General features: G+C 44.5%; 2 protein-coding genes and 1 non-coding gene across 5 annotated transcripts in view; 1 reads left to right on the top strand and 2 right to left on the bottom strand.

Moving 5' to 3' along the window:
• Window positions 1-15,365: 15,365 nt before the first annotated feature.
• Window positions 15,366-227,562, bottom strand: KCNQ3 (potassium voltage-gated channel subfamily Q member 3). Its single transcript, XM_061611865.1, has 15 exons — window positions 227,198-227,562; window positions 58,304-58,394; window positions 56,627-56,753; window positions 52,111-52,283; window positions 49,525-49,677; window positions 47,479-47,589; window positions 44,708-44,803; window positions 42,711-42,805; window positions 41,417-41,440; window positions 27,614-27,801; window positions 25,321-25,423; window positions 23,718-23,849; window positions 22,111-22,209; window positions 19,776-19,860; window positions 15,366-16,148 (listed from the first exon to the last, which is right to left on the bottom strand). The coding sequence occupies exons 1-15, from the start codon at window positions 227,560-227,562 to the stop codon at window positions 15,420-15,422; spliced, it is 2,571 nt and encodes an 856-aa protein (XP_061467849.1). The 3' UTR covers window positions 15,366-15,419.
• Window positions 185,248-185,316, top strand: TRNAV-UAC (transfer RNA valine (anticodon UAC)). The gene has a single exon. It is a non-coding gene; the product is annotated as a tRNA-Val (tRNA).
• Window positions 227,563-287,490: 59,928 nt separating the features above from the next.
• The window catches only part of DNAAF11 (dynein axonemal assembly factor 11), a 52,891-nt gene continuing 52,023 nt past the window's right edge, over window positions 287,491-288,358 (bottom strand). For all 3 annotated transcript variants that reach the window (XM_061606889.1, XM_061606899.1, XM_061606879.1), the window contains one exon: window positions 287,491-287,813. In XM_061606889.1, the coding sequence (XP_061462873.1) occupies window positions 287,627-287,813 (187 nt within the window). In that variant the 3' untranslated portion in view covers window positions 287,491-287,626. The remainder of the gene's footprint in view (window positions 287,814-288,358) is intronic.

Here is a 288,358-nt window from a genome sequence, read left to right on the forward strand (position 1 = left end):
GATTTAAAAGCCTCAGCACTGGATCATCCAATATCATTCTTCCTCCTTCAAAAGAGAGGGAGTTAAAAGAGAGGTCCCAACTTCCCCTCCCCTCTAACAGCTTTGGAGCAAGAACAATTAAAATCAGGATAACAATGCAAGGGGAACGTTTTTTAATCCCTCTATTCAGATCACAGTGCAACTGTAATTTGGGGAGGGGGGTCCCTCCAGTTGCTTTTGCGGAAAGAAAAGGCCTTTCGCAGCTCGAAACTGAACTGAAAGAGGAATATTGCAGTGGAAAAACTGATATACAAGATGGCATTCTCCCTATTAGTGAAGTGCAGGGGTGAGTGGCAGTTCTTAGGTACCCAAAATGGTACCACCCACCTGTAAACCTGCTGGGGAAACCCCAAGCTTTGCTAAAGTACAAAAAAAATCATTAGCAAAACAGCGGGGGCGGGGGGAGATATCCAAACAGCCCAGAGATGACTGAGCATGCTCAGTGGGCATGGAATGCTGGCTTTTTTTCTTTTTTTTTGGAGAGGAGAAAGAAACAGAAAACTTTGAATTGGGAAATGGAATGGAATATCCTGGTAAAGGACACGGCTGACAGGCTGGAGCCTTGAGCAGGAGCATTCCTCCTTACTGTAACATTTTGTTACAGGACCCACTATTCTCTCTATTTTTAATGGCTAAACTACACTTGATATGGGAGATCTATGTACAGAGGGCTGGCACTGGGAAGAGAGATGCTTTTCATGGTGGATTCGCCTCTGTTGGCCATCATGCATGGCTAGAGGACTGCTTTTGGCTGGATGAGTATTCGGTTGTGCAAGCTCGATTAGGACTTGGATTAGAATACTGAAGACTCATCTGTTGTTTTCTCATTGCGCACCCAATTTTGTCCAAATGAGGAGACCACTTCTCTCTTTTTTGGCCTTGTTGCTCCTGTCCCTTGAAAAAAGTAACTCAGCAGTGGGGAACCTCCGGCCCACAGGCCTAATTAAATCTGGCAGGGCCCATTCCTGGCCCGGTAAACAGGGAAGCAAACGGCAAACCACTTCCTCAACTGTACAATGGGCATAAGAGCAGAGCTCATTGCACTACCCGGAGAGTAGCTGAGGAGAAGCGGTATCATCAGAGCTGCTGTTATTTACAAAACTTTTCGTATTATGAAGCAGAATTTGCCAACCTGGCGCCTTCCAGTTGTTAGGATTAGGATTAGGGATTAGGATTGTCCTGTAAGGCCTTAGTCTAGGGCGGACTTTGCTGGCCCTGGTGGCATTGGACTACAGCTCTCATCAGCCCCAGCCAGTACGGCTAATGGTCAGTGGTGGTAGAAATTGTAGTCCAGCAACATCTGGTTGGCTACCCTTATTCTAGACTGGGGCTCAGTGAAGGTCCTGGAAGAAAAGAGTTGCTCAGATGGCTTCTTCAGCTTCTTCTTCTCTCTATTTTTTGTGTAGCCTGCAATTGATGAACAGGGGGTGGGGGGAGTAGATTCTCTAATTAAGGCAGGTTTGATGAATTGTGACTAAAAATGGCTTGTCTTGTCTGGGTGTACACCCCCCCCCAAAGTTTTGCCACCAGTGACCCCTGCTTAATATTTCATCAATTGTGCTGGAATGAAAAGGTTGGGGATAATCATGATCTATCACAAGCCTCTCTAAGGGAGGATGGGCCCCCATCCAAACCGTTTGATGTTTGGATGGGGAGATAATTTGACTTTCAGCAGGGTATACATCGTAACGGCCATTTCATTTCAGGGCTGTGCAATTTCAGCTGTGCTCGGCTGCAAAGTGATGCTCAGCTAAATCGTTGCATTGTTCTGTGCCAGCCAGCATACAAGGAGCTTTATTTGGCCAATAATACATTTTCTGTGCAAGCACAGCTCAAGTGAATTATGCAAGGCACTTTCTCAGGGCTATAGTTTAGCTTCCCTAGTTACTCGGGTCGGGAATATTGTCACTAATTACTAAGGGAAGAACGGAGAAAGAAGCCACAGAGCCTCCATCTGTAGAGGCAGTATATCTTTTGTGAACAAACATCAGAAAAACAACCTTAACTGCATCATGCCTTACCTATGAACTTCAGAGAGTTATGTGGCTGTTGGAAACAGAATGCTAGACCAAATGGGTCTTAGGTCCGATCTAACATGCTATCAAATCAAGTATGTGTGTGTGTGTGTGTGTTATGTTGCTTTTCTTGAAATAATTCAAAGCAACAAAGGTGCAGGCACCTAGAGAGGGAAGAGTTAATCCCCCCTTCCCAGCTAAAATCTCCAGGAAGACCCTCTAGCAATTAATCTTGAGAAAGTCTAAAACACTCTCCCCCAAATACCTAGGGGGAGTTATTGTGAGTTTGTGTATGTATGTCTGTGTTTCTCTCTCTCACTCACTGTATGTGGATGTATGAGTGCGTGTGTGTGTGTGTGTGCATCCGCATATGTGCACGCATGTGTGGTGCAGTAGTGTCTGTTGACCCCTGGACCTGGTGAGGCAGCCAGGCAGCAAAATGATGGCAAGGCCAAGGGACAGAAATGACTCCAGTGGGTCTGTAAATGAGAGGGAGTGTATACCCTGTGCCAGCTAATGATTTTAAGCAAGCTGTTATAGCCTTAAGTTAATCAATATATATTCAACATGTATTTGTTAGCAAAGCCTGGAGGCTTGTATTCCCCTTTCAGGCCCCAGCATCTTTGAGTATGTCAGATCACCTCATAGCCACCTGCAGTCTAATCTAGGTGTTTTAATGAGGATATGATGGCTTGCCCAGTATGATGCTGGGAATGTACCTTGTTAGTTAGAGAAATATCAAAGGAGTTTAATTAGGCATATGTTTAAGTATATGTTTATCAGTAGGCAGTTTATAGTTGGCTTGCCTAGTATGGTGTTGGAAAGCACCTTGTTAGACTTCAGAGAGTCCTGATAGGCATAGATTCAATGGATGGGTCGAAGGACGGTCAATGACACGAGTCAAGTAACGGTCAAAGAGAACTTTGCTTGTTAGTAAAGATGAAGATAAAGATGGTAGCCATATAGTTTGCCAAAAGAAGATGTCAAGGTGCTCCAAGAAAGATATTATAGTTTTTTAGCAATTAGTCTGCTTTGAAGGTGTTCTGTGAAAAGGTCAGAACTGCCAATTATATGCAACATATGTTACTTCAAAGTGTATACTCTCATCAATCATATATGTAACTGCATGTGTATGCCAATGAGATATGCCAAGATTTATGCTATATAAACCTGATCTGTGCCTGGTATGGGTGTTCAGTCTCTGACGTCCGCTACTGCAGAGTGGTGGGACTGATCCACTTTTATTGGGAATACTTGGCTGAATGCTGTAAGTTACTCAATAAATTTTAACTCTTTGTAAGCAAACCTCTTGTCTGCATCTCATCTCTGGTAATCCAAAACAACCCTGAAGGTATACAGGGAGCAGGAGAGAGGCTGGGCTATAGCTTGGGGTGGGGTGGGGTGGGGTGGGGTTCAGAAAGGTTATAAGGTGGACAATGCTCACTCTGACCTATGTGAGCATCCTCCCATGGTGTCGTGCGTGCTGTATGCATGCATGCATGCACTTTATGTGTGTGGTTTGTATGTGAGGTGCTCACACTCTCTTTTTTATTGACCACACCCACCTCTGGTATGTGGCCCCTGGAGGGTTGGACAAGAAGGAATGTGGCTCTTGGGTGAAAAAAAGGTCTCCCCCTTGGTGTTAGGCTGGGGGCAGTTAATCTCTGACCCACAGGCCAAACTTGGCCTGCATGAGATTCAAGGCAGGGATTCTTCTCAGTAGCTAACACACAGCCTTCCCTTTCATGCTGACTGGCTCCTAGGGACGTCTGTTGTGGTGGAGTGTGGCCTCGGAGGTGGCATGGAGAGCAAGGGAGACAAAAAGAGAGGGGGGGGGAATGGAGCCTGACTATAATGAAGGGACTCTGTGCTTCTGAATTTTCCCCTACACTACTGCTTGTGGGGCTTGTTGTTGTTGTTGTGTGCCTTCAAGTCAATTACAACTTATGGCGACCCTATGAATCAGTGACCTCCAAGAGCATCTGTTGTGAACCACCCTGTTCAGAGCTTGTATGTTCAGGTCTGTGGTTTCCTTTATGGAATCAATCCATCTCTTGTTTGGCCTTCCTCTTTTTCTACTCCCTTGTAGAAGTACCTTGTAGAGACACTCCTGCTTGTGGAGCAGGAGGGGGAAAAAACTTTTCAAGGCTTTGCATCTTTCAAAACACTTAAAAAAACCTTTCAAGGATGTTTGAGTATCTGAATGGAATGCTTTAAAGAGCATAGTTCATTTTCTGAGTGAAGCTGCTCACTCTTCTCTAGTCAGAATGTGTTTTAAAATGAAATTAAATCTTTCCACACGACAAGTAATTTAAATTTCTATTTGTTTATTAAGTGGTGCAGGTTGCATTTTTTTTAGACAGAACATAAATAAAAAAGGTAAGTATTATTGGCAATTATATATATATATATAAATCAACACATTAAAGTTGTTCAAATGTTGGACAGTGCTGGAATATAAATAACACATACCATTTAAAAATTACATTAAATAATATTAGAAAGAGCACTAAAGGCCACTTGTATAAAAGTTGTGTTCCCTTGTCAGCCCAAATCTGAAGGTCATCTGTTGTTGTAACATGGGGAAATTACTTGAATGAGAAAGGCACAAATACAAGTTGGGAGAACAGTAGGCTCTAAGCTAGAAAACAAAACACAATTAATCGTATAATTTGAAGACTCCGCCCCCCGCCAAAAAAAATAATTGGAATGCATTTTGGTGCAAGGTGTGTGTGTGTGTTAGAAAATGCTGCTTCTTATGAGCGTCTCTTTGGTGCACCCAATCAGCAATTGATTTTTAATAGGCATTTGTATTTTGAATTTAGCAATGTCTGATAAGACAGCAATATTGGATCTGTGGCTTCCCCGTGGCAGTCTAGATGTGCCCGTGCACACACATGCACACCAGTGCATGAAAACAAATTTTGATTGTCAGCTTGAAGAAGGGACTGTTTTATTTTTATGTATTGTTCAGCAGGGGTAGCCAAACCCCCCAGTTTGAGAGGGTGATATGGCTCCCTTGAAACAATTTGTTGTTTTTTGCTCCCCAAGACTCTGCCGAATTTGGCAACAGCAGCAAAAAAGAAAACATAATTATGCACAGCAGAGGTGGGATCCCTGACAGGAATACTAAAGTCCTCATCAAATCGATCAGTTGGCAAGAGAAGGGGGGCGAAAATCTGCCCCTCCTGAGTTGATCTCCATGGATCAGGCAAGAGATTCTCCTGATTTTTTTTTACTTCATAGAAATACAAGGCTAACTTTGGGATTCACTCTATAGACATTTGGAGGGATATGAAAACCATTTTGCCAAGTTGCCTTTGAAATGTGCCCAAACCAAGTATGTTTCTGGATCAGCTAAGGAAGAGATGGGCTCCGTGTGTATGTGTGCGTCTGCCTGTGAGAGTGCAAGAGTGTGGGTGGCCACATCCACTGCTGACATGTGCCCCCTGGGGGGTTGGACAAAGGTGAATGCCTTGGGCCAAAAAAGGTTAGTCACTCTTGTTGTACAGTGTCTCCTGGCTGTAGGTGTTTTAAAAATAAGATAAAATAACAGCGACATCAAAAAGTGTCCTTTTCCAGAGCCCTTTGCCCATGTCTAGGCTCATACAAGAGAAGGAAGCAGAGAACAGAAAGGAACATGGATCCTTTTTATTCCCACCCCCAATTTATGCCCCACCTTTCTTCTGTCATGGAACCCAAAGTGGTGTACATTTAGTTCCAAGATGGTCTCCAAGAACTGAACAGACCCAGACCTGCTAACCTTCAGCAAGGTGGTGCCATCATGGGCCTCCAGACCCATACCATGGGATGGAGAGTCCTTGGATTGGAAGCCATGCTGGAGGTTTGATTGACTAGTTCTTAGGTCTCTAGTTACCTATCCCTAGACCAGCCTTCCTCAACATGGTCCCCTCTAGATGTTTTGGACTTCATCCCCAGCCAGTTTAGCCAACAGTCATGGATAATGAGAGTTGTACTCCAACAACACTGGGACCCAAGGTTGAAGAACGCTGCCCTGGACAAAGCAATCCTAACCTCGCTAGGATGAGACTGAGGTGCCTCACCATCAGCCAGGGGATAGATCCATCCCAGAGGCCTCAGATATTTTGGAGAAAACTCTGCAGGCATAGATCCACCACTAGCAGTGGCAGATGGCGTTAGGCAGGCCCTGAAATAGGATATTCTGGAGCAGAGGCAGTCTTGGATCTGCTGGATCCAAAGCCCCTCCATTCCTCTGGGAGGATTGGACTCATTAGCTAAGCCAGCCGGAAGCCAGTGTGGGTAGTTTTCTCCCATTGTGTTCAATGGGGAGATTAAAAGGGGAGCTGTAGACAACATTCTCTGTCCACTAGTGCAACGGCTCTTGCACTAGTGGATGGGTGAATTTTAATGTTGCACAACAGAGGAACTGAATGCAACAGTTGCATGAGTGGAAACTCATATTGCAACAGATGGTACAATCTGTTGTGCAACAAAGTTACCAGGACCATGCTTCTGCATTCTCTTGTGCAACAACGGTCCGCTGGCATAAGTCATTTTGCCAGGGAAACAGATATACCATCAAGTGACTTTACCTTAGTGTTATATCGGATACAACCGAAGAACCCCTGAGGCTAAAAGGAAACAAATTGCCCCCCCTACCTCCAGCAGGGCTTTGAAAATGGCAGATTTCCTTGGAGGTAAGTCCCAGTGAGCTCTATGAAGTTTACTGTGTGCATAGAATTACACCCTTACTTGCAAGAACATGTCACTTATAATGCATTGTATAGCCCGAGAAGTACACTTAAGTGCACAGCCCAATCCTAAACATGTTTACTCAGAAGTAAGTCCTATTACCTTTGATGAGAATTACTCCCATCCCTTATAAGCCTGTATAGGCTGGCAGCTTTAGATCCCCATCCTATGGGTAATTTTACCTACAACACAAATGCTTTGGTCCTGCTGTAACACACATTTTAAAATGTTCCTTTGAGATCAGTGCCAGAGACATCCCTGAATTTTGCCTAAAAGGGAATCTGAGGCTAATTTGGAGGTTCGTTCTCAGGTTAAAAAAAAAATCTACAGACATTTGGAGGGATGTTAAAATACTGTTGCCAAGTTGCCTTTGAAATTTGCCCAAACCAAATATGTGTATCTAAGAATACACATACATGTACACACACACAATTATAATATAAATAATTATAATGGGTTGGATCCCAATTATGTTATTTGAGCTTAGGTCACATGGAAATCAATGGGACAAGATTAAGGATGTAAGAGGACATCGATTTCTGTTCTGACCCATGATCGTCACATGCATCACTGTTTCCATTCCACTGCAGTTTGGCTTCTGACAGAAACCACGGTCTTCATCTCACTGTCCACTGTGACAAAATTTTACACAATTAATTACACTGTCATTATGTTATTCCGCACCATTCATTTCAGTGCAAAGGAAATGCAATGCAAATGGGAGAAAGTCATCTATTACATATTGTTTGCAGTTTGAAAAGAACAGTTGGAAACACTCATCGTATTCACAGGATTTTTTTTCCATCCTGCCCATGGGATGAATAAGCAAACATCGGCAATTTCTGCCCCCATTTCCATTCCTACATAATTCTCCAATATTCCTAGACACAACTTGACTTAAATCCCATTGGGTGGCATTCAGTGCTAGTCCTACTCAGAGCAGATACCTTGAAGTTAATAGATATGATTAACTTATGTTCATTACTTTCAAGGGATCGGCTGAATATGACTTAGCTAAATACAACCCATTGATTTAAGTTCAGCTAACTTTGCTGGATCCAACCCATTATATATAATATAATATCCCTGCATATAGGTGTGCATATGTATCCATGACATTATTTTCTATTTCTCCCCCTGCGTAGAGGAGTATTCAATCATACACTACTCCATCTACTATTATAGTCCAGTAACTGTTTCATATGGTGATGAATGGTTGTTGTCTGTAGATTAGGGATGGGGGTCGTTCGACTACCTCTCCCATAAGCTTTAGCCAACAAGGTCAAGGCTCAGGGATGATGGGCGTTCAGTCCCACAATATCTAGAGGGCCAAAGGAGGCCTCAGGTTTCCTCTTTTATGTCCATGTGGAGCAACTGCGGGTATGTTAAACATGCATTTATTACATTCACATATAAAACATGGATGGGGTGGGGTCCCTCCTCTTAACCCAAAATGGACCACACCAGAGATGGGAGTGAACCCTGCATCCTGTCCCCGCCATACTTTGTTGTGCTCCATAGCTTTTAAAGGTTCCCTCACTTCCTGGTTTCAGTACTGAAAGTGAGCTGGTCAGGGAGAAAATAGCTGAAAGCTTTAGGGTGGTGTGAGAGAAGGCAAGGACCAGGTGGTTACTTATGCATCACTCCCCAAAAGATATGAAAAAAGTAAACACATCTCCAAAACAAGAGGACACAGATTTGCATTAAAATATGCAGATGCTAATTAATATGTATAGATGCAAATTTAAATAGATATACATTTCACAAGACTGCAGGACAAGATGGTGACCAGGTGGCCTGTGAGTCTGCTCTGTTGTCCGGAGGTGCTATTGATGGGCACCTTCAAGGCCCTGTTACTCTCCTTCTTATGTACTTTATCTTTAAACCAGACTAGGACTGGGCAGCCCATCAATTAGAGGGCACCTTCAAATAGATCCAGTATGGTGTGGTGGTTAGAGTGTCAGACTGGGACCTGGGAGACCAGGGTTCAAGTCCCTGCTCAGCCCTGAAGCTCACTGGGTGACCTTGGGCCAGTCACTGTCTCCCAGCCTAACCAACTACACAGGGTTGTTGCAAGGATAAAATTGGCAGGGGGAGAACCTTGTCTGTATGCCACTTGAGCTCCTTGGAAGAATGGTGTGATATAAATGTAATAAATGAATAAATAGAACACTGACATGGCCACTCTAGGCAGTGAAGAGTTTTGGTCCTTCCTCCTATGTGCTCCAGTGTGGTGTAGTGGTTAGGACCTAGGAGACTTGGGTTCAAATTCCCACTCAGCCATGAAGCTCACTGGCTGGCCTTGGCTCAGTCGCTGACTCTCGGCCTAATCTACCTCACAGGGTTGTTGTGAGGATACAGTGGGGAAAGGAGAACCATGTATGACACCTTTATGGTTCTTGGAGGAAAGGTGGGGTATAAATGTAATAAATAAAAGAAATTAATGTGTGTATGGGTAAGCACACATGTAACATAAACATAGTTGGTCTGCATACCTTGTTTTCCCTTATTGAGACTTGGGTTGTCTTCAGTTATGCTGAGACAGACAGACAAGGCTCTGCTTAGTAGCACTCTTGGCCTATCTAGTTCTCTGTTATCCACCCTGACTGGTAGGAACTCTCCAAAGGGCTCTTCTGACATTTCCTTTGCAGTTTGGGAGCTGGTTCAGGACAGCTCTGTCTCATGATGTAATGCCAGAAGGAACCATCAGGACCGGCTCCAGGCCTGAGCAGCTCTGAGCAAAGTGGTGTCTAGCAGACCCTCTCCCACATCACTGGGCTCATAGCTCAGTGGTAGAGCATCTGCTTTGCATGCAATAGGTCCCAGGTTCAATCCCTAGCACCTCCCTGGAAAAGCACCTGCCAGTCAGTGTAGACAGTACTGAGCTAGATGGACCAACAATCTGACTCAGAATAAGGCAGCTTCCTCTGTTCTATGTGTGGGAAACCTCTGGCCCTCCGGATGTTGCTGAACTACAACTCCCATCATTCTCAAGCAAGCATGGCCAATGGCCAGGGATGATGAGAGTTGCAGTTCAGCAACATCCAGAGGGCCAAAAGTTCCCCAAACCTGCTCTATTCTTTAAAGCCCTATAGATTCTTTTGGACTAACCTGCCACTGGCAAGGGCACTCAAATGTTGGCTAGGAGTCACCATTTTAATTTCCCATGATACTCCCGAGTGGCTGATGTAATGTCACTCCAGGTAACTGGGAAATTAAAATAGCAGCTTGCAGTCCCAGCTACCTGCATTAGAGGTTTTGAGGGTGGTGTCAGTGCTGGTAGGCCCAGAGGCTGATGCCATCTTTAGCAATCCTGTTGGTAGAGTCCATGGTAGACACCTTCCCATGCCAGTGTTGCTTCTTCTGGAAGTAGAAACTGACATTACCGTTGCAACATGGGAAGGAGCACTGTTGGCAGAAGAGCTCCTGTGCCGCAAAAAGGAACATCAGATGGAGCCTTAAGATCTTGGGCACATTTTGTTCCCAGCCTTTTCCTTTAATTACAGAACCTGGAACATAGTAAGCCTGGAACATAGTAAGCCTCTCCCAAAGCTTTTTGTAAATGAATACAAGCGTTCAAAAGTTTATTTGAACAATGCACTCTGATGTCTGACCCACTTCCTTTCCTTATTACCTCTGCTTTCTGTTCTGTCCCATCTTTCCTTTTCTTTTAGGCTTATTATATCTGAATCGTGTTTGCATTTGTATTCAGCCCCCTCCCCCTATATTGACTATTTTCATTGTAGTTATTAATTTTAATACTAATAGGTGTTTGTAGGTAAGAGAGGGATGCAGCGTGAGGTTTTTATGATTATTATTAATCTTGGAATAATGCAAAAGTCAATTCAAATTTTAAATAATTCAAAATACCTTGGCTGTGCTTTCCTGATCTACAGTCTCTCTGCACATGCAGCCTCTTTTTAAAGCCAGGATGACCAACTCACAGTCTGTGGCCACATCAGGTTCTAAGCCAAAGACGGGAAAGCTGTGGCCCTTTAGATGCCCTTTAGACTCCAACTTGCATCAGCCTCAGCCAGCATGCCAATGGCCAGGAATGATGGGAGACAAAGATCCAGCAACATCTAGAGGGACACACATTCTCCATCCCTGCTCTAAAGCAATTCTATCTGTCTCTCTACAGCCCCAGTTAAAAGATTTAAAAAACCTTTTTTAAAAAAATAAGTTTTAAAAATATTAAAATTAAGTTTGATTTTCAATGTGAAGGTTGCTAGGGGAGAGGGGTGAAAGGCACCACACACAAAATGTACTTTCCACACGCTGAAATATTATTGCAGCTGTTCACAGCCATTAGTTCCCTGCCCTTCTGCCGCTTCAGTGCCATTTTCCTTTACTTGAAAGGGCTTCTTTACTGTGTGGTTCCAGACAACCAGCGATTACACAGTGAACATGATGATGCCACTGTTTCATGCAGTCAATCAGATTTGGCTACATGGTGATGTCACTAGGGGGCAAATGAAGCCCTTCCAACACCTTCACTCTGAACAGCCAAGAAACTGTGAGAGCATCCCCATTGGCCAGACAGTCAAACAGACACCCTCTTTGTTGCTACCCATCACTAGCAGTTTCACTGCCGGCCAGCTACTATACAGGAGGACTTTCACCAGGCCCAGTTCTCGTTGCACATAGCTATGCATATGCATCATCAACCTGCCCCAACTACACACAGCTGGATTAGGGCAAGGGAGAACTGGCAATCTCCTCCCTTCACACTCTCACCTCTTTGCAAACCATTCCACTCTTTTAGCAAGTGGATACAAAGAAGTGTTGAAGAGAAGGAGGTATATTTTGTGATGTGCAAACCTTTTCACAGCCTTCTCTCCTCCCATCCTCCATTTAGGGACCCCCTTATTTGAATACATTAATTTTATACATTGAGCCACCCATGAGAAGGTCTGTTTGAACAGTGAAATACATTTCCACTCCTTTACGTAGAGAACACAGGTTGACCTTTCCTGTTCTAAAACAATCCCCATCCTCCGTGAAATGATACAGAGTTAATGCTGCTCTTGCAGCTGTACCTGGTTTCCAAAGTGGCAGTGCAGTTTAGCTGATGGGCTGCCTTATTTGCAAAGCGTAGCTTGTTTTTGTTTTTTAAAGCCTGACTGCACTTGCTTAGCTGCTTCATCGCTGAAGCCATTTCCACGAGGAGACAGCTATTCACCTGAAGCAATTCAACATGGCTTCTTTGCAATGGGCAGAACAGTGGACCTGCTACAGTGATTTATTATGTTGTTCTTTAAGTCACCATGGACAGAAAACAGATTGAATCCACCCACGACTCCTGGATAAAAATAGGGTAATAAACTGGCCAAGCTTAGCAGAATACATAAGGCAAATATAACTGCAACCACATGAGGACGACCATAGACCTGGTGGTGCATAAATCAGCTTTTCTGTTTGTCTGCATTAGGGAGAATGTCCTTTTGATTTGAAAATGATTCTCTTTTGCATCCTGTACCACATCAAACATTCGCAAGTGATGTTCTCAGTACCGCTTATGAAGTCAATCTTAGGCTTGTATAGAAATGTCATATATTTCACACACAATTATGTGACCAGATGGAAATTGACCCACGGAGACATACACGGTTTCTGAAGCTTGCTAGCTGCTTTCACAATGGAAACAGTTGTCTGATTTTGGTACCCCATTTTCTTGACAATCAGTTACACATGGCTATTCATTAACCGCTTTACCATTTCCACTCTTTTGTAGCGTGTCAGAGCTTGGAAAAGTTACTTTTTTGAACTACAGCTCCCATCAGCCTAATCCAGTGGCCATGTTGCCTAGGGCTGATGGGAGTTGTAGTTCAAAAAAGTAACTTTTCCCAGCTCTGGAAATGTTGTCCCTCCCACATTCAAGAAGAGAGCCAGGAGCTTCTCTACAGCCAAGATTGGTGGTTGGGTGGGAGGGAGGGAGGTTGTGACATGCACTGTTAAATCCACTGCAGGGAAGAACAAGTCAGGAAATTAATGACATTTCTAGGCGTTATCATTTGGTTTGAAAATGGCTGTTTCCTGTGTTATGATGACACACTGACCATACATTCAGCAAACATGCCACCTATCTTTGCATCACTTGTGAAAGGCATCACCAATCTGCTGAGTCTGGACAGTACTTATGATGACAGTAGCATATTATAATCAGTAACTCCCAGAACTCTTGATATGACCAAACCTCACAAAATGCTATAAAGAATAGTTTCAGCTGCTGAGGTCCATGGGAGAATTTTTTCCAAAGACTACCGGTGGGAAAAACATCACACCTACAGCCAGTTGTCCTGCTATAAATGCTGCAAGGGAGGCTGCCTGTTGACCATCAATACGCAGATTACCCTGTGATTTAGGCCTGCTTCAGACTTTTACTGGGCTGGAGATGCAATCTATGTAGCAGAGGGGTGGACATATGCCTGTCTGTCACCCACTTAAAATAAGAAGCAATATAAGTACCATAGCAGCAGAGCAAATGTTTTGCATGCATAAAGTCCGAAGTCCAATCCTGGACATTTCCAGTTAAAAGGATCAGGTAGCAGGTGATACGAGAGATGTCTACCAGAGATCCTAAAGTGCTATAGCCAGTTAAAGTAAGCAATGCTGGTCAGAAAAGACCTGGTATTAGGAAGTTTCCTATGTTCCTAAAGGTGCTCCACGGGAAAACCTGTTATGTGTAATGACTTCAATTTGCATGTTTTCTCCCCTTAAAATGAGTCCGACACATGAATGGGCCTCTGCAAAGAATGCCCACTTCACATGCTACATTGTGGGGTATATCTCCACATTGTACTACATGAATTGCATCACTGGCTCAGTAGGTGTCTGAACTGAACCTTACTCCTCTGCAATCGGATACATGAGCAGCAATGAAAGAGGAAAGAAAATTAACACCAGTGCCATTCTCTTTTTACCAGTGGTCATGTGAATGAGCCCCATAATGTTCACAGGTAATAAAGAGGAAAACGTGCATTGAATTTCCACTGAGTTCAAAGTGCTTTAGAGATATGCAAAAATCGAGCCTCCCACAGTCCCCCATGGCCATGATGAGGTATAATTAGCCCCATTTTACAGATGGGTTATCTGAGGCACTGGGCAGTTGGGTCATTCATTGATGCACATTGGGAGAGAGAAAAAGGGGGTCCTCGAGATACCTGGGCAACACACTGGTGTAAAATTTCAGTGCCACTGAAATAGGACACAAATGTTTGCTGGTCTCTGAAGGATCAGGATACAACCTTTGCTGTGTCCAGGTGGGGTGCCAGCTTTTGTGATACTGAGAACAGTGGGAAGACAGGGCTTACTGCAGTTGGCTACTAAGCCATGTTTCATGGAAGCCATCTTTCAGAAGGATTTTACAGTAGAGCCTCTAGGAGAAAAATCCTAAAAAATTTCCAAAATAATGGAAATGTCAGGGCACATTCTTAGCCACGGATTATACATGATGAAGACAGTGGGTGCTCTAAAATCCCATCGAAATCAACAGAACCTAAGCACACAGTTTTGTGCTCAACTACCATACAGCTCAATGAGATTCAGAGTTGATCCACACTTTATGGAGGAAGGCCCAACTGCTGTCCTTAGAGTAGTGTTCCCTTCAAGGAACATGTCAAGAATGAAGGGTGATGCATATCTCTAAACACAGAGCAGGCACATGATAGGGAGCCACAGTAAAATGTGGCAACCCAGTGCATGTCCATGGTGTGCCCATCCTAATGACGTAGATCAAATTTCCTCTTCATACTTGGCATGTTCCCTACAGAGTCAACAAGTGTATAAATGCAGCAAACATGTCTGTCGCCATAAAGTGTGAAATGTGACTTGGTTGCCTAAAAACCCTGTTTAAATCGATGGAAATAATCAGACCCACCCTGAGTTCAATGGGATCGATGCTCAAAAGGCAACAGCAGCACTGCCACAATAGAGAGAATGATAGGGCACATAGAAGCTTCATTGAAAATCAGTGGAACTTCAGTGTACACAAAAGCACTTAACCTCTTGGGAATTTAAGAATGGCTTTATACACATGCAATGTCAATTATCAGAAGGGGCATGAGGAACATAAAGAAAAAGATAATATAAATGGAAATTTGGATGAGTAGAATGTATAGACGGCATTACGGTGATGTCGGCAAGAACAAAATGGAAAATCAGATTGTGGCAGTGGGTGGGATATTCCACAGACATACAAACATATGTATATATTTTGCAAAAGGCTTTGCTCTGGAACCTAGTGTTTGATTTTGCTTTGCTTACAAAAATGTAGCATGTGCCACTTCTACAGTTTCTTTTTGTGTCTGGTGTTGACCCAACCCCTTGGTATACTGAAGAACATCCATTTTTAAATCGCAGAAATTATCTGTACCGTTTATAGTGTAAAGTCATGCAAAACCATGCTCAAAACTAAACCACTTAGTTTTGGCAGCATGAACGAAACTGCATTAAGTCGACCGTATGAAATGGTGCGGAATGACTACCACTAATACCAGCATGCAGTGCAGCCATCGGTGATTTTGTTTCTGAGCTAGGAAGCTTTGGGTGCGTATAGTGAGATATACATTATGTTTACATTACGAGACAAAGCCAGTCGGTGACTCCACCCCCCACCCCCGTTGGAGAATTTTAAGCTGGCTTGCTTGAAGGAGTCCATACTGAATCTGAGATCCCGTCCCCTGTTGAAGACAGAGGCATAGAGCCACTCGGAGTAAAAGGGTCGGTATCTGTGTCCGTTTCACCCTCAGCTAAGTAGCGTTTCTCTTTCATCCAATTTGACCCCCCATTTGACCCAAAAAGGAAATCATCTTTGTCTTGGGAGATGCTGAATCCACTTGGTGAGCGTTCAAGTTCCTCATGGTTGACAGAGAGGAGGGATAATGGAGTGTCGCTGTCTCTCGTAAAGCTATATTTCTGCCTGGAAGAGATTCTGTCTGAGTGGGGGCTCTGGAGGTCTCCTGGTGGAGAATGGTAGGAAACGTGGGGGTCAACGAATGTAAGTATAGGCAAAACTGTTGGCCTTTCTGCGTACAAAGTTGAGAATGGCATGGCCTGCCACCTACTGGAGTTTTGCCCGCCCAATGGCAACGAAAGTGGACCAATACCATGATCCTGTGTTGAGAATCCAAAAGGAGTAACTTTGTTCACCGGAACATGGTGGAAGCTTGGAGGCATTTCATGAATAGAAGGCTCAGAATATTTGTAAATGATGGATTTCAATTCAGAATATCTGTTATCCTCTGCTGGGAATGCAGTTTCTTTTGACGGACGGACCTCAGGGACTTGGACTTGTAGCTGCTCCATATGCTGCATGTGCATATCGACTAAAAAATCCAGTTTCTTCCCCATGTCATGGACCTGAAAGAGAACAACCCATTTGACTGACAAATGACAAACAGCGGACTTTCCAAAGTAATAATACACCATGGGGAACCATTGGTCTTTTTTAGTTCAGTATTATCTACACCAGAGGTGGGAAACCAATGATCCTCCAGATGTAGTTGGGATTCCTTCAGCACCAGCCAGCACAGCCAATAGTCAGGGATGATGGGAGTTGTAGTCCAGCAACATCTGGAGAGCCAGACCCTCTCTATCTACACTGGCTGGCAGCAGCTCTCTAGAGTTTCACAGCACTGGCTAGAGATGCTAGATTAAATCAGAGGCCTTCTATATACAAGCCATGTGCTCGACCACAGAGCATCAGTCCTCCCCAAAGTTTTTTTATGGTTTGTGAAGGGGGCAGGGGCTTTCACCCTCCAAGTCTTCTCTTACAGCAGGTTCGCAGTGAGAACACCTTATCAATAGCACAGGCCCTCCCTTAGCATGTGCGGGGCCCAGGGCAAAAGCAAAGTTGGGGGCCCCCCACATTTGCTCTGGGTCACGGTCTTGGCCAAGTCGCCGCCGTAGGTGCTCAGGCACCAGTCCCGGAACTGCTGGCCCAGCTCGCTGTCCCCGGGGCAGCTACCGCTTGCTGACCACAGCAGGAGCAGCGGTGGCAGCGGCAGCTTCAGCATGGCGGGCAGGCGGGCAGGCAAGCAAGCCCCCATCCCGGGCAGAAAGAGAGCGAGCGAGTGCTGCGCCCTGCCTGGCGAAGGCGAGCAGGCAGGGAGGGAGGAGCCGGCTGGTGAGCAGATCACCAAGCGCAGCCCCCCCCAAAGTGCGGGGCCCAGGGCAACTGCCCTGCTTCCCGATGCCTAGAGGCAGCTCTGCAATAGCACTCTATAGACATTTGGAATCTGTATCCACGGAGAGAGTGCAAGATTTTCTGAGTTGCCCTCACTCCCTCCACGATGACCTTCCTGCATTTAAAGCAACTGGTGGATGATGATTCATGAATGGCAGAGGGAAGGGCATTCCACAGTGCAGAGGTAATAGTGGGAAAAGCTCATTTTGGGGTCGCCACCCTGTGATATTCTGTAGGATGTTGTGCTACAAGTAAAATGTTCCCCAATTATCAGAATCTGAATCAGGGATGGGAACATTTGGCCATCCAGATATTACTGAACTACAACTCCCATTATCTCTGGCCACTGGCCAGGCAGGCTGGAGTTGATGGGAGTTGTACTTAGCAACATCTGGAGGGCCAAAGGTTCCCCACCCCTGTTTTAAGAAATCTTATAGGGGCTGGTGGTCCTTCAGATAACCTAGTCCCAAATTGTTCAGGGCTTTATTTGTTAGTAACAAGACCTTGAACATGGCCCTGTAGCTAATTGGCAGCCGGTACAGTTCCCTCAGCACAGGTGTAATATGTGAGTATCCAGGTGATCCACTCAACAGTGTGTAGAACCAGTGTGGTGCAGCAGTTCGAGGGCTGGACTAGGAGTTGGGAGACCAGAGTTCAAGTCCCTGCTCAGCCATGAAGCTCATTGGGTGAGCTTGGGTTAGTCACTGTCTCCCACTCTTAGCAACCACACAGGGTTGTTGTGAGGATAAAATCAGCAGGGGAAGAACCATGTTTGTATGCCACCTTGAAATACTTGGGAGGAAAAGTGGGATTATTATTATTATTATTATTATTATTATTACATTTATATCCAGCCTTTCCTCCAAGGACCTCAAGATAATATTCAGACATGGTTCTCCCTGTCTTTTATCCTCACAACAAACTTTTGAGATAGATTAGGCTGAGAGACAGTGCTTGGCCCAAGGTTACCCATTCAGCTTCATGGCTGAGTGGGGATTTGAACCCTGGTCTCCCTGGTTCCAATCTGACACTCTAACCACTACACCACACTGTAATAACAACAACCACTTATATCAATCACTCATATCCATTTTAAAGCCACCCATGAAATTGGGTATTGATATGTTTGAGTACTAGATTCACTCATAGGCAAAAAAACCTTGCAGTTTAAGAATGTACCTATAGCCAATAAATATTTCTATCAAACTTTAAAAAGCAGGGAAATTGGGCAGCTATAGCGAATGACCCAGGGGAACAGGAGACCTGACCTCCTCTCCGAGATACTGTACTGCTGTACAAATTTGTAAAAATGCAAACACAATTTGGGTTGGTCTTTTACAGTCCAAACCACTTCCTGTGTAGCTTGGAAACATTTGGTAACCTGCCTCTGAGCCTCTGGGCTGGAGTGGAGAGGGGAGGCAGAGGGGGAGAGGGGGAAGCAGGGGGGAAGGAATGGGGTAGTGAGGGACAGGAGGGAGGGGATAGGAGGGAGGAAGAGGGGAGGGCAGGATTGATCATCTGCATGCTTATTGAGTTCAGTTGAATACCCTCCTGTGCAATCATGCTTAGGATAGGTAAAACTGACCTGGGGGAGTGGCAGAGAGGGGGGAGGAGGGGCAAAGGGGGAGAGAGAGGGAGGAGGCAGGGAAGAAGAGGAGGTGGGGAGATTGGGTGGGTGGGCACTGCACTGGGCAGAGAGACAGCCCCTTTCCTTTCCAAAAGGAAAACTTTGTAAACAGTATAACTATTTTTGGGGTTTCCCCCACCTTTTTATTCTACAGCAGACACGTGTAGTCTCCCACCAAAATTTAAACCAAAGCTGTTCCTAGCCACATCCACACCAGACACTGATTCCACTTTAAACAGTCATGGCTTCCCCAAAGAATCCTGGGAAGTGTAGTTTGTGAAGGGAGTTGAGAGTTGCTGAAAGTTCACAGAGCTACAATCACCAGAAGGGGCTGACTGTTCAACCACTCTGGCCTCTGAAGCTCTCTCGGGAGAATAGTAGTCTCCTAACAGCACCCTACACAAACTACACTTCCCAGGATTCTCTGGGAGAAGCCATGACTGTTTGTGGAACAAATGTCTGGCATGGGTGTGGGCCCCTGATTAGCCAAGCCAAGAAGTCTGGGTTTTAGAACACTGACAGTTGGTTCTTTCTGAGCATGCCTGCACTATCATAGACTTCAATGTTAAATTTCTTAAATTAATTAAAAATCAGCCATGCATTTTTTTAAATTTTAAACTGCAGAAGATGAAGGTCTGAGTATGGGGCAAGTTCAGTAATAGGACTACAGGCACTCTGTGAACATGGCTGATTTTTAATTAATTTCAACAAATTATGAGACCACTGACAGAAGAAAGTCCACCAGAGGTCTGGATTTTTTTCTCTTGTTTTACGTTTCTGAGTTCAGGACTATAAGTTTTCTAAGATTTTGGTTTGAAATGATCTTATGGGAAGCAGCAGAATGTCATGGGGGTATTTTCAATTTGACTTGGCGGAATATGAAAAATCCATGCTGGCTGTACAATCAACGGTGCATCTGGAAAGCAGCCCCATCATTATAGCCAGATATGAACTGAACCTGAACTCTAAGTCTGGATTGTCTTCCCAAGCCTTTCACACTTACATTTTCTGCAACCTACTGTAGGGAAAACGGGTCACCAGTCAAAATTATACAAACTCTCAATGTTATTGCCCTAACATATGATAATATGGGTAATATATAATTTTATAGGCATGTTACATGTCATAGGTGTATGCTACAAGAAAAGAGTGGGAAAAGCTATGCATTTCATACCTGTCTTTCGACTCTGACAAATTTGCCCATCATACTTTGGTCTTCAAGATCTACTGTGGATGCTTTGGCTACGTATGGATCATTCCTAAAAATGAAGAATGTTCTAGTTTAGGGATATGTAAAACCTTCGCTATTATATTCATGAATATCTCTGCTTCCGCTGGGCCCAAGTAATTAAGTTTCTCCCACGCTACCTCTCCAGTCCAATGCTGCAAGATGGAAGTCCATGACGTGAAGGAGAAGTGACCATCTTCAGGTCAGGGGTTGGCCCTTTAAGCACCTACAGTTCTTCAGCATAGGAGAGATGGACTGGAATCAAGGGTGCTCAAAAAGTATAATTTCCTCTCAAGCCCTCATCAGAGCAAGTTGCTCGCTAGGAGCTGCCCATGCTGCTGTGATGAGCACAGACCTGCCTTGGAGTGTGCCCTGTGGGTTGCTCCTCCTCAGGACCAGAGCAGGACACACTGAAGCCCAAGTTAGTTGCATGTGGTTTTAGACTGAGCGACCTTGAGCCCACTGAGATGTTGTGTGTGTCCTTCAACTCCAACTAATGGATGTTGTGCTCCCCTTTGAAAAACACAGATCGGACAGATCGGTAATCGCCAAACTGTGTAGTGGGGTGTATCATGCTAGAATTGTGAGTGTGCTGCAAGAAAATTAACTAAGTGCTCCTGTGAGCCAAGACACCCATCCACAGAAGAGGCTGCTCAATGCATTGCTGTATGAGTTGTTGTTCTAGCCTTCCCTATTCCTTCCAACAAGCCCCAGTTAATGGCGTGTTGTGTCTCTGATTGGATCATTCTAGGGATGTGCAAACATTCCCTTGCTTGTTGCAGAAATTATCAGGTTTTGCAAGTGCACCCTTCAAGTATTTGCAAACTCTAGAGCAGGAGTGGGAACCTACAGCCCCCCGGACTCCCATCATCACTGACCACTGGCTGTGCTGGCGGGGGCTGATGGGAGTTGGAGTCCAACCACACCTGGAGGGCCACAGGCTCTCCACCCTCAGCTAGAGGGCAAAGGCTCAAAACTCTTGCAAAAGCCCATTCAATTCTCTGCCCTGCTTTGAAGGGCTGCTTGTAGAAAACTGATTATGACTGGCACACACACACACCCTGCTGGGAACCTTTAAGGCAAGGGGGTCATCTCTGGTGGTGGGCTTTTGCCCCCCACCCCCAGCAGTTTTCTCACAAGGAGCTGTTTTGATGGACTGCACCCAGACTGGGTGTGCAAGAAGAATTGAGGTAAGCTATTCTGCTGGAAACTTTCCAAGCAGGGGTGCTCAGATGGTCAAGTGCTCCTACTTTGACTCCTCAACCCATCCTTAGGCCATTGAATCACTTCTGATGCAGATGCAGCTAAATTATCCATCCTTACAGGAGGCCACCCACTGGACCTCTGCATGAGTCAGTGTTCTGGCTTAGCCTAATCAGGAGGAAGATCCATTATATGCAAAGAAACAGGGGGTGAGGCTGCACTGTGAGTGGGTTATTCTTACTCATTCACATTCTACAAGTGAACCTTTTGGGGTCTACAAGAGAAACATGCCTCTCATTTCCATTCAAAAAAGGCTTCCTCAGCTACCAGAAATTTTGGTAACACTGGCATAGGTCCTGTGCATCCATCTGATCATCACAGCCAATGCCCATTATAATACTTCATTTAAACCACAGACTGGCTAATTATGGAGCAACCCTCCAATCTAAGAATGACTCGCCTGAGTTCCAGCAGAATTTGGCAGGGCAGCAGGACTTACCTGGCCTCCTGGCAATGACTTACCAAGAGCAGGAAAGGCAAGGAGGTGGTGAAGACAGTGCTGCACAAACCTCACTGCTGCCTTGCCCATCTCCCTCCCGGGAGTCCGCAGCAAGGCCGTGGATGGGAGGTCAGGTACTTGCCCCCAGCCCGCCAAAAACTACTGCTTAGTTCCCTGCTCAGCTGTTGATTGGCTCAAAATCATACTCAGTATGGGCTAGTATTGAAGAGACCAGGCTTAGCCATTGCACTCATTCTCAAGGAAGCAGCAACACCATCTGTGGCCTTGAGTCATAATGGCACTCAGCAAACCAGGGGCAAGTGATGAAACATTTAGGACCCTAGGAAGCTGCCTTATACTGAAACAGACCATTGGTCCATCTAGCTCAGTATTGTCTACACTGACTAGCAGTGGCTCTCCAGGGTTTCAGGCAGGGTTCTCTCCGAGCCTGGAGATGCTGGGGATTGAACCTGGGACCTTCGGCATGCAAAGCTGATGCTCTACCACTGAGCTACGGCCCTCCCCCTTCCAAACATTTGGAAGTCTATTCTCAACAAGCTGCACACAGAGTAATTTCACCTTGGAGACTGTTGCGAAGGGAAAGTGAACGCTCCTCCCTTCTGGGATTTTTTATGCTTGGGAGTGGATGGAGGTCCAGGTGCAAAAATCATATCTATTCTGAAAGAAGACAATAATATGACATAATGAAACGGCTATGATACTTTCATTCGACGTATTACTCCACCTACCCACCCGCTTTCCAGCGTTCTGAATACATTGTAAGATCAAAAGGTGTGATATAAATCTTGAAATACATCGATACAGTCGGTTCCCATTAGACCTGGAGAACAATTATTTCCCAACTTCGGTATTCTCAGCCAGCATCTCTGACTTGGTTGGTTTCTCCGCAATAATTAAAACTAGTGCGGTGCAATGGCAGAGCTTTGCAGAAAAGTACCCTGATTCCCAATTAATTTTTTGCCTTGAACTCATCGTGTGGTCTTGGGCCACGTCAAGATAAGGACAGGCACCAAGTGAGCTGGAAGAGTGCACATCCGCTGCATTCTGAGGATCTGTACACAGGTATACATGCCATTTCCACCACACTTAAGAAGGTCTGCGGGTTTGTCATAAAGAGATCATGTATGTGAATGTGTCACTAGAATCTACTGAAACTATAATCCGGCCAGATATAACCTCTGAATGTTGATTGTGTACAGATGGGGTTTTATTTATTGCAATCAGAAACTTCTTCAGTTGTTTAAACCATGGGTGGGGAATTTTTTCCCAAGGTGCCAAGGGGAACAGTCTTTCATGGGCAACCTTTCGGGGGGGATATGCCAGTGGTGGGTGGGGCCAGAGGCAAAAGTGGGTACAGCTGGAGGCAAAAGTCCCCAGAGCATGTGACTTCATTGTATAGTCAGCTATAGCCCAGCCATGCAAAAGTCAGAAGTTTCTGCATGGACTCACAAGTCTCTCTCCATCTTCCAACCAGGGAAGCAAGAGGCGTCAACACTGTTCAAGGACACATTCTAGCCAGGCAAAAACACTCAAAAGAAGTCATAGAGCACGGCCAGTGAGGATGTCGCCTGGAGAGTGTCCTGAGGTCCAGATAAAGAAGCCTGGAGGGTTGCATCTGGCTCCTGGACCTCATGCTTCTCATTCCTGGCCTCAAACCCATGTGTTCTCCATCACAAGAGGGAGTGCCCATTAACCCCAACCCCCTTGGTCATGTCCTCGACAGCTCAGCCCTGCAGTCCTCCACATGTCGGTGCTGAACCTCTGCAGCAGGGAGTCCCTTGCGCTCATGCAGCCTCCCTGCAGTTTTTAGGACCCTGCATAATCGGGGCTTTATATCACACTGGGAGCCTACGTAAGTACAGCAGGCTCCCTGCTGCTGACGACTATCCTGCAATGCATGGTGAAATGATGGGGGGGGTTATTAATGACCATATCCCTGCTCCCTGCCCTTGCCCAACAGAGGACATGTGAATTCAAGCATCTGAACATGGACAGAGATCTCTGTATAAAGCGGTGCCTTCTGAATACCTGTTGGAGCCCTCACTGATGCATGAGTTGGCAACCGTACCAAGTTGTCTAGTCTGTATTGTGAAGTTCCGTGCCAATCCCTGCCAACTTAGGCATGTCCACACCTTCCGTGCATAACTGGCAGCCAAGCATCTTACCTCGCTTGAAGGTATTTGATCCTGGAAAGCATGTCAAGGTGTCCTGCTGAATATTGCTCTATCACATCCTTTACATCATAAGGCCTCAAAGTCTCCTTGAATCTCTTCTTATAGAGGCGGAATTGTAGTATTCTGGTGCAAAGAAAGAATATTTATTGGTGGGCTTTCCCTTTGCTGGTTCTAGTAGCGGACAGTCTTGTAAATGTATCTGTCTTTAATATCAGCTTTCCTTACTGCAATGCAAAGTTGCCCTGACTTTAGTTCAGCCTTCACCAACCTTGTGCCCTCCAGAGGCTGTTGGTTTTCCACTCCTGCCAGCCCCACCCAACATGGCCAATGGTCAGAATTATGGGGGTTGTAGTCCATAACATCTGGAGCGCAGCATGTTGGGGAAGGTTGCTCTAACTAACTTCACTTTCCTAAGTGTCTTTTCTAACTGCCCTCCAAATATTGCAGTCACTCACTTGCAGCTCCTCCAAAAGGCCCAAAGCGGGGGCGGGGGGAAGCAAATGGATCTGGATGGTGGGTCAGATCCTTATCTCCCCACCCCCCATGGACCAAGGTTGACAGGTGGGTGGCTCCAGCCACCTGACATCACAATGCCATCAAGTGATCCATTTTAGGGGAAGGGTCATAAGCTCAGTGGTAGAGCATCTGCGTTGCAGGCAGGCAGTCCCAGGTTCCAGCATCTCCAGGCGGACTAGGAGAAGCCCCTGTCTGAAATCCTGGAGAGCTGCTGCCAGTCAGTGTTAACGATACCAAGCTAGAGGGACAAATGGCCTGACTATTACGCAGCTTCTGATGTCCCTATGCTTGGATGGTTTGAAATCAGCTTAAAAGGCAAGGTAGAACTATATTGAATAAAGAAATTAAATAAGCCCATTAATCACAGATCCCAGATTGCAGCAGTTTCTTGGCAATGCTACAGTCAGTGGTAGACTTGGCTTTGCTGCCTTATGATGTGCAAAACAGCCCATAACAAACTGTCTGTTTGCTGTTTACTGTAAAGTAATGTTTTTGCCGGAACCCGAGATGTCTGTCCATGGTGTTTTATTGACTAAAGCTCTTCCAAGGTGGCAATTCATCAGCTGAGAGATCCAAGATATTGGGGAAGAAATTCATTCATTTCCCATGTTCATGTGAACCGACACTTCCCAAAGGAATATGCAAACCAAAACACCACTATCCTTTGAAATTTGTACTTCTCTGAATTTCACGATACAGTTCTCCAATGAAAGATGCATGCAAGAATGTGTGCATTAAGAGTGCACACAAACTATGTACATATGAATAAAAATAACATACAAAATATATTGCTTTAGGGAAAATTGCTTGCACCCATGTATATATGAGGAGAAACGCAACACGACTGTGGATGAATTTTATGCAGATTTTTTTAAAAATATATATTCTAACCATTGTGGAAATGGGGCAAGGTGACATTAAGACTGGAAAAATGAGAAACTGAAATCAACAGGTTCATCCATCCCCAGTTGCAGTCCTCACAAAAGCTGGAGAGACTTGGGTTAGCTGGGGTCTAATTGTCTTAAATGTTAAGCTGCTTAAAAAACAAGCCAAAAAAGGCAACGTGCACAAACTTTACCTGACAGCTCGGATGACAACCTTCAGCGTGGGGATCATGTCTTCAATGAGGAGTTCACTGCTGTACCCTCTGTCTTCTGCCAGAGGATCCCCGGTTCCAGCATCTAAAATGTGGGGGAAGTGTCCACGGGAACAAAGACCAGATACAACAGAGATCAGAACAGTGTGAAGGTGCTCATGCGGTACCTGCTAAGTTCTCTCGATATTGGGTTGTTTCCAACAAGGTTGTCCCATTAACACAAGGACTTCCACTTGGGCAATGGAACCTCCCTTCCCTCTCCTATCCCTGTGCCCCCCTAAATCTGCTCTAGACATTTGGGAGAACCCCCAGAACAGGTTGGGGGTTCCCACAGCTGGAGAAGGGGGAGGGGATGCTCCATTGCACAAGCAGAAGTCTTTGCCTGAATGGCACAAGATCACTGTCACCCCGACCACAACCGTGACTTTCAAATGTTATTCAATACACCAATGTAGAAGTCAGAAACCTGTTCACCTGGGTTAATTTGGTTTTCCCATCTTATCCTTTAGTTTTGTTCTTTTTTAAAAAAAACCACTTGAAAATACCTGTTAATTAGCGTCGATGAATGAATGAATACAATCTTGGTTAAGATATTAATTAGTCACCATTAAGTTGTCCTGAGGACACAAATATGTGACTCAGCAGTATTTCTGACCCATATAACATTTTGGATAAGATCATTACCAAGTGGTATTTCTGTGAATCAACCTGAAATCAAAAGAATGCACCCAAAGGGCCAATCCATGTTTAGAGTGGTAGAAGCCAAGATGGTAGACCCCATCGTGGCCTCTACCACCCCAGAATGCAAGTCTGGGGTTGTTCTGAATGTACACATTATTAATTGTTCCTGTCTCTGTGCCTTCAAAGCAGATATTGAATTATGTTTTGTATATCTTTTATTTATTTATTTTAAAAAAATATATACTGCTTAATCACTGACAGTGTCTAATCTATCCTGGCTTTCCTGGAATTGGAAAGGGGGGGGGCTGAGCTATGTTTGCTTAGAAAGTGCACCATGAGTTCATATATGAATGCATCACCTTCCAGTGTGATGTCTTAAGATTCACAGAAGATATTGTATTGTGAGATTTTTTTCCCCCATATCTCTACTCCCCCTTCAAAACTGGTATGGAGATCAAGCTCGTTGTAAAAGCTGGAAATGTAGAATTATGCAACAGAATGAAATTTAACAGGGATAAGTGCAAAGTTCTACACCTAGGAAAAAGAATCCAAGTGCACAGTTGTAAGATGGGGGATACGTGACTCAGCAATACTACATGCAAGACGGATCTTGGGATTGTTGCTGATCACAAGCTGAATATGAGACAACAGTGCAATATGGCTGCAAAAAAGGCAAATGCTATTTCAGGCTACATTATCAGAAGGATAGTTTCTAAATCACATGAAATACTAGTTCCCCTCTATTTAGTACTGGTTAGCCCTCATCTTGAGTACTGCCTCTAGTTCTGAACACTGCACTTTAAGAAGGATGCAGACAAACTGGAACAGGTTCAGATGAGGGCAACAAAGATGATCAGGGGACTGGAAACAAAGTCCTATGAGAAGAGACTGAAAGAACTGGGCATGTTTAGCCTGGAGAAAAGGAGACTGAGGGGAGATACGATAGCACTCTTCAAGTACTTGAAAGGTGGTATCACACAGAGGAGGGCTAGGATCTCTTCTCGATCGTCCCAGAGTGCAGGACACAGAATGATGGGCTCAAGTTGCAGGAAGCCAGACTTTGACTGAACATGAGGAAAAACTTGCTAACTGTTAGAGTGGTATGACAGTGGAATTCATTGCCTAGGGAGGTGGTGGGCTCTCCAATGGTGGAATCATTCAAGAGGCAGCTGGACAGCCACCTGTCAGGTATGCTTTAATTTGGATTGCTGCATTGAGCAAGGGTTTGGACTCGATGGCCTAATAGGCCCCTTCCAACTCTACTATTTTATGTTTCTATGCCCTGAATATGTGTGTCAACTTTCATACTAAAATCTAAACTTTCAACAAAGTGAACATATTACAATCAAAAAACCAAAGTGCTAAACAAAATTTTAAACTAAAGTCATTACTTTGTTCAGCCAACAAGTAAGATTTTGCAGTTTTCTTCCCCAAATTTAAAATTCTGATTTTTTTTAAGGATTAGCATGTCTGAGCTTTGCCCCATTATACATTGATGCAACATTCAGTTCCAATCAAATGGACTCAAGGAAGAGAGAGCATTTGTTGAAATAGCCTGGAAAAGTTAAAACAGAAATCGCTATGAACCTTTTACCTTCGGAGCTTTGCCAGAATGCATAAGCTTTCATTCGAAATGCAGTGCGGAAACGCTCCCTATTATTCAAGGCAACACTCTTAGGTTCTTTAGAAGGACTTTCTTCAATTGCATCTACATTCAGAGGGGTAAATAGCTTTCCTTTAGTATTGGTACCACGAACCCGATCCAAGAGACCCAGCTTTTGGCTAAAAAAATAAGGAAAAGGGATCATTTTCCCCCTCACTTTCACACAGACCTCTATTTCAAGGTGTTCTGAATGCATTATATCCCAAGCAAATATATACACGAAGGATGCTACTGAGAACCAAATGGCAGCCGACAGTATCTATAAATATAGCAACCAGCAGATCAACATTTTTATGTTGTTGTTGTTGTGTACTGCCTTCAAGTCAATTCTGACTTATGGCAACCCTCTGAATAGGATTTTCATGAGGCTGAGAGGCAGTGACTGGCCCAAGGTCACCCAGTGAGCTTCATAGCTATGTGGGGATTTGAACCCTGGTCTCCCAGGTCGTAGTCCAACACCTTAACAAACCCCAAGCTCACCCTACAGAGGAATTTCCATATAGTATTTAGTTTGATCACACATATTTATCAGCTGAACATGTATCACTAGTATATGGCTTTGAACAAATGAATGATGTGATGTTCAGCAAAGATACCTGTAAACAATTATGCTCCATTTGCGAAGTAACCGTACAGGGTTGCGCCACCAGGGCAAATGAATCCACCGGTTGCAGTTTTGATTCTGCCGTACATAATGTGATTCCAGTCCGCCAATGACAACAAATTCAGAAGCTCAGCACCCCGTTCTGCACGTACGAAGACATTTTAATGCTAAAGGTGCCTGTAGCAAACACAGAAGCCATGCAGGTGGCAAAATAACCCCAGTTTGCCAACAGGAATGCAAGGGACGCTGTTGAATTCTGATCCAACTGTCATTTGCATTGGAATGTCTAAGTTCTAGGATGAAGAGGGAACTGGTCTCAAAATGGAATCAAACCTTGCTGTACCTTGCTGAGATTTTGGGCTGAAACTATGAACTGCATGGGCTGATGCTGGCTTAGCCTGGTGAGCTACCCAGGACTGTGCGTCCCGGTCTGGGGGCCTCCTTTGGGTACAGAATAAGGGTGTGCAGCTTAAGGTTCTATGATTAGTTGGCAGCATGAAGCCTCTGCGCTGGCTAGGCCTGGTGTAAGTACTAGGAACCTGTGTTTCTGGCCAACTGAGCAGTATATTCTGCTGCTGAGACACTGATCACATTCACACAATTCATTTATTCCACTATTATTCCACTTTAAACAGTCATGACTTCCCCCAAAGCCATGGGAAGTGTAGTTTGTGAAGGGTATTGAGAGTTGCTCAGGGACTCCTATTCCACTCATAGAGCTACAACCCCCAGAGTTCTCTGGGAAGAGAGGCTGACTGTTAAACCACTCTGGGAACTGTAGCTCTGAGAGGAGAACAGGAGTCTCCTAACAACTCTCAGCACCCTTCACAAACTACACTTCCCAGGATTCTTTGGGGGAAGCTATGGCTGTTTAAAGTGGACTAATAGTGGAATAGATGTATGGTGTGAATGTGGCACTAGCTCCTCACTTCGGTCCCAGCAATGGGCGATAGAGAAACTGGGCTGGAAAACAGCCATCTTCAGGTCTAAACAGAGTCAGCCCTATCCTTAGGCAAAGTGGGCCAACAGCCTCAGATGGCAGATACAGATGGCAGATCCCCCTCTCCCTAGCTATTCCTTTCTACTGGAGGGCAGGACACTCAGAGCTTGGAAAAGTTACTTTTTTGAACTACAACTCCCATCAGCCCCAGCCAGCATGGCCACTGGATTGGGCTGATGGGAGTTGTAGTTCAAAAAAGTAACTTTCCCAAGCTCTGAGGACACTACATGCTACTCAAACTGTGCTAGCTCCCTAAACTGGCCCCCTCCCTCAAGTGCAGTAGAAGACATTATTCCATCACCAGTATTGAGGTAAAATGCAGTGATCCAGGTGACAGCCGCACCATACATTTAAATGGTTCCCTTGTGTGGCACTCTCCATAATTATATTATAATGGATTGGAGGCCACCACAAATGTATACAGCAGCCTAGCATGGCCCAACAGACATCCCCAGGTGGCACTCGACGTTGTCGTATGTTCACAAGGAGGTCTGACAGTCCCCCACACTGGACCCTGGAATACAACTCGGAAGGTTGACTGAAATCAGTTCAGTTCAGTGGAAAAGGTTCAGCTTCAACAGACCCTGTGGTTCCACCATAAGCACACAAACTGATTCAGCTCGTACATCCTGTTTTAGGCACATTTACAACAGAGTGCTCATCCAACCACCTTGCTGCAAACACATGGATTTGGGGCTGTTAAATCCAGACATCAAGCTAGTAACTTGGGCTCTTGAAGATGATGCGACTCTTGTCTTATGGTAGGATGCCACGATTATGACCACTCTGCAGTGCAAATGTGCTGTACATGGTGGATTCATACCCCCAGCTTTTCTTGCATTACACAGTCACCACGTGGCAGAATTCCCGTGCCATGGAGACTTCTAAATGGGTCCACTGTACAGTGGACTGTAATTCTGCCATGTTTTCAAGAAACAGGTTTTTACAGGTCGGCAAATGTGTGGTCAGTCATGGGTTTTAGACATGTTTGGGCAACTCAGTTGAACATGGACTATGTGGGGACTAGAAAACCTAATACACACAATAGTCTGACCCCAAACGGTCGAAAGCATAATGTATGAACAATATAGGGGTTTGAACACTATTATAACCCCATCATGCCAGAAAGCCAGAAATCAGCAATACATGAATGGTACATAACATACGAATAAATTCAATTCAAATAAACAGTAATGAAGTGCCAGTTCTGAGATGTTTTCGTGCTAGATACCCTAGATCCTAAACGGACAAATAATCAGTTGTAGGCACTCAGTAATCTGTATTAAGCATGGTCTGCATTAACAATTTCAGATATTTCAATAATAACAACAATACTTAGCAATAATTTGCACTGGGAATATGCAAAACAACTCCACAAACAGGTTATTTCCAGTAATCAAGAAAGCTGTAAGGTGGGGCAATATCATTATCCCTACATTATCCCCACCCTACAGGGGGAGAGCTGAGGCTAAGGTGAGAGAAGAGTAGACTTGGCATTTAGTGAGTTCATGGCAGAAGTGAGAGGAGCTGATCTGAAGACAGCCCTGTTCCTCCTCTGAAACGTGCACTAAAACTTACTCATCTCCTGACATCATCAAGTTGTAAGTTCCTCTGCCTTCAGCAGCCAATGGTGCATGGCCAGGGGACAGGGAAACGACAGCACAATCAGGGCAGGGGTAAATTTTGCCACATGCTACTCAAGATGGGGTTGCAATTTTTAGCAGCGGTCCTGTCCTCACTATACTGCCTGCATTGCTCTCAGCCATTTTACCAGATCAGGGGGAGCCAACGTGGTGCCCTCCAGATGTTGTTGGACTCCCACTCCTGTCAGCCCAGCATGGCCAATGATCAGGGGTTATGGGAGTTGCAGTCCTGCAACATCTGGAGGATACCACATTGACTCCCCCTGCATCAGTTCATCTCTTACGCAACAGCCAGGTTCAGATGTAATGACAAGCCCTCATTTGTGATGACACGAATTAGCCTGGAGCTCATGTAACACAACCTCACCCTTTCCGCACGTGAGATTGGAAGCTTCCACTTTCATCTCGGAACTTAACCACAGCTCCCCATTGCTTATGAACTTGTGGAACTGCGGTTTGTTTTAACTGTGATTAGTCAACTATTTTCTGACCTTACACATTATCCAGTCAGCTAAACTTATATCTATTCCATACTTTCATGTATATCAAGTGTCCAGCCTGGAACACAACTTGAACAGCAAACAATCTATAAATGCAGATGATAAAAGTTCTTAGCTGTAGATAGTTGTACCATCTACCAGATGTAGATGGTTAAATCTGAGATAAAGGGATGAGATGGATGAGATGAAAAGGCAGGCTAGGCCCTCCAGGCTGCAACTCAGACTGACAGCAAACAGGGCCAGAGTGAGGTTTTTCTTCTTCTGAGAACTGGTCTAAACAGAATTAGTTATGCTATATAGGAACAGCCAGCCAGTCAATTATAATAATAGATACTAAGGCTAAATCAGTTGTTAACAGATCAACAATGAGAAAATTAAAACAGGTCTAAACAGAACAAGTTTATTTCTTTATTAGATTTATATCCCACCCTTTCTCCTAGTAGGAGCCCAGGGGGGTAACTTACCACTATAGTTTGATATTCTAGCTTGTTTGAACTAATCACAGTTGGAACATACCACAGTTTCCCAAGTTTGGATGTAACAAGGTACTGTGGCATGTTCAAAGTGAAAGCGTAAGCTTTCAACCTCTCATGCACAAAGGAGTGAGAAGAGGGGAAGCATATTAGCCCAAGGGGTGTGCAGGCTTCCTCTCCTAATGATAAGTCATGGCTTGTTGTTGTCTGAATCTGGCCTTCAAGTAATACAGTTCTTTATAATAAACATGGTCTTCAGTGGACACTTCTCTTCAAAGTATTTGAATATTATCAAATATCTGAAAGTTAATGGGGTGGTGCTGGAGACCAAACTCTTATCTCCAATGCGTAGGCAGAACTGAACTTGAATAAGGTTTTGGAACTACTCATGCAACAGCCGGATGCAGTTTTCTCAGCATGCAAACCATGTCTAGTTCTCAAGTTCATAACCAAATAATTATATAACAAATGGCAGAGCAAAGCATGCCTCTTCCCCTGTTTGTCACACCATTTTTTAAGAAGTTTTTTTGCAAGAGGAAGGGGGAGGACCAATAAAAATGAACAAAAATATAGCAGTTGTATTCTTAAGATTTTGCAGCCTCAAAACTGGAAACACAAGAAAGCCATGCTTGCTCTGCTTTTTACTACATTAGAAAGATGTACATTTCAACATGGCTGAAAGTAGCGCCATTGAGTGGCACATTAGCAATATCAAAATATATAAGACCAACGTATACAATGATCTGGAAGCCCTGATAACTTCTAAAGCAAAGATGGGGGAACCTGTGGCCCTCCAGATGTTAATGGACACCAGTTTCCATTAGCCCCAGCCAGCAAGGGCAATGGCTAACAAGACTGCAGTCCAACAACATCTGGAAGGCCACAGGTTCCCCACCCCTCCTCTAAAGAAATCATACCCCAAAGTAACACAATTCAACATCTGAAAGTCTTGTTTGCCTATTTCTCTTGAACTGCTTTGCTGGAATGGGTGGAAGGGGTAACCACAGAAAACTGAGAGGCAGGAGAAGATAATGAGATGCTTTGAAGGAATCTGTAGCTTTACCTGGGAGAAAAACCTCCTGAAGGCCATCCTCCTGCAATACAAAATTTGCAACAGGAAATTCCACCAGCAATGCTCTTTGAAGGTGCAGAGTGGAATGCCTTTGTCACATCACCTTCAGGGGACCAACACCCCATGTCTCCTCCCGTGTGTTAGGACTCACATTAAAGGTAGAAATGGTGGGCTATAATGAACCTGGGGGCCTGTGAGAGGAAGAGCAAGCTAGAGGCAAGGGAAAGGATTGGAAGCAGCCGGGGCCTGAGGGAAGGGGTGTAGCAGAAACAATGAAGGGGAAGTAGGATGGCAGAAGTAGCAATCAAGGTAAAGAAAGGTGCATAGGAAGCTGCCTGATACCAAGTTGGTCCATCTAGCTCAGTATTGTCTAAACCAAGGATGGGAAACCTGTGGAGCTCCAGATGATGTTGGAATACAATCCCCACCATCCCTGACTATTGGGCCATGCTGGCTGGGGCTCATGGGATGTGAAGTCCAGCAACATCTGGAGAACCATGTGTTCTCCATCCCAGGCCAACACCAACTGGCAGTGGCTCTCCAGGATTTCAGACAGAGGTGTTTCCTAGTCCTACCTGAAGATGTCAGGGATTGAACCTGGGACCTTCAGCATGTAAGGCAGATGCTCTACCTCTGAGCCACGGCCCGCTATGCTATGATGGGTCAAAGGAAGCTGGAGACAGGGAAAAGAGGCAACATGTGGCATTGGCCACCCACTAAGCCTATCTTTAGGAGTAAAGGTGGTATTCAATGCTAGTCCGATTCAGAGCAGAACCACTGAAGTTAATAGACATAACTAATTTAGGTTCATTTATGTCAATGGAACTCCTCTGTGTAGGACTTAGTTAAAACCACCCATACTTTTTATTAACCCTTTTGGTGGGGATCTTACTTGCCATTGTTGTTATACTAATTATCTCCCCTGTGGTCAAGAGGCACTGCCTATACCTAGAACTCACATCTCATTGTGAATAGACAGATGCACAAGTCATTCCTTTACATAACACATAGGAAGCACAAAAACACAGGAAGCACAAAAACACAGGAAATGGGGAGTCTGTGATGCTTGTGATATTGAAGTTGCCCTAAAAGTTAGAGGGAAATCACTGATTGCTCTAATTGAACATGTTCTTTTCCATGCATGGTGTGCCAGACATCATCTGAAACAATGCCACTCTAATTACACAATGTTAATAGAATGTAGCTTTGTCTATATTAATGTAGACTTCAGACATAGCACACATTTGTGGTCCAAAGGAGAAATCAGCTCACAAGTGGTTCCAATGTTTATATGGTGAATGGGAGGATAATGAGTGTGACAAAGATGATGGGGGGGGACAACGTTGGGAGGGGCGAACCTCACTATGGAGGTAGGAAAGAAGCACTTTCCATAACAATGTGTTTAAGGCACAGCTTGGAGTAACTCCCACCAGCATGGCCAAGAGTCAGGGACGATAGAAGTAGTGGAGACTGGTGGCTCCAAAGTGGGTGGGGCAGTGAATCCGGTCCAGAGTTTAGTCTAAACTTCCAAGGTGCTCCTTGAAAGTTCAGACCAAAACCCAGACCGGATTCACTGCCCCACCCACTTTGGAACCATCAGCCTCCACTTGATTTATTTATTTATTACATTTGTATACCACCCCATAGCCGAAGCTCTCTGGGTGGTTTACAACAATTAAAACATTAAAAACAAATATATAAATTTAAAAACACATGCTAAAATGCATAAATGATAGAAGTTATAGTCCCACAACATCTCAAAGACCACAGGTCTCCTAAAGAAATCATACTCCTCAGTAACACAACTCAACAACTGAGAGTCTCTTTGCCTATTCCTCCTGAACTGATTTGCTGGAATGGCCAGAACAGTTAACAATTGAAAACAGAGAGCTGCTGAAACAGGCTACCCTTGGCATTCTAGGACAAGTCACAACATATATTCACCAGTCAGGATGCTGCTACTTCGACCTTTTATCTAGGCAATGGGCACAGTTCAGCAAGACCTAATCCATTGAATATTGGGGAGGAAGATGCCCCAAGAGGACCCAATCACAGCAACCTATTATGATCACAACAGGACAAAATAGGTTCCCCACCAATGTACTGTAGCTATGCCGGTGACTCAAGTATACAAAGGAGTTTGCACTCACAGCCAGTGTCTGCCTTTAAGCAAAGGTGATCAATTTCTGAGACTACTAATTTCCTCTCTTACCTAAGCTGCCAGTTCTCTCCTTTTCCATGCTGGTCGTACAATGAGCCAGGACAATGGTCTCAGAGGAACCCAGGAAGCTGTCTTATGTATTCATTTATTTATTTTAAACATTTATATACCACTTAGTCATTTTGCATTTCTAAGCGGTGTACATAAAAATAAGCCATACATAAAATAAACAGAACAATAAAATATCATAAAACAGTATGACACATTGATTCATTTCAATTAATATTGTCTACACTGACTGGCATCAGCTCTCCAGGGTTTCAGACAGGAGTCTTTCTCAGCCCTACCTGGAGATGCCGGGGACTGAATCTGGAACTTCCTGCATTCAAAGCAGGTGCTCTACAACTAAGCTATGACTCCTCCAAATCATCATGCGTTGTCTTATATTGACTATTGGTCCACCAAGCTCAGTATTGGCTACATCGACTAGCAGTGGTTCTCCAGGGCTTCAGACAAGGGTCTCTCCCAAGCCTACCAGGAAATACCTGGGATTGAACCTGGGACCTCATGCACGCAAAGAAGATGCTCTACCAAATAGCCCAATACTGTCTACCCTGACAGGCAGCAAGTTTCCACAATCTCTGGCAGAGGCCATTCATTGCCGTGCTACCCGGTCTCCTCTGAAATGGAGATGGCAGGGATTGAACTTGGGACCTCTTAACATCAGATCAGCATAAGCCACATGTGGCCTGTGAACTTTCTTCAGTTATCTTATCTTAGGATCCAAGCAATCCACTTCATGAACATACACTTATCATACAATACACTTTAAATATTAAAGTCCACACATTGTGCAAGCGAAAGAACTCTGATGAGATGCACACCAGTAATGAAACACATCCGGCCTTTCCCTATTTTCCCAATACATATATATGCTTTGTACCAGGTCAGTCCACTGACCCATCTAGCTCAGTAGTACCATCAACTCTGGCTCTCCAAAGTCTCAGGCAGAGGGCAATTCCTAGCCTGACTGAGCTCATTTTTAACTGGAGAGGACAAGGGTTGAACTTGGGATTCTCAATTGCCAGAAGAGCACAAGCGAAACTCAGCTCAGCAACTTCCAGGTTCTTGACACGACCTCCCCTGATTAGCTAGTCTCAGGTAGCAACAGTTGGAGGCCTGGTGGGATCTCTGGTGCCCTGCCATATACGACTGGAGGGCTGTCTTCAGGCTGGAGTGCCACAAAGTGCCACAGGCTTCTTCATGCTAAACAAATGCTCCATCACTGAATGACATTTCTCCCAAAAGGAGGAGAGTCTGTCCCACCTCCCTTCACCATAAGTCCTGAGAATGGCAGATGTTCCTCATGAATGAGCTCCATTCTCCCAACAGGCTTGCAATGATACCGAGAAGCTCCAAGTTTTCAAAAAGAAGAGAGAAAACAGACATCTAGGACTGTGGTGTTAATTTGATCAGGCATTTCCCCCACACATCCCAAAACTGATGGGATGGCAGATCTCCCCATCCACGTGCATCTCCCAGGCTTGCTGCAGCCAATGCAAATATTGCTCCCAGAACAGACCAGCTGACTTAAGTTCAATGCACACCAAATGGGTTCCTGCAGTACTGTGTAACTAACACAACGTAAGGACAAAAGAGGAACCACAGAAACATAAGAAGAGCCCTGCTGGACCAGACGAATGGCCCATCTAGTCAAGCATCCGGTTCTCACAGTGGCCAACCAGATGCTCCAATGGGAAGCCCACAAGCAGAACCTGAGTACAACAGCCCCCTCCTTTTGCCCCCCAGCAACTGGTATTCAGGGGCATACTGCCTCCAACAGTGAAGGTAAAACGTAGCCATTGTGTCTAGTAGCCACTGACAGCCTTCTCCTCCATGAATCTGTCTAATCCTCTCTTAAGGCATCCAAGCTGGTAGCCATCACTGCCTCTTGTGGGAGCAAATTCCATAGTTTCACTATGCATTGTGTGAAAAAGTTCTTTCATCTGTCCTGAATCTTCCAGCATTCTCCTTCATTGATGCCCACAGGCTCTAGTGTTATGCAGGAGGGAGGAAAACTTTTCTTTATCCTCTTTCTCCACTGTAACATACAAGGGTTTCCTTGGGTAAGTGGGGGGCTGATTTGGCCCTCCAAGCACATTTGTCTGGCACCCACCAGTACTTTCTTTTGTCTGCTGGATCAGACAAAAGAGGAGACACAGGAACATAAGAATAGCCCTGCTGGACCAGACCAATGACCCATCTAGTCAAGCATCCTGTTCTCCCAGTGGCCAAATAGACGCCCTATGGGAAGCCCTTAAGCAGGGCCAGAGTGCAACAGCATCCTCCTCTCCTGTGACTCCCACAACTGGCATTAAGAGGCTTGCTGCCTCCAACAGTGGAGGCAGAACATAGCCATCATGGCTAACAGCCACTAATAACTTTATCCTCCATGAATCTGTCCAATCTTCTACTATGCAAAAGATAAGTCTATCCTGGCAATTGTGCTAGACTGCTTTCCTTCAAAATTGCCCAGCCCTACAAGAGAAGCCATCCTCGCTTTGCCTTCCTCCCAGGTTTCTTCAACTCTGCTCACCATTAGGTTGAGAGAGGAAGGAAAGGGGACATGTTCCAGCCTGCACCATGCCTGTAGCTTATAATGCAGTTTGCGCCGGAAAGTGGGGGGGGGGGAACTGGGCAATTCATAGCCTCCAGCTTGATGCGAGGAGTCACAGGTGCAGGGCAGACAGGGGATTCCCTCTTTTGCAGTGAGTAGCACGATACTTGCGCTTGCAGGAGAGCAAAGGATATCTTTCACCATAGCTCAGTGCAATTGGAAGGGAGGGAAGCCAGATTGCCTCCTGTGCCACTTCTCCTGTGGCAGCGATGATCTGGGGTGGGGGCACATTTTGGGCTCCATATCCCCCCTCCCATTTTCCTCTGAAATAAGGTTCAGCCCTAGCCATGAACCTGGCTAGTGGAATGCTTTCAGTTTGGAGGATCATAGGTTGATTTTATAGCAGGAGTGGAAACCTCAAGCCTGGGGGCCAAATGTGGGGCCAGCACCAGAGGGTGGCCAGGCTGGGCCCTGGATGAGGGCCCCTGGGGCCTGAGGATGTTCTGAAGTGCCCCTACTTAGGGTGGGTGGGTAGCGCTCCTTTCTGCAATCTGCAGCAGCGTCAGCTCCTGAGCCTGCCGTGGATCACAGACAGGGAGCTCTCAGTCACCCCCTTCCACTGCACAGGCCCATGACGCCGCACCTACCTTTCCCTTGAAGTAAATGCTAGCTGCGCTGTGGGCACTTGCCTTCCATCAGCCAAGATGGCTGCCGAGGCTTCCCCAAGGGACTGATGCCCCTGCCACCATCTTGGTTGGGTTTGGTGCAGCCAGTATTCACTTCAAGGGAAAAGTAGATGGGGCATGTGGGTGGGGGCTGGGCTCTGGGGCAGGCTGGAGCCCAAGGGCCCCAGCATGCCTGCCACTGGCCAAATGTAACCCTTCAGGTCTCTCTAACCGGCCCTTGGGACTCTCCTCGGGCTTTACCCCTTCACAAGCCTTGCTTCATGGCCTCCTTGAGTATTTTTGCTTGGGTGGAATGTGTCCTTGATCTCTGATCATGCCTATTGCTTGCCTAGATGGAGGTGAGAGAGGGGCAGAGCTTGGAAGTAATTAGTTACAAAAAACAAATTACTTGTAATTCATTACTTTTTTGAGGGACAAGTGGGTAATTCCTTTACATTTTGATTGTAACAGAACGAGGAGTAATTTTATTACTTTTGTGGAGTAATCGTAATGTTTCCAGCATTACCTTTGGGCATTACTTGGGGGTGGGGGGAAGCAGGGGAAGTCTTCTGCTCCTCTGATTTGTGGATGAAAATAATGTGCCTCAAACTGGGCTTCTGTGCAGTGTCGCTCTTCCCTCGTGCTCTGTGGGTGGGGAGGAGGCAACGAGGGAGGAGGTGGAGAGTGAGACAGGGTGGAGTGGAGAAAACAGTTGTTTAAAAAAGTGGATGGTGGTGGTGAAGAATGGAGTGGAGGGGAAAAGGAGCTGGAGGGCAAGAATATGGATAAAGGAGGAGAAGGAGGCAGCAGCAGAATGGAAATAAAGAACTGTAGAGGTGAAAGATGGCAACGTGTGTGTGTATGTGTACTGTGTTTCCACTTGGCATGCAAAGTGGCTTTCGTTGCCCTCCCTGTCCACTTTGCTGCATTTGCAGTGTTTTAACTTTTTTGCATCTCAGGGAAAAATGTTTGCTTGGGAGGGTGTCCCTTAGTCGGTGGCAGGGCAGGGTCTGGAAGGTGGTTAAGTGAGAGAGAGTATGCTTGTTGGCTGAGTGTGGGGATGGGGGTGGGTTGCACTTGGTTTGACATGCAAAGGTCTGAGTAGTGGCCTCTGCATCTCTCCCCACCTCCCTTACTAGGAGAGAGACCACCACTGCTCTCTTTTAGATAAAAATAATTATTCTACTACCTCTCTGTGTGTTTATTTTTAATGCTGTTTTAGGCGACTTAGGTGTGCAGCAGCCAAGGCCAGCACCTTGTAGGCACTCTGGGATTTTTTAAAAGTAACTTAAGTGTAATTGTAATGATTACTTTTGAGTAATGGTAAAGTAATCAATTTCTTTCAGAACAATTGTAATATTAATTTATTCCTTTTTGGGGCCATGCAAAAGTAATTGTATTTTATTCCTTTTAAAAGTAACCTTCCAAGCTCTGGAGAGGGGTGTGTGAGTTTGCGTACAAACTAGCCTATTGTCCAAAGGTAAATTTTGCAGCCCTTACTCTGCCCACTGTTGCTGCAACTGTCATGTGGCCCTCAGAAGGTTGCCCAGAAGGTAATGCTGTCCTCAGGCTTTAAAAAGGTTCCTCCACCACTGCTTTTCAGTATACATCTTACGTTTCTGCTGAAGATGGAATTTTAATGTTTTGGGTTGGAGAACCTCACCCCCAACCCACACCATCTCAGTTTTGGGTCTCATAAACTACTGTAGTAAAAATTGTTACTAAATAATAATAATAATAATAATAATAATAATAATAATAATAATAATGGGATAGATATCACAGGCAAGAATGGCATGCAGTATATATGAAAAATTCAGTTGTTACTCAGATGCAGGTACCTAAGTTTTCTGGTGACGCTTGATCCAAAGAAAGCTTCCCTACTAAACATGACATTACTGCAAAGTGAAAAAGATGTCAGTGTGAGTGGTTAATGTTCATTTATGAGAATCTATGTGGAATTAATTTTTTTGAAAAGTATGGAAACAGGATTACTGGAGCGCCTCACCATTTCCCTGACCCAGTTTCCCTTCTCTGGAAGGAATGCTAAAAATATCAACATTTTTACACTTGTATGCTCATTTGCTATATTATCATTCTTCAACACCCACACCTCATTACACACAGGGACATGCACTATACAAGTAAAATATCTGGAACAGATGCTAATATGGGTAGATCCATACCATACATTTAAAGCAGATCCACCGCATATTTAAAGTGCATGACTTCTCCCCAAACAACCCTGGGAACTGTAGTTTACTCCTCACAGAGCTATAAATTCCCAACACCCTTAACAATCTATAGTTCCCATGATTCTTTGGGGGTGAGTCATGTGCTTTAGATGTGCATGGGATGTGCGTTAGCTGTATGGTGTGGACCTGCTTTATGTTAGAGTTACAGATGTTGGGACATTGAGCTGCATCCAGCAAGGTTGTCTCATTAGCATGAGGACTTCTGCTTCTACACAACAAATACTCCCCTCTCTCCTCCTCACTCTCTCCCCCAATCTGTTTTGGGAATAGACCCATTGAAAATAATGGACCTAAATTAGTTATGTTCATTAATTTCCATAGGTTTATTCTGAGTATGCCTAGCACTGAATACTACTGTTTGCTTATTATTTTTTCTCATTATAAATGCCATAAACAATGACAAATCAATTAGAGTTTTCCCCCCCTTGTGTTGTTCATTTTAAGTGGTATTAGAGCAAACTAATTCATTAAAGCCTGTGCAGGTAGCAAATTAAGACCATTCTGAAACCAGACATCAAAGGCATTACTGGGCCTTTTACTTAAAATAATCACTGCGATGAGTTCAGCAACAGGTCAAATGCTAATCTGTGATTATCCTATCCAGAGAGACTAAGACTGCTAAAAACTCATTTGCCCATTCTGAACCAGTTAATAGGCATAGTACCCAGGCTCGACTTGTGTTCATCTGAACATACAAAGAATAAATGCATGACTGTAAGAAGCTGAAGATATTTGATTACATACCTGGTCCCATCCACCGGCTCTTTCCTTTTGGGAAATTAAATGGGAAGCAATAGAAGAAAAGCAAGGAGAAAGGAAGTAGGTGTTAAATTCAGCAGGAAATGTCAGGTGCTTGGCTTCAAGCAGGGGCTGCTAAGCCACACCAAGGTGTTTTGAAAGCTGTGCCACCTGACCAATAAGAAGCCTACATTTGCTTCTCCAGGGACATATTGGGTGGTACACTTGTTTGTCACAGCGATGGGGAACCCTAAGGCCCTGCAGATGCTGATGGACTCCAAGACGGGAGTTGGAGTCCAACAAAAGTCAGTGTTTCTACATATATGCACACACCCCACAGATTTCTCCACTCTCCTTCCAGGCAAAAAAAGAGGCATGACCACAGTTTGAGGACACATTCCAGCCAGGCAAAAGCACTCAAGGAGTTCCAAGGGCAAAACAGAGAGGTCTGGAGGGACATACTTGGCTTCTGGGTCTGAGGTTTCCCATCCTGTGTGTGTGTGTTTTCCACCTGCTCCCAATTAAGCCCGACCCTTTCATATTGGCACTGGCTACTGGTTGTTTACCGGGCCCAATTCAAGGTGTTGTTTTTGACCTTTAAAACCCTACACGGTTTTAGCCCAGTCTATCTGAAGGAGCGCCTCCAGCATCGTCAGGGATGCCGCTCAACAAGATCAGCCTCAGAAGACCTTCTCTTGATCCCACCGGTTAAAACAGCTAGACTGGTGAGGACTAGAGAGAGGGCTTTTTCAATAGCGGCCCCCACTCTGTGGAACTCTCTCCCAAATGATCTCCGCCATGCCCCTTCTATGATGAGCTTCCGCCGGGCCTTGAAGACCTGGCTCTTCAGGCAGGCTTTTGGGGTGGGTTAGGTTTCTTACTGTTATGGTTTTAAATTTTAATGTTTTAATGTATTGTTTTATCTTGTACGTCGCCCAGAGTGGCTGGACAACCAGCCAGATGGGCGACTAATAAATAAATAAATAAATAAATAAATAAATAAATATTGCTTTCCTCTCATGCAGTGGCAACTAGTGGCTCCATGTGAATGGGGCAGTGGGATCTGCTCTGGGTTTTCATTTCAGTTCAGACTTTCCAGGAGCTGTCCAAGGTGTCTAAACCTAGTTCAGCACCTTGGACAGCTCCTAAAAAAATCAGGCTAAAACCCAGAGCAGATTCCACTGCCCTGTTGACATGGAGCCACCAGCCACCACTGCTGTCATGTTCCCTCTGGGTAAGCGGTCACAGCTTTCAAATGGGCTATGCATTAAACTGGTGATTTCTCAAAGAGCAAACTTGCCTGAAATATGGGAACGATACAACCGATTCATAAAACCTCCAGGTGGCAACGAGGTCCATCCTGTTAGGATTAGTAGCATAGTACCTCCAGGCAGCCTAAAGGGACGCAAGAAGGGTGACATGGTCAGAAGGAGAAGCAAAATATTTAGGTATACGCTGTGCCTACAAGCAAACGCAATGGGTGGATGAATGCTGTTGCAGAATTCCATCTAACAGGCAGGATGGCTTTGGTGCATGAAATGAGAAGGAAGATGCTGATGGTTCTCTGCCCTGCCTCTTTAGGCTCATCAGAATGGCCCCTCCCCCTATGAAGCAAAGCCATCTGAGATGTTAGGGCTGTTTGGTGGCCGGTAGGACAGAAATAGGGGGCTTTGTCAGACTCGGAGATTACAATGCAGCATCATTCCATGGAATTCTGGGGAACAGGATAGGAACCCAGGAAGCTGCCTCAAACAGAGTCAGATGACTCTCAAATTGAAACTAAATCCAGACAAGACGGAGGTGCTCCTGGTCAGTCGAAGGGCAGATCAGGGAATAGGGATTCAGCCTGTGCTGGATGGGGTTACACTCCCCCTGAAGACACAGGTTCGCAGTTTGGGTGTGCTCCTGGACTCTGCTCTGAACTTGCAGGCCCAGGTCTTGGCCGTGGCCAGGAGTGCCTTTGCCCATTTAAGACTAGTGCGCCAGCTGCGCCCGTTCCTGGAAATGCCTGATTTGACTATGGTGATGTATGCCTTAGTTACATCCCGTTTAGACTACTGTAACGCGCTCTATGTGGGTCTGCCTTTGAAGACTGTTCGGAAACTTAAACTGGTACAAAGAGCTGCAGCCAGAGTATTAACAGGGGCTGGTTACAGGGAACATACAACTCCCTTGTTACAACAGCTCCACTGGCTGCCAGTTTGTTTCCGGTCACAATTCAAAGTGCTGGTTTTGACCTTTAAAGCCCTGTACGGCCCAGGTCCAGGCTATCTGTCAGACCGTATCTCCCTATACGAGCCTGCCCGGGCCCTGAGATCTTCAGGAGAGGCCCTTCTCTCAGTCCCAACACCCTCGCAAGTGCGATTGGTCGGGACGCAAGATAGGGCCTTCTTGGTGGCTGCTCCTAAGTTCTGAAACTCCCTTCCTAGGGAGGCACGAATTGCCCCCTCCTTGCCATCCTTCCATCGGCAAGTAAAGACTTTTTTATTCTGACAGGCTTTTGGGATAGAAGGTGTTTAGGATTGGGCTTTACAAGGCTCGTTTTATTGTTTTATATTATTATCTGTATTATTTTAAATTGTTTTTAGATTTGTAAGTGCCTTTTATGGTTTTAAGGTTGTACATAGTTTAATTGCATTTTAATTGTATGTTTTTCTATGTTTTTAACTACACGTAGTTTTATTTGTAAGCCGCCCTGAGTTCCAGTTTGGAAAAAGGGTGGGGTAAAAATAAAGTTTCAATTCAATTTCAATGATTGTTCCATCTAGTTGGTGTTGTTCACACTGGCTGGCAGTGTCTCTCCAGGGTTTCACTCAGGGGTCTTTCCCAGCCCTACCTACCGATGCCAAGGACTGAACCTTCTGCATCCAAAGCAGATGCTCTGCTGCTAAAGTGCGACCCTTCTCCCAAAATATGGTGCTCACCAAGAGCCAGGAAGGGTACTGGTGAGTTTTGTTCCTGCCCCCCTCCCCAAATTCAACAAGACCCCAAATTCAGCAAAGCACCCAAAAATGCAAAAGAGGGAAGGCAATATCTCTCTTCTGCCCCCCTTCCCCCAAATTTGCCAAAAAGTTCTCACTGGAGAACGTGCAGTCCAGACTGACTTTTTGTTCTTTTGTTTTTGTTTCGTTTACGTTGGAAGGGCTGCTGGTAGGCTGCAGCGTGAAAAGAAATATGTGACGTGCCAGCCAGTCCTCTGTGACGCCTCTGCCAGGAGACCTGAAAGCAGGCACCTCCCGTGGCCTTCAAGGAGGTGGAAGCCGTGTGCCCTTCAAAGCGCATGTGATGAATCCAAACCTGTATGAGTTCTGCCGCAGGCTTTCTCCTTTTCTCAAAGTGTTTCTGGCGATGTTGCTCCTGCACTTTCAGAGCCAATCCTGAACCCAAAATGCCCTGAAAGCAAAGTTGAGCACACATTTACATATATATAATAAAAACCTCTGTTTGGTTAATCACAATTACGTTCATATATATATATATAATTTTGCTGAAAACAAAAATGTCAGACCAAGAGCAAACGGGAGGCGGAATTGTGTAGGGAACTGTTGGAAAGCAGAAGCCAGGTTTGTCCTAGATGGGGAGAGATGGAGAAGTCAAGGGTGGTGCATTGAAGCTTTTGGCTCAGGCTCGATGTTCCTTTCCAGAGCTAGAAAGTCATGAAGAGTGGTGGCTGATGCCCACTGGGACTGGTGGACGGGAAGGCATAGAGGCCCACAGAGGGTGGACCAGAGCCAAGCACAGGCAGAGCCAACTAGTTCTAGCTTGTGTTCCCATTCTCCTCTCTGCTGAGTTCCGCAAGGGGCAACACTGGGACACTACAGAAGAGGAAGCTGACAGCTAGGGCCATCCCCTCAGCTGGTTGTTAGTAAGAAAGCAGGCGGGTGGGGGCTGGCTGAGGGCAGAATGTGGATGGTGGACCAGCCTAATGGACCAGTCTTCGCTGGTCATGACCTTGCAACCCTTGCTGGCATCCTCCTGTGGGGTGAGCCTAGGCGAAGACTCCATCTCACACAGGTGAAAAGGGTGCTTCAGTCAGAGCTTGTGGCCTGCTGTCACCACCGAGCTGCACGCTGGTGAAGTTCTGAAGTTCTCTCATTCTGCTTACACTCGGAGTTGTCCTTTGCACAGAGGAAAACTGTTCTGTCTCGGGGGTTGCCAACCTTTTATGGAGAGGTAGCACATTTGCCTGCTGTGGATGTGTGGCATGACAGAGTGGCTGCCACGTAGAAAAGAGCAGAAAAAGAGACAGCACCACAAAACGGTGCAGGCATGCCCCCTCCCCATCAACGGGGGGGGAGGCATCTACAGCCGCCACTACCACACTCACTCACAGAGAAAAACACTTTGCACCTCTTCTCTGTTCAGAACAGATGGGTGGGTTGGTGTCCAGTGTTGGCACCTAATGGAATGTGTACATCTTTATTGGGGGCACGTTCAATGTAAGTGAGGCCAAAGGAGTGGAAAAGAAACTGATTGTTGGGGCTTGCAATGCATCACGCATTGAGCTATGCAAGCCCCAACAATCTGTTGATCATCAGCACGGGCAAAAACAGGTCACGGGATGCAACTGTGATGCTATATGATTGACAGGTGGGCTGCCCCACCCACTTGTCAAACTTGATCCATGAGGGAGATAAGGATTGGGTCCTCTGTTTCAAAGCTTCTAGATGACTTCCTAACTCTTAGAGCCATATGACAATGGAATCAATTACCTAAAGAGGTAGTGGGCTCTCCGACACTGGAAGCATTCAAAAGGCAGCTGGACAGCCATCTGTCGGAAATGCTTTGATTTGGATGCCTGCATTGAGCAGGGGGTTGGACTTGATGGCCTTATAGGCCCCTTCCAACTCTACTATTCTATGATTCTATGACATTTAAGGAGCTCAGGTCCGTGAGCACAGGACTATTACATCAACTCTGTTCTGAAGGATAATAACCAATCAAGGCTACTCTGTGAATGTTGTAGCTGAAGAGGGATTGAATCCAGTCCCACAACTTATCTAGGGCAGGTTGCTGGACTACAGCTCCCCTAATTCCTGGCCATTGCTCATGCTTGCAGGGGCTGATGGGAGTTGTAGTTCAGTAACATCTGGGCTTTTTACACCAAAACCAGGTTCTAGAAATTAACTACCAGGCTAAGTTCAGGTGCTGGTTTTGGTGTATAAAGCCCTATACAGCTTGGGACCTGGATACCCGAAAGGTTTCCTCACCCTTCATGTACCCAGTTGATCACTGCGCTCTGCAGGTGAGGGCCTTCTGCAGATGCCATCTCATCAGAAGGTCCGTTCTGCACAACATAGGAATTGGGCCTTTAGTATTGTGGCACCGACCCTTTGGAATTCCCTCCCCTTAAATATCAGACACAAATGTCTGTTGTGTTTTCAGTGCTTATTGAAGACCTTCCTCTTCCAACAAACCTTTTAAAGCTGAGATCTTTCCCAGTCTGCATCTGTACTGGAATTGTTTTCAAGATGTTTTTATTATTTTATCACTGGGTTGTTTGCTGCCCTGGGCTCTTTTGGAAGGAAGGGCAGGATATAAATTCAATAAACAAGCAAACACACAGACATCTAGAGGGCCAAAGGTTCCCCATCCCAATCTAGGGGATTCACAAGAATCTGAGACAGAATGCTGACATAGGTAAGTATCCCTACTCAAATTCTTTCAGGCAGAATCAAATCAGCTGCTGCAATTTTGTTTGTACCCCTCTTCTTCACCCTATTCCTGCCCCAGGGCTCCAAAATGTATCTTGGGGCAGCGGGGAGGGGTGGGGAATGGGGCAATGGCAGGTACTCCAAATCCCAAATGAGCATCACTTTCCCTTGTAGTCCCAGTTTCTGGTAGGAAACAGCACTCTGTCAGAAACTGGAAGCACCTACCTTTGTTGTCTCTCCCTACCCACAGGGGAAGGAAGAAGAGGTTGGGGTTTTGGGGGGGGGAAGTGTTTGATTGGAACACTCAAAAAGCTTCACCCCCTTTCAGGGCGAACAGGAAGATGACTGTCCCCCAGTCCTAACTACTCCCCACCCCACCCCATCATCTCCCAAGGGGTCATTGACAGAACTTACGGCCGGAAGAGCAAAAAATGAAACGCCAATGAGAGAGAATGTTGCTGCTATCAGGCGCCCCTCCCACGTTTTGGGGGTCTTGTCGCCGTAGCCAATGGTTGCTAGCGTAATCTGTGGGGAGAATATTTGGGACAGTCTGTAAGAAAGACAAAGCAAATGGGCAAGACGAATGATTTCTTGTACTTTCCGCCTCCATAATGCCACTCATAATCACTTCGTCTCGTCACTTTGGATTTTGCTTTAATATTCCCTCCATGCTTGTCCAATAACATGTTCAATTCATTTAGCAGATGTTGCAGGAAACACATTTTGCAATGTGTACCTTCGGGCTGCTAGTGGCCCCCGGCCTTGTTTTATGTGGCCCCTGACACTCCCAAAGCTCCCCAATTCTTCCTTCCCATCAGAATTCCTTCCTTCCTTCCTTCTCTCTCTTGGTTTTTTTAAGCATTTCCCCCTTTTTCTATGTAGTTTCAGAACAAGTATTTTATTTCATTTTTAAAAACAAAAATAATTTTAACCCTTTTTTTCCTGATTGGGTGGCTTAGGGAGACGTTTTCCCCTCAGCTGTCTGAGAACACATTGGTTGGCTTCTGCTGTCTGTTCCTGTGTGACACTAAAGTCAGAAAGAAATTACTTTCACTTGCATATCAGGACAGTAGCTGTACTGGTCTAGTGTACTAAAATTCCTTCTGTATACTTACTTAGGAACACAGGAAGCCGCCTTACAATGAGTCAGATCATTGCCCTATCTAGCTCAGGGTAATCTGCAATGACTGGCACTGGATTCCCAGGATATATGGTCAGGGTCTCTCCTAACCCGAACTGGAGACGCCGGGGGATTGAATTTGAGACCTTCTGCATGCAATGCAGATGCTCCGCCACTGACAGCTACAGCCCTTCTCCTTGAGAACCTATTCAGACTTTTGATCTCCTTGTCTGTAAGCAAACATGTGTGGAGAAGTGTCGGGATGGGGGTGCTTCCAAGTCCTTCCCCTTCCATTGTGTCATTGCTATGTACTTTAGAGAAGGGGTGGCATCTCTTTTTGGCTTGAGGGCTGCATTTACCCTTTGCCAATCCACATGCCTGAAATCAGTGTGATCAAAAGTGGCTGTGGCCACCCACGCTGTCACATGCACACAATATGCACACACATGCAGGTCAGCTGAGGTGAGGGGGCTTATCACCCCGCCCTGCTTATTAAATGATTGATCTGATGACTGTGGAGGGGATGATTTGCATCCCCATCAGGGTGCTGGGCAGGGGTGTGTCTACTTACCAAAAAAAAAAAGTCTTGCTGCCACTGCCCAATTTGGTGGGATTGGGGGCCCAGAAAAATTGCTTGGAGGGCCACATCAGGCCCCCAAACACAGGGTTAACCACCTCTGCTTAGAGCCCCCCACAGGTATAAAGGTCTTCAGCAGACAGCCTCCGCTACTTGTGAAAGCTCCCAAAAAATTTAAAATCCTGACCGTGCAGAATGCTAAACTGTGCAGGCCATCTCCACGAGCAAAGCAGTCCCCCTCCTTCTTTCACCTTCAGACTGGTGGAGGGCTCTAAAGTGTGTACACGTGACCTGCTTCTCCTTACACGATTGCTTCCATGCAAGGAGATCAAATGCCTGAACAGGGCTCCAGTGTACCTTACTTCTGAGTAGACCCACACAGAACTGGGAATTCTAATCTAGGTAGCCATGGTGAAATTGAAGTGGCGTCTTTACTCCTGATTAGTTAATCTAGATCATTTTTGTCTCTCTGGCTCCACCCACCTCTAGCTCTCACTCCACACACTGCCAGTATGCGGCTCCCAGCAGGTTGTTCCTGAGGGACTGTGGCCCTCGACTGACAAACAGTTGACCAGCCCCGTTTTAGGAGACTGAAATTGGATGCTGCAAGTTTTCCCCTTCTTTCCTTCCTTTTGTACCCCTCTTTTGCAACCCAAAGTGAATAACAGCCACCATTAAAATCATAAATCTCAGAAGATTCCAGAATATCCAGACGAATCACCCCGAACCAACCTCAATCAGCAAAATCACTGTGGATACTGACCAGTCCCCACCAAAGGGCATCGGCATAAGTTTCAAACTCTTTCCTCTCCTTCCCATCCTCGTCCTTTTCAGGCACATCTTTCTCCACCAGGTAAACCAGGAACGAGGAGAGGATGAGGGTCAGGAACCCGATGTACCAGGCCGTGATGAGTTCCTAAGAGGGAAGCATACTGTCCGTAAAGCAAAAGTAACGTCCCTGACTGGGACAGGTGCTGGCCTCAGACCAGGGAGTTCCTAGTCCATGACTCACAGCCATTATTTTGGTTTGCTTTGGTTTGTATTGCAGATTTTCAAACTGTTTCACAGCAGTGTATAACAAGATAAAATTCGAAAAATACAAATTCTAAACTCAATTAAAACCATTTCTACAAACTCTAAGAACAATACAACAACGTGTATTTTAATCAGGAATTTTAGTTCAGAGTGTAAAAGTTTTAACTGTGGATTTTATTCATTATGGGTGGTATTCAATGCTAGTCCTACTCAGAGTATACCTATTGAAGTTAACAGGCATGTCTGCCTTAGGTTCTTTACTGTCAATGGGTCTACTCTAAGTAAGACTTGGTTGACTACAACCATTTGCTTTTTATAACTTGTGTTTAATGTTGGTTTTTACTGACGATCTTAATGCACGCTGTATATTCTTTGTAGACTGCTTAGAGGTTTTATTGTACATGCACAGAATCGAGACATGTAGGACACAAAGTAGACTGTACTGTGCAAGACCCACCCAAATTGTATTTGGATTTGCAAATGTGCTGTGGTTGTCTTTGTGTTGTTGCTTCCTCCCTCCTAAAACATAACCAGCACAGCACATACCTTGATTCTGTTATTTGGGCTGATTGCAAATGTTGCCAGCACTCACCATATGCTCACAGGCACGTTACCCAATTCTTCCAAGCTACACAGGAAGTGGATGGGACTGTGGAAGACCAACCCAAATTGTCTTTGCATTTTTTACACATTTGTAGACCAGAGAGGAGGTGTGGTCTCCCGCGCCCCTGGCAAATGCACCATAGCCAGTCTCCTTGCTTTTTAGAGTTTGTTAGGAATGTATGCAGCTATATGAACATTATTAAATTGAAGGGGTTTTTTTATTATAGAATGTGCAGTGACGGCACACAAATTTTGTTTAATTAATAAAATAAATAAACCACGCAGAGGTTTTTACAATTAAGCAGTATGCATATTTCATTATTTATACGTGTGTGTGTTTGGAAGGACTCTGGGTGCTGCTGCAGCTGTTGCCACTTACCTACCCTGCCTTCATTTTGTGTCTTCTGCTCCAGGTATATGAAGGGGAAGAGCTGCCGGAGGCAGAGCCTTGGCGCGCGCCTCACCGTCACGCCAAGTGCGTCGCTAAGTGCGAACTTAGCGCCACACTTGGCGTCGTCTTGGGGTTGTTTTGGAGAAAGGAGACAATGGAAGAAATGTTTATAGTGCTGTTGGTTATGGAAGATGGGGCTTGGTGGGCAGAAGCACAACGGGACATTGGAGAATATGTAGATATTGTTATAATTGCTATGTTTTGTTTGTCTTGTTTATTCTCTTATGTTATGTATATTGTTGAGATTTATTGTTTACTTATGTTTCTTTAAAATGTGATGCATTGTTTTCCTTTTAATTGTACCAATATGAATTGTATACTATAAATTGTATATTGATTTTTATGTTGTAAACCGCCCAGAGAGCTTCGGCTATGGGGCGGTATAGAAATTTAATAAATGATAAATAATAATACATGTGATGAATTGTGGTAGCCCATGGCTCTGAGCAATAAAGATTTCATTTCATTTCATATTCCGTTAAGTAAATAAATAAGAACAACAAAACTATATGTACAATCAACATATTCCTAAAATGACCGCGTCATGCCTCAGTGAAAGCCTTCTCAAACAAAAATATCTCCAGCAGCCACCTCTTTTCAAGATGCTGGGAGCCTGTCTAATTTCAGCTGGTAACTGATTCCAGAGGGCTGGAGTTGCAATACTAAAACCTCAGTTTCTTGTACAAACTAAGTGTATTTCTGGAGGATGCAATACTCTCAGCAGTGCCCCATCTGGGAAGTGCAGTTGCCAGGCAGGGATATATGGGGTGAAGTGATCCCTTAAGTAACCTGGTTCCAAGTCATTTGAAGCCTTCTATTTTCAAGCCCCATCTGCATTATAGCTTTAAAGCAATATTGTGCTACTTTAAACTGCCATGGCTTCCCCCAAAGAACACTGGGAATTGTAGTTTTTTGTGCGTACAGAGATTTGTTAGGAAACCCCATATTTCCCATCACAGAGCTACAATTCCCAGAGTTCGCTGGGAAGAAGGATTGATTATTAAACCACTCTGTGTGGTGTGAATAGGGGCTTCCTAACAACTCTCAGCACCCTTCTCAAACTACAGTTTGCAGGATTCTTTTGGGGACGTCATGCCTGTTTAATGTGACATGACACTGCTTTAAATGTAGAGTGCGGACGGGGTTTTGGTCTGGCATCATTTACTTCTGCCTGGACCAATAGCACTGCTACCGTGGATGCAATGCTGTACATGGTTGTGCACCCCCATTTTCCTGCCCTAGCCTTCAGGCCTTGCTTACTTTGCTGTGCGCACAAATGGCAGATCCCAGAAGTTTCCAGGTGCCTCCTCTCCTGTCCATCCGCAACATCCGCAGGATCTGAAGGAAACGCAGGCTTCTCAGTGATGTAGCCAGGACATTGCCTTGGTTGCCAACAGCCACTACCGGCACAGAGGCGATCAGTACAAAGATATCTGTGAAGCAAAAATAAAAAAAGGGGGGGAGAAGAAGATCTTACGCCAAAATGGGAGACAATTGGAAACAGGCAAACTCACATGCTACCACAAGGGCAGGGTTGTACATGTACAGTTTAAGGGAGAACTGCCGTCTCTGGCCAGATTCAGGATAAATATAGTTTCCTGTGATGTAGTTTCCTGTTTCATTATTGTTTCGGCCCTCTGTTGTGTTGCCTTTTTTGAATCCTGCATGACCACATGACCAGGCAAGCGTGAGGCTGCTTGTCAGAAGCTGAAAACTATGGACTAAAGAACCTACATTTCTTCCTTCTGATTTCCTAAGCTGTGCCTGTACCTCTGTAGACATGAAGAGGTTGTGAGCAAATTAATTTTAGATACTTAACTGGAGAAAGCTCGTTTCTTTTATTCTGCTAGACTGTGAGAGGGTGGAGCTGGAGCTGGTTATCGCTCATTCCGTTTTTGCCAAGTTTAGTCTGCTAGAGATAGAACCACATAATTGTTTTATCCCATAAACCCCAACAACAACCCCAACAACAACAACTAAAATAGGGAGGGGCAGGCTGGAGGCTTGCAGGATCTTCTTTGTGTTTTACTAGAATCTCAAGATCCACCAAGTGGAGACAGGTGTAAAAAGACATACCCTTAAGCCTTCTTCTGGCATTACAAGTGTGGATAATGAAACACACGAGGGGGCCTTGGGGATGAGCATGCTAACTCTCCCCTCCCCTCCCACATTGCCGTTCTTGTCGAAGGCGACTGTGCAAGGTGGGCTTCCAAGCACAAAGAACCTCCACAGTGACAAAAGGCTCTCTGCTTCACACAGATGAGTTGAAGGTCGTGAAAGGGGCAACTGAGGGGTGGGGGAGGGATGGACAAATCTGTCACTTTCAGTTCTCCCAGCTTCTCATGTTTCCAATCTTAAATTTAGTTCTCCACCTTTCTGAAGCACTTTTTTTTTAAAAAAATCCCCATTTCAATTCAGTGAACATGTCTCCTAATAAACACATTTTATGCAGGTTTGACTGATATGCATCTTTTGCAATCAGTTATCAAAACACAGATTAAAATCCACCATTGAAACAAAACAAAGCAAATGCACAGAATAAAATGATGTGTCTGCATAGGCTTGACTAAACAAAAAAAGTTTTTAGGAGGCATCGAAAAAAGGATTGCCACAACTTATTCAGCATGGAGCCTCATAAGAACATAAGCCTTCTTTGCGCGTGAATGTTCTCAATGTGACACAGAGCCCTGATTGGCCCAGCAATCTTGGTCACATGGGAAGCTCTGTCAGACACCAAGGCCTCCTACCCGTGTGATAGATTTTTCCCTGCAAAGTGGGAAGTAAGGGGCTTCTAGGGATCCAGGCCCAAAAGTTATCTTCACAGAGAAGAGTGTTGCCTAGACAATTATACAAAGGGTCATCTTTTTGTTTTAGCCTTATAGTCTTTAGTCTCCGCACTTCAAGGAGGATGCAGACAAACTGGAAGGGGTTCAGAGGAGGGCAACAACGATGATCAGGAGACTGGAAACAAAGCCCTATGAGGAGAGACTGAAAGAACTGGGCATTTAGCCTGGAGAAGAGAAGACTGAGGGGAGACATGATAGCACTCTTCAAGTACATGAAAGGTTGTCACATAGAGGAGGGCTGGGATCTCTTCTCAATCGTTCCAGAGTGCAGGACACAGAATAATGGGCTGAAGCTGCAGAAAGCCAGATTTCGACTGGACATCAGGAAAAACCTCCTAACTGTTAGAACCATACGACAATGGAATCAATTACCTAAAGAGGTAGGGGGCTCTCCAACACTGGAGGCATTCAAGAAGCAGCTGGATAGCCATCTGTTGAGAATGCTTTGACTTGGATTCCTGCATTGCGCAGGGGGTTGGACTTGATGGCCTTACAGGCCCCTTCCAACTCTACTATTCTATGATTCTATATTATTTTTAAAAACAACCATATTTTATTGTATATTAAATAAAACAGGATGGATCAAAAAGGTCAAGAGTAAGGAGGGATTCAAAGCCAACAGTCCAAACATAATTCATTTCCCTTCTCTCTATAAGTCCCATATCTTATTCGTAGAGCAGGCGAATTTACCGAGCACTGACACACATGTGGGTGATTCATCATCTGGTCATTTATCTTTAAACCCTTCTCATTGTCCCCCAGCACATACAAAGACCATTGGGTGACTCGGTGACTATCTCAGTCAAGAACTCAAGCCTGACAACAAGACCAGGTTGAGCTGGTGGTTTTCCCACCTCAGGCGCCAAGGTAAGACTCAAGACTTGGCAGTCTCCAGACATACCCGTGAGATTCACACTGGTAGCTAGTTCATCAAAAGAGGCATCCAAACAGCATTCCCTTGGCTCTCCTTGGAAATTGGCTCTCTGTTAAACGGCTAAACATGAGGTGGGTAGTCATTGGGATCTGTTACAACCCCACCCATAAAGGGGATGCTTCCACTGCAGACGTTATGGTGACTATGGCGATGACAGTGGCAGGAGGAACTGTGCAACTTTGGGGGCAGGGCTAAACATGTCCCCACAGCCCCACTGCCAAGTAACATGTGAAGAGGACCCAAATGTACCATGGGAGTATAAGACAAGTCTACCTGATATGATAGCATTCTTGAAGTACTTATTTATTTATTTATTTATTTATTCGATTTCTTAGTCGCTCATCTGGCTGGCTACCCAGCCACTCTGAGTGACGTACAAAGCAAAAAACATATAAAACATCAAAAACACCAAACACTAAGCAAGAAAGCTAAACAATAACATAGAGACTAACTCAGTTACAATAAGGCTTCTCATCTGTATAGTCCAAAAAGTGCACCTTCAGATGGAAACTCGTGATATGAGTCTTCCCACCCTTGCACAAAGACCGGTGTGAGTGAGAGTCCATATGCAAGACTGAAAAACAACACCCCCTCTTGATCTCAGCATCCAACATCCAGTACATTCAGCGGGGGGGGGCGGCAAACAAACCCCTTCAAGTCGGACTAAGGACTACTTGTAAGGATTGCCACACAGAGGAGGGCCAGGGTCTCTTCTTGATCATCCCAGAGTGCAGGACACAGAATGAGGGGATTAAGTTGCAGGAAGCCAGATTTGGGCTGAACATCAGGAAAAACTTCCTAACTGTTAGAGCGGTATGGCAATGGAATTAATTACCTAAGGAGGTGGTGGGCTCTCCAGCCCTGGAGGCATTCAGGAGGCAGGTGGAGAGCCACCTGTTGGGTACACTTTTAGTTGGATTCCTGCATTGAGTAGGGGTTGGACTTGATGGCCTTATAGGTCCCTTCCAACTCTACTATTCTATGATATGTGGTTAAAAAAAAGAGCTAATTTATTAATCATTTCTGTCTAATAGCTTCAAAAAAAAGTAAAAAGTACTGAGATGTGAATATGTTCCCATATTTACTGACAGCCAGTGTGGCATAGTGGCTACAGTGTTAGACTAGAGCTAGGGAGACCAGGGTTCAAATCCCCACTCAGCCATGATGCTCACTGTGTGACTTTGGGCCAGTCACAGACTCTCTGCCTAACCTACTTCAAAGAGTTGCTGTGAGGATAAAATGGGGAGCGGGAGAAGCATGTATGCCACCTTGAGCTCTTTGGGGAAAAGGCGGAACATAAATGTAATAAACAATAATGCAGAATAAAGTAATTGGTTGTCCCCAATGCTGGTTGTACTCAGAGTAGACCCACTGAAAATAATGAACATGATTTACTCAGGTCCATTCTTTTCAGTGGGTCTATTGTGAGTAAACAGCTGATATAGCACAGTGGGGAGGAGAGCCTGGCTGGGAGTCCAGAGTCTGTGAGTTCAAATCCCCGCTCGTGTCTCATGGGTGTCAAGGGCCAGCTAAAGATCACCCCCACAGTGAGTGGCTCAGGGGTTATGGGCCCTGCCACCTGTGCAGCCGTGGGCAAGCTGCATAGTCCCAAGGAGCCCAGTTGCCCCCCAGCTGGCAGTTGCGGACAAGGAAGGGGCTGGCTTGTGCAGTTGTGGCAAGCTGAGCAGGCCCTAGCCAGCTGGAGAGGACTAGCCTCAGAGGGAGGCAATGGTAACCCCCCTCTGAATACCGCTTACATGAAAACCCTATTCATAAGGTAGCCATAAGTCAGGATTGACTTGAAGGCAGTCCATTTCCATTTTCGTTGTGAGTAAAGCTTAGCTGGAGACAACCCAGTTGGGTACATCATGAGCCTTGGGACTGACGACCTGCCCTGCATGGTTTCTTTGACCCAATCCCCAACCCTATTGGAGTCGTCAAAGAAAGAACAACACACAATGCAAGAGGACCCTGCAACGGAAAGGTTTGTGCTTACCCAACATACACAAAGGTTTCCGGGCAAACTTCAGCCTCCCCCGCCATCCTTTGTACCGACAGCAGCAGCCCGCAGCCCAGATCCTTAAGGCAAACTCTGCTCCAAAGATGAAAATGGCAAACGTTTCCTACACAGAACGGGAAAACAAGTGACACAGAAACCATATGCGACCAAAGACACATCGCTGGGTTGCAACAAGGCTAAGGTTTTGAAAGAAATCACAGGAAGAAGAAGAATTTTGCTGAGAGCAGCTAGTCTAAAGCAGGGTGGGGGACCTTAGGCCCGGGTGTCAAATACAGCCCTCCAGGCCTCTCCATTGGGCCCGCGGGACTCTCCCCAGCCCACACAACATCCTAATCCTCACCAGCTCTGCTCTGTATCCTCCCTAGAAGATTTGCCTGGATAGAGTCTGAGAGGGGGTGGTGAGTGTGAAGAAGCTAGCCTAGTGCACAGAAGGTAAATTTTACATTGGTTGCTCTGCTCATTTTTGCCTCTGGCTCCACCCACCACTGCCATGTGGCCCTCAGAAAGTTGTCCAGAGGGGAATGTGGCCCCTGGGATCACAACGTTCCCCCACCCCTGCTCTAAAGCAAAGGGCAGGCCCTGGAGGCTCTTGTTTGGCCCCCAACATTGCCAAAAATTCCAGGAGCCCTCATGTCCCACTTTTTATCCATTTCCACTCTTTTCTTCTGAGGTTAGACTGGAAATTTCCAAACTGTGAGCCAGAGCTCCGTAGTCTGCCACAAGAAGTGAATCACCTAAGGGCCACCGCTCAGAGGCAGAGCATCTGCTTAGAGTGCAGAAGATCCCAAGTTCAATCCCTGGCATCTCCAGGTAGGACTGGGGGAGACTTCCTGTGTGAAACCCTGGAGAGCTGCTGCCAGCCAGAGTAGACAATACTGAGCTAGATGGACCAGTGGTCTGGCTTGTTATAAGGCACCTTCTTATGTTCTTAAATACTAGGAATGTAGGAAGCTGACTTAGATCAGGTTGAACTATATTATAGTCTACTCTGACTGGCAGCAGCTCTCCAAGGGCTCACACAGAGGTTTCTCCTGTCGCTTGCTACCTGATCGTTTCCACTGGAGATGCCTGGGATTGAACCTGGAACCTTCTGCATTCAAAGCATGTGTTCCATCACTGAGCTCTGGGTTCTCCCCTTATTAATGCTCCAATGAGACCCAAGAGCTTGTCCTAAGAGGAGGCTGTCCATTGTGCTTCAGCATGATTCTCTGCTCTGCCTTTGTCTCCACCCTGTCAGCCTTGCCAGGGGTGTGTGTGTCATTCTGCTGCATCTCTGCCACTGACATTTGCAAGAATTGCACGTTTAGGTAAAGACTGCCTTATTTGCAAACTCCAGTTTCCTTGATTGTTGAAGGGAATGGGTCATTTCCCATCTATTTCCCATTAATTGCTCCCTAGCCTTTCCTCTTTCTCTGTTCCCTTCCAGCTCCTCCCCTCAATTGTCTATTTTATATTGTAAGATCCTTGAGAGCAGAGACCTGTCTTTTATGCCTATGTAAACGTATAAGGCACCACTACTAGGGTGAGTGGCTTTGGAATGCTGCTCTACCCTGCCCAGCTGCAACTGCCACCGTCTGCACCAACGGCACATCATCGTCCTCACCACCGCCATCTCTCCCCTTTCGTCCACTCCTGGAAAATTTCTGTACTTACCAGCAACAGCAACCAATTTCCTGAAACGGTTTCATATTCCTTGAATGTTGTCAGGACAGCTAAAATCAAGCACCCCAGGACGATCAGAAACCTAGAACAAGAGATACAACAGGGAAGAAGGACATGGGCAGAGGTTCTTGGCATACGCAGTTCCCTCGAAGGATTTTGTTGAAGAAAAAGTAGGGTGCCTTGGCACAGTCATTAAGCAAAATGGAGACAATAGTCAAGAAGTCAGAAGAAGGCTAGGAGTGGGGAGGGCAGCTATGAGAGAACTAGAACAGGTCCTCAAATGCAAAGATGGATCACTGAACACTAAAGTCAGGATCATTCAGACCATGGTATTCCCAATCTCTATGTATGGATGTGAAAGTTGGACAGTGAAAAAAGCGGATAAGAGAAAAATCCACTCATTTGAAATGTGGTGTTGGAGGAGAGCTTTGCGGACTGCGAAAAAGACAAATAACTGGTTGTTATAACAAATTAAACCAAAACTGTCACTAGAAGCTAAAATGATGAAACTGAGGTTATCCTACTTTAGACACATAATGAGAAGACCTGATTCTCTAGAAAAGACAATAATGCTGGGAAAAACAGAAGGGAGTAGAAAAAGAGGAAGGCCCAACAAGAGATGGATTGATTCCATAAAAGAAGCCACAGACCTGAACTTACAAGATCTGAACAGGGTGGTTTATAACAGATGCTCTTGGAGGTTGCTGATTCATAGGATTGCCATAAGTCAGAATCGACTTGAAGGCATATAACAACAAAAAAATAATTAATTAATTAGATTTATATCCCGCCTTCCTCCCAGTAGGAGCCCAGGGTAGTGTCTTTCATTTGGTAGTGCAGGGACTGGCCCAGAGAATAACTGGAAGATCGCCCAAAAGGTTGCCACAAGCCAGGGGCTCAATTCTGCTCCCAAGGGAATGGACCTCTTTCGTACCGGCAATGGGTGTGGAGGGAACCACTTCCCCAATTGCCCATGGCAAGTAAGAACCACTCCCAGGCTGCAGGGCAGGGAAGCTTTTCATGAACTGGGAGAAGTTGTCTCAGTTCCTGCCCATCCTGTGCCAGGCCCTCAGGGTGCTGCTGAATTGCAGCACTGGGCACATGCAAGGGGACAGGCGACTGAAAAGTTTTAGAGGGCCAGGAACATTTGCGAGCATACTTGCAAGGCTGCCGTACAACTAGCTGCATTGTGTGTTTTCATGACTCCCTAAACAGTGGTGGGAATGCAGCCCCTAGCCTTCTCTGTCTGGCCCTTGGAACTCTCTCCAGGCTAAACTCTGCTCTGTCCCTGCCTCGCACCTCCTTGAGTGTTTTTGCCCAGCTGAAATACGTTCTTGAACTCTGATCATGCCTCTGGCTTGTCTGGATGGAGGGCAGATGGGAGCGATTGTTTGTGTGTGGAAACTAGCCAACTTTACATTTACATTTCTTGCTCCACCCACTTTCGCCTCTGTCCCCGCCCATCACTGGCATGTGACCCTTGGGAGGTTGCCCAGATGGGAATGCGGCCCTTGAGCTGAAAAAGATTCCCCAGCCCAGCCCTGAAGGCATGTATGCCATATTCTGGGCTGGTTTATAGCCCAAAGCTTTGCTTAGACTGCACCACTTCTTTGGATTGTAAGAACGTGCTAGAATGCTGCCACCGCACTCCCCGGGGAGGGACTTCTAAGACATTGCAAAAGAGCATGATAGAAAGATTCAGCCTTACCTTCTCCATGGCACACTATTTTTATATGAATAGAGTTCTCCCCCCCATAGGGCAACATCAAATCCACCCCTCCCCAAGCCCAATATGATATGGCCCAAGATAAGCTCTATCACTAGATTCTGCTGATAATAAATACTTGCCCTCTGACATCATGAATTTACACAGCATTCATCTCCTCCTTTGCATCCAAGGCCAAGTCTAAATGGCGTTACATAAACATTTATGGGCTATTAAGTGTGTGCGTCTGCACGCACACACACACAAGTTACTATTTGTTATAAAATCTCTGTCCCCTTTTGTCGAGACATTCTGACATAAACAGCATCATTAAAACCAAACAGTCATACATCATTAAACTATTAAAAACACAATGTTTATGACCACAGCAAAATGAATTGATAGGGGGCAATAGACCAATCTATGTCATTTCTTGGATTCATAGAAAAGAATGTTATGAATATCACTTTGATTTCTAAACTAAACCAGCCATACACCATTTCTGAAAGGAACCCGTGGCTGGGTTCAGGAAGGCCCCTTTTGAGCCACTGCCCACAATTTCCCTGGTTGAACTGTGGAATGCGGAGATGACCCGGGCTGTTGACACGATCGCTCCTGCGCGTCCTCTCCTGTGTAGAGCTCATACAGCTCCATGGTACACTCCAGAGCTGAGAGCGATGAAGCAAGATAGGAGGCGGCTTGAGTGGAGGTGGGGGCGAACTCCTGACGGATGCAATTATGCACTGGTAAGTGCCTCTACTAAGTTGTACTTAGGAGCAGTGAGGGTGGCGAAAAAACAATATTTTGCTGCCACTATTAAGTCATCTCTTTGCCGACCAGCGGAGCTTTTTAGAGTTGTCCGAGGGCTACTTCATTCTGGCCCTAAGGACTTGATAGTGTCATCAGTAGCCCGCTGTAATGAGTTTGCTGGGCACTTCCAGAATAAGATCTTATTCATCCGCTGGGACTTAGACTCCCAGGTTACAGCAGTTGATCCGAATGAGGTGTCCGGAGCACAGTCTTGTCATGTTTTATTGGATGAGTTTGTTGGTTCAGCTTGAGGATGTGGACAAGGTGCTTGGACAGGTGCGTGCGACCACTTCTGCTCTAGATCCTTGCCCCTCTTGGCTTATAAAAACTAGCAGGGTTGGAACAGCCGGCTGGGCCAGGGAAGTGATAAATGCCTCTTTACGAGAGGGAGTGGTCCCTGGCCGTCTGAAAGAGGCGGTAGTGAGACCACTTCTGAAAAAATCCACATTGGACCCTGAAAACCTTAATAGCTATAGACCAGTCGCAAATGTTCCATTCCTGGGCAAGATCTTGGAGCGAGTGGTTGCTGGCCAGCTCCAGGCGCTATTGGATGAAATTGATTATCTAGATCCATTTCAATCGGGTTTTAGGCCCGGTTTTGGCACTGAGACAGCCTTGGTCGCCCTGTATGATGACCTATGTCAGGAGAGGGACGGAGGGAGTGTTACTCTGTTGATTCTCCTTGATCTCTCAGCGGCTTTTGATACCATCGACCATGGTATCCTCCTGGAGAGGCTCGCGGAGTTGGGAGTTGGAGGTACAGCTTGACAGTGGTTCCGCTCCTACTTGGCGGGTCGTCTCCAGAAGGTAGTGCTGGGGGAACATTACTCGACACCGTGGGCTCTCCAGTGTGGAGTCCCGCAGGGGTCAGTTTTGTCTCCCATGCTTTTTAACATCTACATGAAGCTGCTGGGTGCAGTCATCAGGAGTTTTGGAGTGCATAGCCATCAGTACGCTGATGACACGCAGCTCTACTTCTCCTTTTCATCTTCTTCAGGTGAGGCTGTCAATGTGCTGAACCGTTGCCTGGCTGCGATAATGGACTGGATGAGAGCTAACAAACTGAGGCTCAATCCAGACAAGACTGAGATGCTGTTGGTGGGAGGTTTCTCTGATCAGATGGTGGATGTCCACCCTGTTCTGGATGGGGTTACACTCCCCCTGAAGGAGCGGGTTTGTAGTTTGGGAGTATTTTTAGATCCTTCCCTGTGACTCGAGGCTCAAGTAGCCTCGGTGGCACGGAATGCGTTCTACCAACTCCGGTTGGTGGCCCAGCTATGTCCCTATCTGGACAGGGAGGACGTCACCTCAGTTGTCCATGCTCTGGTAACCTCTTGATTGGATTACTGCAATGCGCTCTATGTAGGGCTGCCTTTAAAGACGGTTCGGAAGCTGCAGCTTGTGCAAAACGCGGCGGCCAGACTGACAACGAGGACCAGGCGGTCTGAACATATAACACCTGTTCTGGCGCGCCTGCACTGACTACCAATATGTTTCCAGGCCAGATTTAAAGTGCTGGTTTTAACCTATAAAGCCTTATATGGCACAGGACCACAAAACCTGCTGGAACGCCTCTCTCGATATGAACCTGCCCGTACACTACGTTCCACATCGAAGGCTCTCCTCCGAGTTCCGACTCACAGGGAAGCTCGGAGGATGATAACAAGAACTAGGGCCTTCTCAGTGGTGGCCCCTGAACTGTGGAATAGTCTTCCTGATGAGGTGTGCTTGGCGCCGACGTTGTTATCTTTTCCGCGCCAAGTTAAAACCTTCCTCTTTTCTCAGGCATTTTAGTCTATTTTAGTTTTTTAAATATGTTTAACTGATTTTAGATTTGTGGATGCCTACACACATGTTCCTTGCACTGAATTATTGGATTTTACTGTGTATATTTATATTCCTCTGTTGTACACCGCCCAGAGAGCTATGCTAGTCGGGCGGTATAGAAATTCAACAAATAAATAAATAAATAATATAAATAAATAATAAATAAATTTCATTTGAAGGCATATACAGTATGTAAATTTTTTGACATGCATTAACCAACTTGCAGACATATGTAATCCTGGAAAAACACTCTAGGGAGCTGGGATAGGCCATAGCTCTTTGTACATGCTTAGCTGCTATGTAATAATGTACAAAGTCTACTTTAGGTTAAAGCCACACCAAAAGGACTCGGTTACATCTCTTCTAACGTTGATTTCCCAAATAGCGAAGACCCTGGAAAGGGCTTCTCCTGCTGATCTGAAAACCCATGTGGATTCCTATGGGGAGAAATGCACCCTGCAGGTATATAGAGCCCAGCCAGATAAGCACTAAATAATATGTGCAAATTACCACCTCCAACCCTTTTCAGAAACCAATAAATAAAATTATCCTCTTTGCGGATGTCCTAATTATTTTGTTATTTCTCTTGGGAGTGTTAGTCGTCATCAAGGGATGTTCTGGGAAACATCTTGAAGGACAGCCCTTGATTGCAGAACAAAGTAGCCCCATTCACACATTTCCTTAACAGGAAGCATGGAATGTGCATGAGCCCCTTGCCCCTGACACTTACACATCAAGCAGAGACAACTGCAAAGGGGTGTCTATGCATGAGCAGCTGATGTCTGCGGGTGGGGGAGGCAAGGTTGGCATGGGACATGACAGAGATGGGGCTAGGAGGCACAGGATCACTCTGTCCTCCATGAATTTGCCTGCACATGAAGGACACTTCTGAAGAGGGATAATGGCTCTAGGACTGCCATGGAGCTTTATTTTCACTTAGCTTAGCTTAGCATTTATTTGTATTTAACAGCCCAACTCTTCATGAATGGTCCCAGGCAGGTTACAAAAATATCACAGTCCAAACAAGCACAATTTACATTAAAAATCAGTGGAGACTGGTGGCATTGATGTCAGTAGGACAGTGAATCTGGTCTGGGTTTTAGTCCGAATTTTTAAGGAGCTGTCCAAGATGGATAGCCAAAGGCCTGGATAAAGAGATGCATCTTGACCAATCCTCCAAAAGCATGTAATGATGGTGCAAGACACATCTTGGAAGAGAGATAATTTTAGAACTTGGGGGCCACCACAGAGAAGGCCCTTTCATGTGCAACTACTCCTTGAACCACAGAGGGTGGTAGCACTGGCAACAGGGTCTCCCCTGCTAATCTTAACACCCAGGCAAGTCCATGCGGGAACAGGCATTCCTTCAGGTATATTATCCCATTCCATTATATACTGAGATTATAGATCTCACTCTATTTGAAATTTCAGTCTAGTACCTGCTGTGGAATTGTGCCAATGAGGACATCAAGATCAAGTAAAAATATTCCTTGTCGCACCATCCTTTCTTCATGCATGGACTCCAGCAGTCATTAACAGCTGTTCTGAATTGTCACTCATAAATTCAAAGGGGGAAAAGGAGCAACATGTTGGGGGACAACCTCCTTCTCCAGTTTGCACAAGGAAACGAGGACGTGCTTTGCTGTGGCCACAAGGGGGCAGCAAATGCCTACGTATGTAAGGCACAAAGGGGTTTTCCAGCTCTGTCTGCTTTGATTGGGAAAATGAATTTAGGATTTATTTGTGTGTGTCTGTGTCTGTGTAGTAGGGAGGGGGGATATGTGTTATTAAAATAATGTTTAAAATGTTAACTTTCAGCTTAGCCTACCCCCATTTCTGCTGGTTTACATTTTTAAAAAATCTAGACCCAAAATAGTTCTGACCTCCTTATGATCAATCTACACATTATGACTGTCCATTACAGGGCCAAGGCAACCTCTACCCCAACTTGGTTGATTGTGTGGGTGGGCAGTGGAAATCCTGGGGGACAAAACTCACTGCCCACTCCAGAGCTCCCAGTGGTTGCTCCCTGGAAAGCACCCTTTTCCCTCTAGGAGCCCCCACCAAAGTGACATTACATGTAATGGCACAGCATTGATCCCAAGGGCTTGGAAGGGGGGGGATGCTGACCTCAAGAAGAATTTCCAGAAACAGTTAATCCCCCCCCCCGAAAAAAACCCACAATTGCCTCCCTCGTCCCTTGAATGTTGCTGGGAGTGTTGGCCCTGCATCATCCCTCCTCCCCTCAAAAAATCAAGGCAGAACCTCCTGGCCCCGTCGTGGGAGATCCTCTGCATACCAGCCATACCATACATTGCACATCATTACCCAGATTGCCACTACTGCTTGGAGATTTCCTATAAGGACTGCCAACTGACCAGGAAAAAAAAGTGCCCTTGCTTTCTCCCCTTGCCAGAATTTTCTTTTTGTGCAAAACCCAGGAATTTGATTGTGCTGATAGATTTTGGGGAGGTGCTGTGAAAAGGCAGTAGCATCATATTTCATTTGGGGAGTGTCATGACCCCAAATGCCAGCAGGAGAGGCACAGAGGGTAAGGGGCCAGTGCTGCAGACCGAGGAGGCATTAGGACTGGGCCTTCGCATTACTCCTGATCAATCCAAGCCCAACAACCCAGGGAGTCCCAAGGCTGCAGTCTTCAACCCCAATTCTATTGAAAGACTGCCATCCTCATCCAACAGCCTCATACTTCACCGCACTCACTTGCTAAAGCAGGAAATATGACCAGTGAGAAATGATGGAGAGGAAACAGAGTGCTAGGCTGCCTCTTTAAAGCTCTGCACTCCTTAGCAACGGGGCAGAACCTAGGAGGCCCAGGAAGTATGAAGGGCTCCATTGGGACTAAGCACTCATTGCAACAGTTCCTTTGCTTCTTGAGCCCTGTCTATGGTCCTGAAATGCCTGCCTCTGGCTATTGCTGTTTAGTAGGAAGCTTTCAGTGGGAGAGCTTTGTTCTGGAGTGTTCTCTTTATTTCTCTGTTTCTTTTTTAATTTGTAGACCATCTTTCTACATTACAGCACTCAGGGTAGTTTGCAACCCATTGGAATGACAAAATACACCACAAAAATCATGGCGCCATCTGCCCTGCAGAGATGCTCAGGGAGCGAGGCAGCCTGATTGTTGCAGTACTATGGAGAGCTCCTAGCAGCAACTACAGTCAGTTGGATTGTTATTATTTGCAGCCAATGGCCGTTCCAAAGTAAGCCACAAAATAACAAGACAATCCAAGAGTAAAATAAAATGTATCAATTTTCAGAATTTCAAATGTTTGACACTTATAATTACAAAGTTTCCCAAATCATTTAAGTTAAAAAAAAAACACCCTGTCGGTCATCAGTTTGGGGTCAAAAACAGAAGTCTGTAACTTCCCAGGTGCATATAAAGTTAGTCACTAGATAACAAACTTGTCTACATCTACATCAGGTAGCAGCCATCTAACTTTGAAACAAGCTGATTGACCCAAACAACTCTGGAAAGAACAGAGGAATCTTTCCCAGGTGAATTGCATAAAGGGTGATAAAGAATATAGTGCACAATGTCTTTGATCTGGTCTGATCTGCACACACAAAAATGGATGTTTATTGGCCTATTAAAGAATTAACTGGCCAGATGCTCTGCAGGCAGTTTGAAATGTGAGCTTAGTAAATGCATTTCTAACATCTCTAGGTATGGCTGGGAAAGACTGAAACATTGATGAGCTGCTGCCAGCCAGTGTAGATAATACTGAGCTGAGTTCAATCAGATGGGTTCAATCAGACTCTGTATAAGACAGCTTTGATCACATTAAAAGGGCTCCTCTGGGTATTGTATTAACTGTTACTGCCCCCTTAAGAACAGCCCACCCTGCAGACTCCTTCCCTCTCTCTTCCTTTGGACCTGGATAAACCTTGCTGCACACCTGTGTTTAGAGCCCTGTGTAGTGGCCGTATGTAATTCTAGTTAATAATCCTGTTATATTACATCTGAGTGAGTAATAAAAGTTCAATAGACAATGCATTCCTTGCACACTGCTTTGTTGCTCCACTCCACCGCAAGCATGCTCTGCTGCCAACCAGCAGACCAGAGATTGTGCTGGAAGGTTCCCTTCTTAAACTAAAGCATAGCTGCACCATAATTAATCCAGCAGCGACCACCACATCATTGCCTCATATCAAGCTGCTGATGTAAGTCTAGCCAGCAAAATAGTCTAGTACTGGCTGCAGAAATTCACCCATGAAGACAGCCCATCAAAGCTGGCAAGCGATATTGCAGGCTGCAGTCCCCTGCAATGCTTACGTGGGAATAAGCCACAATTAATTCAGCAGTACTTACTTCCATGTAAACATATCTGGGATGGGGCTAAGTGAAAATAAAGCAAGTTCTAAAAACCACAACTGAGATTTAGAGAAACCACGACATTCATATTCCAAATGAAGGTATTATGCAACTTCAGCAAATCTGTACAAGATATACTACTGTAAACTGATTATCCAAAGGAACTCTCCCTACATCTTGATATGGCCAGGTCTGTGCACAATAGTATTTTCTACTCCCTACTTTCCTAAGCAATGGTTAGTTCCTGGTCAGCTTCTCGGGATCAAATAATCCTGGCACCAGGTGGGAGAACACACACATAGGTGAATTGTTCTCCAGCTGGCCCCTTTGACCACTGATGGCCCCTTTCTGGTCTGTTTGGTCTAGATATAAAAAATGTGGGGGAGGGGGATCACTCCCATCAGCTTCAGAGCTACTGTGAGATGTGAAGGTACTGAATATTGTCAATTGACCTATTGGCAAACTTTATGCTCACTTTCTCATGCATTCTGAATTGTTGGTTGATGCATGGGTTAGGGCAGCCTTTCCCAACCAGTGTGCCTCCCGATGTTGTTGGTCCACAACTCCCATCAGCCTCAGCCAGCATTGCCAATGGTCAGGAAAGATGGGAATTGTGGCCCATAATAATAATAATAATAATAATAATAATAATAATAATAATTTAATTTGTGGGTCGCCTATCTGGCCAATGGCCACTCTAGGCGACGTACAATTTAACAACAATACATTACATCATAATAAAATACATCATAAAATACAATATAACAATAACACAATAAAACAGTTCCAGTACAGAGTAGTAGGCTATTCGTCGTAAAAATTTAACCCTCCCCGTAAGTCCCAAAGGCCTGTCTGAAGAGCCAGGTCTTCAAAGCTTGGCGGAATACAACATCTGGAGGCACACTGGTTGGGAAAGGCTGGGTTAGGGTTATGTTGCAGTGATTTTTTTTAATTATTTCCTTACAGTTATATCCCACCTTTCTTCCACCATAGAAATCAAGGTGGCATACAAAACAACCCTAACCCATAATTGCTCAATCATGGTTGGGGCCCTGGCAACTGCCTGAGAATGCTGAGTGCTGCCGGTGGACCCGAGGCAGAGGCCAGTGTTTAAGAGAGGTGAAAGTGACCTGAAAGAGCTGTCAATGCCTGTCGTGTCCGCATTCACCTCTTTTGCCCCACTATCAATTCCGTTCAAGCAGGTTTTGCAAGTTTTTGAAGTTGACCATCATTTGCATGGGCATCCATGGGGGTGGGGGACAAGAGGGCATTTGTTCCCCCCCATGGATGAACCATAACCCCCAGATTCACAGCTTTCTTTCTTTTCTTTTTAAAGAGCACATTTCTAGCATTTGTAGACCTGAGATATGAGGCACAATATACAGACACTATTCTTTTCATTTTTTGTTTTATTTTTTTAGTAAGATATTAGTCTGCTCTCCCTTTTCAGTGTCGTCACTCCCCTGGGAAGGTCTTCATAGTTTAACTACGTGCTGTGCTGTGGATGAAGAACTCCTTCCTGCTGTCCATCCCGAATCTTCCAACATACATTCATTGGATGTTCCCAAGTTCTAGTTTTATGTGAGAGGGAGAAAAACTGTTCTCTAGCCACTTTCTCCACATAGTTATACCATAAGGATGGGATCCATTGGCCGGGCCAGTTCAAAAGCATTCTGTCAACCTAACAGGCTGATATCAATTCAAGTTTGTTCTTTGTCTACTAGTTGTTGCTTTTACCAATCCATTTTCCCCTCTTGGAAAAATGGAAAGGAACTATTGAAATAAAATATTGATATTTTGCAAGGAACACTGATGTTTTGAAAGAAACCATCAATAAAATTATCATTTTTAATATCAAAACTTTAGAGGCAGATTTTTTTTAAAAAAAAAAATCTGCTTTCGAAAATAGCCATGAAAATCGCTACATAAAAATCCAATCCACAATGATAGAGAATAGGCAAATTAATGGAAAAGTCAATACCAAATCTGAATTGGGTGGAATTCTAGCACATCCCTGTTATATAGCTCTACTGTGTCCTCCCTTACTCTCTTCTTTTTCTGAACTAAAAAGCCCTATTTGTGATAGACCATACCCCCTAACGTAAGAACCTGCTAGATCGGACCAAATTGTATATCAGCTAGTCCAGCACCCCATTCTCACAGTGGCCAACCAGATGCCTATGGGAAGCCCGCAAGCAGGACCTAAGCACAACAGATCCTCATCTGCGATTCCCAGCAACTGGCATTCACAGTCATGCTGCTGCCAAAGTGCCTGTACTATTGAAAGAGTTTCACATAGTTTGTCTTTCCAACAGCCTTAGAAAGATGAGTCAGTTTTATCACTCCTCTGCTGAAGATGTGGGGATGAGCATAGCTTGTAGAAGGCCAACTGGGGAATTCATGACAGAGATGCGATTTGTACCAAGGGCTTGCATCTTATTTTTTAAGCTCTGCATCGATTGTTCATTTTTGAATGTGAATTATGAGCAGTGAATGCACAGCCGATGATTCATGCTCTTCCCGAAGGTGAACTTTGGATTAGCAACACACTGGTCTCCACATCATCAAAACTGAGCAACATATACCCATGTATTGTACCTGTGCAAAAATGTCTTCCATCCTATATTTCCATAAGCAATTAATCAGAATCAAAGAAGTTGGAACAACCATCCGTAAACAAGCAATATTTTAGACAAAGTCTGAAGTTGAAATCTTTGGAGGTGACTATCAGCTTTCACCAGAACCCCTTTGATTATATTCCTGAAACATTTTGCCAGGGTCAGCAACAATGATTTCCAGCAGAATATACAACACTTCCATGCACTCAACTGACATGTTAATATCTCTAGCAGCATTCTCCCTCTTTAATGTGACATTTGCAAATGCAGGCAGTTTTATCAAACTTCCAGCAGAGAGTATTATTGCAGCATGCTAGGCTGCTTTCTTAATTTTGTAGCCTAAATTCCCACTAAATCACATCTGTCACCCAGAATGGGGACATGGAATTTGGAATGTGAAAAACTAAAACACAGAATGAATACAGATGACAACTTAGCAAATGGTTAAGTTACTGTAGGGTGAATGCAATCACTTGGTAAGTTAATCATCTGTCATGTCCTGTTAGGCATCAAAGAAGATTTTCCTAAGGATGGAAAGAAGAATCTCTTGGCTTCACTATGGAAAGCTTTGACAGACCGTGGAATGGGTTCATTTTGCTCCAACAAAACTGTTCTGGGTTCCACAATCAAGTCCAAGCATGCACAAAGAGGCTTAGCATGATTATTTTAATAAACTTTTTATTATTTTCAATAAAACAAGATCCGGTAACCAAACAAATTGTGTATATTAGGAATGGGGAAAGGTTTGATTTCGTTTGCATTTAAAGGTGAACCTACCTAATTCACTCTCCAAAACAATATGCAAGCCAAATCAACCATCTTTTGAAATTTGCACTTCCCTCAATTTTGCACTGCAGTTCTCCAGCCAAAGTATGTGTAAACAAAATGCACAATTCTAGAAAAAGTGTGCACAACATGCACACGTTAGTGAAAACAGCATGCAAAAATGCATCACATTAGAGAAAATTGTTTTGCAAAAGTGTGCACGTAGGGCAAAACTCCATACAACTTAATTGGGAACTCAGGTGCATGGCTGATCTCTGTAGAAAGCAGAATTGAAATCACCAGCTATCACCTGATCAGGGATGAGTTCAAGCCTGCTGAATCAGCTTCACGATGGAGTTCTCCAAGGATCCCTGCAGAAAGCGGCTTTGCCAGTCCTTTGCTTGGGGCTTGGAAAGCACTGAGCACAGGGCTTGCGAAGTGTTTTTGTGCAGTGCTTCTGAAATACATGACAGCCAGCTGGTTGTTGGGCATCTGGGAAATGCAACACAAAGTGCTTCATAAGCCCTGTGCTCAGCGCTTCCCAAGCACTGAGCATAGGGCTGGCAAAGCCCCTTGCACCACAGTTCCCGAGCACCTAACAAGCAGCTGGCTGGTGGGCTGGAAAACACACCTGTCAATCACTTGATGTTGAAATGACATCAGGTAGCTGACAGGTGTGTTATCCCACTCACTTGATAAAGTTGGTCCACCAAGCCAAAAAAGTTACCCACCCCTGGGGAGGGAGACAAACCACGAGCCAGGGTTTGGATAACACCCTAAGTAACTTAGCTCACTGTTCACAGAAGCAAGCCTTCTGATGTTGATCTCAGGATATGGGCAAGTTGATATGGCTTCAGGTGGCTCTTCAAACTGCCCTCTCATGCAGCTGTCTAGAGGCACAGAGTCAGTTAGAATAAGAGAAGCTTTTAAGCTACTGCTAATTGTATTTCAGGGCACTAATAGTGAAATTCCAAGTTCCACCGGTTCAGATAGACTCCTCCTGCTCAGACGCTACTGGTAAAGAAACCTAAAGTAGTACAATACAACTGAGCATTTGGGAGCAAGACTGCACATTGAGGTGTGCCTGGGAGCCACAGCGGGTGGCTGAAGCTCACAGGTAACATCTTGCCTAAAACCACCCCTTTAGTTCATGGTAGAGGCGAGATGTGGAGACTTTCTGATTCATAGCTCTGCCTTTTAGCCACTACGTTGTGCTCGTGCCAGTAATTGACTGCAGTGCTGTGATCTGTGCACCTGGACCTTGGGTCTCCAGATGATGTTGGACTATGGCTCCCATCATCCCCAGATGGTCAGGGATGATGGGAGTTGTAGTCCGCCAACGTCTGAGGACCCAAGGTGGAAGGACTCTGGCTAAGCTCACAGCAGTGCAGCAGCAACAGGACCCAAAGAAGAGCAAAGTGGCCACCACCTCCTCTCCAGGAGCCTGCACATTTGCTTGTTCATGCTGAGCCATAGTTTGGGCCTGTTTATATGTGGCCCTCAATCCACATTATAAATGCTGCTTTTTGCAGTGGGATTGATTTGGACGGTTCATATACGTCCGTCTCACTACGGATAAACTTGCTCTTTTCCTTTTTAGTGTTCACATGCGCTCGCGTTAATTGCTTTCCGGTTTTTTCTTGCCGCGCCCCCAATATTTAAATGTTAACTGTGGAGGTATGGAAGGGGCAGTGTTTCCCTGTCTACTGCAGGTAAAGTCTGTGGACACTGGGGGGTGCTATTCTCCTCTTTTCTGCTCTTGATTTCATCCAGGCAAAAAAAACCATCCCTGCGTTGCAGGCTTCTCGCTTCACCCTCATTCCGTGGCTGCTCGGGTGTCCTACCTTGACTTCACAGGTCCCTTTCCAGCGCCGCTGAACAACAAACCATTTATGCAAACATTCCCCATGCTGTCAGGGAAAAAGCTCATCAAGTGGAAAAGGGGTTTGGTGGAAAAAAAACAACAAACAACAAACAAGAAAGAGTAGCCTTTCGCTGCACCCCTCTGTGCTGGTCGCCCAGGCATGTTTGGGGGTCCCTCTGCATCTTTTAGGGGGTGGAGGTTTGCAGTTTGTGTAAACTGGGTCAGTATTTCCACAACAGAACAAATGTAGTTGCCTTGCACCAGCTCAGACTATTAGTCCATCTAGCCCACCCTGTCTACTCTGATTGGCAGCAGCTCTTTAGGACCTTTGCAAAGAGACCAGCCCTGCTGCCTGTGAGCCTTTTAACTGAAGATGACAAGGGCTGAATCCAGGACTTTCTCCCTGCAAAGCATGTGCTGCTCTGCCACTGGGCTATAGAGCTCAGAGATGATTAAGTGATGCCATATACTAAAGCATGAGTTATAGTCGCGGCAAGGGAAAAAATATTAAGACTCTCCCCATGTTCCCTGCCCTTGGTTTTTAAAACATCGTGTTTCAAGGAGGTCAGAGGGATACCAAAGCACACAGAGCTCCTCTACGTTGGAACATTCAACTGAGCAATACAATCTGAATCATCCCAACCAAAGGATATAGCTTGTGCTCTATTCACTTGCCATGGTGTGTACAAGGATGACTTTACCTCACAGCAGTGCTGGAAAACCCCATGCCCAGGAGCCAAATGCAGAGGTGTTTGGTCCAGCTACCGTGATACAAAGTTTGACTTTTTAAAAAAAAAATCCTTTGGATTGATAGTATATGGTGGGCAAAATAAAAATAAGGAGTTTTATCTTCAGTTTAATTGCATCAAGGGCTGGGGAAGAAATTGGGCTCAGTTTGCATTTAAAGGTGAATCTACCTTATTCACACTTTCTGAAACAATTCTGGAACTGAAACAGCCATCCTTCGAAATTCACACTTCTCCAAATTTTACAGTGCCAAACAATGTGTAGGAAAATGCTAGGGGAAAGTGTACACTAGGGGAAGGTGTACACAGAAATGCATATATTGGTGAAAAGAGCATGCACAAAATGCATTATATGAGAGAAATTGCATTGGGAATATGTGTATATTGAGCAAGGGTCACAGTTTCCTCATGCCTGGTCTAAGGACAAGGATCCTTCAATGGTTAAGCCATAGCTTGCCAATTTTGCCCACATAAAAGTATGTGTGTGTGTGTGTGATATTTGCCCACCCCTACCCACTAGGTGTGATCTTCAGCATGCGCCACATCCTTCTGCGACATGCTGGGTTTCCTTGGCAGATGAGATCAAGTTTCAAAGGATTCCCTGGAGGCAAACAGTCCAAAACCTGGATTTGACTCAAAAACAGGCTTTGATTCATCGCATGTGAAAAACCAGCTGTAAGTAAAATATAAACCAGTAATTTCTGAGCACTTTGTATGTCTTTTCCTAGTCTGAAATAAACACTGCCTTAGGAAACTCACAATGTGTGAAGTAGCCCTTAAACACTTCCAAACAATCCCTGCTCCAACTCAGTTCATGTAGGAGTTGATGAGTCGGTAGCCTCTGAACTCTGGATATCAGCTAGAGGCGAGCTGCTCGAAAGAGGCTGACGACAGATCTTAAAAGAAGCACAGAGCGTGCTGAATTAGAGACTCTGCAGTGGGTGTTTCTCAGCTGCTCAGTTTAGCCCAATCTGTCAGGATTTCCCCCCCCTTTTTTTTTTTTGCTCAAGAAGGATTCTGTCACACGTTCCACACAGCGCTCTTTCCTCTAAAAGAGGGAAAGTGAAGTTCTCCTTCTTAAAGTTGCATATCTAAGACCACCATCATTGGTTGTGTTTAGGTGCCAGGCAAAAGCATTCTTATTTACCAAGGCTTAGGGCTTTTAAGTGGGAGGTTAGTTAGAAATCTTAGTAGCCTTTGTTTTGCTCCTCTTTGAAGCGGGGTAGGTATGACTTGTTCCTTTGAAACATATTTAAAAATATATATTTTTATCTTAGTTTTAACGGCTGTTATGCTATTTTAATGTGAAAGTTCCTTTGAGGCACATGAGTGCAAAACTAATACAACTAACAAATTTGACACACACACACACACACACAGAAAGGAACATGCAAAAGCAGAGAGAAAGGAAACAGGATGGGATTAGGAGGATTCTATTTTCCCCAAAACTATATTCGGGTTACATTTGGAGGTGATCCGCCACCTCCCAACAAACCCTCCCAACCTCTTTCTGGGCCCAGGGTTGTGGATATTCATTTCCCTGTGCATCCAGAGGAAGCATGTAGTGGTGACCCGTGGGTAGCTAGGGTGGAAAGGACAGGCGACTAAAGATCACTGGCTTCTTTTCAGAGCAGCAACATGATTTTATTTATTTAATTCATTTCTGTACCGCTTTATATTTTCCATAAATATATAAATAAAAGTCTGCAAACTCCTACTGGGCTCCTATTGGAGAAAGGGCGGGATATAAATCAAATAAATAAATAAAAATAAGAGGTTTACAGACTATCTCAAAACAACAAACAGAACAGTACAACATATCAGAACAGAAGGTTACAGAGGTCAAGTACAAAAAAAAAATATGACAACACACATTTTGTCTTGAAAGGCTGCCTGCCCCTGTATAGAAGACTGAGATTATCTGGGGGAATTCCACTGATGGTACCACACCCTGCAGCACTGGTGGCTGGCATACATTGGGACTGGTGGGGCAGGAGGCCAACTGTAGACTGGAGCCAGAGCCAATGACAGACAGAGTCAACTCATTCTAGTCTTCCCTCCATCCTCCTCCCTGTTGAGTTCTACAAGAGCAGCACTGAGACTACGGAGGAGGAAGTTGGACTGACTGTAAGGGCTCATTCACACAGGAGCTGAACTTCACAGAAAAGACGCAGCTTTTGCCATCATGATAGATTTGCAAGGTTCACACTTCCTACCTTCAAACCTGCTGTTTTCCTTTCACACAACTAGGCGTTCCTCTGGAGAGGTTTAGCATCGCTGTTTCTTTGTGGCCCCACCCCTAAGTTTACATGTTTACTTCCTCCGGAGTATCGATATTGCTAATGGAGAAGGGGAGGTGGTTTTTTTTGTCAGTTTCATTGTTTCTTCTCAATTGCACACCACTTCTGGCTGAAGCTGACCAAATGGGTGCAATTGACACAAAACTGTATGAAACTGAATGGGGGGGAGTGAGTGAAAGGCAAAGTAGGCAGCAGCTGCCGCAGCTTTTGCAAACAGGACAGAGAGGGGGAGCTGGTGATAGGGCATAAGAGAGGCCACCCACTAAAAAAAATCAAAGCAAAGAGCCTACACGGAGGAGTGCAACGAAGCTGAGACAGTTCTTCCTTTCCTTTTCGCAATATAATTGGATTGGGTTGATACAGGAAAACTCTGTGATAGCCGCTGATTGCCTGCAACGTCATGTGAACCATGCAAATTAAACAGGGATGCAAGTAGCACCAATCTCACAGTAAATCACTGTGTGAACGAGCCCTAAGAAAGATGGTAGATAGGCGGGGCTGGTTGAGAGCAGACTGATTTTGGTGGACAGAGCCCCGCATGCCCTAATGAGCCAGCCTCCCCTGCAACAGAATGCTATAGAGCAGTGACTTAAAAAGGGCATTTTCCACTACTGCCTCTCTGCTATGGATTGCCCTTCCTTCTGCTTTATGTGAAGCAGCAAGCATCAGTTGCTTCCGACATCTTGTAAAGGGATACCTTTTTGCCCAAGCTTCCCTTGATTGGTAAGACCAAAGCCTGCTTTTTATTTGTCTGCATTCCTGTTGTTATTTGTTTTAATATGCTTTTTACACTACTGTTCCACTAGTTTTATGTTGCATTTTTGTGTTTATTTATTTATTTATTTATTTAATTTCATTTATATACCGCCCTAAGCCTGGCGGCTCTCTGGGTGGTATACATAAGAGATAAAACAAACACAATATATCACTACAATAAATATAACAAAATCAAGAACCAAAGACAAACAAACAACAAAGGTCAAACAACATCATAATACAGCACTAGTAAAATACCATTAGAATACACTTTAAAATACAGTTTAAAATACACTTTAAAATGCCTGGGAGTATAAAAAGGTTTTCACCTGACGCCAAAAAGATAGCAGCGTCGGCGCCAGGCGCACCTCATCGGGGAGACTATTCCATAATTCGGGGGCTACCACCGAAAAGGCCCTAGATCTAGTCACCACCCTCCGAGCTTCTCGATGAGATGGCACTCGGAGGAGGGCCTTAGATGTCGAGCGCAGTGTACGGGTAGGTTCATATTGGGAGAGGCGTTCCACCAGGTATTGCGGTCCCATGCCGTGTAAGGCTTTATAGGTCAAAACCAGCACTTTGAATCTAGCCCAGAAACAAATAGGAAGCCAGTGCAGACGAGCCAGAACAGGTGTTATATAAGCGGACCTTCTGGTCCGCATCAACAATCTGGCCGCTGCATTCTGGACTAACTGTAGTTTCTGAATTGTCTTCAAGGGCAGCACAACGTAGAGCGCATTGCAGTAGTCCAATCTAGAAGTTACCAGAGCATGAACAACTGAGGTGAGGTCATCACCGTCCAGATAGGGACGTAGCTGGGCTACCAATCGAAGATGGTAGAAAGCATTCCGTGCCACCGAGGCCACCTGGGCCTCCAGTGACAAGGAAGGATCGAAAAGAACTCCCAAGCTACGAATCTGTTCCTTCAAGGGGAGTGTAACCCCATCGAGAACAGGATGAACATCCACCATCTGGGCAGAGGAGGCACTCACCAACATCGTCTCGCTCTTGTCTGGATTGAGCTTCAGTCTGTTCGCTCTCATCCAATCCATTATCGCGGCCAGGCAACGGTTTAGTACGTTAACAGCCTCACCTGAAGAAGATGAAAAGGAGAAATAGAGTTGCGTGTCATCAGCATACTGGTGACAACGCACCCCAAAATTCCTGATGACCGCACCCAGCGGCTTCATGTAGATGTTAAAAAGCATGGGGGACAGTACCGATCCCTGCGGGACTCCACAATGGAGAGTCCAGGGTGTCGAGCAATGTTCCCCAAGCACTACCCTCTGGTTACGACCCACTAAGTAGGAGCGGAGCCACTGCCAAGCAGTACCCCCAACTCCCAACTCCATGAGTCTTCCCAGAAGGATACCATGGTCGATGGTATCAAAATCAGCTGAGAGATCAAGGAGAATCAACAAGGTCACACTCCCCCTGTCCCTCTCCGGACAAAGGTCATCATACAGGGCGACCAAGGCTGTTTCGGTACCAAAACCGGGCCTGAAACCGGATTGAAATGGATCAAGATAATCAGTGTCATCCAAGAGCCCCTGGAGCTGGCCGGCAACCACCTGTTCCAGCACCTTGCCCAGGAACGGAAAGTTCACCACAGGTCTATAGTTGTTCAAGTTATCTGGGTCCAAGGAGGATTTCTTCAGGAGTGGTCTCACTACCGCCTCTTTTAGGCAGTCAGGAACCACTCCCTCTCTCAAAGAGGCATTTATTACCTCCTTGGCCCAGTCGGCGGTTCCGGTCCTGCCAGCTTTCACCAGCTAAGAGGGGCAAGGGTCCAGCACAGACGTGGTCGCCCGCATCATTCCAAGGATCTTGTCAACATCCTCAAGCTGCACAGACTGAAACTCATCCAATAAACAAGGACAAGACCGTGATCTGGATGCTTCATTAGGTCCAACTGCTATAATATTAGAGTCTAAGTCCCGGCGAATGCATGCGATCTTATCTTGGAAGTGCCCAGCGAACTCGTCACAACGGGCTACAGATGAATCTATAGTGTCCCGAGGGCCAGAATGTAAAAGCCCTCGTACAATTTTAAAGAGCTCCGCTGGGCGGGAGAGAGATGACTTAATAGTGGCAGCAAAATATCTCTTTTTTGCTGCCCTCACCGCTACTATATATCGCTTAGAACAAGCACTTACCAAGGCATAATTGCATTCATCGGGAGTTCGCCTCCATCTGCACTCAAGCCTCCTCCTCTCTTGCTTCATCGGTCTCAGCTCCAAGGTATACCATGGAGCTGTATGAGCTCTACATAGAAGGGGGCACATAGGAGCGATCGTGTCAACCGCCCGGGTCATCTCCGTGTTCCACAGTTCGACCAGGGCCTCAACAGGAGCGCCAGTCTTCTCAGTCGGAAAATCCCCCAGAGCCCTTTGGAAACCTTCCGGATCCAGTTTAATGATACTGTTATTATTTTTTGTTGCATACTGCTTACAGGGTTTTTTTTTAAAAGTGCATGGTTTATAAAAGCTTTTTTTTTGTTTATAAATACTTTTAAATAAACAAAAAATAAATTTAAAGCCACACAACAGGAAAACTAAGTATTCTATTAAGCACAAAAACATTACATAAAAATATCAAATGCAAAAATACAGTTAAACCCCATTATTAGCAAGTAAACAGAATAACTGAAACGGGATAGAAGCTGCATAAATCTGGCATTGCACTAATTCATATCTAGAGATGCAAGTTTATAAATGTATGATAATTTAACGGGAAATAACAATACATCTCTCCACGCTAGGGAATAAGACTGTGACTAGGTGACCTGTGTGCCTGCTCAGTCTGTTCTGTAGGTGCTGCTAATGGTTGATGGGCAACTTCAAGGCCTCTGTTGCTCTCTCTTCTTAGGGTTCTTTATCTTTAAACCAGACCTGCACCAGAGAGCCATTACTATGGAGAACTCTCCTCTGTAAAGTAGGACACGTGACAACCCTAGAAGATGGTGACGGGTGCAGACATTCTGGCACCAGCCACAAAATTCCAAAGCACCCACTCCTTTCTGCCAGCTTCCACAGCTATACCCAAATAGATCAAGAAATTAGGACGGGCTGCAGCTCAGCAGTAGAGCAACTGCTTTGTGTGCAGAAGGTTCCTTGCATCTCCTGCTAGGGTTGGGAAGACTCCCTGTCTGAAAACCTGGAGAGCCATTGCAAGTCAAAGTACACCGTACTGAGTTAGATGGACCAGTAGACTGACTCAGGATAAAGCAGCTTCCTATGTTCATCAAGCCACTTCTTGATGAGCTATTTGTACATTTTACCATTCAGACAATACATTTTCACTGCTTTCCAGATGCACCCAAGAGGCTTGTAAAGAAGTGCTTTCCCTGTTTATCCCAAGGAATCAGTCCTCTGAACCCATCCAGAAATCTTCATAGGCTGAATAAACCACAAATCTTCACAGGACAAATAAACAACACTGTAAATCTTTTTGGTGACGGCTTTAGACATTGTTCCTAAAACAGCTCCTGAACCCCAACAAGAAATCCAAGCCCATGATTCATGCCAATTACTCATCCCGGTTTCTCCAGGCAGTGGGCCACGTTGTGATGTCATCCCTTAGAGGACAGGCAAATTAAATTGACTTTTTCTTTGGGTCGGTGTGACGTGATGGATGGTAATCTTGTAAGTGCTGACGGAGACACAGCAATCTGATTTGCACTTTGTAGGCTCCTGCCCAATTTGCTGAGTTATGGTTCTCCACAATTTAGGCCTGCTAAGCAAGTTAGCAAGCTTTAAAACCTCTCTCTTTCCCTACAGTTCAGCCACTTGTGAAAGAGGTACCACTGGACGAAGAAATGGATGCTGGTCACATTTAACTTAATCAGTACAGCAACATCTTCTTTTTAATGCATTTCCTTAAGCAAGGAGGAAATTAAGAGTCTGTGTCTGTCTGAAATCTCTTCCCTGGTCTAAACATCATTATGAGATTCCCTGTTTAAGAGCACTCAAGGAATGACTTGCCTCTGTCAGCAGATGGAGCAACTATAAATTAGGATGGCCCTGTGAACACATTACTGTCAGCTCAGCACAGGAGACAAGGTTCTGAAACACAGATATTTTGGGATGTGTAGCATTCAAAGGGCAAAAAGGAGGGTAAGCAGTGAGGCTGATGGCAATTCCTCAAGGTCAGTTTACAAAGTGGCTTCAGAGTGTAAGCATTTGTCCATCCAAAAGGGTCAGGGTTGGACCTTGAGATTGATAGACAAATGGTCAAGGAATACCAAATCACTTTGAATGAGTTCAGATCAGCAGGGCCCGATAAACTGCATCCTAGAGTATTGAAGGAACTGGCTGAAGAACTCTCAGAACTGCTCTCTATTATCTTTGCAAAATCATGGAGGACCGGTGAAGTGCCGGATGACTGGAGGAGAGCTAATGTTGTCCCTATCTTCAAAAAGGGCAAGAAAGAGGAACCAGGAAACTACAGACCAGTGAGCCTAACATCAATCCCTGGAAACATTCTGAAGCTGATTATAAAGCAGTCAATCTGTAAACACCTTGAAAGCAATGCAGTGATTACTAAGAGCCAACATGGATTTATGAAGAACAAATCCTGCCAAACTAATCTGATCTCATTTTTTGATCGGGTAACCTCCCTTGTAGACTGTGGGAATGCTGTGAACATAATATATCTCAACTTCAGCAAAGCTTTTGACAAAGTGCGCCATGATATTCTGATTAGCAAGCTAGCTAAATGTGGGCTGGATGGAACAACTATTAGATGGATCCACAAGTAGGCTCCAGAATCGTACTCAAAGAGTGCTTATCAATGGTTCCTTCTCAAACTGGGCGGAAGTAACGAGTGGTGTACCACAGGGCTCGGTCCTGGGCCCAGTGCTCTTTAACATTTTTATTAATGACTTGGATGAGGAGGTACAAAGCATGCTTATCAAATTTGCAGATTATACAAAATTGGGGGGCATAGCTAATACCGTGGAAGAGAGAAACAAAATTCAAAGGGACCTTGATAGGCTGGAGCATTGGGCTGAAAACAACAGAATGAAATTCAACAGGGATAAATGCAAAGTTCTACACTTAGGAAAAAGAAACCAAATGCACAGTTATAAGATGGGGGATACTTGGCTCAGCAGTATGACATGTGAGAAGGATCTTGATCACAAGCTGAATATGAGCTAACAGTGTGATGTGGCTGCAAAAAAGGGAAATGCTATATTAGGCTGCATTAACAGAAGTAGAGTTTCCAAATCACGTGAAGTACTAATTCCCCTCTGTTCAGCACTGGTTAGTTCTCATCTTGAATACTGCGTCCAGTTCTGGTCTCCGCACTTCAAGAAGGATGCAGACAAACTGGAACGGGTTCAGAGGAGGGCAACAAAGATGATCAGGGGACTGGAAACAAAGCCCTATGAGGAGAGACTGAAAGAACTGGGCATGTTTAGCCTGGAGAAGAGAAGACTGAGGGGAGATATGATAGCACTCTTCAGGTACATGAAAGGTTGTCACAGAGAGGAGGGTCAGGATCTCTTCTCAATCGTCCCAGAGTGCAGGACACGGAATAATGGGCTCAAGTTGCAGGAAGCCAGATTTCGACTGGACATCAGGAAAAACTTCCTAACTGTTAGATCCATTCGACAATGGAAGCAATTACCTAGAGAGGTAGTGGGCTCTCCGACACTGGAGGTATTCAAGAGGCAGCTGGATAGCCATCTGTCGGGAATGCTTTGATTTGGATTCCTGCATTGAGCAGGGGGTTGGACTCGTAGGCCCCTTCCAACTCTACTATTCTATGGAAAGACATTTGGTTTTAATTTATACATGAGGACTGTGCAAGGGAGATTAATTGTGGCTTGTTCCTGTGGTCTGCAGACAGACACCAGGCAGTAGATTCTGAGTGGGATTTTATTATTTTTCACCAGTGGAGATTACAATTCATACAGGCCTATTAAGTTTCCATTAACAAAGGGCATTTTCACAGGTGAGACAACAGCTTTGTTTAAAGCCAAGCTGCACAGGATGCAAGATATACACAATTGGATCTCCTGATATTATCATTATTATTTTTAAAAGGTTTATAGTGCAATCCTATGCATACTCAGAAATGTCCCACTGAGCTCTATAGGACTTTCTCCCAGGTAAGTGTCTATAGGATTGCAGCCTTAATCTCTCCCATACACAGTCCCCATGCTGTTCTTCTGATTGAAATCCCATCCACAAAGATTCAAAATATATTGGCTTGCATTACTAAACAATCAGAAACAAAAGAAGAAGAAAAGGCCCAGATCACTCGCTCTTTGGCTCCGTCTATTATGTCAAGATGTTGACATTAAATATATGCTATACAGTTATCACATCTTGCACTTGCCCGCTAGACTCAGTTTGCAAATGCATACACAGCTGTCCAGCCTCTGTTCCTTAGAGGAAGACTTGCATCACCCTATCGTTTGGCATTTCCATCTTCCACCAGCTTGCCAACCTGCATTTATGGGACAGTCTTTTCAGACTTGCAGCTGTGGGCTTTGTCAGGAATTGGAAGCAAAGGTGCAGGAAACAGGACACATACTCATTGCGCTCATAACTTACCTGACAGTTCCAAATGCCACCCTGTGCAATGAACATGCAACTGGTATTCAGGATTTATTTCATGTTTTTTCTTTTAAGATGTAGGTCCAGGAAGTTAAAGCTGCCAGTTTGCAAAGGGGTCTCTCTCTCTCTCTCTCTCTCTCTCTCTCTCTCTCTCTCTCTCTCAAGAATCTCCAAATTCAATATCAACATTTGGCTTTGGGAAAAATCTGGTGGCAACGGTAGTCCCAGATTTTATCAATTTATCTTTGGCGGTGTCTTGCCCAAAGCTGAGGAATGCAGACTCAGATGGTTCTATGAGTTTTTCTCTTTTTATTAAAGTGATAGAGATATCAAAAGCTTTACGACTCATCAATCTAACTGCACTTTCTAGGAACTTTTGCCCTGTCTAACTCTGACTAAGCATCTCTTCACAGCTACAGACGTTGACTCAGCAACGAACCCCCCTTGTGCCCCCTTAAGAAGGCTTGGCTTTCACGCAAAGTCTTTGGCTCCTCCTTAATGACTGTTGAATCTCCTGCTTCTGCCTCCAGCATGTGCAGGGTGAAGGGGGCTGGGTCTCCGCTTCCCCCTCTGAGAGTGATGAGCGGTCAGTTGGCTCAGCCGTGAGAACTTGTGGGGTGCCAGGCTGGGAAACCTGAGGTGAAGCAGGTGGTGCCTCCTCTGCAGATGCAGGTGGGGGAGGGCTGCCTGGAAGATCAGGTTTCATAGGGGCCGTCACTGACAGTCCTGCTTGCGCTTTGACAAGGGGGCCAGGGTCGGGGAAAGCTGAGGTGTCAGTAACTGGGATTTGTGCGCTCTGTGGTCTTTCCCATCTGCTTGCCCCCTCCCCCAGTTCTTTGTCACAGTCATCAATGTCCAAGGCTGACTCGTCAAATCCTCCCCTCCCAGCCTGGGCACGACAGACAACAACTGATCATTGACAGTGATTCCTACTGGTTCCCTCTCCCCTGCTGCTTTGGTGACATTTCCCCCCTCTCTGATTCAATCCTATTCAAGTAATAGCCAATCAGGGGTCACATACTGAAGGAAATTACATCATAGCACTATGTAGCTAATCAGATTTAGCTATGTGCTGATGTCACTGAGGGTAAAGGAAGGATGAGAGGAAATGTTTCCTCAATCACTCATATGGGCAATCCTAGACAATCTAATTTAGCTATGTACTGATGTCATAAGGACAAATGAAGTCCATTCAGATGACGGAATTATTTCCTCATGTGGGCAATGGTAGCCAATCAGGGATGAGTGCAAGAATCAAATACTATCTCAGAACTTTTTGAACTGTTCTGTGGAGACAGGGGATCTCCAAAAAGAAATATTGGGGTTCACCTTTCAATTTTCATAAAACTTTTTGTAAAATTACCCTGCCTCCTCTAGTTTGGGCTCAGCACTAGTGTTGTGGGATCCAATGCCATAAAGTATTGTGTATGAACTATGAAACAATATGAAACATCTATCTGATTTTTGACCTTTCATGGCTCGTTTATATCACACGCAAGTCTGTTTGAGATTAACTTCCTTCCTTCCACAAGCGGACTGAATGCTAAACAGCTGCCCAAGCACACAAAAAGAGACCTTAGTAAAATATTTATTGCAGGTGTTTTAAAACTGCACCTATACAAGCTAAGACCAAGCACACGTAGGCCAGATTTCTTGCTGACCAAAGTTCTAAGTGGGTCAGATTCATTTTGATCCAGGCAGAGTGATGTATATACTAGTTCTGGCGAGATTGTGAAATTCAGGCCATACAAACCGCTGTTGCTTCTTTTTCTTTGTGTGTCAGTATCTGATCTATCCTGCACATTTTAAAAAATTGCATTGCTGTGCCTTGATATTCAATTTCCAGTTAAAGCCAACAGTACAGAGTTAATCAAGGCCCAATGCATGAATTAATAATTGCCATCCACGGCAATAGAGGAATTCAGATCTCTTTTGCAAGTGCTTTCTAAATTACCACTATCCCTATCTAAAGGTTCATCTTACTCTATTTACATTCTCTCAGAAAGACAGTTGCAGCCTGAGAAGAGTTTAAAGTGGCTTCCAGAAAGAGTTTTAAAAAAAGAAAAAGTTGTTTCCTCAGAAACTGAAACGAAGCTCTTAAGTGGGGGGAGGGAGGGGACCACTCTTGAAACCAAGAAAAGAATCTCACTAGAAGTGATCTAGATCCAGGCGAGGCAAAAATGCCTCTCACATTTGCAGCTCTTTTCACACACTGTGAAATTGAAAAGGGTAATTTTGTCTACTTTTGGGGTAGGGGAATGTTGGGGAGGGGCTAAACTTCACCTGAGCTCTCTCACACTCCCAACTGGCTGGCAGCCACCATCATTTTATTTATTTTGAGCTGAAAGTACATGAAAGGGAGTTCTAAGGGATACAAAAAAATGCTGACAAAAATAGAGATTTATGCATGGCTCAGATCATTTGTTAGGTTCTAGGGCTGTGCACCCCGCCAACCCAGGGAACGCTTGACCTAGATCTGCCCCCAAATCTATTTGAGGGCTTGGGGCTAATATTTAAATAGGGCTTTTAAGCCCTATATATTCAGGAGGGGGTGGGGGAAGGAGACCCTGAGCGTCCTTCCCCAGTCCCAAACACACATCAGAGAACATGAGGTCTGATCCTGCGGGAAGCACATTCCTGCACCTAGCAGGACTGCACCCATGCCAGCCAGTTCCTGCACCAGTGCTGCGGCAGGTGTCTGACTGCCAGGCCAAGACTGCTTGACCTCCCCTCTGTGCCGTCCACCCTCCCATGGCATCGTCCCTAACATGTCCTGGGTGGGTGTGGTTCAGGCTCCAGTCACCCCCACTACCAACAACCACAACACTGCCACAACTTCCGACTTCCGGGAAGGGTTGCTTTGCCTGTGCTGCCTCTGAGTCGAGCGCTCGTCTCAGAAGAAGCTTTTTCAGCTTAAAATCAGTCACAACGTTCTTTTTGACTGGTAAAGATTTTCTCCTGGGCAGGGAGAAACGTAGAGATTAACCCCAAAGCCTGTTTTTGTGGGGAGGACTGGATTTCATTTATTTATGAGAGAAGGTTCAAACTGCAATGCCAGACGGACTTTCATCAAGCTCTAGCTGATTACAGCGACACGTTTATCTTTACTTTAAAGAAAAACGGACTCTAACAGGCAGATAAGCATCCTTCTTTCTATCTTCTTTTTTCACTTGGTTTAAATTGGTGCAGCAAAAAAGAGATTTGTCAATGAATCAGCTGTGAAGAATTTCTAGGTGAGTTATGGCTTTTCTCTTTCACTAACGAAATTAAGGAGGAAAGAAATCGAAAAAGCTTATCTTTGTTTTTATCACAAAAAGCTGTCCTGGAGGTGCATTGTAAAGATACCAACGGAAGAGGGATTTCTATTTCGAGGAGGGGGGGGGATTTTTTTTTTTTGGTCTATTTCATTTTGACGAATCTGCTTGTTCACGACGCCACTAATCGTTTTGATGTTGGGAACTAAGTTTGTTTTGTATTCCTGAACACATAGAGATAAGGCAGGCTGTACTGTCTACACTGATATAAGCAAGCCTGGAATATTAACCCAATTGTGGCTGAAATAATTTTTGTTTCTGTGGTTCTAAGAATGACAACCAGGAAAGTGATTGAGACCATGGAAGAAATTATGTTTCAGAAAATAATGGGTGAGATTGAGATAACGAAACAAACCCTGAGACAGGGTAGACAGGAGATGAAAATTGAACTTAACAAAATGACGCAGGAGCTTAAAGAAATAGTGGATTCTGTGAGAGAAGAGTTTGATGGGATAGGGAAGCTACAAGCCCTGGAGATTGGAACAAATGTGAAATTTGAAAAAGATTGGGAGTTTATGGATGTTAGAAATAAAGTTTACTGTTTGGAATTCAACGTTGTCTCTGAAGAAATTAATGAAGATTTTGGTGGTAAAGTTATCAATGTCTTGGATAATTTTCTGGTCTGGAATGATGTGATGGAGCTTGACATAGAAAAAATCTTTGGAGTTGGCTACAGATATGTGACAGTGGAGAAACTCTTAAGAGATGAGCCAGTGCATTTTGTAAAAAAGAAGAACAGAGATATGACTTTGCAGCAATATTTCAGCAACATATTCAGAATTCTTGATTGGAATGATGTGATGGGGCTTGACATAGAAAAAATTTATGGAATTAACTACAAATATGTGACAGAGCAGACATGCACCCAGAGCAGAGATGTGACTTTACAACAATATTTCAACAACATATTAAGAATTGATGGCAAGGACATATTTGTGATGGGGGAAATTCCCATCAGACTCTTGTTATATGACTATGGCTATGACAGCAAGATCATCATGGGATAATGGATGAATGGATACTGAAACCACTGGATTTAATAGGACTATTGAAGATGGAAGATGGAATTAATATTGATAATGGAAGAATGGTTATGGAAATTATTGGACAACAGATTTGACGAGATGGATTAATTGATATGTTTATTTGGACTATGGCTATGACAACAAGATTATTATGGGATACTGATAACGAAAGAATGGCTACTGAAATTACTGGACTTAACAGGATTATTGAAGATGGAAGATGGAATTAATATAGATAATGGAAGAATGGCTATTGAAATTATTGGGCCTAACAGATTTGAATCAGATGGATTAAGCGACATGTTTATTTGGAGAAAAATTGAAAGATATATCTCTCAAGGAATTGAAACCTTTCTTTGACTTTTTGTGGAAAGAATAAAATAATGTTTATGAGATTTGATGATCAATTAAGATAACTACTGGAGGAAAGTGATTTTATAATATAATTTTAGAGACAGGATTGTTATATATTGTAGACCTATAACTGATCTGCGACAAATCGGAAGTCAACATCTTATTTTATTGTTTAATTGTTTTTGTTTTGTTTCTTGTCTTTGAAAATTTGAATAAAAATTAATGATAAAAAAAAACACTGCCACAACTTCCCACTTGCTGACACTGCATGATGGGAAACGGACCCCTGAGCCAGATCCACCTCATTCACTGCCACCCTTCAAACATACTCCTTTATCAGTCGTTGCCGTGGCCATGCAGGCCACAAATGAAGGTGAGAGACCAACTGACCCCTGGCACTGGCTCAACATGGGGCAGCCAGTTTTTCTCCCCTCCTCTACCCCCCTGGAGGTAGGTCTCCTCTTCCTGCCTCAGAACCACAGTGGTCTCAACCGCCCCTTTTCAATGCTGCTGGGGCCAGCTTCCACAGCACTTTCCCTGCAGGCAACACTCTGGTGAATGAGACCCCTACAGGAATGCACCCTCCACTCATCTGCTGGTAAGCAGAGGGTTCAATCCTGCTCGGTGTGACTGTGCACATGCATCCCACTGCTGGGAACAGGCACACACAGCCAAAGTGCAATGCAGGGCTCTTTGACAGCCCTCTTGCAAACAGACCTGCACTGCTCTTTGCAGAGGCTGCCTGCCTCTCCTGCAGATAATACTGGGCTAGACCTGAGCTGACCCAGCAACATCATATTGTCCTTTCTGCTATAGCAATTTTGATTTGCCTCCCTTAATTGCTCCCAATCTGGCGTTTCAATGCCAACTGGCTAATTTGTTCCCAATGAACCCTTGACAAAGCACTCGTGTTGAGATGGCTGTCCTAAAGGGGAGGCTGTGATACCTGGCTGACATCTGCAGTGTGATGCTCAAGGTGCTTTGGGATCCCAGGTTACACCTGAGCCTGCCTCCTTCCTTCCTCGGCCTTAAAGCGTGAACCGGTTCACAAGCTTGCCTGGGGGTTGAGAGACTTCGTTAATGAATGGGTGGCAATTGCTCAGAGAGACCTTAGTCAAAAGGTGCTGTAAGTGAATTATTAACATACGGGGGGAAAGTCTGAGACACATCCCCAGTGCACATACAGCACCACATGTCTGAGTTAATTGCCTCTTAATTACAGGCACAGCGTTTATGACAATGCTCATTTAGTCCTCTTATTCGGCCTTCTTGCTCTTGCTGGATCATCCCACGGACTGTGTGGCCCGATGCAGAGCTCTAATTGAAGCCTTCCCCTCAGGGCCACTCACCTCACAGCCATTGGGTCTTCTCATGAATCTTCCCCTCAGCGTTAATCAATTCACAACTGCTGGGTCCTTCAGAAGCATTGCCAATCACCTCATTAACTCAAACCTGGCTGCAGAAACATTCTTGGAAGTCAGATGCCAATTCTTGCCTTCCTTCCTGCTAAATCACGAATGTGGCCTGCTTCCTACAGTTATGGAATTGGTTCCACTGTGTGGCTAGTCTCACAGGTTGGCGAGTAGGGCAGAGGGGGAGGATCTTTTCCAGATTGAGGGTTGCGTTCCCTCATGTACGAGGTTCAGGGGTAGAGATGTGAAGGCCTGGAAAAAACCCGAAAAAAACCAGAAAAATCCCGTTTCCCCCCGTTTTTCCCCAAAGCCTTGTTTTTTTTCTGAAAAATTGGAAAAATTGAAAAAAATGAAGAAAAAATGGGTTATGAAATGTCTCATTTTAGCATGATGAATGTTTCATTGAATCTTGGTGTGTCCCCCTTTTCTCAGTTCTGTTTATGGGAATGGATGTTTTATGTCTGCTTAACACTGTGGAGGACTAGCGGAGAAATAAATAATTTTCTGTTATTAATGTTGATGGTTTCTTCTGTTTTTTTTTAATTGTTTTTTGCCTGCTCCTCATAAACTGGCAAAATGAAAGAGGTTCCTTACAGTTCAGGACCTTGTAGATCCATTTGTTACCAAAAAAAAGTAATACACACACAACCCAAAACTATATTCACTGTTAGATACATAATGTTGTGGTAGATCTGTTACCAAAAGTACATGATGAATGCACGAAAATTAATCATGGATTCAAGGACTATTAATGACTAACAAATTCCTAATGGCCTAGAATCCATTTTGGCATCAGTCTTTTTTTGTGTGAAAATCTATGAAATAGCAATCAATAGAGCTCATCTATAAAAATTCAAAACTGAAATAGATGGTGCTACCGTTGAATTAAAATACTGCAGTGCAAAACTATTGGAAAATGGGTTTCTTGTTTTGACCTATGCCATTTGGCTTTTTAATCTTCGTTGCAGACATCTTCTCTTACCAGGCACCCCTCATTTCTTTCCTGTTTTATCTTTTGAATGTTTGCCTTCCTTTTCCCTCCTACATTTGAGGGTAAGACAAGAAACACACTCCAGTCTGGCCTACAAAAACAGCAGCGCAATGAAAACCTAAATTCAGAGCTTGGAAAAGTTACTTTTTTGAACTACAACTCCCATCAGCCCCAGCCAGCGCCATGCTGGCTGGGGCTGATGGGAGTTGTAGTTCAAAAAAGTAACTTTTCCAAGCTCTGATTATGATATGAAAGTGAACCATAGCACCTCAGACTGTGAGGAGTATCTTCTCTGAATGCTCCCCTGTGTTACAAACACTCTTGCAAAATAAAAATAAAAATAACTGAAACACCAGAGAGAGATTGCAGTCCAGCCTGTTCTTTGCAACTTTAGGGAGCAATCCAAATTACCCACTCTGCTCAGCGGGGCTTTTGGGAGCAGCAGGGCTATCAGACACAAATCAGGCTTGATCCCATTATGCAACAGCAGGGAGACCGGCTCAGGATCCAATGGGTCTCAGGCCAGCTTAGTCCTAAGAGCACTCGCCCCTCTGTGATTTCCAGCAACTGAGAAGTACATGAGTAGCTCTTGACATTTCAAAACTGGAAACAGGAAAACAATTCTTAGAAAAGAACATAAGAAGAGCCCTGCTGAATCAGGCCAAAGGCCCATCTTGTCTTAGCATTCTGCCCTCCCCTCCTCCCACCTTGGACTAGATAATATCTATGCTTCAGCTTCCCTCTTTGCAGCCATGTATATTTGTGCTATAACTTCTAAGCTAATTCAGCTCTACACATATCCATCTGGCACCTGCTGCCTTCTCCTAGCCATAAGTGGCATTAGATCCCTCCTATCTCTATTGCTATTTAGATTTAACCCCAAAGTTGGCCATCTAATTTGAATAGCTTATTCCCAGTTTACCACTAAGTAACCATCCCATCAGTGCAAGGATTTAAAACTTGTACAACAGGACTTTCCACCACGCTATCCTCCTCTACACCCCCCAACATCTGTTCTGGGGCTCCCTCAATCCTCTGGAGCAGATCTGTGGAGGACATGGGATGCACAAGAGGAAGGGGGAAGTCCCATTGCGCAAGTGTGTATCCTTGTGCTGACAGGATGGTTGCGGAGTGCTGCACTGGATACAAGCCAATATTTTTTTCCTGAGTAGTCAACCTTCTGTTCCTGTAACAATTTACATCAGAAGTAGTCAATGCAGTGCCCTCTAAATGTTGCTGGCCTACAATTGCCATCATGCCTTGTCTGATCATTGGCTGTGCTGGATAAGGCTGATGGGAGTTGGCATTCAACAACATCTGGATGGAACCACATTATCTACCTCTGACTTACATTACTGTTCTGTAATAAATAGTAAATTCTTTGATTCTGAACATGCCTGGTCACTAAATCACCCTGGTATACATGTGTCTTGTCCCATGGCACGCCATAAGTTTAAGTTCAAGACACAACACATTTTCCTCCTATACAAGTGGATTTTTCCAACGCGAGTAGACAAGGACAGAGGATGTTAGTACACAAGTAGGGGAGGAAGGATGGGATATAGTAATGCAATTATTATTCTGTGGGCATTTACACCCTTCTTTACAAGGAAAAAAACAAAAACAAAGTGGCAATGGTGGGGGCTATGAAGTGCTTGCAAAAAATAAGCTAAAATACAAACTGATAAAGCAGGACAATAAAACCAGAAACAAGCAACAAGATAAAACAACAGCACAAAGCATAAAAACAGTCAGCTCTAGTAAAACTGGTCATAAAAGCCTTCCTTAAAAAGAAATGGCAATATTCAAAAATCAATGAGAGGACATTCCGTCCTCCAGGGACACTGAATGACCTTAAAGCGGCCATCCTGGAGCAAAGGAACTTCAAAGGGAGTCTGGATGCAACTGCTCAGTTTTACCATACATCAAGAGGTTCAATGCTATCACTCATGGACTGAACTGAGATGAAGGATCTTTAGCATATTGTACATGCCGATTGGCTTACCAACGCCAGAACATCTGTGTTACCAACAACTGTTTAATGAATTGCAACTGTTTATTAAGTATGTCTCCTTGTCTGCATTTTTCTGCATTCACTTCCCTCTGACCTCACAATTCACAACCACTTTCCCCCTAATGTATCTATATGCTTTTTTGGTTAAAATAAATAAATAAATAAATATGAAGTGTCAGTACTCATATTTCATAAAGGGACTATGGGTGCTAGCACAGGGTTACCATATTGCCTGGTTAGCCAGCCGTTAACCTGATTCTAGCCATGCTACCCAGTGCCCACTTAAGCACATTACGTGACCTCAATTCCCAGCTTTTTTTTTTAAAAAAAGCAGGTCTCTAGCCCTTATGGATCCAGAGATACAAGGCAAAATGTGGAGGCAGTTTTCTGCCCATTTTGTGAGAAATCAGCCTCTTCCTGGCTTCCATTATTCTTAGCCAATGAGGGACACCACAACTGTCCTGGGAAAATCAAGAATTTTAGTCTGCCTGCTGCATATGCAGAACCTAGGCAGTTTAGAAAACTGCACATGCTCAAGTCATCCACATGTGCAGCTCCATCCCTTATCCACAGACCTTCTGGTTAAGTCAGCAAGGAGAAGCAGCTTTCATCTCAATTGTGTGTCAGGGTATGTGCCTCAAGTGGTGAATGCAATGGGAGGGTCTGCCTGCCATCATGGAGGATGGAATTAAGGGGTTTGAATCCACCAAACATTCCCTCTCCTGAACAAACGCAAAATATAAAAACAAACCTCTCCGTAGAAAAGGCTGAGGTATTAGCATTTGCTTTTTTCAGCCTTGCCTCCACCCTGTTAAATGGTGCTTACTCCCAAGTAAAGTTGCATTGGAATGCTGCCTCACTCAACCTGTTGCCCAGCAGAGTCTCTGTTCAGCAGTTCAGAAAAAGCTAAACATTATTTTTGATACACATCCTTCTTCAAAATGACTGACAGGCATCTCCCCACCAAAGATCACCCTGCTTCATTTCCTCCCCAGGGATGGATGTGTGTGGGTGTGTGTACATATATACACACAGAACGACAAAAAAACAGAGGTGCCAGCACTCAAGTCTCCATCAAGTTCCAGCATGTATCATAGAAGACTACATTTTCCCTCTCCTTTATATGGTATGTGAGAATTAATGTACTGAAGATAGGCAAGTTACCTGTTCCGAATTGGGTTGCCCTGCATCTGAAGGATCAGGTCCGTAGCCTAGGGTTATTCCTGGATTCGTCTTTTTCACTAGAGGCCCAAGTATCCTTTGTGGCTAGGAGTCCCTTTTACCAGCTTTGTCTGGATCATCAGCTATGGCAGTTCCTGGACAAGGATAGGCTGACCTCTCTAGTCCATGCATTGGTAACCTCGAGGCTGGATTACTGCAATGCACTCTATTTGGGGCTGCCCTCAGTCCTGGTTTGGAAGCTCCAGATCGTGCAAAATGTGGCGGCCAGACTACTGATGGGAGCACATGGCCGAGAACATGTGACACCACTCTTAAAACATCTGCACTGGCTGCCCATCCACTACCAAGTCAGGTCCAAGGTCCTTGTATTAATTTACAAAGTCCTGAACAACTTAGGTCCAGGGTATCTTAGGGACTGCCTGAACCCTTATATCCCAGCTCGATCACCGAGATCATCCACAGGAGCGGTTCTGATTGTCCCCCGAGTTGGCAAGGTTCATTTAACATTGACACAAAATCAAGCCTTCAGTATTATCAGCCCAGTTCTCTGGAGATTCAGTAGGCAACTTCTGTTTGTTTATTTTAACTTGTAAACACTTTGATGTTTTTAATGAAATAGCAGTATACAAATATATTTATAAATAAAGTAAAAGTAAAGATACTTCTCACATGCTCAGACACTACTCCCTTTAGATAAGATGATTGACAGAACTGATAATATTGAAATCTTGATTTCTATCTGTGTTATAAGATGTAGTGGTGTGTTGACTTCATATTTCCTAATTGCTGGTACAAACAACTTTTAAACACTGGAAGGGCAAGATATAAATCTTCTTAATAAATAAATATGCCATAGTGTTGAAAACTAGAGTCTAGCCATTTAAGTTTTGTTTTTTTTTAAGATTCCTCACATCCTCCATGAATTTTTGGTGGTAATTACTAGGCACAAAAACAAAACAACTAGACAACGCAACTATTAATGTGCTTAATTTGCATAACATGCAAATTAGCCTGCCCAGATTTGAAAAACTGAAATATGGCAACCCTATGCACGAATGTGGTATAGTGGTTAAGGTGTTGGACTATGACCTGGGAGACCAGGGTTCAAATCCCCACACAGCCATGAAGTTCACTGGGTGACTTTGGGGCAGTCACTGCCTCTCAGCCTCAGAGGAAGGCAATGGAAAAACCCCTCTGAATACTGCTTACCATGAAAACCCTCTTCATAAGGTCGCCATAAGTCGGGATTGACTTGAAGGCAGTCCAACACACACACACACGCTAGCACAAAACAGCTGCCACGGGCAGCAAAAAAAGAGGTGCCAATACTCCATATTGCATGTTGGGATCCCTGTCACGTGAGCAGCTGCAGCTAGCGAAAACATCATTCAATTTTCCAGGTTCCCAAGCTTGCAAACAGATTATTTCTTGTATTATTTATCCCAAAAATTAGTGCTACACTTGCACTATATTCCACTAGAATTCCAGAACTAGGTTGTACATCATGTGAAAGATCAAATATAGTGCGCACATTACCATGTGAGAAATCATCAGAATAATGGAATAAAGTGGAGTGGAAAGCAGCCCAAGTCACACTTACTCTGTTTGTTTAAGGCTTTTATACACCGCTTAATCATTTGCACTTCTAAGTGCAACTTTTAAAGACACAAAAGACCTCTTGGAGGCTGGGCCTGGCAACCAAGAGGTTTTCTGTATCTTTAAAAGTCCTGCAGGGGGAAGGGAGAATTCCACCTTGTGGTTTTTCCCATTACAGAGTTGCAAGAACACCTGCACTTGGCTGACTTTCTTTTCTCCTAAAGATACAGCATCAGTCTCAGGCCATGGACCTGGCAACCCTATCCAGGACAGAAGCTCCTTTTAACAGAATGTGGCTTCTTGTCTACTGAATTGTGGCTGCTGCTTGGAGCTCTATGGCACGTGGCTGGAATGGTGCTCCTTGCTAGGTGGCGCAGGCGCCTCCACAGTGCACAGTGTTTGGGTGCGCTGGAAGCAGGGCCGGATTATCCATTAGGCTTAGTAGGCTGAAGCCTAGGGGCCTGGAGCTCTTGGGGGCCCGTGATCCACGGAAGCAGGACAGGAGCCGCGGATCGTGGGACAAGAGCTTCTGAACCACCCGCCATCCCCCCGCTTCACTTACCTTTTTCTCCGCTGTTTTTTGCAGTTTGCCATCAATCAAGATGGCGGCCGAGGTTTCCCTAAGGGGCTGAAGCCTCTGCCGCCATTTTGGTTGATGGCATACATGCGTGCTACACGCACGCATTGCTGCCATCAACCAAAATGGCGGCAGAGGCTTCAGCCCCTTAGGGAAACCTTGGCCGTCACCTTGATTGATGGCAAACCTGCACGCGCAGTGCGCGCAGCTGCAAAAAAAGCGGAAAGGTAGGTGAAGTGGGGAGGATGGGATGGGATGGGATGGGACAGGACGGCAGGTGGCTCAGAATCAGCCTAGGGGCCCTCCTCAGCTTAATCCGGCCCTGGCTGGAAGCACTGTTTATTGCAGACGTGTCTGCTTGAGTGTAGGAGAGGATGGCACAGAGAGAGAGAGAGAGAGAGAGAGAGAGAGAGAGACTAAACACAGGGGGGGGGTGGCTGCCTCTTGCCTGCCTGCTCAAGTGTACGGAGAGGAGAACCATAATCAAAGTTTTAGACTGATAGCAAGATGCTACACGATAAAAGGAAAAAGGCAAAGCTGGCATCCCTGGATGCATTTTGGAAGAAGCCTTCAAGTGGTCTGTATGCAAGGCTTACCTGACTTGGTTTCGTTTTAGACTAGGGTTGCCAGGTCCAGGGCCTGAGACTGATCCTGTATCTTTAGGAGAAGAGAAAGTCAGCCAAGTGCAGGTGTTCTTGAAACACTGTAATGGGAAAAACCACAAGGTGGAATTCTCCCTTCCCCCTGCACAACTTTTAAAGATACAGAAGACCTCTTGGTTGCCAGGCCCGGCCTCCAAGAGGTCTTTTGTGTCTTTAAAAGCTGTCCAGGGAGGAGGGAGAATTCCACCTTGTGGTTTTTCCCATTACAGGGTTGCAAGAACACCTGCCCTTGGCTGACTTTCTCTTCTCCTAAAGATACAGGATCAGTCTCAGGCCATGAACCTGGCAACCCTATTTCAGACATGTGCATTGTTAGTTTTGAATAAAAAGGTTTGCTGAAATATGTTGAACGGCTCTTCATTTTTGTGGGGTAGGAACCTATCCCTGTTCTTTCCATGTTATTCCTACGTCTGGTGCCAAAGTTTCTGTTAAAGAAGTAACATTCAGGAATGCATTTACTTCGTTAACTGAGGTATTACTGTAGTATAAAAAAGTAAAAACTACATAAATGTTTAAATAGGGGGACACTATGCTTTCTCTGCGCGCTCTCTCTCTCATCACATTCTTTTTTATATAAAAGCCACTCAATTAACAGCCACACCCTTCTCCTGCCTGACTACAAAGAGTTTGGAGGCATGGTCTAGGAGGAAACACCTTTGGAGCCTGGCGCATGCCAGAACAGCTCTCTGGGCTACCCAGAAAGTAGCCCAATTATGGTTAGATACATTAACAGGAATGAAATACTGACAACAGGAGGGAGCGGGAGACTATCCAGTCAGGGCAAATATTTGCCCAGGTTAGCTACAAAATAATATGGGGGCTTCTGCCTGGAGACAGGTGGGTGGGACCTCCTGGCCATAGCAATACTTTTGGATTTTGATTGGCTGAGTGGTGCAGCAAGCTGATTGGCCAGAAAATGGGAGATTGACAGTCCAGGACTCTATGTTGAAATGGATTGTGGAAGGCTATATAGGACAGGAAAGAATGTGGCTTTGAGATTTTTTGGAGAAACATTTTTTAAAAAATGCTGAGCATTTCACTTGGTAGGGCTAAGCCCCAGTAGCCCTAACAGACCAGACTCTACTGGTTACAAGCCACGCAATGGTGGGGGGCTACTGACAGAGACTCAAAGACCCAGTCTGTATTGGAATTGCTTTTTAATATGTTTTTAAACCTTTTTATATATAAAAAAACACTATATTTTTAACTTTTTTTTAAGATGTCTTGAAAGCTTTTTTTAAAAAAGTGTTTTTAATAATGTTTTGCTTTAATGTATTTTAAAGTCTGTTTTTATGATGTTTTAAAGTGTTTTTAGTGCTTTTGTTTGCCATCTTGGGCTCCTGCTGGAAGGGCGGGATATAAATAAAATAATAAATATGTAATAAATAAGTTCTTGGTGATCAAGCCCGGTTATAAGGGATCAGGTGGTCCTTAAGATATCCCAGTCCCAATTTGTTAAGGGCCTTGTAAATTAATACAAGAACCATGAACCTGGCCTAGTAATGTATGGGCAGCCAGTACAAGCTTTTCAGCGCTCGCTTACTGTGGTGCTTACCATCTGCACTTGCATGTCTCCCCTCAAATCCCTGAGGAGTCTTCTGTCTTCCATCCAACACAGCAGCTGTTTCGAAGTGCCTCCAGGTGGTCACCATTTTACAGGAGGCTTTCAAGCACATACCAGAACTTTAGGTGGATTAAAGTGCTCCATCACCCTAACGCAACAAATTGACTTAAATTAATTGGGACTCTTTTTGTGGTTTGGAAAGCCGCATTGAAAAGGGCGGGATGAACAAATGCCTAACAGGAAGATTATAAACACTCTGCAAGCATGAATGCAGCACAAATGTCGCATAACCAACCCAAAACCAAATTGAATGAACGCTCAGTACAGACTGGATATTGGGTAGAAACACGCTCACTGTTCTGCCGGTTCCAGTGCATTTCCACCTCTCTCTTCTGAAAACCGGGGCACACAACACTATTCAAACTCCACCCCTTTTACTGTAAAACCTGGTGGGAGCAGCTTGAGAACAGTTTTTTAAAACTTCAATAGATTTCGCAACTGATTTGCAGAGCAACCTCTTCCCCTTCCAGGTGTGGCTAATGGAAACACTTTGATCTGGCGACTAGTGTGTTTACAGCCATAATCTAGCCTCGCTTTTGTGCAAGCCAATCAGGATGAATGCTCAATAAATAGGTTATCTGGGGCAGCCCAGATCAAATAGAGAGTAGTATTAATGAGAATGAAAAAGAAAAATCCATTCCCAGAGCTGGCCCCATGGGCCCTTGGGCACTAGCCTGTCTCGGGCCCCGGCACCCCTCTTCTGCAATTCGCGGCAGGATTGGTACCGTGGATCGCAGGGCGGGAGATCCCCCGTTCTACTTACCTTTCTCTGTGCTGTTTTTTCAGCAGTGAGCACTGCATGCGCAGGTTTGCCATCAATCAAGATGGCAGCCAAGGTTCCCCTATGGGTCTGAAGCCTCTGCTGCCATCTTGGCTGATGGCACGCATGCTGTGTGGCTGGTACAAATGCAATTCCTATCCTGTCCAATTTCCTGTCTAAGGTAGCTTGTGGAGCTTTCTGCTGCTGTTTCAGCAACTGTGTCTTGGACCCTGGGTCCAGTACTAGTCTTCTCTCCTAGCTAGGCAATTTCACTTGCAAGGCTCTGAATCCAGGTCTACCAGCTCCCATATTGGCAGGAATGTGACAAATAGCCATCCTTTCCCTCAGGTGTAGCCAATGTGGTGCCCTCCAGATGTTGCTGGACTACAACTCCTATCATGCCTGCCCACTGGCCATGGTGGCTTGATCTAAGAGGAGATGCCATCCAACAACATCTGGAGGGCACCACGTTGGCTATCCCTGCTTTACATAGACTGAGCTGAGCTAAACCTTCTCAGATTTTGTTTTTCCTGATAAAATTTCCAAGATTTTTCTTTTTTTCTCACCCTCCCCCCAAAAGGGCCACTTTGCAGATTCCCCTCCCCTAAATTATTATCCACCAATCTTGTGGTGGTCACTTTTCCCCCTTCTTGATGCATTGTGATTCGGCAAGAAGGCACAACCCCACCTCCTTCCACGCAATAGCCCTCTGTGTGTGTGGCTTAATGAGTGAAAATGGATAAGATGTTGCACCCATCAAGATGCAAGTATGAATCAACCTCCAGAGTCCACATTCCCCGTGTTCTGGCAATAAATAAATAAGTCAGAAAGTGAGACTACAGTCTCCCTAAAGTACAGTCCTGATGCAAATGCCGCATCAGATCATTTTCTCAGATCGGTGTGCTGGAGAGAACAGCAGGGGCTAGAAAACAAGGTGAAGACAACAGTTAATCTTTAGGGCTGTTGTTTTTAATTAAGAAAGTCCAATTCTGTACAAGAATCCCATTAACCCCCTGCTGATATCCTCAGAAGAGATTTAAGACTAACAAAAGAAATGAAAGCGGGAAGATACAAGGGAGGCACAAGGATGGGCTTTTATGGGTGAGGAGTGTGTATATCGGCTTGAAGCTTTGCAGAACTCCTCGGCCTACTAAAGACTTCTGCAGGACATTGCTTGCTCAGCCCTTTAAGAGATAGCATTTTATTGACTTTGTATTTTTGGTCCTTTGGAATATGTACATGGCATCCACTCTCTATGGAGCTGCCGAATGAGAGCCAAACAATCAAAAGGGTGCTGTTGTTTTTAGAATCAGCATTTTCCTAATGATCTCTCAATGAATAATAGCCGAACAGTAATCAGAGCAAGGAAAGCAGACCTAGGCCCAGTGCGTGCAAAGGAGCAGGAGCAGGTAGAAAAGTGTTTTCAAGAGTGGGAAACACTGAACATTTCCCTGCACATCAGGCAGAAGGCCATCCTCTGCAGAGCTGGTTCCAAAGGGCGGCCAGGTTGGGCCCTGGCCAAGGGCCCCTGGAGTCACAGAGGCTCCTGAGGGGCCTCTCAATAGGGTAGGGGAGGAGTAGCACTCCTTTTCTGCAATCCGTGGCAGAGTAGCTGCCACAAATCACAGGGAGGGAGTTTCTTCCGCCCATCCGTTTGCTGACTCCACCTACCCATCTTTCCTGTCTTTTCCAGCTGTGCAGGCTGCATGCGCAGGGCTGCCATTAACCAAGATGGCAGCTGAGGTTTCCCTAAGGGGCTGAAGCCTCCACCACCATCTTGGTTGATGGCAGCGATGCACACGCGTAGCAGCCCGCTCAGCCGCAAAAGACAGGAGAGACAGAACGGGTGGGCAGAAGAAGCTCCCTCTCTGTGAGAGACAAATAGGCACGTGTGTGTGTGCGCGCACACGTCTGGCGCCGGCCCTGATCCTCTATGTGCTGTCTGTGTGCATGTGGTCTTTTCCCACTTGATTTATTTATTTCACTTTATGAATCGCTTCCCACAAAGCACCTGGAGGAGCAGGACATGGAATAATGTGCTCAAGTTTCAGGAAGCCAGATTTCAACTGAACATCAGGAAAAACTTCCGAACTGTTAGAGCTGTATGACAATGGAAGCAATGACCTAGGAAGGTGGTGGGCTCTCCAACAGTGGAGTCATTCAAGAGGCAGCTGAACAGCCACCTGTTGGGGATGTGTTAAGTTCGATTGTGCATTGAGCAGGGGGTTGGACTCGATGGCCTTATAGGCCTCTTCCAACTCTATGATTCTATGATTCAGACACACAGAGGGAGGTATTCAACTACCACATCCCACCGGCACAAGCATTTCCACTTGTACAACAGGACTTTCCCCCCTTTTCTCCTCCCACCATGCATGCCCCGTGCTCTCCCCAAATTATTTATTTATTATTTTATTTATATCCCGCCCTTCCTCCCAGTAGGAGGCCAGAACAGGAGCAAATCTGCTCCAGAGGGTTGGGGAAACCCCTAGAAAAGATTTAGGGGACAAGAGGGGTGAGAAGGGGAGAAGAGTCCATTGCACAAGGAGAAATCTGATGTTATGCTTCATTTAAACTGATTTAAGTGTGTATGCTGCATTCTGATTGTACACCACTTAAAAACGATGGCATCAAGTGGTATATAAATTATTTAAAATAAATAAATAAATAAATATTCACCCTGTAGACTGAGGCATCCACACCAGGTATCTATTCCACTATTGTACCACTTTAAACATGATGTCCCTCAAAGAATCCTGGGAAATGTAGTTCATGAAGGGTTGTTAGCTGACTCCTGTTCCCCTGATAGAGCTCCAGTGGCCAGAGTGGTTTAACAGTCAGTCTGTCTTCCCACAGAATCTTGAGAATTGGAGCTCTGTGAGGGGAATGGGGGTTTCCTAACAACTCTCAGCACCCTTCACACACTACATTTCCCAGGATTCTTTGGGGAAGCCATGACTGTACCACTACAGATACAGGCAAAGGAATGCCCTCCTGTTCTATTTACCAGAAGTTTGGGTTGGTTTGCTCCTTGCTTTTGTTTTTTAATTAGAGGAGCAATCAAAAACGTGATTCCCCCACTTGCAGCCTGAAGTGGAACAGTCCATTCTACCATCTCGTTCAGCCTAATTTTGTAGGGAATTTGGGGGGCAGGGAAGTGATTAGGCTGATGCCAGAGTATGCACTGGCCGACTAAAAACATCTGACTCCAACACTGAAGTTGGCTGAATGATATTTATTAAATGTGGAGTGTTGCCAAAGGCCACTTGAGGGATCCATGAGGGCCCTGATGTGGGCCCTAGGCCATGTGCTTGACAGCTCCAGTTTATATCTTTCCCTTGTGAAAACAGTCCATGAAACTGAAATGGTCACCAAGCCAGAAAGCCTCTTATTGCTTTTTTCCAGCAGTGTGTAAGGTACCTAACTGAGGGCAGGACTTGCCAGTCCGATGCCCTGGAATCTATTTTCAGTGCTAGATGCAACATTTGGTAGAACAAACTTTTGATGAAAGCAGGAGACTGCAGTGCGAAAAGACTGAAACAATGTAAGGTGGCTACTGATCGAGTGTGCCTCAAAGCTGCTTCCCTAATACAACTACTCATGCAATGTTTTTTTGTTCCTGCATTGAATCTCTGTCATAGAGGGCCAACAAATACCCACTCTGGTAATATACTAGCTTATTCACAGGCATTCTTTGAAACGTTGGGTGGTGGCGAAGAGAGACATGATTTCAGGAGCAGTACCAGAATGGTTGACCTTTCAAATGCTGCCATCGCTGCAGTATTCTGAGGCACAGGCAGAACTCCTATTGGGAGTCACTTGGTGGTAGTGTCTCTACCCAGAATGCCACAGAAGCAGCAGCATTCCAGGATATTGTAGAGGAAGGAAATGATGCCCCCTCCAACAGTGTTTCCAATATGAGGACAAGGAATCCTGGTCAATCAGGATTCCCCTCCCTGTGTTGGGAACCCTACACACAAGCAAGGCAGCCCCCTTCAGACTAACACCGATCACTCATCAGCTGGGGAATGTGTCGTGCAAGCACAGTATCATTGAGAGGGCAGGGCTTACCCCTTACGTTCCCACTTGTCTCTTTGTGCATTCACATGCAAAATCCGAAGAGGGCTTATGTGCCAGGCAGGTGTTCAGGCTAAGAAACCTAGAAGTGGAATAACATGCCTATGTCTGATATTGGTGCAGATATTCTACAGTTAACCATTTTGTTAACGCAGGTCATGCTGAATGTTTCTGTTCATCTCGAGATGTCCCAGGTTGTTTTAAAATTTTTACCGTGGCATGCAAAAACTGGGAACAAAAAGGCAAAATAAAAATAATCTGAAGGTCTAAGCAGGTGTGGAATGTTTTGATCGGCTGACACATTTAAATGGAAGACTGCTGAGTCTTCAACTAAAAGATCAGTAACTCTGAGCCAACTCCGCTTCGATGAGAGCGATGCTGCTGTGACACACTAGGCCTACTTGGGAATTATCCAACAGCATAACTTGCCATGAACAGCTGCTTCAAACCAACAGTAGCAGAGGAACTGGGCAAACCACTTGATTGGCCAGCAGCCAGCCAGTAGGAGCTCAAATGAAGCAGCAGTGCCAATAATAATTTAGAGATTGCATCTGGCTTTCTGGAAACTTTGACCCTCTTAGATTTCAGCCAACAGATGTCTTCTAAGAAAATAAGGTTAAGAAGATCTTTGCTGGATCATACCAAAGGTCCTCCTATGTCAGCATACCACTTCCAACAGTAGCTATCTAAGATGCCATCTTTTGGTGAGGCACAGCAACTCTGTCTGCTAAAGGGGCCCCAAAATAAACCTGGGCTGCATATTTACTGAAATGGATAACCCCAAATGCCCACCATTTTTAAAATGTAACGTTCAGTTTATGAGCCTTACACCTGACCAACCTCACCTGCATGACAACAACTGCATGACAACCAAGCTTGAGTCCTGAAAAGACAGAGGCCTTTTGGATGGGTGGTTCCCATGCCTGGGAGATAGGTCAAGTGCCTGTCCTGGATGGAGCTGCATTCCCTCTGAAGGAGCAGATATGCAGTTTGGGGGTACTCCTTGATCCATCTTTGTCACTTGAGGCTCAAGTGAGCTCTGTGGCCAGGAGTGCTTTCCGCCAACTTCGACTTGTACACCAACTGCAACCGGTCCTGGACCATGATAGTCTGACCACCAGTGGTCCATGCATTGGTAACCTCAAGACTCAATTACTTTAACATGCTTTACATAGGGCTATCCTTGTATCTGGTCCGGAAGCTCCAACCAGTGCAGAATTGCAGTGGCCAGACTGTTCACAGGAGCAGATTACTAGCAACATGTTACCCGCTGCTGAATGAGCTATACCAGGTGCCAATTTGCTACCAGGCTAGGTTCAAGGTACTTGTGTTAATTCACAAAGCCCTAAACAACTTGGGCCCAAAATACCTTAAGGACTCCCTGACTCCCTATGTTCCATCTTGATCACTGAGATCTTCCGATGGGGCACTATTAGTAGTTCCCCACACCCCTATGGTTCGGTTGGCCTCCACTAGAGACCAAGTCTTTAGTGTGGCAGGCACTGCCCTGTGAAACTCCCTACCAAGAGAGATTTGGCAGGAACCACTCCTTTCTTTCAGGCGTCTCCTGAAAACTGAACTTTTCAAACAGGCCTTTTAATATTTATTTTCTTTTCCAACCAATGCCGTGCGTTATGGATGCTTTTATTATTGTTTTCAATGATATTTTTATCGGTTTTTAATTCTGTCATGTTTTTGTATGTTGTAATGCCGGCTTGATGTACTTTTATGGAAGTGCAGCTTATAAATATGTTAATTAATAAATACACAAACAAAAGAGAACTGGTGCAACAGTGAGTTACACAGCTGGAAATTGTGCAAAAGAAGTAAGAAGTGATGTCTTCTGATTAAACAAATCCAAAAGACAATGAATGTCCTGGTTATTCCAGTGCTCTGCCAGGCTCACACTGGCAGGGCAGTGAGTGGGGGATGCATTTCTCTCTCTCTTCCTGTTCTGGTTTTTTTGGGGGGGGGGGTTGCTGTTTAAAAAAACTGTTTCCCTCTCATTGGAATCAATAGTTGGGAAATAAACTATGCCAGCTCCAGGGCTGGCATAGTTAAGAACATAAGAATATAAGAAGAGCCTGCTGGATCAGGCCAGTGGCCCATCTAGTCCAGCATCCTGTTCTCACAGTGGCCAACCAGGTGCCTAGTTTATCCCTTGTTTATCCCTTGTTCCAAGAGCAGCAGGACTGAGGATCCTTTGGATCTGCAGCATGTCCTGGTACACCCCCAACACACACACCCAACACTTTTTCTTCAGCTTCAGAGAGAAACCAACAGTGGGCCTTTCTGCAGCCTCATGGAGGAGGCATCCAATGTCCTCTCTCTTCCTCTGCCTTATGAGAGGAAGCTCCAATAGATCCTATGACTCCTGCAGAAGGGCCTTAGCCCAGTGGTAGGGCATCTGCATTGCATGTAAATGGTCCCAAGTTTAATACTGGCATCTCCAGGTGGGACTGGGAGAGACTCCTTCCTTGATAGCCACCGCCAATCAGTTCCGATGATGCTTCTCCAGGGACCACAGGATTGCAGCCTTAGCTGATTGATTATATGAGTTTTAGTCAACTAATTAAGTGATCCAGTTAGCATAAATTTGTCTATGAATAAAAGCCACAATTGGGGGAGGCTGTGCATGTGTGTGTAGAGAGAACGGGGGGCGCTTAATTTCTTTTCTGTAAACAGAGATGTAAATTAAGCACTGAAATCAGAAAAATAAACAGGTGGAAACCAGTAGCCAAACACATACAAATATAGGTGTATTGTCAAATGAAATTGTATGTCCTTAAGATAAGTGGAATCCAGGAATTTATTCCATTAATACCCTAACTGGAGTCTAAATAAGGGTCTGAAACTACTTAATAATGTTTTTATATGATGTAATTGTTTGGTATTTTAAAAATATAAAATGAAATAGGAACTAAGTTTTGTGGTCCTAATTCTTAGCAGAGATATAAAATTGCAAGCAGCAGAGTGAGATAAAACCAGTCCACACCTTCCCTAGGCACAAATAACAACAGACACAATCTTCTTAGGTAAAAGGTAAAGAATATTTAGTCACGACCTTTCATATGTTCAGAAACATAGGCTTTAGCTTAGATGAAAGAAAAAGTAGAAGTCTTAGTCCATCTTCGTCTTTGGTAGTGATGCTCTCAGAGGAGAGCATCTGCCATGCGCCCTCTCCCAGAGGTAAAAAGATCAGTAATGGAGAATATTCAGGAATCTCCAGGACAAAGGAGGAGGAAGCCAGGTAACTAATCCCACCCATTAGGAAGTTACATCATGGTAAACAGGTACAGGTAAAGTGAACATGTAAGTTTGCCTGTTCCAACAGTAAGCATATGCCATTGTAACATTTAGAAGTCTATGTATTGACAGGATGTCAGATTGTAAAAAGTTAATTCTGTGTAAGACTGGATGATGTCACATGAAGTCACAAGAAGGGAGTGGATAAAGGCAGTCTAAGTAGAATAGACTGGGAGGGACTGAAGGCTTCACCCACTGGGCATCAGGAGTTGACAGAGTGCCCAGAATGGCAGCCTGTCAAGCCTTTGTTCTGCGATTTGTGGGTGCTTATCTTGATGGGCTGCCTGTCAGGCAATTACTCATGTTAATGGGTAGTACCAGACAGGAAAGTCCATATAAGGAGCTTCCCGTGCAAGTCATGAAAGGATGCCTTGTGCATCATTCTGATTGGCTGCACAGGAGGCCAGCCCCTGGAAAGTGAAGACAGTCTACCAGGTATAAAGGAAATGGCAGCCCATTGTTTTAATGAGATTCCACAAACAGAGAAGATCAAGATACAGGAGGGAGTGTGTGCTTAATGATCCAACAACCACTACTGATAAGATCTAGGTTAGGAGTCTCCCAGTAAGTGAATGGTGAAGTATAATTTCTGCTCTGTAGTGTTAAAAGTATTAAGCAGCCCTGTGTAGTGCTGAGTTCAATAAAGAAAGTTAACTAGCATAGCTGGTGTTAATTTTCATTGCTTACTTAGATCTGGGTAAAAGAAATGTTTGCCAGGAAAAGGTTTATTGGGTTTATTTTTAAAAAAAACAGGTGTGAAACTGGTGCAGTGGAAACTAAGGCTGTGGATGGTGCCCTGATTAGATATCCAATCGTTCGGGACAGACCCAATCTGGATCCAGGCCCCAAATCAAACTGGGGCCTTGCCATCTTTAATTAAGGTTTTAAAACCTAACTTAACATATGGTCAGGAGGGGGCATGTGTCCATCTGCTCCACGCCTTGCCACCCAACTGCTCCACTTTTGACAGCTCTGGATCACTCCGGGTGGACCCAGAGCAATCTGGGGCTGCCTCAACCTGCTCTGGCTGAATCCCAACAAACCCAATCGTACCAGCATGGTTCAGGATTTGGCCAGAACTGTTGCACAGCCCTAGTGGTAGCCACACAACAGCCAGTGTTGCAGTGTAGCCCTAAGCAGGTTTACAGAGAAGTACAGTCCTCTTGGTACAATGTCACTTATTTATTTATTTTTATTTATTTGATTGAACTTTTATACCGCCCATAGCAAGCTCTGCGCGGTGTACATAAAAAATAAAACACTTACAAACAATTTAAACGCAGCTAAGAAACCAACTAATCATCCAATTATAAAAGGTGTGTCGTATGACTGTCTGTTAAAACATTAGATACAAACTATTAACAGATATAAAAATATTAAATATTATAATATTAAAAATATTAAAATGCCTGGACAAAGAGGAAGGTTTTCACCTGGCGCCGAAAGGATAGTAATGTAGGCGCCAGGCGAACCTCATCAGGAAGGGTGTTCCATAATTCGGGGGCCACCACGGAGAAGGCCCTCTTTCTTGTAGTCGCCTTCCGGGCGTCTCTCTGAGTAGGCACCCGGAGGAGGGGCTTTGACGTTCAGCGCAGTGTACGGGTAGGTTCGTATCGGGAGAGACGTTTCATCAGGTATTGCGGGCCCGTGCCGTGCAAGGCTTTATAGGTTAAAACCAGCACCTTGAATCGGGCCCGGAAACATACAGGCAGCCAGTGCAAGCGGGCCAGGATCGGTGTTATATGTTCTGACCTCTTGGTCCCAGTTATTAATCTGGCTGCTGCATTCTGCACGAGCTACAATTTCCAAACCGTCTTCAAGGGCAGCCCCACGTATAGTGCATTGCAGTAGTCCAATTTTGAGGTTACCAGAGCATGAACAACTGAAGCAAAATGTTCCCTGTCCAGATATGGGCGTAGCTGGGCCACTTACTTCCTAATAAGAATGCACCGAACTACAGCCTTCTAGTGTTTTCTCAAAAGTAAATGTGTTCACTGGGGCTTACTAATTGCATTCATTGGGGCTTACTGACTTGTAAAGGTGTTAACAATCACAGCATCAGACTTTATAAAGCACAGTCTTTATATAATGGGTAGACTCTCATTTTAGAATGTATTTGTCTGCTGAGCCTATTTCCATGTTAATGTTGACTTCAACCAAAAAGGATAGAAACCCAACCTACCCAACCTCTGAAAAACTCCAATGGACTCAGTGATGTATCTGTTGGAACATATAAAATATTAAATGTAATTTTATTACATAATAGCTAGCAATCATAAAACATTATTAAAAACTATCATATATAGCAATAAAATATGATTAATACGTTCCTTGCATTCAAATCTAGTTCTAAATCTTTCCCAAATGTGTTTCAACCTATAAAGGTCTTCTTCAGTGGGTACTTAAATTTTTGGTAGCGGGATGTTCCTCAGCTCCTTAGACATTTTTGGATAATAAATCTGACCTGCAAATAAAGCTAGCTATATATAATAAAATTACATTTAATATTTTAGATGGTCTAACAGATATATCACTGAGCCCATTTGAGTTTCCCATTTTAATGTTGCCTTTCTTTTATAGGAGAGCTTTCAATTGTTGTAAGCCATCTTGAGCAATGCAAGCACATAGGAAGGGCAGGGAAAAATTACTTTCCTACTATTGGTATTTCTATGTCACCCACATAACGGACATTTCATGGGCAGCTTATATTAAAAATGGCAAAAATACAGTATAAACTATAGAAAATCCAATGCAAAACACATCACAACGCAAATTAACCGCTATGACATGGAACCAATGACCTAGCGAAGTGGTGGGCTCTCCCACACTGGAGGCATTCAAGAGGACAGCCATCTGTCGTGAATGCTTCGATTTGGATTCCTGTGTTGAGCAGGGGGTTGGACTCGATGGCCTTGTAGGCCCCTTCCAACTCTACGATTCTATGATAACCAGCAGTGGAGGCCACTCCATTAGGGAAAATGGGGCCCTGTCCCAACAACCTCAGTCTGCCTCCCATCTGCCTTTCTTCTTACTTATAGCCAGTCCAGGGGGCAGCCCTGGCTGTCGGCTTCCTCCCCCCTAGCCTTAGTGTTGCCCTTGTAGAACTCAGCAGGGAGGAGGATAGGGATTAAAGCCAGAATTAAGTGGCTCTGCCTGTCATTGGCTCTGGCTGCACCTGCTGTTGGGCTCCCTGCCTCCTGCCCCACCTGTCCCAGTGGGCACCAGCCTCCCCTATAACCAGGGGTTGTCCTCCAGACGTTGCTGGGCTCCAAATCCCATCAGTTCTATCCAGGCTAGCCAACAGTCAGGGATGACAAAAGTTGTAGCCCAGCAACATTGGGAGGGCACCACGCAGGCTACCCCTGAAAGTGAAACACAGGTATTAAACCTTTTTTAAAAAATCAAAATCCATTTAACCAACTCTGAGAGGTCCCTAAAAAGCCTCTGAAAAAAATTTTTTTAAAGGTTTCCCAATGCTGAAAAGAACACCAAATGGTGTTACCAGGCAAGCCTCTGGGAGGGATTCCAAATATTCAGAGCATATCACACACAGAACCTCAGGGGGAAGAGCCATGGGTCAATGTCAGAGCACATGCTTTGCATGCATAAAGCCCACAGGTTTGCTCCAGATGTGCTGGGGACACCTGTCTGAAATCTTGGAAGAGCCACTGCCAGGCAGTGTAGATCACTTGAAAATTGTTGAGGACTATTTATGCAGACTATTTAATGGGTTTCCCCCCCCCTGCCTGTTGTAGCAATACTAATTCCACAGAATTCAAACTGTAATTAAATAAATTACAACACAAGAAACAAAGTATGGAATAAAAATACAATTAAAAATCAAGATGAATATTCAGTGTGATGATGTGCCATCTCCCATATTCAACCACAAACCCACAAACATGCTGCAGACCACCTGAGTGAAGCTCATGGACCACTGGTGGCCCACACACCACAGTTTGGTAACCCCTGGTGTAAATGATACTGAGCTGGATGGATTAAAGGTTTGATTTGGTGTAAGGGAACGTATGTTCCTTTGTAACCTCAGCAGCAGAGCAATCTCATTGAGCCAAGGCAGAGGAGCTACCACTTTCTAAGCCCTGCTGGGTGCATGCCAGCCAGGGCAGAAGGTGTGTGGCTGAGTTGGGGAGAGAAGCCTTTGAAGCCACCCCTTACTGGGGTTCATTATTTTAAATCTTCCCTGCCATTTGTTTCAAGGGGAGGGCAATTAGCTATTCCAAAGGCTCCCCCAATGTGCCCCCTTTTTGCCCTTGGAACACTGAGGGCGGTTCAGTAACAGCAGATGAGCTTCTGCCATTGCAACTTTAAGGCCTCTAACACCTCTAACCTCCTCTTCCGACCAACTGTGGACCCCCCCTGTCTGACCATGAAGTGTGAAGGTGCAGTATCAAAAAGCCTCTCAGCTACCCATTCTGAGGGTGTTGGATTGTTCCTTAAATCATTATCCCTACAACATCTCAGTAAGGTGGACCAGCATTATCCACATTGCAGATGTGGGCTGTGGCTGAGAGGAAGGTAGCTTACTTAAGGCCATGAAAGTCTGGCCCAAGAGGCTGCACTATCTTGGGTCAACCTGAGCCTACTCTTAAAATAATCCCACCCATAAATTATAACCACCTGAGTTTGGCTTTATGCTTTCAATTAAGAAACTAAGAAGAGCTTCACTGAATTAGACCAAAAGTTCATCCAGCATCCTGTTCTCACAGTGGCCAACCAGATGCTAATGGGAAACTCACAAGTAGAACCTGAGTACAACAGCACTCTCCCCACTTGCGCTCCCCAGCAATGGGTATTCAAGCGCATACTGAAGGCAGTACACAACCATCATGGCTAGTAGCCATCGATAGCCATACCTTCCATGAATTTGTCTAATCCTCTTTTTAAAGACATCCAAGTTGGTGGCCATCACTACCCCTTGCGGCGGTGGATTTCATATGAACATTTAATAGGAACATAGGAAGCCTCATACTGAGTCAGATTCACTGGTCCATCTAGCTCAGTATTGTCTACCGTGACTGGCAGCGGCTCTCCAGGGCTTCAGGCAGGAGTCTCTCCCAGCCCCACCTGGAGATGCCAGAAGTTGAACCTGGGACCTTCTTTATGCAAGGTGGATGCTCTGCAACTCAGCTATAACCCTTTGTTAGGGCTCTGCACAGTTTGCATATGTATCTATTATTATTCATTTATTACATTTATACCCTGCCTTTCTTTTTTCATAAAACCCAAGGCAGCTTACATATGGTTCCCAGGCGGTCTCCCATCCAGGAACTGGCCAGACTTGACCCTGCTTAGCTTCAGAAGGGAGCTGGTCTTACGTGCCTTCAGACCACAGCCTGGGAAACATACGAGCTGTTTGAAGTACTTTCTTTTTGTCTGTCTTGAATCTTCTAATATTTAGCTTCATTGGATGTCCCTGAGTTCTATTACCATGAGAGAAATTATCCACTTTCTCCATTTGTTATAGTTATGTGCCTTCAAGTCAATTACGACTTATGGCGACCCTATGAATCAGTGACCTCCAATAGCATCTGTCGTGAACCACCCTGTTCAGATCTTGTAAGTTCAGGTCTGTGGCTTCCTTTATGGAATCAACCCATCTCTTGTTTGGCTTCTGCTTTTTCTACTCCCTTCTGTTTTTCCCAGCATTATTGCCTTTTCTATTGAATCATGTCTTCTCATGATGTATCCAAAGTAGGATAACCTCAGTTTCATCATTTTAGCTTCTAGTGACAGTTCTGGTTTAATTTGTTCTAACACCCAATTATTTGTCTTTTTTGCTGTCCATGGTATGTGCAAACCTCTCCTCCAACACCACATTTCAAATGAGTGGATTTTTCTCTTATCCACTTTTTTCACTGTCCAACCTTCACATCCATACATAGAGATCAGGAATACCATGGTCTGAATGATCCTGACTTTAGTGTTCAGTGATACATCTTTGCATTTGAGGACCTTTTCTAGTTCTCTCACAGCTGCCCTCCCCAGTACTAGCCTTCTTCTGATTCCTTAACTATTGTCTCCATTTTGGTTCATGACCGTGCCGAGGTATTGATAATCCTTGACAAGTTCAATGTCCTCATTGTCAACTTTAAAGTTACATACACACTTAATCTTCTTTTACCCCACTAAACCAGAAAAATCCCTTTTTGATTTGAGAATTGTAAAAGTATTTCTATTTAAAAGTCTGCTGGAAACAATAGCAAACAAGTGAGTGACTGAGTGAGTGAGTGAGTGAGAGAGAGAGAGAGAGAGAGAGAGAGAGAGAGAGAGAGATGCTGAACTCGGATCCCCTGCTGGAATGTTTTTCAAGCAGCAACAACTACTAGCCATAATTTGGGGGACTGGGTCTAATTATAAACTCTTTCAGTCAGTTCCCAGGGCAGGGCAGCATTCTGTGAGCTTTTACATAATGAGATGTAGTTCTGATATGTATATTTTCCACAGCATCAGTTTGAGAAGAGGATCACCTTTGGGGGAAAAAATCCTGGATGCAGATCTTTATAAAATCTTGTGTGAGGTCTGGTGCCAACTGATTTTTGAAAATATTTATTTTGGCTTGTTGCACAGGGAATAATAAATCTGTGGTCAGGTATTTTTTTGATGAATGTTTTGTACCTTATAAAAAGAATAAATATATGCTTTTTGCTAAGGGGGGGGTTCTATTTCATTCCACCACTTGAAAAATCAGGGAATGCCTCCTGTAAATAACAGGCTGCAATTTAGGCACCAGCAGTATAGATCCTTTATACAATTATGTGGTGCGGACACATTTGGAATGCAATACTGAGCTAGATGAAGCAATGGACTGACCTGGACTGTGTACACACCCTACATTTAAAGCACATAGCTTTTCCCCAAAAACCCTTTGTTGTTGTTATGTGCCTTCAAGTCGATTATGACATATGGCGACCCTATGAATCAGTGACCTCCAACAGCATCTGTCGTGAACCACCCTGTTCAGATCTGGTAAGTTCAGGTCTGTGGCTTCCTTTATGGAATCAATCCATCTCTTGTTTGCCCTTCCTCTTTTTCTACTCCCTTCTGTTTTTCCCAGCATTATGGTCTTTTCTAGTGAATCATGTCTTCTCATTATGTGTCCAAAGTATGATAACCTTAGTTTCATTATTTAAGCTTCTAGTGACAGTTCTGGTTTAATTTGGTCTAACACCCAATTACAGTAGGGCCCCGCTTTACAGCGCTTTGCTTTACAGCGTTCTGCTAATACAGCGGTTGTGAATTGTAGAAAAGCCTCGCTTTACAGTGCTTGTTCTGCTTTTATGGTGTTTTTTTGCCACCGGGCGCCATTTTGGTCAACGTAAGTCAATGGGATCAGCTTTACAGCAGTTTTTGCTTTACATCGGGGGTCTGGAACATAACCCGCTGTATGAGCGGGGCCCTACTGTATTTCTCTTCTTTGCAGTCCATGGTATCTGCAAATTATTATTATTATTATTTATTATTTATTAAATTTATATACCGCCCGACTAGCGATAGCTCTCTGGGCGGTGAACATAAAATGTCTCCTCCAACACCCCCCCCCCACGAAGGACGGGATATAAATCAAATGTTGTTGTTGTTATGTGCCTTCAAGCCGACTACGACTTACGGCAACCCTATGAATCAGTGACCACCAATAGCATCTGTCGTGAACCACCCTGTTCACATCTGGTAAGTTCAGGTCTGTGGCTTCCTTTATGGAATCAATCCATTTCTTGTTTGTTCTTCCTCTTTTTCTACTCCCTTCTGTTTTTCCCAGCATTGTTGTCTTTTCTAATGAATCATGTCTTCTCAAAAAACCCTAGGAACTGTAATTTACCCCTCACGCAACTACAATTCTCAGCACCCTTAGCAATCTACAGTTGTCAGGATTCTTTGTGGGAAGTCATGTGCTTTCCAGGTGTTTTCAGGGTATGGTGTCTGCACAGCTTTGGTCTAAGGCATCTTCCTTATGTTTGCATATTTGCTCCTGCATTGAGGTAGCATGGGCTCATAGCAGTGACAAGAGTTGCATTGCCTTGTGTTGCACAGGCCACATTTAGGCACACCAATGTAGTAGCTTTTTCCCAGCTACTACATCCCTCCTATTTTTGTTGCACAAAAGGTCCAAAGAAAGCATGCAGTGCCTCTAGACATCCCTGCACAGTGTGAAGGGCACTGGCATGGAGTTGTTGTTATGTGCCTTCAAGTCGATTACGACTTATGGCGACCCTATGAATCAGTGACCTCCAAGAGCATCTGTCATGAACCACCCTGTTCAGATCTGGTAAGTTCAGGTCTGTGGCTTCCTTGATGGAATCAATCCATCTCTTGTTTGACCTTCCTCTTTTTCTACTCCCTTCTGTTTTTCCCAGCATTATTGTATTTTCTAGATGGAGTGGGGTGTCTCAAACAACCAGGCCTCCCAACAATCAGGCTCAATCACCTTACCTCCAACACCAACAGAATCTTGTCTCCATTGCAATGCTGCCAGATTAGCTCTGCCCTTCAAGAGCGCCATCTAGAATGCAGTACCACCTTGCATAAGCAGTCAGCTGGTTGCCATGAGCCAATCCTTGCCTATCAGACCCTATAAAGCTACAAAGCTAGCACTTCACTGTCTGTAGTGTGAGAATGCTGGGTAAGTGTTTTGGGATGTGGATTCTTTCCACCACCACCCTTCCAGACCCAAACCCTTGCTGAGGTACAGCAAGGGCATGCTTGCCATGTACTTCTACCTGTAGCAAACATAGTTCTTTTGCGAGCCTTTTAGTTCTTTGGCTTCTTTGCTTGTTTGCAATCTGTTTTGCAGTGCAGAAACACGGCATGAAGGGATCTTAGCTTGCACTAAAATTTTACCTTGTCCTTTCTTCAATGATGGGGAAAAAATAGCAATCAACCTGTGCAGCCCAGCGTTCAGTAACAAAGGCAGAGTTATTGTGGATCTCTCTTTTACAAAAGAGTTAAAACAGAAGTGCTATCAATCCTTATCCAGAGAATAGTCTGATTGTGCTTGAGTGCTTGATGTAGCTCCATCTCCGAGTGATAAAACAGGAAGAACTGGAGGGGTTGCTATGCTTCTCTTTTCCATGTTTTTGGGGGATTGTGGAAATATAACAGCGGGTGCAAGGTGTCTTCACTGCCCCCGTATCCCCCCACTAAGGAAATGTGCAGCACAAACACCCCTTTGTAGCTTATTCACAGAAACCTGGACAAAAAGTGCAACTCTTTCAAATGTCCTGTTTTGATACTTGCATATAATATGCAAGAATAAGCAGTTTTGGATCTCCAAGGTAATGGATCTGGTACCCTTAGAAAAAACCAGAGACAGCAGGGCCTAAGGGTCCTTTCAAACATGGAAAATGACCATTTATGCATAGCTAGAAAGAGGAAATGCATCACCCAAAAAAGGGGGGAAAGAAGAGCTGTGTAAAATGTGCATGTGCTCAGAAGGATAGATGCAAATTTAGAAGTTATTATAATTTAAATAGAAATCCAATACAGCAGGGAATAGGAATGGAAAATTATGTCAATTTGGGTTCTCTCAGTTTCTCATTTTTCCAAACTTAAATTCAGTTCTCCAAGTTTCTGCAGCAATTTGTGATTTTCTTTAGAAAAAAATCCTCACAAAAATTCTCCAGCATTTTAGTGCAAATTTCTCCTAATAAACAAAATTTTGTCTGCACTTTTGACTCATGTACACCTTTTTGCAAGTGATTACGCATCATATAATGCATTTTGTATGTTATTTTCACTTATATATTCATTTTTATGTACATTTTTCCCTAACGTGTATTTTTGTAAACACTGTTGGTGAACTGCACTGCAAAATTTGAATAAGTGCAAATTTCAAAGGATGGCTATGTTCCAGTTCTCATATTGTTCTGGAAAGTGCAAAATTCAAATACGAAATGAATCTAATTTCTCCCCCATCCCCCTAGCGGGCAAGATCATGATCAGGTGAGTTGTGTGCCTGCTCAGGTTGCTTCCAGAAGACCTGTTTACCGAGCATTCATCTCACTTTGTTTGCAAGCAGGATAGGCTACACCAGCTATTTATTGAGCATTCATTCTTATTCTATTGCTAGGAGATTAGATGATGTTGCATCTAGCATGGGCCATCCCACACTTTCCAGTGCATTTCCCGATCACTTTAGTTATCAGGAAAAACTCCAGATTTTGCGACGGAAGCGGGTTTGTTGTGCAAGACCTCCCAATCAACTTTAATGGTGCAACCTGAATTTACCGGTATGTGATTGAATCCCATCTCAAAACAGTGACAGTCTGGAAGCACCCTCAGTGTGCCGTCCAGGTGCTAACTGTTGATGGGCAACTTCAAAGCCCTCCTCCTCTTTCTCCTTCTTTGGATTCTTTATTTTTAAACTGGACCAGGCAACCCTTCAAATACAGGACTATTTGAAGGGCTGCCACACTAACATCTCTCAGTCACCCAACACTTTAGCTCACTGCTGACTATGTGAACTGTCTGAGATGACCCCAGGTGATAGGAGAATCCAAGCTACATCATTATGAGTGATCGGTGCATGAAGGAGCATGTATGAACTGACCTTCAGGTTCTCAACTAGTGGATAAACCTGCCCATCTCAATTTAACACATGGATCCTTCTGAGCCTTTTTGGAGAACTGGGGGGGGGGAATGGGGCTTTTTAGACCAGATGAGCTCCTTCACCATCCCTAGCCTTATTATCTGACAGTGTCCTTCCTTCCTCTTCCTTTCCCAACTTTCTATTCTGAAACTCCCCCCATGTCCAAAAGTTGCTTCCAGCCAGGGTTGTAGTTGTTGAGGTCTTAGACCCCTTACATTTTTGGGAGCAGGGTCCCAACATGATTCCTATTTTTTCAGCATCCTACAAGCCAATCGGCTTGGAAGGGGAGTGTGTAGCCACTGAGAGGAGTCTTCTAACATGCTTCCTTGTCCTTCGTGCTGATTGGAGTCAATCTGAATGAAAGGAGGCAAGTCAGCCAATGAAAGGACTCTTTTCAGTAGTTAACACTCTCCCTTTCCATGCTTATGGACTCCTACGGACATCTGTTGTTATGGGAAAATGGAAATGGACTGCCTTCAAGTCGATTCCGACTTATGGCGACCCTATGAAGAGAGGTTTCTTGGTAAGCGGTATGCAGAGGGGGTTTACCATTGCCTCCCTCTGAGCCTAGTCCTCCCTAGCTGGCTAGGGGCTGCTCAGCTTGCACAAGCCAGCTCCTTCCTTGTCTGCAACTGCCACCTGAGGGGCAACTGGGCTCCTTGGGACTCTGCAGCTTGCCCACGGCTGCACAGGTGGCAGGGCACGTAACCCCTGAGCCACTCCCTGTGGGGTTGATCTTTAGCTGGCCCTTGACACCCAGGAGACACGAGAGGGGATTTGAACTCACAGACTCTGGACTCCCAGCCAGGATCTCCTCCCCACTGTGCTATACCAGGGAGAAGGCATTAACAAGAATGGCAGCTGTGACTATCCTAAAGGGACCCTACCTCTACACTACTGCTTCTACCTATGCCCCTATGTGCATCCAACCCAGCACTAGGTAGCAAGCACTGGGTAACGGGAACCTCTTTCTTCTGGTCTTCATAAAAACTGTGTCCTTTAGTTTGACTTGCACTCAGCAACAACACAGAGATTCATGAAAAAGGAGCTGAAGGTGGGGGGGGAATGCTTTTTCTGGTCAAGAAAAAAACAATCCATTAAATATAATTGTGTCACTGGTTATAGTAACTGGCCCACACAGAAGCAATGAGAAGAAAATTAAAACCAGGAAATTGCAGGCTCTGCATCACAAACTGGATCGGTCATGGATGGTCCCTATCATTAGAAAGTTTTTTAAAAAAATTAGGCTAAGTCTTCCAGAGGGAAGAACAGAAAGAAACTATCAAGCAGCGATGACAAGTGGTAGTTAAGAGCTGTCTTTCTCCCAGTTCCTATGGCAACATCATTCCTCTCTGCAAGTCAGCATTCCCCATCCTGGTGTTCTCCGGGGGGTTTGGACTACAACTCCCATCTGCTCCAGCCACAGCCCTGTAGCCAGCCTTCCTTGTTGGGGGGGGGAGCCACATTTCTAGGTGGGGCATTTTGAAGAGAAGCATAAAGCACCAGCCAGCCACCCCCATGCACTGGTGAAGAGGATGTGAGGGCCAGGCCATTGGAAGAGAAAGGGAGTGACTTTCCTTCTCACTCCTCCATGCAGAGAGTGTGTTAACTTACATAACAGAAAATTTAGTATGAACACCAGGAATTAAATGACTGTCATATTTTTTGTTTCATAAGCAAAAGGATGTTAAGGATACAGTGAATGAATGAGAGAAATGGAAATTTTGAAAACGTAGCTGGAAGCTACATCACCTGGATAATACTCTTTTAACCATTCATATTTCTGGAGCCATTCTTGTTGGAAATTATGGCCCTCACTCTTTGGGTATGAATGAAGTTTAATCTGTTGAATTGTCTCATTCTTTTTTTTTATCATTAATTTTTATTCAAATTTTCAAAGACAAGAAACAAAACAAAACAAAAACAATTAAACAATAAAATAAGATGTTGACTTCCGATTTGTCGCAGATCAGTTATAGGTCTACAATATATAACAATCCTATCTCTAAAATTATATTATAAAATCACTTTCCTCCAGTAGTTATCTTAATTAATCATCAAATCTCATAAACATTATTTTATTCTTTCCACAAAAAGTCAAAGAGAGGTTTCAATTCCTTGAGAGATATATCTTTCAATTTTTCTCCAAATAAACATATCGCTTAATCCATCTGATTCAAATCTGTTAGGCCCAATAATTTCAATAGCCATTCTTCCATTATCTATATTAATTCCATCTTCCATATTCAATAATCCTGTTAAGTCCAGTAATTTCAGTAGCCATTCTTCCGTTATCAGTATCCCATAATAATCTTGTTGTCATAGCCATAGTCCAAATAAACATATCAATTAATCCATCTCGTCAAATCTGTTAAGTCCAATAATTTCCATAACCATTCTTCCATTATCAATATTAATTCCATCTTCCATCTTCAATAGTCCTGTTAAATCCAGTGGTTTCAGTATCCATTCATCCATTATCAGTATCCCATGATGATCTTGCTGTCATAGCCATAGTCATATAACAAGAGTCTGATGGGAATTTCCCCCATCACAAATATGTCCTTGCCATCAATTCTGAATATGTTGTTGAAATATTGTTGTAAAGTCACATCTCTGCTCCGGGTGCATCTCTGCTCTGTCACATATTTGTAGTTAATTCCATAAATTTTTTCTATGTCAAGCCCCATCACATCATTCCAGTCAAGAATTCTGAATATGTTGCTGAAATATTGCTGCAAAGTCATATCTCTGTTCTTTTTTACAAAATGCACTGGCTCATCTCTTAAGAGTTTCTCCACTGTCACATATCTGTAGCCAACTCCATAGATTTTTTCTATGTCAAGCTCCATCACACCATTCCAGACCAGAAAATTATCCAAGACATTGATAACTTTACCACCAAAATCTTCATTAATTTCTTCAGAGACAACGTTGAATTCCAAACAGTAAACTTTATTTCTAACATCCATAAACTCCCAACCTTTTTTCACTTTCACATTTGTTCCAATCTCCAGGGCTTGTAGCTTCCCTATCCCATCAAACTCCTCTCTCACAGAATCCACTATTTCTTTAAGCTCCTGCGTCATTTTGTTAAATTCAATTTTCATCTCCTGTCTACCCTTTGGACTTCCGGGAAGGGTTGCTTTGCCTGTGCTGCCTCTGAGTCGAGCTCTCATCTCAGAAGAAGCTTTTTCAGCTCTAAAATCAGTCACAATGTTCTTTTTGACTGGTAAAGATTTTCTCCTGGGCAGGGAGAAACGTAGAGATTAACCACAAAGCTTGTTTTTGTGGGGAGGACTGGATTTCATTTATTTATGAGAGAAGGTTCAAACTGCAATGCCGGACGGACTTTCATCAAGCTCTAGCTGATTACAGCGACACGTTTATCTTTACTTTAAAGAAAAACGGACTCTAACAGGCAGATAAGCATCCTTCTTTCTATCTTCTTTTTTCACTTGGTTTAAATTGGTGCAGCAAAAAAGAGATTTGTCAATGAATCAGCTGTGAAGAATTTCTAGGTGAGTTATGGCTTTTCTCTTTCACTAACGAAATTAAGGAGGAAAGAAATCGAAAAAGCTTATATTTGTTTTTATCACAAAAAGCTGTCCTGGAGGTGCATTGTAAAGATACCAACTGAAGAGGGATTTCTATTTCGAGGAGGGGGGGGGGTTGGTCTATTTCATTTTGACGAATCTGCTTGTTCACGACGCCACTAATTGTTTTGATGTTGGGAACTAAGTTTGTTTTGTATTCCTAAACACATAGAGATAAGGCAGGCTGTACTGTCTACACTGATATAAGCAAGCCTGGAATATTAACCCAATTGTGGCTGAAATAATTTTTGTTTCTGTGGTTTTAAGAATGACAACCAGGAAAGTGATTGAGACCATGGAAGAAATTATGTTTCAGAAAATAATGGGTGAGATTGAGATAACAAATTGTCTCATTCTTTTTTGAGAGATCCCCGGGAATACCAGACTCAAAAGTTTGACTTTGCCTATAGCTACAGTCCCCTTTCACCTGTGGTCTGTCCCTGTGGTCTGATTCTTCATGAACTGGACTATATTGTTAATAACAGTGAGCTCCTGAGCCTGACATTTGTGCTGGATTAGGTATTTCAGTATTAGATTCCACCCAAAGAACAAATTTGTCTATACTACAAGTTTAGAGAAAGGAGGGGGGAAATAAATACTTTAGGATGTGTTTGTTAACTCCTCCTTGAGGGTCCCTCCTTCTAAACTTTTTCCAGACTTTTCTTCTCGTTGGACAATCAAGGAAAATGTTTTAACTGGTTGTTATATAAAGGACTAACTAAGCAATTTGAAACTAATTGTGGAAAGCAATTGGAGTTTTTCTTACTGGTTGCTGTGTTTATTTTTCTCTCCAGAAACTCTGAAAAGGCCTCATGCTGAGCTGCACACATTGGGGAAAATCAGAAATTAAGTCAGAGTTACAGTGCAGGTGGCTAGCCAGCCAGCTAAATGTAATTTGCACAACAGTGTGTCTATTCCTCTAGGGCTGTTTTCATCCTTTCCCATCAAGTACTCAAGAAAAAAGAAAGAAAATAGCTATTATGATTGTGAATACAGTGAGTCCTTTAAAAGAGTAAAGGGTAACCTGGGGTAGATATTTTTTCTGATCAATATAAGTTATCTCTTTATTTCACCCTTTAGCAATGAGTATCCAATTGTGTTCTACTCATCATAATAACTGCAGAATGAACAAACTCTTTACTTCTTATGCCAGGCAAACAAATATGCATCTTTATTGCTGGTTGGACACAGAACACAACTGAAACTGAAGCAGAGCAAAGGGAAGTCCAAGGGGTAGACTCTAACTCTAGTCCATAATACAAAGTTCTAATATTTAACTCTTCAATGTTCAGGCTGTTTTTTTCAGGGTCACTTAAGTAATTATAGCGCAAGAGTGCCCCTCCAGATAGCCATAAAGCGTTAACATTGGGAAAGCATTGCAGGAAGACTAATAAAGCAGAATAAAGGTGTATGGTCCCATAAAAATCCACTCCTAATGTGCAATTATTGCATCAATACCATGCTGCAGAACACACCCACCAAAAAAGAAAAGAAAAAAACTCTACCAGTGTGGAGGAGTCCTACATGTGTTCAGTGGCCACAGAATGCTGGCTGCTGTGAGGGAAACAGAAAAGAGCAAAAGGGGAAGGAAATGGCACCCCTGGAATCCTGAACAACAGAAAATGTTGCAGGTTTTATACCTTGAAAACTCCAGCGCAACACTCAACTAGCATATGCTTGACTGCCAAGTTCCCAGGAGAAGATTCCACACTGCAACAAAATGTTGTGGCTTTTTATACCTTGAAAACTCCAGTGCAACAGCACAACATTCAGCTAGTGTATGCTTGACTGCCAAGTTCCCAGGAGATCAGGTAATTGCCCTCCTCAATATTTCATTAGCTGTAAATTTCTAGCATTCCCCCTCAGTGTATTGAAATGTGCTGGGAATTGCATTTTCAATATATTTTTTTAAAAAAACACCCTACATTGACCTGTTAACTAAGCCATTTAGAGTGTTTTTATTACAAATCCCATAAAATGGATTAGCGGGGGGGGTGTCCACACAAGGGACTTTAAATCTCCAACATAGAGCCTTTAAGAGGCAAAGACATAAAACAGCATTTTAATCAGATGCTGATATGTGCTGTCTGCAGTTACTAAAGGTACCAATGTGAGAACCTCAAGGAATCATGGAAGGAGGAGGTAAACAATTTGGAAATCCCACCATAGCACAATGCCAAGAGGCATCCTCAGTTGCCCCCAATGTTCTGTTGAGCCTGGAGGGCAATGGGCATGATCAGCTCTCATTTGCCTGCTTTTTTATTTTTTCTAAGGGGCTGGGCCTGGCAACCAAGAGGTTTTCTGTATCTTTAAAAGTTGTGCAGGGGGCAGGGAGAATTCCACCTTGTGGTTTTTCCCATTACAGGGTTGCAAGAACACCTGCACTTGGCTGACTTTCTCTTCTCCTAAAGATACAGGATCAGTCTCAGGCCCTGAACCTGACAGCCCTAACTTCACTATATATATGGAGCGTCTCCCAATCATGTAGAAACCACCACACTTTCACCGTCCTGCTGATATCTGACTAGGGAGTTCATTATTAGTATATTCAAGGCAAACCTAAATGTTGCAGTAGGACATGTTCCTGGCAACCAACCATACCCTCCTCTAGGACACTCCATTTTGTCCCATTGCCCTCTCCCAATTTTGCCTAACTTGCACATTTTTGCAAACCAATTTCCCCTAATATAAGGCGTGTTTGTGTTATTCTCACTAATATATGCATTTTATGCATAGTTTAGTCAAGTATATGCATTTTGCACGTATTACTTGGCTGAAGAACTGCATTGCAAAATGCAGAGGAATGTGAATTTTGAAGGATGACTGCGTTTCGGTTTGCATAGTGTTTCAGAAAGTGCAAATTTGGTACGTTCACCTTTAAATGCAAACTGTATTGAATTCTCCATCCCTTGTGGTCCATAAGACTACTGGTGGAAATGCTCTATTCTAAACACCGCAGCAAGTACCTCTTTTTATCCTGCTCCTCAATAAGGTAAAACAACAGTTTCACTCCCCGTCTATCTTCTTCTTCCATGGCCAGGTCTACATAGAGCTCAAGCACCTTCTTCAAGCAGGTCCATTTCTGAGACAGACTTTTGTCTGCAAACTGTATGCCCTTAGGAAGTTTCCATTCACGAGTCCTCCCTGCTTGCTGAGATCATTGCTTCAGGAGTCTTGCAAAGTCATATCTTTTTTGCCCAGGCCTTTCCCTGACCCATAAGATGAGAGACCCTGTTATTACTAGATTTCTGTCTTCATCTTGGTCTTTATGTTTGCATTTTCATATACGTACCGCTTAGATATTTTAAAATATTAAGTGGTTTAGAAATGGTTTCATTTATTAAATAAATAAATTACTCCAACACTTTAAAAAAAAATTTTTTTAAAGAAACAATATCACTTTAACATAAAGCATTTATAGGCTTTAAATGGGATGCAGGGTCTTTTTTATTATCATTCCATTCTACACACAAGTAATCTCACAGCAAGCTGGAGTAAGAGAGAGGCTCCTCCTTCACCCTTTCTGCCTCGGTAATCCCTGTTCCCTTTCCAAACTGCTAACATTTCTAGATCCTGAGTCTTTCCACTTCATTCCATGACTCACGATACATCCAGGGAGCTGTATATAAAGCCCGGTTAATAAATGAACCGGCGAAAAGGAAAGTCCAGGGGAGGGGAGATGTGCCAGAGATGTACACAATTATGCATGGTGAAAAGAATCTGCTTAGAGAGTTTTTCTCCCTCTCCCATAATACTAGAACAAGGGTTCATCCCATTTTTATTTTATTTATTTGACAACATTTATACAGCACTTGATTATAGCAAAACCTCTAAGCCATTGGAAAATTCGGGACAGACAAAATGGGCATCTGGTGGGTACCGTGAGAACAGTGTGCTGGACTAGATGAGACTTTGGTGTGGTCCCATAGGGTGCTTCTTATGTTCTTAAGGCTGCAATTCTAAACATTTTATTATTATTATTATTATTATTATTAATAATAATAATAATAATAATAAATTACATTTGTATACCACCCCATAGCCAAAGCTCTCTGGGTGGTTTACAACAATTACAAACATTAAAAACAAATATACAAATCTAAAAACACTTTAAAAAAAAAAAATTAAAAAAACATGCTAAAAAGCTGGTCCTACTAACTGCCATGGAACTTACTTCTGAGTAAATACGCTTAGGATTGCACTCCAAGCTACCAGCAGATATGCAGAGCAACAATTCAAAGTTCGGGAGACAATGCAGGCTGAATAGACAGTCCTTATCTGGACCCACCAGCTGCTAGCTGTGACTAGAACAGGATCAGGGCCATCATGTTTCCCAGACAAGCCTCGTGCATGACATCATGCCAACTGCCTTATATCCAAAGGTCCACAAGAAGTGTTTGTTCCTACAGAGCCACCAATCTTTTTTTTTGTCCCCAAAAAGTTTAAGTTACAGAAGTCACTAGAAATCTCTTCCCCAGATAGACACTTTTCTTCTCTGGCTCCTGAGCCAAGACATTCTGCCTGTGTGACATCATGTCTAGCGCCTGGGACAGGCAGGGAGTGCTTGTTTGTGTTGCTGAATGTATTTGCAGCCTGAACGCAAAGTGTCCTTGTGAGCACAAGGAAGGTTGCCAGAAAAATCTCCCATCTGTCAATGCACAGGTTAGAAATAAAATCTTCCATTTGATACAGCTTAACCTGCACCAACAGCATTATGTTGGCATCACTCGTATGTGTTTGGATTTTCCCCAGAGTCTGTACCCTGTGAACCTTTTGTGATCACACTGGGTTGAATCAAACTAAGTTCTACTCAGAGTAATACCATTAAAATGAATGACCCTAAGTTGGTTTGTTAACATCAGTGGGTCTATTCTGAGTTGGACTGCCACTCTTATACAACCCTTCACATAAGTGAAATAGAGAATATCAGGTATCATTAAAAAAAACCCACACACAATATGTTTTCAACTCTTAGGGAGATTCTTTGGATGCCCGAGAAGTGGACCAGGTTTATCACAGGCTCTAGCCTCCTCCAAGACCTAGAAAGCATTTCCATTTTGCTGCTGTTGGTCTCCTGTGGAGGGGAGAAGAAGGAGCCAGCTATAAGTCTGGTGAGATGACTCTCTTCCTTCTGAAGTAGACTCAAGCCAGCTGCTGAGGCTCCTTGGAGTGTAACAAGATGCACATCTGGAGCTCTGTTGGCTTTCTGCTTTGTACTTATGTATTTAAGTCTAGATTCTTTCTTCTGTAATATATTGAATTTATTTTATGTTTGCTAAATTGTTTAGTCTTCTCTTATCTGAATTTATTGCTAAGTTTTGTAAACTGACTTCTCTCCCCTACCCCAATTCTTTTATTCTGAGTGTTTGTTGTAAGCCACTGTGGGCACAGGTCGCTGTGGAAAGGTGGCATATAAATAAACCCAATCAACCAATCAGTCAATCATGCCGACTAGGAAGTAAATGCCTTTGAACTCGGTTGGATTCAATCAACATGGTTAGGCTGCAGATTACACAAAACAAGCTAACTTGCATAAATGTGCTTGATTTGTATGACCCAAGTTGGCTCAACTTGGCGGTTCTTGGTTTAGCATTTGGATGATGTTTTTCAGACTACTAGATGTGCTACTGAGCAGGGTTTTTTGCCATGTGCACTTCATAGTAGCTGTCCAGGTGCCACATGCGGATGAACAGACTAAGCAAGCACCCACCTCACCCAGTCACAGTCTTCTCCACTATGATGAGATGCAGTGGATTTCTATTTAAACCACAGTAATTAGCTCTAAATTTGCACCTGTTTGCATGAATGAGCATATGCAAATTTCATGCACACCTGTGTCAACATTTCTCCTTTTTTTTAGTGATACACATCACCAAAAATTAGGAAATGGAAGTGGCCACCTTAGTTGCAATCAAACATACCAAAAGGAGAGAATCCCACAAAAGTCATCCATGGCTAACTCCCATTGAAAGCAATGAAAATGGATCATACAGCCTGATCCTCTGCTAGTTTACTTGAAGATCCTATTCAGGCTGCAGTCCTATACCCATTGACCTGGCAATGATTCCCATTGAACTAAATGGATTTACTTCTGGGTAGAAAGGCATAGGATTGTGCTGTAAATCCAGTGGGGCACTCCTAAGTATGCATAGGAGTGTATTCTTGGTCGTGACTAAATTTTGATAGGCTGTGCCCAGTGTGCTTTAATACCAACAAGTGGGACCTGGAACAAAAAGTTGCAGTGTGGAATGTTCCTCTTGAGCATTCCAGCCGGCCAGCCATGCATTTTTCAAGGACACTCCATTCCTCCTCCATCTCCCAACCGTTTTCCATTTATTTTCCCAAAACAGACAGTCAACATTCTGTGCCAACAGAGCATGGTCAGTCTCACTAAGATTTTGGGAAGGGTCTCCCCCTTTGGTGTTCTCTTCCTAACTTTGTTTTTATACTTCTGCAAAACTTGGGGTGCCTGCAAGCATTTTTGGCTACTAAAAGATCCACAGGCAGAGAATATGACAGGTATTAGCATGTATGGGAAAGATGGCTAGATAAGGTAGTTTGCCTCATATGTGAGAAAATCGTTTTGCTCTTTTTAGGGATGAGGGAGAAATTTGATTCAGTTTGTATTTAAAGGCAAAGCTACGTAATTCACTTTCCCAAACAATATACAAACTGAAACACAGGTATCCTTCCAAATTTTCCACTGCAGTTCTCCAGCCAAGTAATGGGTACGAAAAAAGCATAGGGCAAAGTGTGCATGTATTGATGAATTATAGAAACGCACTGTACTAGGGAACATTGGGTTGCAAAAATGTATACATTAGTCAAAATTGCACACAAATGTGTATATTCGAGAATCCACACTAAAATGCTGGTGAATTCTCATGAGGACTTAAAAAAAAAAACAGCAACATTGCGAACTAATGTAGAAATGTGGATAATTTAAGACTGAAAAATGAGAAACTGACAGAAACCAAAATTGACAGATTCTCCCATTCTTAACTCTTTACCTCCAAAATGGTGCATTGAGCTTCTGCAAACTAATTTCCTAGATAAAACATGCAGTTTACCCAAGAAAAACAGAAGCCAGGCTACTGGTTGTACATTAGCAGCCTTCCCCCACCCCTCTGGCAGCTAGAGCAGATCCTTCCAGAAAGAGTTTCCTTTCAAAGTTGTTGTTGTTATGTGACTTCAAGTCGATTATGACTTATGGCGACACTATGAATCAGCAACCTCCAAAAGCATCTGTTATAAACCACATTGTTCAGATCTTGTAAGTTCAGGTCTGTGGCTTCCTTTACGGAATCAATCCATCTCTTGCTTGGTCTTCCTCTTTTTCTACTCCTTTCTGTTTTTCCCAGCATTGTTGTCTTCTCACGATGTGTCCAAAGTATGATAAATTCAGTTTCATCATTTTAGCTTCTAGTGATAGTTCTGGTTTAATTTGTTCTAACACCAATTATTTGTCTTTTTCACAGTCCATGGTATCCATGAAGCTCTCCTCCAACACCACATTTCAAATGTTTATTTTTCTCTCATCAGCTTTTTTCATTGTTCATGCTCCATCAGGTCACTGTATGAGCCAGTCTGGACAGGAGCCACTGAGAGAATCAAGTTCCCAAGACGGTGAGATGATTCACTGCTCTATAATGACTTGGCGTTTTATGCCTCTCAGATTTTTGCAGTCAACAGATCTAGAGTGTTAGCTGTGTTCCCATAAAATCCTTATTTTATTTCCTGCAAGGCTCACCGCACCCCAGTGTCATTCCACAGGTCAGCCTATTACTTTGATTCCCTGGTTTTGGTAATGGAAAGGGGGGCAGATTTTGTAGACCTGAGAAAAGATGGCTCCTCAAACTCATTTGCAGGTGGCAAATTGCAGTGGTGATGGCATTTTTTAGGATGGGTGAATGTTTCTGGAAGTTACAAGATAGAGGGCACTTATTAGTTGGCAATGCCAACTTTTTAAATAAAAAAAACTTTCCCCCCTTTTTGTGCCCACCATGATTATGCAAGAGTGCAGAGTATGGTAAATTATGCAGTGGAAACTGGTGGCTCCGATGTCAGTGGGGCAGTGAATCCAGTCTGGGTTTTAGTCTGAACTTCCAAGGAGTTGTCCAAGGTGCAAAAGCTGAGAAAGCACCTTGGACAGCTCCTTGAAAGTTCAGACTAAAACCCAGACTGGATTCACTGGCCCAATGACATCAGAGCCACCAGCCTCCACTGAAATTAGGCACAACTGTGCTTCCTTCCTGATAATCACAGCCTTCTTTTTAAAAAATATTAGGAGGGAGAGGGAGAGGGAAAGATAGCAAGTTTCTAGCCTGTATGGATAGAAAGATACACTTGAAAGGGCATAGAAAGATACATTTGACTAGCATAATATGCAAAGTAACAAAAATGTGTGGATTAAGGTCTACAGAAATTCTGTGCGTCAATTTGCAAATTTTATATAGGGTCACAGAATCCAGCTTTTATTGTCAGAGAACTACAATTTCAGGAAAGGGGGGTTGGAAACAGATACAAATTTTGAATTTAGCACACAGTTCTGAGTGAAACCCAGTGCATGCCGTTCCACTATAGTCTCTATTGAAATGAAGTGGGATTGTGCAGAGAACTCATATAGCACAGTGGCTAAGTGAGACAGCCTTGAGTTCACAGACTGCCTACAGACTGTCACTGTTTTGCAGGAGGGTTTCAAATCACATACTTGACATTTAGGCTTGTGCACTTAAAGACAATTAAAGTTCTCTGTCACCCTTGTGCAACAAATCAACTTTAAAAAAAAACAGACTTTTTGTGATGGCTAAATGCATCAAAAAGTATGGGATTGATGAAAAATGAATGGGAAGATTTATAAACATCCCACAAGGACATCAGGATGAATGTTCACTGTCATAACAACTGCCTGCAAACAAATCAGAACAAATGCTCAATAAAGACCAGACATTATCTAACCCCTCTGCAAGCTCTGAGCCAGCAAATCAGGATGAATGCTCAATAAACAAGTCATCTGGAGCTAAATTTCCATTCCAATCTGTTTTTGTCACAACCAGCATTGTTTCTGTTCCACTGCAGTCTGGTTTCCAAATACTACATTATGCCTCCCACTGTCCACTGAGCTACGTAATTTACATAACTACTTACTTCACCTTGGTGTGCTTTTCATGCCAACCCCCCCACACACACACACATATTCACACACAGGGACTCCCAACACCCCCAGTACTCCCAAACACACACATGGCACTCCCAAACACATACGGAGGGACTTCCAAACACACACACACATACACAAAGAGGCAAGTCCCCAAACCACCTCACACTCCCCAGGCAACTCCCAAAATGGCCCCCCAGGCATTTGCTCCCCCACCCCCCATTTAGGCAGCTTACTGGCCTCCTGCCTGCCCAGGTTGCTGTTGCTGCTGTCCCACCTCAACCACTTACCAGCCCCGGCACAGTCACTGCTGCTAGCTTGCTCGCTCACCCCACCCCACTCACTCCTCTGCCCACTCACCCACCCCCGCTTCCTCGCTCGCCTCCCCTGTTGTCACTCACTCACCCGCTCACCCACCGTCTTTGCTTCCCTCACTCCCTTGCCTTGCTTGCCTTCCATCCTGCCACTGTGCCCTGCCCCCATGCATGACAGCATGATGGATTACAAAAATATTATGTAGCTTGACATTTGTTTCAATGTAAAGGAAACATCAAAACAATGTTTTTAAAAAACCTGTTGTTAATTATGTATTGTTTGCAGACTTAAAAAACAATTGCTGGACTGATTCCTGTTTCTGACCACAGACAAACACTGCAACAATTTCTGCTTCCTTTTCCATTTTGTCTGAATTCTTTGACATCCCTTCTTGGAGGAGCCCACAGTGGCCTTAGGCAAACCACTATTCTCTTGTCCTCAGAATCCCATCCTATATGCTTCTGAAATGTGGGCATAATGAATGCTAACATACCTTTCAAGGTTGTTGTTTATGTGAAAGGGTTTGGGCCTTTGAAATACTATGTATTTTATATTAATGATTATTATAAGGGAGGACAGTTTTTGCTGATTAATATCTTTATCCACCAGTGTTTGATGGGGTATGTCGCTAAAAGCTAAATTAAGACTGCAGTTCTCTGTACACTTAACCAGGAATAAGTCCCAATGAATTTAAACATAAGCAAACATGCATTGGATCATGCTGTAAGAGAATGTGCTATTTACTGGAACCAAAGAAGGGGGGAAATAGTTCATAAGCAATAAATTAAGAAAAGGATCCCCACACAGTCCACTAACACGTTCTTGTAATAATCAACTTGCCTGATAAAAATCTATAGGGGATGCCTTTTAGCTTATGCCCGAAAGAAATTGACTTTGAATGCCTTTTGGAAAATCTTTTACCAGGTTAGTATGTGGGTTAGCAGTCACGCAAGAGGCTCCGATTTCACAAGCACAGCAAAAAGCATCATTACAGCCAGATCTGACCTATTTCAGTCAATCCATTAATGTACAAGTGAAACCGCAATAATGTATGGCCCTTTATCAGATGTTATGCCCCCAGCCCCACGCAATGCTATGGGATTATTAAATTTCCTGAGAAGTCAAATGAATCCAGCTGAAGAAAATAGTAACCACCAGCTAGGACATCCAAAAGGTCATAGGCCTCTCCACAGAACACAACTGGATACCAAGAAAGAACTTCCAGTGGGTCTGGGGGGGAGGCCATCACCAGGTCTAGCATCGAGTTGTTCTCTAGACAGTTTCCCATCTGAACACACTGCTTCATTTTCTGATGATTTAATTCAGGGATGGGGAACCTTTCTTAGCCTGAGGGCCACATTCCTTTCTGGGCAACCTCCCATGGGCCATGTGTTGGTGGTGGGCAAGGCCAGAAGCACAAGGCTTAAGGCCCTTGTATTAAGTTACAAAGCCCTGAACAACTTAGGTCCAGCCATCTGTTGGGAATGTGTTGATTTGGATTCCTGCATTGAGCAGGGGGTTGGACTTGATGGCCTTATAGGCCCCTTCAAACTCCTACTATCCTATGATTCTAGGGTATCTTAGGGGTTGCCTGAACCCTTATATCCCAGCTCGATCACTGAGATCATCTGCAGGAGTGGCTCTGATCATCCCTCGAGCTGGCGAGGCTCATTTAACATCAACACAAAATCGAGCCTTCAGTGTTGTTGGCCCAGTTCTCTGGAATGCTCTGCAAACAGAGAATCAGCAGGCGCCTTCTGTTTTAACTTTCAAACGCCATAAGAACATAAGAAGAGCCTGCTGGATCAGGCCAGTGGCCCATCTAGTCCAGCATCCTGTTCTCACAGTGGCCAACCAGGTGCCTGGGGGAAGCCCGCAAGCAGGACCCGAGTGCAAGAACACTCTCCCCTCCTCAGGCTTCCGGCAACTGCTTTTCAGAAGCATGCTGCCTCTGACTAGGGTGGCACAGCACAGCCATCATGGCTAGTAGCCATTGATAGCCCTGTCCTCCATGAATTTGTCTAATCTTCTTTTAAAGCCGTCCAAGCTGGTGGCCATTACTGCATCTTGTGGGAGCAAATTCCATAGTTTAACGATGCGCTGAGTAAAGAAGTACTTCCTTTTGTCTGTCCTGAATCTTCCAACATTCAGCTTCTTTGAATGTCCATGAGTTCTCGTATTATGAGAGAGGGAGAAGAACTTTTCTCTATCCACTTTTTCAATGCCATGCATAATTTTATACACTTCTATCATGTCTCCTCTGACCCGCCTTTTCTCTAAACTAAAAAGCCCCAAATGCTGCAACCTTTCCTCGTAAGGGAGTCCCTCCATACCCTTGATCATTCTGGTTGCCCTCTTCTGAACCTTTTCCAACTCTAGAATATCCTTTTTGAGATGAGGCGACCAGAACTGTACACAGTATTCCAAATGCGGCCGCACCATAGATTTATACAACGGCATTATGATATCGGCTGTTTTATTTTCAATACCTTTCCTAATTATCGCTAGCATGGAATTTGCCTTTTTCACAGCTGCCGCACACTGGGTCGACATTTTCATCGTGCTGTCCACTACAACCCCGAGGTCTCTCTCCTGGTCGGTCACCGCCAGTTCAGACCCCATGAGCGTATATGTGAAATTAAGATTTTTTGCTCCAAGATGCATAATTTTACACTTGTTTATATTGAATTGCATTTGCCATTTTTCTGCCCATTCACTCAGTTTGGAGAGGTCTTTTTGGAGCTCTTCGCAATCCCTTTTTGTTTTAACAACCCTGAACAATTTAGTGTCATCAGCAAACTTGGCCACTTCACTGCTCACTCCTAATTCTAGGTCATTAATGAACAAGTTGAAAAGTACAGGTCCCAATACCGATCCTTGAGGGACTCCACTTTCTACAGCCCTCCATTGGGAGAACTGTCCGTTTATTCCTACTCTCTGCTTTCTGCTTCTTAACCAATTTCTTATCCACAAGAGGACCTCTCCTCTTATTCCATGACTGCTAAGCTTCCTCAGAAGCCTTTGGTGAGGTACCTTGTCAAACGCTTTTTGAAAGTCTAAGTACACTATGTCCACTGGATCACCTCTATCTATATGCTTGTTGACACTCTCAAAGAATTCTAATAGGTTACTGAGACAGGACTTTCCCTTGCAGAAGCCATGCTGGCTCTGCTTCAGCAAGGCTTGTTCTTCTATGTGCTTAGTTAATCTAGCTTTAATCATACTTTCTACCAGTTTTCCAGGGACAGAAGTTAAGCTAACTGGCCTGTAATTTCCGGGATCCCCTCTGGATCCCTTTTTGAAGATTGGCGTTACATTTGCCACTTTCCAGTCCTCAGGCACGGAGGAGGACCCGAGGGACAAGTTACATATTTTAGTTAGCAGATCAGCAATTTCACATTTGAGTTCTTTGAGAACTCTCGGGTGGATGCCATCCGGGCCCGGTGATTTGTCAGTTTTTATATTGTCCATTAAGCTTAGAACTTCCTCTCTCGTTACCACTATTTGTCTCAGTTCCTCAGAATCCCTTCCTGCAAATGTTAGTTCAGGTTCAGGGATCTGCCCTATATCTTCCACTGTGAAGACAGATGCAAAGAATTCATTTAGCTTCTCTGCAATCTCCTTATCGTTCTTTAGTACACCTTTGACTCCCTTCTCATCCAAGGGTCCAATCGTCTCCCTAGATGGTCTCCTGCTTTGAATGTATTTATAGAATTTTTTGTTGTTGGTTTTTATGTTCTTAGCAATGTGCTCCTCAAATTCTTTTTTAGCATCCCTTATTGTCTTCTTGCATTTCTTTTGCCAGAGTTTGTGTTCTTTTTTATTTTCTTCATTCGGACAAGACTTCCATTTTCTGAAGGAAGACTTTTTGCCTCTAAGAGCTTCCTTGACTTTACTTGTTAACCATGCTGGCATCTTCTTGGCCCTGGTGGTACCTTTTCTGATCTGCGGTATGCACCCAGTTGAGCTTCTAATAGAGTGTTTTTAAACAACTTCCAAGCATTTTCGAGTGATGTGACCCTCTGGACTTTGTTTTTCAGCTTTCTTTTTACCAATCCCCTCATTTTTGTGAAGTTTCCTCTTTTGAAGTCAAATGTGACCGTGTTGGATTTTCTTGGCAATTGGCCAGTTACATGTATGTTTAATTTAATAGCACTGTGGTCACTGCTCCCAATCGGTTCAACAACACTTACATCTCGCACCAGGTCCCGGACCCACTGAGGATTAAGTCCAGGGTTGCCGTCCCTCTGGTCGGTTCCATGACCAACTGATCTAGGGAATAGTCATTTAGAATATCTAGAAACTTTGCTTCTTTGTCATGACTGGAACACATATGCAGCCAGTCTATGTCCGGGTAGTTGAAGTCACCCATTACTACCACCTTTCCTAGTTTGGATGCTTCCTCAATTTCATATCTCATCTCAAGGTCTCCCTGAGCATTTTGATCAGGGGGACGATAGATCGTTCCCAGTATTAAGTCCCTCCTGGGGCATGGTATCACCACCCACAACGATTCTGTGGAGGAGTCTGCCTCTTTTGGGGTTTCGAGCTTGCTGGATTCAATGCCTTCTTTCACGTATAAAGCGACTCCGCCACCAATACATCCTTCCCTGTCCTTCCGTTATAGTTTATATCCAGGGATAACCGTATCCCACTGGTTTTCTCCATTCCACCAGGTCTCCGTTGTGCTCACTATATCAATGCTCTCCTCTAAGACCAAGCACTCCAGTTCTCCCATCTTGGTTCGCAGGCTCCTAGCATTAGCGTACAGGCACTTGTAAGCAGTGTCTCTCTTCAAGTGTCTTTGGCACTTGTGGTTAGGCCTGTGGTAATTTTGCTCTTCTGAATTTATATCCAGTGCCCCTGCTCTCACAATGCCTACTTCTAGGCCTACCCCTTTTAAAATTTCATCATTTCTTTGGTTTTTATCCCAGGGGGGAGGTTTATTCCGAACCGGACCTTTCTCAGCTCCTGTCGGGTTTCCCCCCTCAGTCAGTTTAAAAGCTGCTCTGCCACCTTTTTAATTTTAAGTGCCATGCTGAAAACCTTTCTGTTCCGCCAGGCCTATGCAGGCAATTAAGAAGATGCCTTTTTGAAACAGTTGACCTTTTTAACCTGTTGTAAACCACGTTGAGACAGCTGGTACAGCACAGTGAGGAGCCTGCCTGGGAGTTCAGAGCCTGTTAGGTCAAATCCCCACTCATGTCTCCTGGGTGTAAAGGACAAGCTAAAGATCACCCCCACAGTGAGTAGCTCAGGGGTTACATGCCCTGCCACCTGTGCAGCCTTGGGCAAGCTGCATAGTCCCAAGGAGCCCAGTTGCCCCCCTGCTGGCAGTTGCGGACAAGAAAGGGGCTGGCTTTTGCAGCTGTGGCAAGCTGAGCAGGCCCTAGCCATCTGGGGAAGACTAGCCTCAGAGGAAGGCAATGGGAAACCCCCTCTGAATACCGCTTACCATGAAATCCCTATTCATAGGGTAGCCATAAGTCGGGATCGACTTGAAGGCAGTCCATTTCCATTTCAAACCGTGTTGATGTTTTTAATGAAATAGCAGCATACAAATAGATATATAAATAAACAAATAATAAATAAAAGCGGGCAAAGCCACATAAGAACCAGAGGTTTCTACAGGCACTGCTACACACACTTCTCTCCATGCTCCATCCAGGCAAGCAGAGGCATCACCAGAGTCCAGGAACACAATCAAGCCAAGCAAAAGCAATCATGGAGAGCACAGAGCTAGGATGGGAATGAGTATGGCCTGGGGAGAGTTCCAAGGGCTGTGGAGAGATGCTTGAAGAACTGCATTCATCCCCTTGACCTGAGGCTCCTCACCTCTGGTTTAACACTTGGCACCAACATTGTCCTAACAGGGGATGGCATGGTTTCTGCTTAGAGAGCCCACAATCTATAATTAGGGTGGGCAACACTGGGACAAAAGGCAGGAGAGGGAGGATAAAAGTTTTGTTCACTCTACATATCTGAAAGGTCATCTCACCCCGTATGTACCCAGCCGATCACTGCACTCTGCAGGTGACGGCCTCCTGCAGATGCCATCTCATCTACACAGGAATCAGGCCTTGAGTGTGTTATGGCTAGGGGTGGAAAGGGCTGTCTCTTTCGGTTCTCTCCGTTTCTCATTTTTCCAATGTTAAATTCAGTTCTCTACATTTCTACAACGATCTGCGGGGTTTTTTTAAAAAAAAATACTCATGAAAATTCTCCACCGTTTTAGTGTGAATTTCTCCAAATCATCACTTTTTTGTAGGCAGTTTTGACAAAGGTACCCATTTCTGCAAGCCATTTCTCATCATTTCATATCTTTTTCAATGTTATTTTCACCCAGGTATTCATTTTTATGCACACTTTCCCCTAATATATGCATTTTTGTAAATGTTGTTTAGTTGGCAAACTTCATCCCAAAATTCTAATAAATGCGAATTTCGAAGGATGGCTGTGTTTCGGTTCTCATATTGTTTCGGAAATTGCGAATTTGATAAATTCTGCTTGAAACGCAAACTGAATCGAAATTCTCACCCATCCCTAGTTATGGCACCTATCCTTTGGAATTCCCTCCCCTTAAATATTAGACAAGTGCTGTCTCCATTGTCTTTTCGGCGCTTACTGAAGACCTTCCTCTTTCAACAAGCCTTTTATGTAGAGACATTTATCCCAGTCTGCATCTGTATTGGAATTGTTTTTAAGATGGTTTTAAGAACACCAGAAGAGCCTGCTGGATCAGGCCAGTAGCCCATCTAGTCCAGCATCCTGTTCTCACAGTGGCCAACCAGATGCCTACGGGAAGCCCACAAGTGTTTTATCATTTGTTGTTTGCCGCCCTAGACTTTTGGGAGAAAGAGTGGGATATAAATTTAATAACAATAGTATCTAGGCATATGAACATGTGGACATAAAGGGGTGAAATTGACCCTGCTGGCTATGCTTCTGACTTCCACATTTTCCTCCAATGATCTGGAAAGAGTCTATACATGGGGGGGGGGGCATGGGCATTCAGCATGTGTGACGCCACTCTTTCCCCCACCCAGTCCATATCTGCAGAATGAGCACACAAAGAGAGCTAATAGCAACTGAGAACAATGCCCTATTTAGGTATTTGGCACCAAATGTATGAAGGGGCTATTCAGAAAGTGTGGGCTAGCCCTGCCCACAGATGCAAATCCTACCTGAATGTAGTCAACTTATGGGATAAAAACCAATTTATAATGCAATTACCCTTTCAAACATGCTGGCACTCTGGGTATAGTGTCCCTGAGCATGTGTAGAGTGGCTTTGTGAATAGAAACTGCTGCATTTTTTAAAAAAGGAAATTAAACAAATCATGCTCCATGTATTTATTTTAAAGCAATTTTACCCTGCTCTTCAGCTGAAAAGGCTCCCACCCAGAGTAGCTTACAGATCAAGAAAAAAAAGGCAAATCAACAAACTATGTTCCTGGCCAGGCACAAGACAAACCAGCTTCAATAGACTGGGACTATAGCTCAGTGGTAGGGCATCTGCTTTGCGTGCAGAGGGTCCCAAGTGCAACCCCTGGCATCTCCAGGAAGGGCTGGAAGGGAATCCTTGCCTGAAAGCCAGGACAGCCACTTCCAATCAGTGTAAAAGACAATCCGGAGCCAGATGGGACAATGGTCTAAATTGCTATAAGGTAGTTTCCTGTGCTCGTTTCAAGATTTCTTGACTTTGGGCTGGCTTCCAAACTTGCTTCACCTGCCACCTTTCATCCCCAGGCCAAGGAGCATTCAGTAGAATGATGCCTTTCTTTACTGACCATGGATCTATTGCCATTCATTCAATTATGGCTAAGTAAAACTAGTCCCAGCTTCACTGCCTTGTTCATGGATTGCAAAGAGGGCTTCTCCTTTGATAGTCAAGGGATGGGGGTTGAACAGGAGCAAAATATTTGCCCAACAAACTGGCAGCAGTGATTATGGCCCCAGCTGCCGCTCAGCAACATTTCCCCCCTCCCACTGCCTTCACTCTGAGTTGGCTTGGTGTGAGTGCATAATGTTTCAGGACCAAATTTCTCCCACATCCCTAGTACTTCTCCACACAATGCGTAACAAAGTTAAGTGTTTCATTGCCACAATATGTCATAATGGCCACTAGTGTAGAAGACTTTTTGCAAAATGGTTAGATAATCTTGTGGAGGAGAGGTCTGTCAACAGCTATAAGCCATGATAGCTAACTTGAGCCTTCATATTCAAATGCAGTATACCTCTCAGTACCAAATGTCAAGGACAGACAACTGAAGAGGGCTGTTGTTTTCATGTCACACTTGTTGGCTTTCTCAAAGCATACAGCTGGCCTAGATAGACCTTGATCTGTTCCAACAAGGCAGTTCTTCGGTAAGAGCTGCAACTCAGTGATACATGCTTTGAATGCAGAAGGTTCTGGGTTCAAGTTCTGGTATCTCTAAGTAGGGCTGGAAGAGACCCCAGTCTCAAACCTTGGAGAGCTGCTACTTGTCAGTGTAGGTAAGTAATACTTAGATACATGGACCAGTGGTCTGGCCCAGTATAAGCCAGCTTTCTATGGAGACTGGCAATCATTGTTTCAGAGATTTTGATTGCTTTGGGCCATCATACTAAACCATGGTTTATTGTGACAGAAATGAGCCTAGTCTCTCCATGAGCTCATGGGGTCCCCCTCTGCCGTAAAGAGTTCAGAAGTTTTCTCTTTTCTGAATAACCACAGCTTGACAAGCTTTTCAAGCTGTGGTTAACCTTAGCTATGGGTTGTTTGAAACAAGTAAACTCAAACCATGGTTTATGAAACAAGACATATTTAAGATTACCACAAATTGGAAGCAAAAGCTTTCAAACTCCCCTCAGCTATGCTGGAAAAGGAGACTAGAGGGGGAAGCTTGTGAGCTTGGACAGAGGCTAGTTTCATCCCCATCATTATACACCATAGTTTATCATGGCATCCAAATGGAACCAGTAAGGTGATCAAAGAAAGCCATTATTGCCCATGGTGTACAAACTAGTTTCTTTGTCCCACTCTCCTTTCCAGTCAAAAGGTTTGTGTGCCTTTTTGAAGTTCTTTAAAAAGTCTACAAAACTTGTAAGTAGAAACTGTAAGTAGACACTGTATGTTAGAGACACTTTTCTTATTTCACCTTCCAACTTTGAGAAAAGCATCCTATTGTCCATTCCTGGGTTTGAATTTCAGCCAAGAACAGCAAAATCCTTTCCAATATAATTTCAAAATGCAGCCTACCTCCACCATTAGAGCAAAGAGATAGAATACATTAAAGTGGAAGGAATATATTTTGGGAAGATGAAGGGCACAGCTTACTGTCAAACAATTCTTTATTTATCATGTGGAATGATCTTGCTTCAAAAGGCATGGTGTGCATGCTTTTAAGAAGAAATAATTGCTTGGAATTTTTACATTTACCTTTAGTTGTTTAAATACCAACTGTGAAATTGGTGAAGTTAACTTGCTGGATTAAAAAGAGGGAGAAATTAAGAGTTTGTAAGATTGTTTTTACAAAATTTTTAACTAATATAAGAGTGTATTTTTAAGGAAACTTAATTGGATAAAATAAATGGGATCTTAAAAATGAAAATTATTTCATGTTGGATTATATTTGCATGTGAGGAAATTCAAGAGAATTGCTATATTGAAAATGATTTATGTATAGGAAGGGACTAGTTCAGATAGATGTTGGCGATGTAACACTACAAACACATGGGCATGTCCTGTGATGTCTTCTTTTTGGACAGAAATTATTTATATTAACTTTGTCTTGGAGAACTCCTTGATATTTGTGGATCATAGAATCATAGAATAGTAGAGTTGGAAGGGGCCTATAAGGCCATCAAGTCCAACCCCCTGCGCAATGCAGGAATCCAAATCAAAGCATTCCCGACAGATGGCTGTCCAGCTGCCTCTTGAATGCCTCCAGTATCAGAGAGCCCACTGCCTCTCTAGGTAATTGATTCCATTGTCCCTAACTACAGCCTTTCTCAACCAGTGTGCCTCCAGATGTTGTTGGACCACAACTCCCATCTTTCCTGACCATTGGCAATGCTGGCTGAGGCTGATGGGAGTTGTGGTCCAACAACATCTGGAGGCACACTGGTTGGGAAAGGCTGCTCTAACAGTTAGGAAGTTAGATGTTCACACACTCTTAAATTACATCCCTGTGGTGTGGGTACTAAGAGAAGGATCACAAAAGTGGATTCTGTGAGCCTTTATAGTGGCTAAGAGACTTATATTGCAAGGCTAGAAGGACAACCATCCACCATCCACTACTGAAGATCTCTCTGCCCTTTCTGCTTATAATGGCTTATAATCGTCAATCTCCTTTCAATACCTATTTGGAGATACAGACAGCCTATACTCATTTAAGAGTAATGAGGACTGATGGATTATTCTTACTGTTAATGTCAACTGGCAATGTTTGCATTTTATTTGTTTTTTCTTTTCCTGTTGTTATATTTGCATAATAAATAAATGACTTTTTGACAGAGTTAGATGTTATATTTAAATATGGAGAAATGTGTACTGGGAGTTTATATATCCAAGTGATCACTGGCGCTCTGCAGGAGAGTCTTCTGCAGATACCATCTCATCAGGAGGCCCATTCATAGAATCACAGAATCGTAGAGTTGAAAGGGGCCTATAGGGCCATTGAGTCCAACCCCCTGCTCAATGAAGGAATCCAAGTTAAAGCATACCTGACAGGTGGCTGTCCAGCTGCCTCTTGAAGGCCTCCAGTGCTGGAGAGCCCACTACCTCCCTAGGTGATTGTTTCCATTGCCATACCACTCTAACAGTTAGGAAGTTTTTCCTCATGTTCAGTTGAAATCTGGCTTCCTGCAACTTGAGCACATTATTCCGTGTCCTGAACTCTGGGATGATCAAGAAGAGATCCTGGCCCTCCTCTGTGTGACAGCCTTTCAGGTACTTGAACAGTGCTATCATATCTCCCCTCATTCCATACAGTGTAGGAATCAGGTCTTTAGTGTGGGGGCACCTACCCTTTGGAACTCCCGTCCATTATATATCAGACAAGTGAAAGTCTCCACTGTCTTTCCAATGTCTGTTGAAGACCTTCCTTTTCCAACAAGCCTTTTAAGTGGAGGTTTTGATCCCAGCCTGTATCTGTATTGGATCTGAATTGTTTTTATTGCTGATGTTTTTATTGTTAAAATCACTTTGGGATGTTTCATGGAAAGCAATTAATCAATGAAAGGAAAGGAAATAAAAGCATTTACTTGATTATGTGGTTTGTAAAAATTGAATTTGTAATTTAAAAAAAGAATAATAGCAGGGAGCAAATAATGGGCCATCGTTCAATGAAGATGAAGCACATGATCACCCCATCACAGAGCAAACTACAGTGTTGATCTTCAGAGAATTACTCTAAAGTGTTTGTCCAATAGCAACCAATCAAAACATTCTGTAGGTATGCAGATGAACTGGAAGAGAATACGAGGCAAGGCAATTGGCTGGGCTGGTACTGATGTCACAGTGGCAAAGGATGCGTGTAAACCCTATCACAGCCTTCCAGATGTTTTGAACTACAACTGGGGCTGATGGAAGTTGTAGTCCAAAACATCTAGGGGAAACCAGGTTGATGAAGGCTGATCTAAGCCTTTCTTCTTTTCTGTTTCTACCTTCTCACAGACTGGCATTAAAAGTTCAGGATACTTGGCCTCAGAAAACAGATACATAAAATTTCACAAAACAGAGCCAAACCATAGTGGTACAATACATGCATATTATGTGCAATCACACATCAAGTTCCTCCTTCAGAAGTAGAGACAGCAGCAGTACAGATATGGATCACTGTTGCTCATCAGACCCTTCATCATTGCCTTCATTGTGCATCATAGTCCCCATTAAAAAGAGCAGAGAGCAGGAGATATTAAGGTAGTTCTGAGTCACCTTTGCGCATTACACATGCAGTTAAACTGCAGCCGTGATGTTCTTCTATCTCGCTTCTTTTGCAGATCCATTTCTAATATTGACAAACCTCCTGCCCATTCAGGACACTTCCCTGCAATAAGGAATGGGATGTTTTCAGTGAGGGATGCTGGAAATAGCCTTGATATTCCTGCACCCAAACAATAAACATGGGTTCAGGGGAATTAAGGGAATGCAGCCCTGACTTTTGAGCAGAAAGCAACCAATTGCATGTAGGCCTTCGTGTCTGGAGGCAATATAAATTCCTCATGTTTATAAAATCTCCCCAGTTTAACCAGCTACCCATTTACTATAATAACCTGCTGTCCTTTCCACAGCGATCCCCATGAAGATTATTATCTATTATGAAGGAGCACCAGAGACCGGGGGGGGGGACCCAAACAGCAGTAGAATTCTCTTCAAAGGCGAATTCAAAACTGCATGTTAGGATCTTTTCAGGACTGGAGCTGTTCTGACTGCAGGTTTGTTGTTGTTATGTGCCTTCAAGTTGATTACGACTTATGGCGATCCTATGAATCAGTGACTTACAAGAGCATCTGTCATGAACCACCCTGCAGGTAGGCGCATGAGAACTGGCCCTTAATCCCATTACCCTTATACCATGTTATTTGGCCATATGACAGGAAGAGGGAAGGGGGACACTCCCGGCAGGAAGAAAGATACAATGTTAAGGTTACAGCTAGAAGGCATAAAATGAGCCTCTGAAGAAGGTGCATTAGAACTGCAATGGGCAAACACATTGCACCACTATAAGGACACTCATCCTGGGTGTCAGTAGTTTATACTGGCAACAGAGGGAGATGTATATATATCTATAGGGGTTTTCTCCATAAATGAAAGTGATTAATTGCTAAATCTGAAATTCCATTCAACCTCTTAATGCACAACTGGTCAAATTATATAGAAGGAACACAGGACGTCACCTGCAGGGCTAGGGAACCCTGTGCCTTTCAAATGTTGCTGAACTACAACTCCCATCAGCCCCAGCAGCTATGATGTCATCATCATCATCATCATTATTGCTACTGCTACTGCTACTGCTACTGACCCTTCAACAACAGATCTCGGGACAGGTTACAACAGTTTAAAATTCAATGTGAAAACCATTAAAAGAACCAAATTGAGTTGATTTGGGTCAACCTGGGTTTTGGCTGGATCAGGCTGAGGCAGCCATGGATCACCCCCAGCCAAATCAGGACCACCCAGAGCTATCAAAAGGGGTGTGGTGGTCTGGCAGCAAGGGGTGGGGAAATGGAGACACACAGGCAGCCTGTGTGCACTTATCTCTCTCTCACACACACACCCGCTAGATCGCAAGACTGGGCAAGGCCCCCCAAACTGGTTCAGTGCCTGGATCTCGATCGGCCCCAGATTGTCCCGGGTTGGATCGGGGCCACTCCAAAGTTCCGGATTGGGCCCTGAATTGGATCAGGGAGTCCATGCACAGCTCTAGTCTATACTGACTAACAGCAGAAGCCCTCCTAAGTTTCAGACAGGAATTTTCCCAGCCTTTCCTGCAGATGTCAGAAATTGCATGTGCCCTATTACTAAGTGTCTACCCTTCTCCAAAAGGTGAACAGGGATATACATACTTACTTCCCTCTGGTGGGGCTTGAACTCCCCTTTCCTGCTTCCCAGCCCTGTGCCCTATGCAGCAAGACCCTGGAGGTTGCCAATATACTAGAGGTGGAAGTAGAGGTGTCTTATTAATAGCATGCTAGGAATGCACCTGGGGGATTGGGTCCATATATACAGCTTCATGTATATGTGTGCTCTGTGTATGTGTTCCGATTCTTTTCATATGCAGAATCCCAAAATACAGTATGCTTCATTTGCATGATGCGAATACTCTCTTGTATTCACAACTGAGCAATGCGGCATGTCTTCCAACAGATCTCTCACACTGACTAGTTCTCACATTTTTTTAATCAAAATATGCAAATGCATTTGACGAAGGAGACTCTGGCTTATAAATCTGTTAGTCTTGAAGGTGCAATGGGACATTTTGTACATTTACTGTTCCTTATTAGCATGTTAGCAACAGAGAAATATCACACTGAAGGTTTCTTGCATACTGCATGTGGATATGCCTAACAAATAAGCAATTGGCATTGCTGGTCATTTCTGCATGGCTTTGGAGGACACGTCCCCCTTGTTGCTCTCATAAAGACCATGAATCAAGAAGCTAAGGGAGGGGAGGAGAGAATGCTAGATACATGCCTGTGTCACATTTAAAGGACAAAATGCAAGTTTGACACACAAAATCTGACTTGGAAGGTTGGCAAGCTCCACGCTAGGAATTTGCTTGCTGGTTCAAATCCAGGGCCCATCTAGTTCAATAGTCTAGGAACATTGGTAGCTGCCTTCTATCAAGTTAGATGATCAGTCCATCTAGTTTAGCGCTTCTATATCAGTGGTTCCCAAACTTTTTTCCCCCATGGACCACTTGAAAAGTGCTGATGACTTTTCTGCCTGTTACAGCAATTGTAATGTGTTGTGCTAGGCATTGCATGATTTTTAATTCTATTTTGATTCCTTCTTTTATTTTGTGTATTGTATTTAGTTGTATTACCATGTTTATTCCATAGGAATTAAAAATTGCAATACTATAGGATGCAAGATAAGAAATAAAAGAATCAATACAAATACAATTAAAAGTCAATAAGAATACTTAACGTGGACATGCTGCAGACCACCTGAATGACGCTCACAGACCCCAGTTTGGGAACCCCTGGCCTAAACTGACTGGCAATGGTTTTCTAGCCTGTCACACAAGAGTCTTTCCCAGCCCGTTCTAGAGATGCTGAGGATTGAACCTGGGATCTCTGCCATGCAAAGCCAATGCTTTGCTATCAAGTTATTGCCCTTCCTCATGGAGACTTACATGCAGAACATGGAAAGTGATGCCCACCCTCTGCTTGCTCCGTATTCAATACCTAGACAAAGGGGCTCAGTTTGGATAATCCTCCATGGTTTGGAGAACTGGAAATAAGATGTGGACTTGCACTTCCCTTGCACCACCACCTCTATCATGCGCAGAATGGGTTGCCAGGTCGGAAGCATCCCAAATAGGGTTGCCAGGTCAGAAGCATCCCAAACCCTGAGATTTTGGGGGCAGGCCTGAGTGATGTCATGGGGCGGGCCCGAATGATGTCATGGGGTGGGTCCAAGTGATGTCATGGGGCAGGTCCAAGTGATGTCACAGGGCGGGTCTAAGTGATGTCATTAGGCAGAATACATTAAGCATCAACCACTATTGCTTGGCACATACAATTCATACAAAAACATTTATTAAAATTAAAAATTAAATTAAGATAGAAAACTTAGCTAAAAGATGGAGCCTGGGTAGGGAACATTTAATCTAGTCAATTTGCTTCTGGCAAAAAGGGTTCAAGTGCCCTCAGGCCAGGCCAGGCCAGTCACCAGAAGGCCATTGTAGGAAGAAAGGAGCCTAGTGTTGTGGAGATGTTAGATGGGAGCACTGCGGAGTAAAGATGGATGCCCCCAAACAGCTGCAATTCTAAACACACTTACTAAGGGACTAAGCCCCATAGAACTCAATAGGACTTACTTCTCAGTAGATATGGTTTGGATTGTGTTGGTAAAGCTTGACTAGGGATCCTCTGCAAAGATATCCATATCCAAGTAGGGTTGGCAACCCCCTGCCTGGAATGCCCTGCCCCTACCTTTTAACAGCCAAATTTCTTTACAGATTTGAGCCTCAGTTCAGAAAGAGGCCTGAGTAATGAGTAAGAAGATTCTTTACCCTTTTCTGTCTCCCCTGTAGGCTGCTATAAACTCACTTCATCAGCCAACCCAATTCCAGTGGATATAATTGACAGAGAGAAAGTACACATGATTTGGTCTACCTTCATAGGCAGCAGCATGGGAACAACAATTGCAGCCATGCTGCCCAGTATGTGAATTCTCTTTTACCACTATTGAACAAGAAACAAACAACAAGGAGCATCATCAGTGGGTTTAAGAAGGTTGAGCAGAGCACATGGAACCACTGTTGCTTCTATAGATGAAAGGAAGTGAGGATAAAGGTTAATGAAATGCAAATAGAAAAAGAAAAACAAAAACAAAAGACAGTGATGATTTCTTAAATGCAGTATCATACCAACCACAACAAGATTCCTATGAGTAAGGCAGAAAACTAAGCATCTCACAACCAGTCAGGATTCCTAACCAAAAACCAAAAATATGAAAAATAAAGAAATATTTGCATAAGCATGACTATGAAATATGTTTATTATTTACACAACCTGTAAAGATATTTATAGTGCAATCCTATGTTTATTTATTCAGAAGCAAGTCCCAATGTATTCAGCAGGGCTTACTCAAACAGGGACAGAACAGCTACCTCAAGTGATAAGCAACTTCATTAACTCAACCCAAAATTCAGAATCATGCCAGTTTAAGCTGTTTTGCAACTGTTTATACTTGTTTTTATGGTTTTTGGATTTTAAACGGATGTATTTCTTATTGTGAGCTGCCTTGGTTTCCAGACTGCAACCCTACCTCACAGAGTTGTTGGAAATATTCCTATATACATTACACACACACACTTGAGATGTATAAATACATACACCCCATATAATAGTTTATTGTAGAGTTGCCAGGTTCTATCCCTGAGACTGATCCTGTATCTTTAGGAGAAAAGAAACTACCTTATACCAAGTCAGACCATTGCCCCATCTGCCTCTAGGGTTGTCAGGTTCAGGGCCTGAGACTAATCCTATATCCTTAGGAGAAAAGAAAGTCAGCCGAGTGCAGGTGTTCTTGCAACCCTGTAATGGGAAAAACCACAAGGTGGAATTCTCCCTCCTCCCTGGACAGCTTTTAAAGACACAAAAGACCTCTTGGAGGCCGGGCCTGGCAACCAAGAGGTCTTCTGTATTTTTAAAAGTTGTGCAGGGGGGAGGGAGAATTCCACCTTGTGGTTTTTCCCATTACAGAGTTGCAAGAACACCTGCACTTGGCTGACTTTCTCTTCTCCTAAAGATACAGGATCAGTCTCAGGGATTGAACCTGGCAACCCTAGTTTATTGTCAAAACCAGTTGATCATTGCAGAACATTAAACAAATCAGTATTAGTTTCCTACATAATAAAAACAGTAATACCTAAGTAAGCCCTGCCTAACTGCTTTAAAAATAGGATTGGAAGGGGAGAGAAAGATATACAACACAAACACAATTCTTTGCTATGTTCACTCAAAAGTCCCATCAATTTACAGCACAATCCTAACCATGTCTACTCAAAAGGAAGTCCTATTGAATTCAATGGGGTTTACTCTGGAAAAGCAAGTACTGGATTAAAGCTTCATATTGGGAAGTTTGCAAAACACTGCCCTCTTCAAAATTTAAACCTGTCTGACTCCTACACACAAGGAAGAAAAAGACTGAAAGCTTACTTATTCAATCTGTGACATGTTCAGAAAAGCAGGAAAAAGCACATTTTCTGAGCCTTGGGCCAGTCACTGCCTCTCACCCTCAGAGGGAGGCAATGGTAAACCCCCTCTTAATACCGCTTACCATGAAAACCCTGTTCATAGGGTCACCATAAGTCGGAATTGACTTGAAGGCAGACAATTCAATTTGACTCTACATTTTTGGCTCTATAATCCCTTGTCAATCACAACCCTACTTCTTATTGGCTAAAACCCTGAAAGGGCAGGGATTAGAGCAGAACTTGGAGCATCTAAGAAGTTGTGGGGTGTGGCTGACGTTTTGGTGTATATATCTGGAACCAGACCACCTAAAAACTTTTTTTTTTAATGAAACTGAAAGTACAGAGATTAAGGCAAGTCACCTGGAGACCCCCAAAAATGGAGATCTGGTACCCCTAGCGCAGACTGAGAGGGGAAGGCGAGAGCATGGTTGTTCAACTTACATAAGTTATACAGGTTGCAGAATTCAGATCTTCTTGGCACAGGGTTCTGATGACTTATTTAACTTTTTAAGGAACAAGAACAGATCAGGGAAGGGAGACAAGTGACATGACATACGTGTACATAGTGGATAGAGTGTTTTTCTCTCACACACATAACACTATAACTGATGGACATCCAATGAAGCTGAATGTTGGAAGATTCAGGACAGACAAAACAACGTACTTCTCACATCACAGAGTTAACCTATGGAATTCACTCCCACGAAAGGCAGTGATGGCCACCAACTTGGACGACTTTAAAAGTGGATTAGACAAATTTATGGAGGAAAAGGCTATCAGTGGCTACTAGCCATGATGGCTATGCTGTACCTCCATGGTCAGAGGCAGTATGCTTCCAAATACCAGTTGCTGGAAACCACAGGAGAGGAAGGTGCTCTTGTGTTTAGGTTTAATAACTTCCCAGTTACTTCCCAGGAACCCCAAAATAATGCCTTTTGTACATTATTTTCACTAATGTATGCATTTATATGCACACTTTACCCAAGCACATGCATTTTTGTACACATTACTTGGTAGGAGAACCGCATCACAAAATTTGGAGAACTATGCACTTTGACGGATGGCTGCATTTTGGTTAGTGTATCATTTCTGGAAGTTCAAACTAGGTAGATATGTGTTCAAATATGCACTGAAATCCCTCCCCCACCCTAGGTGCCTGCAAACAAAAGCAAATGAATATAACTGAGGATGGAGTGAAAGGCTTCATCAAGAGACAGATTCTTCCCCTCTCTAATGATGATTAAAATAATCAGGGAAAGGTTACACAGAAGGCATTCCACCCCTTCAATTAACTTGGGACTGATGTCGGACTAGATCAAATCTCAGTGATCTCAATTCTCTAAAGAATGTGTTTTAAGCTGAGAAATAGAGAGCGAGAGTGCACAACCCTTCCCCTACCCACCATTCGTTCCTCTGGATTGGCCCCCTCAATGAATGGAGTTTCACAAACACATGTATGAAACTGTGCAAGGGGAAAAGCAGGGGGGAAAAGGGGAAGAAGCCCAGAAGCAGCAGGAAAGGATATTATTAATATTAACATTAATAATATTAATAATATTACTATATTAATATTAATAAATATTAACATTAACGTTAATGTTAATGTTAACATTAATATTACCCACCCTTCATGCAAAGGTCCCAGGGCAGGTTTGTTGTTGTTGTTATATGCCTTCAAGTCCCTATGAATCAGCGACCTCCAATAGCATCTCTTATAAACCACCCTGTTCAGATCTTGTAAGTTCAGGTCTGTGGCTTCCTTTATGGAATTAATCCACCTTTCGTTTGGTCTTCCTCTTTTTCTACTCCCTTCTTTTTTTCTAGCATTATTCAACGATTTTAAAACACATAATTAAAAACAGTTAAAAACAACCTAAGCAACATCACAGAAACTACGGCGGGTCCTAAAAATACACATTTCATGTGTCAAAGGCCAAGGTAAAGAGGTGCATGATCAGCATTAGCCAAAAGTTGTACAATGAAGTTGCCAGATGCACCTTGCTGGGGAGGGAGTGCCACAGTTTAGGGGCTGCCACTGAGAATCCCTTCTCCTGGGCCACCACCACCCGAGCCTCCAAGGGTGGCGGAACTACCAAAAGGGCCCCCTCTGCTGATCTCAACACCCGAGAGGGCCTGTAGAGGAGGAGGCGGTCTTTCAGGTATTTGGGACCTAACTTGTTTAGGTCTTTAAAGACTAACGTGAGCACGCTGAACTCGGCCCAGGAATAAACTGGCAACCAATGCAGCTGTTTTTTAAAAAGGTGTTATATGAGTTCTAAAGGGAACCCTAGCCAGTAATCTGGCTGCTGCATTTTGGACCTTTCCATGCCACTTCTCAGCTTCATATCACCCCCTCCCAAAGTTGCTTTCTCTTTTAAAAAAAAAATGGGGAAGCATGCCAAGGGTTAGTTTACATACATATATGTGTAATGTCTCATTAGACACTAAGTTGGGGCAGGGGAGGAGACTTTAAGGGAAATTTACAGGGCAACCTGTAAATGCTGTAGCTCCTTTGTAATGGTTTGGATGCAACAGATCGTTTCCAGGATTAGTCAGAGCAGACCCACTGATGTTAATGGACATTATTAGCATAGATATATTCATTTCAAGGGGTCTACTTTGAGTAGAACTTAGCTGGCTACAACCCAATGTGATCAAGCATTATGAGGAAGCAGAACCAAGCATGCAGGGAGGCTGATCCCAAAACAACAACATTATTATTGTTATTGTTTTGTTATTGAATAATAATAATAATAATATAATTTAATAAGAACATAAGAACATAAGAAGAGCCTGCTGGATCAGGCCAGTGGCCCATCTAGTCCAGCATCCTGTTCTCACAGTGGCCAACCAGGTGCCTGGGGGAAGCCCGCAAGCAGGACCCGAGTGCAAGAACACTCTCCCCTCCTGAGGCTTCCGGCAACTGGTTTTCAGAAGCATGCTGCCTCTGACTAGGGTGGCAGAGCACAGCCATCATGGCTAGTAGCCATTGATAGCCCTGTCCTCCATGAATTTGTCTAATCTTCTTTTAAAGCCATCCAAGCTGGTGGCCATTACTGCATCTTGTGGGAGCAAATCATAGTTTAACGATGCGCTGAGTAAAGAAGTACTTCCTTTTGTCTGTCCTGAATCTTCCAACATTCAGCTTCTTTGAATGTCCATGAGTTCTCGTATTATGAGAGAGGGAGAAGAACTTTTCTCTATCCACTTTCTCAATGCCATGCATAATTTTATACACTTCTATCATGTCTCCTCTGACCCGCCTTTTCTCTAAACTAAAAAGCCCCAAATGCTGCAACCTTTCCTCGTAAGGGAGTCGCTCCATCCCCTTGATCATTCTGGTTGCCCTCTTCTGAACCTTTTCCAACTCTAGAATATCCTTTTTGAGATGAGGCGACCAGAACTGTACACAGTATTCCAAATGCGGCCGCACCATAGATTTATACAACGGCATTATGATATCGGCTGTTTTATTTTCAATACCTTTCCTAATTATCGCTAGCATGGAATTTGCCTTTTTCACAGCTGCCGCACACTGGGTCGACATTTTCATCGTGCTGTCCACTACAACCCCGAGGTCTCTCTCCTGGTCGGTCACCGCCAGTTCAGACCCCATGAGCGTATATGTGAAATTAAGATGTTTTGCTCCAAGATGCATAATTTTACACTTGTTTATATTGAATTGCATTTGCCATTTTTCTGCCCATTCACTCAGTTTGGAGAGGTCTTTTTGGAGCTCTTCGCAATCCCTTTTTGTTTTAACAACCCTGAACAATTTAGTGTCATCAGCAAACTTGGCCACTTCACTGCTCACTCCTAATTCTAGGTCATTAATAAACAAGTTGAAAAGTACAGGTCCCAATACCGATCCTTGAGGGACTCCACTTTCTACAGCCCTCCATTGGGAGAACTGTCCGTTTATTCCTACTCTCTGCTTTCTGCTTCTTAACCAATTTCTTATCCACAAGAGGACCTCTCCTCTTATTCCATGACTGCTAAGCTTCCTCAGAAGTCTTTGGTGAGGTACCTTGTCAAACGCTTTTTGAAAGTCTAAGTACACTATGTCCACTGGATCACCTCTATCTATATGCTTGTTGACACTCTCAAAGAATTCTAATAGGTTACTGAGACAGGACTTTCCCTTGCAGAAGCCATGCTGGCTCTGCTTCAGCAAGGCTTGTTCTTCTATGTGCTTAGTTAATCTAGCTTTAATAATACTTTCTACCAGTTTTCCAGGGACAGAAGTTAAGCTAACTGGCCTGTAATTTCCGGGATCCCCTCTGGATCCCTTTTTGAAGATTGGCGTTACATTTGCCACTTTCCAGTCCTCAGGCACAGAGGAGGACCCGAGGGACAAGTTACATATTTTAGTTAGCAGATCAGCAATTTCACCTTTGAGTTCTTTGAGAACTCTCGGGTGGATGCCATCCGGGCCCGGTGATTTGTCAGTTTTTATATTGTCCATTAAGCTTAGAACTTCCTCTCTCGTTACCACTATTTGTCTCAGTTCCTCAGAATCCCTTCCTGCAAATGTTAGTTCAGGTTCAGGGATCTGCCCTATATCTTCCACTGTGAAGACAGATGCAAAGAATTCATTTAGCTTCTCTGCAATCTCCTTATCGTTCTTTAGTACACCTTTGACTCCCTTCTCATCCAAGGGTCCAATCGTCTCCCTAGATGGTCTCCTGCTTTGAATGTATTTATAGAATTTTTTGTTGTTGGTTTTTATGTTCTTAGCAATGTGCTCCTCAAATTCTTTTTTAGCATCCCTTATTGTCTTCTTGCATTTCTTTTGCCAGAGTTTGTGTTCTTTTTTATTTTCTTCATTCGGACAAGACTTCCATTTTCTGAAGGAAGACTTTTTGCCTCTAAGAGCTTCCTTGACTTTGCTCGTTAACCATGCTGGCATCTTCTTGGCCCTGGTGGTACCTTTTCTGATCTGCGGTATGCACTCCAGTTGAGCTTCTAATAGAGTGTTTTTAAACAACTTCCAAGCATTTTCGAGTGATGTGACCCTCTGGACTTTGTTTTTCAGCTTTCTTTTTACCAATCCCCTCATTTTTGTGAAGTTTCCTCTTTTGACGTCAAATGTGACCGTGTTGGATTTTCTTGGCAATTGGCCAGTTACATGTATGTTTAATTTAATAGCACTGTGGTCACTGCTCCCAATCGGTTCAACAACACTTACATCTCGCACCAGGTCCCGGTCCCCACTGAGGATTAAGTCCAGGGTTGCCGTCCCTCTGGTCGGTTCCATAACCAACTGGTCTAGGGAATAGTCATTTAAAATATCTAGAAACTTTGCTTCTTTGTCATGACTGGAACACATATGCAGCCAGTCTATGTCCGGGTAGTTGAAGTCACCCATTACTACCACCTTTCCTAGTTTGGATGCTTCCTCAATTTCATATCTCATCTCCAGGTCTCCCTGAGCATTTTGATCAGGGGGACGATAGATCGTTCCCAGTATTAAGTCCCTCCTGGGGCATGGTATCACCACCCACAACGATTCTGTGGAGGAGTCTGCCTCTTTTGGGATTTCGAGCTTGCTGGATTCAATGCCTTCTTTCACGTATAAAGCGACTCCGCCACCAATACGTCCTTCCCTGTCCTTCCGATATAGTTTATATCCAGGGATAACCGTATCCCACTGGTTTTCTCCATTCCACCAGGTCTCCGTTATGCTCACTATATCAATTCTCTCCTCTAAGACCAAGCACTCCAGTTCTCCCATCTTGGTTCGCAGGCTCCTAGCATTAGCGTACAGGCACTTGTAAGCAGTGTCTCTCTTCAAGTGTCTTTGGCACTTGTGGTTTGGCCTGTGGTAATTTTGCTTTTCTGAATTTATATCCTGTGCCCTTGCTCTCACAATGCCTACTTCTAGGCCTATCCCTTTTAAAATTTCATCATTTCTTTGGTTTTTATCCCAGGGGGGAGGTTTATTCCAAACCGGACCTTTCTCAGCTCCTGTCGGGTTTCCCCCCTCAGTCAGTTTAAAAGCTGCTCTGCCACCTTTTTAATTTTAAGTGCCAGCAGTCTGGTTCCATTCTGGTTCAAGTGGAGCCCGTCCCTTTTGTACAGGCCCGGCTTGTCCCAAAATGTTCCCCAGTGCCTAACAAATCCAAACCCTTCCACCCGACACCATCGTCTCATCCACGCATTGAGACTGCGAAGCTGGGCCTGTCTGGCTGGTCCTGCGCGTGGAACCGGTAGCATTTCAGAGAAAGCCACCTTGGAGGTCCTGGCTTTCAGCATCCTACCTAGCAACCTAAATTTTGCTTCCAGGACCTCATGGCTGCATTTCCCCATGTCGTTGGTGCCAACGTGCACCACGACCACTGACTCCTTCCCAGCACTGTCTACCAAACTATCTAAACGACGGGCGATATCCGCAACCTTCGCACCAGGCAGGCAAAACACCTTGCGGTCTACACGCCCATCACACACCCCACTATCTATGTTCCTAATGATCGAATCACCCACTACAAGGATCCCTCCACCCCCTGGAGATATATCCTCGGCACGAGAGGATAGCTGCTCATCCCCCAAGGAATGGGTCCCTTCTAAGGGATCGTTTCCCTCTTCCTCAGCTAGATGCTCTCCTTCCCCGAGACCATCGTTCTCCATGATAGCAGGAGAGCTATCATCGCTGGAGTGGGACACAGCTATAACGTCCCTGAAGGCCTCCTCCACACACCTCGCTGCCTCTCTCAGCTTTTCCAGGTCCGCCACCTTGGCCTCAAGGAAATGAAGTCGTTCCCGGAGAGCCAGGAGCTCATTGCACCGAGAGCATACCCACGACTTCTGTCCAACAGGCAGATAGTCGTACATGCTGCAGGCGGTGCAAAACACTGGAAAGCCCCCACACCCCTGCTGGCTTCTTACCTGCATAGTTTTGTTTAAGGTTTATTACGTCAATGGGTTGGAGACTGCGGTTTAGTTGAGGTCAGGGAACAGACGGGCAGAGTGGGGGGCCCTGGCCTCCTCGCCCTGCTGCCAAACTCGCTCTGCTGCTTAACTCGCCTTGACGCTTCGTCTGCTGGGGCTCCCTCTAGCTCGTGAAGCAGGCTCTTTTATTAATAATATTTTTATTAATAATAATAAAAGATTTATATCCCACCCTTCCTCCCAGTAGGAGCCCAGGGTAGCAAACAAAAGCACTAAAAACACTTTAAAACATCGTAAAAACAGACTTCAAAATATATTAAAACACAACCATTAAAAACGTTTAAAACAAAACTAAGAACATCTTTAATAAAAAAAGCTTTAAAAACATATTAAAAAGCAATTCCAAGACAGATGCAAACTGGGATAAGGTCTCCACTTAAAAGGCACCCCAGTTGGACTAGCACCCCAAATCGTAAAGCACCTTCCCACTCAAAACTAAAAATGGCTGTTTTTCAGGTCTCCTCATTCAATGCCCTCCACATTCAGACTGGGATAACCAATTTGAACATGGTCAGACTGACATGTAAGTAAAGTCCCCACTCTCACTGCAGGTAGATATGACTCACGCAGGAACATAAGTGGCTTTAGAAAAAGAGTAGCCCAATGATTCGCTGGGGTCATCTTTGCCCTTTGTCCAATGCAATGGCATGACTCTCAACAATACAAAGCCGAGTTTACATCATGGTGTAATATTATGCTGTACACACAAAGGCAATTTGCCCCTTTATCCATGACCTAGATATTGGGAAGGGTTTGGCAGGGAGAGCCGTCACTCCATGATGCACGGGTTTGAACCTCTCTCAATCCATTTTCCCAAGATGCTTATTCAATAGCAACACAGCTAGAATTCATCTTGTCAGGCCTAATGCCAAAAAAATTGAATTAAAACATTTTGAGTCGGAACTTGGATATGGATTCTCATGCATTTTCTCAAACCTAATCGCATCCTGTTATAGTGACAAGGCTGACATGCACACACATCATCTCAGATAAAGGGGAGGCAAGGAAAAAAAACCCTTCTGATTTCTCATCAAAGTGGGCCTAAGCCAGAAAAAGAAGTGAGGAGATAGAGAGGTTTGGAAAAGAGCTTGCTATACATGGCCTTATCTGCTTCCTCCACATTCCAAGTTCTGCTCCTATATTTTCTGTGCTCAGCTTTATTCTTCTTCTCCTAGAAAATCCAGCCTTTTTAACATAATGGAACAACTGCACTATTTCCCCATGTGTGGGGACCTATCGCGCAGCAATTCCATAGGTTGTTTGGATGGGTATGGAATGCATAGATAGCTGTAGCCATTTCCTTCTCTGTGGCTTGACTCTCCTCTCTAGGAATCAGCTCTGTCACTTTAACCCTTTCAACATGTCATTACCCAAGTGTTCTGCAGCAACCAAGACCCCAAGTCAGAGGTTGCAGAGTCACCAGCTAAAGAACCAGACCAGACCCCTGATTCTCAGCCTGATGCTGATGACCAGGGGCTCAGACTGACATCCAAACAAAGTCCCCACTCTTACTGCATGTACATTTGACTCATGCAGATACATAACTTATCATCGCCGTAAAGCGGAACTCATTGACGATAATGGGGTGCGTTGCACAAAAATGACATCAAAATGGCATGCGACGTTAACAAAATGCCGTAAAAGCGGAACAAGCACCTTAATGCGGGGACTTTCCCTAATTGAAAGCTGCCGCATCAGAGAATCACTGTAAAGCGAATCGCTGTAAAGCAGGGCCCTACTGTAAATGTTTCCTTCGGCTTAGTCTCAGTGTTGCCCTTGTAGAACTCTTGAAGAAAGGGAAATGAAATTAGAATTCCTCCTTAGACTTTGTGTGGCCCTTGCAGGACTCAGCAGGGAGGAAGATGGGGGCACAGTTAGAATTATCTGGCTCCACCTATCATTGGCTCTGGCTGCACCTACTGTTGGTCTCTACCTTCCGCCTTACCAGTCCCAATGGACACCAGCCACCACTGTCAGATGCTTAGGTGTCTGGTGATAGACTTGCCCTTCCATGTTGGAGACGAATCAGGAACATCATTTAGGGAATGAGCAGGACAATGTGCAGTGGACCTTTAAAGGAGAACTTCCAGAAAATCATTCCTGCTGGATGATGAACTGGAGCCCCTGGCTTCCATGCCTTTCCAGAGGGGATGCAAAGAATCTGTATCATTGCATTCAGAGATAAGCTAGATATCAGGAACAATTGTTATATGCTAGCTTTCTATGTGCAAGCAACATGTTTTAAAAATCCAATGGAAGACCATTCCGTTATTAGCCTCTCCCTGTGCACCTCGCAGTGTGTAGTCCTGACACAAATCGAGGACATTCTCTGTTGTGCATCAGAACTAAGAGCTGAGAAGAATGTACTTTATTTTTATATAAACAATCCAGGAAGTCCCTGTGCTCACTGTCAGTTCATCGAGTCTCATCATGTGGATCACTCACTGTGTGGTGATTGTAATTAAATAGGTTTCATCAGCAGAGGGCCTCAGTAAACAAGAAAATGTCTGCAATGGCATCCATTTGTGAACAGGCCTCTAAGGTCTTTCATATGAAAGGAAGAATTGTTGAACCATAGAGTTGGAAGGTGCTTTGTAGGCCATTGAATGCACCCCCTCTTGATGTATGAAATGCATCCCCAATCAATCACAGAATCATAGAATAGTAGAGTTGGAAGGGCCTATAAGGCCATCGATCCAACACCTGTTCAGTGCTGGAATCTACAAAGCATACCCGACAAGTGGCTTTCCAGCTGCCTCTTGAATGCCTCCAGAGTTGGAGAGCCCACCACCTCTCTAGGTCATTGGTTTCATTGTTGTACCACTCTGACAGTTAGGAAGTTTTTCCTTATGTTCAGTCAAAATCAGGCTTCCTGCAACTTGAGCCCATTATTCTGTGTCCTGCACTCTGGGATGACCGAGAACAGATCCTGACACTCCTTTCTGTGACAACCTTTCGAGTGAAAAGTGCTATCATATCTTTCCTCAGTCTTTCTTCCCATTTCTTTCAGGCTCTCCTCATAGGGCTTTGTTTCCAGTCCTTATTGTCCTCCTCTGAACCCAGTTTGTCTGCATTCTTCTTAAAGTGTGGTGTCCAGAACTGGACGCAGTGCTCAAGATGAGGCCTAACCAGCAGTGAATACAGGGGAACTAATACTTCACACAATTTGGAAACTATACTTCTATTAATGCAGCCTAAAATATCATTTGCCTTTTTTGCAGCCACATCATACTGTTGACTCATATTGTGATCAATTACAATCCCAAGGTCCTTCTCGCATGTGGTACTGCTGAGCCAAATATCCCCCATCTTGTAACTGTGCATTTGGTTTCTTTTTCCTAGGTGTAGAACTTTGCACTCATCCCTGTTAAATTTCATTCTGTTGTTTTCATCCCAATGCTCCAGCCTATCAAGATCACTTTGAATGTTGTTTCTGACTTTCAGGGCTTGAAGACCTCCAGCAAATGATAGCTCACCCCACCCCTCTTGGTGACTGGTTCCACTGCTGAACTGCTGTTATAATAAAGAAGTGTCTCCTAATGTTCAACCAAAATCTAGCCTCCTGTAATTTAAGTCCATTAACCTGGAGGTGGGCTTTTTCACTGGTGGCAACACTGTTGTGGAATGCCCTCCCTACTGAAATACGAGGAGCTCCATCAGCAATGGCTCTTGAAGGCAACCTGTTTAGGCAAGCATTCCCTTAATGCTTTCTGACCTAATTGCCTCTTCTGTTTTAACTGTTGTGCTTTTAATGGGCTTGTTTTATTGTATATTTTAATTATGGATGTTTCTAATGTTTTGATTCAGTTGTTTCATTGTTACACAGCCACAAAAGTGGCTGTATACTATAGCGAGTAGGGATTTTTCACGTTCTACCATGTTATATGAAAATACACACACACACACACACCTTTCTGGTGCTTTGTATAACCCCAATTCAAAACAAAAACTTACAAGTCTTATACTGTTGGATTCAGAATCGCTTGCTCTACAACTCTTAAAGTTTTCTTGGTGATACACAACCCCCCCACGGAGAATCCACAGGTTAAAGTGAAAAATGGGAGAAAGAAAAACAAGAAGCCGTTTGGACTTTTTTCTTGAGAAATTCTCATAATCTGTTGTCGTTCATTAAAACTCAGAGATGACTGTAAGGTATCTCTAATCAAATCCCTGAGCTTGCCCCAAACACAGAGCTTCATCTTCAGTAGGTTTAAAGTAAAAAAAACAGCATGGTTTGTTTTTAATTAATAGATTAAAAAATGCATTACCGTGGGTGATAACGTCACGCAGGCGCAGTAGAAACCAGGAGTTCTTTCATTTTACTGCCCCTCCCCTTCCAGTTACTTGGAGGAAGCAGGGGAAGTCTTCTGCTCCTGTGATTGGTGGGCAACAGACATGTGACTTACACTGGCCTTCTGCTCAGTGTTGCTCTTCCCTCATGCTCTGTGTGAGGAAGCACGAGGGAGGAAATGGAGAGCCAGGTGGTCATGAGACAGAGAGAGAGAAAAATGGACGGTGGAGGGAGAAAGCCAGAGGGCAAGGATGACGGAGAAGCAGAGCTTGGAAAAGATACATTTTTTGAACTACAACTCCCATCAGCCCAATCCAGTGGCCATGCTGGCTGGGGCTGATGGGAGTTGTAGTTCAAAAAAAGTAACTTTTCCAAGCTCTGCGGAGAAGGCAGCAGCAGGATGGAGGTGAGTGACGGTGATGTATGTGTGTGTGTTCCCACCCCCACTGTCTACCGCAGTGTGTTCTTTCCACTGGCTCAATCGCCCTGCCACCCCCCACCCCTATCCTTAAATAGGTTTATAAATTACAAAAGCTCAAATACTTTTTGTTTGCAGTGTGTGTGGCTGTTTGACCTATGCTCATAACATTGTTGTAGTTATTTGAGATTGTATGAGACTCTTTGTTTGTAACACTTTAGTCCTGAATTTTGCTCTTGGTTCTTAAATCGCTCCCTCCCTCTCTCTCTCTCTCACACACACACACACACAACACACACACACACACTGTAACATAGCGTTCCTTTGCAACACTGCTGTTGTCTGCTACGATTTAATTTTAATCAGTATTTTCCATATTGTGGATAATGTGACTCTTTTCGGGTTTAAGAATCTCAGAACACACAGTTGCTTCTTATGTGTATAATCTGTCACAGTGAGCCCTATGACTGGCATTCAGAGATTAAAGCAGAAGACGTAGTAACTGCTGACACTTTGCAAAGTAATATAGATTGCAAAGTGCACAATGTTTAAAGAAAGGGTCTCAAGCATATTTTTTTGTGTATCCCCTGTAGAGTATAGGAAACATAGGAAGCTGCTTTATATCAAGTTGGACCATTGGTCCATCTAGCTCAGTACAGTACTGACTGACAAGGTTTCAGATAAGGATCTCTCCCAGCCCTAATTGGAGATGCTGGGTATTGAATGTGAGGAGTTTTGCATGCAAATCATGTTCTCTGCCACTAAGCCATCACCCTCTTGTAAAAGTAAAGGCATTCTTGATGGTAACATAACATTTAAAATACACTGCTGAACTATTTCTGTTACTGCTGGTGCTAACTTGCACAGGATCCCATCTCTTACCTCCCGGATTAAAAAGCAGGGAAATTCACTAATAGGCAAAAAACCGTGAGGTTTAAGAATGTACCTATAGCCCACAGCTATTTCTATCAAACTTTAAAAAGCAGGGAAATTGGGCAGCTATAGTGAATGCACCAGGGGAGCAGGAAACATGACCTCCTCTCTGAGATATTGTACTGCCCTACAAATTGGTCAAAATGCAAACACAATTTGGGTTGGTCTTTCACAGTCCAATCCACTTGCTGTGTAGCTTGGAAGAATTTGGTAACATGTGCCTCTGAGCATTACGTATTACACTTTGCAATTGCACAGAATTCAAATTGTAATACAATAAAATGCAATGCAAGGAATAAAACAAGCAATAAAAATACTGTTAAAAATCAATATACATTTTGCAAACATGCCGCAGACCACCTGAACGAAGCTCATGGACCACTGGTTATCCATGGACTACAGTCTATGAACCCCGATCTAAAGTACCACTGAGGAGTGAAGCAGCGAGGGTGGAATATCCCTGCTAGGGAGAGGGGAGAAACTCAGTTCAGTTCATATTTTAATGTGAATCTACCTAATTTGCACTGCCTGAAGAAATACATCAGGGTGGGAAACTTCTGGCCCTCCAGCTGTTGCTGAGCTACAACTCCCATTGATATGAAATGAGATATATAGTTTGGAAACTATAGTATGTGTAGTGTTAATATGACACAGCAGAAAATGGATTAACCTGAATTAACTTAGAAGCAGAAAAGCAAAATTCCTCTGTGGATACTAAAAGTGCCTGAGAAGGCCAAAATGCTTAGTTGCTGTTTGATGCTCAAAATGCTAGTTTACCAATGTAACGGGACACCTTCCAAGAAGATAGGGACTGAGCGAAGAATATGCTGTGCCTGGGGGAGGTAGGGCACAGGGAGCGCTCAAGATTAGAACACTGTAAATGCAGAAGACAATGGAGCTCTCTTGACAAGAGTTGCTAACAAGATGGGAGGGGCTGTGTGTAAGGAGAACTTGGGAGCCAATATATCAATGTATCTGTGTAGCTATGCCTCAGACGGGTTTCCAGACGCGAGTCGGATACCTGGTCTCTCTTTTGCAAAAGAAGTTAATAAAGGTGTTGTTTTATATCTGGTTCCTCATCTGGTGATTATTGAAGCTTCCTCCAGATGTAAAGAGCCTTTTTGGCGTAACACCATCAGCCCCTCCAGGCAGAAGCAATGGTCAGGGATGATGGGAACTGTAGTTTAGCAACAGGTGGAGGGCCAGAAGTTCCCCAAACCTGCAACATAAGAAGCCAAACACAGATGTCCTTGAAATCTGCACTTGCCTCCAACATATATTGTTTTAAATTTTTAAACTGTGTTTTAAATTGTTTTTTAAAAGATGTATTTTAAATTGTATTTGTTTTAGTTACTGTAAACCGCCCAGAGAGCTTCGGCTATGGGGCGGTATACAAGTATAACAAATAAATAAATAAATAAAAATGTACAAAATGACTACTACTAGTCGTATTTATTTACATTTATATTCTGCCCTTCCTCTTGAAGGAGCCCATGAATGCACATGTTAGGGGAATGTATCCATTAAAATGCATATATTAGTGGAAATAACAAAAGAACGACATGCAAAAATACAATATTAGGGGAAGCCGCTTTCAAAAACTGTATGTTAGGAGACATGCTCACTTAAATGCTGAGGAATCGTCATGAAGAAAATCACACATTTACATGGAAAAGCGACAAACCCAAATGAAGACTGGAAAAATGAGAAGCTGAAAGTGAAGTTGGCCCATTTGTTCATCCCTAATCCCGGCAGCTAGGAAGGCCATCGTTCCCATTACAGTTGTGGATGCTGTGTGTAGGTGAGGAGAATCCCCACTCAGCCATGAAGCTCACTGGGTGACCTTGGGCCAGTCACTGCCTGTCAGCCTAACCTACCTCACAGGGTTGTTGTGAGGCTCGAATGAGGAAGGAGGAGAACCACGCATGCCACCTTGATCTCCTTGGAGGAAAGTCGGGATATAAATAAATACATACATACATAGTTTCCCCCTCGAGGCAACACCAATCAGTCAGGCTATGTTTGCTGCAGTGCCAATATACACTTTGGGCTTCAACCGTAAAAACAAACTATTGGTTTGGTGTTGAATCTTATCAGCTGCAGATCATTTCCTCGATATTTGGGAAGCTGTCCTGTGAGACTTAGGCTGATTTTGACAAGTAACAGATCTCAGAGTCTAAACAGGCATCGTCTGTCCCAAAACCAAATACCTTGGAATGCAAAGATACACAGGGCTGTATTCAACCAAGTTTTACTCAGACTAGGCCCATTCAAATTAATAAACCTAACTAACATAGGTCCATTAATTCCCATGGGTCTATCCTGAGTAAAACTTAGCTGATGACAACCCACAGGTTCAATCCATTTCCACCGTATTTCAGAATGGTCGTCTGTCTTCATCCTTCAACAGAGCCGGCCCAATCATTAGGTGAATTGAGACAATTGTCTCAGGAAGCAGGCATGTGGAGGTGTCAGCATACTGTCATCCCATTGATCTACCCACTTGCTGAAATCTCCGGGGGGGGGAGGCAACAGGGCATTGTTGCTGCTGGCTACGTGAGGCTTCCGCACAGTTTTCCTCCCTCTCCTCCCTGCCTAGCTCTAAGGAAGGGCCAGTGGGAGCCCTTCTTGAAAGTGTTGCACTGTGGGTGGTGACCAGAAAAAACCCTGTGCCGCTGCTAATTTGTCACAGCAGACAGAAGTTCTGCTTAAATGTAGCTTAAAATTAACATTAATGTAACTTTAAATGTTTGCTTAAGTTTAAACAAAACTTCTAGCCATTGCAGCAAAGTAGCAGTCACAAGCCACCTCGGAGGTCCCATCTTCACTATCCATTTCAACCATCACACCATACTCTTAAAGCACATGGCTTCCCCCAAGGAGTCCTGGCAACTGTAGTTTGTTTAGGGTGCTGAGAGTTGTTAGGAGACCTCTAGTGCAGAGCTACAGTGTTCGGAGTGCCCTTCCTCCCAGCGGCTTTTTCCTGTGTGAGGTTCCAGACGTGCATTTGCTGGGATAAACACATATCTGGCCCCTTGCATGAGGAAAAGCAATGGGGGGGATGATTTGGGGTGGGAACACAGCCAAGAGGGGAGCAATTCCTGTTGCTTTTTTACTGAAATGATTGCAGACATGATTAGCACAGCTAGAGTATTGTACACAAATTATCAGAGGGTAGATAACGTGCCGAGAGTAAATGAGTAGAGGAATAAATGACATTAATGCGTAATTTTCTGCAAAATTAACTCATTACATTTGAGCTGCAGAAAAGAGAGAAGGAAAAAATATATTTTCTCAAAAGTAGTAAACCTTCATAAATTACTGTAAAAGCAGGTAGCTATCTTTTGGAAATGACTGTATGCTTGCCCGCCTATCATTCTGATTTTTATTATTGCCTCATCTTCTTTTGTACATCTGCTTTTGGAAAGCAACTTGCAAATATGTATTTTTCAATATATAGACAGATAATGTAAAGAGCAAGGCATACAGGAATTCCTTTCAACTACGTGCCTCAGCTTGTGGTTTCAAGACCCCTTTCTCTCGTAGCATCTAAAAGCTGGATTATGTTGATTTTACAACGTTGAAAATACACATGAGAATCAGGCCTTGGAAAGCTTTCAGAGAGAATCAGGCCTCAGGCGCTCTAGTAGCAATTGGGGGTTCAATGCCAGTGTGATTTAGAGTGATGCAGAGCCAGTGTGGCGTAGTGGTTAGAGTGTCAGACTGGAACCTGGGAAAGCAGGGTTCAAATCCCATACTCAGCCAAAAGATCACTGGGTGACCTTCAGCAAGTCACAGGCTGCGTATACAAGCACATTTAAAGCACATGGTTTCCACCAAGGAATCTTGGGAACTGTCATTTGTTAAGGGTGCTGGGGAAAAACTACACTTCCCAGGATTCTCTGTGGAAAGACATCTGCTTTAAATGCATGGTGTGTATGCAGCCTAATTCTCTCAGTCTAAACTACCTAACAGGGTGGTTGTGAGGATAAAATGGAAAGGGGGGAACCATGTATGTCACCTTGAGCTCCTCCTAGGAATAGTGGGATATAAATGTAATTATATAATATAAATAATGATTAAGAGCAGGCTTGGGGACAGATCCCTCAATTGCCATCAGCTAATGCAAATTGTCCTGTGGACTGATCCAGGGGCCAGTTGCATATTTTGATAAGCAAACCTACGTCTTTGCAGACAGACAGGCAAATAGGCCTGGCATCCGTCTAGATAAAGGGATTTTACACTTACGGAGTATACATATCTTCAAGCAGAGCCAGAGCATATTAAAATTGGGAAATGAAGCACCGAAGTGTCGACTATACGTCCTACAACTTCTTTTTTTAAAAAGGGTTTCAGTGTTTAATTAATTCATTGGTAATTTGACTAAGAGTGCCCCACTTCAAGCAGGCAGAAACAGAACTTATAAATCTGCAGGTGGTAAACAACATCTTGAAGGGCCATTCCCCTTTTCCTCTCACACAGGAATGCCATTTCTAAAGTGTTGCTTGGTATGACACATGGATTTGGGGGGGGGTTGTTTCCATCTGTTAGTACAACTTTGTGCAAATGTCATCAATTAATGAATCAATTTATTGACTAAAACCAGATAATTAATTGATTTAAAAATTCAATCCTATACAGGTCCACCCAAAAGAAAGCCCTCTTGAACTCAATAGGGTTTACTTCTGAGAAGACATTTATAGCGTTGCACCGCAAGATTATTGTAACTCTTTCTTTTCCTTTGCGACTCAAACTGTGGACAAACACATTCCCATGTTGTGATTAAAATTTGACAGGGATACCAGGAAAGCAGGTAAAATGGTTCGGGGGAAAGAGCTAGCCATCCCATTAATGAAGACATAATGGGATGACGAGAGATGCAGTTGTTATACAGTATCTTTATAATTTTTCCTTGGCTTCTTGATGGCCAGTGCTATCCTTGAAAACCACCCAGAAGTGGATCTGTTCTGCAAGTGTGCACATACTCAACTACGCCTTCATAGAGCTCCCCATCTTTCTCACTGTGCTAAATATAGCCTTATTTACAGCCAGATGTCAAAGATTAATTGCATTTGTGGAATAGCAGAAACCTACAAACAACTTCAAAGGCTGACAGAAGAAAAGAAACGTCAGAGTTTCCCTCCTGTACATGTCATCACTCAGGCAAGTTATTTGCAGTTCCCCAGAGCAGCACCAATTAAATTGCTCTTTTTAAAAAGAACCTAAGAAAAGAAAAGAAAATGTGGTATGTTCACCAGTATAGTCCAAGAAAATTCTCCCTATATGAGCTGAAGCAGAGGTGATGCAGGCAATCATGACTGGATCTCCCCATTATTATTTTTTCACTTAAAGCAAGGATGGGTCACATTCCCCTCAAGGCAATCTTCTGAGACCACACTCCACTGGTGTTAAGGGCCAGAAGCAAAAGCGGATGGAACAATGAATTTCAATATTACTTTTGCACAACAGGCTTGTTTCTACACATACACACGGCCCTCTTTATCCTCCATCCAGGCAGCGAGAGTCACATCCCAGCCAGAGCAAAACACGGAGGGTGCGACGCATGGCGCATGGCATGGCCTAGCGAGAGTCCCGAGGGCCTTGGGCTGCATTTGGCCCCCAGACCACAGGCTCCCCACCCCTGACTTAAAGGAACATAAGAAATGAAGGTCCCAGGCTATGGTCTGAAGGCACATAAGGCCAGCTCCCTGCTGAAGCTAAGCAGGGTCAGGCCTGGTCAGTGCCTAGAAGGGAGAATGCCTAGGAATCATATGTAAGCTGCCTTGAGTTTCAATCATGAAAAGAAAGGCGTGGTAGAAATGTGATAAATAAATAAGAAATTGACTTTTACTGAGTCAGAGCATCGGTCCACCTGGCTCATCAACACTGACTGGCAGCAGCTCCTTGAGATTTCAAACAGGGGACGTTGCCAGCCCTACCTGGAGATGTTTGAATTGAAGCTGGGACCTGTTATGTGGAAAGCACGTGCTGCACACCTGAGCTATGGATAGTCTTGATTGTGATCAGAACAGTCCTGGGAGAGGCTTCAACAGGTTCTCTATGCCATATTTTTATATAAGCCCCCCCCCCACAAAAAAAGAAAACAGCTATGAGTCTCCCAGCATGGAAAAAAATACAGGCATTTCACAAGTACTTGTATTATTTTCCCTTCATTTGGCAGCTCATAGTTTCTGGGGAGATGGAATGATGTAGATCTGGAAAACGGCATACGCCTCCTCTGTGGTGTCCCCATTGATGGAAATCAATATGGTGGCTTTGCCCTCATCACAGTGTTGTCCCCAAGCAGTTCTTTGCTTCCCTGTCCCTGCACCCTAGAATACATGGCAGCTATTCTCTTATACTGTATAAGAGAAATGAGTTCTCATGAGGATGTCGTAGGGGGCCCTGATGATCTCAGACATTAAGTATCAATCCTGTTCGTCTCTGCCTAGCCTCATCTAGAGTCGCCACACAAGAGCAGTGACTGGGGGAATCTGTGGCCCTCCAGATGCTGTTACACTACAACTCTCATCCTCCCTGGTCACTGGGCCATGCTGCTTAGAGCTGATGGGAGTTGAAGTCCAACATCTGGGCGGGGTGTGGACAGGTTTCCCCATCCCTGTAGAGTGTGATTAGATGTTGGCGGGGCCAGATGGAATGCTGAGAATGAGCAGATAAAGAGATAGGATGAGAAACTGAGGCCTGAGTGGATTCGTTTCCACAAGTGCTTTTGCCAAGAAAATAACACAAGTCATTCGATTCCAGTTTGGCATAGCATGTTGGAATAGAACCTGGGAGGCCAGGATTCAAATCCCCACTGAGCCATGAAGTTCACTAAGTGACCTTGAGACAGCCACAGTCTCTTAGCCTAACTTACCCGCATGGTTGTTGTGAGGACATAAAGGGCAGGAGAGAGTTATGTATGACACCTTGAGCTCCTTGGAGGAAAGGTGGTATACAAATGTAATAATAAGTAAATTTAATAATCATCATCATCTACACATTCAATGAACCTATTAGAGGCTGAAACAAACTAAAAGTGATGGTGGATATCTTTCACTTTTTTTTAAAGACCTTGGACAATTGCTTGGTTTAGGCCCTCCAGATGTTGTGGGACTACAGCTCCCATGCTCTCTGACCATTGGCCATGCTGGCTAAGATTGATGGGGAGTTGGAGTCCAGAAAGAGCTGCAGGCCACAGCTATTCCATTCCACAGAGTAGCTGTGAAGGTGGAGAAATATTGTGATATGTTGTAATATATTGCGCTTTTGTTGTTGACTATTCCAAGTATTAATTTTTTTTTTAAAAAAAAGTTGAAAATGTGGGAAGCTGGACACCAGATGCTAGAAACCACAAGGGGATAGAGCGCTGTAGTGCTTGGATCCTGCTTGCCAGAAGCATCTGGTTGGCCACTGTGAGAATGGGATGCTGGACTACATGGGCCACTGGCCTGATCCAGCAGGCTCTTCTTATGTTCTGATGTACTAAACTGGGGTGCTTGATTTGACACTGATACCAGAATGACTGTCAAATTAAGAACAGAGGTGGTTTAGGTCCAGACTGAATTGCTGTTATTTGCTGCGTTCGCAGAGTGTTATGAGAATGATGACAGGAGGATCAAAATGATGGGCTGCCTGTTTCCAAGGCTGATTTATATCCTTGCCAGACATTTGTTTTCCCTACAAGTCCCTCCATTCTGAGGTTTTCTTCTGCTTACTCTGCATACGTTACTGCTATATATAGCTCCTTACGGCAGGGATACCCCCACCAGCACTCCTGGATTTATGATCAGCCATGAAAAGTTAATTCATCTCAACTCTGCTTATAGAGCTGGAAAGGCAACCACTGAATAATTCATCTTTATACACTCATCTTAGCCTTTCCGAAGGCCATACAGGCAGGGAACAACATCATGCCATTAGCAGTTGGAGTCCTGCTCGATGCATAAGGCCATTTCAAGGTTACAAAACACTCATATGCTTCGCTATGCCTTCCAGAGCAGCCTACCTGGCAGACTTTTACAATCAAAAGGAAAAGGGAGCCAGTGATCAAGGTGGCCAAGAAAGTGATAAGAGAAACCTGAAACCGGTGCCAGACAAGTGTATTTATCAAGATGCAAACACTCAATGTGTTTGAACAGACTATATATTGGGGGTTGGCAAAATGGTGCCCTCCTGATGTTGGACTCCAACTCTCACCAGCCCCAGCCAGCATGGAGCCAGAGGGAGTTGTAGTCTCTATTTTTATTTATTTATTTATTCATTCATTCATTTATTTATTTGTCGCCCATCTGGCTGGCAATCCAGCCACTCTGGGCGACATACAAAATTAAAACATATAGTTACATTAAAATATTAAAATCTCAACCAATAACAATAAAACCTAACCCACCCCAAAAGCCTGTTTGAAGAGCCAGGTCTTCAAGGCCCGGCGAAAGCTCATCATAGAGGGGGCATGTCGGAGATCATCTGGGAGGGAAGTGGGGGCCACAATTGAAAAAGCCCTCTCCCTAGTCCTCACCAGTCTAGCTGTTTTAACTATTTTAATTATTATTATTATTATATCCCGCCTTTCCTCCCAGTAGGAGCCCACGGCGGCAAACAAAAGCACTTAAAACACTTTAAAACATCATAAAAGCAGACTTTAAAATACATTAAAACAAAACATCTTTTAAAAAAAAATTTTTAAAGAAAAGCTTTCAAAACGTCTTTAAAAAAGGGTTTAAAACATATTGTTTTTTAAAAAGGTTTAATAACATTAAAAAGCAGTTCCAACACAGACGCAGACTGGGATAAGGTCTCAACGTAAAAGGCTTGTTGAAAGAGGAAGGTCTTCCATAGGTGTCAAAAATATAACAGAGATGGCGCCTGCCTAATATTTAAGGGGAGAGAATTCAGCAGGGTAGGTGCTGCCGCACTAAAGGTCCATTTCCTATGTTCCTGTGTTTCCTATGTTTCCTGCACTAAATGGATAGTCAACAAGCACACATGGCTTCACCAAGCTGATATAAATTTAATTATATTGGAGTTTCTGTATATGTTTCCTGAAATGTTTTTGTTTTAAAGGTTTAAAATACATTCATTATTAGAAGCGATCAATGAGAGCTGCAACAAAATGTTGCAGTGTAGAGTGTGCCTTTTCACTGTGCCAGCCAGCCATAGCTTCTTCTAGTATACTCCATTCCATTTGCCCCTCCCTCCTCCTACTCTTCTATGTCCACCTCAACAGACAGTCAGTGTTCTAGGACCACTGAATTCGTTGAGTATTCATACATTTGGTCCTCTTCCTGTTAGGAACAGAGCTGTTCCACACACCTCTATTAAGTTGTAAATTAAGGATAGCAGGAAGGGCTCCATCCTTATTGGAAGTACTGGATACAGGAAAGCCTTAGGACTGCAATAGCTGCGCATCTCTAGATCTGCCCTACCATTAGTTATGAGCATTTTTAATCTGTTTATTTGCATGCAAGTAGCTCGTCTAGTTCATAAACTAGGACTCATATCCCAAAATGGCTCTGCACAGAGGCAATCCACTGCAGGGATGCCGCTCTGAAGTGTGCCCTGCCCAATATTCAAAGTAGTTTGAAAGCAGTTTTATTCTCTTATCTAGAATATAGGAACATAGCAAGCTGCTTTATATTGCCTCAGACTACTGGTCTATGTAGCTCAGTATCTGCCTGAATGGCAGCTGCTCTCCAGGGTTTTAGAGAGGAATTGCTCTGCTTGGAGATGCGGACTTTCCCAAAGGAAGAATGTGCTGCATGTTATTAGTCCCTTGTTTTACTTACTCTACATTTTGACATATTTCTGTGAGTGTTATTAATTATTTTAATGAACTAGGTTGTCGCTCTTACATTAATTTTATTGTGCCTGTCTTGGCATTCACAGCTGGCCTCAAACAGGAAAAAATTGCAAAGATGTGTGTTGGGCATTTATTAAATATATAACATTCTCCATCTGGCACCAGTCTGAGGCACACCTTTTGAAAATCCAAAACACCACAAACTCACCTTTAGAATTTGATGAGCTGGGCCTTTGTCAGATTATGTATCTTGTCTGTGTGTGTTTTCCCCCAACGTATTTCATCATTGCTTTATTATGTGCGGTTGTAGTCAACTCAGTCCTAATGAACCAAAGTTAGTCATGGCTGTCACCTTCAATGGGTCTACCCTGAGTAGGACTAGCACTGAATCCCACCCTTGGTTAGAAAAAAGAGAGAGAGAGAGATTGAGAGGGAGGGAAAGAGAGGGGCAGAGAGGAGGGAATCCTGAAATATTCAATATATTGCAATCAATATTCTGGGGAGACTGCTGTGCGGGAGTGGAGCTCAAGCCAGAATCGAAGGGCAAGTGAGGCAGCCTAAGGCTGTGTGCTTGTTAGCAGGAATCTGGACTGACACACATCAAGCGCATAGATAAGAAGAGTTATCTTGAGCCAGAGAAAGCTAAACACATCTTTGAAGCCCAGCCTTAAGTATGCCACCCAAGGGCTGTTGCTGCTGCCTTCAACTTCTATTTCAAAAGCAAAAACTAGAAACCAAAATGGCAAAACGCATATTTGGTGCTGTCTGTTTATCAATGCATAGCCAGTCCAGGGAGGGGGGGGGGAGAAAGGTGTTTCTCTCACTTCCTCATAAACTAAGTCCTCCAATGTTGCCTTTGAGATAAGAACATAAGAACAGCCTGCTGGATCAGGCCAGTGGCCCATCTAGTCCAGCATCCTGTTCTCACAGTGGCCAACCAGGTGCCTGGGGGAAGCCCGCAAGCAGGACCTGAGTGCAAGAACACTGTCCCCTCCTGAGGCTCCCGGCAACTGGTTTTCAGAAACATACTGCCTCTGACTAGGGTGGCAGAGCACAGCCATCATGGCTAGTAGCCATTGATAGCCCTATCCTCCATGAATTTGTCTAATCTTCTTTTAAAGCCATCCAAGCTGGTGGATGGCAACCTAGGATGGAGATGGCAGCCTGCCCTGAAGATTAAGAGATGCCATTAAGAGATGTCATTCAAGACCTTAAAAAAGACTACAGCAGAGCTGCAGAATCATGTGGAGGACTGGGAGGATCGTAGCCGCAGAGCGAACTTCCAAGTTCGTGGGGTCCCAGGATCCTTGGAAGGGTCTGATATTAATCATTATTATTTTTTTGCAGAATGGCTGGCTGCAACATTCCCTAGTTTGAATATAGTCCCAGTGGACATAGAGCAGATCCGTTGGGCTTTACAACTGAAGCCACCACTGACTCAGAGGCCAAGGGTCATAGTAGTGAAATTGGTACATGAAGGAAAACATAATAAAAGCAGCAAGAGACTCTGTGAAGGTGGGGGATATCCAAGTATAAATTTTCCATTATTTGTGTGTGGATACACTGCCAATATATGGGCTTTCTAACCTTATACCACTACACGGAGGCAAGCTGAGATTCATGATAAGTGGGGATATCCATTTAAATTCATAGTCATGCACAATAATATCACCTATATGACAGCACTCATGCTGAAGTGACATGCATGCTGCTGAAACTAAAATTACAAGAGGAGGAAGGTGCAGACAGTCCCAATGATGTGGCTGACAGCGAGAACAACCCACCATTTTGATTATCTTTATGACTGGCAGCACAAATCAAAGAAGACTGAGACACCAAAGAAGCCATCAACCACCTTTGCAGGCATCTACTTACCTATTCTTTATATGCACTCTTAATGGCAAAATTTTCTGCACTTTTGTTGCAGCTTCTCTCTATTCAGTTTAAGTGGCTTAAAATGAAGCATATGTAAAAAAGGGGGGTCGGAAGGGAGGGACTTGGGTGAAACAATGTCCCTACATTTTCTTTTTCTATCACCGCTAACATGTTTCTGAGGGATGGAACCATGCAGGTGCCTGGAGTTTATTTATTTAATTAACTTATATCCCACCCTTCCTCCCAGAAGGAGGCCAGGGTGGCAAACAAAAACACTAAACACACTCTAAAATATCACAAGAACAACATTAAAATGTTTTGTTTTAATGTGTTTTAAAGTCTGTTTTGTGATATTTAAAAAGCTTTAAAAACATCTTAAGAAGCAATTCCAACACAGATGCAGACTGGGATAAGGTCTCTACTTAAAAGGCTTGTTGAAAGTGGAAGGTGTTCCTGCCGGGTGGGTGGGTTATTTATTAATTATTTTCTGATTGTTGGTCTTTGTTGTTGTTGTTGTTCAAGGGGGAAGGGTACAGGCCAGGGAGTTGATGAATACCACAGTTCAACCTGATGGCTACATCTTATCATGCTTTATGGTGCACAACAAGAATTATGTTTTCTCATAGCATTATTATGAGGTTGAAGATATGAATGTTAATGTTCATGGAATGTTAATGGCCTAGGGAATGTAATTATGCGACAGAGAGCCTGGGGAATGCTGAAAAAAGAGAAGCTAGATATAATTATGTTACAAGAAATGCACCAAAAAAGAAATTAGAGTCTACTCCATTGATAAATGGCACACAGGGCACGTGGTACTCAGCTCCTGGTACCTCTAAATCTAGGGGAGTAAGCGTTTGGGAGTCACAACATATTCAATTTACGTTTCTGGGAATCCTGAAAGATCCTGAGGACTGCTTTATATTCCTTAGAGACATGTTAAGTAGTTTGAAGGTCACTGTGGGTTCCATCTATAGCCTAAAATTGGGACAGGAACATTTCTTGTAAAACACACTACAAATATTACAGGGGTTCCAAAAAGGAGAGCTCGTAATAGGTGGGGTTTTGAACTGGGACCTTGATCCCAAAAAAGACCAGAGGGGATCCCTTTGAAAAATGAGCACCTATAACCCTGGGGATTTGTGGGATTTATTACAACATTATAACTTGGTAGACTCGTGGCACCTGCTGAATAGTACAGAAGCGGATTGTTGTTGTTTTTCTCCAGGTGCCACAAGTCCTAATGGTGGATAGGTTACTTTTTGTGCAGTAAAACTGTTTCTGAAACTATTAGGAATTCCCATATATGGCTTCTACTGGTATTGGGACCATATCCCCGTGTTTACTAACTTTGGCCAGACACCAGTAGAGGGTCCACTTGTTAAATCCAATGTTAATGAGGCATAAAGAAATACTAGACGGAATGAAAGTTAAAACTGGAGTTTTTTTGTTAACAATAGTCCTGATTAGCACATTGCAGCATAACTATGGGACATGCTAAAAGCGGCCATTGGGGAGAGATGATCAGTGAGCTTAGTTACTTGGGAAAAAAGAGGGAGAATTAGAATTCAGTTGCTAGCAGTTATTTCAACTTTAGAAGCAAAGCATAAAAAGGGGGCTGCTAGAGTTTACAATGAGTTGTCTCGGAAGAGAACTGAGTTATAAGTATTAGAAGTGGGGAAAATATTGACATCACTACAATACTTGAATCAAAAATACTACAAATCAGGTTATAAGAGTTTGAGGGTTTTGGCTCACAAACTAAGAAAGCAATTAGCAATGGGACAGCATCACTACAAATGGACAAGGGGGATAGGATATTTGATGCCAATACAATAAGGGAAAATTTTAAAGAATTATTTTTATAAAACTGTATACACAGCGGGAGAAGTGGATTCAGATAAAATATCCAGCTATCTGAGCTCTAAGGACCTAAAGGGTTTGACCCCAGACCAAAGACAATTCTTAATAGCTCCCATCATGGAAGATGATCTGGCAAATGCTATTAAACAAATCAAGCCTTTAAAAGCTCCAGGCTGAAACCGTATCTTCTATAAGAAACTTGCTGATGTTATTTCTCCTCCTTTGTTATGTTTATTTAATGAGATTCTGGAAGGAGGTGATGTACCAAACTCATGGAAGGAATCTAGAATTATAGTATTACTTAAACCGGGCAAGGACCCTGAGACCCCAGAAACTTACAGACCTGTATCACTGATTGGCTAAGATGCCAAATTATTTACTGCCATTCTGACCAATTGGCTTGCCTCTTTTTTTATCCACATTGATACACAAAGACCAGACAGGATTTGTGAGAAATAGCCACATCTCATACCCTATAAAGTGGATACTTAATGCTGTCCACTATGGTAAACTTTTTGGCAAGCCTTGTGTTATTGCCTCATTGGATGCCCATAAGGCCTTTTTAATTGGGATTTTTTATTATCTCTCTTACACAAGCTCAGTTTTGGTTTCACTTCTATAAAGATCTTCAGGAATTTGCACCAGGGAAGTCAAGCACTGGTATGTGTTAGTGGTGAGGATTCTGATCAGTTCATAATCCAGAGGGGCATGAAGCAAGAACGCCTGTTGTCACCCCTGCTTTTTGCACTAGCCATAGAACCCCTGGCAGCAGCCAGTGGTGTGAGCACCAACATTCATGCAATCTGCAGACATAATACCAAGCACATATTGAACATGTTTGCTGATGACATCCCCCTGATGGTCTTCAACCCGGACGTGTCGCTGTTGGAGGACATCAGGATAATTAAAAAATATGGTGAAGCAGCTGGCTTGACAATAAATACAAGATCAGAATGGGCTTACTCTACATAAATGTTGCACCAGACCCTCAATTGAGACTACATCAATGTACAGGATTCTGGATTTGCCTCAAACATCTTAAGTATCTAGGTGTTTAAGTAACTAAGCATTTAAATAGATTCTTGGCCCTTTGTTATCTGTGATTAAGAGCAATTTGGAAAGGTGGTCACAAGGTAATCGCCCTTGGTTAAGAAGGGCGGCCTCCATCAAGATGATGGTACTGCCCAAATTCCTCTTTTATTTCAGGTCTTGCCCATATGTCTCCCATCACAGCTCTGATGCCAAATATTATCACCACATTTGTGCACAATGGTAAATGTCCAAGGCTCAATATAGTATAGATGTGCACATCAAGGAGGCTTGGAACTACCTCATCTGCAGGAGCACCATGTTGCTGCACACATTCATAATGTAGTAAAGATTGGAAATACAGAGGTTGCATGGCACCTGGGAAAGAGTGCTATGGAATCTTCATTAGTTCCCCAAAACCCCGGAGAGCTGCTGCCAGTCAGTGTAGACAGTGCTAAGGTAGATGGACCAGTGGTCTGACTCAATACAAGACAGCTTCCTATGTTTCTGTATCTTCCCTGCCCTCTTTTTTAGAAAACATATTTTCCTTGTCTGGCATTGTGAAACTGAGGATAAGAGCAAATGAAAGGGTAGTGCAAGAGGTTTGAGAATTGACACTGCTGTGCAAATGACAGCGCACAAGTTTAAGAGCTGCTTCAGGTGCCATGGAAGCAGAGTGGCAGGGGTAGTCCCAAAACCGCAGTTTTCCAGTAGTCCAACTGCAAGGGCAGTACAAGAAGCAAGGTATAGATTCAGTCCAAGGTCTAAATATCAGGGATCAGCTAGTGCGTTACCCACTAGAGAGCTGGTGTGAAAATGATGTTTCTAGCACTCTGGTTTACGCTTATTCTTGAGAGAGTACTGAGCTTGGTTGGCAAACAGTTTAACCTGTTACAAAGCTATATTTGTCTACTCTAAATTATAGAAGTGGGACTTCAAGATGGATCAATATGATTAAATAATTGTTTGTTGTTGTCAGGCCCAGGATGTGACTCAGGAACCAGACCAACGGCTGTAGTTAATTCGTGTTTTATTAGGGTAATGTCCAAACAAAGACTGCGTTTTCTCATGAAGCAATACAGGGATACAGGTCCTGCAGCATTGGGAGAAAGTTGACAGAGCAAGGGACTTCTTCCCGCCTGTTCTTTAAGAAGGGGCCAAACGGGCGCGCAATCTTTCGCTCCTCCTTAACTGCCCCTCAGGTACTGCCCACCTTCCCCCCCTTCTCTCCTGTCTTTTCAGCTGTCTGCGTGTGCGCGGTGAGGGGGGAAGCATCACCCCCTCCTCTTCTGAAGTTTCCGATTCCAGGATGGGGGATAGGGGAGGGGCTGATGGTAAACTGCCTCCCCGCTTTTCGGCTGTGAGCAGCCCTCCCTCTTCCCCCTCTTGCTCTGAGCCTGAAAGAGGGGGAGGCGTGAGAATGTCCAGGGAGGGCTCAGGCTCCCCGTTGCTAAGCGACCTTATCACTGGCAGTTCCTCTGTTTCGTCTTCGCTCCAAAGGGGGGAAGTTCCTCCCCCTTCCCTCTGCCATCCATCCGAATACTCTTCTCCCAACTCTCCGGGATCCAGGTCCCCGGGATTGGGACCCCAGCTCTGCCTTCCGACACCATCCCCCCTCCCAGGCTGTGCCCCCCTCCCCTTGTCTGGCTTGGGATGGTGGGGAAAACGTTGATGGAAAAGTTTTACCAATTCTGGAGCATGCACATCAGCTGCATCTTCCCATGATCTGTCAGCCACCCCATAGCCTTTCCAGTGAATCAAGTACCGCAGCTTGTGGCGTCTGATCCTGGAATCTAAGATCTCCTCAACTTCAAACTCAAGCTGCTCATTTACCAGGAGTGGAGCTCTGGGAGGTTCCTCCGGCCGTAACTCACTGGGAGGGGCGGCTTTCGTTAAGAGGGATCGATGGAACACAGGATGTATTTTAAACGTGTCAGGCAGCTTCAGTCGGTACGCCACGGGATTAATTTGAGTTTCTATTTCGAAAGGACCCACCCTCTTGTCTTGTAATTTTCTACATTTGCCCGGCATCTGGAGGAAGCGGGTGGACAGCCATACCTGGTCTCCCGGTTGAAGGGGGGGGGCCTCCTTCCTGTGCAGGTCAGCAACTCGCTTGTACTCCGTTTTGGCTTTGTTTAACTGCTGTTTCAGTGTCTGTTGCGCCGCTTGCAATTCCTTAAGGAAGTTAGCTGCCGGTACCAGCATTCCTTCTGAGCTGCTTGGAAAGACTTTAGGATGGAATCCATAATTAGCGAAGAACGGGGTTTGTTGAGTGCTGGAGTGCAGAGAATTGTTGTAGGCGAACTCTGCAAAATGCAAATATGATACCCAGTCAGTCTGTTGATAGGACACATAACTTCGTAAATATCTTTCCACAACGGCGTTCAAGCGTTCCGTCTGCCCATCTGTCTGGGGGTGATGGGCGGAGGAGAGTTTTAATTCCGTCTGCAACTGTTTCCACATTGCTCTCCAAAATTTGGCTGTGAACTGAGTTCCTCGGTCTGAGACTACGCTGTTTGGCAATCCATGCAGCCGGTAGACTTCTTTTATGAATAACTTGGCCGTTTCTTTAGCCTCTAAGGCCCCTGCACAAGGAAGAAAGTGTGCCATTTTGGTAAGTAGATCCACCACTACTAAGATGGCTGTCATTCCTTGGGACTTGGGTAGATCAGTTATAAAATCCATGGAGAGGTCCTTCCAGGGTTTGTGTGGGACAGGCAACGGTTGTAACAGTCCTGCTGGTGTCCCTGTTTGTGTTTTTGTCCGCAGACAGACAGAGCAGGACTTTACATAACTCTCAATATCCCGACGCATTTTAGGCCACCAGAAGTCCTTGGCCACGTTCTGAATGGTCTTGTAAATCCCAAAGTGTCCCGCTGTGATGGAATCATGACACTGGCGTAGGATTCTGAGCCTTAATTCCCCTTCTGGCACATATCTGGCGGTTTTGAACCATAACAGTCCATTTCTCCAGTGAAAGGTTACTTCTGAGTCTTGACCTTGTCCTGTCTCCTGCTGATATTTTAGCATGTCTGCATCTTCTTGTTGTGCCTTTTTGAGTTCCTCTTCCCATGAAGGCTGGCATACTCCCAACGTTAATTTCTCTGGCGGGATTACGTACTGAGGCTGGTCCTCGGATTCACTTTCTTTGTATTGTGGCTGTCTGGATAAGGCATCCGCTCTCTGGTTTTTGGCTTGGGCATGGTAAGTAATCTGGAAGTTAAACCTAGTGAAGAACTGGGACCATCTTATCTGTCTCTGGTTCAGCTTTCTGGCGGTTTGGAGGCTTTCAAGATTCTTGTGGTCGGAGCGCACTTCAATTCGATGAGAGGTCCCCTCTAGGTATTGTCTCCAGTTTTCAGAAGAGTCCTTGATGGCCAGCAGCTCCTTCTCCCAAACTGTGTAGTTCTTCTCTGCAGGCTTTAACTTCCGAGAGAAGTACGCACAGGGGTGCAGCTCCTTCCCTTCTTGGTCTAATTGTAGCAGGACCCCCCCGATGGCAAAATCTGAAGCATCTGCTTCCACTACGAAAGGGCGGTTCGGATCAGCAAAGCGCAGAATGGGCTCAGTAGCAAACCTTCTCTTCAGCTCCTCAAAGGCCTCAGTGGCATTCTCTGTCCATTGAAACTTCTTCTTCCCCCTTAAACAGTCAGTCAGAGGAGCTGTTAATTTGGAAAACCCTGGAATGAACTTTCTGTAACAATTGGCAAACCCCCAAAACCGTTGTACATCCTTTTTGGTGACAGGTTGGCCCCAGTCCAATATGCAGCTTACTTTCCCTGGGTCCATCTCCACGCCTTCCGCTGAGATTCGATATCCAAGGAAGTCTAGAGACTTGAGGTCAAATCCACATTTCTCTAATTTAGCATACAGGTGATTTTCTCTCAGTCTCTTCAACACCGTCTTCACATGCTGGTCGTGGTCTTCCTGGTTCTTTGAGAACACCAGGATATCATCTAAGTAACAGATTACATACGTGTCCAACAAGTCTCTAAACACGTCGTTCATGAATTTTTGAAAAATTCCTGGACTTCCACAAAGCCCGAACGGCATGACCAGGTATTCATACTGTCCGTAAGCGGTCAAGAATCCTGTTTTCCATTCATCTCCCTCCTTCATTCTGATCAGATTGTATGCTCCTCTCAAATCCAACTTCGTGAAGATTTTTGCAGAGCGCAGTCGGTCCAGCAACTCTGAGATCAGGGGCAGCGGGTAGCTGTTGGGGATGGTGATCTGGTTCAATGCGCGATAGTCGTTACAGGGTCTGAGTTCCCCCCCTTCTTTTTCACAAACAATAGTGGCGCTCCAGCAGGGGATTGTGAGGGGCGTATGAATCCTCGCCTCAGGTTTTTATCCAGGAATTCCTTCAGGGCCTCCCTCTCATTCTCTGTGAGAGAGTAGATTCTCCCTGATGGGATGCTGGCTCCTGGCACTAGGTCAATCGCACAGTCGTAAGGGCGGTGGGGGGGTAAAGTCTCTGCCTCTTTTTCATCAAACACATCTTTGAATTCTTCATACTTTGGCGGCACGGTCACTTGCTCGATCTCTTGCACTGCCCCCGCTAGGGTGTTCTTGATTCCTTCAGGTTGACAGTTCTCCTGGCAATACTGTGAGGTGAACCACACCACCGCCTCCTTCCAACTTATTGTGGGTTCATGCTTTGCTAGCCAGGGCATTCCCAGAATCACCTCAAAGTTCGAGAGATCTGACACGTATAGCGAAATGAACTCTTCGTGCCCAGGGATTTGAAGTTTCACTTCCTCCGTGGCTTGTGTCACCCCTCCTGACTTCAGGGGTCTCCCATCGATAGTCTCCACAGCTAGGGGAGCGTCCAGTTTCCACCGGGAAATTCCATGACGCTTGACTAACTTTGCATCAATAAAATTTGTGGAGGCTCCACTGTCAATTAAGGCAGTGGAATTAAACACCACTCCTTTGGAAGTTGTAATCCGAATAGGCAAGACCAACACCCCCTTTGAGGGAGGTTGGATCGTTGGGGGGCCTTTATACAACGCTGCCCCCAGTCCACCGGCCTGCACGTGGACTGGGTGTTCTAGTTTCCCGACGGCTCGGCTTTCCCCCCTTTCAGTCCACAGTCTCTGGCCACATGGCCCGGCTTTGAACAATAAAAGCATAAACGTTCCCGGCGGCGTCTTTCCTTTTCTTCTTCCGACAGTCTTGGCCTAGCCCCTCCCTGTCCCTCAGTTGCATTACCTGCCATCCCTGCAGTGGGAAGGGTCTTGTTGCGAGATGCCGAGGCTGAGTATCTCGGGACCTCCTGCTTCCTTTCCAGGCACCTTCCTTCCATCCGGTGATCTATCTGTAGGCATAGCCGGATGAGCCCTGGTAGGTCAGCGGGGGGGGGGAGGTCCTGGCCAACTCATCCAGGATTTCAGCATTTAATCCACTCCGGTACATAAACATCAGGGCGGCATCATTGTAACCAGTTTCCTGGGACAGAATTTTAAAAGCGTTAGTGTACTCGGAAACAGTCCCTTTAGCTTGCTTCAGAGCGCCTAGTTGCCGCGCTACTGTTTCAGCCCTTTGCGGGTCTTGAAACATCTCGGTCATCTCCTGTATAAATCCTCTGTACCTTCCTAAGACAGTATCCTTTCTCACGAGATACGGAGTCACCCATTTTGCAGCTTCTCCCTCCAGGAGACTAATCACGAAAGCTACTTTAGCCCCATCGTCTGGAAATTCCGTGTGCCTGACATCCAGATATAACTCACATTGAGCCACGAAGGTTGCCAACTGATCACTTTGTCCCGCGTATTTTGGGGGCAATCCAATGGGAACCTTTACTACGGCAGCTGGAGGGGCTGTTCGCATCTGGTCTATCGTGGCCTTCAAGGTTTGATTATCCGTCTTCAGCGCCTTGACTGCTGCTAGCAGGGCTTGAACATCCGTCTGCAAATCAGCTACCTTAGTCCTCAAGAGTTCCACTTCTTCCATCTCAGAAGTGGGGTTCGTCCCCCCGCTGCTCCCTTTGACATCTTGTCCCAGTCAAGTGAAGAGAGCGTTGAGGGTGATTTAGGGGGCTCTGTCAAGCTGTCAGGCCCAGGATGTGACTCAGGAACCAGACCAACGGCTGTAGTTAATTCGTGTTTTATTAGGGTAATGTCCAAACAAAGACTGCGTTTTCTCATGAAGCAATACAGGGATACAGGTCCTGCGGCATTGGGAGAAAGTTGACAGAGCAAGGGACTTCTTCCCGCCTGTTCTTTAAGAAGGGGCCAAACGGGCGCGCAATCTTTCGCTCCTCCTTAACTGCCCCTCAGGTACTGCCCGCCTTCCCCCCCCTTCTCTCCTGTCTTTTCAGCTGTCTGCGTGTGCGTGGTGAGGGGGGAAGCATCACCCCCTCCTCTTCTGAAGTTTCCGATTCCAGGATGGGGGATAGGGGAGGGGCTGATGGTAAACTGCCTCCCCGCTTTTCGGCTGTGAGCAGCCCTCCCTCTTCCCCCTCTTGCTCTGAGCCTGAAAGAGGGGGAGGCGTGAGAATGTCCAGGGAGGGCTCAGGCTCCCCGTTGCTAAGCGACCTTATCACTGGCAGTTCCTCTGTTTCGTCTTCGCTCCAAAGGGGGGAAGTTCCTCCCCCTTCCCTCTGCCATCCATCCGAATACTCTTCTCCCAACTCTCCGGGATCCAGGTCCCCGGGATTGGGACCCCAGCTCTGCCTTCCGACAGTTGTAGAAAGAGAAGGATGAGTATATGGATAGTGAAATCTATTAAATAAGAGATGAAACCTATGGCCCCTGGGAGGGCGTTCTAGGGGGCATAGGAAGCACTGGACGGACGGATGGACGGATAGATGGACGGACGGACGGATGGATGGACGGACAGACAGACAGACGCTATCTTGGATTCAGGCCACATCCACAGCACACATTTAAAGCACTGTTATACCACTTTAAAAGGCATGACGTCTCCCAAAGAATCCTGGGAAATGACATTTGCTGAGAGTTGTTAGGGAACCCCTATTCCCCTCACAGAGCTACAATGCCTAGGGTTCCCTGGGAAGAGGGACTGATTGTTCAACCGCACTGGTGCGCTGCCTGGGGCTGATGGGAGTTGCAGTCCAACGCATCTCCAGGGTACAAGGTTGGTGCAGGCTTCTTCAGTGCATCTCAGCCAGCTGCATTTTGTTCCAGCAAGGCTGTTGCAATAGCAATCACTCCTTTGTCCCATGGCTCAGAATGTTGCCAGCTAAGCAGGTTACATAATTATACTAAACGATGTGGACTTCATTTTGGCCAGTCAGACCTAATGAGCCTCTTATTGTTCTAAAATTTGCAAAGCCCAGTTGAGAGATTGAGCCTGGTCGAGAAATTAAGCTCTAGAGAAAACACAGACAGATGACTCCTGTTTCTATTTCACAAAAGACTCAGCAGGAAGAAAAAACAAGATCTCACAGTTCAAACAACTCAGTAACAAATTATTATCTAGGCTCAGTGGCTTGTTTTCTTTTATTTAGTTTGCGACATTGAGGCAGAATGAAGGAGCGCTCCTGAAGCTTTCCAGTTTTTTATTTTGGAAACACTACCCCCCACCCATGGTTTGTGGCAGAACCAGCTGGGTCAAAGGAGGCGCCTATTAGGGCCAACAGCAAAAAAAATCCCACAACAATATCTTTGTTGCACAAACTCTAACATTTATGGGAGCCCACTGAGAGCTCAAGCAAATCAGAAGCTGGATGAGCAACACCCCAAACTCTCTGTTGCGTCGTTAGCCTCACTTATCACCAGCCCCACAGTGAGCTATCCATGGTCCTGAACACCAGTGATCTTATCCTGGCTTCTTGCTGTGCACCACCTACTACTGTTCGGGTATAGTTCCACCAGCAGTTGCACATGCAGTGGGGCAGATCACTGCCCCCAAACTGGTACTGCTGCAGCTTTCCTGGATGGAGACTGTATGGGCACATCAGCAGGAGTGCTGAATTAGCTATGTCGTTGTCCCCACACAGCGCTGGCCTCACCCTGCCTCAACTCAGTCCCATCCAGGTAAGCTGTAGCAACACTGGTGCCAGGAAGGTGGCTCCATGACTCTGTGCCATCACAGGGGTTGCTACTGATTTTTACCTAATGGCCTAGATTACCTATCTCCAAAACACCTTCTCAATGAAGTTATACATGTTATACAAAATTATACAAAGTGTCGACCATGTTGGACAGCTCCTTGAAGATTTGGACTAAAACTCAGAGCAGAGTCACTGCCCCACTAGCCTCCACTTCCTGCTACGTAATGTGACAGCTGGAGCCAAACAGGGTGGCTGGATGCAAAGTTCTGCAACTACTGGCTTGGCTTACTAGCCAACCTATATCTATATTTGCCACCAAGCCTCCTGCCCTGCTGTGAGTCCTATGGCATGTATTGAGGGTGTCCAGAAGAAGCAGAGCATTTTGGCTGGGCTATGAAAAAAGGAGAGAATCAATGGGACAAAAGGAGAGAATCAATGGGCTGGTTCTTCTCTTGTCCAGGCTGCTGTGCAAACGAGAGGGCCAGGGAAGTGATCTGCAGGCTGCAGGGCTATCCTCCTTGCCAGAGGGCCAAGGCACTCATCCCCAGCAACCAGATATCTGGACTCCAGGCTAGAGAAGTGCATGGGAGGTATGCAGGGGCCTCCCACTATGTATAATTGCCAGCACTCTGTGTTCTGTGCGCACCTGTATGTGCAGTGCTGAGAGCCACCCAGACCAGAATGTGAGGGGCTATAGCTCAGTGGTGGAGCACACATGTTTGGCATGCAGATGGCACCAAGTTTAATCCTTGGCATCTCCAGGCAGGGTTGGGAATGTCCCCTGTGGAGCTGTGACCAGTCAGTGTAGACCAGTGGTTCCCAAACGTCTCTTCCCACACAGACCACTTGAAAATTGCTGAGGGTCTTAACCAACCACTGACTTGTTTTTCTGTGCTCGTAATGCACTGTGCTAGATGCTGTATGATCTTGAATTGCATTTTCATTGCCTATTTTATTTCTTACGTTGTATTTTAACGTATTACCATTTGCATTCCATAGAATTTAAACTACAATGCAATAAAATCCATCAGAAGTAGAAGAAGCAATAAAAAAATGTTTGCCATCAGTGAGAATATTTAATGTTGTGGACATGCTGTGGACCACCTGAATGAAGCTCGTGGACCACTGGTGGTCCACAGGCCACACTTTGGGAACCCCTGACATATAAGGCAGGTTTGTCTGTGCTTATGAGCCTTTCCCACAACGGCACTGCCCAGTGGCATGTGTGCAAATGTGCACACTCTGCAGTATGTTGGCAGCTGCATTTCACCGGAAGCCCAAGCACACTTCCCATACACGGGTGACTGGATCACACCCTATATTGTATGGTAAACAAATGAGTAGCCCACTAAAGAAACACCATGTGCTTGGACTGAGATTTGCTGTCATTTCGCAATTGGTTTCAAGGGCAAGCCTTTGGATTAGGCTAAAACAGAGAGGAAAAGTAATTATGACCAGGGTGGTTATTGTTGTTTTTAATGGAAAACTACGGAAGCCACATAATTTACTCTCCTGGGTGTTATATAAATAGTTATCTCATGATCAGCTAAATACAGGATGCAATCAAGAATATTTATAAGCACATGATCTTCTCAGCTGAATTCAGCTCTAGGCACGGCTGCTATTTACCAACGGCAGAAGTAATTCTGTTCAGCCAGTATGTTCTCTGGAGCTACAGATCTAATTAATGGCAAGTCAAAATTAAGAAGTCGCATTCACATTCTGCACACACAAATTCTCCAGCATCTGCTGTGCCAATTTCTTCCAAAACTCATCCACCCTTGGCAAATGTAAATCCTTTCAGTAGGGCTTGCAGATAAGCAAGGTTTTACAGCCCGAGGGCCACATTCCCATCTGAGCAACCTTTTGAGATCCACATGAAAAAGTGGGAGAGCAATGAATGTAAATTGCACCTTTGTACAAATTAAACCAGAACTATCACTAGAAGCTAAAATGATGAAACTGAGGTTATCATACTATGGACACATCATGAGAAGACAGAATTCACTAGAAAAGACAATAATGCTGGGAAAAACGGAAGGGAGTAAAAAAGGAGGAAGGCCAAACAAGAGATACACTGATTCCATCAAGGAAGCCACAGACCTGAACTTACAAGATCTGAACAGGGTGATTCATGACAGATGCTCTTGGAGGTCACTGATTCATAGGGTCGCCATAAGTCGTAGTCGACTTGGAGGCGCATAACAACAACAACAGTAGACCAGTTTTTACACTCTCACACACACACATCCCTCTATCCTCCATCCAGACAAGCAAAAGGCATTATCAGAATTCAAGGATGCATTCTACCCAGACAAAAACATTTGGGGCATGAAGCAGGGCCAGTGGGTGACTTGGGGAGAGGGGTGTGGGTTGGGGAGAGTTCCAAGAGCCAGAGAGAGAGGCCTGAGCCTCCCCTCCCCTGAGATAAATCCACTGAAGTTACTAGCTAATCAAGCATATATCATGTCCCCCTGTAGGGTAAAATCACATGTTGTCATGGCAAATGTGTGTACCCAGACCTGGCACTGCCAATGTAACAGAAATGCAAGGGCAAGAGGGGACACCTGGGCAGGGGCAGAATTGGCAGGCAGAAAGATGGGTGCTAAACTCTTCCTGCACCTAACATTCTCCCTTGCAACTTCCCCTCATACACAAACAGAGAGAGAGAGAGATGGCTTATATTTGATGTCAGGGCTTGGCTAGGGACAACTGGGCTAATCTAGAGCAGGGAAAGAAAACATGTGGCCCTCCAGATATATCCCATCAGCCCCAGCCATCATGACCAATGATCACGGAAGATAGGCACGGTAGTCAAGCAACATCTGGAGGGCACCAGGTTAAAGATGACTGCACTAGTAGACATGGAAGAGTCTTGACTGAGGGAAAGGGGAGAGCTGGGGTACAGGTTTTGGTGGTAGGCCAACATACTTCTTAACAGCCAGTTCTGCCATTAGGACAGGAGACCTGAGTGACATATCAAGGAAATGACGGACGCATTTGCTTTTAACATTTCACGGATAAATGTCTGGTTGGATGACAGCAAATGTAGCTTGTGATTAACTAGTCTCCTGGAGTTAAACCGAGGGGACATTTTCATTTGAAAACAGGGTGTGAGAGAGGAAATCATCCATCCGCAACAGAATTTAAGGCAGCATTTGGGAGTACTGCAGGGGCGGAGACTGTAAATCAATGTGACACAGCGAAAGCTAAAATAAAAGTGCTCGAAAAGCAAAGGTAGCCATGTTTGTCATAAGAAAAGCCTCCAAAATCTTTTATTAGAACCAATCAAAATGTCACAAAATACTCAAATGTGTTACTAATTCCTCCTTTGCGGCTGTGGTTTGAACCTTCCTGCACCCTATGCTATTTAACAGACATGGGAAAGGCACGGGGTTCACCAAAAACAGCCTCACAGGCCAAATCCAGAAGCCTAATGGGCCAGAAGGTTCCCCACCACCATTTTACGCATAAGAATTTGGGGACGGGCCGTAGCTCAGTGATAGAGCATTTGCTTTACATGCAGAAGGTTCCAGGTTCAATCCCTGGCATCTCCAGGTAGCGCTAGGAGAGACTCCTGCCTGAAACCATGGAGAGCTGCTGCCAGTCAGTGTGGACAATACTGAGCTAGATGGACCAATGGTCTGACTCAGTATAAGCCAGCTTTCTATGTTCCTAAGCAACTCTTCAGGTGTTATCCTGACTGCACAGAGAATGATGACAAGAATCATACAGAGCGGCTCCATGCCCAACATCCTCATGTTCCATGTATGAGCTTGCACACAGATCCTAAATATATGACTAGTAGTGGGCACCTATGGGGCTCTTTCCACAGAAACAGGAATGCCAAGTTCCCAATCAGGTGGAAAGTGTTGGGTGGGTGTAGCATCTATGCATGCGTTCCACGGAATGTGTGGAGGCTGGAAGTGGGGACGGCATGCTTAATTCCGCTTTGTTCCTTCATGCAGTCTAAAAAAGCCCATATTTGACACAACACTGAAAACAGCTTCTTATTCAGCACTTGGGTAGAACATCAGTCTTCAAATGGTGGGCAGAACAAGGGGTGGGGGAGACGTTCAATCCAGTTCTCATTTAAAGCCGAATCTATCAAATTCACACTTTCAGAAACAATATGAGAACCAAAACACAACCATCCTTCGAAATTCATACGTATTATAATTTTGCAGCGCAGTTTGCCAACCAAACACCGTTTATAAAAATGCATATGTTAGGGGAAAGTGTGCATAAAAATGAATACATGAGTGAAAATAACATACAAAAATGCATTACATGATGAGAAACTGCTTGCAAAAATGCATACACACAGCCAAACCTGCCTGCAAAAATGTGTTTATTAGGAGAAATTTGCACTAAAATGCCAGAGAATTTTCATCTTTAAAAAACTGCAGATTACTGCAGAAATGTGGAGAGCTGAATTTAAGATTGGGAAAAAATGGGAAAATGAGAGAACCCCAAAACTGACAGCACTTTCCATCTCAAGTCAGGACTGGAGTAGCCAGGTGGTCCTTGTGTCTGAAGGAGTCCTCTATTTGAGGACCTGTCCAGTCTAATTCAAAGAGAAAGAAGGCTACGAATGAATTAATAATAATAATAATAATAATAATAATAATAATAATAATAATAATAATAATAAATCTTTATTTTTACCCCACACTTTTTCCAAAGCTGGAACTCAGGGTGGCTTACAAATAAAAACTACACATAGGTAAAAAAGCATACAAAAATATACAATTAAAATAGGATTAAACTATTCGCGACGTTAAAACCATGAAACATACACTTAAGATACTAAGACAATTTAAAACATTAAGAATAGGACCAGAGAACAATACAACAGATCTTCTGAGGCCCTATCTTAAAGATCTTCTAGTCCAAAAGCCTGTCGGAATAAAAAAGTCTTTGCCTGCCGACGGAAGGATAGCAAGGAAGGGGCCATTCATGCTTCCCTAGGAAGAGAGTTCCAGAACCTGGAGGCAGCCACCGAGAAGGCCCTATCTCGCGTCCCCACCAATCGCGCTTGCGAAGGTGTTTGGACTGAGAGAAGGGCCATTCCTGAGGATCTCAACGCCCGGGCAGGCTCATATGAAGAGTGAGGCACGGGGAGGCTTGAAGTTTGCATCTATAAACTTTATGCAAATCTGTGCCTCTCCTCCCTCCCCCCTCCCCCCTCTCTCGCTAGTGATGTATTTTCTCTTTTTTGGCGATATGTAAATAGCCAGCCGATTTGGGATTTATGGCAGGTTAAAAAAACAAAACAAGCAGATCTAATGCATGTTTGGGTTACCAGTAGTCTGCAATTTTCATTCAGGCGCACCGTAGCGTGTCTGTGGGCTTGTGGTTGGAGATGGGACATGCCACATCCCTCACATTAAATATTAATATTGATTGTAATTGCTACTTTTATTCCTTATATGGCATTTTATTTATTACAATATTAATTCTATGGAAAGCAAAAAACTGCAATATAGAAGAAATAAAAGAAGCAATAAAAGATAATTAAAAATCATACAGCACCTAGCACCGCGCATTGCAACAGGCAAAAAAAAAATAAGATTAAGTGGTTCACCGACCTTCAGCAATTTTCAAATGGTCCATGGGGGAAAGAGTGTGGGAGCCACTGAGTTAAAGGCAGGTCTCATGTCTGAACCAGTTCAAGACAACTGGAGCAGAATACTACCTGCAAACTTTCCCTTGCATTCTCCCATTGTTTGCTGCTTTTTCTGAAGTCATTTGGGTGTCCCAATCAATGTCCTTCTCTTCAGACTTTCAGGCTCAGCACTTTGGGGTTGGTGCCTGCAGAGAAAGCATTGTTGGTTTATTTTATTTTCTTCCAACGGAGCCACATAGGGAAAGGTGTCCGCTGACAAAGCATTCTGTAAACCCATGTTTAACTGGACTGTTGTTAATCATGCACTGTGTCATTTGAGTCTCCCCAAGCATCCCACAGGAAGAGTCCCTCCTCTCACTCTCAAGTACCTGCAGGTGGCTGTAATTTAGTGCTCTGCACTAGAGAGAAAAAACGGGGAGGCGAGGAACAAAGTGCCCCCACACTGAAACATATAATGAACTGCTCGGGTAATTGGAAGAGAAGTCCACACCACTGTAGACAGGCGGCAAGCTCAAAGGGTGACACGATGCCAGCCGCTGTGAAAAATTACCTCGGATTTTTAACATGAGCCACGCAGGGCCCTGATTTTGGTGACTGGCAGAGCTGACAGTTAAATTAAGACCCTGCAGCCGCACGAGATGGATGGTGTCCTTTGAAGGAGGGATGGAGCAAAGAGCAGCAACGTTCTCTGCCTGCAGAGCAGCATAAGGGAGTAGTCATGATGCTTCCTTCTAGTTCAGAGGGTCAGTCCTTATAATATTGAGGCAGTATGAGTAACTGTAAATGGAGGGATTGGTAAAATTTGTGGCTACATGCCAATGCTCAGCTATGGCACATGGCCTGTCCCACATCGTGAGTCAGTTTGCATGCAGTCTGCACTGAAAGAACGCTCTATCTTCTGTTGCAGTTTTCTGTGAGGTGTGGAGTAGGGTACCAGATGAGCATAGGTAGTCATGTTTGGGGAAGCCTTTAGTAAGAGGGCATGAACCCCATAATGTAATGTTTTTCTGTAAAACGCTTTGTGAGGTTTATACTGCCTGAAAAGTAGTATAAAATATGCCTCAAATAAAGAGACAGCTGAGGAACCTGGATTGATGTCGTGGGTCCTTTGGTACCGTGTCATGCTTTCATTACGGGGGTCAAAAGGAGATGGGAAGATGGAGGAGGGGAGAATCTAGTACTAGAACTCGGAGATACCCAAGGAAACTGGCTAGTAGGAGATGCAGGATGATCAAAAGGAAGCACTTTTGAACATGTCCCTTAAGTAATATACAATATACATACAAAATTATGCATATTGGAGCAAAAAATCTTAATTTCACATACACGCTCATGGGGTCTGAACTGGCGGTGACCGACCAGGAGAGAGACCTCGGGGTTGTAGTGGACAGCACGATGAAAATGTCGACCCAGTGTGCGGCAGCTGTGAAAAAGGCAAATTCCATGCTAGCGATAATTAGGAAAGGTATTGAAAATAAAACAGCCGATATCATAATGCCGTTGTATAAATCTATGGTGCGGCCGCATTTGGAATACTGTGTACAGTTCTGGTCGCCTCATCTCAAAAAGGATATTCTAGAGTTGGAAAAGGTTCAGAAGAGGGCAACCAGAATGATCAAGGGGATGGAGCGACTCCCTTACGAGGAAAGGTTGCAGCATTTGGGGCTTTTTAGTTTAGAGAAAAGGCGGGTCAGAGGAGACATGATAGAAGTGTATAAAATTATGCATGGCATTGAGAAAGTGGATAGAGAAAAGTTCTTCTCCCTCTCTCATAATACTAGAACTCGTGGACATTCAAAGAAGCTGAATGTTGGAAGATTCAGGACAGACAAAAGGAAGTACTTCTTTACTCAGCGCATAGTTAAACTATGGAATTTGCTCCCACAAGATGCAGTAATGGCCACCAGCTTGGACGGCTTTAAAAGAAGATTAGACAAATTCATGGAGGACAGGGCTATCAATGGCTACTAGCCGTGATGGCTGTGCTCTGCCACCCTAGTCAGAGGCAGCATGCTTCTGAAAAGCAGTTGCCGGAAGCCTCAGGAGGGGAGAGTGTTCTTGCACTCGGGTCCTGCTTGCGGGCTTCCCCCAGGCACCTGGTTGGCCACTGTGAGAACAGGATGCTGGACTAGATGGGCCACTGGCCTGATCCAGCAGGCTCTTCTGATGTTCTTATGTTCTTATATATGGAACCCACTGCCACAAGATGTACTAATGACCACTACCTTAGTTTTTTTTTAAAGGGTTATATAAATGAAAAGCAGGCTTTTCAAACTAGAATGCTGAAGAAGCACCTAACCACCCCCCCCCAAGGATCACAGGACTAGGGTTTGCATTCCAGTAGTAATGGCTACATACAAGTGCCCATTTGATCAAACAGGAGCATAGGAAGCTTCCATATACCAATGGAGATCATTGATCCCTCTCGCAAAGTATTGTCTATACCTGGGGTAGCCAATGAGATCCCCTCCAGATGTTGTGGACTGTAGCTTCCTTCATCCCTGATTGGCCATGCTGGCCAAAACACTTGGAGGGCACCACGTTGGCTACCTCTTGTCTGCACTGTCTGGCAATGGCTCTTCGGGGTTTCAGGCGGGTGCTTCTCTCAGCCCTACCTGGAGATGCTGAGAGTTTTTTGTATGCAAAGCATGAGCTGCACTGGTCAGCTAAGGCCCTTCTTAGAAAAATAGTCCCTGAAGAAGACTTTTCTCAGCTGTTTTTTCTATTAATATGCCCTCCATGCAGCACCAGTTTCAGCTCCAGACTCCTAAAGTCCCCTAAAGACCCTCCCCATTGTTATCTTTTAAAAAAACATTTACAACTTTTTAACGGTCCCATAGGTCTCCTGTAGTAAAGTCATGATGCCCAAAGGTTCTTAGTAGACTCCCCAAAAGTTTCGACTGAATGCTCCCATAGTTTCCCCACTATAATACTGTGAGGCCAAACGTTTTTTGTGTGTGACCTTTCCAAGGCTCCTCCCCCCAAATTGTCAATGGAAATGGAAAAGGACTGCCTTCAAGTCGATCCCGACTTATGGCGACCCTATGAATGGGGATTTCATGGTAAGCAGTATTGTTAATTATGTTTACCGATTGTTCCCATTGGTACCCTACTGCGATCCCAAAAGCAACCCTCCTTTTTTAAAAAAAAGCCACACCCACTTTTAGACTTTCGACTCGCCCACTTTGATGTGCCACCTCTGGTATCTATGATAAGCATTCCTGACTCACACGAAGTATCCCTCACGTGACAATTATCTAGCTTCCTATTACTTGTGGAAATGGGGAGAGACCAAGACTATGCAATGCCTTGATTTGGTTAAAAGTAGCCACGTGTTTTCTCAAGTTCATGTTTCATGGAAGCATCCCAGAAACCACATAATCAAGGATCCACTTCTAGAGAGGACAGGAGTCAGGCAAGCGCCCTAGAATAGAGTCCCTCTCAATTAACTTTTATTCCCATTTGTATGCATAACTGTACAGAGGGTTTCTGATGGCCCAGTCTAACTGCCCATCAATCTTCTGGCCAGCTTTGTATAGGCCAGCAGTCGAACTGCCATGTTGGAGAATTGGGCAATCGCTCAATATATGTTGCCATGCCTGTTTGGCATGACAGTTCAAGCTGCAATTATTGGGAGCAGGCTGGGGAACAACAGTGAAAGCAAAGGGTGGGTGGTAAATGAGGGCATAGCTCTAATACCCTGTCACCTGTCTCCACCACACAAATTTAGAGAAGACATGGGGGAAATAAGCTCTCTTGCTCTAGACTTGGAATAGGATTTAACAGATTTCTTCCACCCTCCTGATAATATTTTGGGAGCCTTAAGTAGGAGAAAGGTTGGTGTGATGCCATTTGACCCTCTGAAAATGTCATTCCTGGGGATCTTGAAGAGTTTTAGACTGTCTCCCAGTTCAGAGGCAGGTAGCCTTTTTCAGCCTCAGGGCCACATTGCTTTGTAGAAAACCCTCTGAGGGCCACATACCAGTTAATGGGTAGAACCTGAAGTGAAAGTGGCTGGAGCAACAAATGTAAATTCTACAAGAGGGATTATCAAAGTTTAAAGACACATTTCAGCCAGGGAAAAGCGTCCAGGGTACAAAGCAGGGCCAGTAAGGGATTTGGCCTGGGGAAAGTTCCAAGGACCAGATAGTGAGACTTGGAGGGCCACATTTGGCCTCCAGGCCTGAGATTCCCCACTCCTGACCTAGTAGTTATTAGTGAGATGATACACTTATATCTGGATTGCATCACTCCAGTCTGCAGGTGGGAAATTCACCCTCTGATAATTTGGGTTGTGTTTGTTACTCCGCTTTTAGCCAGCTCAGTGATGCCCTTTTTAAAATGGGATGCCCAGAGTGGCAGGCAGTCACATGCCCAGCTGTGGCTGCACCAAGGATTTAGGCAACAGCAACACACAAGCCAGCTATCTTACTTTCAATTAAGCTCAAGGAGAGGGACTTGGGTGTCATGTAGCACCTTGCTCCTCGCCCATGACTAACAAAGTCACCCTATTCACACTTATCAGCAGCATGGGACATTGCACTTAATGAGAGTTAAATGAGAGTAAACACGCACAGGATTGGCTGGCATATTATGCCAAATAAGCATGCCTCTGCCAATTGGATTAATTTGCAGGAAAATACAATTAGGTGCATCGTTTGTTGCATAAATCAGCTGCCCTTGAAGCAGAAACTGGGCTTCATTTATGCTGGGTTTTGAATCTCTCTCTTTTTAAATGTGGAACAGACATGATTCTAGCAGTAACTGGGCCGGCTCTACCGTGAGACAGAATGAGGCAACAACCCCAAGTGACAAATACTGAGGGACAGCAACCCCCAGTTATTCCTCCTCAGCCCCTCCCAGCAATTCCCCTCTGTTACCAACATGGCCTCTACTGGGCCCCTCAAGCACAGTGGGGGATGCTACCTCATCACCAGTGTTGAAGAAAGATTCAATCGCCAGTCTGGATAGCTTCTGCTTATGGAATGGGGAAGACGGCACCATCTTGCCCTTTGCCTCAGACAGCAAAATGTCTTGGGTCAGCCCTGCTGAAGAGCACTGGGAAAAAGCTACCAGCGGCAAGGTGAGACACCCCAAAGATATACTTCAGAGGCAATGGGACATTGCAAGACATCCTGACATAATTGGATTAGCGAGGGAATGATGGTTGGAAAGGGACGACATAACAGTATGAGAGAAGGGGGATGCTGTCTGTTAAAGCATTTTGTACTTATTTTATTTCTTTATTTATTATTCAGTTTATATCCTGCCCTTCCTCCCAGCAGGGAACCTGAATGACAACATTGCAGACTCAGCCAAGGGCACCTCCTAACAGCCGTGTGTCACTGAGTAATTGGGAAGAGAGGTGGGGAGAAATGTAGCGCAGACCTTGAAAGAGCCGCAGGGAAGAAAACCACACGTGAGGAGCTTAAACAAAACAGTACCAAAACCTGAGAACATGGCAGCTTGGATACAGCTGTGCTAAAATGACAAAGAGCATCATCAAGCGGATAGAATGACTGAGTGTGTGTATATGTACATGCGTGAATATATATGTGTACACACACACACGCACATGCACATGCACACCCATCCATCCCTGGGGAGGAAATGAAACAGGATGATCTTAAGTTGGGAGATGCCTGCCAGTCATTTTGAAGAAGAATATGTATCAAAAAATAATTTTTATCTTCGACATCAAGACAGGTTGGCGATAGGACAAATCCAGGTAGGTAGAACTATTGAAAGCAGACTATCCACATTCTAAGGATAACATTTCACATGTTCTCCTTTCTCTTTTCTTGATAGGCAGAAGTCTCATTCTGACAAGCCGTTTATAAAAACTGACTGTTTTGATGAAGAGTTGAAATGTATATGAATTACTCTGAATGTCAACCTATGGGGGGTGAGGGGGGTTAAGTAAAGTGGTTTCCTTTATGTACAGTATGAAAAGTTTAATAAAAAGTTAACATTAAAAAAAATACTTTTTACCCTTTTCTGAATTGCTGAACAGAGGCTCTGCCGGGCAACAGTATGAGTGAGGCTGCATTCCAATGCGTCTTATTATTGTTATTATTGTTCATTAAATGTATATCCTGCCCTTCCTTCCCTTACTTGGGAGTAAGCGCCATTTAACAGGGTGAGGGCAGGGCTGAAAAATGCAAATGCGAATACCGCAGCCTTTTCTACAGAGAGGTTTGCTTTTATATCTTGTATTTGTTCAGGAGAGGGAACGTTTGGTAGATTCAAACCCCTTCATTCCATCCTCCCTGATGGCAGGCAGACCCTCCCATTGCATTCACCCCTTGAGACACATACCCTGAGACACAGAGGCAATTGAGATGAAGGCTGCTTCTCTCGCTGACTCAACCAGAAAGTCTCTAGATCGGGGCTGGAGCTGCCTGTGTTGACCATGTGAACATGTGCAGTTTTCTAAACTGCCTAGATACTGCATATGCGGCAGGCAGGCAGACTAAAATTCTGATTTTCCCAGGACAACAGTGATGTCCCTCATTGGCTAAGAACAATGGAAGGCAGGAATAGGCTGATTTCTCACAAAATGGGCAGAAAACTGCCTCCACATTTTGCCTTGTATCTCTGGATCCATAAGGGCTAGAGACTTGTTTTTTTAAAAAATGAAGGCTGGAAATTGAGGCCACCTAATGGGCTAAGCAGGCAAGGTAACATGACTAGAATCTGGGTAAAACCCGGCTAACCTGGCAATCTGCAACCCTATCCCATTAGCCACAGCAACATCCAAACTACAGGCACTCTAAAGGCCTGGCAGGGGTGGAGAGAGAGCAATCGAAGCAAGAGTGTGGCCCAGCTTGAATAGCTGATGTTATGTATGCCAGTGAGGGCTGAGGTTCAGTGCTAGCGCTTTGGGGGCATTTTGAATGGCTGAAGTTGGCATGCTGCAGTGGTTCATGGGAGTTTAGTCCAACCATCTTACGTAGCAAAGCATATCAAAGAGCCGCCTTATACATAACTTGTAACCCTGATTTTAAAAAATGATTAAGTCTAAAATGAATACATCAGATGCTCATCATTAATCACTGTGGATCCAACAATGTCAAGCCTAGTCAATGGAGAAGGGGTATTTGGGAGAGCAGGCTCTTACTTTCTGGTCCCTACGTGCAGCTCCCAGCTGAGCCAGCGTTCAGCTAACCCAAAGAAAACTCCTGAATAGCAACTGGATGTGGCAGAACTTTACACCAGCTTCTCATGCTCCAGCACAACTTGCGCCAGCTTTTCCTGAGTTAGATTGCTCTGCCCATGGTCAACCAAGACCCTCCGCAATTTTCAAGTGGTCTGTGGGTGGGTGGTGGAGTTTGGGAACCACTGATATACAGTTATTCCATCCTCATATCTGGGGAGTATACTTTCCTATTTGCTATTGTCAGTATTTGGTTACAGAGGGAGAGTTAAAGCTACTTTGACTTTTTTGGTTTTTTGGTACAATGCTTAGTCCAGCCTGCATTAATCTGGTGCCCTCCCAATCTTGTTGAACTCAAACTCCCATCAGCCCCAGCCAGCATAGCCAATGGTCAGAGATGACGGGAGTTGTAGTCCAGCACCATCTGGAGGGCCACAGGTTCCCCATCTCCACACTACTAAAATGAATTGCCAAGAAATGTCTGATGCTAGGTAGGGGGAGAGGCCAAGTATTTAAATAGCCAAACAGAAAATGAATAGAGGTGTGTCTTAAGGGCAAGGGATAATACAGGCAAGGAATCTTAAAAGGAATATTGATGTTGCAGTGTCTTACAATGCATGTTATTGTAAATGCAAACCTAAAAGCTTGAGATTAAAAATTGCATCCTGTGGAATGTTTAATTTAACAAACCTTAAAAGCACATCAGTCAAAACACAGAATAAAAACATCAGCAAATACACTGGGCTCCTGCTGGGAGGAAGGGCGGGATATAAATCAAATAATAAATAAAGCAAGGAGCCAAATGAAGGTTACAGCACAGCCATCCAGGTCAAACCCTCATTTAGATCCCATGAAGCCATGGTCCTCACAAGAATAGGTCCAAAAGACCAGGGTTCGAATCCCCACACAGCCATGAAGCTCACTGGGTGACCTTGGGCCAGTCCCTACCTCTCAGCCTCAGAGGAAGGCAGTAATAAACCACCTCTGAGTACCGCTTACCATGAAAACCCTATTCATAGGGTCGCCATAAGTCGGGATCGACTTGAAGGCAGTCCATTTCCACATTTTCTTAGTTTTAGATGTAATTGTGCCCCTTGGCCCAGATCACAAAAATGCTTCGGCAAGGAAACTTGCATTCTACCAGTTCTGGTGCAGTTTTGTTTTCTCCGGGCTGAGGCTGATGGGAGTTGGAGTCCAACAGCATCTGGAGGGCTGCAGGTTCCCCAACCCTGCACTAAGCTGTAGTCCGTCCTCCTTCCAATTCACTCAACAGGGTGCATGGGGAACCTTCTTCCGATACATGGATGCATTCCCTGCCGGGCAACCTTCCGGGGGCCACATGCCAGCACCGAATGGGGCCAGAGACCAAAGTGGGCAGAGCAATTCATGTAAATATTGCATTTCTTTGGAAAGTAGACTACTTTCTACTTTCTATATCTTCTATCCAGAGAGGCAAGCGGAATTATCAGAGTCCGAGGGCACATGCCAGCAGTGGTGGCTGGTGCCCATTGGGGCTAGTGGGGCGGAAGACAACGAGTCCAACAGTGGATGGAGCCAGATCCAAACCCAGGCAGAGGCAGAACCAATCCCAGGCAGAGTCAGTTAGTTATAGTTCTGCTAATATTATCCTTCCAGCTGAGTTCTAGAAGGGCAGCAATGCTGAGGCTATGGAAGGGGAAGCTGACAGTCAGTGCCACCCTCTTGACTGGTTAAAAGTAAGAAAGCAGTCAGGTGGGGGGCTGACTGAGGGCAGACTGAGGTTGGTGGAGCAGCTCTCCATGTGCAGTAGTGTAGTGCCCAATTCAGAAGCGCAGGGTCCCTTCATGAGAGTCACAACCACCATCACCACCACCACTTTTTTTGTTTTTTTGCTGCTGGGTTGAGAATGGGATCCTTGTTAATGCCTTCTCCCACAACATCCCTAGAAACCAATAAGCATCAAAAGTGAGAGAGTTAGCTACTGAGAAGAGTCTTCTCAGTGGCTGACTCATCTCCTTTCACTCTGATTGGCTCCCATTAGCAGGAAAGGACAAAGAAACATGTTCAAAGACTCTTCTGAGTGGGTAACACATTCTCCCTTCATGCTGATTGGCTTGTAGGATGTTGGAGACATAGGACCCTACTCCCCAAAATCCTCTCTAATCAGCAGGAAAGGACAAGGAAGCATGTTAGAAGACTCTTCTCAGTGGCTCACATACCACTTTCATGCTGATTGGCTCATGGGATGCTGGAGACACAGGGACCCTGCTGGGATCCTGCTCCCAACAAAGTATGGGGTCTAAGCTGAAAACAACAGAATGAAATTCTACAGGGATAAATGCAAAGTTCTACACTTAGGAAAAAGAAACCAAATGCACAGTTATAAGATGGGGGATACGGCTCAGCAGCAGGACATACGAGAAGGATCTTGGAATTGTCGTTGATCACAAGCTAAATATGAGCTAACAGTGTGATGTGGCTGCAAAAAAGGGAAATGCTATATTAGGCTGCATTAACAGAAGTATAGTTTCAAAATCACGTGAAGTACTAGTTCCCCTCTATTCAGCACTGGTTAGGCCTCATCTTGAATACTGCGTCCAGTTCTGGTCTCCGCACTTTAAGAAGGATGCAGACAAACTGGAATGGGTTCAGAGGAGGGCAACAAAGATGATCAGGGGACTAGAAACAAAGCCCTATGAGGAGAGACGGAAAGAACTGGGCATGTTTAGCCTAGAGAAGACTGAGGGGAGATATGATAGCACTCTTCAAGTACATGAAAGGTTGTCACAGAGAGGAGGGCCGGGATCTCTTCTCAATCGTCCCAGAGTGCAGGACACGGAATAATGGGCTCAAGTTGCAGGAAGGCAGATTTTGACTGGACATCAGGAAAAACTTCCTAACTGTTAGATTCATACGACAATGGAAGCAATTACCTAGAGAGGTAGTGGGCTCTCCGACACTGGAGGCCTTCAAGAGGCAGTTGGACAGCCATCTGTTGGGAATGCTTTGATATGGATTCCTGCATTGAGCAGGGGGTTGGACTCGATGACCTTGTAGGCCCCTTCCAACTCTACTATGATTCTATGAAGCCCCCCCCGAGACCTTGGACCACTACACCCTTGCCCACATGACCTAATGGACCAGCCTCCGCTGCATTATTCCAGCTAGGCAAAAACACTAGAAGGGTGTGAAGCAGAGCCAGGAAGGTGTGCCTAGGGCAGCCTTTCCCAACTAGTGGGCCACCAGATGTTGTTGGACCACAACTCCCATCAGCCTCAGCCAGCATTGCCAATGGTCAGGAAAGATGGGAATCGTGGTCCAACATCTGGTGGCCCACTAGTTGGGAAAGGCTGGCCTAGGGAAAAGCCCCAAGGTCCAGACAGTGAGGCTTGGAGGGCTTGGGTCCAAGATTCCCCACCCCACATTGCAGGATTCTTTGGTGGGTAAATGCATGCCCATCTAACACCTCTCCTGTATCTACCCTGCTCCTTTCTGTACTCTTTGTTATATTAAAACTGTTGTAAAGAATCTCTGTCTCTTAGTTTTAAAGGAGGAGGAGGAAAGCTGTATTCCTAGCGAGCCAAATTGCCTTTATGTAACTGGATGCGCTCTGGAAATTTTAGGGGCATTTTCACACACGATGCTTAAATTGCCTTTGAGCCTCTCTTGTGCCATCCATGCAAATGTGCGATCCGCTGCGAAAGCAAAAACCAGGAAGTACAAGGGAGGCATTTGCAATCCAAATAGGTATGTGGGTTTCACATTCATATTACAAGCCAATTTAAAAGGGAACTCGCTTAAAGCCCTGTGTGTGAATAGGCCTTTGGGGGATATTGAAGCTACAGAGTTAAACTGTCTTAAGAATAATTGCTTCTCCACAGGGAACCCGGGAATTCAAGTTCTTGAAGGGGGTGGGGGATACAAACAAAGGTACTTTAACAGAAATTCTCAGCACCCCGAAAGAACTACAATTCCCAGAACTCTTTGTGCAGGGGGAGGGGTCATGGCAGTTGTCTGCTAACAAAACAGCTCATGGCTAAAGGAGGCCCCTCAGCATTAGGGGCTTCCTATGCCACTGGGCCTCTGCAGTAAAATTGCCACTGTGCCATGCATTTCCCCACAATGCCTCTGATGCAGCGTCACTCTGATGCACTGCAAGAAACTGAAATAGCAGTCCCCAGCGGAGCCACCCTTTCAGTTTCCCACAATTCCCTGGAGTGATGCTACCTTCACAGGCACAGTGGGGAAACTAAAATGGCCACTGGCTAGCCATGCAGCATTGAGTATCTCAAAAATAAAATAAAATAAAGGTGCACCAGCAAACATCAGTGGTAGGCCTTGGAGCCCTGGCAGTTACCCAACGATACCATACCATGACACCAATCATTTATGAACTGATTAGAGGTCGCTCATGTAGATGGATTCTGCGTTGGCTTTCAGTTTGTTTCCAGGCTCAGTTCAAGGTGGTCATGTTAACGTTTAAAGCCCTAAGCCACTAAGGACCCAAATAGCTGAAAGACCACCTCCTTCCCTGCAGATTCTCACAGGTGTTGAGATCATCAGAGGGGAACCGTTTCGGTAGTTTCATCACCCTCCGAAATCTGGGTGGTGGTGCCCCAGGAAAGGGCACTCTCTGTGGTAGCCCTTAACTTGTGGAACTCCCTCCCCACCGAGTTACGTCTGGCAACTTCACTAGATAGTTTTCAGCGAATGCCTCTTCACCCTGGCCTTTGAGATGAATATTTTCAGGGCCTGCCTTATTTTTGTGATATTTGTGATTGTAAGTTGTTTTAAATTGTTTTAAGGATGTATTTTAAACTGTCGTAACCCGCCCTAGGACCTCAGGGAGGAGGGCAGGTAATAAATTAAAATAATAACAACAACAGTAGGAATATGGCAAATACTGGATCCCACCATGTGGAGATACACACAAGCGCATATATGCGCACACGTACACACACAGCCTCCCCCAACCTGGTTCCTTACAGAACTCCCATGGCTGGGGCTGATGGGAGGTGCAGTCCAAAACATCTGGAAGGCACCAGATTGGGAAGGCAGAAATAAAAAGCCTGAGTAGAGAACAGTGAGCATCTGAACCCTTTCATGGGGAGCAACCCAAGTGTGGCCGTACAAAACCACAGACAAATGTTTTCAAGCTTGATTGAAAATTATTCTCTTTTGACCCAATCCAAAAAGTGTTGCTCTCTTCTTTTTTTAATGCTGCATTTGAAAATGAATGGGCCAAGAGAAGCACCATCTGTTGTCCAATTATTTTCTGTTAGCAAAGTGCCTGCCTCTCCGTTTCAACTCTCTGAAAACCAAAACCATAATTACCATTAACAAAGAAAAAAGTAAAGAGAGAAAAAGAGTTAAAACTCCATCTTACAAGAAGGAAGGAAGGAAGGAAGGAAGGAAGGAAGGAAGGAAGGAAGGAAGGAAGGAAGGAAGGAAGGAAGGAAGGAAGGAAGGAAGGAAGGAAGGAAAGAAGGACAAATCTGTTTTCAGTTAAGAGCTCCTTAATTGCCACATACATTCTATTGAAAATCCCCCACAGGCCAATTCTGGCGAATTCTTTCCCATCGCTGCCTAACTACAAATCATGTGGCTTAAGGGAGGAAAATATGTATTCTCTGAATACTATGGCTATGAATCTGAGAGTTATGAGAATGCCATGAGCATGCTTGGGAGCTGTGGAAAGTTCTGTTATGGCCATGGATTTCAAACTGTGTTCCAAGGAACCCTTGTTAGGCATTATTAGAGACAACTGGAGGATTGGAGTTATCAATAGCTACTAGTTACGTTCTGCCACTCCTGTTGGAGACAGTATGCCTCTGAATACCAATTGCTGGGAATCGTAAGTGGGGAGAGGGCTGTTGCACTTATGTTCTCCATGCAAGCTTCCCATAGGCATCTGTCTGGCCATTGTGAGAACAGGATGCTGGTCACGAGATGGGCCTTTGGTTGGGTTCAACACAGCTCTTCTTATGGAATGAGTTGGAAGTGTTTGAGCATGCATCCATGCCCAGTTCATACGAACATAACAATGAGCCCCAACAGGACACTGTTCCATGTAAACTGACTTTGTATGCTAAAATGTCTCAATCGGACACTTTCTGGGCACCCTGATGTACACCACCTTACGTTCCATAATGGAAGAAAGGCAGGCTATAAAAGTACTAAACAAATAAACCTGCCAGGCAATGATACTAATAATTAAAATAAAGAAACAAAAAGGAAAAAGCATGACATGATCCCCTTCCCTCAGGAGATGAGAACAGGGATTCAGAGTGGAAGAAGAACCTAACCAACTAGCAGCACTTCCATAAGAAGAGTCCATGGTACCAACACCTCTGTGACCCAATGTCGTTATATTTCTCTTCTTTGACTCCAAGGATTCCTGCTCAGAAGCCCTTATGGAAACACAGTCTCCCTACTCCATCAAACAACTGCTAAAGCAGGCTTGTTCCCTTTGAATGAAGAGGCTCTTCTCATATAAGGTTTTCCTGCCCAGAGTTTGAATCACGAAACGGAGGCGAGACTGGAATCAATTCTTGTTTTATTAAAGTAACATCAAAGGCAAGGCATCTCATAGAGGTCTCTAGCTAGCTCACTGTAGTCCCTAACTAACTACTCAGGCTTACTCTGCAGTGTGTAAGGGCAGTTGACTCAGCAATCCGCCACTGGGGGTGTGGGCTTAAATAGGGAAGCTTTTCGCTCCCAACCTCTGGCTCCTGCGTGGTGCCTCCTTCTGACCAAGCCTCTTTTCTCGGCGTCGCACACAGAGTGACAGAGGGCGCGCACACATCTGTTCATCGGACAGTCTAGACTCCTCAGGTGCCGGCTCCATTGAAGGGGGAGAAGACGTTTCTGGTGGGGAGGTGTTTGAAGGGTCAGCCAAGGACTCCTGGGGGGGTGGAGTTGCCACACGTGAGAGATATTGCTCCAACGGCTCTCCTGGGGCGCTTGATAAAGGAGGGGTCTCTGCGTGAGCGCGCAACATTCCTGTGGGAATCGGAGAGTGGTTGGGCATGTCTCCCTCCCCCAGATCTTCAGGCGCATCCTCCCTATCTGACATCTCTCCCATCTGTAGAGCTGGGGGTGTGCCCTCCCCCTTGGAGTCACTCTCAATTGGGAAGGGGACCTGAGGCTTCCCTACCTCTCGCTCCAAGCCCCCCTGGGTCCCCTGAGTCTCGACAAAGGTGGAGCTAACTACAGAGGTAGTGCTGCAGATTCTATTTAGACCTCAGTCAATGGATGAATGCTGCTGAAACAACATCATGGAGTATCTAGCCTGAGCTCTGCATGGAGCTGTCCATGGTACCATTAAATCTGTGCCTCTGTCCTGCTGCGGCTATTGCTCAAGAAAGAAACAACTCATCAGATTGTACAATGAAGTTAGTGTCTCCAAGCATGAAGGCAGTGTTTGCCAACCTGGTGCCCTCCAGATGTTGTTGAACTGCAACTCTCATGAGCCTTGCTATTATCAGGCTGGTTCAGGCTGATAAGAGATATAGCGTATCAACACTGAAAGACCGCCACATTGGCAAAGACTGCAGCAAGAGCATGACGGATATGGTGTGCATGCACTGAGACTGTATGTGGTCATCAGTCTGAAGGGCTGCCTCCTCCTTGAGGAAACTATCAACTTCAGTTCAACTTTTGGAGGCCCTGCTTTGCATTCCACCATCAACAGAGATGTGATAGGCAGGGATGTGGGACAGGGCTTCTTGGTGATGGTGCCATTGAAGGAATGAAACTGTTAACCTATTTTGTGTTTGTTGTTTGTGGTCATAAAATGGTAGCTTTCTGTTCTTGCAGAAGGTTCAAAAGATCACCCCAGATAACTGACATGCAAAGGGATGGGGGAATACTAAAAAATACAGACAACAGAAATTTAACACTACTCTACCAACCCTACCAATTGGTCAAGGGGTTGGAAGGTATGCTAAAATTATGTATACAGGGAGGAGCAGCTGACAGAAAGGGTGGCATTGTGCATCTGGCCTCCTGTCAGCAGTATGACTGTGCTTACTGGGAGGGAGAGGGACATGGGGAAGAGGGCAGGGAGGCCAGTGGCAGGAAGGCCAGTAATGGATTTACTCTCTTGCTGCATTCACAGAGCACCAGCCTCCCCACCACCTCCCAATAAATGCAGCCACACTGCTGATGGGAGGCTAGGTGCACTGAGGTGCCCCTCCCTGCTAGCTGTTCCTGTATACAGGTAACACTGGCAAGCAGATACTTGAATGGAAATTGAGTTGGAGTGGTGTTGCAGAAAAAAAGAAAGAGCTGAAGATCGGAAGAAAGAAGCTAGGACAGATATAGCTGCAGAAGATCCAGACTCCAGGGGCAAAATAAGTGGAGTTGAAAAGGCTGGAAGTTGAACTGCCAATGGAATAGGATGCACTGAAACTGTTTTACTGTTAGATATTGGTTAAGTAGGGAAACTAGCTCCTTGTCCCTCCCCATAACTAGCAAAACCTGAGTATATTATGCCAAATAGTTTTAATGGCTGAGTAAATTGTATAAAATACAAGAGAACGTGAACACTTACTTCATTTGATCATTTAAATAGGATTTAAATCCATATTTTCTTGGCACAGAATTAAAATTGCCAGGGTGCAGAAGTTTTAAGATTTTGAATGTAGTGTGAGAATAGGGATGCCAGGGTCAGGGCCTGAGGCTGATCCTGTATCTTTAGGAGAAGAGAAAGGAGGCCACCAAGAGATCTTCTGTATCTTTAAAAGTTGTGCAGGGGAAAGGGAGAATTTCACCTTATAGTTTTTCGCATTATAGTGTTGCAAGAACACCTGCACTTGGCTGACTTTCTCCTCTCCTAAAGTTACAGGATCAGTCTCAGGCCCTGAACCTGGCAACCCTATGTGAGAAAGTATTCTTGTTCAGGCCTTACTTAAGGCAGGCAAAATTGAGGGGTTTAATGCTCTTTGATGCCTTTAGTAGTAAGAGCCTGAGAGATTTTGATGGCTAGGGCAGAAGATCCAAATTGCAATCCCTCCCATGGTGGTAAAAAAAAAGCCATAATAAACTAAATAACTGACAATTTGCTGCCTTTTAATGGCACTCCAAAATCTGCTGCCTGAGGCTTGCCACCTCACTTTGCCAAATAGGAGGGCCAGCCCAAGGTTTCCCCAAATGGCTTGAGTTGCTTGAGTTTTTAAATATAAATCTTTCAACTTTAATCCTTCAGAACCTGTGGCCCTCAGATGTTGCTGGACTCCAACTCCCAGCAGCCTCAACCAACATGGCCACTGGTCAGGGATGATGGGAGCTGCAGTCCTACAATATCTGGAGGACCATAGGTCCCTACCCCTGCTTTAAGAGCAAGATTGCCTCTGCAACCGCCCTACCACTTTTGAATTGTATGTAACACCAAACACTTTGCCCTCCTCCTGGTCATTTTTAACCCAGATGTTGCTTTCTCCCTTGTGGCAAAATGGCTATTGACCTGTGGTCTGTAGGGAAGGAGGTGGTCTTTCAGATATTTAGGGCCTAAGTCATTTAGGGCTCACAGGCATGAGGACCTTGAATTGGGCCCAGAAATTATCTTCAACCAATGCAACTAGATGTCTGGTTCAACTAGATGGTATGAACGACCCTCTTCAGCTCTGTTTGTCTATTCATTGGTACAAATTTGTGCCTTTCAGTTTTGCAATTGTAAAATCATTCCCTCTATTTCCAGTATTGAGATGCAAATGACGATGCCATCCATGCACAAGAGGAAGGTTTCAACAGGCACAGCAGATCCCCACAATTTGTAGAAAAAACAATATTTAAGGGGGCAACCTAAGTGGGGGATCTCAAAACAACCGTCCAATGGGGACTGAGCCTACTTAGAGACCACGGGATACTGACTGACCATTGGGTAGACAGAAAAGGGGCTTGGAGGGGGATGGAATGGAATATTCTGGAAAAAAGCAAGGCTGGCTGACTGGCTGGCTGGCACCTTGACCAGGAACATTCCCCTCTGCAGTGTATTGTTACATATCCCAATTGTAAGTTATTTATTGTCAGTTTTTATTTTGTCTTTTTTTTACTTTATGGAAGGGGCAGGAAGAGGGGGTTAGGGTTCTGCAGGACATTATAGATGTTCCTCAACAACAACAAAAATCACTGATCTGGCTAGTCAGTTATGCTGGGAAGAATGAGAGGGAAGCTAGTGTGTTCTACCGTTTGTAAGGTTTACATTTCTAAAAAGGGGTGTTTCCTTAGAGCAGGTATGGAATGGTGATGGGAAAAATCTCTCTCAGAGACCCTGGAGTCTCTGCCAATCAGAGTAGACAAACTGGGCTAGATGGACCAATGGTCTAGCCCAGTGTAAGGCAGCCCTCATATATATATGGCAACATTATATATATTATACATTATATATATATGGCAACATTGAGGGGGCCTTTCCAGAACCTTGATGATTTAGGAACATAGGGAGCTGCCTTACACGGAGTAAGACCATTGGTCCACCTACCTCAGTATTGTCTACACTGACTGGCAGCAGTTCTCCAGGGTTTCAGGCAGGGGATATTCCAAACCCTATCTGGAGATAGTGAGGATCAAACCTGGAACCTTCTGCATGCAAGGCAGATGTTCTGCTGTTGAGCTACAGCCCTCTGAAAGCAGTGGCAGCAGTGTAGCACCTTCATTACAAGAACTAGGCTCTCCTCTTTATTGCAAGCCACTCCACGTGGGATGGAACTGTTCATCACTGTCTTGCCACTAATGGAATATTGGCCTTATTTTTCCTGCTCCTGGAAAAAAATGTTGTCTTAAGGCATCGTAGGTAGTCAGCTAGTTGCTTTCTGGGAGAGCCAGAGACCAAGAGAGCCAAAAGGACTTGTGGGGAAATGCCAAAAGTATGAATTACTGGAGGGGAGGGGAAAGTCATCTCCCTAGACAGAGCTGACAGTTTTATGCTAGTGACTACACCGTAATTACTTTTTAAGTAACCCAGAATTATAGGTTGGATGTTGGCACAAGTAAGTAAACAGAATCTTAGCCAGAGAGCCTGCAAGCATCTCAGAGCCAGGAGTTCTAAACGCTCTTCAACTGTAGCTCAGGGGTGGAGAACCTTCTTCAGCCCTAGGGCCACATTCCCTTCTAGGCAATCTCATGGGGGCCACATGTCAGTGGTGGGTGGGGCCAGAGTGAAAAGCGGGCAGAGCAATGGCTTTTACCTTTGTGCAGTAGGCTAGTTTCCACACACATACCTCTCTGCCCTCCATACAGGTATGCAAGATTTATCATCCAATTCAAGGAAGCATTCTAGCCAAACACTCAAGGAAGGTGTGAAGTAAGGCTGGTGGAGGGGTGTGGCCTCATGAGAGTCCCACGGGCCAGGCAGAGTGGGTTGCGCTTGGCCTCTGGGCTTGAGGTTCCCCACCCTTCCTCCTGCTCTAGCCTCACACCATTATGAGAGGACCTCGCTGGTCCCACCACTGCTGTCACATCCCCATCACCTGCCCTCCACGCTTTGAGGTAGGGAGGAAAGTCTTAAGGGAGGAGTCAGCCTCCAGTATGCATGAAGGCTACCCAGACAACTTGGAATCCTGATGTCACAGGTTTCTAAAATGCATGGGGAGCCTATTCATGTGGGCAATGGCTGGAAGGGAACCACCCAAACAAGGAGGGTTGCTGTGGTTCTCTGAGCAGTGACTGCTATATTTTGGGCTGTTGTTTACTAGAGCTGCCTCAGAGAAAGTGATGATGTAACAAGCAATATCTGTTTCCATGGGGATTGGGATTAAAGCCCAAACTTGATACTGATCAAGTTTAACAGTGTTGAATTCCACAAGTCTACCAGTTCTTAGAGATGATGGTGCAATCCCTAACTGATCTGACAGCACTCAGAGTCTGTCTGTATTTTGCAAGAAGAAGTTACGTTTTTATCAGCATGCAAGGCCAGTCAGCAACCCCTGTGCAGGAAAGTGAGCGTGTGGGGAGTAGGGATGAGTGAGAAATTTAATTCAGTTTGCATTTAAAGCTTGATCTATCAAATTCACACTTTCTGAAACAACATGAGAACTGAAATACAGCCATCCTTCAAAATTCACGCTTACCCGAATTTTGCAATGCACTTTGCCAACCAATGTTTACAAAAATGCATATACTAGAGGAAAGTGTGCATAAAATGAATATATTGGTGAAAGTAACATACAAAAGGATATTACATTAGGATAAATTGCTTCCAAAAAAATTCTGCCAGACTAACCTTATCCTACTATAGCATTTTAGTAATGTGTCATTAATGGGATTACTGAATTAAGAGCCTGACAGGTTAACCTGCCTGGTCTTTTGACTCCTTCAAGATTTACAACTCTATGGGTTTTATAAACAAGACTTGCAAATAAAAGTCATAAAAAGTTGCTAATGCACATAATTTATTACCAGCTACCCTGCCAAACATATAATACAAGCCCTTTGTAGCACAGCATCAGCCTGGAAGTACAATTAATAATAAGAACAACCTCCAATTTATTTCTGTACCTGTATGCCTGAAAACAAGCAAGTGGGTACCCTCACACCTACAGACTGTCGATTCCTCTACCAAATGGGTTAAAATTAGAGAAGGGGATCTGCAACTAAATATTGCAGTATAGAGTGTTCCTGGTGAAGGCACCACCATGCCCTTTTCCATGAAACTCCATTCCAATTCCCCTCCCAGGTTTTCTGTTCCCCACCAGCACTGAGCATCCGCAGTCTTCATTGGGCTGATTTGTCATTTGTCATTTAAGGAATCCAATCAATCCAGCCTATACCATTTTCCCATTTAACCCACAGCACAGCTCTTGATCCCACGGACTTCCCCTGATCTAACGATGGTACCTCACTTAGCTGCTTTCTTCCACACAAAATGAGGCCTGGGCACAGTGCTCCACTTAAGTACCTCAAATGCTCCCTCCCATATGCAAGCCATAGCCAAGCAAATAGGAATGAGCAGACAATGTGGTATGCAAAGGGGAGAACTATCCAGAGACTTCATTGTGGAAGTCATGGGGGAACCTCCTGCTGGAGTCTTTGCTGTTTAGGATCAATGGGCCAGTGGTTGAAGCTAGTCTTTAGAGCAGGGATGGGGAAACTTTTTGACCCTATGGTTCAGATCCTTATCAGGCTCGGCCTCACAGGCCAAATTTGGCATGTGGGCAGGACAGCCCACCTGCAAATCACCTGATGTTAAAGTGACTTCAGGTTATGCCACGCTTTGAAGTCCCAATTGCTGAGACTTCCAAGCACCGTGGGGCTATTTGAAAGCCCTTTCCAAGCAGCGGTGCTCCTTAAACCTCCGAAAACCAGCAGTTTAAAGAACAGTGTGGGGCTGTTTACAAAGGTTTTCAAACAGCCCTGCACTGCTCTTTGAACCTCTGCTTTTTGGGTAAGCAAGCATGTCTGGTTCTGAGCAGTGGACGGGAGACCACTTGGGAACCAGATGTGTGCCACTTTGTGTTCCATGACAGTTAGAAAGGCATAATATACATATAATAAAATAAAAATCAAGCATGTGGGACAAAACTATTCCGCCACACAAACACACACCAGAAACTTTGCCCCTTCCCAGCAATTCTGTATTGCCGGGGCTGAATCTGGGACCTCCTGCATGCAAGACAGATGCTCCAGGCATTTTTGTATATTATTTTCACTAATACATGCATTTTTATGCACATTTTACCCTAGCGTATGCATTTGTGTGCACATTACTTGGCAAGAGAATGGCATCACAAAATTCAGAGAAATGCAAATTTCAAAGGATGGCTGTGTTTAGGTGCTCATATTATTTTGGAAAGAGTGGATTTGGTAGGTTGGCCTTTAAATGCAAACTATTTTGAATTTCTCCCCCATCCCTATCTCTAATTACAATCCACATCCAGTGAAGACTGGTGGCTCCTATGTCAGTGGGACAGTGAATCTAGTCAAGGTTTCTGGGCTCATCCAAACGGAGCAGGATAATCCACATTTTTCATATCTGGTTCATCACCTGACAGTCCTCACTTTGCCTGTTCGCTCTTTCCCGATTAAAAAAAATGCTGTTTTTGCGCCCGCACATGCAGCGGGAAGACCCATACTTCTCGCTTTTTCCCAGCTCCGCCCATAACACTCCCCCTATCAGCCAATTGGTCCGCAAAATATGACGTATGCTCCTCTCCCCTTTGCAACGAAGCACAATATCGCGCATGCAACAATATCGTAACAGTGCAAAAGTTTGAATTTCCTGTGGGTGTAATGGAGTTCCTTGCCGCTGGCCACTCTGGAGCAGCGGGGGTGTGTGTGTGCTTATATGCCAATAATTCCTGTATTTTTGTGCGCTTGTATTTGCGATATAACGCAAAAACGAATGTATGTGTTTTTGCCTTTATGCATAGTAAACATTCTGGAGATAGACAGGGCTGGCAAGTCTCAATCAGCAGAGAGAGCAGAAGGCTGCAGGCAAGAATGAAATCCCAGCCAAAGGATGCTGAATGCACTCTGGAGAGGGGGAAGGGGCGCCTGGGCACCTGGCATCCCTTCCTTCTCCATCGCCTGCTGCCCCTTTTGCTCGGTGCCTTGCCTGGCAGCACCCCCTGCCAGCTGCTGCCAGGCCGCCTGACCTCGCCTCCCCTTTTCGCCACTCTGGCTGGCTTCTCTCTGATCCACCCCTGGGCTTCCAGGGTGCTCTAGCCCACCACTTCGCTCTACGAGCGGCTGGAGCGAAGGGGCGGCTAAAACGACCTCCAGCTCTCCCGAGGAGGGGGCCAAGGGCTCCAGGGGCTTCGCAGGGGATGGGGCACCCCTCCGAGAGCCCTTGCCACCCCCCATCTCCCCCTCCACCACCACCTCCTCCCCAGCAGCCAGGCTTGCTCTGCAACCACCTGCTTCCTTCCTTTGCTCTCTCTTTCTCTGCTCCGGCTGCTCTACGTTAGGCAGCCATTTCCCCCCCCTTCATCAAGCCTCTGATCAGCTGGGCTGACAGCTGAGCCGTCAGAGCACCCCACAGCTGATTTGGCAGCCCCCTTCCCTAGTTGCTTGCCGCCCAGCTCTCCCTCAGGCTGGCGAACATAGCTTCAAGCAGCCTGTGGGAGGGAGGCTCCTGTGAGGAAAGGGGTTGCCTGGGAGCCTCCCTGGGGTCTCCCCCCGTGTGGGGGTGGCCTGCCATCACTGCCCACTCTCTCCTCAGCTGGCCCTCACCACCAGCGACCCCTTCCTCCGCTCTCCTTCCAGAGCCTCCTTAGATGGTTGCTGGTGGCCATCTAGCAAACCACTTATATGCCAATAATTCCTGTGGGTTTTTTGGTTGTATTTGCGATATTTCGCAAAACCAACTATATGCTTTTCTGCCTTTATGCATATTAACGTTTCTGGAGATACACACGGCTGGCAATTCCACTTATTTCTCCAGAACAGCTCCTCCCCATTCTCTCTCTCTCTCTGCCTGCCTCTCGCCCTCTGTGTAGGCGGCGGCAGCAGCATAAAGGAAGAGCCACCATGAGCTGGCTAAAGATTAATGGCTGTTGAGCTTCTGCGCAAATGTGTTTTTTTGCATCTGCACAGTAGAAATTGCCAAGGCCTCCTCAACACCACACCATTGCTCTGATTGGTTCCGTTTTCCCGGGCTTTCCCCAGACATTCGCGCACATGCACAAAAGTGGAAATACGTGATTGGTTGGGGATGCGGCAAGGCGTATGGGGAAACGCCCAATGACTGCCCATGGAACGCCTCCTGCTCTAAAGTCCGCGGTATTGCATCCGAGCCCCTAATGTTGCAGCAGATGATTCCCGATTTATAAAAGCAAATCACATTTTTTGCGGTAATGCCAAAGCGGATTTAACCGCACAAAAATGCGCAAAAGGGCACGATGTCATATGGATGACCGAAAAATAATGAATACACAAAGCGATCATGTCACACATTATACAGTCGTCTGGATGAGCCCTCAGTCTGAAATTTCAAGGAGTTGTCCAAGGTGCAAAAGCTGAGAAAACACCTTTGGATGGGGGTTGTACTCCCTCTGAAAGAGTAGGTCCATAGTCTGGGAGTGCTCCTGGATCCATCTTTGTCGCTAGAGGCCCAGGTGACCTCCATGACTAGGAGTGACTTTTACCAGCTTCAGCTGATAAGACAACTGCAGCTGTTTCTGGACCGGGATAGCCTGACCACTGTTGTCCATGCACTGGTAACCTCCAAGCTGGATTACTGTAATGTTACCTATGTGGGGCTTCCCTTGAGGTTGGTCCAGAAGCTGCAGCTGATGCAAAATACAGCAGCAAGACTGCTCACTGGCACAGGGTATCATCAACATGTCACCCCACTGCTGAAAGAATTGCACTGGCTGCCCATATGCTACCAAGTTCAAGGTTCTAGTTTTGATGTACAACGCGCTATACAGCTTGGGACCTGGACACCTAAAAGACCATCTCATCCCTTATATACCCAGTCAATTACTGCACTCTGCAGGTGAGGGCCTCCTGCAGATATCATCTTATCAGGAGGTCCATTCTGTACAACATAGGAAACAGACCTTTAGTGTGGTGGGACCTACCCTGTGGAATTCCTTCCCCTTAAATATTAGACAGGCGCCATCTCTGTTATCTTTTGGGCGCCTATTGAAGACCTTCCTCTTTCAACAAGCCTTTTATGTTGAGACCTTATCCCAGTCTGCGTCTGCATTGGAATTGCTTATTAATATGTTTTTAAACCTTTTTTTTAACAATATGTTTTAACCCTTTTTTTAAAGATGTCTTGAAATTTTTTTTTATTTTATTTTAAAGATGGAGGTTTCCTTCACAAAACTAGTAGGAGCTTCAGGGGAACTGACTTTCAGCAGGACGGCAGGCAGCAGGGGGGATGGTTAAGCTTCTCTCAGCTTACTGTGGTCTCAATCCTCTCTCTCTCACACACACACACACACACACACCCTGGTGGCAGCTGCTGTTGTTAAAAAAAGGAGACATATGAACTTCATTCACACATTAAATATCACAGCTGTTTAAGCCCAATACCTCCATTTCCTACTATGATCTCAGATGCTGAGCCTGCTAGCTCCCTAGCTTGTTGTTCATTTATTTATTTATTGGTGTTGCTTTCATGGCATTTGGGGGAGGGGAAGGGTTCCTTGTATTACAATATTTTAGGATTTGATTGTGGCCGTTTTAGACTGTACACTGCTTTTGAAACCATTCCCTTGATCTTGGATGTTCAGAGGAGAGTGCCACAGCCACTCCTTATGTAGCCAACGTGGCACCACCTGCAGGGACGGGTGAGCAAATCTATTCAGTTTGCATTTCAAGCTGAGTCTATCAAATCTGCACTGTTCTGAAACAATATGAGAACCAAAACATAGACATCCTTCGAATTCACACTTCTTTGAATTTTACAATGCAGTTCGCCAAACAATGTTTACAAAAATTCATATATTGGGAGAAAGTGTACACAAGAATATGAGTGAAAATAATGCTCAAAAATGCATTATATATATATATAATTCCTTGCAAAAGTGTGTACATCAGTTAAACTGCCTATAAAAAGGTGTTTATTAACAGAAATTTGCTGGAGAATTTTCATGAGTTTTTTTTTTTTTTAAAGAAATGTGGAGAACTAATTTAAATTGGAAAAATGAGAAACTGAGAGAACCAAGACCGACAGATCATTCCATCCCTACCGCCTACCCACAGATCCAGGAGACTCGGGACATTCTGGAGGCTGGCAGAAGTGGAAAAGGTCTTTCAGCAAAAGGCGTGTTCAGGCGTTATCTTGAACACATGCATGCTCAAAGTGTAGACAGAAGCAACAGAATTCATGCAACTTCTACCCCAGTGTCCTCGTACACACGCTCCCTTGCTTAGTTCCCAATCTACCACGCACAACATGGGAAGATTAAACTGATTAAACTGGCGGGGAGGGTGCGCATGGGATAGCGGGCCTTGCATGCAAAGTTCTGCCACCACAAGCACGATGAGCCGCGTGTTCAAGAGGATGTCTGAATATGCCTAAAAACAACCCACTGGGGAGGGAAAAAAACCAAGCAGCTAAGTGCTGACTGAGCGTGCTCAGTAGCCACAGAATGCTGACAACTGGTGACGGCAGTGGGGAAGAGGAGAAAATTGGATGGGAGGAGGAACTGAATGGAATATCTTAGGGCACCTCCAGATGATGGCAATCAGGATGCAGACTGAGTGTGCATCTTGATTTGCTTGCACAAAGCTTATGCAGTGATTAGATTATATCTGCTCTTTACTGAGCATTCATCCTGATCTGCTTGCAGGGTGTTTATGCATCTTCCCCTTACTCGTTTGTTCAACCCACTCTTTTCAGTGTGCTTCCCCATCGCTTTCCAAACAGCAAAAAGCCTGTTTCTTTTAATCCACGTTCATTGCAGACCCCTAAATTCCCTGGCATGCACTTGAATCCCTTCTGCGAAATAGCAACAGCAGTCCAGTATCACCCTTAAAGAAGGGCACCACACTGCAACATTTGGTTACAGGTCCCACTCCTGCATACTGAAAAGCAGTATAAAAATCTCACAAGTCCACAGACTCGGGTGAGTCCTTCTAACTTCAGTCAGTTATTTATTTATTTATTTGTCACCTTTCACACCGGTCTCAAGTCATGCTGGTGGTCATTTGCCCTCACAGGCAAACTAGCCGCCGCGTTCTGCACCAGCTGCAGCCTCCGGACAATCCTCAAGGGTAGCCCCACTAAGAACACTTTGCAGTAATCCATCCTGGAAGTCACCAATGCATGGACCAACATAGTCAAGTTACGCTTGGCTAGGGGCAAATGGGTTGCCAAGAAGACACTCTGAACCAATGGAGAAGCTGTGGGGAGATGGAAGACGGAAATATTTTAAAATCAATAACAGATGGTGGCTGTATACTAGAGTCAAGTCCTGAATTATAAGATGTATTTATATAGTTCACAAAGCACTAGATTAGAAGTTAACAAAGAGACAGTTTACTGTATTTCTTGAAGCATAGCCGGAGAAAAAGGCATAGGAACATAACATCATAAAGCTTATCTCAAAAACCTGAAACCTCAAGAGCAGAAGAGCGGAGAAAGGAGTATAAATATAGCAAGCTGGCTAATTGGAATATTTTTGGGTGGACTGGAGAGATAGCTGGAGAGAGATCAGATATGCTACAGGCTGTTGGTTGTTTATACCAGTTGCTAGATCAGAACTAAGTGTACAGAAATGTAAAAAAAATGCACATGGAAGTTGAAACAAGGCTTTGTTTAATGGTTAAGCCAATAGGAAAAAGGACCAACTAAGAGTGAAGAAATGCACCTCAGGAAATCACAGACAACACGCACCAAGACCATCATCAAATTGGGATCTTTCATGTTCTCAGATCCTCATGCTCTTCAGAGTGCCCACAATGGTAGACCCTGAAGTTATCATACTTTGGACACATAATGAGAAGACATGATTCACTAGAAAAGGCAATAATGCTGGGAAAAACAGAAGGGAGTAGAAAAAGAGGAAGGCCAAACAAGAGAAGGATTGATTCCATAAAGGAAGCCACAGACCTGAACTTACAAGATCTGAACAGGGTGGTTCTCAACAGATGCTATTGGAGATCGCTGATTCATAGGGTCGCCATAAGTCGTAGTCGACTTGAAGGCATATAACCACAAATGGAGTAAAGCAGAGGGGAGATCTTTATCAGCCTGAGGGCCACATTCCTTTCTTGGCAATCTTGTGAGGGCCACATGCTAGTGATGGATGGGCAGTGACTGACTAGACCTTGGGGTCATTGTGGATAACTTCATGAGGTTGTCCACCCAGTGTGCAGCAGCTGTGAAAAAGGCAAACTCCGTGCTAGGGATCATTAGGAAAGGAACTGAAAATAAAACTGCCATTATATAAATCTATGGTACAGCCGCATTTGGAATACTGTGTACAGTCCTGGTCACCTCACTTCAAAAAAGATACTGCAGAGTTGGAAAAGGTTCAGAAAAGCATGACGAAAATGAAAAAGAGGATGGAGTGACTCCCCTATGACAAAAGGCTGCAGCATTTGGGGTTTTTTAATTGAAAGAAATGGCAAGAAAGAGGTGACATGTTGATAGAAGTGTGTAAAATTATGCACGGCATGGAGAAAGAACATAGATAAAAGTTTTTCTCCCTTTCCCATAACACTAGGACTTGCAGACATCCGATGAAGCTGAAGGTGGCAAGATTCAGGAGACACAAAGCAAAGTCCTTCTTCCTGCAGCACTCAGTTAAACTATGGAGTTCGCTCCCACAAGAGGCAGTGATGGCCACCAACTTGGATGACTTTAAAAGATAAAACAAATTCAAGGAAGATAAGGCTATCTGTGGCTACTAGCCATGATGACTATGCTCTAGCTCCATAGTAGGAGGCAGCTTGCGTCTGAGCATCAGTTGCTGGAAACAGCAGGAAAGTGCTCTTGCGCTCGGGTCTTGATTTTGACTTGCTGTAAGCTATTTCTTATGCAATGTGTTTTTGTTTTCCTTTTTGTATGTTGCTTTGAATCCTATTTTTAGAAAAAAGCGACTAATAAATGCTATTAATAATAATAATAATTATGCTCAGCATATGGGAATTGGAAGGCACATCTAGAACGGCATCTAGATCAGCACAACAGCTAACAGGGTGAGCTGCAAACAGGCAAGTCCCTGGTGCAAATTTCACCCAAGTCATTATTTATTTATTATTTTATTTTATTTATATCCCGCCCTTTCTCCCAGCAGGAGCCCAGGGCGGCAAACAAAAGCACTAAAAACACTTTAAAACATCATAAAAGCAGACATTAAAATACATTAAAACAAAACAACTTTAAAAACATTTTTTTTAAAGCTTTGAAGACATTTTAAAAAAAGATTTTAAAACTTTTTATTTGCTTTTTTAGAAACGATATTAAAAAGCAATTCCAACACAGGAGCAGACTGGGATAAGGTCTCAACTTAAAAGCCTTTTTGAAAGAGGAAGGTCAATAGGTGCCAAAAGGATAACAGAGATGGCGCCTAATATTTAAGGGGAGGGAGTTCCACAGGATAGGTTCCACCACGAACGTAGTCATACAATACATGCTTTGAATGTGCACACATTTCTAAGTACAGTCTCTGGAGCCTTCCATGCAAACAGCCTCAGAGAGCTGAACTGGGAAAGACCCACACCTCTGATCCTAGAGAGCCAATTCTGGTCAGATCATAAAGCATTAGGCTAGAAGGCTCCAGTCTTGATTCAGTATAAGACAGCATCGTATGTTCATTTCAACAACACCTTTACCTGAACCAACCATGATCTACAATGTGTGTTAAACAAGCTTTCGAGATTCATAGGAATCTTCCTCAGGCAGCCCATTAAAAAAAAAAGCACACCAAAAAAAAACTGAGGAAGGGAAAAAATGTTTAAAGAGGATAGTGCTATGTCCTGTCTGCAGTTTCAAGTCTGACAAAGAGGAGGGAGGGAGACTTGAGTGGTGGCGTGCAAAAGATCTCAGGTTACGCAGAGACATGCTGGGACAGAGACACAACTGAAACATAAAACTGTATTGACAATCTAAACAGCAGAAGTTATCAGAATCAGCCTCTGGCCCTCATCACAACTCACAGGCCCATGAAGGAAAGAGAAAAGAGGCAAAGGACACAGAAGCCTCATGTGCATTTTGTCTGTAGGGCATACTTCAATACCGCCTAGGGGTCTTCTTTTTGCAAAACAACCACACACTGAACATGGTTGCATAAGAAGGCCAATGTGTGAGCACCTCCTCGCATGTGCACCTAAGTCACAGTCAGGTTGTTTCAACACAACATGTAAAAAAATAAGATGGCGGCCTGATCTCGGGAGGGAGGAGCTAAAAACACGGTCCTTCTCTAAGAAGTAACATGGACATGAGTAATGTGTGCATAGATCTACAGTAGGCCCTATCAAGTGGATTGATTTTATGGAACACATTAGGTACAATCAATAGAAGCTAAGCAGTGTGACAGAGGGCGCCTCCAGACATTCCTTTTAATAGTTTGTCCATGTGATTTGTACTCATGATGGTATCAGGGCCATTACATGCAGTCTGGTTGTCAATACTGTTTGTGCCTGCAGACATTTTGGGGCAGACATACTGGTTCATCTCCAAGTCGTGCAAGTCCCGCAACGTCTTGAAATCCTGTAACTTTTCATACCACAAGTTGCGCTATAGTACAAGAGTGCCCCTTCAGATCGCAAAAATGTGATAATGCCCTAGCAAGCTTTGCAGAACAACTAATAAAGTAGAATGATAGGTGGGCGGTCCAGTATAATCCACCACTGTGTGTGTTATCTGCCTTCACGTCGATTACAACTTATGGCGACCCTATGAATCAGCAACCTCCAATAGCATTTGTTATAAACCACCCTGTTCAGATCTTGCAAGTTCAGGTCTGCATTTTGGACAGACTATTCATAGGGTTTTCATGGTAAGAGGTATTCAGAGGTGGTTTACCATAGCCTACCTCTGAGTTTGGATGCATCTTGGTCTGTCTCAGTTTTGACCATTCCACCTTGGGTGACCCTGCTAGGAGTCTAGCCTCTTGGTCTAGACTCCTGACGGCATTGCTCTCAGCTTCTTCGACACTCTCAAACCCCTTCACCACATTAAGGTGTACATCATGCACTCTTATTTATTTATTATTTGATTTATATCCCGTCCTTCCTCCTAGCAGGAGCCCAGGGCAGCAGAATACAGCTGGAAATACGGCAGAAGATATTATTGCAAAATACAGCCGCACGAAAAAAGTATCAGCGTGGAGGAGCCTTTAGTAGCAACAGAGCTGTATCGTGTTTTTCCTTAGACAAAGGTTCCCAGGATTCTGTGGGGAGAGCCATGGCTGTACAAGGTGGTAGGGCACTGCTTTAAATGTATAGTGCAGAGGGGGCCTAAAGTACCTTCAGATAATGGGGGGGGATCTTTGACATTAGAAGAGGAGTGTTACACACTTGTCCCTATTTTCACATGTAAAATGTTGGATGGTAGGCAAGTATCTTATCTGCACAAGACAGTAAAACTTCGGCAACCCACACAGTTACAATGTGCTGGATCCCGTGTGGTGTCGTCCCTGCAACATGTCCCAAGCACATCACATAAAGTTTTCTGAATGCCCGGTCTGACCCAAGCACACACACGCGTGTACTCACACAGCATAGTGGCAGTTCCCCCAACTTACAGCAAAGATTTAATGCACACACAGAAAGCGTGCGGTTGAGATCTCATATTGCTGAGACTTCATTACTTTTATAAAGTACGCTGCTGAATATTTATTAGTGCAACATGAAGTGCTAGCATCAATAATTAAAATGGGGCTAAATAAACCAAGCAAAAAGTGCCTTTGCTAATGCAGCATCAATATGCAGAGCAAGGCGACTCCTGGGCTAGAAGCACAGGCAAAGTTCCATGAGGATTGCAGGGAGGAGCTTAAGGTCCTCCCACAACCCCCACACAAACAGATTGTCTTTGCTCTCCCTGTAGATATCTGTGCTACAATGGTCAGTGATACAGAGGGAGAGAGAGAGATGCACATTCCCATATAGGGTTGCCAGGTTCAATCCCTGAGACTGATCCTGTATCTTTAGGAGAAAAGAAAGTCAGCCAAGTGCAGGTGTTCTTGCAACCCTGTAATGGGAAGAACCACAAGGTGAAATTCTCCCTTCCCCCTGCACAACTTTTAAAGATACAAAAGACCTCTTGGAGGCCGGGCTCTATTCCCATATGTGAAAAGAACATTATGCCCATTGCTAGTGATATGACCCTGTTGATTTCCCTTCTTCTGGATCTTTAACTTTAAACCAGAGTTGGACTGGATGGGTCTTCAAAGAAAGGAGCCCTTCAAATGGAGCCAGTGTGGTGTAGTGGTTAGAGGGTAGGACTAGAACCTGGGAGATCAGGGTTCAAATCCTCACTCAGCAGTGAAGCTCACTGGGTGACCCTGGGCTAGTCACTGCCTCTCAGTGTTGTTGTGGGGAGTAAATGAGGAGGGGGAGAGCCATGTACGCCACCTTGACCTCCTTGGAGAAAAGGCGGGATTTAAATGCTATTGTTGTTGTTGTTGTTCTTGCTGTTCATAGAATCATAGATGTTGTTGACTGTCCTCTGCAAAGTACAGCACATGGCCTCCCTAGTTCAGAGCAATGATCTAATCACAGAGACCCATGCAAGTCAGGCTCCTTTTTGTCTGTGTGTTGGGGACCAACTTTTAACAACATAAGAACAGCCTGGCAGGATGAGGCCTAAAAGGCCCATCTAGTCCAGCATCCTCTTCTCAGAGTAACCAACCAGATGCCTATGGGAAACCCAAAAGCAGGACCTGCACCCACAGTTTCAGCTATCAGAAAAGTTGAATATTGCAACACCACATAAATTACAGCATATTTTGTAAAATGTAGCCTAGTTTGGCCTGCCTTGGAAAGAGACAAAGAACTATGCACAGCACAGAAGCCCTCTGGGAATCCAGCTCAGGCCTATCTCTTAGACTTCACCAGGCACTGTCCACACACTTTCTGACTCATCTTCAGCGGCATTGTGGTCTAGAAACCTGCCCTTTTTAAATAAAATTTTAAAAATGGAAACCGAGATTTTCAGGATTTTGCACCATGTTCTGGACTTGCATGGTGGGATGGCAGAATCATGGAATACGAGTAGGCTTGCTTCTTCAAAAGCCATCAAGGCTAGCTGGGAAGAGAAGCAGAGGAGTAACAACCACATCCCTTAATTGTCACCCTGCATAGGTGAGTCACATTTGCTGTTCAAAATCATTGCTCATCTTTATTCATTCTGCTTCACCTTCCACACACCGATTTCCTTTTCCTTCTCCCTTCATTTGCAAGATCAGCGATCTCTGTAGAGTCTGATCCTTTCACTTTCAGCAGCAGAGATCCTGCTTACCTCCTTGGAGATGTGTTGTTTGGGAGGGTGAAAGGGAAAGTTGGAAAGGAGGTGTGTCTCTCTGCACGAAAACGACTGTGGAATACTGCTATCATTTTAGCTGGAAAAGGAGGGAAGCTGCCAGACTTGATGTTACTATCGCATCCCCTTGCAGAAAGGTCTGGTGCAGGGATGGTCAACCTGTAAGCCTCCAGATGCCGTTGGACTCCAATTCCCCTCAGAGCTAACCAGCACAGTCAATGTTCAGGGATGATGGGAATTGGAGACCTGCAACATCTAGAGCAGGAGTGGGGAATCTCAGGGATGGGGGCCAAATGCACCCCTCCAAGCCTCTCCATTTGGCTCTTGGGACTCTCTGCACACAACATCCCTTCCCCAGCCACACCCCCTCTCCTCAGGTCACATCCCTCACTGGCCCTTGTTTCATTCCCTCCTTTGGGTTTTTTTGCCTGGCTGGAATGTGTCCCTGAACCCTGATCGTGCCTCTTGCTTGTGTGGATGGAGAATAGAGAAGGATGTGCGAGCGTGCATAGGAACTAGCCTACAAAGCTTAACTCCGCGTTCATTGCTCCACCCATTTTTGCCTCTGCCCCGCCCACCATTGGCACATAGCTGCTGGAAGGATGTCTAGAAGGGCATGCAGTCTTTTCTTCAGTCCTGATCCACAGGGCCATAGGTTTCTCAACCAGGTCTGAATCCCCACACAGCCATGAAGCTCACTCGATGACCTTCGGCCAGTCACTGCATCTCAGCCTCAGAGGAAGGCAAAGGTAAACCCCCTCTGAATACCGCTTACCATGAAAACCCTATTCAAAGGGTCGCCCATAAGGCAGTCCATTTCCATTTTTCACTTGTGGGTGGATGTCTTTTCCCAGCAACATACCAATGATATCCTGATATTTCTGTAGTGTTAACAACATGCAAGTAAGTTTCCCAGCTCACCTAGGGTTCTAGGGAACCCTCCCCCCCCATGATCTGCCCCCCTCTATGCGATTTCCTCTTTTCATATGTCGCCAGAGCAGCATAAGATGCAGGCATTTAGACACCAATCTGACCAGTGGGAGCTGATAGCTCCATGTCAACGAGACAGCAGAATACATTCTAGAGGTGCTTCAACACCTTGGACAGCTCCTTGAAAGTTAGGACCGAAACCCGGAGCGGATTCCACTGCCCCACTGACATGGAGCCACGAGCAGCCACTGCATGTGACTCAAGTAACAGATGAGTCGGGCTTAAACCACAGCCAGTCACCCCCATACGCACACCCCTTGCCATAATACAAATCAGGAACACCACTAAGATAATGTCCCCATTAGCAACGCTGTCACATGGGCGAGTCCTTGCGCGCTTCTTTCCTCACACACCAAGCACAGCCTTTCTAGATCAGCAAGAACTGTTCCATCTCCTCTAGTGATTCAGCAGGGTGCAAGGAAAACACTGAACTCACCAATCACCCTGGACAACACCACCAAAAGTGTGAAGTTATCAAGGAAGCAAGGAGATACAGAGAAAGAGAAATGCTTTAAAAATAAATTAGGCTGGGATTGTCTGATTGCAGACAGGCCGTTTGAAATCACGAACTATTTCTAGCTATAGGCTTGCTTCCCTCCCACCCACCCCCCAATGCCTAAACTGAGTTTCCTGTATGGATGCAGGGCAGGGGGAGAGAATCTGCAGGAGAGTAACATCAGAACCTTTAACTGTATGGAACGGCTCCGATTAATAAGACGTCAACCCCGGCTTGTCATTAAAAGGTTTTAAGAGCAAGTCAGAGAATCGCAGCAGAATGGAAAGGCCTTGATGACATGTTTGGGATCCAGTGGGGAGACCACTGGGGTCGCACAGAAGCAGCTGTGAGCTTTCCAAGGAAGTGTGTGTGTAAGTAAGTAAGTAAGTAAAGGATACAAAGCCTGCTGACTTTTACAGGAATACAGGAAGCTGCCTGATACTGAGTCAGAGCCACTGGCCCATCTAGCTAAGTACTGTCTACACTGACTGGCAGTGGCTCTCCAGGATTTCAGTCAGGGAGTCTCTCCTAGCCCTACCTGGAGATGCTGGGAACTGCAATGTTCTGCATCTGAGCTATGACCCTTCTCTCTCTTCCTCTCTCTTTTCCTTTTCCTTTTTTGACACAAGACTGAAAGTCCTTTTTCATACACCGCATGTGTGTATGTAACTCATGGTCACAAGGTCTGGTGACGGCCACCAGCATACATGGCTTTTGCAGGGGTTTAGGCAAATTCACGGATGATACATCTACTGAGGCAACTGATACGTAATGTTTATATAGCACTTTTCAGGGTTCAGTATCTAAGGATGCAATCTCTAGTTGCGATCCTTACAACAACCCTGTAAGACAAGTCAGTAGAATTTTTCCTTCCCACAGTGCAGATGGGGAGACTGAGGCTGAGAGAGAGAGAGAGAGAGAGTGGCTTGCTTAAAGCTACATGGTGAGTTCAAGGCAGGGGCAAGATTCAAACTGGGGGCTTCCTGACTCACAGCACAGCCGACACACTACACCAGCTCTGCACTGGGAGCTATTAGCTGTGATAGATAAATAGAACAGGCATGTTCAGAGGCAGTGTGACTCCAAATATCATAGGAACATAGGAAGTGGCCTTTTACAGAGTCAGGCCATTGGACCATGTGGCCCAGTGTTGCCTACCCTGACTGGAAGCAGCTTTCCAGGATTTCAGAACACAGGAACATGCTTTCTACTGAGCCAGATCTATCTAGTGGTCCATCTAGCTCAGTTATTGTCTACACAGCCTTGCAACAGCAATCCAGGGCTTCACATGGGGGTTCCCACTCCTATGTGGAGATGCCAGGGATTGAAACTGGGACCTTCTGCATACAGAGCGGATGCTGTACCACTAAGCTACAGTCTTTCTGCAGCTGCCAAGGTCTAACAAGGAGGCCTGTTAACTTCATGCTGTGCTTTGTAAGCATCGCAGAAGCGCCCAGCTGTTTGAAAGAGAATGCTGGACTCTGTTGCTCCAGGGGACAGGACTGGAAGGAACGGGTGGAAATTGCAGGTAAAATGATATCAGCTAAACATTAGAAGAAACTTCCAAATGGTTAACAGCTGTTTGACAGAGGCAATAGAAGCGATTAAGAAAGTGGTGCGCTCTCCTTCGCTGGAGGTATTTAAGCAGAGTATAGATGGCCCTCTGTCTAGGATGCTGTGGTTGCATCCTGCATCATAGATCCTGCATTGAGAATGGGTTTGTCTAGATGACCTCCAGGATCTCTTACAACTCTATCCAGCAGGGAAATTCTTATTTTTCCAAAAATTGATTTCATTCTTTCAGATTATTCCTTCTCACCACCCACCACCTCTGTCCATGAGGGTGCAATATCAACCACATAAAAATAATACATCATAAATATAAATATAGCTTTAAAAAATCAGTACATGTTAAAAATAAAAATGCAACTGCATAAAACAGGTTGAAAATATTCTGTTAAACACAGAGTTTGCCTATCCACAGCCGTAAAAAAGTGTAGCATTGCCTCCGGTAAATAATATTTAAGTCGAGGCACAAACAACAAGAGGATTCAACCACTGTGAAGAGTATGAAGTGTGACGCTTAAGTATTAGTGAAATGTAACATGCTAAGTGTTCCTGGGATAAGGAATACCATATCAAGTCCTACACATAGTACAGAACTACAAGAGACTTCTGTATACCAGGGTTATTAATTGGTTAGATTAAGCTATTTTTTAAATACTAATGATGTGGGGACTCTGATTAATCAGGCAGCTGCTCTTTTTGTAGATGATAAATGCTCATACAAACTGCAGGTGGCAAGTACCATCTTATTATTATGTATTAAGTTTCTATCCCAATGGAAGGGTGGCAAACAACAAAACACAACAACTACAAAAATTAAAAGCACTGAACAACAGTCGCATTATCTTGATAGCTAATAATTTCAAGGCTGTCAGGAACCGTATAGTGTAACCATCAAATGCCTAGCTGAGCAGGAATGTTTGTATATTCCTCCTGAACATTAATAATGAGGAAGACTGGTGCACCTCACCAGGGAGGGCGTTCCACAAATGAGGAGCCACCACTAGGAAGGCCCTGTCATGGGTCAGTGCCAACTGGACAGCACCGAGGGGGGGCACCACCAATGGGGCTTCCCTTGCTGATCGAAGGGCCCAAGATATTTGATACTGGGGGAAGAAGCTTTTTTAGGTGCGTGGGTCCCAAGCCATTTAGGACTTTGGACGCTAGTACTAACCCCTTGAATTGTAAACATCTTAAAAGAAGCAATCCCCCTTCTCCCTCAAAGAGGAAGAAATACCCTTTAGAATCATAGAATTTTAGAGTTGGAAGGGATCTTGGAGGTCATATAGTCCAACCTGCTGCTCAAACAGGGACCTTTTCTCAATTATGCCAGCTATGACCCTTGCAGCAGCATCAGAAAACAAAAAAGGACTTTTGTTGCAGAATTAGTTGTTTTCATTCACATCCAAAGGCACACAAATTCAGCCAGCCAACCAACCAAAACTCACATGGTTTGATTTATTCACTAGGGTGTCAGCCCTAATTTATATCCTGCTCTTCTTCAGAGGTTATTTCACCTGTGCCGTCTCAGCTTTAAGAGTTTGGAGCACCATATGTATGTATCCCAGGTGGGTTTGCATCAGCTCACATACAGCCAAGCCTTCTTAGCTTCAGCCAGGGGACTGTTAAATGCCCCTGCAAAACATGTGCCAGGCCACAGAGGGAGATCTGTAGCCCTCTGGACACTGGTGGACTCCCAGCTCCCATCAGCTTCAGCCATCGTGGCCAAAGCTCATGGATGATGGGAGTTGAAGTCCAACAGCATCTGGAGGGCCAGAGGTCCCCCAAAGATGGTCTAGGTCAACTGTCCCTATTAGAAGATCCTTGATGCATGCTGCTATTATTTATTTATTCACTTAGAGCATTTGCGCCGTGCTCTTCGGCCAAAAAGGCTCATGCAATCAGTTAAACAAGACAGTCCTTGCCTGCAGGCTTACAATCTCAGAAACACGACACACAAGGGGAAAGGGACAGGGAGGGAAGAGGAAACAAACACGGGCGCCCATTCTTGAATAGTCGTTCTTATAGTGGCCAGCTGGCATAGAAACAGTTCATGGGCAGGAGGCACCCGACAGAGCTGGTTTTTCAGCCGAGCTGGTGGAATGAGCCCAGCTTCTCATCCCTGCTGCGCAGGCAGCCTGACGGAATGGCTGCTGCCCGGTGACCGCTGAAGGCCAGCTCTTATTATTTTTATCCCTCCATACCTACAAGGAGCTCAGGGTGGCAATATCCCTGCTCTCCTTCCCCTTTTAGCATCACAACAATCCTGTGAGGCAGGCTAGGCTGAGAGATAATGTCTGGTCTAAGATCAGCCAGGAATGTTTGTCTCTAATCAGGGATATGAACTAGAATCGTCTCCATTTTTAAGATCAACACTCTAACTATTATGCCAGCCTGGCTTCTGTACAAAGCTGTTTGACTTCTCTGCACCGGTCCCACAGTAATGCACAGTTGCCATTCATTTCAGTGGGGCTTTCAGAGGAGAGCTACACACAGGACTGTGCCCCTACTAAATCTGAGACGGCCAATACTCTTCTGCTTGCTCTTTCCACTCCTCTAGTAACTTCATTTATGACAGCACATGGCATGTTAAGCCAGTGAGTCACTAAGACACCTCCATGCCTTTTCATTGCTAGAGAATATCCCACACATTATGTTCTGGCACGAGTGGCAGCTGGTGGCCCCATGTCAGTGGGGCAGTAGAATCCACTCTGAGTTTTACTCCAAACTGTTAAGGAGCTGTCCAAGGTGCTGGAATGGTTCAGCACCTTGGACAGCTTCGTGAAAGTTCAGGCTAAAACCCGGAGAGGATTCCATTGCCCCACTGACATGGGGCCACCAGCCGCCAGTGTCTGGTATATAGATCACTTGTGTCCATTCTATTATGCCCATGGCATTGGCTTAAGTCTATATCTTCAAACGTTTTCCACATTGCCAAGTCTAAGGTGTAAGCAATGCACAGAAATCTTTAACTCATAGTCAATGAAGCCAATGTTTAAATAAATTCATGGAGGATTATCAACTAGCCATAATACTTATCAGAGAACCTCCACATACAGTGGAAGTATACCTATGAACAGCAGGTGCAAACAGCACCACCTTCATGTTCTGCTTCTGGATCTGGCTGACGGCTGTCAGAAAGAAAATCCTATGCTAAGTGGACTCTTCACCTGAGCCACAAAAGCAACTTGTTTTAATATTTTCCCATTAACATTGCTTTTCTAAAGCTGCTTCATCTGTGTATTTACATGCAGAACTAAATTTCAGAATCAGCTCATTTTTAAAAGGAAATATATAAACCTTTTCACAACTAGTCAAGAGAAGTATCTTTGAAGCTAGGATAATATACCATTTGTAACTTATATGCCTTTTACAAATACCCCAAAGAATGGAGAAAAACAATAGATCCCCTCCTCTTTTTTTTTTGAAAGCAGCAAAATATTTTTCCCAAAAAAAGCACCGCGTCGCTTCCAGAGAAATTCCCAGTGCATTTCATTGTTGACAACAAGTTTCTGTGAGGCTCCTGCCTAGACTAAAATGATAAAGCAGCCCTGCCAAATCATGAAACGCTGCTGTTTCTATGGCAAATTCCCCACAACACCTTGAGCGCTTTAGACTTTCAGGAAATCATATTCGCTTACATGTGACCAAGATAACATTACGTTATCACAGCCCTCATATCTTCAGCCTGCACATCTGTTGAAGGTTCAGCTTTTCGGAGGAAAATAAAGCCACACTCTACAATTGCAGCGGGCATCAATCCATCATCATGGAAGCTTCTACCTTACGGGGGGGAGGGACACCCAATGCATCGCCTAGTGGCACAAACTCCGGTATCAAAATGCATCTGAGCTATTGATAGGAATCCACCTCAGAAAACAAATCTTATTAGGCTTTTCCTCCTAATTTTGCAAAAAGTCTTTTTTTCCCTTCCCAATCCAGATTTCAGATGTTTCCCTGTGGCAATCACCCACAACATTCCCCCACCACCACTCCAGATTTCTTCTCAAGGATTCAGCTCCATGCATGTGTTTCACCTGTATGTTTACTGCTGCTACAACCCACGACAGCTACTTTGAAATGCTCCAAGGAAGTCTAAGAGGCTTGTGATTCAGAATCCTCTCAGGGTGTTACACTCCCGACATGACATCTGACAGAACCTTCCCAAAGGCTGATTCACACATTACATCCGCTCAGATGTTTTCAGCAATGAAACCTATATGGATTTGCAGATATGTGCACCTTGCAGGTGCACTTGTTGGGGAGACAGGGATCAATTGCCTAATTCCCCGTTGGGTAGGATGCATATCACTCTGCTGTGGCAAACCAGGGCTTCCTGCCTTGCAATGTGCAAAACGGCCCTAAAACAAGCGACACTCTCCCTTCCAGTACCCAGGTCTGCAACCTGGCAGAACCAATCACAAACATCTTGTTATGGGGAATGTGGCATCGACTCACTCAGCAGGTTGTCTCCAACGCTAGCCCATCTCAGAGTAGACCCACTGAAATGAATGGGCCTACATTAGTCAGCTTGTTCATTTCAATGTGTCTACCACCTAGTGGGTCCCCCAATTTCCAATCTGTGGCAACCCTCTGAGGAATGGCAACTCACCTGGGCACGACCCCTCCTCCACTCCAAAACCTCCCCCCCAATGATCATTCCATCATGGTCCATTGTGAAATCAATCAATCAATCAATCAATCACATGCCAGGCTGGCTTGGGGTGCCAGCAACTCACACGAAGGCGTGATAGAGCAGCGCCCATCCCCTGGGCCTCTCCAAGGCGTCGTAGACCAAAGTTTGGATCCGCCTGTATTTCACGTTGTTCCTCTTGACGGGTCGGCTCAGTGGGGTCTTCGCCAGCAGCCCAATCCCTTGAGCGGACCTCTTGCCCCCCTCCTCCTTGCCCGCTCCTTCCAAGAGGAGGGCCCCATCTCTGTCCGCCCCAGCACCCAGGGCCAAAGAGCCCTGCTCCAGGTCCCCGGCGAGCCCCGCTTTCTTCTCCTCTAGGTCCCCTCCAACGCGGCCACCACAATCACCAGCCCCCGGCGGTGGCGGCCGAGGCAGCGGTGCTGCTGCCGCCTTCCTGGCTTTCAGTCCCATCGTCCTCGCCGCCGCCCCTTTCTCCTGCCGCCGCTGCCCGGATCCCCAGAGGTGAGCAAGGGGTGAACAAGAGCTGGCACAGCAGCCGCGCGGAGCCAACGGCCATGGTCCGAGCCCACCCTCCGGTTTGGGCAGGGGGGCAGGGGGTTCCCCCCAGCAGGGCAGGGCAAGGTCAGGTAGGGGCGAGGGAAGAGTTGGAGGAGGAGGAGGAGGGGGAAAGGAAGGGAAGGGAATCACATCCTCCGTCAGGTCATCGCCTCCTCTGTGGAGCTGGGCATCAGCTCAGGGAAGAGCCGGGAGCCATCCAGGGGGGTGCCCGAGAGAGGAGGGGGGCGCCGGCGGCGGCAGCAGCAGCAGCAACACCTGGTCCAGCCGGGCGGGGAAGAGGCGCTCGTCATCGCAGGGCTGCTTCCCCAGCCTGATGCAGGCAGGAGCGCTTCCCTCCTCCCCGCCTCGCTCTAGCCGCCGCGGCCCGCCGGGGAGTGAGCTGTCTCTCGCCCCGCCCAGCCCCACGGTAGGGCGTGGTCCATTGTACCGACCGGGAGCCAGCAAATCGCCCGGCGACGCCTCGCCCGGCTCCTCCTCCTCCTGCCCCGTTTAGCCAGGCGAGGTTCGCGACCGCCCGGCGCGGCGAGGCGGCGGGGACGGGGCGCCCGGCCTGCCCGGCGCTTCCTGCCTTGGAGGGTTGCGGGGCCAGGCGAGCAAAATGAAGACGGGGGGGAGGAAATCCCTCTTTCCCCCCCCTTACCGTTAGGCGAGGGGTTTGCCCTCTCTCCGGGAGGGGAAGCCAGCCGCCGCGATCGCGGAGGAGGCACGCTGTGGGTCTCTGGGTCCCAGGCTTCGGGGCGGGAAGAGAAGGGAGGACGTGGCGCCCGGGCTGAGGGGTCTCCCCGGGGCTTTCGTGCTGGGAGAAGGGGGGGAGTGAGGAAGAAAGGAATCGTGTGAACGGGGAAGGCTGTCGCGAGGGAAATGAGGCTGCGATGGAGGGGGGGACCTGCCGCCGCTCAGGCACCCACCTCTGCTACCACCTCCTCCTCCCAGGACCGCTCAAAAGCCCCACTCTGCACCGTCTGGATCCAGAAATGAGCGAGATCCATCGGGACGGTTTTCAGAATGGCCGGTGTGATGCCGCCTATTTTTCCGGTGTCAGGGCTCGGCCTCGGAAGGGGATGCATTTGCAATAAAGTGCTCCGAAACGCCTGCAGAGTGCCCTCTTCTGAATTTGCAAAGGTGCTCCCAAACACACGCAGAGTGCCTTTTTCTGAATTTGCAAAGAATGCCCAAAAGCACCTGCAGTGTGCCCTTCTCTGAGATGCAAGGGGGTGACCCTGTAATCAGACACAAGGCCAAGCACGTGTTCTAAGGCCAAGATAAACCCCCTCACGTTTAAAAGCCAAGCGCTGCCGTTTGTGATCCATTCACTGCCGCCTATGCACATTTTGTGATTGAGCTCAGTGAACAACACAAGCCGAGCCAGACCATTGGTCCACCTAGACTAGCATTGTTCAGCCAATGTGCCCTGCAGGTGTTGTTGGACTACAAGTCCAGTCAGCCCCTGCCAGCATGGCCAATGGTCAGGAATCATGGGAGTTGTAATCCAGCAACATCTGGTGGGCACCAAGTTGGGCACCTCTGCAGGCCTTATTCTGGCTAGCAGTGGTTCCCCAAGGCCAAAGACAGGGCTAGTCTTTCTAACCTGAAGTCGTTAATCTGAAGTAGCTGAGGACTCAACCTGGGACTTTTTGCATGCAAGCAAAGCTTATGATCTGCTATTGAACTCACAGCCTCTTCCTTAAGTACTTACTCCCAAGTAAAAGAACTCATAGGAGTGGCTCAGGTTATAAGACAGTGTTTCTTGGACTCTGGGTGCCACGCTCACGTACATTACCAGCACCAGGGTCAAATAAATGTCTTTCATGGTCAAAAGGATGAATTGGGAATGAAAAAGGGAAACTACCAAGAACTGTTGCCCTCAGAGGGATAGCCCATGCGTTGCCAGCTGCTCTTATGGCTGCCAGATGGCAGACAGAACGTTGGGGCATGATGTCGGCCTTCCTGCATGCAGCCAGCCAGTTATTCATTTGCCTTTATCTATTTTTCTGGATCACAATAACAAATGGCAGCATCAATGCCAAAATGATGATCTTACTGTTTGTTTGGTGATAAAAGGACACAAGGCAGCATTTATCAAGAAAGGCACAAGAGTAATCCTGGGTATGACTAATGCATCTCTGACAAAATACATCTCGGCTTCTCATCATATTGAAACAGGGTTGGGAAGGATGATGAGACTGTCAAGCCCAAACCCTGGCCATAGAGCAGGACATCCCAACAATTCGTGGAACGTAGATAAAAATCTACATCTTTTTTTTGGGGGGGGAAGACTTTTATTGAAAACATGATAGTATACAGCAGAGTGCATAGTTATTTTTCACTATGCATAAAGAAAATTCTTGATGCCAACAAAGATAATCTGAAAAAATTGCAATTCTGGCTGCATGCTATTTTTAATTAGCAATGTTATGTGTTTTGTTATCACTATGTGTGTGATCTCGATGACAGGGTCACACAGACAGGCAGCAGGCTTCTGTGCCAAAGTCTCCCTGCCTGTGGCCTTCACTCCTACAGTTCCACCACCCTCCATTGGCCAAATATGTCCCCCTTTCTCCCTTGCTGCCCCACATGCTTGGAACGGCCTGCCTCCCAAGACACCAGTCTTGTGTCCTCCACATTCCTCCCCAAATCCATCTTTGACATGAGGCCTTTGGCACACTACAGTCCTTCCCATGCCCTACCTCAGTCTGTAACTAAACTGAAGCATGAGCAATTGAAACAACCATATATTGCTTCCCTGCCTTGCCTTACCTCCCCTTTTGTCTCTGTCCCTCTCGTTTCCTGTGACACATATTAGATTGTGGGCTCCTCGGGGCAGAGGCCTGTCCTCTTGTGCTCTCAACAGCAGACGTGGGAAACCTTTGGCCCTCCAGATATAGCACCCATCACCCCTGGCTATTGGCCGTGCTTGCTTGGGCTAATAGGAGCCCAACGGTTCCCCTCTTCTGGGCGAAAGCACCACGCCCACTGATGGCATGATGGTGATGAGGATTGCATCAGTTTCTCAAAGAGGGAGCCATTTCCATGGCCACACCCCTCCCTGCTTCGATTTTGGATGACCCCCAAGCCATCTGGGATCCGACATTCCAAGGAATCCTTGGCTTGTGATATCCCCTCCCCCAATTTTGTGTAGCTGTGTAGAGGGAATTACTTCACACGGCACATAGTTCAACAGCAGGATTCCCTCCCACGTCATTTAGTGATGGCCACCAACTTGGATGGTTTTAAAAGTGAGTTAGACAAATTATTGAAAGATTAACTATCAGTGGCTACTAGCCATGATAACTGTGTACTACCTCCACAGAATTGAAGGTGGTCTGCCTCTGGATACCATCTGCTGGGGAGCAGATTGTTGGCTTGTGTGCGTTGTGTGAAACAGCATACATTACATTGGAGTTAAGTTGAGCAAGAAGACTTCTTCAGAGCATGTTAAGAGTCTTTATTAAGACATTAAGGCCAGAGGCTTAAGAGTAAATACATGTAGAGATTCTTCAGTCACCCCCTTCTGGTACATCTCTCTCCATAGATAAACACAAAAGACAGCCTCTCAGCTCAGAGGCATAATTCAGAAGAACAACAACTCACATAGACTCTGTTACAACTTTCCCAGCTGTTATCTCCCGTTACCATGACAACCTGTCTGACCTTCAAGTCTGCTCTCTCAGGCCAGACATGGCAGATAAGACTGCTTCTCAAAACACATGCTTGTAACTTTCCAGACCTGATGAAAATATCCTTAGGCAGTACGGCCTAATGCCAACAGCCCCCCTTTTTCATCATGTCTGTAAATCCATTACAACAATAACACATTTCTACAATACATCTTGCAATACATTTCAGTACATTGCATTTTCAGTTCAGTACAGTTCAAAATTACATCTCAGTACATTGCAGTACATTTCAGAACATCTCTGTACATTTAGCTAAAACTTTATTCAATCAAACTTTGGTTCATTCCAAGCCTTGTCACCAGTTTGCCAAATTTCTCCTCACACAAAGGCTTGGTCATTATGTCAGCTACCATGTTGTAAGTGTCACAAAATGCCAGGTTAACGAACCCCTGCTGTACACAATCCCTTACGTAAAAGTATCTGACACTTTTGGTATGAACTTCTGATCTCTCAGCCCCCCCATCTGTGCTTGTGCTTGGCACAGCCTGCGCTGGAGATTCCATTTCCTCAGCCTTACGTTTAAATGTTTGCGGTTGTGTGTCACTTGACCCTGTGAGAATGACTGTTTGCCTTTGATCCCAAGGCTTTTCTGCAACTTTAATGCTTCTGCTCAGAATTAACTGCTGTGTTTCTGGCATCCAAACAAACCCTCGAGGTGCTCTGGGTGCAAGCCTGCCTCTTTTTCCCTGTGGAATGTGTACCCGGCTGCTTTGCACTCTCTTAGGCATTAACCTGATTGCATTGCATGAAGATTCCATGTGAGCAGTAAACACTGACTGTGTGCCTTTTACAGCTGTCTTTTTACAGCTCTGGCGGTCATTCCCTTTCCACCCTATTAAACTCAAGGCATCAGCACACTTCACACCCACGGTCATTTTAAACTGCCCTTGTGTCATGAAACCCTGACAGACAACATTTTCTCCTCTTTGCACCCAACATTTTCCTTTATCAAACCAGACTGAAAATTGACAACTCACCAGTTTTCTCACAGATAAAATATTATGAGCCAATCCTGGAATAAACAAACATTCTGACATTAGTCCAAGTTTGTCAAACTTAACCAGACCACGTGCTTTTATGGATTTCCGTGATCCATCAGCAAGTAAAACAAAGTCCTGCTCATCTGTAGACGTGTAAAACAGACTCCTGTCTTTAATTAGTATATGGCTTGCTCCGCTGTTGAGCAACCAGTTCACAGGTCGTAAATCTTGAGAGTTCTTTTTACAAACAAAGTTCACACTTCCCTGCTTCAAGCCTCCGTCCCTGGAGTTTCGCTTGATTGCACAATCTTTACGGAGATGCCCACGGGCCCCACTGGCAAAACAAGACTACAGCCGCTGCTGCTCCCGCTTGTTTTCCTGTCTGCTTTCGGCAGCCTGCTCCGGTTCGGCACATTTCTCCTTGCTTCTGACAGCTTCCACCGGCTGGGCTCTCTGCGCCTCCTGCCTCCGCTGCCATTCCTGGGACATTTCCTGCAACGCGTCCCACATCTTTTTAGCTGACGGCTCATCTCTCACACACATCAGTTGAGAATCCGATAGAGCCAAGATTATAAATGCCTGCGCCCTCTGGTCTCGACGCTTCCAGGCCGTGGTCGGTACCGCCGGGGTTTTTTCCTCAATCACGTCCCATAAATCCTCTGTTATCAGCAAAGCCCGCATCCTCGGCTTCCAGCTGCCAAAATTCTTTCCATTAAGTCGTTCCATCAGCAAGCCTCCCCCAGACAGGTTTACAGCCATGTTGCTCACCTCCGTCTGGTTCAATCAATCAAGCTGCCCTCTCTGGAACTCCGTCTGCCATTCAGACCAGCAACTTACTCCCGTGTAATGCGCTGTGGAGCGTAACCATCCTCTGCTACCACTGTTGGCTTGTGTGCGTTGTTGTGTGAAACAGCATACATTACGTTGGAGTTAAGTTGAGCAAGAAGACTTCTTCAGAGCATGTTAAGAGTCTTTATTAAGACATTAAGGCCAGAGGCTTAAGAGTAAATACATGTAGAGATTCTTCAGTCACCCCCCTTCTGGTACATCTCTCTCCATAGATAAACACAAAAGACAGCCTCTGAGCTCAGAGGCATAATTCAGAAGAACAACAACTCACATAGACTCTGTTACAACTTTCCCAGCTGTTATCTCCCGTTACCATGACAACCTGTCTGACCTTCAAGTCTGCTCTCTCAGGCCAGACATGGCAGATAAGACTGCTTCTCAAAACACATGCTTGTAACTTTCCAGACCTGATGAAAATATCCTTAGGCAGTATGGCCTAATGCCAACACAGATATGGAGAGAGTGCTGTTGTGGTCATGTTCTGCTTACAGGCTTCCTATGGGCATTCAGCTGGCCACTTTGAGAATAGGATGCTGGAAGGAACAGGTCCACAGCTTGGGGGTGCTCCTGGATTCAGCACTGTCATGGGAAGTTCAGGTGGCCTTGATGGCTAGGAGTACCTTTTATTTCAGCTCTGGCTGATTCACCAGTGATGACCCCTTTCAGACAAAAATGACTTGGTTACTGTGCTCCATGCTCTCATAACTTCCAGACTGGACTATTGCAATGACTCGGAAACTTCAGTTGGTCCAAAATGCAGTAGTGAGAGTACTGGCTGAGGTTCCATTTAAATCTCAAATAACTCATGTTTTTTAAAAGCTGCATTGGTTGCCAGTTTGTTTCTGGGCCCAATTCAAGATGCTCACACTATAGGGATGGGTGAGAATTTCAATTCAATTTGCATTTCAAGCAGAATTTATCAAATTTGCACTTTCCGAAACAATATGACATCCTTCGAAATTCACATTTATTAGAATTTTGGGATGCAGTTCACCAGCTAAACAACATTTATAAAAATGCATATATTAGGGGAAAGTGTGCCTAAAAATGAATATATGAGTGAAAATAACATACAAAAAGGCATGAAATGGTGAGAAATGGCTTGCAGAAATGTGTACCGTTATCAAAACTGCCTACAAAAATGAGTTGATTTGGAGAAGTTTGCACTAAAATGGTGGAGAATTTTCATGAGGATTTTTTTTAAAAAATTGCAGATTACTGCAGAAATGTAGAGAACTGAACAGTGGAAAAATGAGAATCTGAGAGAACTGAAATTGACAGAACTTTCCATCCCCATCACACTAGTGGTAAAAGCCCTAAATGACTTAGCCCCCAGATATCTGAAAGACCACCTCCTCCCTACAGCCCCTCCCAGATGTTAAAATCGGCAGAGGGGACGTTCTTGGTAGTTCCACCACCCTCAGAAGAACATAAGAACATAAGAAGAGCCTGCTGGATCAGGCCAGTGGCCCATCTAGTCCAGCATCCTGTTCTCACAGTGGCCAACCAGGTGCCTGGGGGAAGCCCGCAAGCAGGACCTGAGTGCAAGAACACTCTCCCCTCCTGAGGCTTCCGGCAACTGGTTTTCAGAAGCATGCTGCCTCTGACTAGGGTGGCACAGCACAGTCATCATGGCTAGTAGCCATTGATAGCCCTGTCCTCCATGAATTTGTCTAATCTTCTTTAAAAGCATCCAAGCTGGTGGCCATTACTGCATCTTGTGGGAGCAAATTCCATAGTTTAACTATGCGCTGAGTAAAGAAGTACTTCCTTTTGTCTGTCCTGAATCTTCCAACATTCAGCTTCTTTGAATGTCCACGAGTTCTAGTATTATGAGAGAGGGAGAAGAACTTTTCTCTATCCACTTTCTCAATGCCATGCATAATTTTATACACTTCTATTGTGTCTCCTCTGACCCGCCTTTTCTCTAAACTAAAAAGAAGCCCAGATGGTGGTAGCCCAGGAGAAATCATTCTCTGTGGCAGCCCCTAAGTTGTGGAACTCCCTTCCAAAGAGGTGCATCTGGCACCTTCACTGAACAGTTTTCATCAAATGCTGAAGACGAGCCTCTTTACCCTGGCCTGTGACCCTATTTTTGTGATTGAAATTTGATAGAAATTGATTTTAATGTATTTTAAATTGCAGTGACCCGTCCTGGGATCTTTGGGTGACAGACGGGTAATAAATCAAATTAATTATGCTCCTAATGAATGGGTCTTTGGTCTGACCCAGCCGGGCTCTTCTTATGTTCTAAGGCAGGAATTTGGGATGACAGAGAGGTCTCCAAGAAATACCACTCTTGGAACTCAGACCCTTAGATTCTGGCATGTGGCAATGGGACTCAGTCTGTTTTGTGCCCAGTTCAGATTCCGGATCATTTTTAGAGAAGAAATCCAGTTAATTGGGATGAATACTGGGGCAATTTTGAGTGGGCTGGGTCATTGCTATTTCAAATAAATCTAGTACTTCCATGATCTAGCAGTGATATTGGTTGAGCTGTGTTTCCTTGATCTTTGGTTATGTGGTGTGGCGGTGAGACCTTTGGTTTAACTTCCTCTTGTTCTTGTCAGCTTTTGTATGTAACATAATAATTCTACTGAACAATAGTCCCGTGAAGGCAGCCAACATCCATGGAGGCTCTGCGCAAAAGACCTCATTAATGCATGGAGATCAGAAATGAGATCATCCAGCACAATCCTCCCTTCAGGCACTGATTATCCCTCAGATCTGGTGAACTGCATGTAGATAGCGGAAGGGCTCTAGCTCAATAGCAGAACATGCAAAAGCCTTCAGGCTCAGTCCCCTGCATCGCCAGGTGGGGCTGGGAGAGACCCCTGCCTAGGATCTTAGAAAGCTGCAACCACTCAGACAATATTGAGCTCATTGGCCAGTGATCTGACTCAGTATAAAGGAGCTTCCTATGTATCCAGACACCACACTGTGATAGCCTGTTCAGAGCACAATTCTTGCTTTCAGTGGTTCACCAAGGTCTTAGGTAGGCCTTTCTTAATATTTCTACCTGGGATCCTTTAGGATGGCAATGTCAGGGATTGAATTTTGAACCTTCTGCATACAAAGCATGAGCTCTGTCATTAATCTTTATTTATAATCAATCAATCAATCTCCGAGTCTTTCTTTCTTTCTTTCTTTCTTTCTTTCTTTCTTTCTTTCTTTCTTTCTTTCTTTCTTTCTTTCTTTCTTTCTTTCTTTCTTTCTTTCTTTCTTTCTTTCTTTCTTTCTTTCTTTGAGGCAGGGAAACTGTGTTTCAGTTATTGGATTTAAGTATATTATCATCCATCAAGTGGGAGAAGCAGCTGAATTATTGGAAGCCAGCTGCAATGATATTCAGTGGGGTAAAAATATTAGACATTACGGAATAATGGAAAAACTGGAATCCAGTGAAGGATAGAGGGATGCACATCTGCCCATTTCTTCTTCAGCAGATGGCTTCGTCACAGTGGTTGAATTTTGTTTCTTTTCATGCTGATCAAGCTATCTTCAGCAGCCGCTTTTAAAAGCATGCTTCTAACATTATCAAGTGGCCACCCAGAGCAGTTGTGGCTGTGTGTGCTTGATGTTCTGACTCAAACCAAGTCTACTTCAATAAAATAAAATTGTTTGAACTCTGTTCTGGATGCTTCAGAGCCCAGGATTCTAGGAGGAGAAGCCTTAGATCAGTGGGAAGAGCATATATGCTTGGCATGCAGATGGTCCCAAGTTCAGTCCCTGGCACCTCTAGTTAAAAGGCTGGCACCTCTAGTTAAAAGGGTTAAAAGGCTGGTACCTCTAGTTAAAAGGCTCCCAAGACCTTGGGGAGCTGCTGCCTGCCCTAACAGATGGACCAGGAGTAGCCAGTATGGTACCCTCCAGACGTTGCTGGATCGCCAATATCTCCAACCATTGACCATGCTGGCTGATGCTGATCGCTGTTGCAGTCCCAACAACATCTATGGGGCATCACGTTGGCTGCCTCTCAGATACAGAATACCTGATTAAGGTAAAGACATGGCCTAACCTGGTATTAGTAGCTTCCTTTGCTCTTTTACAGCATTGGAAATACATGTTTGCTTTACAAAGGAGAGGGTCACGACAGGATGGTGCACACACACATGATGGTTGTGACGACAAGAAGAATTGCATCCCCGTGAGAATGAGAAAAAGGGAAGTGTGTGCATTCAGAGAGCACTGTCTTCAGTTGGTAAGTTAGAATTCCTGCAAATACAACTTCAAATAGCAGAGATAAGGACATCTGCTGGGCCTTCATTGTATGAAATCTGGATATAGGCATTGAACTGAATGAAATCTGAGCGTGGGTGTGCTTTTCACCAAGGATAATAATAATGTATAAAACTAGCAGAAGGAAGGTAGGATAAGGGCTTAGAAGTCAGTGGTAGAGCTCATACTTTGCACGGTTAAGCTCCCAGTTCCTAATCCCTTGCATTTCCAGGTAAATGAGCAACTAGACTGGGAAAGATCTTTGCATGAGACTTAGGAGGGCTGCTGGCAGGATTAACTAGAGTAGACTAGTTGCTGGTCTTCATCTGGTGGATTGGGACCCACTACTGGGTCTCAGGCTAGCTTAAGGTGAGTTGCAACACCAGCATTACTATCACACAAATAAATTGTTGCAAATTGAAAAGTAGGTCCCAAAATATATGTTTGGGCTAAAGGGCGGGTGCTAGATCAGAAAAGGTTGAACACTACTGAGCTAAATGGGCAGGTGGCTTGACTGAATATAAGGTAGTTTTGCGTTCATATAGTAGGACCTTCGAGGACATTTAAAAAGAGTGTGAATGTAACAAACAAATGCTTGGAAACCCATGCATCATATATGTCCCTGTGTTAAGAGACCTTGATTTGCTGTAGCTCCCTGCCGAGTGATGATGGGCAGAGCAATCCAAATGCCGGGGAGCCAGTGGAAGGGAGGCTGGCAGAGGAGGAGCCAGTAGATCCTCCTCCTTCTGGAGATCCGCCACCCTGACTGAACACCAGCTCTGTTGGGAGCTGCATCCACAAGCAGGCTGGGAAGCGCCGGTTGCCAGGAATTAACCGCCTGGGGAGTAAGTGCTTCCCGTAGAAGCCCATTACAATTTTTTTACTCTTACTGCCTTTTGGCCGGTGGAGTTTCTGGGTGGAGCAGGGCCCAGGGGAGGGCTCTGAACACAAAGGGGATCTCATGTAGGTCCCCCCCCATGGCTCCTCACCCCATTTTCTAGGCTTCTGACAGCCCACCATCTGCCAAGCTGTCCATCCCCAGTGGACCTCCAGTAGTACCGGCAAGTTCCTGGTGGCTCCAAGGCTCAGCAGCAGCAGAGGGCTGTTGCCAGCGGAGGCCAGCAGAGCCCAGCACAGCTGGGAGCTGGCTGGTGCTGCTGGAGATCTGCAGCATCCAACCCACCCCAGCCTGGCAAAAAGGTGAGTTGATTTGCTCCCTAACCCAAGATAGTTTCTGCAAAATATGCAAAAGATCCAGAGGAAGACTCTGGAGGTATTGTAGCAGCAATCTAGAGATGTGAAGGCCTTAGGGTGGGAAACCTGGAACAAATCCAGAAAATGCCAGATTTCCCCCATTTTTTCCTGAGGACTTTTCTTCTAGTGGTAGTATGGGGCTGTGGGGGGGTGGGATATCCTCCTATTAAATATTTTCATTTTTGGAGTGAGTGTTACACATTTCAAAACAAAGATTTTCTTACTCAACATGCATAGTATGAATATTTTTATGAAAGCGAATTTGCAACATTAGAAATCATAATTCCTCTGTGTACTGTAGACATATACAATGAAATGTTTACAATGTTGTTATAAAGTTCAGTTCAATGTCCAAATAATATATGCTACTAGTCCTCATTATTGTGACTGTATGAGATTATTTCTGTCCAAATAACACCTTGCCTTTTGTTTACTATAAAAGTTGTGGCTTCTGTTTTGAACTTCTGTTTTTGTTATGAAGTTGTGGCTTCTGTTTTTCCTAGTTCTCAAGTGGCCGAAACTAAGATGCGTGAACTTGGATAGCATAGGATGCAGCAGGTTATAGTTCTGTCACTCACTTTCTCTAGTATTGGGTATATTCTCCGTTTTATATTGTAATGAATATATAACAAACACCACCAACCATTAAGTGGTGCTGTTCCATATTCTTAACGCTTAGCTAAGGTTTTGTGTCTTCTCTTGGGCTCTGTCGTATCTGTTGGCGTGTTGTCTTGGTAACATCCCTGCAATGAGCAGTTCAGCGTTGCAGGCCTCTGCTGTCAGTTCTCATTGCCAGATCTCTAGTAAAGTGTTCTATTCTAAGCCAATATTCAGTATATTTGAAGCTGCAATCATGCTGGGAGTAAGCTCCGCCGAACAGAGTGGGTCTTACTCCTGAGTAGGGACAGAAAGACCTGTCACTTTTGGTTCTCTCAGTTTCTCATTTTTCTCATGTTAAATTCAGTCCTCTACATTTCTGCAGCAATCTGTGGGTGTTTTTTTAAAAAATCCTCAAAATTCTCCACCATTTTAGTGCAAATTTCTCCAAATAAATACATTTTTGTAGGCAGTTTTGACAAAGGTACACATTTTTGCAAGCCATTTCTCGTCACATCATGCCTTTTTGCATGTTATTTTCACTTATTTTTATGCACACTTTCCCCTAATATATGCATTTTTGTATATATTGTTTAGTTGGCAAACTGCATCCCAAAATTCTAATGAATGTGAATTTCAAAGGATGGCTATGTTTCAGTTGTCATATTGTTTCAGAAAGTGCAAATTTGATAAATTCTGCTTGAAATGCGAACTGAATCGAAATTCTCACCCATCCCTACTCCTGAGTAAACATGCATACAGTGTTGGCCACAGGTTTTGGAGGCCTTCAGGAAGGACACCCTGTGAGTCCACCTTCTCATTGCAGCAGGAGCAACTGGTCTAGTGGGGCAGAGCCACAACAATAGCCTCCTGGCATCAAATTGGCTCCACCTGTACGCCTGCAGAGCCCGGACCTCGCTGCCAACCCATCCTCCCCGTAAGCAGCAGCGACACCACTGTCGGGAGGTTATTGCTGAGCTCCACCCAGTGCTGTTTTGTGACTGTTCTCACTATTACAGAGTACTTCACCCAGGGCCAGCAGCAGGGATGCCGGGGCCCTTGGGCACCAGTTTGCCTCAGGCCCCAGGCCCCGGCATGCACACGCACTCTCACACACACACACCACACACACACCACCTACCTGTCTGCCCTGTCTTTTGTGGCTGTGCATGCTACATGTGCAGGGCTGCCATTAACCAAAATGGCGGCTGAAGTTTCCCTAAGGGGCTGAAGCCTCCGCCGCCATCTTGGTTGATGGCACACATACATGCTACATGTGTGCATCCCTGCCATCAACCAAGATGGCAGCAGGGGCATCTGCACTTTAGGGAAACCTCGGCTGCCATCTTGGTTAATGGCAGCCCTGCGCGTAGCCCACACAGCCGCAAAAGACAGGAGAGACAGGTAGGTGGAGCCAGCAAATGGGCGGGCGGCTGGGAGGGAAGCTCTCTCCCTGTGATCCGTGGCAGCTTCTCTGCCACAGATCGTGGAAGGGGAGTACTAATACTCCCCCACCCTATCGAGCAGCTCCTCAGGTGCCCCTGTGGCCCCAGGGGCCCTCGGCTAGGGACCTACCTTGCCGCCCTTTAGCGCCGGCCCTGCTGTCACCTCTTTTTTTGCTACCCATGGCAGTCATTTTTACTGGCACCCATGACATTTTATCACCTCATGTTGTATTCCCTCCCCCCCAAAAATACTAGCTCCACCCCAGCAGGTGAGCCATTCCTGAATTGCAGAAGGCTTAGGGGGTCTCTTGTCAGCAGGCTCTCTGCTGGGGTGTGGGCCCTCAGCAGATGCTCAAATATGTCAGTCCTTGCCACAAGCCCATCATGCATAGGAATGCTTGCGAAATTCATTAATATGCCAAATGGTACAATTTTTCACGCTAAGTTATAAATGAAGCATTTTATGCCATTAAACAGTAAAAGTGTGTGTGTGTGTGTGTGACATCCACACCATCCAGTTAAAGCACATGAATTCTCCCAAAGAATTCTGGGAACTGTAGTTTACCCCTCACAGAGCTACCATTCCCAACACACTTAACAAAGCTGTGTGCTTTATGTGTACTTTAAATGCATGATGTGGATGTGACCTTACATTTGATGAGAAAATAAGTAATCTGTGTATTTCATTTTTTTTGCAAAGATTCAATTTTTCTTGAAGGAAAAGGAAAAATGTTTGGGGGGGGGTTCCTCATTGCCTGAAAATTTCTGGAAAGTTTACATCTCTACAGCAATCTTACCAATGTGCAGGCTAATTACTGAGCAAGATTCCCAGCACACATTACTCATCCCATTCTGAGAACTGTTAACTATTGAAATGCAGGAAATTCTTATCACTGACCCTCGGGACAGTGGATATGCATTCAATAATTTCCAGTTTCATATTAGTTTCATTTCTTTGCAATACCTCCTAGCAGCCAGGCAAAAACCTAGAGCTCATATTCCTCTCATGATTGATTCATTATTCTTCTGGCCTCATGACTGCTAGTAGGAAAATAAAACAACAATTTTAGATGGCATAAAAGGGAGATTATCTTTATCATAGAATCATAGAATAGTAGATTTGGAAGGGGCCTATAAGGCCATCAAGTCCAACCCCCTGCTCAATGCAGGAATCCAAATCAAACCAATCCAAAGAATGTTTGAATTCAATTAAGGGAATGGATGGATAGCTTTCCACTCTGTCCTTCTACTATAGAAAGCTGTTGATGTATTCTTTTCTTTCCTTTTTTACCTCATGAACACAATATAGGCCTTGAAAAAGCCAGCCATCTTCGTTTGTGGCTCTTTTTTTCTTAAAAAAAGGCAAGTCTACAAAGTGTTAATAGGTACAATATTGCCTAATTTTAGCTGTCCTGTGCTCCATAATACCTCAAGAGTAACATATTATGGTTTGTTGGACAACTGTGCGGAACCTATTCATATTCCCCCATCACAGGAGTGGGGAACTTTTTTCAGCCCAAGGGCCACATTCCCTTCTGGGCAACATTCTGAGGACCATGTTCCAGTGGTGGGCAGGTCCAGAGGCAAAAGTGGGCAGAGCAATGAATGGAAATTTCACCTTTGTACAGTAGTCTCGTTTTGGCACAGACTCCCACACCCCCATCCAGGCAAATAAGAAGGATTACCAGAGTTCAAGGACACATCCCAGCCAGGCAAAAACACTCAGGGGGCCAGTGAGGGGCATGGCCTAAGAAGAGGTGGGTGGCCTGGGAAGTGTTCAGAGGGCCAGACAGAGAGGCTTGGAGGGTTGCATGGGGCCCCCAGGCCTGAGGTTCCCTGTCTCTACCCTATCATTTTCCCCTTTTATATTGATGCTTTCCACTTTAACCGCATTCACACTAGACATTTATGCCACTATAATTCCACTTTAAACAGTCATGGCTTCCCCCAAAGAATCCTGGGAAGTGTAGTTTGTGAAGGATGCTGATGCTGTTAGGAAACCCCTGTTCCCCTCAGAGAGCTCTAATTCCCAGAGTTCTCTGGGAGGGGGAATTGATTGTTAAACCACTCTGGGAACTATAGCTCTGTGAGGGAAAATAGGGGTCTCCTAACAACTCTTAGCACCCTTCGCGAACAACCCTTCCCAGGATTACTTGGGGGGATCCACGACTGTTTATAGTGGAATCATAGTGAAACAAATGTATGGTGTGAATGTGACTCTAATCTTGTCTGCGTGTGACAGTCTCCAAGGCCTCAACAAAACCAGGAGGGGAAAAAATAGGCATGTCCCGTGCCAGAGTTTGGCTGGATTAGGCAATTGCCAGCCAGGGCACATTAAGAGGCCCACAAACCAAAAGCCAGCCAGGGCCAGCCCTATTATTCGGTAGAGTGAGGCAACAGGTGCTGGGGACAAGGGACTGTGGTGAGGTGTTTGAGGACAGGGTTGTGTGTGCCATGTGGCCTGCCCTGCACCCCCTATAAGCTATCCTGCTGCCCTTGGGTGTGGTGCAGGTTGCTGTCCCACTGGCAGTGCTGAAGTTAAGTTTCAGCTGTCAGTCTGGTGGGCTTTTGCACATGTCCTTTGCCTCAGGCAGCAAAATGTCATGGGTTGGCCTTGAGCTCCCCACAGCATGTGATGTCTCTAATCTGCCCTGAGAACAGAACTGCAAAAAGATAAATGGGATGGCACTAATCACAGGGAAAGGAAGGAAGGTCTACAAGGAAAAAAGACTTGTTGAAAAGAGATCTTCTTCAGGGGCACTCTTGAATGATACATTATCAAACCTATGCAACAAAGTGATAACCAGGCTGAAAATTGTCATTCCAGAGGGCCCCTGAGAAAGAACTCAAGCTCAAAATGCATTGAACCTAAAAACAAAAAAAAAAACTCGCTTATGCACCTGGAGGTTTCTTCCCTTTCTTTCCCTGAGACCAAAGCTAATTAAGAGCATGCCCCTGAGGTCTTTGTGAAGATGTTCCCAGTTTGCAATTCTGATTCTCCTCCATAGTTCCATGGCAGAGCATCTGCTCTGCATGCTGGAGGCCTCAGGTTCAATCCCCAGCATCTCCAGGTAGGGCTGGGCAGGGCTCCCGTCTGAAACCCTGGAGAGCCACTGCCAGTCAGTGTAGACAGCTTGGTACGCTCCAGATGCTGTTGGAAATCAACTCTCTTGAACCCCAGCCAGCATGGCCAATGGTCAGGGATGATGAGCGCTGTAGTCCAACAGCGCCTGGAGGGCACCATATTGGCTGTCCCTGGTGTAGGCAATGCTGACCTAGATGGTCTGGCTCACTATAAGGCAGATTCCTATGTTCTCTCCACCTCTCACCTGCTACAACTTCTCTCCCTGTCCGCTCCCTCACCAGTTCAGCCAAGTTGCCAATGGTGTGAAGGCACAGGAGGCCAGCACCCTGCCGAAGGTAAGCAGGGTCAGGTCTGGTCAGTGCCTGGATGGGAGACCACCTGGGAACCATATGTAAGCCGCCTTGGGTTTCAAACATGAAAAAGAAAGGCGGGGTATAAATGCAATAAATAAATAAATGAGCCACAAAACCTGAAAACCTGGTCCTCTCAAGTTCTGAAATGCCTATTTGAATAACTAGAACAACAAAATCACATATCACAATGCATCATTAATGCCCATCTGATCAAAAAGGATCAGGGGTAGGTTCCAACACATGCCTATCTTTATATTCACACCAATCCTTCAGGGTAGACTCATTGGAGGAAAAGATTGTGCCACTCTCATACAAGCCCAGCAGAGCCACCCAGAAGCTAGTGGTTCGTGGCTGGCTATCAAACTATACTAGCAAAATTACTGGATCTATGAACCAATGGGAGTTATGAGCAAGTGTCAAGGAAGGTACATGACTCTACGTAGCCAGTAATTTTTCCCCTCCTCCTTTGGAATGCAGATCAAATGCTCACTCAATCAACGCCCTGTCATCCATTCACCCCAATGGGATTGGAATGTGTAGCGTTGCCGGTTATGATTATATATGACAGGCCTCCCAAGAAATGTGAATAAAATTAAAAATAATATATTCTATGACTTTCGAACTTGCTCTAGGGAGAGATCAAAACATAGGATGACTAATGCATGGATATCCCTCCAAAGACAGGTATATATACCACTGTTTCTTTGTTCAGAGAGGCTTTTCGTAAAACACCACCATGTCGAGAAAGGACTTCTGCTATGTTCTGGATAATTACGATACTTTTGAACGTGTGTTTGCTCATATAAACTCAGGACCAGCTTCGGGGTTTCAGGTACTTCAGGAGAGACCACCAATAGCTCTCTAACAACTGAGGGACAGAGACGTTACAAGAAGGACAATATAGAAGCATCCCAGAATCTTCTGCTTTGATGATTCATTCAAACAAGCCAAACCCTGTACCATATCATACGGGGGGGGAGGGGTATATAGAAATTTGCCCTCTGTTTCTTTAAAACTCTGGGCGACAGCAAGCCTAGATAAGAGTAAGAGGAAAGCAAGACCACATGGTAACATTTGTGGAGGTTTGCTCCCTGTTTGCTTGTTTTTATGTTTCCTCTGTAAACCCCCATTTAGCCTCAGGATCCTGGCAAGTGAGCCATAGGACTGGCCTCTGGAGCTAGGCAGGTATATATACTAGGAATCTCTTTGTTGGATTTTCTGCTAGTGTGTCATTATGTTCCAGGAGAACCCCCGGAGGGTAAGGAGCAGTGTGGATTTAACACAGGGGTACCCAATGTGAAGTCCTTCAGATATTGTTGGATTACAGCTCCCATTGTCACTGACCATTGGCCATGCTCTCTCTGGGCTGATGGGAGTGCAACAATGTCTGCAGGGCATCACATTGGCTCCCCCTGATTTAACTGGCTTAATGCATATGGAGTTAACAACTGAGGATGGACTTAGGGAGGTGGTGGGCTCTCCAACACTGGAGGCATTCAAGAGGCAGCTGGACAGCCATCTGTTGGGGATACTTTAAGTTGGATTTCTGCATTGAGCAGGGGGTTGGACTCAATGGCCTTATAGGCCTCTTCCAACTCAACGATTCTTTGATTCTGTGACTTGTTCTCTGAGATGGATGTATTTGTAAGAAGTGTAAACTGCCCCTTCAGCCACAAAGGAAGCACTGAAACCCACGAGGACCTTCCCTCAGTCACCCTGGGACAGCCACTGACCTCTGTCTTATGGTCTTTATGGCCAGAGCACTAAGAACCTCATCTAGCAGTGTTTGTAGACCAATTTCATAGCACAGTGGATATACTGCTCTGCAGGGATGTTGTTAGCGGCCAGCCAGAGGGCCCAAGCCCCAGATCTTTCACACTGAGATCTCCTCCCATTCCCTCTCTCTGTAACCGTATTTTTAAAACAAATCTTGCTGCACAGTCTGCAAAGTGCAGTGCCAGTGAGATATAGCTACCTGCCATCTTAATTTGCCTAGAGGAAAATCTATGTGATGGGCCTGTGCCTGGAGTCCTTTAAATGCTTAGCAACTCCCTTGTCCCACTTACTAGTTTTGTTGTTATGTGCCTTCAAGTCAATTACAACTTATGGAGACCCTATGAATCAGTGACCTCCAATAGCATCTGTCATGAACCACCACTTACTAGAGATGGGGGCAAGATTCAATTCAGATCGCATTTAAAGGTGAACTTACCTGATTTACACTTTTTGAAACAATCTAAGAACCAAAACACAGCCATCCTTCGAAATTCACACTTTTCCCAATTTTGCAGTGCAGTTCTCCACCCTGGTAATGGTGAACAAGAATGCATGTACTAGAGTTAAGTGTGCATAAAAATGAATGTATTTGTGAAAAAATACAAAAGTGGATTGTATTAGGGGGAAATTCTCTGGACAAAAGTGTGTATTAAGCAAGATAAATGTATGAACTTAAGACTGAAAAAGTAAGAAACGGAGAGAAGCCAAAACTGAGAGATTCGCCTGTGTCTTACAATGACTTTCTGCATGGACCTACCATGTATGACTTTTCATACACACACATAGCAGTTGCCTTGTTGTCTCTGACACTGAAGTTTCTTGCAAGTGGTGCAGATGCATTTTTGCAGTCATGCAGAATAGTGTGCACACCAAGCTTCTGGCACAAATGTTTAAATATCTGGAGCACGTAAGATGCATTTTGGCCTTTTGAACAGGCACAAGTCTATTGATTTTAGCTGGCACTAGAGAAAGACAAGCAATATAAATACATTAGTAAAAGAATACTTTCTAGTTCGAAAGAAATCAACAAACAAGGGACAATATGAACACAACATAACTCCAGCATCAAAAAAATTAACAGAAATGAAACTTGACTGCAGAGATTCTTCTTACAACTCTTACAGAGCCATCCCGCCTGGATTTTACCTCTTGTCTTTTAGTTTCTGTGATTTTATCATGGATTCTTTAAGAACCCTCTCTTCTGCTGTTGTGGTTGGGCTAAGACCTGGGAGACCATGGTTCAAATCCCCACTTAGTCATGAAGTTCAGTGAGTGACCTGAGTCAATTACTGTCTCTCAGCCTAACCTACCTCACAGGGTTGTTCTGAGGATAAAATGGGGAGAGGGATAAAATCGGCCCTCCAACACTAGCTGAACAGCCACCCATCGGGTATGCTTTAAGCTAGATTCCTGCATTGTGCAGGAGGTTAGACTCGATGGCCTTATAGGCCCAGCTCTACTATTCTATGATTCCATGATTCTGTCTATGTCACCTTGAGCTCCTTGGAGGAAATGTGGGATATAAATGTAATAGTGAATAAATAATGCTTTGCTTTTATTGGAATGAGGTCCATTTGGATGAAGGGCAGTTTTGAATATCACAGGCCCTTCTCTTAGTGTGAAGTGTACTTTTCTTCTTTTTTGACCATCACCTGGCAGCAGTTATTATATCAGCTTGCAGCAGGGGAGGGAAGAGAAAGGATGCAGGGCTACTCCATCAGCAGAGCTGCTGGAGCAGCAACTTTTGGTGCCTCCTCTCCTTTTTCTACCTCAATGAGTCACTGGAACAATTTGTAACTAGGAACTTGAACCTGAGTTTGCTTATTTCCTTCTCCCCCTAATTAATTTGCCTTTTGTGTCGCAACTGTTTTAGACTGTAAGCCAGAGGCCAGGGACAGTCTCAATAAGAAAGAAAGAAAGAAAGAAAGAAAGAAAGAAAGAAAGAAAGAAAGAAAGAAAGAAAGAAAGAAAGAAAGAAAGAAAGAAAGAAAGAAAGAAAAAGAAAGCCTTTGGCCTGTTTGCATGTGAAAGTAGAAGGAAAACTATTCAAGCAACATTCCAACAAATTGCTTAGTTTACTCTTTCCTGAATATTCATCAAAGATTTGTTATTAGTACTAGGTGCTCAACTATATTTGATTTCGGTATATTTGACAGTCAACATATAATGGCCTTTTATATTATATCAGAGTAAGATGCTCCAGTCTCCTGGCCCTTTCTAAACCCCTGATGCATGCAGCCTGCACAGGGGAACATTCATTGCAGTAGAGCACATACTTTGTAAACAGAAGGTGTCCAGGTCAGCCCTTGGCACTGTTGTTTTTAGAGATCACAGGGATGCAAAACCTGCGGCCCTCCAGATGTTCTTTGACTCCAACTCCCATCCAGCCCCACCCAGCATGACCAACGGTCAGGGATGATGGAAGATGTAGTCCAACAACATCTGGAGAGTCAGTCGTTCCCCATCCCTGAGGTAGCAGGCAACAAGTTGCTGCCATTCAGAGTCAATGCTACTGAGCTATTGTAGATGAACAAAGAGCCTGACCTCATACATGGCAGACCAGACCTACTGTTTGGAATGCGACCACTCCAAAATGTTGCTGCCTCACTCACTCTGAGACACCAGACCAAGGGGAATCCCAGAGCTTGGAAGATCACTTTTAAAAAGTAATAAATTACAGTTACAATTACTTGACCCAAAAAAGTAGTAATTACCGTTACAATTACAATTGCTCTGAAAGTAACTGATTACTTTGCTTTTTCTCAAAAGTAATCACTACAATTACATTTCAGTTACTTTTTTTTAAAAACTCCTACAAGGTGCTGGCCTTGGCTGCTGCACATCTAAGAAGCCTAAAACAGTATTAAAAATAAACACACACACACAGGGGGTAGTAGAATAAAAAAATTTATCCATAAGATTAACATAATGGCATAACAGAATCTCACATCCCCCCAAGCAATGAAGATACCCCAACTCTTGAAATCAAGTTTTACACTTGAAATGCTTTTATAATATGTTTCTGTTATGTCTCAAAAGAACAAGATGCTCAAAGAGCATGTCAGACAAGGAATGTCTTTTTACAGTCATTACGTTGCCACCAGTACTGAACAGGCGTTCTACTGCGGCGCTTGAAGGCATGCCTGTGTTGTGCTGCAAAAAACACCGCAGCACATGTGGAAAGCCATGGAGTGATGACACTTCCCTGCTGGGAGACCTCAGGTACCTCACCAGTTCCTCCTCAGCAGTGTCCACTGCTGACTTCTTGCCCTGGGACAGAAAGTTAAAGAAGTCATCTTCTAAGTCATCTCCTTCCTGGTCTTTATCTGAAGACTGATCACTGTCCTCATTAAGTACACCCATCTTTATTTCAGCTTTCAGCAAGGCTTCCATTGTGCATCTAAGAAAGAGAGAGGATATGTTAACACATATATGTTAGGAAACCATCATCTGCTCTTCATTTCCTGATGCTTGTCATGTCCCCTGGTTCAGGGTCCAGCCTGAGCCTGTGGATGATGACATGGAAGGTAGGAAGGTGACCAAGTCACCACACTCATGGGGCAGCACAGCAGACCCTTAAGGATTACCTGCAGCAACCCAAGGTTGTGATGAGGAGCCCCAGGAAGAAAAGGCCCAGCCCCTGCCTACCACCTTAAGCCCTCTGATGCCTCCCATTAGACAACATTTCCCTTGGAGTAATCCACCCAAAGGGCTTCCCTAATGTTCTTACTTGTTGGTATGGGTGGTGGCCTGACACGATTCCAGCCAATCTAGTTTGAAGCGAGGGTGTAGGCAGGCTGCCAGAAGAAGCCTCTTGTCCTCCCAGATAGCTGCAAACCGCTTTCTTAGGGCTTCGCACACACCTCTCAGCAGCTGAAAACAGTATGTGTACCTCTCAGGTTTGTTTTCCAGTCCTTCTAACTTGCGGTCCAGATTGCAGAGCGTTGGTAGCAAATACCCCATGAACATGCCGTTCTCCCGTTGCAGGATATCTAGGGACTGGGCTAGTGGCTCCATAATCTCTGTGTATTCCTGTACCACTTCAATCTCAGCAGCTGTGATCCTGGACAAGGAGCAGCGGTCCATTATGGCATGCATTTTTAGTGGCACAGTTGACAGGAGCTCATGTAGTTGCTTCAACGCATCAAAGGTGGAATTCCACCTGGTCTTATTCGGTACCTTCAGATACACACCACATTGCGCATGGATATACTCAGCAATCTGGGCTGACTGGTTCTGCTTGGACCACAACTTGCTGCACTTTCCCATCAAGGAATGAAACTATTTCTTGAAAGGACCAAGAAGACTACTTTTGGAGGAGTCAGAAAGCATGGCCTCTATGTCTTGTGTTGCCACAAGGTTGAGGGTGTGGCTAGCACATCTCTGGTGTGGTGGTACAACAAAATCCTCTCCTGAGTCTGCAGCTTCTTCCTCTGCCTCAGGTCCTGTGTCCAGGATCTCACAGATAGGCACAAACTCCACCTCAGCCTCCTCCTCCTCCTGGTTATCACCATCACCGTCACTGGTGCCTGCAGCTTCCACTGGTTCTTTGGCCATGAAAACTCTGGACGCTTTTACAAAGTTGGAGCCATTGTCTGTAGTAGTGCACATAACTTTGTTGTGGATCCTGTACTGCACATGTACATCATGCAGTGCTTTTGAAAGGACATCGTATGTATGGTGCCCCTTCAGACGCTTACAAGCCAAGGCCCCGACCTCACGTTTCAGGGTACTTGGGTTGATCCAGTGGGCTGTTACCCCAAAGTAACTCTTCTTTGCCATTGGTCCAACAACCTGCAGTGGTTGCTATATATGCCACAGCACCCATTCGGTTTGCAAGAGTTTCTCTCATGTGGCATGCTCTCTTCTCAATTCTGTCTTGGCACATATGATGGTGAGATCTTTGGGGAGTCCAATGCGAACCAGATTAATGAATAATGGTTTGTCCACAGTCTGAAGTGGTAATGTCTCCTCTACAATGAAATCAATGATTCTCCTGTCGAGATTGCTCTGGGTGACAGGCTCCCTGCCAGATCCCCACCTCTCAAGGGTTGTCTGCTGCTGCTTCAGCATTTTGGGAGGAGGGGTGTCATGCATTGGTTCAGGAAGGCCACGTCTCCTTGCCTTTATTGCTTCTTCAATTGCTTTCAGCTTCTCAGGGTGTGCCCTCTGAGGAAGAAGAACAAAGCATGAATCCAAGAAAAAATGGAAGAGGAACTTCACAATTTAAACATAAATAGACAATGGACACTCTTTGAGGACCAGCATGACAAAGGCTTACCTCAAAATGTTTCTTCACATTGGATGAGGAGGAAACAGCTGATCTCAGATTTTTGATCCTTGAAAGGCAGTAATTGCATCGTACAACAACATTTTTCCCACTCTGGCTCACAAATGTACAAGCTTTCTCAAAGCCAAACCATGGTACTTGCTGTTCTGCAGATGTGGCTGTGGGCAACTGGCACTGCTTCATGCCCTCCTCCTCCTCGTGCACAGGGCCTCCTTTCTGAACCTCACTTTCTAGTTTTGCCTCCTCAGGATCAACAAGCTGTGACTCAAGTGGCTGCACTAACTGACTGCTGCTCTCAGCAGCAAAACCTGCAACAGGCGTCTCTGTAATAAACAAGAGATAATGCTCCTATATGGGTGAACTTCAGCTGTGATGTGCCCCCATCTCTTCCCTATGCTGCAAGATCCCCCAGTCAGAGTGGAAGTAAGCAGGTCGATAGCACAATTAAAAGAGATCCTATTTGCATCATTTTTGCTCACTAAATAACCCTGCCTGGGCCAGTCTAACCTACTATCTCACAGGGTTGTTGTGAGAACAAAATGAGACTAGGGTTCAAATCCCCACATAGCCATGAAGCTCACTGAGTGACCTTGGGCCAGTCACTGCCTCTCAGCCTCATGAAAACCCTATTCATAAGGTCACCATAAGTTGGAATCAACTTGAAGGCGGTACATATATTTTTTATTTTGAATATGATGATTATGATAATAAATATGCAGCATTTCAAATTAATTCTGTATGAGAAGCATTCCATGCCAAGCTTGGAAAACCAAGGATGAGGTATAAAATGTAGACAAAAATACTTTTGACAAAATGCTGTTTATCTTTTATATTTTATATATATGAGCCTGGGTAGGGAACATTTAATCTAACCTACTTGCTTTCAGCAAGAAGGGTTAAGTGCCTTCAGGCTAGGGCAGTCACCAGAAGGCCACAGCAGAGACAAAGGAGCCTAGTGTTGTGGAGATGTTAGATGGGAGCTTTGGGGAGTAAAGATGGAGGCTCCTGAAGGCTGCAATTCTAAACACACTTACTAAGGGATTAAGCCCCATAGAACTCAACAGGACTGACTTCTAAGTAGATATAGTTTGGACTGTGCTGTTGGTAAACCTTGACTAGGGTTCTTCTGCAAAGACATCCATATCCAAGCAGGGTTGGCAACCCCCTGCCTGGAATACCCTGCCCTTATCTTTTAATGTGGCTGCTCCAAATGTTTTTACAGATTTGACCCTTTACTTCAGAAAGAGGTCTGAAAAATGAGTAAGAGTAAGAAGTATCTTTTAAAATTGTTCTTTTCAATTCACTCTTGAATGAACATCATACCTAGGGCAGATCCACACCATTCCTTTAAAGCACATTCAACACCCATTTGAAGCACATGAATCCCACCACAGAATCATGGGAACTGCAGTTTGTTAAGAGTGGTGAGAACTATAACTGTGAGGGGGAAATGACACTTCCCAGAATTCTTTAGGGGAAGTCATGCGCTTTAAATGCGAGTTGGATGTGCTTTACACATATTGTGTGAATCCGCTTTATAAATTTTGCCTGCATGTAAATTGTTTTAATTAATTTTTCAAAATGGAAATAAGCTATAAAGTGTAGTGGGTGACCATGGGCTACTCACCATTTCTCAGCCTATCTGCCCCTCAGGATGAAAACAATGGAGAACCATGACTACCCCAAGGCATACTTAAAATGTAAAGGAAGTATTGTACAACCATAGTATGCAATTGGATACTTATAGGGACACAGCATGACAAAACTGGGTGGAAGTAATGAGTGGGGTACCACAGGGCTCGGTCCTGGGCCCAGTGCTCTTCAACACTTTTATTAACTACTTGGATGAGGAGGTACAGAGCATGCTTATCAAATTTGCAGATGATACAAAATTAGGGGGCATAGCTAATACCATGGAAGACAGAAAGAAAATTCAAAGGGACCTTGATGGGCTGGAGCATTGGGCTGAAAACAACAGAATGAAATTCAACAGGGATAAATGCAAAGTTCTACACTTAGGAAAAAGAAACCAAATGCATAGTTATAAGATGGGGGATACTTGGCTCAGCAGTATGACATGCAAGAAGGATCTTGGAATTGTTGATCACAAGCTGAATATGAGCCAACAGTGTGATGTGGCTGCAAAAAAGGCAAATGCTATATCAGGCTGCATTAACAGAAGTATAGTTTCCAAATCATGTGAAGTATTAGTTCCCCTCTATTCAGCACTGGTTAGGCCTCATCTTGAGTGCTGTGTCCAGTTCTGGTCTCTGCATTTCAAGAAGGATGCAGACAAACTGGAACAGGTTCAAAAGAGGGCAACAAGGATGATCAGGGGACTGGAAACAACGCCCTATGAGGAGAGACTGAAGGAACTGGGCATATTTAACCTGGAGAAGAGAAGACTGAGGGGAGATATGATAGCACTCTTCAAGTACTTGAAAGGTTGCGACACAGAGGAGGGCCGGGATCTCTTCTTGATGATCCCAGAGTGCAGGACACAGAATAATGGGCTCAAGTTGCAAGAAGCCAGATTTCGACTGGACATCAGGAAAAGCTTCCTAACTGTTGGAGCCATACAACAATGGAACTAATTACTAGAGAGGTAGTAGGATCTCCGCCACTGGAGGCATTCAAGAGGCAGCTGGGCAGCCATCTGTCGGGAATGCTTTGATTTGGATTCCTGCATTGAGCAGGGGGTTGGACTTGATGGCCTTATAGGCCCCTTCCAACTCTACTATTCTATGATTCTATGAAAATATTTATATAAGCATGACTATCAAATATGTTTATTTATATAACCTGTAAAGATATTTATAGTGCAATCCTATGTTTACTCAGAAGCAAGTCCCAATGTATTCAATGGGGCTTACTCAACCAGGGAAAACTGCAGCCTCAAGTGATAAGGAACTTGTTCTTTTAACAAGTCCTTTAAGTTGAGACCTTATCCCAGTCTGCGTCTGTGTTGAAATTGCTTTTTAATATGTTTTTAAACTTTTTCTTAAAAAAAAAATGTTTTTAAAGCTTTTAAAAATGTTTTTAAAGATGTTTTGTTTTAATATATTTTAAAGTCTGTTTTTATGATTTTTAAAGTGTTTTTAGTGCTTTTGTTTGCTGCCCTGGGCTCCTACTGGGAGGAAGGGTGGGATATAAATCAAATAATAAATAAATAAAAATAAATAAATAAACTTCATTTTTTTAAAAAAACACAAGTCTGAGCTATGTTTACTCACAAGTCCCATTAATTTACAGCACAATCCTAACCATGTCTACTCAAAAGCAAGTCCTAATGGAGTTCAATGGGGTTTACTCCAGGTACATGCTTTACTCCCAGAAATGGCTTTACTCCCAGAAAAGCAGATATTGGATTAAATACTTTCATATTTCATAGCCCAGGGTCTGACTCTTGGACAGAAGAGGAAAAAAACCATTAAGCCATATTACTTACGCAAACTGCAAAAAACTCAAAGCCACCATATTCTGACATTCAGCCTAGGCATGCCTGGATCAACAAGTCACAACTCTGGCGTCATTGGCTACAATCATGAAAGGGCGGGGTTACAACCAGAGCTTTGAAAAGTTACTTTTTTAAACTACAACTCCCATCAGCCCCAGCCAGCATGGCCACTGGATTGGGCTGATGGGAGATGTAGCTAGAGCATGGATCTGTTTAAAAAAAAGTTGTGCGGGGGGTTGACGTTTTGGTGTATATCTCGGGAATTAGACCACCTAGAAACTTACTTTTTTAAAAAAAATTGAAGCTGAGAGTCCAGAGAGTAAGGGGTGGTAGCCAGAGAGCCAGAGCCCCCCCCCCAAAACCAGAGACTCCAGCCGAAAACACATACACCGGGGCACACACACACACACACAAATCATCGTCACTCACCTCCACAGCTCTTCACCATTCTGCTGCTGCCTTCCTTGCCCTGGCTTTTTCCTCCGGCGTCCATTTTTTCCTCTCAGAGTCAGACGGTAGCAGGCCCTGCCTATTCACCTCTTCCCTCGTGCCTCCTAACACAGATCACAAGGGAAGAGAGAGTCTGCGCAGAGGTCCAATCAGTGTGAGGCACATGTCTTGTGTTAACCAATCACAGCCAGGAGCTGACTTCCCCTTGTTCCCGCCCCTAAGTAACGTCCAACCTAACGTGGAAACGTTAAAGTTGCAGCTGAAAAGTAGGGAAATTACTAGTCGTTCCTTTACTTGCCAAATGTAATGGAATTACCCACTCGTTATTTAAAATTGTAACTAATTACAAGTAACTCGTTAAAAATAACGAGTTACTTCCAAGCTCTGGGGAATCCAAATTCAGAGGAAGACAATGGTAAAACACCTCTGAATACCTTTTACCATGAAAATCCTATGAACAGAGTATCCAAAATGCAACATGAGATAGTGCTATAAGATGAGACCCTCAGGTCAGATGGCACTCATCGAGTTACTGGGGAAGAACAATGGACAAGTACGAGTAGTGCTGTGACTAATGACGCTGCTGGGTCAAAACTGAAAGGAAGCCTAGAGGCTGATGCACACAGAGAGTCCTGAGTTGTACAACGTACACAATAGGAACATGGAATGTGAGAAGCATGAACCAGGGAAAGTTAGAAATTGTCAAGGAAGAAATTGAACGTATCAATATTATAATACTTGCCATGAGTGAATTGAAATGGATGGGAAAGGGACACTCTCAATCAGGCAACTACAAAATATTTTATGCAGGAAATGATAAATTAAGAAGAAGGGGTTGCTCTAATAGTGAGGTGATGTAGCAAAAGCAATTAGGAGATATAACGCAAGGTCTGAGCGAGGGTTATCAATAAGACTTATTGGGAAACCTATTAACATAACCATCATCCAAGTCTACGCTCCAACGGCAAACACAGAAGAGCAAATGGAGAGATTTTACGCAGAAGTACAGGAGGAAATTGATCACACCAAAACAAGATGTTCTGAAAATCATGGAGGATTGGAATGCAAAAGTAGGGAACAGAGAAGAACTAGAAATTGTGGAAAAATGGGGCTTAGGAGATAGAAATGAAGCAGGAGATAGACTTACTGAATTCTGTGAAGCCAATAATTTGTTTCTTGCAAACGCATTTTTTGAGCAACCGAAAAGACGACTGTACATGTGGACATCACCAAATGGTCAATATAGGAATCAAATTGATTATATAATTGGTAGCAGAAGATGGAGAAGTTCCATACTTTCTGTGAAAACAAGACCAGGAGTAGACTGTGGTACAGATCATGAACTGGTAATATTGAAAATCAGAGTAAAGCTAAAGAAGAAGAACAAAGCAATCATAATGCCAGAATACAGTTTAAATAATACCCCAGAAGAATTTAAAGATCAAATAAGGAATAGATTTGACGCTTTAAACTTAGCTGATAGAGAACAAGAAGAACTATGGACTGAAGTCAGGGACGTTATCAGGGAAGAATGCAAAAAGACAATACCTCTAATTAAAGAGATGAAGACCTCAATGGATGACTGATAAAACTCTTCAAATGGTTAAAGATAGAAGGAAAGCAAAAACAAAAGGAGATAGAAACACAGTTAGAACCCTAAATGCAATAATACAGCGACTAGTAGGTAGGGACAAAGAGAATTATTACAATAATTGTACAGAAATAGAAGAGGATAATACAAAAGGTAGAAAAACAGCCCTATTCCAAAAGATTAGAGAAATGAAAGGAAAATTCAAACCAAGAATAGGAATGTTGAATAATCAACAGGGGAACACACTGACTGACCAAGATGAAATAAAAGGAAGATGGAGACAATACACTGAAGAATTATTCACTAATAGGCAAAAAACCTTGCGGTTTAAGAATGCATCTATATCCAACAGATATTTCTATCAAACTTTAAAAAGCAGGGGAATTGGGCAGCTATAGTGAATGCACCAGGGGAGCAGGAGACCTGACCTCTCTGAGATATTGTACTGCCTTACCAATTTGCAAAAATGCAAACACAATTTGGGTTGATCATTCACAGTCCAACCCACTTCCTGTGTAGAAATGGGATCCTGTGCAAGTTTGCTGAGAATGGATTGATTATTTGCATGCTTATTGAGTTCAGTGGGATTTACTCCTGTGCAATCATGCTTAGGATAGGTGAAACTGACCTGGGGGAAGGGGGAGGAGGAGGGCAGGAAGGGGAGAAGAGGGGGAGGGGATTGGGTGGGTGGGCACTGGGCAGAGCGGAAGCCCCTTTCCTTTCCAAAAGGAAAACATTGTGAACAGTATCATTCTTTTTCAGGGTTTTCCCCACCTTTTTATTCTACAGCAGGCACATGTAGCTGCCACCCAAATTTAAATCAAAGCTGTCCCTGGATACATCCACACTAGACCTTTATTTCACTTTAGACAGTTATGGCTTCTCCCAAAGAATCCTGGGAAGTGTAGTTAGTGAAAGATGCTGAGAGTTGCTAGGAGATGCCCTGCTCCCCTCCCAGAGCTTCAATCAGAGTGACTGACTGGCAGAGCTTGGAAAAGTTACTTTTTTGAACTACAACTCCCATCAGCCCCAGCAAGCATGTGCTGGCTGGGGTTGATGGGAGTTGTAGTTCAAAAAAGTAACTTTTCCAAGCTCTGGTTAAACCTCTCTGGCCACTGGAGCTCTCTTAGGGGAATAGGAGTCTCCTCTTAGCACCCTTCACAAACTACACTTCCCTGGATTCTTTGTGGAAAGCCATGACTGTCTCAAGTGATATCAAAGTCTGGTGTGGGTGTGGCCCCCTGATTAGGCAAGCCCAGCAGCTGTGAGTCTAGCTTTTAGAACATTGACAGTTGGTTTTACTGAGCATGCCAGACATTATCATTGAGTTCAATGTAAATATTCTTAAATTAATTAAAAATCATACAGGCATTTTTTTTAACTTTTAAACTGCAGAAGATGAAGGTCAGAGTATGGGGAAGGTCAGTAATAGGATTATAGGGACTCTGAACATGGCTGCTTTTTAATTAATTTCTGACAGAGAACTCTGATAGAAAAAAGTCCAAAAGGAGTCTTTTTTTCCTCTATTTCTTTCTATACTTTGGAGTCTCAATTCTCTCTGACTGTTTTGTGTATCACCAGGAAAATTGAGAGGTTGTTAAGCAAGCATTTCTGAGTTCAAGACTGTAAGGTTTGTAAGGTTTTGTTTTGTGGTATGGGGGGTATTTTTGATTTAACTTTGCGGAATGCGAAAAATCCATACTGAATTTTAGTATACAGCCACTCTTGCGGCTGTATAATATAAAAGAGATGCAAGGACAACAGATTCACTGAGGAACCATATGAAGAAGAGCCAGAAATTTTAGAATGTGAGGTGAAAGCTTCTCTTAAAATACTTGGAAGAAACAAATCACCAGGAACAGATGGCATACCAATAGAGTTGCTACAAGTTACTGAAATGAAATCTCTCCAAAATTTGACAAAAATTTGTGAACAAATATGGAAAATAAAACAATGACTCGCAGACTGGAAGCATTCAATATACAACTGAATTCCAAAGAAACGGGAACCCAGGGAATGCAGTAATTATCCAACTATTGCCTTAATATCCCATGTAAGTAAAGCAATGCTCAAGATTCTACAACAAAGGCTCTTACCATATATGGAGAAATGCCAGATGTCCAAGCTGGACTTAGAAAAGGAAGACGTACCAGAGATCATATCGCAAACATATTTTGGATAATGGAGCAGATCAAGAAATTTCAGAAGAAAATCACTCTGTATTTTATATATTACAGCAAAGCCTTTGATTGTGTAGATCACGAAAAACTATGGAATGCTTTAAAAGAAATGGGGGTGCCACAGCATCTGATTGTCGTGATGCACAACCTGGACAACTCTGGACAAGAGGCTACTGTAAGGATAGAATATGGAGAAAACAATTGGTTCCCAATCGTAAACAGTGTGAGATTTTATCACTCTACTTGTTTAATCTATACACAGAACATATCATACGGAAAGCGGGATTGGACCAAGAAGAAGGAGGGGTGAAAATTGGAGGGAGAAATATCAATAATTTAAGATATGCAGACGATACCATACTACTAGTAGTAGAAACCAGTAATGATCTGAAACGAATGCTGAGAAAAGTTAAAGAGGAAAGCACAAAAGCAAGACTACAGCTGAATGTCAAGAAGACTAAAGTAATGACATCAGAAGATTTATGTAACTTTAAAGTTGACAATGAGGACATCAAACTTGTCAAGGATTATCAATACCTTGGCACAGTCATTAACCAAAATGGAGACAATAGTCAAGAAATCAGAAGAAGACTAGGACTGGAGAGGGCAGCTATGAGAGAACTAGAAAAGGTCCTCAAATGCAAAGATGTATCACTGAACACTAAAGTCAGGGTCATTCAGCCCATGGTATTCCCAATCTCTATGTATGGATGTGAAAGTTGGACAGTGAAAAAAGTGTACAAGAGAAAAATAAACTCATTTGAAAGGTGGTGTTGGAGGAGAGCTTTGTGCATACCATGGACTGCGAAAAAGACAAATAATTGGGTGTTTAACAAATTAAACTAGAGCTGTCACTAGAAGCTAAAATGATGAAACTGAGGTTATCATACTTTGGACACATAATGAGAAGCCATGATTCACTAGAAAAGACAATAATGCTGAGAAAACCAGAAGGGAGTAGAAAAAGAGAAAGGCCAAACAAGAGATGGCCTGATTCCATAAAGGAAAAAAAAACATACCTCCTATTGTGTAGAAATGGCTTTGAGGCAGAGCTGAGGATAAGACTGGCCTTCCAAGCATTCTCTGGGTGCTGCTGATTGGATTCTGGCTGTGCTGATCTGGGAAGAGAGGCTGCAGGAGACTTGGCAAGCTGCGAGTGGAGAGTATATGCATTGACCCCTGCACAATGCTCTTCTTACATCTTGGCAGACAGAAGGGGATAAACTGAACACAGTGTGCCCACTGCCATCCAGGGATGTACCAAACGAGGGACGGAATGTTTAAAACTGGAGGGTTTGTGTGGCACTGCATGACAGGCTGGCAAGGAGGCTGCTCTCTGGAGGGCATTTTCCACAGATGCAGTCACTTTCTGCTACACTCAAGGCTTAGAATGGCAAGAAGGAAAACAGAGTGGGAGGGAACTCTGGTGCTTCGGGCAGGCAGGAAGCTTCCCAGATCTCCCAGAAAGGCAGATGTTGTAGACCACTGTTCTTCAACCCTGAGGCCCCAGATGTTGTTGGACTACAACTCCTATCATCCTTGGCTATTGACTAAGCTGGCTGGGGTTGATGGGAGTTGTAGTCCAACAACATCTGGGGACCCGGGGTTGAAGAACAGGGTTGGTGACTACATATCCCATTATCCCTGGCCATTGGTCATGATGCCTGGGGCTGATGAGGAATTGGGGTTAAACAACATCTGGCTGGGAGAAAAGAGGGCACATGCTCCCTAACCCCGTTTTAGGTGTTTGTCCCAACATGGCTGCCCCAGAAGTCTTTTCATTTATTTTATTTATTTATTTATTAAATTTATTAGTTGCCCATCTGGCTGGCTGTCCAGCCACTCTGGGCGACGTAAGAAATAAAAACATACAAATATATTAAAACATTAAAAATCTCAACAATAATAATAAAACCTAACCTAACTCTTGGGTTTATTATGGTTACACTTACCCAAGTCCCAAGGCGCATTGCATAACCAGGCTTACACCATCCCCACCAAAGGAGTGAGGTGGCGGAGAGAGGAAAAGGTATACCCATTTTCCAAAATGGCTCCCACCTTCCAGAACAGTCTCTGCCTATTCCTTAGTCATTGAGGGCCATTTCTTTGTAGCTTCCCTAAAAAAGGGAGTCACTTGCCGTGACCATTAAGGTGACCTGCAGTTGTCGTGCTGGTTCCATTAGCCCTCTCCTGTCTGAACGTCAACATTATATTACTACTGTGACCTCTAAAGATTGAGATTGTTTTGTAGATGGTATTTGAGTTTGGTGGTGGTGGTGGTGGGAGTTCTCGTTTTATACTGGATTTGTTTCTAAGCCTGTTTCCCAGCCTCTGAATCTTGCAGCCATTGTAACTAGTAGCCACTGATCGACTGATCTCCCGTGATATTGACTCACACCAGCAAAACCTTTCCAAGGACACCCTCCGCAAAACAAAGCTTCCCACAAGACGAAAGGAAAATAACAATTTAGGAAACGGTGATTGCCCCAGATAAGCAAGGACCACTGTTGTTTCTCATGCTTCATTTTTCCACCATCCACAGTTCTGCCAAGGCTTCCATATGCTGAGCTAGATGCCTATTAATTTTTAGAGATGGCATTTAGAAGCTTGGCAGAGAACACGGGCACAATTTTAGGGAATGGCTTCTATGCTGTTTCCTTTCAACATCATGGATTAAGCAGAGAACTGTCTCCTTCTCGGCCCCCACCCAGCACAGATTTATTTTGAACCACCCCTCAGATTAGCTAGGGTGGCGTAGTGGTTAGAGTGTTGGACTACAACCTGGGAGACCAGGGTTCAAATCCCCACACAGCCACGAAGCTCACTGGGTGACCTTGGGCCAGTCACTGCCTCTCAGCCTCAGAAGGAGGCAATGGTAAACCCCCTCTGAATATCGCTTACCATGAAAACCCTATTCATAGGGTCACCATGAGTCGGGATCAACTTGAAGGCAGGCCATTTCTGTTTTCAAATTAAACAGATTAACGAAGGGCTATAGCTCAGTTTTAGAGCACATGCTTTGCATGCAAAAGACCCCAGGAACAATCCTCAGCATCTCCTGGCAGACCTGGGGAAAGACTTCTATTTATAAAGTTGGATTGCTGCTGCCAGCCAGTGTAGACAATATTGACCTAGCCAATGATCTGAGTCAGTATAGCAGTGGAGAATGGTAGCTCTGATATCAGCGGGGCAATGAATCCACTCCGGGTTTTAGTCTAAAGAACCTTGGGCAGCTGCTTGAAAGTTCAGACTAAAACCTGGAGAGGATTCACTGCCCCACCGACACTGGAGCCACCAGTCTTCACTGAGTATAAGGCAGCTTCCTATCCAACAAGGCTACTTTTCATCCAAGAAGTGGATGGGTGGCACAAGTCGATCAGGAAATTAAATGACTGAGTGAACTGAGCAAGTGTTCAAAGAACTCTGCATGCAAGCCTGAAACACCCCCCCCCAGGTGTTGGGGAAACATATAGTGAGGGTTTTCAAATATTTAAAAGGAATATTTCAAAAAGCACTATTATAAATGTTCACCTGCAGAATCAGAGTGCGCCCTTAACAAATGACAGCTTCCGACTTCCGGGAAGGGTGACTTAGCCTGTGCCTGCTTTTGAGACGGGCTCCTGCCTCAAAAGAAGCTTATTCAGATATATCAGTCAGTTTTTTCTTTTTTTTTGACTGATTAAACTTCTCCCGGGTAGGGAGAAACGAAGAGATTAACCTCAAAGCCTATTTTTGTTGGGACGACCAGATCTCATTAATTTATGGGACGAGGTCCAGCCGACGAAGGTGGGACGGATTTTCAACAGCAAGCTCTATCTGATAAAGCGAACGTTCATCTTATCTTCTAAGAGAGAACGCACTAACAGGCAAGCACCCTTCTTTCTATATTTTTCTTTTACTTGACTTAAATTGTTGCTGTTTAAAAGAGATTTGCCAGATTGATCGGTTTTTGACATCTCACTGGGGAGCCATAACTTCTCTCTGCTACGCACTAATTAATAGCTTATCTCTGTTTTTGTTGCAAAAAGCTGTCCTGGATTTGCATTCTAAAGATATACACAGAAGAGGGATTTCTATTCCAGATTTTTATTTTGAAGAATATTATATTGTCTGAGACTACTCTCTTTTTGGTCTATTTTATTTTGACGAATCTGTTTCTTGACGACTGCCATTAATTGTTTCGATCCTGGGAACTGCATTTTGTTTACTTAACTATGGAGAGATAAGGCTGTCTGCTCTGTTTATACTGTGATGTCACCAAGTTTGGAGTATTAACCCAATTGTTGCTGAAATAAGAAGTGGTTTTCCTATATTTTTCTTTTAAAATGGCAATTAAGAAAGTGGCTGAGAATCTGGAAATAACTATGTTTCAGAAAATAATGGATGAGATTGAGATAACGAAACATAACCTGCGACAGGGTTGTAAGGAGCTGAAAATTGAATTGAGTAAAATGACGCAGGAGATTAAAGATATAGGGGTCCCTGTGAGAGAGGTGACCCTGGAAGGGGTCCCTGTGAGAGAGGAGACCCCGGAGATTGGAACAAACGTGGAACAGGAAAAAGATTTGGAGTCTATGGACTTTAGAAATAAAATCTATTGTTTGGAGACACAGGAGATTAAAGACATAGGGGTCCTTGTGAGAGAGGAGACCCTGGAGACTGGAACAGGGGTCCCTGTGAGAGAGGAGACCCTGGAGACTGGAACAGGGGTCCCTGTGAGAGAGGAGACCCCGGAGATTGGAACAAACGTGGAATAGGAAAAAGATTTGGAGTCTATGGACTTTAGAAATAAAATCTATTGTTTGGAACTCAATGTTATCTCTGAAGAAATTAATGAAGATTCTAGAGATAAAGTTATCAATGGCATGGATAATCTTCTGGACTGGAATGATGTGATGGAACCCAATATAGAGAAAATTTATGGAATTAACTGCAGCCATGTAACAATGGAAAAACTTTCAAGAGATGACCCAGTGTATTTTGAAAAAAAGAACAGAGATATGATTTTACAGCAGTATTTCAGCAACCTACTCAGAATGGATGGCAAGAAAATATTTGGGATAGAGGTAATTCCCATCAGACTCTTACTATATGACTATGGCTTTGACAGCAAGATTATTATGGAATACTGATAATGGAAGATTGGATACTGAAATTACTGGACTTAACAAGACTACTGAAGATGGAAGATGGAAAATGGAACTAATAGGGATAATAGAACAATGGCTACTGAAATTACTGAACCTAACAGATTCTGATGTGATGGATTAATTGAAATGTTTATTTTGACTATGGTTATGACAATAAGATTATCATAATTAGTAATGAGATGGATTAATCGATATGCTTATCTGGAAAAAAAAATTGATAGATATATTTCTTAAAGAATTGAAACCTCTCTTTGACTTTTTGTGGAAAGAATAAAGTAATGTTTATGAGATTTGATGATTAAGTAAGATAACTATTGGAGGAAAGTGATTTTATAATATGACTTAAGAGACAGGATTGTTATATATTATAGACTTATAACTGATCTGATCTTTGACAAATGGGAAGTCAATATTTTACTCTTTATTTTTTATTTTTATTTTTATTTTTATTTTATTTTATTTTTTTGTTTAACTATTTTTGATTTTGTTTTTTGTCTTTGAATGTTTTATGATTTCGTCTTGTATGTTTTATGAAAATTTGAATAAAAATTATTGAGAAAAAAAAAACAAATGACAGCTTCCAGGATTCTTTGGGGGAAGCTTTGACTGTTTAAAGTGGTATGAATGATGTTGGTAGAAATATAATGTGCAGACGGGGCCTGTTTCTGGGAAGCTTCCAAGCAGGGTGTGAAGGCAGTAGCTCCCCAGAAACTGTTATGCAGTACAATGGCCTTGGAACCTCTTGCCTTTCCCTCCTTAAAGTTGCCGCAGTAAAAGGCGGTTCCAGACAAGTGCTGGGTCATCATCAGAAAAGGGCTGGCTGGCATCGTGGGAGACGCATCATGTCGTGCCCATAGACCAGGCAGATCTGCACTTGAAAACGTAGGCCTTTTTAATTAACTATAAAGTGACGGCACACACTTCTCACTCGCAGCCAGGAGTCGGAAATAGCACCAGGGACCTGAGCTGAATACATTGCGGGTGTTAGCCACACTGAACTGTTGTCATCGAGTAGTGAAATGCATTTGGAGCAAGAGCTATTGAATTAGCATTTGAGAGCAGCACAAGATCCAGCTCCCACTCCACATGCAGAGTGATTGAAAAATATATCTGTCGCGTCACAGCTCATGGCTAAACCCATTGCAAAGCTACAAGAGACGTGTTTCACCTTTTTCATAACCCAGAAGAATCCATTTCAAAGATTTTATATGTAATTCATATCACAGATACTGAAGGCATCCCCCATCCAATAAGGAGATGAATGGGGTGACTTGATTTCTGCTGAAAGTTTACACAAAGCCATTTTGCTCGCCAACATGGAGTACAAAATGGGCTTTTCACGCAGAGAATGAAGCCAGTTTGATAATGCTGTGCTCTCGCACTCTCTCTCTCTTCCAAAATGCTTTCATTTGTCCTCAAAGCTTCCTACCCATGCGGCCCAATCCTAAGCACAGTTATTCCGTTAATGATAAGTAAATTCCACTGACTTTCATGGTTCTTACAGCCAAGAAATAGTGAATAACATTACAACCTGGAGCTGGTGTCCAAAGAGCTACTTCCTAACATCTACTTTATTTACAAATTTACAGATGGAGCTTTATTGGAAGCAAGCAGACTCCTGAAGGCGGGCAAGTGTATGGGTATGCATAATGCATTTTATGTATTTTAATTGTATTTTATGCATTTTAATTTACTGTAATGTTTGTGTTTTATTGTGTATTTTATTATATGTGTGTGCAATTTTATTGTAGCCTCCCTGAGTGCCCTATTGTAGGGTAGAAGGGCGGAAGTGTAGACTGGAAGTGTTTAATTAGGAAAAATCAGGTTGCTAAAATGGTGGTAACTGGAAAGGTTTCTTCTATTCTTTTATTTTTTTTAAATTAACACTGTAGTGTGATAGTGCTATAACACTATCACATTTAAGTCCTATTTTGCTAATCTTTTAATACATTATTAGATTTATTTATTTAAATATTTCTATCCCACCCTTCTACCCTATAATAGGGCACTCAGGGCGGCTTACAAAAATAGAAATATTTTAAATATTTTAAATAAATAAATAAGAGAATCCTAGAGATTGGCTTGTGCAACCCAGCCACCACCAATCTAGTGTGAAAAACTACACATTTAATAACTGTGTAGAAGAAAGCGGAATTTCAACAGGTGTAGCTTGTACAGGATTCCTGCCCTCTTTTTCACCCGGCCGCTCACCCACTTCTTGGTAGTTTCCCAGTTTTGGTTTACTCCAACTAGAACAGGGGTAGCCAACATGGTGCCCTCCAGATGATGTTGGACTACAATTCCCATCATCCCTGACCATTGTCTATAACGATGGGGGTGATGGGAGCTGTAGTCCAGTAACATGTATGTATGTATTGTTGCGTGCCTCCCCCAATCTCAGAGTGGTGAGATTTCAGGGGTCACTGCGCTCATCCAGGGTTTGGATTCCTTTGGGAAGAAGATCAGCGGAGACTGCGGTGTCTTTATGAAATATGGTTTATTTATTTACACACATTCCAACCTGAGCTTAGGATGGAGGGGTTCAATGCATCAGCAGTCCAATATTCAACTTTCCCATCGAGGTTACAGGAGGCGCCCAAAACACCATGGTGCAGAGAGCTTGTCTCTGCCTCCAGTTACCAGCAAATCTCTAGCCACACTAAAAACTACAAACACACTTCTGCCAGCTCCCAGGAGTTGGGGAGAGGCTCTCCTCCAGAAGAGTTTCAATGACAAAAGGGGTCTTCCTGGCCCATTCTCCATTGCTAGGCAACTGATCGGCCCATTATCTTACCTGGCCAATCTATTTGGTTAACAAAAGACTCATTTGACCAGCAGAGAGTTGCTCATCCCAAGGCACAGGATTCCAAATCAGAGGCTGGAAAGGTGACCCACAGGATTCATCCATTCCCACCCCCCATGCTCATAACAGTATGTATGGTCTGACTCGGTAGAAGGTAGGTTCATAGATGTATTGCCGCCCTGGGTTCCTGCTGGGAGGGGCAGGACATAAATCAAATAACAACAACAACAACATCTGGATGTCACCACATTGGCTATTCCTGAGCTAGAAACTCTCTCTCTCTTACACATACACACCAAAGTCCAAATTACTTTTAGCTCTCTGTCTGTCTCCCCTCCCCACAGCTAGAGGGGACATAATTTTCTCCCAGATCCAGTGGGTTATCTTATGCCAAATCTTCAAGAAATACCCCCAGCTATAAATAGAGCATTTTCTGCCATTAGCTGATGAAAAAAAATGTTGTTGTGGATTATTAACCAGCCATCATCAGGGCAGGGAAGGTATCTATACCTAGTGGTTACCTGTTATGCTGTATTTGAATGGGTGGGGGCGGAGATGCTGCTAGGTTCTTGAAAGGCACAGGGCACAGGCCCATAACAGAAATTTGTGTAAAATTTGCATATGCCACCCTCTGCACAAGTTCAAAACAAAGGGTATCCAATGTAGCACTGAGTAACTCATTTAGTTAGCACAAGGATTTATGCTTCTGCTGTGGAACCCCCCTCCTTCCCCCATACTCCCTCCAACCATCCAGAGCAGAACTTCGGAAGGCATGGGCCGTGGGGGGTGGGGAGGGAAAGGGGAAAAGCTCTGTTGTGCAAGTGTAAATCCTTGCACGAATGGAATAAGTGTATGGGATTCTGTCCAAATCTTTTAAAAGGGGAGAGGGGAGGGGGGAGAACTGAGGACTCAAGCAGCCTCAGACGGAGAAGGAGGATTAACAGTGGAAGCCAAAAAAGGATTCCCGGCTTCAGCTTACGTCACATAACGATCATTCGATAGGCAAGGCTAGATGCCATGTCCCACCATCCTCAGCCAGCATGTCCAATAATCAAGAATGATGGGAGTTGTAGTCTGCAATATCTGGAGGATGTCATATTGGCTACCCCATATATGTGTGCGTGTGTGTGTGTACACACATACATATATATATACATATATATGCATATGTATATACATACATACATATGCTATATATATATAGCATCAAAAGTGTAGACTGGAAGTGTTTAATTAGGAAAAATCAGGTTGCTAAAATGGTGGTAACTGGAAAGGTTTCTTCTATTCTTTTATTTTTTTAAAATTAACACTGTAGTGTGATAGTGCTATAACGCTATCACATTTAAGTCCTATTTTGCTAATCTTTTAATGCATTAGCCAGAAAAGCATTTTGACACTAATTAAAATATCAATTAAAAAAGAATTAACTGGGTTGTCCAATGGTACCCACCCAAAGGTTAGAGCAAATGCAGTGGAGCTGTGGTAGGTTCTGCCCACATCAAAACCATGCCTCTCAAGCAAAGTTAGAAGACTAACACTATAAGCAACTATATTGCATTGCTGTTCTGGGATTATTATTTTTTTGTCAGTGTTTTTGTGCTATGGAAGAAGATGGAAGAGGCATTAGGAAAACAAGGAAGGATGAAAATGGATGGTGACATGTAGACCCCGCATAAAACATGAACAAAAGATGGAGATTCTGCATTAAATGCCTGTTGTGGAAACAGCCTAAGAACATAGTGTTATGGGTTTGGGGGTTGAGATGGATGATTTCTATGAGTCCCTTTCCAGCCTCTGATTTGGAACCCTGCACCTGGAGGTGAGAAACCTGCTCCTGGAAAGAATGGAGCTTGTCACATTACTCATGTACTAGTGATTTCCAGGCTAGACTACTGCAATGACTACTGCAGAGACCTTTGGCTATGGGGCGGTATACTAATGTAATAAATAAATAAATGTGCTCTACAAAGAGGTGCCTTTGAAGACTGTTTAGAAACTTCCATTGGTACAAAATATGGCTGCCCAGCTATTAGTTGGGATGAGGTGGTCAGAACTTATTCTACCAATGTTGCCACAGTTGATCTAGCTTTCAGTGCATTCTTGGGGCCAACTCAAAGTACCGATTATCTTTTAAAGCCTTAAACCAGGGCTGGGGAACTTCCGGCCTGAGGGCCTAATTAAGTCTACCAAGCTTCCCCATTTTGCCCACTAGACCTTTTTGGCCAAGGCATGCCCACTTGTCAAAGTTGGCCAGTGATGGGGGGGTTAAGAATCATGCCTGCCACCCAGCTGCAGTTCCCCACACCCTGCCTTAAATGATTTCAGACCTGGTCATGGTTAAGGACCACCTGCACTGTCATGAGTCCCATGGTACCATCTTGGAGTGATGAGGATGAAGAAGAGGAGACAGACTGGGACTGGGACTTGGGGGAAGGCCCTAGTGACATGCATCCAGAGGGGGTTGAGGGTGAAGGCTCCAGTGCCATTGACAGTGACAGCTTCACCCTCGTAGCTCCAAATACAACTGATGTGATGCAGCCTGATCTGGAGGTGACCTCTTCACCTTCCCTTCATCCCCCTTCCTCAGTCATCCTGCCATCACCGCCAGTCATCCTGCCATCACCGCCACCCACCCGGCCTCCTGAGGAGGAGGATCTTGCTGAAATGTCTCCACTGCCCTCGCCTCGGACACGTAGGCAACTGCGCCACCAGACTCAAAGGGTTCCCATTGTCCTGTTAGGGAGGTGTCCTCGTATGTGTGCATGCTCCCAACCATGACACCTTTCTCACGCAAGTAGGAGCCCACCCACACTAAGGGTTATAAGGGGCATGTTCAACTGCTGTGACAACATCTTAGCACTGTTTAGCCATGCCTAGTTGTGCCCTGTAGAGATGCGGAATCCATTTGCAACCTGTAAGCTACTACATGAAGCGCTCTGAACAGATATTTTCCATGGAACCTATTAAAGAAAAGCACACCTTCGCGTCTGTAAGGATGCAGGATTGGGGCCCTGATGTTTCAGAAGATGAGGAGAGGGAGGGGGTCATTTGGCCAGAGCCGTGTGAAGAAGAAGCAGAAGAGGGGGAGGGAATCTCCGAGATAGAACTGTCTGGGAGCGAGGACCTTGAATGTCCAACAGACATAGATTCTTACCGTGAGCTTCCCACGCCTCCTCCCCCTCTGGGCTTGGAGAAGTTGGAGAAGAAGGGAGGGCAAGGGGGAATCCAACCCCCTCCTGATCCAGGAAAAAGCAAGGAGAAGCAGCCAGATGGTTTAAGCATTGCCCCCCCGCTTTCCCCCATACCTGAGTCAGATTTCTCAGAAGGGGAGGGGGCATTGGCACCCCCTTCACCACGTACAAGGAGACAGCAAAAGAGGCGGCAAAAGAAGGGGGAGAGGCGGGGTATGGATGAGGGCACTTTGAGGCGGAGTGAGAGAATTCGCGCTCGATTGCCCCCTTCTTAAGGGACGGGGGGAATAGTGATTCCTTGTTCTGTCAACTCTCTTCTATGTTGCAGGTTATGTTTTGTAATTGAAGTTCATGAGACGGTGCAGTTTTGCCTGGATATTACTTTAATAAAAACTGAATTGCTTTCCCCAATTGGTCTGGTTCCTGAGCCCCAACCTGGACACGACAGTTTGACAGAACCACCTACCCAACCCTCGACGCTTCTGCCACTTGAATGTGACAAGATGGAACAGGGAGCAGCAGGGGGGACAAAGCCCACTTCTGAGGCGGAGGAAGTGAAACAGCTGAGGACTAATGTTGCAGATTTGCAGGCAGATGTCCAAACCTTGTTGGCGTCAGTAAGGGCATTGAAAACTGACAACCAAACTTTGAAATCCATGATAGCCCAAATGCAGACAACCCCTTCAGCTGCTGTGGTTAAGATCCCGATTGGATTGCCACCTAAGTATGCGGGACAGAGTGACCAACTCTCCACCTTCGTGGCTCAATGTGAAATGTACCTGGACATTAGGAATGCAGAATTTCCTAGTGATGCGGCCAAAGTGGCTTTTGTGATCAGTCTATTGGAAGGGGAAGCTGCCAAGTGGGTCACCCCCTATCTGGTAAGAAAGGATGCTATTCTAGGAAGATATAGAGGATTTATGCAAGCCATGACCAAGATGTTTCAGGACCCTCAAAGAGCGGAGACTGTGGTGAGGCAATTGAGCGCTTTGAAACAAGGGAAAGGAACTGTTTCAGAGTATACCAATGCCTTTAAAATTCTGGCCCAGGAAACTGGTTATAATGACTTAGCCCTGATGTTTATGTACCAAAGCGGACTGAATGCCGAGATCTTGGATGATCTGGCCAGAACTACACCCCCAACGGATCTGCCTGGGCTGATTAGGCTGTGCCTGCAAATCGATCACCGGTTGGAAGGAAGGCACCTGGAGAGGAAACAGGATGTACAGACATACTCAGCTTCAGCCTCTCGCAGTAAAATCCCTCCGACTCCCGGGGTGTCAGGTAACACGGGAGAAGGAGAGGGAGGGGCTCGGCCGAAGCTATCGGAGGAGGAAAAAGAAAGGCGTCATCGGGAACGTCTCTGTTTTTACTGTTCAAAGCCGGGCCACTTCGCTGGGGAATGCGGACTTAAAGGAGATAAAACAGGGCCATCAGGAAACTAAAGTACCCAGCTCTCGTGCAGGCCGGAGGGCTGGGGGCCGCTGTGTACAAAGGGCCTCCGGTAGCACAGCCCCCTTCAAAAGGGGTACTGGTGCTACCTATTCAGATTACAACTTCCACAGGAGTAATGTTCAACTCTACAGCACTGATTGACAGTGGAGCCTGTACCAATTTCATTGATGCAAAGTTGGCAAAACATCACCAAATCTCCCAGTGGAAACTGGAAACCCCCTTGTCAGTTGACACTATTGATGGCAGACCATTGAAGTCGGGTGGAGTGACTTGAGCCACAGAGGAATTAAAACTAGAAATTCCTGGGCACGAAGAGCTCATTTCCTTATATGTGTCAGATCTCTCGAATTTTGATGTGATTCTGGGAATGCCCTGGCTAGCAAAGCATGACCCAAAAATAGCCTGGAAGGATGCGGTTGTATGGTTCACTTCTCAGTACTGTCACGAGAATTGTCAGCCAGAGATAACTGTAAAAGCCCTGGCAGGAGCTGTGCAAGAGGTCAAGGAAGTGGTACTTCCCTTGAAATATGTGGATTTTGAGGATGTGTTTAATGAAAAGGAAGCAGAGTTCTTGCCCCCTCATCGCCCTTATGACTGTGCTATTGATTTAGTGCCAGGAGCAAGCATTCCTGCTGGAAGAATTTCGGGGAACTGAAAAGGAAATTCGCGTCTGAGCCTATTTTGCGTTTTGCTGACCCTGCCCGCCCTTTCGTCTTGGAAGCGGATGCTTCAGACGTAGCCATAGGGAGGGTCCTTTTGCAATCAGACATGGATGGGAAGGAATTCTATCCTTGCGCATATTTCTACAGAAAACTAAAGGATGCCGAAAGAAACTATACAGTGTGGGAAAAAGAGCTGTTAGCCATCAAAGACTCATTTCAGAATTGGAGACAGTATTTAGAGGGAGCCCAGCATCAGATAGAAGTACGTTCTGATCATAAGAACTTGGAAAGTCTGCAAACAGCTCGGAAGCTGAACCAGAGACAGATACGTTGGTCGCAGTTTTTCGCCAGGTTTAACTTCAGGATTACTTACCATGCCCATGCAAAAAATCAGAGAGCAGATGCTCTATCCAGACAACCGCAATATAAAGGAGATGAAGTTTGCAGCCCTCCCCGCTGTCCCGCCAGAAAAGATGATGTTGGGATTATGCCAGCCTTCATGGGAAGAGGAGCTCAGGATGGCACAGCAGAGGGATCCATGCATGCAACAATATATCCAGGAAATGGAACAGGACCCGGATTCAGAAGTAAATTTCCATAGGAAGGATGGACTGTTTTGGTTTAAAGCTGCCAGATATGTGCCAAAGGGGGACCTAAGACTCAGAATTTTGCATCAATGTCACGACTCTATTACGGCTGGACACTTTGGCATTTTTAAGACCATTCAAAATGTAGCTAAGGATTTTTGGTGGCCCCAAATGCGCTGAGACATTGAAAACTATGTAAAATCATGCTCTGTCTGTATGCGGACAAAAACAGACACGGGAAAACCTGTGGGGTTGTTGGAACCTTTACCAACGCCGAGTGAACCTTGGAAGGACCTATCCATGGATTTTATAACTGATCTACTGAAGTCACAAGGAATGACAGCTATATTGGTCATAGTGGATTCATTGACCAAGATGGCACATTTCCTTCCTTGCTCAGGAGCCTTAGAAGCCAGAGAAACAGCAAAATTGTTTATAAAGGAAATTTACTGACTGCATGGATTGCCCAATAGCCTAGTCTCGGATTGGGGAACTCAGTTCACAGCTAAATTTTGGAGGGCTGTTTGGAAACAGCTGCAGACGGAGTTAAAACTTTCTTCAGCTCATCACGCCCAGACGGACGGGCAGACGGAGAGACTTAATGCGGTTTTAGAAAGGTATTTACGCTGTTATGTGTCTTACCAACAGACTGACTGGGTTTCCTATTTGCGTTTTGCAGAATTTGCTTATAATAACTCCTTGCATACCAGTACTGGACAAACACCTTTCTTTGCTAACAGTGGATTCCACCCCAAGGCTTTCCCCAGCAGTACAGGGAGTATGCCTGTACCGGCTGCAGGGGAATTTCTGCAGGAGCTTCAGGCAGTGCAGCAGATATTGAAACAACAATTAGATGAGGCCAAAATGGAGTATAAACGAGTTGCTGATCAACATAGATGGGAGGGGACCCCCCTTCAGATAGGAGACAAGGTATGGTTGTCTACCCGCTTCTTCCAGATGCCGGGCAAATGCAGGAAGCTGCAGGATAAGAGAGTGGGCCCCTTTGAAATAGAGGTGCAAATCAACCCAGTGGCTTATCGTCTGAAGTTGCCAGATACTTTTAAAATACATCCTGTGTTTCATCGCTCCTTGTTAACGAAAGCAGCCCCTCCCAGTGAGTTAAGACCGGTGGAATCTCCAGGAGCACCGTTAATAGTGGATGAGCAAACTGAGTTCGAAGTGGCAGAGATTCTGGACTCAAGGAGAAAACGTAACAAACTACAGTATTTGATTCACTGGAAAGGTTATGGGCCAGCTGACAGATCATGGGAAAATGAGTGTGATGTCCATGCCCCGGACTTAGTAAGAGACTTTCATCAACGGTTCCCTCATTGTCCCAAGCCAACAAGTTGGGGGGGAGCACAGCATGAGAGAGGGGATGGTGTCAGGATGCAGGATTGGGGCCCTGATGTTTCAGAAGATGAGGAGAGGGAGGGGGTCATTTGGCCAGAGCCGTGTGAAGAAGAAGCAGGAGAGGGGGAGGGAATCTCCGAGATAGAACTGTCTGGGAGCGAGGACCTTGAATGTCCAACAGACATAGATTCTTACCGTGAGCTTCCCACGCCTCCTCCCCCTCTGGGCTTGGAGAAGTTGGAGAAGAAGGGAGGGCAAGGGGGAATCCAACCCCCTCCTGATCCAGGAAAAAGCAAGGAGAAGCAGCCAGATGGTTTAAGCATTGCCCCCCCGCTTTCCCCCATACCTGAGTCAGATTTCTCAGAAGGGGAGGGGGCACTGGCACCCCTTTCACCACGTACAAGGAGACAGCAAAAGAGGCGGCAAAAGAAGGGGGAGAGGCGGGGTATGGATGAGGGCACTTTGAGGCGGAGTGAGAGAATTCGCGCTCGATTGCCCCCTTCTTAAGGGACGGGGGGAATAGTGATTCCTTGTTCTGTCAACTCTCTTCTATGTCGCAGGTTATGTTTTGTAACTGAAGTTCATGAGACGGCGCAGTTTTGCCTGGATATTACTTTAATAAAAACTTAATTGCTTTCCCCAATTGGTCTGGTTCCTGAGGCCCAACCTGGACACGACAACGTCCATGTCCGACGTCAGCGGTTTCAGGCAGGACACGCACCCGTATCAATCTGCCCATATCCTAAGATATCATTTGGAGGCTCTGTTGAGATGACCACCTGTTCAAACAATTTCAATACCATCAACCGTGGTATCCATCTATTGGGCTTAGGGGGCACTCTTTTCAGTAGTTTTTAATGGTGGTGCTTGAAGACTCTTGATCTGTCCAGTGGTCTGTGACTTGCAGGGTGCCACAAGGCTCTATATTCTCTATGTTCCTCTATATTTGGGGAAGGGCCATAGCTCAGTGGTAAGAGTATGTGCCTTGTGTGCAGAAGGTCCCAGGTTCAATCCCCAGCATGTTCAGGTAGGGTTGGGAGAGACTCCTGCCTGAAACCCTGGAGAGCTGCTGCCAGTCAGTGTAAGACAGCACTGAGCTAGAGGGACCAATGGTCTGACTCCGTATAAGGAGGCTTCCTATGATCCTGTTGCCTGCATGCTTTTTAACATATTCATGAAACCACTGGGGAAAGTCACCCGAAGGTGTGGGCTGCAATGTCACCAATATGCTGACGATATGCAGCAGTACTTTTCTTTTTCATCTTCTGAAAATCAGAAGATAAGAAGACGCTGCTGGATCAGGCATCTAGTCCAGCATCCTGTTCTCACAGTGGCCAACCAGATGCTGACGGGAAACCCACAAGCAGGACCTGAGTGCAAGAGCACACACTCTTCTGACATCAGGGAGGATGTTAAAACCCTCACCTAGTATAGCCTTATACGGTGCGGGACCACGATACCTTGCGGAACGCCTCTTCCGATATGAACCGGCCCGTGCACTACGTTCTGCTACGAAGGCCCTCCTCCGGGTTCCAACTCACAGGGAGGCCCGGAGGGTGATGACAAGATCTAGGGCCTTCTCAGTGGTGGCCCCCGAACTATGGAACAGTCTCCCTGAGGAAGTACGCCTGGCGCCGACTCTGCTCTCCTTCCGGCGCCAGGTCAAAACCTTCCTATTCTCTGAAGCATTTTAAGTTACACTGATTTAATTTTAAAAATGTTTATTGTGTTGGATTGTTGCTTGTATTTTAGTATTGTTTTGTTATTTATTGTATTTTTATGCTGTTTTATGTTCACCGCCCAGAGAGCTATTGCTAGTCGGGCGGTATATAAATTTAATAAATAAATAAATAGTGCCTGGAGGCAGTTCTTGAGTGAAGATGGGCAAGCAAGCTGAAGTTAAGTCCAGGCAAGACTGAAGTGCTAGGAGATCATTGGTTCTAGAAGGAGGTTTACAGCTGGTGCTGGACAGGATTGCACTTTCCCTAAAAAAGCAAGTCTGCAGTTAGGAAGTGCTCCTAGATTCAGTGCTGAGCTGACTGGGGAGCCCAGGTACTAGTATCAATAACCAGAGGTACATTTTATCAGTTTCAGCTGGTACGCCAACTGCAGCCCTTTCTGGAGAAGGCAGACCTAACCACAGTGGGTGGTATTCCATGCTGGTCCTACTTAGAGTAGACCCACTGAAGTTAGTAGACACAACTACCTTAGATTAATTTATTTCAGTGGATCTACTCTGAGTAGGACTTAGTTGAATACAACTTGGTGATTCATGTGTTGGTCTTGTCCAGACTAGACTACTGTAAAGCACTCTATGTGGGTCTGCCTTTAAGGATGGTCTGGAAGCTTCAGATGGTTCAAAATATGGCCACCAAAGTCCTGATGGGTGTACAGCAATCAGTTTCAATAATGCCTGAATTCTATTAGCTACACTGGATTCCAGTGCATTTCCAGCTCCAATTTAAATTGCTGTTTTATTCCTTGGCATCTGAAGCCTAATATAGATGAAGCAAGCCAAGCCTTCTTGGGAATTCTACAGTCTTGGGCCCACTGCTGAAAAGACCATGTTAGTGGTGAGGGAGCACTAAGCAGAGACTCTGAGGATGATCTCAGTGTGCAGTTAGGTCTATTTGGGAGGAGGCAGTGCTGAAGATATCCTGGTCCTAGACTGTTTAGGGACTTACAGCTCAAGTACAGCACTTTCAGCTGAGCTTGGAAGTCTGAAATCTTTAACTGAGCTGTGGAATTTCAATAATATAGGACTTGTCAGCCTTTTGAATCTCTTCATCTCTGGTAGCAAAGCTGGAAAGTTCTGTTTGAATCCTTAGAACTGCTGCCAGCCAGAGCAGACAATATTGGGCTAGTTCAATGGTCTGACACAGTATTGCAGAGCTTGGAAAAGTTACTTTTTTGAACTACAGCTCCCATCAGCCCCAGCCAGCATTGCCACTGGATCGGGCTGATGGGAGTTGTAGTTCCAAAAAGTAACTTTTCCAAGCTCTGCTATTAGGTAGTCAGCTTTGTCCCCCTTAAGAACCATCTGATTCTTTATGCTGCATCTCAATCACTGAGATCTTCCGATGGGGCACTTTTGGTGGTCATCTATGCCCCTGATGTTTGGTCTGTCTTCACCAGAGAGCAAGCCTTTAGTGTGACAGCCCTGTGGAACTCCTGGCCAACAGAAGTCAGGCAGGAGTTATCCCTGCTTTCTTTTAGACATCTTTTAAAAACTACTGTTCAGACAGGCCTTTGGAATGTGATTTTTGTTTTACTAACAAGTTATCATTGATGTTATTGTATGATTATGTTTTTTATGTTGTATACTGCCTTATTATGTATATATTTTTATGGAAGTGTGGTTTATAAATATTTAAATAAAAATAAATACTCATCAAGGGACCAATCTCTAATAGCAGCCTGACAATCACAGTCTGGCCTAGTTGGATTTTCCAAATATCCTTGGAAGTATCATTCAAGGCAGTTCTGATTTTCTAACTGTAAAGACAGTCCCAGATCAAGCTTAAGAAGTACCCACCCTCAGTGCATTCAGAGGGTACCTTTTGCTAATTTGTCCTCCTTCACGTCATTAATCAAGCCTTGCAGCTCTACTACAGGAGCTATTTTTAGAAAGTGAAGTCATCTTGGTATTACAATATCCTTTCATATAAAAATCACGTAAGTTTCCTTGAGTAAAAGAGCACTTTTTCAAATAGCATCCCATCTTTCTGCATTACCCTTTCAAGGGCAAACTGAGGAGGCTTGAGTCACCTCACAAACCACCAGCAATAAATCTGGTGGGAGACCATCAAACGACTTCTCGCTGAGGGGACTGTTGAAAAAACATGATCAATCATTCTTCATTGACCTTTATTCACGCTCACTAGAGGCCTCACAAAGAGAGATATGCCATTGTTAGAAGTGCTCGCAAATTTACTGGACAATTTATTTATTTAATTTTTCCCAGTTTTTCACAAGATGCAGAAACTCAACCCTTTAATGTAATATTCTGCCCTTTACGTGATGAGATAGAACCAACTCCCAACTTCGTTCTATTCAAGTTCTGGAGACCACTTAAAGCATCTTAAATCTGCATGTCAGGGTTAAGCCATACCCCAAATATTATTGCAGCAATCTGTGAGATAATTCACTGAAACATCATCCCTTCGTGCCATAGTAATATTTGGAGGCTGGGGGTAGTGTTCAATTATAAAGTTGAGCTAATGCAAGGGTTATCACCAGCACAAAAGGATTCCACCCCTCTCCTCCCCATGAGTGGGCCCTGCACTGTCCCCAAATATTCTCTGGTGAGTTAGGGGAAACCCCAGAACAGAATTACGGGGTATGCAGGGGGAGAAGGGGAGGAGATCATTCCATTGCACAAGGAGAAATTATTGCACTGATGAAACAATCTGTTTCATGCTACATTAAATAGAACCCTGGAGCTACAAAGCTTGGTGCAATTGTGCGGGTCTTTCCACTTGATCATCACCAAGCCAACAGAGAAGATGTGATGTTCTTCTGTGTGTAAGTTTTGTAACTGTGTGTAAGTGAGCGATGGGAGGGGGGGTTACTTATAACATTGGTGAGTGAGGTGTGTGAGTGGCTGAGAGACTGGGGGATGGCTGTTCATATTTGGGTGCTTGGCAGTTTGTTATTTGGATAGGGATTTGATTCTGAAGTGTTAGGGTCTGTTTAAGAGTGGTGGGATTTGATGGAGATTGAGAACATAGGGCTTAGTGTTAGTGGTAAGTGTGGGACTGTGCATTTTAGTTAGATAGTGGAGTGGAGGATTAATAGCTTCTATAACAGTATATTCATTTACTGCATTAATAATTGTTTTTTCTTCATCCCATGCCTGAGACTCGGTTACTTTACCAAGGGAGTATAAAGTCCAGAGCTTGGAAAATTTACTTTTTTGAACTACAACTCCCATCAGCCCAATCCAGTGGCCATGCTGGCTGGGGCTGATGGGAGTTGTAGTTTAAAAAAGTAAATTGTCCAAGCCCTGATCACATAACAGTGGCATTCACACATACATCCTCACATATCTAAAGTTTATTTGGGCCTAAGATAAAGGTCCTGGGGCAGCAAAACTGGGGGTGGTTAGAATGCATAGCCTGGGAGGGGCAAAGTCCCAGAAAATCAGGGGATTGCCCTTTAAAGAGAATGAGGATGCCACAGAGGGCAACTATGTTCTGGAAAGAAACCACATAATTGACCCCAGACACATTTTCCAACTTGCACATGTTGCTGTGGGAGCATAAGAAAAAGGTACGGGGAAGCCACTTCTGTGCCACTGCAGGAATGTAGGAAGAAGAATAGTAACCTCAGCAGGCCAATGTTTTTTTAGGGGGAGGGGACTCTGGGCAGAATAACATCAACTGCCTCCTGTGACTTTGGCAAAGCCCAAAAGTATGCTGTGGAATACCCTAAGAATGCAAGAGCCTGATGGTTCAGACTGAACACAAGAAGCTGCTTCATACCAAGTCAGGCCATTGGTCCATCAGGAGTTTAGACAGGAGTTTGTCCCAGCCCTATCTGGGGATGGAAACTGTGGTCTTTTGCATGCAACACATGTGCTGCAGCAGAGCTACAGGCCTATCTAGTTTAGCATCCTGTTTCCCACAGTGCCTAACCAGATGCCTCCATGAAGCCAACAAGCAGAGCATGAAGACAAATTTTCTCCTCTTGCTCCCCAGTAGGGGATTCAGTGGCATAATGCTGCTAAACGTGAAGATTCCATAAACCATCACAAGCAATACTCATGAATAGGCCTATCAACAGGGCAAGGCAGGACATTGTGCATCACTCTACTCAACTGCATTCAATTATGCTTGCTTCTGAATTGTCCCCGCCTGCCATGAATGTGCAACCCGAGTCCCATAATGAAGGCTCCCTCTTTTAATCAGCTGGGCCTCTGCAATTACTTGACCTAACGGGTTGCTCACACTGGTTGTGAATGGAGGGCCAGCTGGCTGGTGTGGTCCCTTGCAAGTACACTGTAAAGCTACTGGGAGATGTTTGTTCTTACCAATGTATGACATTTTAAGTATCTTGCCAAAAGACGGTTCTTTACATTTGATAAAAAGTTCAAAGTAGACCTGAACACAAAGTGAAATCACAGTTCTGACTTCTGCCTTGCTTTGACAACTAACAGCTGGTCTTCAGCAGGTGTTCTGACAGAGAGTAAAGCCAAAGTTACCTTCAGGCACCTTCCTAAAATTCATTAACCAATAAGGAATTGTTTGCTACTGATCAGTTCCTCCCGAGTGTATCCTCGTCTTGTGCAAACAGCAGGGACCACCCTCTTAACATCACAGAGAGCTTTCATGAAAACCCAAAACATTTTGAGTGGGAAATGGATTGTACATGTTTGTTTTTATCCAATAAAAAGTTAAAGGTGTTTTACCCTGAAAAGTAGATCACTTCCCTAAATCCCCCAAAAAACATGGAGCTTCAAAGGGACTACAGTGTTGTGATACCTTCAGTACTAACTGATTGTGGCATGAACTCTTAACAGCAACAGTCGATGGTACCGGGTGCATGAATTTTCACTTAGCATCATTATTACATTTATATCCCATCTTTCCTCCAAAGAGGTCAAGCTGGCATACATGGTTCTTCCCCCACTTCATTTCACCCTCACAACAATCCAATGGGGCAGGCTAGGCTGAGAGAGAGAGATTTGTCCAAGGGACAATAGCCAACATTTCAGTCAGGCATTTCTATGCACATACTCCTCCATCTAGGCCAGCCTTTCCCAACCAGTGTGCCTCCAGATGTTGTTGGACCACAACTCCCATCTTTCCTGGCCATTGGCAATGCTGGCTGAGGCTGATGGGAGTTGTGGTCCAACAACATCTGGAGGCACACTGGTTGGGAAAGGCTGATCTAGGCAAGAATCTTTGCTATAGTTAAACACTCGGGGTGGGGGAGCAGGGCCAGTGAGAGGTGTGGCCTGAGAAGAGGTCGTGGCCTAGGGAAAGTCCCAAGAGCTAGGCAAGCCGCATTTAGCCCTGTACCTGGTCCAACACTCCAATCACTTGAGGTGGTACTCTGATCACTACAACATATTGGCTCTCTTGCATCTGATGTAGATAGGTCATTTCTTGTGAAAACCCATACTACAAGGAGGCATTTGATATCTAAAGTGAAACTCTTTAGTGAATGTTTTACACAAACAAAAACGTTGATCACTTAAGACCTCCTAGATATTCTAGAGGTGCTGAACCTGTGTCTGGGCTAGGGCTAGGATCCGTTGGCCAGTGCCAGTTCAAAAACATTCCATCAACCTAACTGGCTGGCAGCAATTTGGGTTTGTTCTTTATACGCTAGCCACTGCTTTTGCAGAAGCATGTGGTTTTTTTGCTTAGAAAAAAATATTGAGGTTCATAGTGATGTTTTTAAAGGGAATATTGATATTTTGAAGGAAACATTCTTACAATCCATGTTTTAGAGGTTGTTGTTGTTATGTGCCTTCAAGTCAATTCTGACTTATGGCGACCCTATGAATCAGCGACCTCCAAGATCATCTGTCATGAACCACCCTGCTCAAATCTTGTAAGTTCAGGTCTGTGGCTTCCTTTATGGAATCAATCCATCTCTTGTTTGGCCTTCCTCTTTTTCTACTCCCTTCTGTTTTTCCCAGCATTATTGTCTTTGCTAGTGAATCGTGTCTTCTCATGATGTGTCCAAAGTATGATAACCTCAGTTTCATCATTTTAGCTTCTAGTGACAGTTCTGGTTTAATTTGTTCTAACACCCAATAATTTGACTTTTTCGCAGTCCATGATATGCGCAAAGCTCTTCTCCACCACCACATTTCAAATGAGTTGATTTTCCTCTTATCCGCCTTTTTCACTGTCCAGCTTTCACATCCATACATAGAGATCGGGAATACCATGGTCTGAATGATCCTGACTTTGGTGTTCAGTGATACATCTTTGCATTTGAGGACCTTTTCTAGTTCTCTCACCGCTGCCCTACCCAGTCTTAGCCTTCTGTTTTCTTGACTATTGTCTCCATTTTGGTTAATGACTGTGCCGAGGTATTGATAATCCTTGACAAGTTCAATGTCCTCATTGTCAACTGTAAAGTTACATAAATCTACTATTGTCATTACTTTAGTCTTCTTGACGTTCAGCTGTAGTCCTGCTTTTGTGCTTTCCTCTTTAACTTTCATCAGCATTTGTTTTAAATCATTACTGGTTTCTGCTAAGAGTCTGCATATCTTAAATTATTGATGTTTCTCCCTCCTATTTTCACACCTCCTTCTTCTTGGTCCAATCCCGCTTTCCGTATGATATGTTCTGCGTACAGATTAAACAAATACGGTGATAAAATAAAACCCTGTCTCACACCCTTTCTGATGGGGAACCAATCAGTTTCTCCATATTCTGTCCTTAGAGGAGCCTCTTGTCCAGAATATAGGTTGCATCAGATGCTAGGGCACCCCCATTTCTTTTAAAGCATTCCATAGTTTTTCATGATCTACACAGTCAAAGGCTTTGCTGTAATCTATAAAGCACAAGGTGATTTTCTTCTGAAATTCCTTGGTCCGTTCCATTATCCAACGTATGTTTGCGATATATCTGGTGCCTCTTCCCTTTCTAAATCCAGCTTGGATGTCTGGCATTTCTTGCTCCATATATGGTAAGAGCCTTTGTTGTAGAATCTTGAGCATTACTTTACTTGCATGGGATATTAAGGCAATAGTTCAGTAATTACTGCATTCTCTGGGATCCCCTTTCTTTGGAAGTGGGATATATATTGAACACTTCCAGTCTGTGGGCCATTGTTTAGTTTTCCATATTTCTTGACAAATTTTTGTCAAAATTTGCACAGATTCAGTCTCAGTAGCCTGTAGCAACTCTATTGGTATGCCGTCTATTCTTGGTGATTTGTTTCTTCCAAGAATTTTAAGAGCAGCTTTCACCTCACATTCTAAAATTTCTGGTTCTTCATCATATGGTTCCTCCATGAATGAATGTCATCCTGTCATCTCTTTTATAGAGTTCTTCAGTGTATTGCTTCCATCTTCCTTTTATTTCATCTCGGTCAGTCAGTGTGTTCCCCTGTTGATTATTCAACATCCCTACTCGTGGTTTAAATTTCCCTTTCATTTCTCTAATCTTTTGGAATAGGGTACTTGTTCTTCCCATTTTGTTGTCCTTTTCTATTTCTATACAATAACTATTGTAATAGTATTCTTTGTCCCTACGTACTAGTCGTTGTATAGTTGCATTTAGGGTTCTGACCGTGTTTCTATCTCCTTTTGCTTTTGCTTTCCTTCTCTCTTTAACCATTTTAAGAGTTTCTTCAGTCATCCATTGAGGTCTTTCTCGCTTTTTAACAGGAGGTATTGTCTTTTTGCATTCTTTCCTGATAATGTCCCTAACTTCATTCCATAGTTCTTCTGGTTCTCTGTCAACTAAGTTTAAAGCCTCAAACCTGTTCCTTATTTGATCTTTATATTCTTTTGGGATGTTATTTAAATTGTATTTTGGCATTATGAGTGCTTTGTTCTTCTTCTTTAGCTTTACTCTGATTTTTGATACGATCAGTTCATGATCTGTACCGCAGTCTGCTCCTGGTCTTGTTTTTGCAGAAAGTATGGAACTTCTCCATCTTCTGTTTCCAATTATAATCAATTTGATTCCTATATTGACCATCTGGTGATGTCCACATGTACAGTCGTCTTTTTGGTTGCTCAAAAACTGTGTTGGCAAGAAACAAATCATTAGCTTCACAGAATTCAATAAGTCTTTCTCCTGCTTCGTTTCTGTCACCTAAGCCCCATTTCCCCACAATTCCTAGTTCTTCTCTGTTCCCTACTTTTGCATTCCAGTCCCCCATGATTGTCATCATATCTTGTTTTGGTGTGTGATCAATTTCCTCCTGTACTTCTGCGTAAAATCTCTCCAATTCTTCTTCTTCTGCGTTTGATGTTGGAGCGTAGACTTGGATGATGGTTATGTTAATAGGTTTCCAGTTTAATCTCATTGATATCACTCGCTCAGACCTTGCGTTGTAGCTCCTAATTGCTTCTGCTACATCACTTCTCACTATTAAAGCAACCCCGTTTCTTCTTGATTTCTCATTTCCTGCATAAAATATTTTGTAGTTGCCTGATTGAAAATTTCCCATTCCAGTCCATTTTAATTCACTCACGCCAAGTATTGTAATATTGATACGCTCCACTTCTTGCTTGACAATGTCTAACTTACTGTCAGCTCTGCACTGAGACAGCAGTGCCGGTGGGGGCTGGAAATTCCTGGGTAGTTATCAGGGCGGGAAAGTCCTTAGCTGGCAGCTTGGTCGTAAATCTGCCAGGCTAACAAGGATGAAGCATGATAAGGGCAAGGCCCTTCCTAAGCTTACGTGCCAAGCCAGAAGTCCAGAAGCGAGGTCAGTAGAGGTCTGGGTTCAATTGCCAAGGGGTCAGTCCAAGATAAGATCAGGGAAACTAGAAACACACGAAGTCACGCCTGACGTTGTAGTCAGCAACAAGCTGAAGCCAAGGTTTGACTTTTAAGGAGCAGGTTTGTCAGCAGGTGTGAGCCCTCAGCGTTTTGGCCTTAAGTGGACAGGCCTGCCCCTCTTCTGCCTGACCTTCTGTTGTCTACGTTCTGCAGAAGAGGGGGGAGTATCCTGTTCACTGTCTGCGTCTGGCTGAAGGGCTTCAGCTGTGTCTGGGGTGCTATGCAGCTGAGGGGGAGAAGGAGCTGGGTTCTCAGGAGTTTCCTCTGTTTCTCCTTCTGGGTCTGCTGCTTCTGGGTCTGCTGCTGTTACTCCTGAGTCATCCTCGTCTGATGAGTCCTCTGACGGGGCCATGACACTTTCCCTGGTTCATGCTTCTCACATTCCATGTTCCTATTGTGTGCATCGTACAACTCTGGATTCTCCTTTCGCATCTGTGTGCATCAGCCTCTGGGCTTCCTTTCAGCTTTGACCCAGTTGCATCATTAGTCACAGCGCTACTCATACTCGTCCTTTGTTCTTCCCCAGTAGCTCGGTGACTGCCTTCTGACCTGGGGGTCTCATCTTCCAGCACTATCTCGTATTGCATTTTGGATACTCTGTTCATAGGGTTTTCGCGGTAAGAGGTATTCAGAGGTGGTTTAATATTGCCTTCCTCCGAGTTTGGATGCATCTTAGTCTGGTGTCTCAGCTTTGACCATTCCACCATGGGTGCCCCTGCTAGGAGTCTAGCCTCTTGGTCTGGACTCCTGACGGCATTGCTCTCAGCTTCTTCAACACTCTCAAACCCCCTCACCACGTTAAGGTGTGCATCCTAAAGGGGGTTTTTAGAGGTAGTGTTTTTTTTTTTTTAAAAAGGACTATTTTCACAAATAGCCGCAGAAATTAGCTACATTAAAATCTGATCCTCGGCTATTGAGAATAAATGAATGAATGGAAAATTTGGTACCAAGTCTGAATTGGGCCAGATTCTAGCACATCCCCAGTCTGGGCTATACTGCTTCAGAATATAGCCGGTGATTCACATGACTGAATACTGTTCCATATAAAACAGCAAAAACTAGGATGTCAGGAAGAATAAGCTAGGACACTTCTCCCTGACATAGAAGAGCAGTCAGTGTTGTCTGCTATCTTGAGGTGGTAGTCAAGATACGGGTATACCAATTCGGTGAGAATCAGGTCAGCGCTTGCAGGCAATTGATGGAAAATGGGAAAAGGTGCATTTGACTCACGAACCCGGCACGAACTGCGGTAGACTATCGGTCCATTTATTCTAATACTTCAGTTCAGACTGATACCAGTTCTGCAAGATGTCCAAAAGTGTGACAGCACCAAGGACACAAGGAAAAGTAGCAAGGCTTTCCCCTCCTTTAGGAGACACCGGTGCCTTTGTAAGATCTGCAGAAGTTAATCCAATCTTCCCCATCGTCTCAAACCTATTAGCATGCCTAGCAACCAACACCTTAAATGAAGGGGATTAGCAACTGGTGCGCCACGTGCAGACTCTTACCCATGGAAAGTCCTTGGGGTGATATGGAGTGTAAAGGGGTTGGGGTAATGCTCCTACCCTTCCCTCCTCCTGTGGTGCTCCCATTGCTATTTTAAGGCCCAGCAGTAGGAGCTGCTCAATTTTACAGTTGCATTTACTCCAACTGGGCTAGTAACGATAATCTGAAAGGTTAGGGGAAAGAGAGAGGTGGAAATCACAAGTGCTGTTGCTAGGCAACCACACAAGGGTCCATTTTGGTATCTGGGTTAGCAGGAAGAATAGAAGATGTTTGTGTGGTTGCTTAGCAACCATGCACATGCTTTCTTCTCCCTCCAGGCTTATTCCACTGATATGAACACAATTAGAATGTTGTGCAATTCCCACCCAATGCACTTTAATTTAAAATGAAGAGGAGAGGAAGGGAAAGAAAGAAGTATTATGTCCACCCCACCCTCCTACGAGTTACCTCAGCAGTGCTGTTGCTGTCTGGGACTGGGAGGGATGATGGAGAAAAGATTAGGAAAGTGTGGAGGGAGTTGGCTGGCCCATCAACTAGGTATTTGGCACTGGATTAGCTCTCTAGCCAATCTAGTTGCCAGCTGCTAACGGGACGGAAAGGGGCAAGATTTCCTTCACACCCTCCCATGTAGGTCTGAAAGCAAAGGTTCAGGAATGAGTGTGCATTTGTCAAATCATAGAATCGTAGAGTTGGAAGGGGCCTATAAAGCCATCGAGTCCAACTCCCTCCTCAATGCAGGAACCCAACTTAAAGAATCCCTGACAGGTGGCTGAGATGAGCAACATGCTGTATGGTCGTTGTCTGGAAGAACAGCAGAGATACAGTGTAGGACTTGGGGAAGCAGAGATGGAGGGGAGGGCATCCAGCGAGGGGAAGGGGAAGCTGGAGGGGCAAAGCCAATTGGGCAGGCAAGTTGGGGCTGGCATTCACCCATCCCATTCATCTACCACTCTTCTTTACAGCCATATTTCTCTATCTGTTTCAAAAGTTTGGTCAGAATCTCACCAGCTCAAAAAATATTGATCTGGATGTTTTGGTTAAGACTCTCATGAGTGTTCCAAATTGAGAAACTGTTTACCGCTGCCCTCTTGACTCTGAATGCCATGCGGAACAATTACCAGATTTTCTCTTTCCTTCCCAAACAAAAGGCAGGAAAAGATACACCCTGGATTTGCTGTGCCTCTTCTCCCCTCCCCACTTCAGTTGCTTAGAACAAGCCTAGGCTTGACTTTTGAGGCAATTTCAGTATGTGCAAGAGAGGGAGATTTACCACATTTTTTGCCTAAAAAAAATTTCACACCATCTCTAGGGTTGATGTAAGAACCCTGGGAAAGCATGACATAGGAATTTATGTAATTTTGAACTGATGTGCTGTTTAGTAAAGTAGGACTCTACTCTCGACAAGGATTTCAATTACCACCAGAGACAGCTAAAGTAGATGGCTTTATAGAGGAGCACAAACTGCTTGTGCAACAGAATCAGGAGATCAGATAAAAAGGCAAGACACTTATCCTTAGACAAGCTACATGGTGTTCTAAAGTCAAAAGGAACTTTTGCCATATCATTCTTTCAAATTAAAGGTGGAACATCTGGGTCATCCTCAAAGCTCACAGATGTGTTCTCAGTATCCACAGTTTTCTGCCGCTGAAGGCTTATAGGCCCTTGTCCAATCCGATCCTTTCCCTGGACAATGTTTGCTACATCAGGGAATGAATACTTGCTAGGGTCCACTTCCAGCTTCTCAGTACACTCCTTTCTGAAATAAATAAATAAATAATACAACTCATGTTTATATGCATTAGTTTATCTTATTATAAAATGGAATAGAAGAAATTTCATTTCAAAAAGGACTTCCAAGATTTATCTATGTTGGGAGGATTTGGAGCTTTCAGATGACATACCATCCAGTCCTAGAATTTTAGTTCAGTTTCATGTTTTCTGTTTCGAGAAAAAAACCTGTTTTCAGTGCCAGGAAGTACAACCTTCGCACACAAGAGGTTTCAAGATGACCCTCCCTCACTGCCCACCTGATACGTTGTGTTGGCAGTGGCTGTGATTTTTCAGTATGTTGCACATCCATGCTACTCATGGGAAAAGGGCTGATCCGCTCATGCATGATGCAAGAGATGTTACCTTGGAATTTGGGGAGCTGTTGCAAGAGGAGAAGAGAGAGGTGGGGGAGAGTTATCCAAAAGGGGGAAAGTGAGAGTGGGGGAAAGAAGTAAGATTGTATCCCCCACCCTATTTATAAGAACGTTTATACACATTTTTTGTGTATAAAAATGGGCACAGAGAGATATT

This window comes from Rhineura floridana, chromosome 1, assembly GCF_030035675.1.
Source record: "Rhineura floridana isolate rRhiFlo1 chromosome 1, rRhiFlo1.hap2, whole genome shotgun sequence".
Classification (NCBI taxonomy): Eukaryota; Metazoa; Chordata; class Lepidosauria; order Squamata; family Rhineuridae; genus Rhineura; species Rhineura floridana.

Excerpts from the sequence above, each read along its gene's own strand:
- KCNQ3 (XM_061611865.1), bottom strand. The coding sequence starts at position 227,562 with ATGGGACTGAAAGCCAGGAAGGCGGCAGCAGCACCGCTGCCTCGGCCG. Across the intron at positions 23,850-25,320 it reads GTTGTCATCCGAGCTGTCAG|AATACTACAATTCCGCCTCT; the intron begins GTAAAGTTTGTG and ends TCTTTGCACCAG. Across the intron at positions 16,149-19,775 it reads TTGTCAGAGTCGAAAGACAG|GTCCATGACATGGGGAAGAA; the intron begins GTATGAAATGCA and ends GTTCTCTTTCAG.